The sequence below is a fragment of the Falco peregrinus genome, chromosome Z, assembly GCF_023634155.1.
Source record: "Falco peregrinus isolate bFalPer1 chromosome Z, bFalPer1.pri, whole genome shotgun sequence".
Lineage (NCBI taxonomy): Eukaryota > Metazoa > Chordata > Aves > Falconiformes > Falconidae > Falco > Falco peregrinus.
In genome coordinates this window covers 79,576,845-79,865,202 of record NC_073739.1, presented here as the reverse complement: position 1 = coordinate 79,865,202, position 288,358 = coordinate 79,576,845, and the positions used below count along the sequence as shown (strand labels likewise).

Genomic DNA, 288,358 nt, shown 5'->3' with positions numbered 1-288,358 from the left:
GTTTAAAATCCATCACTTCCCTGTCATCTGAAGATAAACAAGACAAGCTAGGAACTCTCTTTTTCTCCTTAGAGTACAACTTTGAGAAAAAGGCATTTGTAGTGAACATCAAAGAAGCACGTGGGCTGCCAGCAATGGATGAACAGTCAATGACCTCTGATCCCTACATCAAAATGACAATCCTGCCTGAGAAAAAGCACAAGGTGAAAACCAGAGTGCTGAGAAAAACCTTAGATCCAGCTTTCGATGAGACCTTCACGTTTTATGGGATCCCCTATAGCCAAATTCAAGACTTAACACTTCACTTTATGATCTTGAGCTTTGACAGGTTTTCCAGAGATGACATCATTGGAGAAATCCTCATTCCCCTCGCAGGAATTGAACTGTCAGAAGGAAGGCTGCTAATGGACAGAGAGATCATCAAAAGAAATGTTAGGGTAACATGTTTTTTATTTAAACCTTAAAAGTGTCGTGCTAGTGTTAGCTATGATTCTTATGTAATGCTGCTACCATCTTGAAAAGAAAAGGAAACAAGCTTATCATGCAAGTCATTGAGATGCTTTCATAACGGCAGTATGAGGAAGCAATTACACAAATGTAATAAAGAACATTACAATGAGCATATCGCAAGAAAGTGCTAATGTCCTAAACTCTACTTGCTTATTCAGCTGGTCCAGCAGGTTTGAGTGAACCCATTTACATCTGGTCAAGAGACCTCACTCCACATTAATTTACTTTAAAAGGAAAGAATGCAAAGATTTAGATATTATCCCCCTTCTCCTCCCTCCCTTTTTCTGTTTAACAAGATTCCTTCTTAAAGCTTTTGGAAATCAATGTAAATCTTTCACTTCAGCTACACGGGTTTTATAGCAGATTCTTAAAGAGTGCAGGTAGTCTTTAGTTAAGAAATTGGAACCTGTTAGAGACCATATGCAGTAGTATGTTCTTGCACTTCATTGCTGTTACTACCTTCTCTCTCAAGATTTGTGACACAGGCTGCAGCTCTACTAAGGATAGTAAGACGGGGTGGGGGGTGGGGGTGGGGGGGAGGGGGGAAGCCAAAGACTTACTGAAGGCAATGGCAAAACATACTGATTTCACTGGGATAAAAATATTTCATACCATCTTGTCTCATTTCAGAATGTAAAGATCATTTACAACCATCACAGCTGAACCACAGAAAGGCACATGCATCACACACACGTCTCTTAATCTCTACTAAGGAAGTGGAATGTGTATTGCCTTTCAATTTGATTGTTTTCAAAGAGCAAGCATACTGCCAAATCAAATAAATGTCTACCAGACAACATACCTATAACTAATAGTGTTATTTTGCAATTCTATCACTATATTACAACTATAACTATGTCATTGATATTTTCTTGAAAAGTTCTTGGGTTTTCTAGTATATAAGGTATTATTTTTGCTTGTTTCCCTTGCCTTCCTCCTTTCTGTGAAATAAACAACTGCAAATTCAAATCTAATAATCATAAAGAAGTCCTTTTATCTCATCTTTATTTCATGTATGTTATACTGCTTTAGGAAATGTCAAGGATGAGATTTCACTTACTGAATCTTTCCTGTTTAAAAGATTTAACTGAAGATTTATTTATTTATTTATTTATTTATTTATCTTAGCTATTTCTTTCAACATAGCTTTATGGATTTTTCATCTTTTTCTTAAGATCTTTTTTGTTCACTGAGATTTTTTTCCTCAGCATGTAGGATTTCATTTCTAATCTTTGAATTTAATGTCATGTCATCTTGTATTTTAATTTATTTTCATGTAGTCTGATAACCAATCATAAAGAGTTATATAACTATAGTATAGAGAAATAATTTTTGCTATGTAAAACTGCATAACTCCGTAAGTTATATCCCTTTACATCATTTCAGAGCAGACAGTTATGTGACATTTCATGAATCTTCTTAATTCTGGTTTAAAGTTTGTCAATATAATTGCTTATAAATAGTGCTATTTCTTTTTTTCTTTCATTTCCTCAGAAATCATCTGGGCGTGGAGAATTACTGATCTCTCTCTGTTATCAGTCTACAACAAACACGCTCACTGTGGTTGTTTTAAAAGCCAGGCATCTACCTAAGTCTGATGTGTCAGGATTATCAGGTAATGGTTTTACTAATGAATATGCCCTAAGAATATAAAAGAAACAGACAGAAGACAGCTGAAATGTGGCATTTCAGAGACTAAAAATATCCCATAAATGCAGAAATGGTGTGTTTAATATTTTCAGTCTCTTCATTTTATTCATATCTAGGTCAATGCTTTATTTTCCAGGGTATGTATTTTACAAATTTGTTCTTCAATCACGTTAAAAGAACATGACATCTGTTATCAGTGGAAACCAATGAGGTTTGTGATTGGCTTGAGCAGAACCCATCTGTTATAAGTATGGGATGTTGTTTGCAGATGCTAAAGGCTTTTATTTATGACCAAAAATTAGTTTATTTACAGAAAATCAGTATTGAGTGAGATCATCGTATGGTTTGTTTCAGCTTAGCACCAAGAAATGCAACCAGTTACACCAGTGCTGAATTTGGCTCACTGAGCACTAACATTTATTTGGCAAGGTGAAGAGGTGAATTATGCCAGTGCTGGAAGCAGGTTGTAACATAACATCCATGCTTTATGGTGAGCTATACTTGGGATACTCTAAGGAGCAGGTTTTGCACTCCCTTCCCCTGGTCTGGTGCCATTTTGCATTCAGTGGAACCCCATTTGAAGCCAACACTAGAAATTCACTTAGATGGATATTAGTGCTAGATAACATAGTAACAGAATAAAATTTAGTGTACAATATACTAGGGATAAGACAACCACACAAGAAGAACAGTATACAACAAAGGACTACACAAATAGTAGCACATCTGCTGGTGATTCTGTATAGGACTGATACTCTCATTTCACAGGATTTTATTTTGAAAAAAGGAAAAGAAGAAGTAGACTGGGGACCCACTGAATCATAATTACTGCAGCCAGTAATAGTCTTTCTACTTCTCATACGAAGAAAAATAGCAGTTTACCTAGAAAGTTAAACCATGCTGGATCCAACAGAACAAACCTATAGATCTCTCACATTTACATAGTAAAGTTCCATTGAAATCCTCCTTATCTCTTTTATACACATACTATAAGGAGAAAGGATCTAAATGGAGCCTAAGTTTGCTCCACTATAAGAGAGCATACATTCTTCTAATAATCAACCCCAAAGTCACAGAAGATAGTGCAGGATTCATGAAGACAGCAGGACAGCAAGCTGATCTCAACAGACCAAGTCTGGCTGAGGTTCACCAAGGTGGGAAAAATAACTTGAAAACAAAATCCCTCCTAGTCTCAGCAGTCACCTGGACCCTGTACAACATCCAAACTACACATTTGTCTACTGTATTTCTTCGGGGTAAAGCTATCCATTTTGTTCTTTCTGCTTCTCTCAATAGAACCTTGCTAACTATAATAGGAAAATAATTATTTCTAAGAGATCCAGGCAGCCATGCTACATCTGGAGACCTAGTTCATTTAGACAGTTCTTCATTTGCTGTTCATCAACAAGGCAAGGTTCAATAGCTGTTTGGGTGTCAGTAACATGCTGCACTCATGACAGTCCTTATTTCTTTGTGACTTCCTCCTCATCCCAACAGAAATCTTGGACAATGAGAATGGTGAAATGGTGTTTCTATGGGGTAAACTAAACAATTGCATATCTCAGTCTCGTTAGGAAGATGGGATTATTTTTACTTAGAAGCTGTTCCATTCTCACAACCTCCTTGGTTTCCTTGATACCTGGTGTTGAGGTCTCCTAAGAGACCTAATAATATCAAGAGGAACATTTTAGCCTTATCTAGTAGCTGGTCAGAGGTAACAGTCAGAAAATATCCTCTTAACAGAAGGTAAAAACAGTGTGAATCCCCTTGTGAGTATTGATTTTGATATTTTTAGTGCTTGTGTGGCAATATCTATTTCAAAGCCAATGAACATTTTAATTACATTAAGCCTTATTTTAAAGTATTTGTTTGGGTGATAGGCTATGAAACTGAAGTTGTATTCTATCACACCTTACTCCTGTTAAGCTCTTGTCAGCTCAAGGAAGCAAAAACCTTTTCATCATACAACTATTTGAGCCTGATAACTTTGGCATTTCTAAACATGGTTCAGGTTTGATTTTACTTTTTTAAAAAAGTATTTTAAAATTATTCAACTATTCTTGATGTTTATTAGCTGTTTACATAGCCTATATTGTTTGACAAGGTTTAGTAGAAAGGATTTTGTACTGCATATTTGCACTATGAGAATTTGGAAGCAGCCCCACATTTGCATTGAAATAAATGCCAAGTTACTTGAAAGGGATGATTGTTAAAGCATTTTCTAGAATCCCTCTGAAGGAAGAAATACAGCCATTGCTGAAGACAGTAGCAAAGGAATCTTGCAACAGTTAAATAATTATGAGGAATGCAAACAGTCAAAGTTGGTCAAGGGCTAAATATATGGACGTTTTCCCTTCCCTTCTTCAATAGTACTACAGCACAGACACCAAGTCAAGTGGATATCATAACAACGCACATACCCTTACATTTAAAGTTTACTGTTAAATATGCTTAATAAAAATTGGTAGAAGCAATTTAATCAAGCTAATTGACATTGCTGGAACCACAACAGAAATTAATCACATTCATTCATCCATTCTCTCAGCATGAGCTTAATCCTTCCTTTCTGAGGCTTTTCTTTGTATGAGTCTTATTAAGGCTAATGATTATCCTCTACTGGTAGAACATGTGACAAGCAGAGTTCTGTTACACATAAGTATGTAATGATACATATTTGTCAGAGTCTATTAGAATTTACTTTCCGACCACCTTTTTATGTAGTAAGGATGTTACTAGGGTTAATGGACTGCAAGGAAGGATTTGTCTCATGAAGGAGACATCAGTGTTTGATCAGATGAATCATGCCCTAAACTTCACCAGCTATCTTGATTACATCTTTGATGACCATAAAGAGAGCTTAAAGGGACTAATCATGATGTAAACACAATTGGATGAAATGAATCATCTTCAATAACTTGAAATATCCCCTCATTGTGATGCAATTATGTTGATAAATTATGAAAATTACCATTGAACTAGATCAACAAATTTTTACAGTACTGTTCAAGAGCTGACCTGTGCTTTATCTTTTCATTGCAGACCCTTATGTCAAAGTGAACCTGTACCATGCTAAGAAGAGAATTTCTAAAAAGAAAACCCATGTGAAGAAATGCACCCCCAATGCAGTGTTCAATGAATTGTTTGTCTTTGACATTCCTTGTGAGGGCCTTGATGATATCAGCATTGAATTTTTGGTTTTAGATTCAGACAGGGGGTCAAGGAATGAGGTCATTGGTCGGTTAACCTTGGGATCTTCAGCAGAAGGAACAGCTGGAGAGCACTGGAAAGAAATTTGTGAATATCCTAGGAGACAAATTGCCAAATGGCATATGTTGTGTGATGGTTAGCAGCTTAGAGAGGGGTTGGAACTTGAATAACTATATATATTTCCATAGGCAAGGAGCAGTTTTTTTCTTTGCTATTTAAAATTACAGGCTTGTAACTACAAGACTTTTTTTTGGGGGGGTCAGGGAATAAAAACTAGATTGAATTACCAGAAGAGAAGGTAAACTAAATTTTTTACAGCAAATGAAGGAATTTCTGTTTCATTAGACTTTAACATAATTGGATCAGATTCATATTCTTATGGAGTTTAAATAACCTGAAACTTCTGAAGCACTATAAACTTCAATAAGAGCAGATGATGTTTTATGAAAAAAAAAAACAACAAAACACCAAAAACCAGTAAACCTCATTAAAACATATCATTAGATCTAAAAGAACTCACCTTTGGCTTATTGGGGAAGGAGCTGAGTCTGTAAAAGCCATGGGGATTGTGGGTGAGTAGGAGGGGAATTCCTTCTGCCCCTCCATCAAAAGCCTTCTTTTATGAAAATTCAATCATTATTTGTACGTTTTTGTTACTTATACTTTGATCATCCCAAAGACTGAAGAGATTTTCAGCAATTTGCTTTACATATCACATCGTGTGTAACTAGTTGTTTTATGTGTGGAAATATTGTATAATTACTTACACCTGGATTTTTTAATATGTACATATATAACTTGTTTTATTACAGTGACCAAAATAGATACATTCTACAAATTGTTAAGCAAGTTAACATACATTGTTTTGTTAAAAGGGCTCCTTTACGGGTGACTGTACATGTTACAGTATAGTTAGAATTTGGGATTAGATATGGCTTGCATTTTTTTTCCTTTAGCAAGGATTACACTTTAAGCATTTCAAGCCATGGGAAAGCATTTCTGTTGAGGTGAGGTAACATACAGGATATTGCAGTCAATGACCTTTCACCAATTATATTTTAAGCCATTCAGTAATACTTAAAAAGAAAAAAAAAAGTAAAAAAAAAAAAAGTAAAAAAAAAAAGCTGTTTCTTTTTTTGTTTCATGAAAGAACAAACAAAATTAGTGAGACAGAGAATAAAACCTTATTCTGCTGGTTAACTTCCTGAACTGTGACTATTCCATTACAGCCAGTATGACTACTCCCGACATACTGAGTTTAATACGTTTTTAAACTTTTGCAGGATAGGAAACCAAGCTTGCATTATAATTCATCCAATATTATGTTAGACAAACTACTTGAAAAGTCCATTTCACTTAGATTATATGCTTTAATGTTTATTACTGATCGTACTGAAAATTGGTGGTGGTAAGGAAAAATAACATGGTGGTAAGGGAAAATAATTTCATGTTAGTGTGACATATATAGGTTTAAACTTAAATCATGCCAGGCTGGGGGAGTATCAAGTGTAACATAAACAAGTATATAAATAAAGCATTTAGACCTGTGAAACTGTTGGTCACAGCAGAAAGACTTTTAGGCTGTCAGAACTATAGCACAACTACAAGCAGATTCTTTCCTAAAGTTTGTACGCTGATTTCTGATACAGAATTGTTTGCAAATATTACTCCTACATCATTTTCAATTACTATATATAAAGAAAAATATAATGATGTTAGTTGTTGACATAAGAAGGATTTAAAAAGTGGAAAACCATTTCAGTATTTTTACATACATCATTTTGTCATTTGTAATCCCATGGAAGTCAATGAGACTATTTGGGAATTCAGATATTGCTCAATGTGAATAAAGGTAACAATGGGCATGCTGGGTAAACCCCTCATACACTAGATGTCAAATTACTTTCATTAAACAACAGATCCAGGTCCTATTCAAAACTGTTGGGGATTTCTTGTCGACTTTACCTGTTCTCATATGGATAAATTATGTTTGCAGTAAAGGACGCTGAAATATGAAATATGCAAGTAGACAAATAGTACTGGGAGAATTCCATTGAGGCTCTTCCAGGTTTTGTGTCGGTATTTTCTCCAGTTTTTGAGAATGTGTTTGATATAACAGTGTTTATAAATTTCTGTAAAAATACATTTTCAAAATAACATAAACATGCTTTTTATGATAATGCTCAATGTAAAAAAAAAACCTGCGTATTGTATGTGTAAAGGAGAGGAATCTTATTTGTTTATTTCTTAAGAAAGCTGATTAACTGCTTAAGGGCTAGAGTTTGCCAGCCACATTCAAGCTGAGCAAATCCAAAGCCACCAAGTTAAAGCAAAGATGCCCACAGGCTTCAATGGGGTTTGAAGTGCAATCACAGAGCAAAACTCTTGTGAGTCAATGCAGAAATGTCAATGGGACTATGGATAAGGGGAGACACTGATCTGGTGGAGACTGGGAGAGTTTAAGTCAGTACCACCTGATCAGAGTTGTTACAATTTCTAGTAAAGAAAGAACATTATACTGTAAGCAATTGCATGAAAGAGAGTGTGACAGCTTGTAATGAAAAAAAAAGAAAAGAAGGTTTGGTATATTAGCCTATAGGTAGTACATTGTCTCTAAAAATCAGATGACAGGAGTCATCTGTCTCCAATGGACACAAATTCTGACATTAGGAGAAAAAAAGAATCCACCTTTTTGAATTAATGATGGGCTGTGACCATCTTTCATTTTGCGTTCAACAAGTCGTCATAATTTTTTTTTTTTTTCCAAATTTCTATAGCAGCTTGAGGGTTGATATTTCTGCCAGCTAAATGGCAGTTGTTGGTTGGGGTAGGGGGTAGGAATGGGAAAGGGAAGCAAAGACATTTTTATTAAATCTAAAAAGCCCCTGTAAATATTTTTTTATTTTAATTTAAAACAATGATTAGCTTGGAAAGTTGAGTAAAGACGACTTGTAACACATCTGTAAACCAGACAAGGCAGGAGAGAATGTAAACCTGTACCAAGATGAGAAATTCTGCTGTTTTATAAAGTATTCAATGATCATTGTGAATATCTTGAACTCTGTTAAGGATACTGTACTGTATTAAACATGTAAAAAAATGTTGTTTGTCTAAGTAGCTTACAAAAATAATAACTCCTTGAATGGGAGCCTATCCATGTCTGGAGATCTGTCGTAACTAAATACCTGATTCGTTATGGTGTTGTAACTTAATAGAAGCTATTTGAGAGGAAGCATGGTGTATGAGATTTTGTAAGTTATTTGTGCTGGTTCTGTATGTTGTGCCATGTGTGTAAGACAAGAATAAACTGCTGCTTTTGTTCATCCCATCCTAAAACAATTATCCCACCAATGTATCTTTTCCAGAGATTTCTGCTATTGTTTGTACTCATGGTCTACTCTCTCATGCTTCTATCAAAAAGCATTTGCCTTGCAAAATCTTCCTCTTCTCACACAGGTGGATTAGACTTGTTCTGCCAAATAACTACCCAGGCATATTCCATATTCTTTATTCCTAGCTTCTTGCTGCATACTTACATTTGCCTTGAACTGTACCGTACACTCAGGCTAGAATTTGAGACACGGTCCATGACAGAAAATCTGAGCCCTACGTGGGATATACAGGGACTGATATAAAGATATAAATAAGAATGAATTCTAGCATATTAGGTGGAAGAAGTGAAATGCAATTGCACTTTACTATTGGAATCCTGGTGACATTCCATGTGTTTTCCAGAAGCAAAAAAATATCTCCTGGACAACCATGCTGTACCACTCTTACTTCCTTTGATGTAAGGAAGTCATGTCAGATACCAGCTTGTCAGGCAAGTCTGGAAATTAAGGTAGAGAAATCATTCCTTCAAATGCTATACAGAAGTACAGACTTTGCTGCTCTTGTCTCTGTTTATTAGAGTATTTTACCAGCACAAAATCAAAAGCTAGGGAAGGAAGAAGACAGTTGCAGCTGAGGTACACATGGCCATTTTATAACTCCCATTGTGAGTCTACAACTGATTACCTGAAAGGGATCTCTGATCCTTGTCACAAGGATCACTGACAAGATCCACTAGCCAAATGCATGAAATGGAATATCTTCCATGGTCATAAGCTGGCATAGTCTCTCTGGCAAATCTCCTGTCCCCAAGAGACAGGTGTTAAGTGTGAGACTGCTCTTTTCCACCCTATGTAGTCACTTCTTTTTTCTTTCTTGCATTGTACTGTTCTCCTTAAACAATGGTGATTCACACGGGTCACATTTCAGACCCTCTTCTTCAGGACAGAAATTGAGAATATCTTTAGGTTTTCCAACTATAATGCAGCTGAGATTCAGAGGAAGTCTCAAGGCTACTGTCCTGTCAATTTGTATGTCGAATTGCTGTGATAGATGACCCCTCCTCAAGAGAGCCCTTACAGATGTCCTCCTTTTTGTAGGAGATGTGATTCCTGCGGTTTAACACTATTCTGTAAGCCCCTTGTATTTATACAGCATCATGGATAGCAATGTGCTGCACATACAGTAGTACTATGTAACCACAGATGACCATGAGAAACACTTCCTCAAACAAGATTCAGATATGTTCTATGTAAGCTTCTACCTTCTTATTTGTGCTCCCTGCTTCATGAGAGCTCACAAAGCTGCTGAATAACATGTCACTCTTACAGCTGCTATAAGTGACACTGGCACTTATTTAATTTATTCTGCTGGTAACTCCTGAGCAACTACCTTCATTCAAAAAGATCTACCTACTTCTTGCAGGCTTTTCCGTAGTATTTTTTACCTTTTATCACTAAACAGCTGTTCTAACATGACTCTGGGTCTGGAGGCAGCTTTGGAGTACTGATTATGGTTGCAGCATGGCAGAACTTTCTAGTTCAGAAGAAAGAATTGAAGTCAATAAGAGAAATGGGAGAAGTGATTCTTTATGATGTTGTTATGTCTGTATTGTTATGCCAGTTTTGCTATTGTGCATCTGAAGTACTTGGAGCATGAGCAGAGACTGTCCTGCAGTCACAGATGTGAATGCTCTAGTCACACCAGCAACACAATTGGGTGTTGTCCTGACAGATCAGTTGTCTTTGCTCAAGCCCTTCAGCCTCAGTAGGACTGAAGAGACACCACCCAGGTCCCCATGCCTTGCACGCACCCCCAGAGCTCTGCAGTCACTCTTAACGTGCTCTAGATCAACCCTGGCAGTACTGTTGGTGCCTAGATGGAAGAGCTGCAATAGCTTGAGGGCTGGGGAAGCCTTGGCATTATCTTGGATCCTAGCTTCATGGCAAGCACCAGAGCTGCTGAGGTTTTATCAGAGCAAGTCAGCAGGTTGGGCGTCCCTCGCCAGGTGGAGGTTGTATCCAGTAACTATCACAATCCTTTTCTCTTCTGTGAAGACACAAGGTTTGAACTCAGCTGGCTCTGATAAAGCCCTGCTTGTTCTTCTCAGTGGCCAGAGCTGGGTACTTGTTCTGTACTTGTAGCTGGGGCCACTTGGTCTTATGGCTATTGCCAGAAGTCACCAGCTTCCAACTTTCCCCGCTCTGAAAGCTGCCCTCCAACACTGGCCAGACCCCTTCCCAGCAACGTCTGGATCTAGGCCAAGACAATCCACACCGTTTGGTGCTGCAAAGCCTCCTCTTTGGTATCCTGGGCCCATCACTGCAGAGCCTCCCAGCAGTCCGACCCCGTGCCTCAACACACCGTGCTAGGCCAACTGCTGCTGTGACTCCCCCATCCCCTTGTGCTTCAGGGGGTTTGACTCTCCCCCTTAAAGTACCAAACTTCCCCAGCAACAGCCAAATGCCAAAGGGAATATGCAGCATTAGGAGCAGAGCCGAGAACTGCTGCTGCCTGCTCAGAGGCCACAGGCTGTCGGCAGCCACCTGCTGATTTGAACTGTGGCATTAATGACGGCCCCTCTGCCTGCAGTCCCTGGGCTGTGGGGTGCTCTGAGGAGCTCCTCACAGCCACCCCTCCATATCCACCCCAGCACTCCTGCTCTGCGGTGAGACTTTCCACCTGCCTCAACCTGTTTCGGGAGTCTGCAAACCTGCCCCGGTGCCGATGGGTGCCACTGCCTGCCCTCACTGCTCCTGAAGATGCAGCAGCCCCAGCCATGGAGCTCCAGGGTATCATGAAGTTTCTAGAGCTGTTAGCCTGCTTCTCCTTAGGGACTAGGATGTCACTCACCCTGCAGATTCAGTGGGATCTGTCATTACAAATCTTTCTGGCAGTAAGATTCTCTTAGGGCATTAAAGAACAGTTTGATCCTGACTGGGGAACACTCAGCTTCCTCTTCTCCTGACGAAGGAGGTATCATTCATTACTGAACCTTTTTCTTCCCCTTTGAGCAGTCTCTCAAAGGTTTTTTGTAGGTGACTGAGCTGTAAGAAGACATGGGTTTGCATCTTTGTAAGAGGATGATGTGGCATGAAGTTTGGGGTTAAGTGCAACATGCAGGAATTTAAGGTCCCACTGGGTGACAGGTAAGTGCTGTGTTATCGCAAGCAGCTGCACCAGGGCTGTGGCTGCACACAGGGCTGAGGTAGCAGTCCTGTGTAGCAGTTCTGAGTCATAGCATTCTGGATTAGGAGTTAATCGGAAAATATAAAGTAGAACAGAGTGCTTGCAATATAAGTTAATGTTGCAAAAAGATACCTGTCTCTCCTCCATGTGAGAAATACTGTGTTTATGAAAGGCTCTGGTTCAAACAAAAAACTAGAATACAGGAAAAAAAGCTCAAAATGCAAGATGCAGAAGGTCAAAATGCACAAAGAAACATGTTAACACTATCTTCTTTTGAAATCGCTACAGAACAAGCATCAGTTTAAAATACCATTGGTGTTACAGTTCTGTTTTCTAACCAGCCAAGGGTACTGTACGGTGATTGCAAGATTTAATTTAGTCTTGAAGACAATCACAGGGATAACCATGAATTTTCTCTGACAGATGCTGTAAATATTTTACGTGGCTCTGAAAACACAACTGATTTTATGGAAACAAGTAAGTATTTCACAGTATCACTAGCAATATTGATTACATTTCAGTAATGCCCTCCAAGTGAGATTGCCTTAAGGACTGTGTGAATGAAAATTTCTTGTTGGACACTAACAGATGGACAGGGAAACCTCTATGTGCCTGCATCTGAGGTGCCTATGTGCATTGATTTGTGGGGCAAATAAACAGTATTCTAGCCTCAATTTTCCTTTCAGTAGCGTAGGATAAAGCTTAACAACATCAATAGTAGCTACTAACTTTTGTTATGAATTATTATTTTCACCATTCTCCAGGATTGTAAAGCTGCTCTGGGGACTGCACTTTCTCAAGATAAATCCCTCAGAGCTGTATGCCGCAATGGATATATATGGAGAAGAAAATAGCTGTGAATCACAAATGAGCATATAACAATAGAGAATTATCCTAGGCTAAAATCAGAAGTGATATTAAGCAGCAGTAAAAGTTATAGATAAGTAAATCAATGTGAAGAAAGTACACACGAGTAAAATGTTCTTAGCAGGGGGAAGGAGGTGGAAGTCTATTACTTCTTCAGAACAAATGAAACCCAGGTGTATCTGGCCTCTGGTACACATCTGTGCTGTTTTCCCTTTTATTCACTCAATGAAAGCAATACACTGCTATTTTAGCCTGCTTTGATTCACATCAGTTAACGAACATTTGTTCTGACTTTAAGTTCAGTGTGATTGGTGTTGAATTTGCTTGGAACAAGGGCTGCAAGGGTTTGGTATTGCATTTCTTTAGATGTTTTATAGGCCAGGTTTGATTTGGCTTTGAGCAATATGGTGTAGTGGAAGGTGTCCCTGCCCGTGGCAGGGGGGTTGGAACTAGATGATGTTTAAGGTCCCCTCCAACCCAAACTGTTCTATGATTCTACAACTCTGCATACAGAAATTGCCCTTAAGAACTGCCGAGGCTTCACTGTTAGGAAGTGCTTGGGCCAAGGCTGATGCTGTCAGGTCTGGACTGCTACGGTGACACCAGGAAGCTCTCCTTGTGTCAGGTGTTCCTCAGCTGTCCAAAAAAAGGGACTTTGCTTTCCTTCCTGGGCAGGAGGACCGAAGAGGGGATGTTTGACCTGGGGTATGGTCAGAAGAAGAGGTTTGGTTTATTGCTCTGTGTGGGAGGCCACGCTGCATGCAGGCTGCCTCAACACTGGCTCACACCCCGCCGAGCTCGGTGCAGGGCTCCCGGTGCTGTAACCCTGCTCAGCAGCTGTGGGCCAGGCAGGGGCGAGCAGCCACCAGCCCCCAGGCCTCCCAGGCCCCGGCTGGGCCCAGGCGCAGCCCCACTGTCTCAGGGGCCATGTCTGGACGTCACCACCTGCCTCAGCTGCCCGTTGTGGGGCAACGGGCTCCCCCAGCACCCTCCGGCAGCCTCAGCACCGGTCAGGGAGGGACCATCCAGGGACCCCCACCACCGCTGGGCAAGGGGCCTGCAGGTTGCCGGGCCATGGTGGTGACTGGCCATGGTGGCTCTGTCCCGACAGCTGCGGGGCTCCTTCTGCTCCATCCTCTCTCTGCTTTCCTGCCACTCTGCTCTTACCAACACTCTGCGCCGAGAAACATTCCTGACTGGCGGCGTTTGGCCTCCTTTGCGTCTTCACCTCACTTGGGTGTGACGCTGAGTGCCCCAGCTTGGGCTGTCCCAGGCCACAACACTCTGCTCCAGGCTCTGTAAGTAACTATCTGCTTTACTTATAACTTTTCCTGTTTGTCAGCCCTTGTTTTAGCTGCTCTGATGTGTCCTTTTCTTTGACTAGACCTTCACCCAAACAGACAACCTACCCCTGTTACTCCGTCTGCCCCCATTTTCAATAGTCCAGTTTTGCTACATCTGTAGCCATATTTGGAATCTCTGATACATTTACCTAGATATCCTCATCCTCACATGCTTTTACTAATACCTTTCCCTGGACACGGCTGGCACTGCAAAACTTGACTCCCACAAGGGTGTCCCGGGCTTCCCTTCAATTGTCTGTTTAATTTAGCCATTTCCGACTGTAACTCCCTCTTAACCACTTGTGATATCCAGCCCTCCCTCATGGTATTATCTGCACATTTTCTCAGCTCCTTACGTCACTGTATGTCATGTTCAGTAGTTTTCCTGTTAACTAAACCTGAGGACAAGGCCTAATCACTGCCTAATTATTTGGCTGTGGGCCTAACATTAACTGGGATGTTCTTCATGAGTTGAAATGCTTTTGTAGGATAGAAACTAAGGCTCAAGAATTAGGCCTGTATTCTTGTTGTCCAGGAATCTGTGTTAAAAGACTAAGTCCTTTGTCTTGCCTTTTGGTAAAAGGAGAAAGTTAGGCACCATCAGATGATATTTTAGCTCTGATGTAAATCATTAATACATGAAACACTGTGGCCTTCAGTCTAGTCCACAGACACTGTCAGGAAACCCCAGGAGCCAGCTGCACTCTTGTTTATGGGGACCTGAGCATAGTGATGTGTCAGCAGAGCAGTGCCTGCAGTACCAAGCAGTCCAGCAACGAGGCATACTATGTGACAAGACTTTTTTATCCAGCATGAAAAAATACCAATTAAAACATTTGCTCACAATTAAACCATTGGGCAGGATTCTGCCTCTCCATAAGGCATATTCTTATATCATTATTCAAGGGACAGTCATTTTGTCATGTCAAGTTGCCTTGCTCTGAGCTTAGGTACAAGTTTGCTTTTGCCTTAGATGTAATTTTGTAGTTTTTGTCAGAGATGGGTGAACTTTCATTTGCAAAATCTCAGAGCTGCTCCAGCTTTGTGGACCAGGATTTTCCACTCAGTATTAAAGGATCATTTGTATCTTGATCTCTGGCTTTGTGTGTGAGGTAACAGGTTCTTCCAAATTAGAAATAAAGTAATAAATGCAATCCAACAAGGACAGGCTTAGGAAAGATCCAGGACAAGTAAAATTTGAGACACTTAAATGACATGTTAAGAGATACCGCAGCTCAAAATAAATGCCTCTCACGGTACCTCCCAGGGCCCTAAGGGCACTAACAGACATTAACGGCCCTAAACAGCCTCACCCCAGGCCCTGACACACACAGGTTCTTAGGTGGCCCTAGCTGCCATCCCCAGGCTTGCCCAAGAGGTTGCATTCCTTGCCTGTGGGGCCAGGCTTCACAGGGCATTCTACTGGAGGCAGTCTTCAGAGCACAAAAGGATTCTTGGCAAAATTATATGAAGCTCAGAAAACATATTTTATGGATGGAAATTTTACTGTGGTTTTTAATTTTCCTGTTTAAAAAAACAATGTAGTTTCTGGAAAGGAAACAGTTTTGATAGATGAAGAGTTTAAACCTAAATGGAAGCAGGGAAATTATTTTTTTTAATGTTTGCTACATTACTTGGATGGTTGAAACGTTTATGAAGAATGCTGGTTTAAGTTCTTGATCTGTCTGCCTTACATTCAGATATATATCCTATCTTTTAGATCACTGGGTACTTAGGCATCACTTTCTTACTTGTGCTTTGTATGATAGTACGCTCTGGAAGTACTCAGAACTTTCCTAGAAATTTCCCAGGGAACAGGGCATTGGACCTAGGCCACGCAGAGCTCAGGAAAGTGCCTAAGTCCATGATACAAGATTTTCTTACCTCTTCCTAACCTAATAATAATTCATAAGAATTAGAAAAAGACATAGATATGGCACTTAGGGATATGGTTTAGTGGTGGATTTGGCAGTGTTAAGTTTACAGTTGGACTCGATGATCTTAAAAGTCTTTTACAGCTTAAATGATTCTATAATTCTAAAATTAAGGTCCTTGTGCAGAAAAGTGATTCCGCCTCAAGATGCTATGGGCGAAGAAAATAGTTCAATTCACACCAAAGTAAAGAACAAAACCAAAAACAAACAGCAAAGTGAAACAAACAAACAAAAAACCCCAACTCCAAACCCAAACAGCTTTTTTAGAGTACTTGGTTCAGAACAGAGAGTAAAATCAGATTATACTGAGGTTTGCCATTGCAGTCTTTAGAAAGTAGAATAAGAAAAGCAACATTAAGGCCTTGAAGTTTCTACATTGTAAAGTTGAGTAATTGATCTTATAAAGTAAGAGGCTAAGTCTAAGTATAAATTGACAGGTGATACATCTCTGGACTTGAGAACAGTAGTGACCCCAGGTATCCTAGTATTTTATTCTTGGTTATAACTGAGTGTGTGCAGAATCCTCAGAGAAAGGAGTACAAAGAAATGGTGGGAACTTATCTCCAGTGTCCATACATGCGCAGCATGCATGCATCTGATGATCTTTGCTTTATTTTGGGGATAACGGACTGCTTTCATGGGTCAATCTGCTTTCAGTGGGAAGAAGGTGACAACGCTATATACGTTTCAGATTGATTTTAAAGCTCAATGAATGCACATTTGCAAGCCATGTGTAGATGAGTATCACTCAGAATTGCTATGAAAGTGATCAGGGTGGAACTTGTGCTCGCTTCACATTTTTTGCTCTCTCAATGGTAATTTGCAATGTAGAAATGTAAGAGTTATGATACCTGGAGCTAAGAAATATCTGCAAAAAGATTATACTGTCAGTCGGCATCAATTATTGCAATCAAATCCTGATGCAAAAATAATGCCGGTCCTAGAATCCTCTTGCTGATATCTTTGTTATTTATATATGCACTGCAAAAGAACATTCATCCACAGGCACATAACTGAATTTGCCCTTTGCCTAAATCTACAATATATACTACCTATATAAAGCAGACAATGCTTGACATGAATCCTCTGTGAAATATGGTCCATAAAATTGATACAAAACAGGAACAAAGTCAATGTAACTAAAATATTTACAGTAGGCCATTTAGGCCTATAATACCAATTTCCTATCATTTTTCCCATGGTACTTTTGTGCTAAGAGCCAAAACTGGCCTATATAGTGAATAAATGAGAGAATTATGATATGGTATATAGTGTTCATATCACTTTCATTCTGTGCAATAAATTTAAATGAAATGTGCATTATCTGAATTGGTATCTGCTATCTGAGCTGAAAACAAACATGTCCTCCTATAATCTTCATGCTATATTGCCCCATTTGTGCTTCATACTTGTCATTTTCCCCTCCCTTGAGATCAAAAGCATCTAAAAATGGTATCTGCACAGCCTTTTCTGGAATCACCGTGATCAGCCTGACCTCCTAAATTCTGATTGCGTCAAGGTACAGGAATTATTCTAAACACCCTAAAAACTGATGGAAAGTAATTCCCTTTAGATCAACCATGTGGGTGTCAGACTGTGAATGGGGCAGTTAATTTCTACCCACTGGAACCAGCCCCCTGCAGCATTGTATCTGGCATCTTGCCTGGCTGGGCAGATATGCTGCTACCTGGGTTTGTTTCCTGAACATACCTGGGAAGAGTCATGCTGAATCAGACCAGTCAGCTAGTTCAATAAATTGCCAGAAGGTGAAAAGTCTCACGAGAGTCTCAAGAGAAGGAACAAGTCTCACAAGGAGCGGCTGAGGGAACTGGGGTTGTTTAGCTTGGAGAAAAGGAGGCTGAGGGGAGACCTTCTCACTCTCTACAACTACCTAAAAAGAGGTTGTGGGCAGGAGGGGTCAGTCTCTTCTCCCAGATAACAAGCAACAGGACAAGAGGAAACAGCCTCAAGTTGTGCCAGAGAAGGTTTAGATTGGGTACTGGGAAAAATTTCTTCAGTGAAAGGGTTGTCAAGCACTAGAAAAGGCTGCCCAGGGATGTGGTGGAGTCACCATCCCTGGAAGCATTTAAAAATCCTGTAGATGTGTTGCTTAGGGACATGGTTTAGGGGTGGACTTGGCAGTGCTGGGTTAGCAGTTGGACTTGATGGTCTCAAAGGTGTTTTCCAACCCTAATGATTCTCTGATTCTAAGGAAGCAGGTGTTTAGGAAAAAAAAAAAAAGAAAAAGATATACAGGTTTTGAAAGCAAACACTTTCAGTAGTATAAAGACACAGGTGCTATTTATCAAGTGGATGTACTTCCTGCTACCAGGAAATTTTCTTTAAGAAAATCTATTATGCATGGTTCTCACTTAACCTAGGTATCAGGTATGACTTCACCAGTAAGAACTGGAAGGCACAAACCAGGGTGTCATTACAATGATGAGAAATGTGTTCTCTGACAAATGGGACAATGCAGTAATACAAGAAATAGAGATTATGTCCAGCACATGTGCCAAAGAAGCTCCTGTGATGCGTAGCCCATACCTTCTACAGTGCTTCAGGGGTGATCTGTATTCAGAAATTTGCTGACCAGTTCTGAATAAGGCCAGAGAAGGGAAGAGGTCTTTGCTTCACATTGTGCTGCGTGGGAGAGTGGAAAGCAGGAGCGCCTCAAGCTGAATTACACCAGAGTCCATATATGGAGCTGCTCAGAAGAAATAGGGATAAAATTCTGTCAGGAAAAAGAAAGAAGAAACAGGTTTTGGGAAACATAATCTATTCTGCTGAAATTTTCAGAAGTGAACTTTTTTTTTCTTTTTTAAAATAATATTGAAACTATTTGATTTGCCAAGATGAGGATTATCTGTTTGAGGAAGTATTAATATCTCACTCCAGCTTCATTGTTTTGAGTAATTTACTAAGGTTTTACAACATTTTCAATATTGTATTTCTATACCACAGTCACTTTGACACTATATAAAGATTGTTCAGAATAAAATTACTTTCCTATTTATTTGTCCTAACAATGATGCAGATGCAAAGATATGAAATTTTGGATCATTGTCTAGTTTCAAATTGTAACAGTTTTGGAATACTGTTTTTTCTTGTAAAACAGAAATTACATGTTCTCAGCATCTCTGTTGGTAGGAGTTCAGTTCTGCAACTTTAACATGTTCAAAGCAAGACAGATTAAACCCAGTTTATAGACGCGAATGAGCCTGAAGTAATTTCTTAGTATCCAGGGCTTTTCCAAGAACATTTTCCCACATTTGTGCACTGTGGTCTAAAAGGGAAGAGAAGAACATCCAGATTAGAAGGCTTCTTATCTATTGCCCTGTATGTAGTAAAAACAGAAATAGAGAATTTTTGGCTCGAGGTTTTCAGGTGATTACAGCCCTACGCTTTACAGACCACTCTTCTGATGGGTGTGTTTCCCAGGGGCAACACAGAAATCTCTTGCAGAGTTCAGGGCTGTAATACTGATAGTTTTTTGTATCTTTGAACTCAAGCTTGTTTTGCTGTTGTGGTTAAGAAACCTAACTGTTCCCTTATCTTCTCCTTAAGGGTAAAGGGGAAGGAGACATGAATTATTCTGCAAAATTTTCAGGGATTGCTGAGCATAGGCTCTTGACTATTTGAAGCCCAGTGGCTTACTAAGGAGATGCTGTGTTGTCCTTGTGTTCAGCCCTGTGATGCTGTGATGAAATAGGACTCGGAGCCTCAGGGGGTACAAGATAGGAGTTAATATGAAATTGTTATGCAAATTTCTTCCGTATAATAGAGCAGTAATAAACATAAATTTCTAACACTCTATCATGAAATAGATGAATAGAAGCCAGCAGAGCTATACCAGATAGGTATCTGAAAACAGAACTGGAAACTTTTCAGGTGGTGCTTTCAGGTTGTCAGGAGTGTTCTACATTTTAGAGTTCAAAATGAAGGGCTGTGTTTTTTTTTTCCTCAGGCATTGCACTCTAACAATAGAGTGTACGCTAGCAACACCTTGCCAGAAAGAAACGTTACTTACACGGGTTATGTTGTTACTTCTAATAAAGCACTGGACTCCCAAATTGCTGCATCAATGTTTTTGGTTTTTATATTATATACAAAACTTTATACGAGGAAGAAAATGCAGACATTCTTGATTGCCCCGCTTAAGGATTTGATAATATGAGCTGAATAGGAGGAAGACAGTGCACTATAGAGCAAAATCAGCAGCACAGACCATGGTTTCTCTTGGTGTTTCTGTCTGACAATTTAAAACTTTATTAGCCTTCATTTATTAAAAGGCAGCATTGTTGAAATTTACCACAAATACATGGATGTTGCTCTCCCTTAATATCATCAGACCAGATCCTTGGAAAGAATAATGCATTAGGCAACCATGAACCTGAAGAGTTATTGGATATTAGAGACAAGGAGAGTAGCAAACCTCCTATTTTTTATGAACTTTAAAAGGGAAAGCATTCATGACCCAAATACACTTACTCTCTGTAGCTCACTATCGCTTAAACACAAGTATAGTATTAAAATGAACTTACAAACTCCTCAACTTCCTTTGCTGGCTTTCTGCCTGAACTTACAGGAGTCTCTACATTTGAAGTGTTCCCAGTAATCACAGGGGACTAAGCCAATGCCAAATTGGAAATTAAGTTCTCTTTACAAGCTCATTCATTCTTTACCCCCTCCTCAGAGGAGGAATTCGGCTATAACCCAGGCACCAACATCAGACAGAATAGTTATGGTAATTGTCTACATAATGCATCAGAAAAGTAAGACAAAATCTTTTAACTTTTGTATCTTAGATTAATCTCCTTTCCCATTTACTAGAAAGATAACATATACACTGGGTGCCACTCAGTATGAGAAATAGCACTTGATATTTTAATTAAATAGAAAACCATACTTTTCTGGTTTTACAAAGTAACTATTGATAATATTTAAAAAAAATACTACATTTATTTTCCAGAATGATGTATTTGAAAGGGAATAAGGGACAGCAAGAAAAAAGACACTTAAAAAGCAATAAAAGGATGATATTGCAAGTTGTCATTGTTTTTAAGAACAGTTTCATTTTTTTCACCCACAAATCAATAATCTAGAAAATTAGCTCCATTTAGAGTGATATTTTGACTGAAGAGATGGCTAAAAGATAAAAATTACATTTGAACTAGTTATCATGGCTACATGAACCCTTCATAAAAATGAGAAAACCACTTAATACAGTGGAAAGCTGGGAACCATAACAGTTATTTTTTGCAAAAGATATAATAGGTACAATATGGGAATATTGTGGAACATAGAAATATTATAGACTATCACAGTGTGAGAATTTGCATCTTAAAATGAACATACTTGATTAATGATATTTAAAATGTTAAATATTTTATTGCAAGGGCCATATTCCCATTTAAATATATTTTGATCAAAGCTGTTGCAGGATAATGTGAAGGACTTTAGAGTTTTTTCTGCTCCCTTTAATGAGTGTGTGATCAGGATCCTCCTTTAAGCATCCCCTTTATATAGATTCCCTTTTTATATGAGTCATGTGACATTTGGCTTAGGGAAGAGCAGCTGGAAAGCTATCTGGTGGAAAAGGGCCTGGAGGTGCTGGTGGGCAGCCAGCTGGGCATGAGCCCCCCGTGTGCCCAGGTGGCCAAGGAGGCCAGCAGCATCCTGGCTGGTGCCAGCAGTGGTGTGGCCAGCGGGAGCAGGGCAGTGCCCGTCCCCCTGCCCTCGGCACTGGGGAGGCCGCCCCTGGAATGGCGCGGTGGGCTCTGGGCCCCTCGCTCCCAGACAGACCCTGAGGGGCTGGAGCGTGCCCAGAGCCGGGCAGGGGGCTGGGGAAGGGGCTGGGGCACAAGTGCTGTGGGGAGCGGCTGGGGGAGCTGAGGGGGTCAGTCTGGAGAGGAGGACACTCAGGGGGAACCTTATTGCTCACTACAACTACTTGAGAGGAGACCGTAGCCAGATGGGGTCAGTCTCTTCTCCCAGATAACAAGCGACAGGACAAGAGGAAACAGCCTCAAGTTGTGACAGAGGAGGTTTAAATTGGGTATTGGGAAAAATTTCTTCAGTGAAAGGGTTGTCAAGCACTGGAACAGGTTGCCCAAGGATGTGGCGGAGTCGCTATCCCTGGAAGCATTTAAAAATCCTGTAGATGTGTTGCTTAGGGACATGGTTTAGGGGTGGACTTGGCAGTGCTGGGTTAGCAGTTGGACTTGATGGTCTCAAAGGTGTTTTCCAACCTTAATGTTTCTATGATTTACAGGGTCATGCTTAACCAGCTTCCTTATAGTAGGGAGTTGATACTAGTCATGAGTGTCTCAGAGATTTTGATTCACTTGGGCTCCTTTCAGTGGGATTGTGGAGTGAACAAGTATTTAATACTACAAGAGAAAAATATCAAGGATAATCTAATAAAGCTTTTATAGGAATGCTACTAAGTAATCTTTTAACGAGAAATGCTTGTATCACACTGTTTTTATGACTTTCTGTGGAGTAGCCAAGACTCAACTTTTTCAGGTCAGATGGGTCCAACATTCATGTCATTGCTTGGATGAACTGGGAGAAGCCATGTTGTTAAAAGGTGCCTCATTTTACACTCTAGTTGTACCCATAAGGAAAAAAGGTACTGCAGCACAGACAGCTGAGAGGTACGCAGCTGTCTGCCTTTTATTATAAAAAGCAAGTTGGTGTAGAACAGTCTGCACTGTCCTAAGGATGAGTAGATCCTCGTTCTTTTAGTATAATTGGGATCACAAAGGACAAGATATAGTTCATACCTTCCTCTAATCTAAGTGTCTGTTATGTCTTCCACTGGACAGGACAGGTCACTACCTCTAGCCTTTTGTTGCTCCCCGCCCACATTGCACAAGCTTAATGAAACAGCAGCGAAGAATTCAGCAGAGGTTGAAGGTTTTCAAGCTTATAAGGAAGAGTATTTAGAAGCTATGTATCAAGAAGAAAAGTATATCTAAAATATTCTCCCAGTGTTTGACAGGCAATTCGGATTCAGACAGAAAAAGTCAATTGTGTACATGTGACAAACTAATATGAAATTATATTAGACTTTTCTGCTACGAACAGTCATTGAACATCCAATTTACACTCTATATTTAGTTATGATAAACAGAATAAAAGGCAACAGGCTGAAGAAGCAGGAGAAGCCATATCCAGTACAGGATCCTTTGATGGGAAGTGACCCAAAAAGGGCCTTCCAGCCCTTAGTTCCAGAGAAGATCAAAGGAGTTGTAATTAAAATATAATTTGGCTGGAGGAATTATTCTCAAAATATGACACAGAAAAGTTGTTAGTGCTTGAAATTTCTGTAATTTTACCAATATATTGGCACTAAAAAGACATGGCAGTAATAATATAATGAAATTTGAATTTGCTGAGCTGAAATGAGTTCATTAAAAACAATAGGTTCATAGTGGCTTTATTGTAGCAGCAATTTGATATGTAAGAAAGTTATAATAGAATGTGATAGACAAGATGGATTTTTGTAACTACATCAGAATTCTAAGTCCTGACTTTACTTACAGTCCTAATTTATAACTACCTCCCCTCCATAAAAATCATCCCTTTACTTGTAATTACCAGACAGAGAAAAAAGACATGAGGGTAATCTGACGAAAGCTCAGTGGTCTTTATAGCAAAACAAAATTGGTACTAGGGTGACCTTTAGAGGGAAATCTGGAAGGCTGTGTAATCTGATTGTCAGACTTTACCGCAAAATCAGAGACTCATATTTATATGCTCAGGCAGGTGTTCATGTACTGATCTGATTTATTCATCCATGCCAATGCTGAGAATTATTTGTTAAAATAAAAACCTGGAAATGTGCAAAATGAAAATACAGAACTGGAAATGCCTGGTATTGTTAACAAACCCATTCTAATGTGCAGAGAGAAAGGATTTCCATCACGCTATGGATTGTTCCTAATTTTTTAGTGATTTTAATAGTGTACCATTAGTTTATGTTCCAAGGTTAAAAAGCGCCCCCCCTCCAATAGAAGTCTGTTCTGGTTGCTACCTGAAACAAACAGTAATTTTGCATCTTAAGGGCTGCAGGTAAGAATCAAAGTTGCAAAGAGAAATATTTTCTCTCTTAATTAACTACATTCAGATTAACATTTTTGGTTTTAATGCTCATGGAGCTATAATGTTTCTCTGCGTAACAGCCAAGCAAATCATTAGAATGGCAAACAGCAGCTATGTTTGTGTTAAACTCAAATGGAACCAAACTGTAAAATGGCTTAAATTGTGCCTAACACATTATGGATTATGTGTTCGGCCTAATGCCACCCTCTCTACTTGGATAGAGGAACAAACACAAAAAGAGTTTCAGTAGAGGATGGTTTTGAATGATTTTAATGTTTGTAAATAAAGAATTCAGAAAGCTACGGGTCCTACACAACTGACTGGGGAAAAGGGTACATGAATGTGTCCCTTGTAGCTAGACAGACACAGTGCTGTTGCCATATGAGTTCTTAAAAATTCCACTGTAACTTTCTGGATAAGTAAACAGTCACAGAGTCCGTGCTGTGGCTGAGCTGTTCTTTGTTGCACTTCTCATCTAGACTGCTTGCTGAACCAACAGAGACCTCAGGAAAGTCATACAGAGGTTCTCAGTGCACTGGCCTAGATATTGGCTAAGTAATGTAGTATTTTTTTCCTGCTTTAGTGCAGCTTCATTAAAGTGTTTGATGTTTTGTCTAATTGTGAGTTGAATTGCACATTAGAAATACGCCTTTGGGGAAAACAGAGATCCAGAGCTTCCAGAACCTTCCTGCTCAAATCTTTGTCTTCCCTATAGAATTGATCAATAGTCCATTCAGTTTAGTCATACTTAATCTTTCACTAGGAAGAACGTGAAATCTGAATATTTATCAGTTGCACTTTATTACCTTTAATTCATAGCTCCTCTAAGTGTAGTCTAACTTCCCCCGCCTTCATTTTTATTTTCATACAGTAAAAGAAGGTTGAGTAATAACTGTGTAGTTCTCGCTGCAGCCTTGCCTACCTCATTGCAATATTTTGTGGTATGTTTTTGTTTTGTTTTGGTTTGTTTTTTAAACCACAAAAGCAATTATGTTCAAAAAGTGGCTGTGGGATTCTTCATATCTTCTGTGCAAGAAAGTAGATCATAGTCTTCCTTTTTCCTCTTCATCTCACACCAACCTAGTAGAGGCACCCATGCAGAGAAAACATTTCCTTTTCCACCCTGTGCCCAAGAATCATTCTTCACTGTTTAAAATTCTCTTGCCCTCCATGTTGTTCCCTATCTTGCCACCCAGTTCAGCAAACTCAAGTCTCTTCCTAATGGACAAGATTTTATATTGAAACTTAACTTTTCTCACTTAGTTCTTTCTGAGCTTTTGGTTTTATTTAGTGTATGGTTTCTTTGTGGATTTTTTTGTTTGTCGGGATATTTTTAGTGCTCAGGAGCATCCTAGACAGAGCAAAAGCAATGATACAGAGGCCATAAATGAAGAAGTGTTTAATTGTTTGGAAATTATCTGATTGATTTATGACATTCCTTACAGAACAGTTATTGTGCTTCAAATCAAATTATTTCACTTGGTGCAGTTTTCTGGTACATTGTGAAATAAACTGTGTTCAAAAAGTATTTAAATATATTAAGTCCAGATCTGCCCTTCTACACTTTTTTTTTTAGTTTTGATTTCAATAAAAAGACATTGGTGGGTGAAATAATATTGAAGCATCATATAGCCTCAAAATATTCCATTGTCTAGACTGTATAAAAAGTAGGCAAAACAAAGAGTGTCTTGACAAGCTTCTTGTTTAGAAGTCAAAGGAAAGAAATGCACAGAGAAACACCTGAAAGCCACTAGTCACAGGCTATAGGCTTTAACAGGGGAAAAAAACCCCCAACCAACAGTGCCCAGTTTACCAGTTCAGTGGTTTTCAACATGTAAACTATAGGTGTTTGGGAGAAATGGGCAATATTAAAGACAGGTACATGGTAAGTCTGTTTCCTAGAATCTCATATTTTCTGTACATTTGTACCTCTCCTGGAAACTTTTTGAATTCTACAATTCAAAAAGAGTAAATTTATTGATTGTAGTCATTTCTTTTAAACTCTTTCAGTAGAATACCAAGCTGTTAGAGCTAGTGTGATAGATTCTCCCCGTGCTGAATTTAAATACAGCATATGGGATCCTCCCCAGAGTCCATTTAGAGGTCTTCAGATATCCTAATGGACCAAGCTGTCCTGAAAACTGCTGAGGGTTGTTGATTGACTCTGTGGAGCTAGAGGGCTTCTTGGATGTAGCAGTTGCTTCAGAATGTGCTGAAATTGCTCTGGAGGACTCTGGAGTTGATGGTACTGGATAGTCTGGACCCAAGCTACACTGCGTTTTTAGTTCTTACTGATATTTCAGGCATGATTTTTCAATTTCATTTACCTTAGGTTGCTTGATGCCATTATATTGATCTTCACACTTGCTGTGATTGCATCCATCGATGCACTGAATGCTTAGAAAGATCTGACTCACCTGTCCAGTAGAACTTAGTCAGCCAATCTTCCTTCTTAACTAACAGAAAAATGTGACAAGTTTATCTTCAAAATGTACTTTAAGATAGCATAACTCTCCTTTGATGTCTGTCTGCCTTTTGACTCTAAAGGAAGTAAACACCACTATCACACACTGAGCAGTGAGGTTCAAATGAGATAAATCCCAGCCATAACTTTTTTTTTTTTTTTTTTTCCCCCCACCCCTCAGAGAAAGAGAGCAAAAGAAATGTAGAAAGGTATGTGGGAAGAGAATCTTATTGAACTCCATGACTTTGCTCTTGGTTCCCCAGAGAAGTTTTCAGGATAGGTTTTATGACGTGCCAGGTGGGCGGAAATCTCACACCCAGCTTTCTGGCTTTCTGAATAAACAGTAATTCAACAACATCCCGACATAAAAATAATTTGCTATTAATGTTGTTTCATGAAAGTATAAATTGCAAGTATACTATTGCTAATTACATAGCTTTATTTATAATTCAAATCTATTATGATTTTTGTGTTGCTGTTCTGTATTTGTTTTAGTTTCTTTTGTGTATTTTTAAAACTGTTACTTTCCTATGTCTTCTTATTATCTGCCACAACTATTTAAAAGGAAGAAATACAAATTGTATTGTTCCACACAGGCACTGCAACTGGAGAGCTAGCGAGAGCTACACTTATAGTCAGCAGACATTTCCATCATACTTTTGTCTGCTTTATTGTTCATAACTTTTCGAAACTTTCAGGCTTCAGGCTACAATTTTATAGTCTTAAATAAAAGCCTGGTTGTTTGGGGTTTTTTTTTGTTTGTTTGTTTGGGGTTTTTTAGGTTTGTTTGGTTTTTTTTTTTTTTTAATTGAAAAACATAGCACAGAAAGTCGTCTCCCACTTTCAGTATTTTGACATGAAGCAGAGCCTCAGCACATCGTGAACACATTCATCACTAGCAGAGTTATGTTAATGGATCACATAAGTGATCTGCATCATACCTTGTCCTCCAATAACAGGTATCCATTTCTGCATCTGTATGTACATACCACATGTCAGACACAGCCATGTAGCTGAGACAATAGCTGTATGCCAAAGGACTGAGTTTTTTTATTCTGAAAACAGTGGATTTTGCCAACAGAATTAAGTAAATTCTTCCATGTAATGTCTGTCTTGGAGCACTTAGTGCTCCTGTGTGGTTTACTGCTTTTATTCACAACATGGGAATACCAATACACAGGAGTGTTACAGAACTTGTCAACGTGGTATTTGGGACAAAAGTCACTGATAGAACATTTACTCACTAATAGCTACTTCTCTTCCACTGAAGCTCCCTTGACGGTTCATTTCCAGATCTGAAGTTACAGATTCAAACCAGAAGATGCATTGTGCTATCAGAAGCTGTATAGGCTGGACACCTCCTTGTACTCTTTGTATTCCTGTTTTTTATCATTTCCTCTGAGATGAGGTGAGATTGGAAAGGGAAGTGGAGAATTGCATTGAGGTTATTGATTAAAGCAGAAAATATGGAGGCTGCTTTTTGGTGACACTGTCTCTGTTGTCAGCCACCAACACTGGTTACCAGCCACACAGGGTCAATATCTCCGTGCAGATCTGAGGTACCTGCCACATTATCTAAACTTCACTTGCCTTGACAAAATAAATTGAACAAATCTCCACAAAAAGATGCATTTCTTTGCTCTCTCCTTTGAGGCTTGGACATAGCTTTCTCTCTGAAAGGATTTCAGTACCATAAGACTTAAATGTATAATCACAACTGAAAAGGAATGCATAATTGCAGCTGAAAAGGTTAAATGAATGCAAACCTATGGCATACCAAATTTTGGCTCATAAGCAATTTAGTATACAATTTGTAACTTCTCAGATTTTTTCCATAGTGTGCATACACCTATTTATCATCATTAAAATGGGCTATGCAAGGTCATTACCACTTCAAAGAGGTATATTGACACTTTCCTACAGAACTGAAACCGAATAATTTCAGAAGCTCCTTTTTTTCCCACCTACATGAGGATTTATAAGGTGCGTGCTTATACTGAACCAAAAATTCTTTACTGTTAGAGCTATAACAATCTGTATTCTGCTGAAACACGTTGTAGCCTGTTAAGATATATATTAGTGTATTCATGTAAAGTGGTTAGAAATAACTTCTCATTAGTAGATCATTATTAGTGATCATTTTAATACTGTTAATAAGAATGTTTACAAGTCTAATCAAGTACAGGAAGGATAGTCCAAGCCAAGAAAGTGTAAGTACAAAATGCAAGACCTACTAAATGTTATCTAATCAAACAAACTAAATAGACTTTGATTACAATAACCACTTGATAGCTCTATCCCTCTTTTTCCAACTGTCTGCTCTCACAAGGAAGTCTGGATTGCAATATCCCTACAATGATAGGAAGCATAACTTTCATGTATTCACTTAAATACTGTTAGAACTTGAACAAATTTTGTATTTGTTAAGCTGAGCTCCTACATCCCTTCTGTAGAAAATTAGCTCAGCGGGCTCACAGTCACCAGAATGCCACGATCTACAGTCAGAAATGGATCTGTGATTCCACTCTAATGATAGAGCTTAAGAACGTGGAATACCTAGTGACAGCTGCTATATGAAAATAACCAGCCTTCAGTCAGTGGGAATGATCTCACAGCAGGCTTCTATTGTTCAATAGCAAATGTTTAGAATAAAACTTTTATTGATGCAGAAAGGAAAAAGAATTAAGCAATAAATAGCTTGTCAGAAACCTCATTGCAAGTTTGATGAGGGTTACACTATTACAAACATACTCTAGAGACAGAGAATAATATTTGGGATTTTTTCATCCAAGACTGGAGCACGTTGCCATCCCTGCTGATTTCATTTTTCTTTCCTTTTTTTCCTAAATGCTCAATAATAGGAAATGAATTATTTATGAAAATACAGACTTGAAATGCTGACCTGCAACTTCAATATAACATTAAAAATCAGCAGTTTTACCACCCACAACTAACAAGCTCTTGTGGTTTCACTGAAAGTCACAGTTTTCCTACTGAGAGTTGTTGATCCCTCTATATCAACCCTTAGCTACTGTGACAGGTTCAGCAGAGGCCATAATAATAAGCATAACAAAACAACTGATGATATGGGACTGGACATTTACAACACATGCTTTTGCAAAAGCATTACAGGATAGTCATCCTAAACTAAAATCATTATAATAATGCATTTTAAGTGCCTGAAAAACCACAGAAGTTAGATTCTGTGCTACTACTTTCTGAGCTTGTAGCATCTTCTTAGATGAATAAACTTTTTACAACTAGAAAAGATTAATTAAGACCTGATCTAAAACAGATAATGAAATTAGTATCTTGTATGGGATGTAGAGTATCTTTTATTGTCCATTTGCCCAAGTAGCTAGCGTGGCAAGAAGTGTGCAGGGATAAATTGATTGCATTCCTTACTACTATTTCATACTGTGATTGGGTTAACAACAGTGGCAAATAATGTATCAATTAATTAAAAATAATATTTTCCCCACCTTCTTTCAGTCCTTTTTTAGTAAGCCCTTAGAACTGTTAATTTAGACACACCTCCCTAATTATTATGGTTCCAGAACACATGGAAGCCTCCTTTCTATGCACTGAAGAGACCACTCCTCAGTACTAATACACATTTTGGAAAACCAAGTCATTGGTTAAAACGTCCTGTCTGGGGAACCCCATGGTACTATTTGGTAGAACTGAGACTAGATGTGTTCCAACAGATTTTTCTAGAACATATACTATATTCACGTGACACATATATCTTCAAATATTATTGGACTAAAGTTAGAGTGATTTTAATTGATTTTTTCAGAAAGAAAGCAAATCCTTCAGAAAGGAGAATTTATTACAGTACAGGCTGTTTAAGGGTTTGTCCTCTGTCTCATTAACTTTCTCTTATGTCAGCAGAAAAAACATGCTATGAAAAACTGCATGGGAAGATTTTGTCATGATGCTGTCAGATCACTTGACTCTAGGCAAGAACAACTGTAGTTATGCTCAAACCCAGGGACTGCTTTTGAAGTAAGATGTTTATTGAACAGTCTTCTTGTGGCTATGAAATTAAATAAAAAGAGAGTGGAAAAAGATCTGGCTTCCTCACAACCTCTCTAAAGTCCCTTTTATAGAAACTATCCAAACCTAGCTTTATTTCAGCAATACTATTCAAAGTACTTCACAGATATTTTTTAATTTTTATTTATTTTTTATTTTATTTAACTCTCCTAATTTTTTGTCTATAGCAATTATGTTCAAGTTGAGCATATTTGGATGCCACTCAGGAAAGACATGTCCCAGAGCATTTGGCTACAAAACACATTAGTACATCATTCTGTTCCTTATTTCAAATGATGAGTTGCCTGAAGGAGGATAAATGGCTCATAAAGTTCTCAACGGCCTAAAAGCAGGACCATCTGTTGAAGTCATCAGTGACTTTGTGGCTGAGCTTAGCAGCTGGGAAGCCTTCAGTTCATCAGCTCTTCTTTAAACAGGTAGGCATCTCTGAGGTCCATGGGAATTCCTGTAACAGATTCACGAAGAGCTGAGACAATGATAAGAGCTTTCCCCATTTCAAGATGGTATCCATATTTCAATTCATTTTGATACACAGATTTGTAGTTGTTCAGGTACCTGGGACCCTTTTGCTAAAACTGCTCTACATCTGTTCATATGGCTCAGAGAGATTTTCCAGAATAGCAGAAAGTGATAAAGATCCACTGGACCCTTAGTTCTGATACTGCTGGTAAATTTGAATACTCATGATTCACATATATGCTTCTAAAGGATTATTGCTTCTAAATTTCATCACCCTTGAGAAAAGAAAGAATGAAATGCCAGGGCAATGGAAGGGGCTAAGGTCTTGCTGGAAGAAAAGAAGAATGTGATTTTCACAGCCCTCGAAAAATCAGAAAGTTCTGTTTTCCTTTTCTACTTGAAACATAGAAAAGTTTTCATGTGCAACTAGATTAATATTTTTCGGGTTGAATTACAGACCTGAAGTCTTATTTCAGTTTTTTAGCCACTACATGAGGAAAGTTCTGTGAATGAGAGTAGATGGAATGCAAAATAAATACTGAGGGTAGGTTACTGCAGCTATTTACTAAGGAAACAAGGGGGATAGGACTGCCCCTTAAATCTTACCTTCTCTGAGGGGTGGATTGCTTTGAATTTTAATGTTGCATGTTCTCAATGGAACTCTCCTCCAAATGTAGGAAACTGATCCATTACATTTTAATCTTATTTTTGGAAACGGGGAAAACAGGGAGGCTGGTCATTCTTGCTAAAGATCTCAGTTGCTCTTTTCCTTAGTTCAGAATGTAAATTTCTAATTTCTAAAGTTATTTCAAAAGAATAATAATAATTTTTTAAAAATCCCCTTCATTGCCTGATAGGATATAAACATGGAACTCTGATTTCTAAACCTCAGTGTTAGTATAAATTACAATAGCTGTTGAACAATCTATTTTGTCTTTTCATGTATTTGTCAAAATTTTTTATGGCTTGCTAAAGTATATGGCAAATCAGTTACAAGTTGTACTTCACATCTGCATTACCTGTATCTCCTTTGATTAGCAGCTATACTACACAAATCCCCATCAAAGTATTGGCAGTGAAGTTTCAAAGGAGTGCTTAAGCAGCAAAAGTATAACACCCTTATGCACTGATAACATAATTCTCTTCACCAAACTGAAAGATTTTGATATAAATTTTGGAACATAATGTGCTACTGAAACTTAAAAATAGTTTGATTTTCATAACATGCAAATTCAAAAAAAATTAATGGGAAATATTAAATCTGATATTCTAAAGAAGATTAAATCCTGCAAAAAGGTCTTTAACTTCTGCCAAAAAACCAAACCAAACCAAACCAAAACAAAAAAAACAGGGACACATCCCCCTTTCCTGGCTAGATCACAAAATTACTTGCAGGTCCATAATAAGAGTTAATATTATTTTGATACATTTTGTACATTACTTTGATATATTTTGTACAGTATTTTGATACATTGTAGTGCTTCATTAAATTACAGAATTAAAGTTGTCTCCCAAGACCCAGATCAAAGTCTACCAAAATCGGAGAGGAGAAATCTATTAACAGTGAAGGATTTCAGCTGAAGTTTGTTTGGGTTTTTTGGGGTTTGAGGATTTTTTGTTTTGTTTGTTTTGCTTTGTTTTTTTGGTTGGTTTCCTGTTGTGTGGTTTTTTTTTTTTGTTTGTTTGTTTGTTTGTTTTTCATTTCTTTGCTTATTATGCAACAGTTTAGCCCAGAAAGGGTCAAAAAATGACAAGAAATAGGTATATCTGTCTTCTGTTTTAACACATACATCAACATCTCTAATGCATAAATCTTAGGAAATGATTAAAAAACTGTAACAACTTGTGCTACTTGGTATTTTCTTCCTGAAATTCCACATCCTGTAGATAAAAGTTTTCTTGTGGATCACAACATTATTTTTTGTATTATCATTTAAAAAAAATTATAATCTTTCAGTTCGTGGAGAAGAACTTGGAAAATGTCATAAATGCACTGTCATGGTTAACAACTAATGGGGGAAAAATATATTTAAATAACAAGATTTTCAGGAGATTGGAATTACAAGTTCTGCATCCTTCATTTGTCAGTACTGGATAAATATCTCAAAGAGCAGAATGGATTGGTAGATGTTTTCTGGAACATGAGGAAGATTTGATTTTTGAGTGTCCTGTTGTGCTTTGTATATTAAATTTAATATCACAGTGAGAAGATTTGTGTTATTTTCTTTCAAGGAGTACAGATTACCTTTTTTAGCTTCTTCATGAAACTAGCTAAATAAATATGACTAAAATCTATTGTTGAGCAAAAAAGTATGTGATCTGCTCAGCAGCAGCAATTATATTAGAAACTGCTGCATGTTGCAAACCCATCTTGTGGGATTTCTTGGTTGGAAATAGCCATCCCTCAGAGTGAGACTAAAACCTCACAAGACAACTTACAGATGGTTAACAGAGCTCACTGCCCAGCTGGTAGGAATATCCAGGGGGGGATAAAATAAGACAGAGAACCTGAAAGATAAGTTTCATGTATTTTTTCCTCTTTTTTTCTTTTGTTTTCTTCTTTTTTTTTTTTTTTTCCCCTACTGAGAAACTTAGAAATAATTGGCCAGTTTCTTGTGGATTACTGATTTTTTTGATTGTTTGGTGGAAACAAGCCTTGAGGCAAAACCCCGTGCAGAACTGGAAGCTGTTTTTGGAACTGGAACCCTTGCAGTAAGCTGCAACCACATAAAGCTTGGGAGGGTTAACTAGCTGCTGTATGGTGTCTCTGTCAGGGTGAAAGTATCACATAAGGGGTGAGTCACTGATGATTTCAGCTTGCTTTCTCTTTCTCAGCAAAAGCCAGAAGCTACTGAAACACTAATTTAGAGTATTTATCTGTATTTTCCTTCCATGTGCAGGTATTTTACTTCCACGCGGAGTGGCTTCTATTAAAGACTTGATCAGCATTTCTTTTAGCCTTTTGATGAAAAGTGCAGGGCACCTAGGGGAAGATTCCGGTTCCCTAATCATCCAGGCAATCTCCTGTTAAGGACACAACATGCTGTGGTTTGTGAACAAGAAAATGATAGATGCAGGAAAAAAAAGGATGGGGAGAGTCAGAGTTCACAGGGATACAGGGGTGCACACCCAGTCCTTGGAGTAGGGCAGCACTCCACAGCGTGTTGTTGAAGAGGCCACTATCTTACATAAAAATCACTACCTATTGTACCTTTGCAAGGTAGCAGCTCCTGCCTTTCACTGAGTTTTGAGGTGCCTGTAGAGTTCGGTAAGGCAGAGATATCCTCAGAGAGAAGGCAACCTACCGTAACCAATACAGCAACAGCAAAGCAGCTGATCAGAAGTGACCTGTATATCTGACATGAATCAAAGCCTCACCCAGACATTGCTATAGGGCTCTTATATTATTATAACTTCAGTGGAAGAATGGTGAAGAATTAGTCAAAAGAGCCTTGTTTAATACCCTTCTCTCTCTTTAAAGTTCTCTTGACATCAATATTCCTCTGCAACCTTCTTATTCAGTACTTTCCACACTATCTGGCATGCTTCCAGATCACCCCTTCTCTTTCATTATTCAGTATTCCTTCCTCCCCAGGACTTATTTCCTCTTGACTGCAGTAACCAAGCTTCATCTTTTGCACTTTCAACTGTTAAATAATTCCCAGAAATCACTCTATATAGTTGGCCAGTCACGTGGAAAGCCAAAAAGTGTGGCTCTCCTGTTAGTGCTGTACGGTCCTACTCCCTGCTGAATGACTGTACAACCACCAGTTCTGAGAGCTGTGACCCTTGGCTGCTAAATGTTTGACCAAGATGTAGGAGCAGGAGTAGAGCTGAAAGCAGCCCAGCCTGGCAGGGCAGACACATTATTTGGTGGAAGTTAAACCACATGGTTGAACTGGCGTCTTAAAAACAATTTCCATATAGATGGCACTGAGTCATAGAAGTGATCTCAGTGGATTGACTAGAAGAACAGCTAACATGTCAGTGACCAACTGGATATGATGACCGTAACAAATAAAACTGTGATCCTGACTTGTACTTAGAAAAAAAAAAAAAATCAAGAATGACTTTTGATGGTCTTGCAATTGAAAGATTGTTCTGCAGCTGAGAAAATGTTGCAGATCTGAGGCAATCAATGTGCCTGAGGCAAGGCTTTGCAGCACCACTCTAGATTTGACAAACACTTTCCAGAAACTGCACTTTTTGTTTATTAGGTCCATGTATAAACATACCCTATGGAGCCTTTTGAGCTCACATCTCTGTGTGTAGGAAACATTTCACACAAAGAAAAAGGTGGCTGTAAGCTGGACAGTTGGAAGTGCCTGGATGTGAGCTGGGGCATGGGGGCATGAAGATTTTGAGTAGCTCTCCTATAGGTAGAAGTAAAGAGGAAGAAAAATGCAACACTCCTAGTGGTCTGGTTCAGAGGATAGGCTAAAAGCTGTATGGATTGTATAACACAGATAATTGTTCAAGGATTTTTTTGTTGTTGTTGTTGTGACTATGTATCTTTTTTCCTCAAGACATTCCAGAACTGATTGTTGGTTTAGGTGAATATATTGGATTTGTTTCATATGATTTGGGTCTATTCCACATGATTAAGCTCTGTAGCTGCCTGAGATGAGTGATATTCTATGTCACTACATTTTTGAAGAGCCAGCTCCTCATAAAAAAGAAAAAAAAAATCAGTATTATTACATGGATTGGAAAAGACATAGTTTTTTCTTTATGGCAGAAGAGGATTTCAGAGTAATTTCATAAAGTGAGATGGTATCTTGAGTTACAAAGCTGGGTGCTTGCTTGCTTGCTTGTTTATGGTAGTTTTTTTCTTCCCTTTTCCTAGCAACCAAGGAACACAATATTATCAGGCTAAGTGAAGTAGTCTTTATCCAGTAAGAATTAATTGCCCTTTGCAATACAGAAACACGTTTTCTGAAATCTCTCTGCCTCTTAGGTCCACTTATACACACACAGCCACCTACAATCCTTGGGGCACAAAGGGGTATGGATGGGGCTGTTTTAAGTAGTTCACTTTAAAATCAAGCCCTTGGATATGGTGCTCATGCATATCACTGTAAAACTGGAATAAGCCCAGAATAAAGCTGGTGGAAAATGGGAACATATTCTTATCACTTTTTAGAATTCTATGTTTTTTTCCTCAAGCCGTACACCTTTCTTTCTCCCTGATACTTTTCTTTTTCCTGCTTTCTTAAATTCAGCATCATTTTCTCTTGTTTAGACACTTAACAAAATGCTACCTTTGCTGTGTTGTAGTCCAGGAGGCTGTGATAGCAAATGCTGTTTCTGTATTTTCTTTTACAATAGCCATTTAAAAATACCTCTCAAAATAGTAATAACAGTCCTGTCCTCAGATACTGCACTAAGATGGCACTTTCTGAACTGTATTTTGAAACTAGGGATTTATCATTCCTAGATAAATTGAATTTTACCTATTATAATTAAATTATGAATGTACAGATGGAAATCGTGTTCACTTTGTATTAATATCAAAGCGTACATTTGCTGTTGCATCTTCACATAAATGGTATCACACCAGGAACTGTTTGGTTTTATAACTTTTATATATGTGTTATTTTTACCAAGAAATTATTAATAATCCTGTGGAATACAGGACAGAATAATGGTGTCTCTTGGACTGAGGTAAGTTGTCACATTGTACGTTGTATTCCTATCAGTCTGAAAAACAATTATTCTTCAGGTATTTAATTGTCTAGATACTCCCATTCTGGATTTTTTATGAGTCTTATTACAAAGATTTTTAGACAGGACTTTACCTATCTATGCTGATTGGACTGTGGATCTCAGTTACCCTTCTAAAAAAGAAAAAAACTCAACTTTCAGTAAAGAACCAGCTATTGCTCAGCAGATATACTAAAATTTACTTTCTTTCTGTCTCTGTTATTGCAAGAAATATCATAACTTATCACCAGGATAAGTTGTAACTTCAGCTATGCAAGATCAGAGGGCTGAAAATACCATTTTTAGGCTCCTCTGTTCAATGGAGAAAACAAAACTATCAAATGTTCCCAGACTTCAGCTGTATTTAAAGTTCCTTAAAGTCTGAAGATATAAGAGCTGTTCATACTGAGCTCATCCAAAAGCTAAAAAGTTCTTCTGCCATACAAAACAAGCAAGAAAACAAATGTCAGTTTCTGTCCCTCTCACAAAATTTTCTTCCCTATTGCCATTGATGCAGTGAATATTTTCATCAATACCTTGCTCAATTTTGAGCAATGTGGGAGACATATGGGAAGAAGGCAGTGTCAGGGAGGAAAACATCCAGAAAAAAATACTTTTTTTTTGAATCAAAAGGAAGAAGTTGTGTTTCTGAGATCAGAAAGCATCTACAAGTTTTATTTTACGGATTCTATATTGCTTTGGACATTTCACATTCTGTTGTGTTGAACATGCTTCTCCATGCAAGAAGTGATGATGTGACTAATGCCAAAAGATGTGTAATATCATAACATGATGTGTCAGAAGAAGCATTTCCAAAATCTATCCCCCCAAAAAATCTTTAACGCATCCCTTGCCTTGCAACAATTTAGAGTAAAACCTTCTTTTCAGAATTTTTCATGTTTTATATTAGTTCTATGGGTAAATTCCAAGGAATTACTTCTGTATTATCACAGGCTAATAAGCTCCTTCTGTCAAGACTATATGGCACAGTTTTCTGTTTTGACATCTGACTTCTAGTGCAGCAATCCTGTCACTGACAGGATTCACACCTGTGTCGTCTGCCTATGAGTAACAGCTTCAGGGTAGGAAAGAATAGTGTTAGTCATATAGAAAATACTCAGAGCATCAAAAGTGAAGGAACTAACCTTTTGTTTACTTTGCCAAAAGCTTAGAATTTGAAAAGTGCTTCTTTGGACACAGAATTTACACACAACACAGAGCAAACAAATCTAAAAGGATTTAAATTCATTGAGTTTCTGTGCTGACAGGTCGCTGGTGCAGTTTAAATGATAGAAAAGAGCATGATAATGAAACAGGTACAAAATAACCATTATGGAAATTTCTGTACCTGAATAGAACCCCAGCACAGAGCAAAAATAATGACTGAAGAACAAAAGCTTGAATGAGATTCTGAATTTTGAAGCCATTTCTTTGAGAGTGCCAGTGGAAAAGGACCAGAACAGTGTTAGCCAATATGTTAATCGTGGCAGTATATGGATGGGAACTGCTACCTTCAGTTTTATAAATGTCTTTAAAACTGAGTATGCCCATTTTAAACTGCAGGGTAAAAACATCTGGATTACATCTTGGATGGATTTGTGTGAGAGGGAATAGAGGTCTCAATAAACTGTGGGGAAAAAGTAGAGGAGATGGTGATGACAGTGATAGCATCAATCTAAACACAGAAGACTGAGGACTGATGAAGATACTGGATTTTAACTATATTAAAAAAAGAAAAAAAATGTAATTTTAATTAGGGTTCAGAATTTGTTCAAATTCTCATCTTTCTCCCGAAGTATGGAAGTCCACTGAAAGTCAAGTTCTAGCCTGCTTATAAGATATATGTCAAGCATTAGAAAAAGCTTTGAGATGACAAGCAGAAAGTCTGCCTCATAGGCTGAGGTTCCAATGTAACAGCTGGAATTCAGGTTGCCTGAATTTACCTGTCTAAAGAGTGATAATCATCTTGCTCCCCACTGATGAGTGAGGCCAGGTAGATATCTATCTGAGTCAGTCAATCTTGCTTTAGGAGGGATGAGATGTCAGCATTTCTCCATTGACTTGACAAAGCAGAACAAGGAAGGTGACTCGAGAAAGTTATTGTGGCTTCACAAAGGTCAAGTCTTGCTTGACCAACTTGGTGGCATTTTATGATGGAGTGGCTACATCAGTAGACAAGGGAAGAGTGTTGACCCAGGAACTGAAGGAAGTAAACTGTCCTGCTAAGTGACTGGGTAGACAGGTTCCTTAGGGAAGCTGCTCTGAAGGACAGCAGGACCCAGAAGAATCCTGATTGTCAGAGGCAACTACTCCAAAGCCCCAGAACTGCCCTTCTTGACTCACCAGATTGCTTTAACAGGGAATTCCACACAGATATCAAACACGAAAAAGGAAGCATATAGTAAGTGAAAATAGGAAAAGACTACCAAAAGGAAATATGGAAGTGTCACCCAGACATGTTGGGATGGAATTAAGAAAGATCAAAGCTACATGGGAGTTGACATGGGACAAGGGTAAGGAGGACAAAAATAAAAGAACTTCTACATGTAAATAACTTAGCTAAGGTACTCAGTGGCTTCTTTACCTGTCTTTATTAGACCAGGTCTGCTGCTTAGCCTCTCTGGTTTCTCTGTACGGTTGCAAATATTGGAGGAAAGACATATTACCCACAGTAAAGGAGAAGCAAGTAAGGGAATGACAGTTAACCTGGATACACAGAAGTCCTTGGAACCAGATAGAATGGGTTGAAGGAAATACCTTCAACCAATTAGAATAGCTTGAAGGAGCTGCATTCTGAGGCTGTTCTTTGCCATTTGAAGAGTTAAGGTAACCCTGGTGATAGAAAAAGGCAAATATTTCAGCCATATCCTGAAAAGGCAAATAATGATACAGGGAACTACGGTTTGGTTGGTCAGTCTCATCTCTGTCTCTGGGAACAAATTTCCAGGCACAGAAAGGACAGGGAAGTGATTGAGAACAGACAGCATGGATTTACAAGGGCTAAATTAGGCTAGAACAACCTGAATGCCTTTTTAGTGTGAAATTACTAGCTTTGTGGACAAGAGGAAGGCTGAGAAAGTGGCTTACCTTGACACTAGCAAGGCTTCTGACAGTATGACACAGTATCTTTCCAGTTTGGAGTGACGAGGTATGGACTGCGTTGGTGTGTTAGGAGGTGGGTGAAAGCTGGAAGAACTGTGGGACTTAAAGGGCAGGTGTCACTCATTGCAAGTCTAACTGGCTGTCCGGTATAAATAACACTCCTCAGGGCTGTCAGGGGCAGTTGACCAGGCTGAAGTAGGGGGTTGATAACAAACCTAAGAATTTCAACAAATCTAAAGTCCTCTACTGGGGACAGAATCAGCCCCATGCCTTAAGGCATGCTAGGGAGTAGCTGGCTAGTTGATTGTCTCGTATCTGCTTATATCTTGGTGCAGGTTTTGACAAAAGATTATTGTTAAGAGACAGGAGTAGGAAGAAAAGACAGCTAAACTTTCTGTAAAATACTAATAATTAAACAAACAAACAAACAAAACAGAGCAGAGGATCAATATTTGAAAACATTTTTTTAGAGAAAATGAGAGGTTGATTTCTTTTATGTTCACTGATATTTATAAGGCTGAAAAGTATTGGATGGCGGGGACTTATGAAACCCTAGACTTTCAGCTACTGCTATTCTAAGCAAAAATACAATGTATTTCCAAATTATTATTTATCATTCAGAAGTATATAGGTGCTAAGGAGATCCCTGAAAAAGTTTGCAGGTGGGTCTGGAGGGTTTGGCAAATTTGAGGTTATTTGCTGCTTCAGTGGTTGATGTCAGGAGTGTTTTAGTACTACAGTCAGAATTTTGTGATCCTTAGCAGGATTGTTACCCATGCGAGCAAAAACTAGTCCATTCATGAGCGTTGGCAATAAAGCCTGGAAAAGGATTGTTTCTTGGGTTTAAATTACTGGAAAGAACCTTTGGCTGTTAGAACTCTAATTGTGCTATCAGTTTGAAGTATATTTTACTACAGATTATAAATAAAACAGAAAGTAATTCTAACCCACTGTAAGGAAGCATTACAAGACTCCATGGAAGTGAAACCCTGGTATGTTAAATCTGCTGTTGTATTAACAGTTACAGTAAGAATCTTGCCTCTATCACTAAGGCAGTAAAGTGATATAAATATTTTAACAGGTATTTCTGTTTTGGTGCTTGGAGAAATTACTCATTGAAATGCTTAAAATGGAATAGCAGGGAGTCTATCAAACTGAATGTAATACATAGTTGTTTGAATCACAAGAACAGGAAACAATAGAAATTTGGTAGAGCTTTTCTGAGGGGTAGTAACATGGCCTTAAACAGTTTTTCACCGTGGCTTGCTATAGAGCTACTCAGCAAAGAAATGCTTATCAGAATTTTATGCATAGAACTATAATGTAAAAGGCATTATAAGGCTTTCAAGGTCTTATGGAACTTTATGGAACTCATAGCATGACATAACTAAATGTACCCTAATATTATAATTGGACATGGGAGATTATTTTCATGCAGAATATTTTTGATGAATTTCCCTTTTTTAAATAAATAAGTTTTAAAACTTATTTCTATATAACAATTGAAAATTAACAGACACACAGACACACAAACCCTTCTTGCGGCATTTTCTTGTGGTTTAGTGTTTCCTAGGGAAAAAAACAAACAAAACAGCTGACCTCTTTTTGCTTGGTAAACATAAAGGAAAGCAGAAAGCATCAATACTTATAATTCTTTAAACTCTTTAGTTTTCTAACATGTGCTTTCAAATCATACAAGTTATTCTTCATGCAATTGATAGAATAACTAACCATTATCATTAGACAGAACAAGTAATCATTATCACTTGGTTTTCAATTATTCCACCTTTTTCCCTGCTTCTCCCAAATAGTCTTCAAAAAAACTCTAATGTACTTCTAACTCTTTTGTCCAAATTAACTCTACTGTAGGAACACAATTTTATATAAATTCTTTTAATGTCCTCATTTTGACAATTCAACAGCATTAAATGACTTAAGTGAGCAGAATTACACTATCTTGTTAATATATAAGAGTGATACTTTGACGTAACACCTCAAGTAGTCATGCAACTAACATCAAATGATTGTGAGTCTGATTAAAGTAAAATAAACAGTTGGAAAAGGCCATAATTTTTGCTTTGTGAATGTGACATAGTGCTACATTTGGCACTGGAGAGAAGCAGCAGTAATATTAAGATGCTATGCAGGAAGCCTGTGGCAGAGTCGCAGATTGTGTCAGATCAGTGCTTGAAACATTCTTAAGTACCATAAACACTGTTCAGTTGTGCTGCCATTGAAGGTTCAAGGTACTCAACTTTAGTTGGACATTTCAAATACAACAACTGTGAAAGTACCAAAGACTTTATTTCTTTTTAATGTAATTTGATTTGGTTTATGCTTAAATTATGCAATAGTATTGCTATCATCATTGTTCTAAAGGGATGAGATAAAATGGAAGAGTTAAAATTATAAAAAAGACACAATTATCAGGCATGGTAGAACTTTATATGGAGAAGATGGTCTTTCTCAGAAATGCCCACAGCAGGCCAACACAGAAAAAAAAATATAGTGGAAAAAAAATGACACAAGATGATTACTCATCATTCACATTGTCACAGAAACTCTACTTCACTTTGAAAGAAAATGGAAATAGGAAAAATAGGAAAATCCTTCATTATGTTGGCTAACAAACTGGGAAGCCAGTATTGAAAATTTATTTCTGCAATATTTTAATAATTCCCCCTTCCACCCCTTTTCTTCTTTTTTTGGATGGATTTATCACCTCAGATTTAGGACTGTTCAGTTTTTTAACTACTTTCTTTAAATATAACAATCTATTGGGTGAGAAATGTCTTTCCCCTTCGAAAAACAAAAACAACAACAAAACACTCCTATTTGTTTAAAAGCCAAATCTCATTTGGAAAAACAAACAAACAAAAACCCCCAACAAAGTAAAAACTCTACACATTTTGAAGAAAAGTTAATCCTCAATTTGGACCATGTATTTTTGTACCTAAGCTGTAAGTTGCAATAAATTTAATTCTTCACTAAGGTGTTACTCCTTTCTTAAATATGAAAACACACATCTTCCCAAATGATTCTATTGCTTAAGCACAAATTTTTGTTAAGATGCAGACAGATTAGTGTTGCCCTAACTAGATACATGAACTTTGCTTAATACATAGGGAACATTCTCAGAATTAACTTCACAGTAGGAAAGGAAATGTGCAAAAAAAAAAAAAAAAAAAGCTGGGTGTCATTAGACAACAACAGTTGCTGCAATAAAACAAATAATTTAATTTCATCTTGCACTTTAGCAAAGGTAGCAAAGGTAGTTCATTAGTGTTTGCACAGGTTTATGATAAAAAAATACTCAAAATAGTTGTATGCATGGATATAATTTAGAATGACCAGTAGAAGTGGAGAGCTAAGTAGGTGGAAATAAATATAAGAATAAAATAAGCCAAATCAAGTTTAGCCAATTGAAATTTAATTTTTAGAAACGTTGTATGACAATGAAATAATGTGGAAGCAGCTCAGCAGTCCAGGCTTAATTGCCAGTGGAAAATCAATGAATCCTCTGGAGAAATTCAAATTCACATTCAACTCCAAATTGGCATTAATGTACAGAACTCAAGATCAAATCTGATAAAGGGTAGTTTGACAGCTTCAGTTGTATTCTGGAACTTAAGTGTAAGATGTAAGCTTTTTTGCAGTTACTTTTAAAACTTGTGTTCCAGATCTGATTGACATGATACATTCAAGAACTACGTTCTAAATAAATAGATGTGTTTTTTTAAAAAAATATGCTGTATGTTTTAAAAAGGCAATTGTCATTGTTTTTTATTAAAATACAGTCAGACTACTGTTTTCTTCAATTAATCTATTTAAAATAAATAGTAGAACAATACACTGATATCCTATTGCATGGAAATTTTTAGCAAAAAATACAGTAGAACAAAATTAGGAGGTCATTATTAGAGCTCAGCAAAGACAGACTGAGTTTACCACCACAGAAAGGAAGAGATTAATCTGTGTTTAAGAGAAAAACCTGACAAGTAAAGGAAGTAGCACTTTCAGTGTAAAGAAAAGCAGACATTCCATGATTTGCTATGAACCACTGAACAGCAGATTAATCTATGTCCATCTATCAGGAAGACGGATGGTGCTCTGCTGCTTGTTAATACCAGGTCCTTTTTCATCCAGAGAGTTGTCTTTGTGATGTGCGTTTTATGGCTCTACAACTTTCCAAGGTTACTATATTTATGATGGATAATAATTTGCCAATTCTGCTTCTGATACTTGAAGTAACGGTCATTCTACCCTAAAATTACAAATTAATAGCTATCAGTATCTACTGGGGATACTTCTGATTCAGAGAAATAGACTGGGAGCAGAGAATTCTTCCAAAGGAAACCTTAATTTGCTAATTTGGTAGCAGTGGACTCATCCAGCTGGCAAATAAAAATGTGAAAAAAAAAATTTTAGCAGAGAAACAATTTCTAAATAGTTGCAAAAGTTAAATAGAAAAATAAAAATAAACAAACAAACAAAAAACCCCCAACAAAAATCAAGCCTTGCTTCTTGTCAATGTAGTCAACCTGTTGTAACAATATGGTCTGCATTTTTGTTGTTGGCCAGCTACATTACATGTTGTAGCTAAATCTGGTTTTGACAGCTGCGTGATCACGAACCACTGAATTGTTAATTAACCTCGTCTATTTTCCCAGGTAGAAAGATTATGAGAACATTGGAACAAAACATATTGATAGCAATGCTGGTCAAAGTTTATGTTCTCCTCTGTTTCAGGTGGGTCAACTTTATATAATCCATGGAAGGTCAAGGGTTTTGAAGACTGGAAGGCAGCTGATTTTCAAGAGTTGTCATACTCCAGCTTTCTGCTCTGTAGTTACCTAGCTAGGCTTGTTTTCACCAGGATTCTTTTCTCTTTTGATTTATTTCCAGTGACGCTATGCCAGACTCCATCACACAGTTTTCCAGCTGCAGTGTAAAATACTGTAAATTAATTCAGCGCCCAAGTTATTTATTTATTTTTGTATTTATTTATTTATTGTATTTTGAGTTTAAGTGGTGCCAGTGGCTTTTGTGCTTCTTAGTACAAGTGGATTTTGAGTCTTGGACAAAATTATTTTGTGGCTAGGGCTCTTATTTACAAGGTTTATGTCCAGAGATCACTTTCTCTCTCCAATTTTACATAGTGTTAACTACACTAAGTTTTTTTTTTTAAAAAAAGCCCTTAAAGTACTAATTTCATGAAGGGTTTTAATAAATTACATTCTATAAGTATTCCATTTTCCAAAATAATATCTTTTTTTTATAAGTCTTAAGAACAATTGCAAATACTAGCCGGCTTCTGAATCTTTTTTTTTTTTTCTCTTTTTTTTAAGGGGAAATTAGTTTGATTAACTGTGTTCAATCAATATGACATTTTCTAATTGTGAACTATCGCACAAAAATGCTAGGTTTTTGCACCAATGTTAAAAAAGTTAATATAGTTAAGTCTTTCATCAGTCATCCCTTAAAGTAAAACAGGACCCTTTCCCCTGGATTTGTACCAGCAGTAGCAGTGTTGTTCAGATTTTCATACTCAGTTGTCAATGTTATCAGTGATGCTTTTTGCAAGGATTTTGTTTCCATCTCCAGCAAATACCAAAAGTGATCCATACTTCAGCTTATAAAATGTGTATTTAAAGCAAAACTAAATGGAGGCCTCCTTAATAAAAAGCTAAAAATAATATTAATCAAATCGCTAATATCAGATGCACTATGGGGTGAAGTCATATAAGGTTATAAAGGTGTTAACTAAGGCTGAATGCATGGCTTTGGGAAGTATTTTGCTTCTGATTGGCTAATAATGTTCATGGTTGTGTCATTTCTCTTACAAAAAATTGGTTTCAGCCAGTCTGAAGATATTAACACTTTTAAACAAAATTCAACTATTCTTATACGAGTACTTTTTTTTTTTTTTTTTTTTTTTTTTCAAAGTGGTACCTTTCATGTGATTTGTAGATTTGGCCGCTAAATTAAATAAAAGTCAGTTATTCACACAGACCTACTTTTGGGTGTTCTGAGAGTTAGCTGTGTTAACCTAAGGAAGCACTGGAATCCTGCATAGTCTTTTCTAAATTTGTTTTTCAGTTACTGCTAGCTTTGTATTTCATACACATTTGTCTGTGATTGAACACAACTTTTCTTTGGTATCATGGTTTTGTAATGTTTGGGATGGATGCGGTGTGTTTCCTTTGCAGCATTCACAGCTGCTAGATTTAAGTTGTGTCTTTGTTATTCTGTATGGGTTTGCTCTCTGGCAGCTTACATCGTTATTAGCATCTCTGTGAAGAATAAACCTTATTATTGTGCAATAAGGATCCTTCCCCAGAATATCAGACTCAAATATGGCAATTATTTTTAATTTTGAATCTTCCAGTTTGAGTTTTTACTGAACTGAACATAGGTGAAATTGGGGCGGGTTTTTTTGTCATACCAGAGATTATCTAGAGAAACAGGTAAAAAAGAAATATATTTTTTTGTTGTTGTTTAAACTGTAATAATTCTTACACAGTTGAAAGGTACCAGAATGTTTTCTGTCTGCTGTCCAGAACAAATGAAAAACACTTAGGGTTTCCTAGGTGCAGTTTACAGATGATTCTGGACTAATGTTCAGCAAATACAGGTACTTTGTCTGTGCAAAGGTTATCTTGCCTAACCTCATCTGTTCAGAGCAAAGGAGTTTGTCAAGATTTTTAAGAAAATATATGGTGAGCTAAAGTCCATGAGGGAATCATAGCCTTAATTTGAAGCAGCTGGGTAGCCTGAAAAATCTATTTGATTTAACAAAGGACAGAAAAATATGCTAATAGTAAGGCATAAGGCTTGACATGGGGTGCTGAAACCTTACAGCAGTTTATAAACCAAGCCTGCAAAAGAAAATCAATGACTTAGCCCTAAGTGTTCAAATCAGTGTATATGGGTCTTAGTCACATGAATCCTAACAGTCAATAGGATTTCCATATATCCCCAAACCATGCTTTGAAAATTTATTTTTTATGCAGAGCTCTCTGAAGCTGACTTGGGGGGGGGGGGGGGGGGGGGAGGGGGAGAGTGGAATAGAAATTCTTCCTGATTTCACTGTGCCGTGAACAGGCCACTCATGAAGAGTGTATCTTTTTCAGGCAGCATCCCTACAAAATCCATTACAGGACAGCCACACAAATATTTTAGTAGAGAAAGAGAGATCAGACAGTGTAAAAGCAAAAGTGACAGGGTTTTTTCCTCGACATATGAGGAAAGGTGTTGTTAATGAAAGGGTGTTTCCTAGGCCAATGCAAAAATCATAACAAGTATTTAAGAATAACAAGTATGGTACATACAGGAGCTGAATCACAGAGATTAATTACTAGGTTATAAGAAACTTTTTATGTTTTCCATTAGACAACAAGAAAAGGAAATAATAATACCCATTTATGAGCATGCAGAATTCTTTTATGAAAGAGAGCTCTGTTCTGACAATTTATATCTTGCCAGTGCTTTTTATTATTGCTGTTAATTGGGGTGGAGGAAGGAGGAAAAAAAACAAACCAAACCAAAACAACAACCTCTTCCTTTTTTTTTTCTTCTTTTTTTTTAACTTGAATTTTCTGTAAAAAGAGCCAAACAAATTACATGGAAATACTTTGTTCTTGGGGTTGTTTAATAGGTTTTGATTCTCATTACAGTATGTGAAAGTTAGTTCTCTCACAGTTCATGGGAGGATTCCTTGAGAGAGTTAATAGGAAGGTAGTGGGAATGATGTCTCTGTAAACATTGTTCAGAGAAGTTCACATGGCAAAAGACTTGCCATGCTTCTGCACTTGTCCTCAGTATGTCATGATTGCATCTAACCCAACTGTAACGTGTAAGTCAGTGTTAAAAAAAAAAATCAGCTGCCCCATCACTAAACACCCGAACATATAATTTAGCACATCTGGCTGGTATATTTTTCATTAATCAATTATTGCCCTGCTAAATGCCACCAGGTTTGTTTTACAAATGGAATGGAATGTCAACACGATATATAGTTTTCTTCCCCACCATTTCTAACCATTGCAGATTTATTCCTTCTGACTAAACCAGCCACAAGCTCAACTAAAATAACAAAAGGCAATTTGAAAGGTAGGGACACTCCCAGTTAGTGCCTGTGGTTAACACTGGGTAAATCCTCAGATAAGACCAAGAAGTAACCACTACAGATGTACTAGAAAAAGCTTCCATCTGGAAAAATTTCATTCATGGCCACTGGGAATGACTGAGGTTCTTAAAATAAGGTGTAGGGACATATTTGCTTTCATTGACTCTAAATCTACACGAGTTAGCCTCCTAATCTTCTTTCATATTCTGAAACTAGGTAAGAGGAATCTAGACTTCTGTTCCTGCTTCCAAAATTGTGTTTCACAACACTGCCATTCACGAGGCAACTAACCACACCACAACTGAAGACATAAGCCACCACCTTTAACAAGCTCTAGGACTGGAAGAGAGCACAGCTCTTTCCCTTGATGTGTCTGAAACCATGGGTAAACATCCGCTTTCTCTCTCCAGCCAGTACAAAAAATTAAGTAGCTACAGTGTTCTCTGTGACTTCTCACCCTTGCTTCATCTGCTTTGTCTCTTCTGGAAGGAAAGGCCATGCAACTGTCTAACCTCAAATAAAATGAAGCCTGTAGATCTGTGCAGTTATTGTTTATAATGGAAGAAAAGAAACAGGTTTGTCAGGGGCTGAAAGATGTTGCTGTGATGGTTTACAATTGTAAACACAGGATTCTGCTAGGCTTTTAATTTGTATTAATTAGGGATACAGATTTACAGGAGAAAGTAAAGATCCATTTCCGCTACCATTTAGCACCAGCCGTCTCTCTTGGACAATAACAGTCATCACTTGCTTTATGTGCATATTGTTCTGCTTTGTTATGTAACATTTTTCTTCATTTGTGCATTTTGAATCTCATTCTCTCTATAATTCCCACAGTAAACTCTCAGCTTTCTCCCTATATGAGGACCAGTATTTTATTCTTATATTTTAAGTGGCTGTATTCTTTACAGATTCCGCATTTCCTGTAGATGTACTTCTGCAAGGAAATTAGTCAAGTGCGTATTAGAATTAACAATAATAGTGAGTACCCTCTTAAAGAGGTCACAAAGCATTGTGTCTTCGGTTTCTGTTGTTAAGATTTTTGGGTGGATCTCAAGACACTAGATACCTTCTGTGGCACTGAACCAAGGATTTTGTAATGATCGTTTCCCTGTGTGCATTCTTCACCATCTGCAATTCCTTAAACACAATGATACAGCTGAAATGAGATTTGTGCTTTGAAGGATGAATACCTGTAACGTTAATAGTTTTGTAGGTTTTCCAGCCCGGGGTACTTGCTGTTACACCCAAGTGAGGTGAAGACGCAAAGGAGGCCAAACGCCGCCAGTCAGGAACGTTTCTCACCGCAGAGTGTTGGTAAAAGCAGTGCGGCAGGCAAGGGGAGGGAGGATGGAGCAGAAGGAGCCCCGCAGCTGTCGGGACAGAGCCACAAGGGCCGGTCACCACCATGGCCCGGCAGCCTGCAGGCCCCTCACCCAGCGGTGGTGGGGGTCCCCAGCCGGCCCCTCTCCGCTGGGTGCCACGGCTGCCGAGGGTGCTGGGGGAGCCCGTTGTGGGCTGAGATGGGTGGTGGTGTTCAGACATGGCCTCTGAGACAGTGGGGCTGCGCCTGGGCCCAGCTGGGGCCTGGGGTTCTGGGGGGCAGTGGCTGCTCGTCCCTTGTAGCTGCCGAGCTCCCACCAGGGAGCCTTGCACTGAGCTCAGCAGGGATAAGCACAAGCTTTGAGACACTCAGCTCACAGTACGGCCTCCCACAATAGTCAATTTGCATCTTAGATTAAGGCACAATGGAATGAACATGCATGGAATAAGCATAAAAGGGCATGGTAAGGGTATGCCAGTGGAAATGGGAGAACAAAGATGGAAGTTACCCCTCCTGGTAAGCCTTGCTGCACGCTCTAGTTTTGGTTGTGGTGGCTGGGTTGTGTGAACACCCAGGCAAGAATCTGATCTACTGCCATATGCACTCACTAGCAGGGTGAACTTAGCTCTGAGTCAAAGATGGGAGAAGAGCACATCATGTTACTGATTCTGGTGTTTGCTCAGAGCTGTTGTAAGAATTACTGCTCAAGTATCTGCATGTTGCCTTGTCTTCTTGTTCCTTCATGCTACCAAAAATGTTACACAGGGAGAACTGAAAGTCACAAGGGTGAATACTGCCCCAGACTTCAGTGACTAATAATAAAGTGGGTTGCCATGTTCCTTAATGTTTTTACCCTGAGTTGAGACCTGAGTTTCTGAAAACTCATTCTGTACCAAATCCACAAACTGTTAGATGAGGAATAGTTAGCCACTAGCTATTAATATTTGCCATTCTGCTTAATGAAAGGAAAGGAAGGAGTGCAACTTTCTGGGAACTAGTTTTCTTATATGACTACACAGATTCAAGAGTTCATTGATGCCTGTTTCTTTTGTGATGGTGGGGAATGCTAGCTTTCATCTGGTTAAGTTTAATTGATTTTTTCTGCTTGAATGCCAATGGCTGAAAGATTTTTGCTACAAGTGTACATAACTTTTGCACCTTCTATCATCATGTTATTTAATGGATGTTCTCTGCACAGGGAAATGATGCTGAAGGTGATGTCCAGCTTATCGCGTCGGTATCATTCATATCCATGTCACCAGTGATAATAAAAATCTAGACTTCCTGACAACTCTATGCTATCTCAGAAAAATGGGGAATGAGGAGGGGGAGCCTAGTACACAGAGCATTTAAGAAGTGCAGTATCATTATGATTATCTGAAATGGTTATAATGAGTGAAAATGTGCTTTTTGATGCAATGCAGGTGGAAAGGCATGAGACTGCAGCTAGAGCTACATAAACCCAGTAGAATACTGTGTCAGGAGTGGTGATTATTTCTACAGAAGTTAAGGAAATTTCCTGTGTAAATGGAGTATAATTGCTCTGTGAAGTTTTGGAGGTTGCTGAAATGAGGATAAATTTACATGCTGCTGAGGTAGGTGGCAGATGGCTGAAGTATTATCCCATTCTGAAAGCAGACACACTCTCTTTCTGTTTCTGTCAGTTCACAGTAAGAGGCTGCTACTTCTAATATTATTACCTTGGATCTTCAGAAACCATCAGCTGAAATCCAGGGCTCATACTCAGCTAACTGACCCAACAAGTAGGTCAGAGCTGTGTTCTTACAACACTGTCCTGTCCATCCTATTTGTCTGCATAGTGGCAAAGTTGCAGCAGGGGAAATGGCATCTGTCCTAACAGCCAATATCCAGAGGTTTAATATGTTCCCATGCAAGATGTGAGCTACATGATTAAGTTTCTCAATTCTTTAAAGAGATCTGTGCAGCTGGAATGACACTTTCAGTTCTTTTTCTCTTGCATTTTTGATGGTGTAGAGTGTTGGGACCATAAGTGGAAGTGCCCTGTATCTCTCTTTTCCCTCAATTGCTTATGGACTGAAAGTAAAGGCCTTCTTGTATGGTATAGAAAATGTAATTTCGAAAAGATTCAGAACTGTAATGGGAAAAAGGGTTCTTTGAACAAAATGAGTTATAGCTATGATGGTATTTTGAAAATAAATTGCTTTTCCTAGTGTGTTATAGGCCCACTTTAAGCATGCTGATTGGGTGGAGAAACTGAAGAGAAATACCTCGAGTGAAACCAAAATGTGGAGTTTTCAGATAGCCTTGTCCAGCCCACAGTGTTTCTGGTCATGATAAGCACCGTGTGAAACTTCTAAACCGGCCACAGAAGCAATTACTTTTCAGTTGTCCTGGAAATAGGTAGTGTTGGGTACTAACTTGCTGGCCTATATGTAACTATGGCATTTAGACAAGCTGGATTTTTAGCTGTGAAGAATTGGAATCATCCCTCTCTCCCTCCTTCCCCTTGTCTTTTTCTGGTTTTCTGTCTTCCTGTCCTCCTTTGTTTTTTTTTCTTCCTTCTTCCTTTGCTCCCTTTCTGTCTTCTGTCTCCATCTATATCTTTTCCTTAAAAACCTAACTGCCTATATTTTTTAGATCAAGTTGGAATTGTGCTATTCCTGATATATTATTTGGAGTGATTGCTGCCATTCACACTGCAGCAAGCTAAGAAACAGTACTAACTCTAATATTACTTTACCATAGTTTTCTTCTGCTGGTAGCTCTCAAATTCCCTTGCAAATTCCAGTTACTATTGCTACGACCGTTGTGTTGATTAATAGACATAAACATGCCCAACCAGAGTGGCAGTGAAACATTATAGGAGTGTTGCTATAGGGCATTCTTTTCTGCCCTCAAGGGATGTTATTTAAAATCAGGGCTTGTCATACATTATGTTAGGCCATATGCTCTGACTGCTCTGTGGATACTGTTCAGCTCTGGTGCATAGCCTCCAGTGTCAGATGTAAAATGAAACTCCAGTTTGAAATCTATACCCGTCATGTTTTTGGGTCCCTGAACACTTTAGGTAATTCCAGAGACACCTGTTTGCTAGAAATCCTTAAAAACTAGTTTCAGGCTTTGAAAGTACTATATAGGCTTATGATTTATGGATGTGTCTGGCTCTTGTCTTTATTAGGAGTTTTTTAAGTACTTGAGGTAAACATGCTGTAAGTTTGAAACTAACTGGTTGTGGACATTGAAATGCATTTTCTTAGGAAGGACGTGCCTGTGAAATGTCAAAACTTTTGTAATAATCAGTGGCTTGTATTGGTTTGAATGGTCTTGTCCCAGAACGAGAGTAAAGAAGAATGAGGGTAAAAGTGATTTCATGCTAGCTTAAAAGCCATCCAGATTTCTCAGAGCTTTTCTGACTGACTTCCTGAAGTAGATTTCTCCAGTAGGAGGGTTTTACTAAAATAAAATGCTTCTCAGAGACTCCTCACACAATGTCAGGAAGCCATGAATCAAGGAGAGAGTTAAGAAAAATCTATGTGATTTTTCCTCTCCTAGAGACCAAAATACTATAGGTATTACTACAGGACTTACTACCGATTTCTTCCCATTGGTAAAAGATTTTGCACTAGACTGATTTACTAGGGTTTGGGGAACTTTGGATGAGCTGTCCAGATCTAAAAGCTGCGTAACAGGTTTAGTCTTACAGCACGCCACAAATGCTGTTACTGAAATAGGCCATGCAGTACTTTTGTGAAGTGTAAAGGGTCTCTGCTTTTGCACGTAACAAGGTATACAGAAAAGGATGGTGCTAAAGCTTTAACTGGATACAAGATGTAAACAAAAATGTTTTTTATTTTACATTTGATAGCATCAGGCACCTTGAAGCTCTCTGCCCTTCCTTCAAGAAGAATTTCTTTCTTAAAACTCTGTTTTAAGCAATATTACATAAAGAATTTTTGTAATTAGTGTAATTTTCCTTCTTCTGAAGAATATTAAAATCTTTTTTCTGGAGTTGGAATTATACTCTTATCAACCTTTCACACAGCACCAGTGAACCTGTTGTACCCAAAACTGCCAACTCAACACATATGTCCAGTTTTCTCTCATCACTTTTTCCAGCCTCGTTGAATGTTTTCATCTGTTAGTTTTTTGAGATTTGTGAAAGTGGACTATTCAAATGTTGTGGTGAGAGTCAAAAAACACACTCAACTCAATTATTAATTACCTTCAGAAAACTCATTACACTTCCATGTCCTTTCCCACTCTGTTTTTTAGCTCTTGAAAGTGACACTAGACAGCAATTATTAGTCCAAAAGAGTGCATCTGTAGAATGAATTACCTGGTGCTATGGACAAAGCATCCTTACTAAGCTCATTACTGAGGGCAGTCACCTAATTTTCTTCCAAAACACACTCCTAGTCCAAGCTAACGTGCCAGTTTGGATTCACCTTTAAAGGGTTTTGAATAGACTAGACTGTTTCAGTTGGAACTGACCTACAACAATCATCTAGTCCAACTGCCTGACCAATTCAGGGCTGACCAAGTTAAAGCATGTTAAGGATGTTACCTAAAGGCTCTTTAAAACAGGCTTGAGGCATCCACTGCTTCTGTAGGAAGCCCGTTCCAGTGTTTGATCACCCGCTCGGTAAAGAAATGCTTCATAATGTCCAGTCTAAATATCCCCTGGTGTAGCTTTGAACCATTCCCACATGTCTTATCACTGGATACCAGGGAGAAGAGCTCAGCACCTCCCTCTCCACTTCCCCTCCTCAGGAAGCTGCAGAGAGTGATAAGGTTGCCCCTCAGTCTCCTTTCCAAACTAGACAAGCCCAAAGTCCTTAGCCCTTCCACATAGGACTGTCCTTCCAGCCCTTTCACCAGCTTTGTTGTGCTCCTCTGGACACATTCAAGGACTCTCAAATTCTTCTTAAATTGTGGGGTGAAGAACTGCACACAGCATTCAAGGTGAGGCTGCACCAATGCTGGGGTCCAACAGCTTTCATTTTTGGACCCCAGTAAGTCTATGATAAAAACCGAAACAAAATACTCGTCTAGTTCAGGTAGGATCAGAATCAATGCAGTACAATTTTTATCATGAACTTCATGGTAAGAAAGGTAAAACAAGAATATAAAGATCCCAAATGTTTCTTCCCAGTCTGTCTGCTGTGATCTGGTATGGTGAGTAAGATCAAAACAACTAAATTGGGTGACAAGGACAACAAAAGCAAAGACAAAGTTATAATATACAAAGGAACTGACTGCAAGGGAAGCACAAAAGCAGAAGACAAAATACTTCACAATCCTAAAAAAATAAGCCAAAATAGAAAAATCATCTAAATGATATGTGGTAAATTCAGATGGGTATAATTTCCCTTTTTTTTGACCATTTACCAGTAGAATAAAAATCAATTTCATGGCATGCTAGAGTATGTCGGCTGTCAAAACAGGGTGGTGTCATGTTTTTGAAGGCATAACATCTGTACTCAGGTTAGGGATTGGCTGTCATTGAAACACATCTCTCATGCAGGTCTCAGATGTAGATGGTTCTGCACAACAAATTGTGCAGCTCTGTGACCTTACTAGCCTACAAAAGATCAGCCTGCCTCTCTGTCTTGTCATCTGTCACTTCCAATGACTTATGAAATGAAGACTTTTTTAAATAAGGAATTTTGTAAGGCCTTCATCCTAGAAATACTAAACCCAACAAACAGTAGTATAACTCACCATTAATACATGAAGCATGCTAATGAAGGTATGCAGAATCATGCAGCTGGAGACCTGGCACTTCATTTCCCCAAACAGTGCAACTTGGCAAGTAAAATAGATCCTACTTGTTCTCCTGCAAAGTTGTCTCCAAGCATTTTGTTGGAATGTGAGATAAGGAAATAATTTGACCTTCGGTTAATGAAGCCTTGAATGTTGAACTGAAGCACATCATCTTTCAGGGTGCTCCAGGGGTGCAGTGATGCACTAAAGTTGAAAGGAGCCAGGATGATGTGAAACTTCAAGGAGAAGTGCCCCATTTGACAGCAAAAAGGAGAAACAGGGTGTGGACTCCAGTGGAAGGATTCCTGAAGTTATAAATTATTTTTGTTGTTTGAAAGGAGTTTTTTGGGTTCGGCCTTTGAGCTATTTACCCTTCTCTTCATTCCTATAGAAGCACTGAAGGGATATATAACGGAAATCTAGAGCAGCGTGATACTCATAGTAAGGTCTCATTCAAACATGACCATTGTAGGTAAAGATTTCCTTTAGGTTGAATAAAAACAGAAGTTCCCTGAGGAATTATTGTTGTCAGATGTACGACGTCTTTTCAGAAAACCTCTGCCTAGCTTATGTAAATACCTTAAGGACCCACTATCATCTTTTCTGCATTAGGCATATGTACATGCACACATATGCATAAGTGCACACACACATCTCACATAATAATTTTGTTGAAGATTACACTGAGGTAACATCAGTGCAAAAGTCTTCTGTGATTACGAAAGATTTTAAGGAAGAAATGTGATGACAGTGATTGTTCTGGAGGATATTAATTGATCAGACAGATGTCTGTTACTATTCATCAGTTTGAAAAGAAGTAAGTAGATGGGAGAAGCCCAAACAATTTGAATAACTTCATGACTCAGACCCCACTTCTAGTTTTCGCAGTTTATGATTATTCTTACCTCATATAAACCAAATCCAGAATTTGGGAAAAAGAAAGAAAACCTGGATTTTTGTTACTGAAATCTAAATGACTGAATAATTCTGCCTAAAGATTGGGCGAAGTAACAAGGAACAGGCAAATTAGATATCCTTCTACTACATGCTTTAATTAATTCATTGCAAACAAATAACAGAGTAGTAGATGAAATAAAGATGTCATTTTGGTCATAAACTGGGTAAGATTCTGTGGATAGAACATTATGAATATTTGTGAAAGAGATTTTATAATGATTATGTATGATATCCACGTAAAATAAAGTATGTTAAACCCGAAAATAATATATGTAATTATCTATATTAATTAATACATAATATAGCTGAAGCTTTGCACATGAATGAAAAAGAACAGCAAGTCAGAAGGAACTACTCATATTGCCAGTGTTTAGGAAAGAAAATGAAAACCCATCTAAAAAGTAAAATGCGACAACAAAACATGTTTGACATTATTGTCTTTGGTCCAACAGGATGTGAGGCAATCACCGTCTTGCAAACTGCATTGGTAAACAAATTGTGATTAATAGGACAATCTTTGACAGTATCAGTCTTAATTGTCTGCGTATAACTTGAGGTTTCCAAAGATTCAGAACTCTAGAAAATCAAATCTCCTTAAGTTCCAGTGGGCTGTCAATTAAATTTGACTGATTACACTCACCGTTATCCTATAAAGATAATCCACAATTAATTGCTATACTCTGCAAATTGCAGCAGGACAAGAATAGTTTACCGGCTTAGGGAAATGTATGGCAATGTGCACCCATGCTCTCCAGACACCTGAATCTCAATTTTTAATATTCCCAATGTCCTTCCAATGTCAGACTTAGTGATTTTTATGGGACTCATTATAGTGCATTTCTGCGGCAATTGTAAGATTCTTTAGCATGGATCATGGCCCATACCTGCCAGATGAATCACTATTACATATACATGAGCAGAAAAAGAAATGCAGGCTGGCAAATTCAGTATTCCAGATTTGCTTTGGGAATGTTTTCTCTGGGATGCTGAGGGCTCAAGGAAAGAAGTTTCTCCGGAGGGCTTTTTCAACTCTGTATGTGAGCTTGGCCATTAAAAATTCCTTTATATAGAATGAAGTTGCATGCACCTGTTTGTATGAATAGCATTTATAGGAAGATTTAAATGAGATAATCCTGTCATTTTTTCATGAAAAATGAATGCTGACATTGAGCAAATATAGGAAAAAAATATGCTGGAAAGGTGAACATTTCAGCATTCAGCAGTTGTAAGTGACATGCTGTAATAGTAGCATTAGACAAAGATCCAATGGAGGTAGCTACAGATTCTAGAGAAATGGGTCAGAGAATCCTTCAACTTTTTTTTTTTAGAAATCATCGAGAAACAAAAAAAACCTGGGAGAGGGAAGACTATTAAAAAATAAGACCAAGACTGTGATTCCCTTTTGTAAAATAGAAAGGTTTTGCTGAGAAAATTTTAGTGGCGCTTCTGCACTACTGTGAGTGGAGATGAACACAGTATAAAAATCCTAATCAAAACTCATTTTGAGTCATTAGTGTGTTTATGTAATACAGCTATTGTCAGTGATACTGTCTACATGATCAAATAAATTTATGTTACTAATAACCAAATGAAAAAGATGTCAAAGTTAATTAAGGAATTACTAAGCTATGTCACTATTTAAGTAGTAATTACTGCAACTGCAAAGGAATAATATCTTTCTTTCTTACCTGTAAGTGTATTTACAATATCTCAAATCCATCTTTACAGTCAATGAATCCTTATCACGGTATTTTGCTTTCTCTTTCCATTTCGTTTTTTGCTAACTCCTAACATTTTTCCAAGTCAGTATTTCACAAAGAAATATCACGTAATTGATGGAAGAATTTAACTGTATTTAATGAGGTGCATGATAAATCTAGGCACCATTTACTTGAGGCAAACTTGGAACTAGGCTATCTTCTAAAAGAGCGGAACATCTATTCCTTTATTTAAAAATGTAAGACATAGCTATGGTCTTTATCTTAAAAGAGAAGCTGATTTAATAAAGCATGTGAGAACGTTCTCTTCAGGGTAGAGGGTAATTGTTTTGGGGATAATCAGAGTGATATGTCATGAAGAAGATTGTCTTTTCCACTTCTCTGTGGAAAAGAAAAAAAAAAAAAAAGAAATGAAAGAGAAGTAAACCTCCCATTTTAAATTTACATAATTTTACAGACTCGCTAAAGCTAATGTATCTTATAATCTTTATGGAACATGAGGGGTTTAAATGCTGTAGAGAATATTGACAGCTGACAGGCAACAGTTATATCAAAGCCCTATTCTGCTTCTTATCTGGTGGTAAAGATGCTGAGAGAGATTTTTTGGCAATACTGATCTAAAAGCGTGCCTTTAGGTGCGAGCATGAGTTACTGTATTGTTATTGAGAAGTATATCCTTTACTAAAACCTTAGGCAATGTGATTATAAAAACAGTTGTTGCTCAAGGAAAAAGAAAGAATCAGTATGCTTCAGAGGAATTTATGGAAAAATGGAAGGCACGCTACAGCTCAGAAGGAGGACCTTTCCAGGTATTGTAGGAGAGAGAAAGCAGTTGATTCTAATACCATTAGAAGCTGTAATTCTTTAAAATCATGTAAGTGTGAATGAAAATACAAACTTTAAGAGCTGAAAGATCTTTCCATAGGAAAATACATGTTTTGCTTGATTTGAAAGAGACGTGGAATTCTAATTAATGCCACATATAAGTAAAATATACTTTAAAAAAACAGCCTCAGTAAGAATTATCATTTGTTTTTCAAATTAAATTTTGAAAACTTCTTGTCCCAGAGATTGAAGGAGATGCATACAAAACAGAAATGCAAACAGACTAGCTTACTTAATATTTTTTAAATGAGGCTATTACAAGGGCTGTCCTAAGTTGGCACTCAGCTGATAAAGGATTCCTGAAATCCACTCATGGTCCTGGAAGAGCTGCGTTTTTCATCTGAATGTATCAGGGGCTTGGCTGGTTGCCAGTATTCAAGAATCCTTTATAGTCTGTAGTTAATAGGAGGAACATAAATTCCTATGATCTCTTTGTTGGCCTTTGCCTAACATGGTATTTGTGTACTCCTTCCCATTAAAGATCCATTATTGTCTCAGCCTTTTGCTTTTGTTATATTGTTAAGGTCCCTCTTCAACAAACAGCTACAGCACAACTAAGGAAAATAAATTTTGCAGTCTAGCCCTCTTCATGAATAACTGTGCATAAGTCTTCCAGGCACATTAATAGCCATAGACAGCAAAAAGTACCAAAAACTGTCTCATGGACACATATAAAATTCTGTTTCTTTCCAAACTTGAGTCTAACACAGGTGTTCTAATCCTCAGGGGTTTTGTGTCAGAACTCTGAACCTGATCTTATGGAAGTAAAAAGTATCTGGGACTTGAGACCTGAACAGATGTGGCTCCCATCTTTTTTTTTTGTTTGTTTTTGTTTTTGTTTTTCCCCATGAGAAAATCACGCAGGACATTTGTTTTTACTACTTTGTTCTTCCAGGCAGCAAATTAAGTGGCTTCTCAATAACATCATTCTCACCTCTTAGAGCTCTGGAAAAACACAGCCAGTAAGAAAATGGTAACACTTCATATCAGTTCAATGCACGCTTGGAAGTAAAGTTGTAGGGAAGCTTTTTAAGTCTTGTTTTAAAATACATTGTTTACATTATACTGTCTGTATAAGTGTTACTATGCATGAGTTTGTATATATATGTGTGTATACATTTGATTCCAAATTTAAAAAAAACATCAGAAGGAGAATGTCTTAGTAGAGATTTGTTGACATAATAGAGTAGAATTTGGGAGGTAGATGTATTTTTTAGCATTTTATTATTGCTTGTCACCAAGATTAATGCATAAGATATATTTATTTTGGACAGAGACATATGGTTCTTCATCTCAAAAATCTCAGCTCAGTTGCTTGAAAGAATTTAGGTATGGGCCTACCCATGAAACATTTCCTCATCACTGACTAAAGATGAATCAAGGCAAAAACAACAGGATTTTTTTTTTTCCTTTCTTTAAGTGATTGTATTTCCAGATAGCTACAGCTGATAGTACTAACAGCCTCTGTGAACTTCCAGGTTGTTTAGAGTCAGACTGGGTATGTCTAGGAAAGAAACATAAATTAACTTTGGTAAACACAGAGAAATTGTGGGACTTCTTTTGAACGTAAAATTACCTTGTGGCAGCAGCATGCCTGCTTGGAGACTTGTGGAAATATATATATGTATGTACATAATTTCAGTAAGCAATGTAGCTAACTTCTTAAACTCCACAGGACTTGACCCATTTTTGAGCTTTCTAAGTTGGAGTAAGAAAAACATAAGGGAATTCAGTTTTACTTAAACACCCTCTAAGTACTCTCTACAGGGTTTATTAACTATGGCCTTTTGAGGTTGTCCTTAATACACAATTTGAAAAATATGTTTTCCTTGTCAGAAGAAATCTGTCCTTCTAAGAGAAGAAAGTATTTGGTTATGCAGTCATTGCTGAAAGTACATCACAGAAGTATGGAAGATTTTATCTAGCTGACTACTCTTTACTGTTTTCTCTTTCTTTTTTTTTTCTTTTTTTTTTTTAATAACTTAGTCACAAGTAACAGATTTAGGATTTTCTTTGCCCTTTTTTATTTTTTATTTTTTCTTCCCCCTCCATGCTATATTTAGAGGGTTTTTGGGTATCTAAAGAGTCTACTTTTGGTGATTGCAGTATGTTCCTAAGCGCAAGAAAGTCATCGCTTGGTGAATTTAACCCCTCAATCAGTTCAGAATTTTGACTTTCAGAGCTGTCACATCTTTATCCTTCTTCCTCCAGGTTGCAAAGTGTTTTTCTTTCCTTACAGAACCGTGAAAACCACACCTGATATGAAAACTAACATTAAAGCATGGAAACAGAATATGAATCTAATACACAAATTTGTTTCCAGTAAGGGATATTAAGCATTTCCAATGTAAAGAGCTGGGGTTCTGATTTAGCACCAGTTTTCAAATGATTTTTTTTTTTCTAAAGCTGAGGTTTTTAAAGTTAAACAGTTACTAGTAAAATGAAGCCTACAGTGATGGATTTTCTTTTGCTTATGATTAATGAACAACATTGTTAAATTACTGCACTGCTTTGTTTTTCATGCTATACAGAGCTTAGATCAGTCCTTTTCGCAACATGTAAGCCTATTGATCTTACAATATTTTGTAAGAATAACTTCTTTAAACTGATTAACAGACTAATTAGTGACAGACTGCCATGTCTAGTGTTTTTGGTAGAAGCAGATCTTGATTTGATTGCAGTGGAAGTCACAGGTGGGATATTTGTAATCTTTTAAAACACAACTCTGTAAGAATTTTCCAGATAAATGCATTTACCTACTTACCTAGCTCATAATCCATTTGGTACGGTTTAAATGCAAGAGTTTATCTCAGAGTTGTAAAATGTAGTGATATCTTCCATGCAGGATTCATAGTGTTTTCAGTGGTATTTTGACTTTTGAAACTGGTCCCTTTAAACAGATTGGAAGCTATCAAAATGGGTAGGCACATCAGAATTCAAGCACAGGTATGAACAGAATGACAACAGAAACTTCTAGTCAAGAAGAGATTGCATTACTGCTTCTGAAAACAACCGTATGCATATTTATTTTTGTGTCATTTTTTGTAGTTCATTATTCAGCCCACTAGATAGCTGACTCCAAGGCTTCATTACTCTAAAATTGTTAAATTTTCCTCTATTCAACATAGGAAACAATATGTCCAGTGGGAGATTCAGCTAACCAAAAGTCTGAATTTTCTTGAAGAAACCTTTCACTGATGAGTTTAAAGGAACTGACTTTGTTTTTCTTATTGCTGGTAAAGTTGTTCAGCTTAATTATGCACTTAGAAGATTATTGTTAATTGCGTCAGATTTAAGAACTGCAAAAGCACTCACTTCTTTTCAAACAACAGAATATCAATAAACAATTTGATTTCTAGAATAGAACTATCTCAACATGGGAAATAATCCATAGTACTAGGAATGTCTGGGACACAAAATTCCAGATTTATTTTGTATGGTGTTTCCCTGATGAAGCTGAAGCTAGCCTCTGTAGGTTTGCTCAGTATGGACAGCAAAGTGGAAAACATCTAAATGATAGCAGATCAAATTCAAGAGTCTTTATATATATATATATATATATTTATTTTTTTTTTTTAACTGATACATCATATGATATGATTCAGTGTTAAAATTCACATGCTTGAACTGAAGTTCAGGAAACTGTGTTCAAGTGCAAGGACTTTTGGGATGCAGCCATTACCATCATCTATAAACACTTTTAAGGTAACTGTCAAAATGAGACTATCTTCTTTTTTTGTAACAGTCAAAATTGTAAGAATCTTCTTTTCCCAGGAACCAATATGACAAGGATGACTTTAAAAAGAGTGTAAAAAAGAGAGTACAAAAAGCTAAAAGTGAGAAATTGGCACATTCCCAGTAGATTGTGATTTGTCACAGAGAGCACTCAAATACAGATGGGGGGTGGGGGGTGGGGTGGGGAATTACATCTGTTATTGTTGATTGTCTATGTTTATTGTAACTATACTAAGCTTGAAGTGCACAATAGGTGTAAATCCATATTGTATGAAGCCTTTAATGTGGCCCGATTTAGGAAGCACACTTCAAAGCAGGTGGTGGAATACAACAAACAAAAGGTTAATAAATGACCTGTAAAGGAGGATTGATAGAGTGGCCTTTCTGGTGAAAAAGAGGAAGCATGAAAGAAAAAGAAGAGATATGAAGGCTGAGAACAACATTCTCTGTATTTACCTTTTATCATTTGATTCACTGGTTAACTATCTAAATATGTGTTTGCTATGTTCACTATGCCTTTCACAACAGCTGTACCAGGTAGGATGAGAAGTGATAATCTTATTGTGTAATAAAGGACATCTGGGTTTCAAAGACATTTCTAACAGGATAGTGAGACAATTCATTTCAGTGTTTGAGAAACTGGGTAATTTCTGTCTCCGGAAGACTTTAAAGTAGGGTTAAACAAATATTGTTCAATTTATTTAAATGGATTTGTGGAGTGGGGCAGAGATGAAAAAGATGACCTCTTCAGAGCTCTTCTAACACTATTTTTATACTATTTCATATGATATTCATGCTTATAATTTTCCTTCCTAGCTAAACCACTGGAAGGTGAATGGATTTAGAATAAGCATATATTCATGCTCACAGAGAACATGTTTATGTGGAGTTAAGGCTCTGAGATCTTTAAGATTGTCACATTCTGAATATCAGTATTGCATTTTAAAGTATGTAAGTCTTATCTATGAATATAATTAAAATTCAACAGAAATACATAAATGACCTGCAATCATTAGTACTTCTTGACAGGAAGGTCATAAATCATTTGTGAAACCTTACTGGAAACCCAGAGAAAAAAGCTTTTCCCTTTGACACAGTCTAGGACATGACCTTCAATGTTTCTGTTCTATAAGAAGTTAGAGCAGTCACTTGCAAGAATTTGAGAGTTAACACCATTTAAGTGTTCTTGGGAATATGATAAACTGTTTCTTAAATCTTTGTACAGCAGGTACGTGGTTGCACTGTTTGACTGGGGATAATCAAAAGGGAAGGTGTTGCTCATGGTGAACCTTCTTTCTTTGACAAGACCAAACCCACATTGCTTCTTTGCTGTATGGACTCTGAAGTTGTTCCATGTTAACAGTCTCGCATCTTTTCTTTCATTTGCTTTTCCCATTCAATGTACAAATAAGGCTTAGATTAAAATGCATTACAGCAGAGGCCAGGGACAGTATGTTGTCTGACACCAGGGACAGAAATAAGAACTTTGAAACAAAAAAGCATATGTCTTAACAGCTTGAGCTGAAGAGCCGACTTCAAGGTGGGAGGTTGTCAAGTGTCCTATCAAGTATACTGTGTATGACACACTGAGTCATCCTACAGATGAATAATTTGGAGAATAGAAAAAGGATGGGGATTGCCTAAGGAAGTCACGGTGCCAGTGGCAGATGGGTGATTGAACCACTGGGTATTTGTAATAGGAATCTGAATTCCAAAAATGCAGAGCTGCTTCTGTAGTGTGTTGGAGGTCCCTTAGCAATAGATTCAGAGGTGCTCAGCATATTTAAGAATTAATGTTACTTGCAGCTTAACGCCAGCCATCAACTAAGTACCGCACAGCTGCTCACTCAATTCCCCCTACTCCTGGAGGGGTGGGGAGAAGAATCAGAAAAAGGTAAAACCCATGAACTGAGATAACAGTTTAGTAATTGAAATAAAGTAAAATATAATACTAATACTAACACTAATAATTAATAATAATAATAATTGTTATTGTTATTGTTATTGTTAATAATAGAGAATTAAAAGGGAGACAAGAGAAAGAATAACCCCCAAGACAGACAAGTGATGCACAATAGAATTTCTCACCTTCTTCTGACCGATGCCCAGCCAGTCCCTCAGCAGCAGTCACCCCCCCAGCCAGCTCCCCCAGTTTATACACTGAGCACGATGTTCTGTGCTATGGAATATCCCTTTGGCTAGTTCGGGTCAGCTGTCCTGGCTGTGTCCCCTCCCGGCCCCTTGTGCCCCTCCTCATGGGCAGAGCACGGGAAACCAAAAAGCCCTTGACTCAGGGTAGGCACCACTGAGCAACAAGTAAAACATCCCTGTGTTATCAACATCGTTCTCACACCAAATCCAAAACACAGCACTGGGAAGAAAAATGAACTCTATCACAGCCAAAACCAGGACAATGTCAAATCTCTTAATGTAAAATTAAAGTTTAAATGTTTTTGAAGTCCCCCAGCATTTACTTTACTATGCTAGCTCGACTCTGCATTGATCAAGTTAAGCTAGTGTGCCAAATGCATTTTTTTTTTCCTCAGGAGCAGATTGAATCAGTTCTCCAGTGCTGTGCAATGACTTCTGCATTAGACCCTTTTCTTGCCATAGCAGCACTTCAGCAGTTCAGCAAGGTGGGCTTGTATGCCGTTTTATGAAGGATGCTTTTTTACGTTTCCTCTCTCTGCTGTGCCTAATATGTAAACATGAGGGACAAAAGAGTGGTCATTGTTTCCATAATGCCATGGACCCCAGTGGGCTCATGCATATTCAATTATTATTAAATGGTTCACATACCTTTAACCCATAAGTTAATGGAGCATAAACCAGTCAAAATTTGCATTTTGCTTGCTATTCAAATTTTTAAAACTCATGAGCTCCCTGCCTAATGACAAGAATATTTATCCAGGTTAACTGATAAAATCTCCTCAACATAAAGAGCTCTAGGAAACAATTTCAGAACATTTACATCTTATATTAACATCTCATTATTTTATTCAACACCCTCAGAGCAAGTAAGAATGTAGGATGAATGGAATGTGTTTTCTAATGGCTTTTCCTCTAGAAATAGCTCGTCTACTTCTACCATAGATATCTGTGTATGGTGTTTTGCTTAAGAGCTGACCATCCTTAAAGATCTGAGCATACAGCTATTTCAATATGAACCAGTAAAATATGAATCCAAACAAAGCAGCTGCTAGATTTTGAATACTGAATGGTTTCAGTCAATAGCGGTATTTTGCAGTGAGTTTCAATAGAATTTTTAAAGAAAAAACAAACAAACAAAAAACCCAGCAGATTTGCTGTATAGTCATAAGCAGTGCGTAAACAGCAATAGAATCCAAACTGGCTAAATTAATGATTGGATACAGGCTAGTACTCCAAGCTTTTTTTCCCACCTTTGCAGTTGCTTTTGTTTGCTTGATAACAGTTTTCTGTGAATTTACATAATGGTGTCCTTAAAGCAGGGAAACAAAGAGGTAAAATAAAGGGCTGGAATTTGTGGTAGAATAAATGACTCATTGAAAAACTCTAGTATCTAAGGTTTGGTTGTATTTTGTACAGTTTCTTCCTGATGTCCATAAAGCATTTACAGTGGTGATTTCCACCCTATATTATGAAGTGTTTTAAGCTGAGTAATTTCAAATCGTCTCAGTATTAGTTTTGTTGGCAGCAGAGTGAAAGCAAAACCTTGTACTTTCCTGCTCAGGTGGGAGGAGGAGACTAATTGATGTTATAGTAAATGGGAATTAAGCTAAATACTTGTCCTCCACTACTGAACTGAATGAAATTAGGGCAAAGTAGGTTGTTTGTGAATAGGGAGTTATGATGAAAACCAATTAGAAGAAGTCCTGCATTGTAAATGGGAATGCAGGATCACCTTTTTAGGCTCTGGACAAACCTGTGAAAGTTCAAAGGATATGTTTGTCTAAGTGTTTATATAATTTAATAGTACTTAATAAACAGTTGAAGGTTAAGTAACATGAATCAGTCTTTAAAGTGGGTATTTTTAACGCTTAATCTTCAATCAACAGAAAAAAAATCCACTTTTTCAGACATAAAAATGCTGTCTTCATATTTCTAGATTTTCTGAAAAGATGAAGTAGCTTTCCATTTAGTTCTTACTCTGCTTTCTGCTCTCACATAATTCCCTTCTGTGGCCTCTTCCCTTTCTTATATTCCTTACCCATGTTCCAGCTCCAAACAGAAGAAGGAAAACAAAAACAAAAACAAAACCAAAAACCAAAAAAACCCTTGCCACTTTTCTCTGGCAAACACCAACAGCTGGAAAAATATCTGACTGATTCTTGTCTATTACATGTACATAATTTTCACTAATATATCTTGGAATATTTTGCTTGGTTTGTCTTTTGAGTCATACTTACTGTCATTCACTTTCGTGAGGTTTTAATGTCAGCCAGATGTTACTGCCAGCTATGGGTTTAAAAGCTCCTGAGGAGGAGGTTGCTGTGTTGTTGGGAGATTACGAGCAAAATCCAGCTGTTCTGAGCAATGTGCTTGGTATCATTATTAGTCTTAGCTAATGTGTCAATACTGAGCACTTGAGAATGATTTTAATGCAAATGAAATTATAATCACAATAGGGATTTACTGACCTACCTGTCTCTTTCTGTTGAAGTTCAATATTTAGGCATCACATTATTATGTTCAGAATTTCCTGTTTAAGTCCTGTTTTATGCTCTGGTGACCAAATCCTTCTGAGTTCTGGGGTTTGCATCCAGGCATCAATACAGCCACCCAGGCCTGACAGTACCAAGCTGCTCACAGCGTGGTTATTAAAGAAATCCTGTAGGACAACAGCAGCAGATCCTGATTCTGGAGGAGTTCTCAGAACATGGTGGCTCTCCCTGTGTTGTCTTTATCTATGTAGCTGAAAACAGGCCGTCATACATTCTTCAGTGCCCAGAGTCCGTTGGTGTGAGTCTTGAGTACTTCTTAGGCAAGAGGTGGTGACTTTAGTAGTCCAAGATAGCTTTAGTATTACTCTGTATTTAAATTCTTTTTCATTAAAAGTTCATTTTTACTGTCCAAAACATCAAGTGGCAAGAAGTTTCTTAAGTCAGCCACAACTCTTACAAGTACTTTGATTCTGATCCCTGTTACTCACTGTTTCATCTGAAGTTTCCTCATTTTTCTATCAGTAGGGAAAATGAGTATTCATTTCTGTTCACATTGTCCATTCTAATTGTAATGTTATTATCATACATATGTATCTCTTCTTAATCATGCATTTTCTTCATCCATTAAACTATCTTTCACACATGTACCCTTCTATATGTTTTTTTTCTGTTTCCTAATTTTTTTTAATCATGTCCTCATCAGGCTATGATTTTTTGTTGGGTGTTTTTTTGTTTTTGTTTTTTTTTTTTGTTTAGTTTTGTTTTTTCGTTTTTTCTTTAGCTTTAAACTTTATTCTGTATTCCTGGGTAATGTCATACTTTTACTCTCTATGAAATTGGAGCAGTGGACAGATAAAGCCATCTGCCTTCCAAGATACTTTACTAGTTAGTTGCCCCTCCTGCTTCCATTTCCCTGTTTCTTCAGTAGTTTCACCTGTCATGAAAGCCCAGGACTTTTCAAAGGACAACAAGTTTTCACTTTCCACTCCTTTTGCAGTAGATGTGTTTTGGTCCTCAGAAATATTGCGTAACAGTTAAAGCTGGGCAAGTATCTTATTACTTATAACATCCTTTAAATATACTAGATCTGTTAAGGACATAATCAGAAATCAATGAAGAGCTGCAGTCTTTTGTTGTAAGTTTTCACAGAATAAGTTTAATGGGAGATTTTCACACTGGATGTCATTCACAATTTTTTTGCTTTATTTTTATTTATTTGGGATGAACAGTTTGGTTAGATAATCACTCATTATAGTGTGAAATACTTATAACATTTTTTTTCTTCTTTGCTTACATGGATTTTTTTGGATTAATAGATCTTTTCCCCTCCCTTCAGTCCCAATCTCCTTCTGAAATTCTGTGCCTGAAAAAAAGAAAAACAACAAACTGTTTTTTAAAATATCTGGTTTATTTCTGCAAATAATTGATGCAAACTGAACTAAAAAAGAATTGATCTGGGGGCAAAGCTGACCTGAGAAATCTTCCCTGCTTTGCAGAATGCTCCATGAAGAACAAAGGGTCTTACAAATTGTTGCTTCTTCCACTTCTAATAGTATTAAATATAAATCTACAAAACTTGCTGAATATAAGATGACTATTTAACTCCAAGGTAGCAAGGAGGTTGTCTAGTCTCTTTTATTGTTGTTTAAGATTCAAGCAAGTACTAAGTGGAATAATGAGCATCATAATTAAGAAATTTGTTCCATTTGCTTTTTTCTGGAGGCTCTGCTCAATTTGATTTCAATGACACAGCAACACCCAGAGGTACCAGGGCTCTTGAGCCTCACAAAACTGCTTCTGTCCAGGAAGAGAAACACAGAGAACGATACAGAGCTGGGAGGGGGCAGAGAGAGATTTTTATTGGAAGCTGTTAAAGTGGTTGCTATGAGACCTTCTCCAGCTAACACAGGCACAGCAGTGTGAGGCTGATAAATCATACCTCTTGCATTATACCTTTCCTTTCTGCTTCCCCCCCCCCAACGCAGTTTTATAGTTGTTTAAGATCAGAGAAAGCACCTGCCAGTTGCTTTTTCATCCCTTTTGCTCCCTTCTGCCTCGTGCAAGATGGAGCTAGAAAATGAAATAATCAGCTCCTCCAGCAATTCTTCAGCAGGCTCCAGAGAGTACAAGGTGGTGATGCTAGGAGCAGGGGGAGTTGGCAAAAGCGGTAAGTTTCAGCAACAACATTTTTGGGGAGAAGGGGTGAATTGGGAGCTTAAAGTTCACAGAACAAGGACATTGTGTAATGACAGGTTTCATTCCTTTTTCTTTTGCGCATGGCTTGGATAAAAGACTGTAATTTGTGACTGGGACAATGAGTCAGCTTAATTTGTTAGAGACTGAAATGTTATAAAGCATTTTAATTGGATAGTTTTGAAAAGTAGCCTTCGCTCCGTGGTATATGAGGAGAAAGCGGTCAGCTTGCTGCTGTTAGTGCAACAGCAAGTGTCCGTGGCACTCTCAGACTTGGCGAGGGGTGGTGTTTTACTGGACAATGTGGCTGTAACTTGTTGGCCTGCCAGTCCTGTGCTCAGGCAGAGATGAAACTAACTGCAAAGTCAGCTGTACAGTGCAAAGTGTGGAGAATGCCTACAGTGACTCTTGTTTGCTTCCCCACACCTTCTTTTGACTTTTGTGCTGGGTGTCTTTATGGCTCAGCTGGTGTTAGCTTTCTCTCCTGGCCGGACAGTTACAGAATGCATTTCTGAGTCTCACTGCAGGTGATAAGGTAGATTTGCAGCATATTTTAATATCACTGTCCAGCGCTGGCAAGATATGCTAGTGTCTGACAATAGTATCTCTTCAGAGGAGTCATTATTTTCTCCGGACAATGTTTTCTTTTTCCCAGATATTATCACCTTTGATTTATTCTCATTGACACTAGCATTCTCTGTTCTTAAAAAGACTTTGCTGAACGTGCAGTGTTTGTCTCAGAAGCTAGTGTATTGAGCTGGCCACACAACAAGGATTCAATTACATCTTCTGGAAATAAAACAGGGAAGGAGGAGAAGAAAACAAACAATAACAACAACAACAACAACAAAGATAATATATCCAGGCTAGATTCCAAAGAAATTTCAGGATAAATAACCTGTGAAACTGAACTGTAATAATTTTGAAGATCAAACAAGTTTCATTTCCTATTCAACCAGCAAGACAAGGTATAGATGCAAAAAAATTAAGTAGTGGGAGTGGATATAATTTCCTCTCTGTACCCATAATTTCTTTTTTCTTGTTATGTTTGGCTTCAACTTCAGTGGCATGTCTTTCTGTGAAAGCTGTTTCCCATCAGTATTGCTTAACCAAGCAAACAATTCTTGCACAGATGTTATGCTATGATCACTATATAAAATAGGAAAGAAGAAAATACTGGTTATCTCAGAGTAACTTTCTGAAATTTAGAATTATCTTTTCCATGGTAAAGCAGGTATCTAGGATGTGTCAGCTGGAACATTCAGCAAAATGAAACTTTTTTTCTTTTTTTTTTTTCTTTTTTTTCTCCCCTAAGTGCATCCAAAAGATGACAACAATTTTTCCCAAATATATTATTATAAGAATAATGTCACCAAAACAGAAGATATTACAGACTCTACCATTATACCATATTTATAGTATAACTGCATCATAACAGCCTCATTTTATATACACATTGAGGAAATGTTAGAGTTCTCATTTACTATCAGATAGGAGGTTTAAAACACAAATGAAGTTTATTCAGATCTCCTTGTTCAGAAAATATTAGCTGTTCATTTCATGAGAATAAAAGCTGCAAATCTCTGGATCATACAAGGTAAGGATACAGCTCCAGAGCTGAGAACCACATAATTATTCAAGCAGAATTGGGTATCAAGCAGAAATAGGATGAAGTGGATAGCTGTGACATTCAATGGGATTCATGAAAACCTTCTATTGTTTTCACAAAAGTGAAAATTCTGGGGGAAAAAGACAGCAACTGAGAATTAAGCATCTAGAAAAGAGGAGATGGGCAGTTTATCATTTACTGGCTATGAATTTCCAATGTGGAATAGGCATGAAATATTTCAGTAGAAATCCTGAGAGATAGTCCAATTGATAGAATTCTGATAGAGAAAAGGACAAATTGATGTAATTCCATAAATCATTAATTCATTCTGACTGTTGTATAGACAGGGTTAATTTACACTGAACTAAAAGCAGAAAAAGGCCTGAACGACTACTTCCATTCTCCAAGACAAGCTCTGCTTTCCCCTCATGACCTAGATTCACTCTGTCCAGGAAATAATGAATTTAACTATTAAAAAGGGCCAGGGTAGAATAAAGATGAAAGATTTTAAAAAGTTCAAATTCCAATTTGTAGTTTGACAGATAAGCAAAATATGGAATGATAGATTGATAATATCCTGGCTTCTTTCCCCTTCTTCTCCCTCCTCCTTTGCTTTTTAAGTCATGATAAAAGCAGTAACAGCTGAGGTTAAGTTGCTGAGTGGGAAACCTCTTTTGGATGAAAGCCTTTCCATTCCTCATTTTGTTCAATAGTAAATAATTCAGGTTTGGAAAGGATTTTCCTTAGGAACTGAGCTGCAGAAAAGCTAGATTTCTTTCTGCCCTGAACATAGTTCATTTCTAGAGATCCCTTGGGCATTTTGATGTTCTGTTTCCCACCCTTCTCTGCTCTCTAATGTGCCACTTCATACTGTATGCATGGAGGTCTTTGCATTGAAAATTCCATGCTCATTACAAGGGGTCGAGGGTGGTGATTGTGTTTGTGGACAGGGAGGAATGAGGAAGATGACATAGATGTTCTTTAGACGCTGGTGTTTATAGAATATTTGCTTTGGGTTGTCAGGCTTGTCTCTTCAGATCTGTGCTCCAAGATGGCACATGATCCAGGAGGACAGCCAACCTCCTGTTATTTGGGCTATTCAGTCTAGTAGAAATTTCATAAGAATTGGTAACAGAAAATAAGCTCGTCACATCCAAGTTTGATACCCATCATATTGAGAGTAATGATGCATGAAATGGTTTAAAAAATTGTTACTTAAGTGTCCTCAAGTTTCAAAATCAGTGCCAGCCAAAAAAAAAAAAAACAAAACCAAAACAAAAAAAACAAAAAAACACCACTATCTTATAGGAGGAAAAAACACTATTCCAAACCCCAGAGTTTGTAAAAAACAGGTAATAGTTTTGTTTAATTAAAATGTACAAAGCTATATGTAAATTTTCCTAGGAATTGATTCCTGTACAGTAAATATAGATTATAATTCCCTAGAATGAGCTATCCATTCTAAGACTTCTGAATATAGAACTGTTTTTGTTTTCAGAGCAATATGCTAATTTATTACTTTGTAGATTGTGTCTGACATCAAAAACAGCTATACACTCTGCTGCAAGTTCCGAGCAAATGTAGGCTAGAACCAGGAATTAACCTGAAATGAAATAAAATAAAATACAAGTAAATATTAACTTTTACCTCATTATAGTCCATACTTAAATTACACATTTCTAAGGAAAGCTAAACTTAAATGAAAAAAAGAGATTTTGACACTCAGTCTTCTCTGATTCAATGACAAATCTCAGGTCAGCTCAGTACTGTTCAAACCTACCCCAAGTTGCCTGACATAAGGTTTACCTATGGGTAAACTACCCATTCTGTGAAAGTTACATTTCAGATGAGAAGATGATTTTTTATAAAGAATTCAAAAAATAGTATTTGTTGATAATAAGTTGTTGGGTTTTTTTTTTATCTTGGTGTTATTTCAAGAGTTATTTCTCATATTGGTTTCTGTTTGGTTTTTTGTTGCCACCTTAAAGAGACTGAAGGGATTGTCAACTAATTATCCTCAGATTTTGCATATGATCCCAGCTACACTGGAAAAGCGTGAAGAGCAAAGATAAGATTTCACTGGCATTGAAAAGGCTGAGGTTGAAAAGTACCATTTGTTACTGTTCTCAGACCATCACAAGGCTCAGTACTGTAAAACACACTTCACTCATTGATCAAACACCTTCTCAGTAGTTCTTTTTTGTCTGGGAGAGGTTGGTTTTGTTGTTTTCGTTTGGTTGGGGGGGGGTGTGTGTTTGCTTGTCAGTTTTATTTTTCTTTTTTCCCAGTACACTTTCAGGTACAGCTGTGCTTCCCTAAATGCCTGGTAGGTGGATCAAGGGAAAGAGTCTGGCTTTCTATTGTCTTCTGAGACAAACCAATCAACAAAATACAGCTGGAGAATTAAATTAGTGATCATGATGAGTCAAGGTGGAAAAAGTAGCCTTTTGGGTATCTGGGCATGCTGTGGATCACAGCTGAGGCAAACCAAATTACTTTTTTCCCACCAAAGTCAATGTAAGTATAGTTTTTGGTGTGTGATTTGTTGCTTCTCCTGTGATGACACAAAACCCCGTCTTTTTTTAATTGGAGTAGAAATTAAGATACACAGTTAATAAAGACACACATCTGCATTCCTCTGAAAAAGAAATGTTTGTTCCTTCATCATCCTCTGTCTATAGAAAGGTAATTTGAATTTTTAAGGCCAAATATAAGACCCTGGGAATTTCAGGGAAATAATTACACTTAAATGAAGAAAAAGAATTTTGAAAATGTGAAGGAAGAAACAATATTTGTTGACCAGAGAAAAACTTCCCTGCTTGCTAATAGTTCTGGAAGCATAAGGGTACCCATCAGTCAAAATGATATATACATTCCCTTGGCCACTTCATAGTACTGACCGTAACCTGTTAGCAATGGTGACCTGATGTGGAAGTGTCAGTGCAAGGCTGGGAAAGGAAAGGAAGAGACAGCAGAATACTAACAGTGCTACAGCCCCCAAAACATAGTAATATTTCTTGACAATTATGTATCCACGGAGGAAAAAGTCCTAACTGAACACTGTAAGCCACCAGCTATGTTTGTCATGTTTGGGATGCTGTAAATTAAACTACAGTCATAGTTCTAATGAAGAATGACAAATGTTGCATGCAGATTGATGGTGGTGCAGGTTGTATTTTCTCCATAAAAAAAACAAACCCAAACTTTATAGGTAAGGCCTACCAATGCCAGACAACCACATCCCTGGATAAGGGCAAGTTCCAGTTTTTCTCGTAAACCAGATTAAGCACCTAGAGACTTCATAAATGCAGAGTTCTTGTATAATTTGATCTTTGCTAACAGAACTGTTACTATGTTTTAATTACCTTCATAGACAGGTTATTGAATTCATTTCAAGCTTGATCTTGTGTAATTCCAACTTCTAGCCATTTTATCTCATGACTTGTGTTAACAGCTTTGAAAAACTCCATATTCTCCTGCTTTCCTGTCTGTTAGTACCTGTAGACAATGATTAGTTCACACCTTGGTCGTCTTCTTCTTCAATACATAGAACATCTTGAACCTCACTTGTAGAAGATTATTTTCCTGCCTAGAGCATTTTGTATCCTTGAGTACCCTACTATTTCCACATCATTTTCTGAATATGAATTCCAAAAATTCACATGCAGTTCTATTAACGGTCTTACTAGAAGCAAGATTGCTTACTGGTTTCCTCCTGACAGTCTTTTTTTGTTCCTTTGAGAATAATGAATTCTTTTGTTCAGGTATAGTTCACAGGGATCACATACAGAGAAATATCAGCAGTAACCCTTAAGTTGCTCTTTCCCGCAACTCAGTCGCCTGTGCTATCACATCTCTAGTGATGACCTGAATTCTGCACTTCCATATATGTTATCCTATTTTGGAAGTATTTTTCTGGGTTGAGGCCATTGAAGCTGATAATTCAAATAATTCTGGACCCATTTCCTATGGTCTTCATTTATCTGTAGTGTGTTTGTTATCCACTTGAAAGGATTAAACACATTGCTTATTCATTAATTTTCTTGACTATGGGCAGACCTTGTGGCCAGAATTACTTGCCTTGGGGAAATGAGTTAAGGATGTTTTCATTATTTCACGAGTTCACATAATTCAGTGGCTGGAGGGGTGGGTTATTGGGTTATTTCAATTAGGGCTCCTGCATTTAATAGGATGGTTTCAGCATGTGAGATACCAATTGGCTACTGAGAAAGCTGTCTGCAGTTCTGGTTTCTTCAATACTAGAAGCCATCTAATAAATAGGAAAGAGTTCAGAAAAGACCAGCCAAGATGATAAAAGGGCTGATGCAATATGATTTATGATGACATATGACTATGGCTATATCCAAACAGCTCTGTCAACCAGTAGTTCATGATTCTTAATTGTGCAACTTGCATATGTATATAGTGATATAATGTAAATGGGACTGAATGCAGCTGCAAGGGTTATCTATCCAGCTTTTCCCATCATAATATCCAGATGATGAATACCCACTTGGATAAGGCCAGTAAATGGGCTGGTCACTGCTTGTGCCACTTTAGCACAGGGGACAAAAAATTTGCAATGTTTGAAGGTAAAAAATATCAAGAAAAGACAGTATGTTTTCCAAAATTCGAGGAGAAAAGGGACCAGAATTGCTTAATGGAGAGTAATCTGTTAAGTGATAAAATTAGAATTAAAACATGTATAATCAGAGATACATGCTTCAGGCCAGACTTCCTTTGGCCAATAGGAGCAGTATATGTTCTTAACCATTTGCTTAAAAGCAAAGTGGAACAGATTGTGGAATAGTCTTTGAAACAAACAGGTTGGTGAAAGTTGTATTAATGTTATTGGTTTATGCTAATTTAAGATAGAAGAAAACGTCATAGTAGTTGAGCATCAATGAGCAAATATACCTGTACAGAAAAAGCATTTACAGTCTTCAAATTCTTTTACAGAGGAGAAGGAATGCTGTCATCCTCAAAATGTGTTGAAAGTCATCAAGACTTGTGGCTGATGTGGCATTACTAATGCATATAAACATCATCGTTATGTTCAGACTGCTTAAGAGCGATCCTAAGGCTGATCACAAGACTGGACTTGTTTGTTGTGTACTAAAATAGTCATTTAAGTTGCCTCACACACAGCTAAAGAACATCCTTTAGAGTAAAAGGGCTCCCGTATAAGTGGGAACATGCCAAGATGGCAGCCTAACGGTAATGGCCACCTAATGCGTATGTTGGGTAGCGGCGCAGGTGGAAGGTGAGTAGATATGTTAGCTCACACCTTGCAAAAAAAAAAACAACCCTATTCTCAGTTCCACTGAGAAAAATGGCATTTATCTGTTTCAGACCTTCATCTAAACTTCTATGTGAACAATGTTGTCAAGTGATTAGAACTCATGGAAAACTGCTTGCTATTAAGAGATGGGAAACCTTCTGGCCTGTTCCTCAACAACAGGAACTATCAAGGACCCTCCTAGTTGCAACCACACACAAATCTGCCATTTAAAATGCCCAGATAGAAGTCTCAGATAAGGGAATAAACACTGTTTCATGACAATAACTGGGCACTGTCGGTATCTTTGCTGTAAACAATCTGTTGAGGCAGCCACAGGAACTGTTTTCCTTCCAAGCCATCCCTGCTGCCGAGCTGAGCCATCTGCAGCATTTTGGGCACATGCTATCTGCTAGAATTTGGATGAGATTAAATCCATTAGGGACACTCTTGAAAACACAATTAGGAAAAATCCCCCCTACCCCCCCCCCCCCCCCCCTTCTGTTGCTGCTTTCATCTCCTTCCCTTCCATACTTCCAATTTTATTTCCTTCCATTCCTCTAGTAATCCTTTTCCACTTGTAATTTGTTCATTGACTTTAATTAGTCTCCCTTTATGCCTGCAAGCCTTTCTAATTTTCTTTCCTAGAAGCTAGAAGACTCATCATGCTCACACAGCTCCACTGACGGGTATCGAGTGTTACCAAAGCCTTGCGCAGGGTCCCGGTTTCAGAGGTCTCACTGGCTTAGGAAGACACATTGCTGCAAACGGTAGTGATTTGCTCATGCATTACCCTCACACTAACCGGATCCCAGCGGCGGCACTGGCTAAACCCACTTTATTTCAAATTGTGTGGAGGAGTTGCCAAGTTGGGTTATTGTGATTCTGGCCTTCAAAGGAGGTGTGTTTTCAACTCAGCTACCTGCTGTAAAGCAGTGTTTTATATTTTCATTCAGATAAACCCATTTTTTTTAATCTATCCATTCAGATAACTATTTCAGGCTACTCAAAGGTGGACCCACAAATGGTTATAAGTTTTAAAAATTAGTTTCATAAGCTTTTTCAAAGTAAAAAGCTATAATCATCTGACAGACTGGTGCATGTAGTTCTTCAGTTTATAGTGACTACAGTTATGAGAAGAGCTATTGTTTGATTCTTTTCCTTGCAAACGTATTGAAGTGCTATGCAGCTTTGTAATTCTCTAATTCTTGTCCCTTTTCATATACACAAGATTAAGGAACTCTAGTTGAAATTCATGTTTTCTGTCAGATCCTGTGATTCTTTTAGTAACTTTACTAGTCTACTACCTGCATGGCAGCAGGTTGTGTTACACTGAACTGTTGTCTGCTGAACTGGATCTGCAGTGTCTTCACAGAAATGTCCATTTAGCAGCTGCAAAATATGTACCATCATTTCAGATTTTTACTCAGAATGTTCAAACCCCAGTATTGTCAAATTCTTGATTGTTTCAGATCAGCAGAACTCTAGCTTAAATGATGAATAATGCCAGAAAAAACCTTTCCTCTTCTCTAAAATTCTGTCTGGAACTCTCTTACCTAGAAATGATGTCCCTTTCTCAATTTCAATAAAAAATAATCGTTAGACATTTTCTACACAGTGAATAATCTCACTTGGGTTGCCTGTTGACAGGGTCATCTGTTCTTTCATGATACAGAGTATACCAGAGGTCTGCTTTGTACAATATCTGCCACTGCATACAGCCAAAGAATGTATTTCTGGGGCTCATGAAGTCTCCTTATGTTTGTAGATATGCTCCAGAGACACTTTATTTCTCTACTGGGAATAGAGAAGAAGGAACTATCTATCACAGTAATCAAGTAGCTCCCCAAGAGCTCCAGAAACCTGGTTTCCTAAGCATTTCTTTCATGTAGAGCAGTTTCAGTGGATTTTCCAGTGTCTAATAATAGCTGTGCATTTGCATCATAGTCTCTCTCTCGGTGTGTGCTGTGTTTACTCATCTGTTTTTATAAAAGTGAAGTCAAAAGACCCATTTTTTAAAAATCTTTCCTCCATGAAAATGGACCAAGACACTTAGAAGTTATTAAATGTCTGACATAACAAGTAGTAAAGCATATAAGCTTTCACTTTTTTTTTTGGGGGGGGGGCAGGATTCCCCTCCCCCCCGGCGGGATTTCCCCCCCCCCCCCCCCCCCCGATAACGTGCTCAAATCAACAACTGGCTTTGATATTTTGAAGTTGGAGAAGTGGTTAGGAAAAGAGCAAAACAGAAGATACAAAGGAAACAAACCAAGTAGTGGGAGAGGGAAATGCAACAGAGGTGAACAACTGAGAATAGAGAACAAGAAATAGAAAAACCAGAGGCGTAGGAAAAGGTGGAGAAAATGGAACAACTAGACAAAGATGAGTAAAAGCAATTGTAAGAGAGTAAAAAGACAGAAGGAAAGGGCAGTAGTTCATGCTTCAAAGAGCTTTTCACTGTGTTTATCCTACTAGATGCTACTGGCCCGTGGTTATATCCCAACATCTTCTGCAGGTACTGGTGTCCAAAGTGAAGAGAGGTCACATCAGTACATCTTTCTTCTGTCTCTCTGACTTCCAATCTCATGTTTCTCACCCACTGGTTTTCTAAAATAGGAAACTAGGTAGGCTGCAGCACAAATCTTGGCACTGCCCTTTTTCCCTCAGCTCTTCAGGTTGCTTGCTTTAGCCATGGGCAAGGCTGCGTAAGTCTAACATTGATATAAATTTATAGAGTGTTAGGCAAAGCAGTGCTTCTCTTGTGTGGTGGTCTTACAATCATCCAGAACTGAGAGGATTCTGTGGGTCCCAGCCTTAGCATACCTAGCACTGAGTGAAAACAGTGGGACACCAAGCTTTTGTCAGATTCTTCTCTGTTCTTTGAGGAATTAGATCCATCCATACACCAAAACCTCCAATAAAACAACAAATCACAGTGGTACCAAAGATACAATTCACTCAGTACCAGTGGGAAAAAAAAAAAAAAAAAAAAAAAAAAAAGTTCTGTTTTTCCCCTATCTGGGAACAAAATATCAAGATGCAAGGCAAAAATGTATATATTTATATATTTTTGCTTATTCTTTGTGACCCAGCTGTTACCTTCACCCGCATTCCCTAGCTTTTATTGCTCTTCACACCTGCCTATAAAAAAATGGCTACATCCCTGTAATCAAGTGTGGACAAATAGCGGTAGGAGGAAAAATCAAAACAAAATGCCAGTGATTATAAACAGATCTAAATGCACATATCATTAAAACATGGTCATGTAAGATTTAAGTGTAAAGTAACACACATTTTCACTCTTTAAGGGAAATAGTTGTTTGTGCCAAAGTGTTATTCAAAGAATTTTAGAAAGCTCTGCAAAGCCCAGTGAGATAACCACTTCTACTGATTGACGGTGACAGTGTATTTCCAGAACAGAATTTGGTGATTGAAAGCCTTTATTCCTCAATGTCATTTATGTAAAATGGACTATGGATCAAACTAGTTTGCGAAGCTGCATCATAAGTTTCTAAAGCCACACCGTACTTGCTGGATGAGTATTAGTATATAAAGTTTCAAGTATTTGTTAAACCAGTTTTGTATGTTGGGTTACCTTAGAGTGGTGCAATTCAAAAACATTAATAAGCTTGTGAAATAAGTGTATTTCTGTTTGTGTACAAGCAGGAAAAATGTAGAAATTAAAACATCTGTTCCAAGAAATTTTGAACCGTTCTCTTCTGGACTCAGACTATCTCAAACGAGGTTGATAAAAATTGTAGGCAGCAAATACTTCACAGGGTTGGAACTCATGGAAATATCTTTGGCACCACGGATGTTAATTTAGTCAAAACAAATAGCAGGATGTGGACTGGGAACATATTAGATAGGCTGTAGTAGACATGATTGCTCAGGAAACGACCTAGGTAGATAGAATACCAGCTTGCACTGTGATGGAAGTTCCTGAGGGAATCAAAGGTTTCTGTGGCTCACAGTTCAAGTTCAATGCAATAAACAAATACCATGAATAATTCTTTTCAGGTTTAGTGCATAATGGGTTGCTAAAAAATCATTAAGAGTTTGGTGATAGAATTACTGGCTTCTGAGTTCTAATTCGTTCCTCCCACTTTTTTCTTGCAGGCTCTCCCTTCAAGCATATGGTAGAATTTATGAGGGATGTGGGAAATGTAAAATGCCACCTGTTTATATTAGTACATTGTGTGGAGCCCATGCTATCTTTCAAAATTCTTTTTATCTTTCTCGTAAACTCACTTTAAGTGTATTCGCTGCTAATAAAATATTTTACCAGGAATATGACAGTGTTGGAAGGCTTAGATTGATAATCTAATGTGAAATACCTTATCTGTTCCCAATTGAGGTTCTGTTGGGGGTTTTTTGTTTGTTTTTTTTTGTTTGGTGGTTTTTTGTCGTTTGTTTGGTTTTTGTTTTGTTTTTGGTTTTGGTTTTTGGTTTTTGGTGGGGTTTTTTGTGTTTTTGTTTTGTTTTGGTTTGGGTTTTTTTTTTTTTTTTGTATTTCTAATTTATTTCTGTATTTGTATTAATTTCAGAATGTTTAACATATGGTGAGTTTTCCACCATGGCAGATTTGGGAAACTTACCTATCTGCAGAACCATCTCTAGCTAAACTGATAACCAAATACCTATTTGTTTACTTTTGCACTGGAAAACCAAGATCGGATGGGTCTTATTTGTTTCCTCTGTGTCTTCTGTGTCATATCTGTTCAGCTCAGTGATTACTGTCAGTATTGTGGCATTTAAAAGAAGAGCTGAAGAGAGAGTAGAAATGCAATTTGTGTTCTGTGCTGCCTCACATATCACAAAGAAAACTGGCAGCTTAATGCAGGATCTTTTTTTGACCTTAGCAGTAGAGCAGAAAGAATACAGCTCTTTTTTTCTTATACTGAGAGTTCCATTCTAATGAATGCATCTTAAAAGGGAAGCCGCTCACATTGGAGTACGTGCAGAGGGGAGGGAAACAGCAAAAAAAGATGCAGTTAAAAAAAAAATCTGCATTTGTTCCTGTTGTCTCTTTGAAATTACCACAGAATGCCTTAACCCCCATTTTCTGCCCTACCCACTTAAATATCTGTGTTAAAACAGTTAAAGCAGTGCATGGCTAAATGGGATGGAGCAGAGACGGGAAGATGTAGGAATTACTCCAGTAATTTCTGAGATCTGGGGAGAAGTATCCAATAGTTTTGTGTCCATCAAATATTGCAGAATTTGTAACAGTATTTGCAGGACAAATAACCTCATGCCTGTTTCAAGCTTGATACATTATGGAAGAGAACAGTTGACAGAATAAATGTTCCTGGGTTACAAAAAAGTTTCTAAAGTTTAAGATGTAAGTCTTTGGGTAAGCAATTACGGAGGATTGACCCCAGTCAACAGCCAAACACCCACCCAACCACTTGTTCACTCCCCTTTTGTACAGCAAAGGGAGAAAGGGGAAAGCGAGCAGACTTGTGGCTTTAGGTAACAGTTTAATAGATGAGGCAAAAACCGCGCACAGAAGCAAAGAAAAATAAGGAATTTATTCACTACTTCCTATTGGCAGGCAGATTTTTACCCACTTCCTGAAAAGCGGGGCCTCAGCACACAGGATAGTTACTTGGGAATACAACTGCTGTAAGCGTGAATGAACCCTGCTGCTTTCCTTGAGCTTTTATTTCTGAGCGTGATTGACACCATATGATAGGGAATATCTCTTCAGTCACTTTGGATCAGCTGTCTCAGCCATCTCCTCCCAGTTTCTTGCCTACTGTTTGCAGGGGGCAGAGTGGGAAAAAGAAAACAGGCCTGCTGCTGTGCAAGTGCTGTTCAGCAATAGCCAAAATGGTGGTGTGTGATAAACACCAAAACATAGCACCATACGGGCTGCTATGAAGAAAACCAGCCCAAGTACAGCAATTTATGGTCTGAAAAGAAGTGAAGGTTTATTTCTTCGTTGTTGTTTGTGTCTGTGTTTATGTCCTGATAACCCTGTGTTGGTACTGCCATGCTCTGTTGTTGAATTGATGTTGGAGGCCACAAAGCCAGTGGGGGCTGTGGCTATTTTCCTTCTTCTTTTTCTATTTGTTTATAATTTGGCTGAAAATCAATCTGTTGTTTCTTTGTTTCTAAACTTGTTTTAGAAGCATTGTAGCTGGAATCTAACTAGCGATGGGCATCTCGGTGGCGTGGGGGTGTTTCTGCTGTACACCTTACACAGGTGGGTTATTGCAGGACACCTTCGCAGTGCACACGTGGTGGTTTAGAAATATTTGCCATCCAGCTGCCTCACATGTTCCTGGGGAACACCACGACTGAATCCAGCTGAGTCTGATGGCCAGATGCTGAGGAACTTATGGAGTTCCTGTAGCTTTTTCTCACAAGAGGAAGTTCACGGCGTACTACTTTTCTACCATACATATGTTTATGGCATAGTACTTGCAGTTGAAACAAGGAATGGCATATTTATAGGATCATTAATTCATCACTGGCAAAAGGTGTGTCAGTATCCATGATATTTAACGCCACTGCTAGAGTACCTATCATTCCAAGGAGACTTAAACCAGTTTGAACTGTCTTTCCTGGAAGGAATCTGTTGAAGCCGATGCTGCAGGCCAGCATGGCAGTCATTCTCCACACCAGATCTTCAGTTCTCAGCCTCAGCTTTCTGCTATTGCACAGTATATGGAAGTCCCTCTGGGAAGCCAAAATGCTTTTGAAGTCTGAGACTATTGAGTTCAGCTGTCCTGTTGCAGTTCAGTAACTCTGAGCCTGTATCAAACACACACAGAAATCAGACACAGTGCAGCGGGGCTGAGGCAGTGGCACGGGTCAGCAGCAGTCTCCCAGGCAATGCTGGTGCCATGCAGAACAGACACCAGAGCAGGACAGCAAGGTTGCCTTCACACAGCAGCCCTCATCAGCTCTGTCATACTGGCTGCAGTTCTCAATGCCCAGGTGGTATTTTTTCAGTGTGATGGTTTCTTGGTCTCATTAGGATTCTTGACAAATCTTCAGATCTGTTCCATGGCAGGGAATGGCCAGTTCTGAATGGTGATTCCCAAAGGCACGTTCTCACCCCTCCCAGTTGTCAGTATCAAAGTATGCAGTGGACAAGACTGACTGGAGTGCCTGTTTCAAAGGTAGAGGAGATTTTGTTTCTCTTTTGTTTAAGTTAATTTGATAGACATAAATGCAATAAAATATATAAAAAATAATTTTTTTTTCACTATTTCATTTGATCTAATGTGCTGCTTATCACTGTAGCTTGAGGCTGTGTATTTCTGTGTTGATTCCTCTGACAACATCTTGGTTCATACATATTTTAAAAAACTGGGTGTCTTTTTGTTAGTGTTTGGGCCTTGAGAATTCACAAAAAATTTGAGTGAATTAGTAGTCCCCCAATCTAAGACGGGATTTTAGTTTTCAGTTTTTAAATACATAAATCTGTATGATTAATGATCTTATAATTTGCTTATAAATAAAAATAAATTTAAGCTGCATGATGTGTGGCAATCATATCACTGGTACTGCTATCGTGGCAGCTGATGCATAAGCTGGTGGAATTCAGATATTGCAAGCTTAATACATGCATAAATGCAAATATCTTTCTGGTTCAAGCTTCCTAATCCCCTGAACATGAGGCCACATTGCTACTGATTGTCTAATGGCAAAAAATTCCATTGGAACACAGAAGCTTAACCTTTCATCTGATATCTGTATTTTATACTGTGTTTTACAGTCTAGTGTATACCTCACCTCTCTGTTTCTGTTTCCCATCTGTAGAATGAGACCAGGAATATTTGCCTTGTTTTGTAAGTAGGCAACTTTAGGCTGCAGGATACTCTTTGAAAACTATTAAATGATGCACCTTAGTAGATATTTAAGCCACAAGGGGTCATTATGTGCAGCACAGTTCTGTGACTTGTACCAGGTGACAAGTTCTTTGAACGTTTTCTAGCAATTTCTTCAGAGTCCATGTCATCTCCATGAACAAATTAATAAAATGTGATAAACATTCTGTAAAGATGTTACAACTAGAAATGATGATTCAAGGAAAGAGAGTCTATCATACATTTTGGTAAACTAAGCAATCAGTGAAATCAGTGTGTATCTCCTCAAATAGAAAATAAACTGGGAATGCCTACTTGCTACAAATATTGAATTATTGAACAAATGGGGGTGGGGGTGGGGGAGGTGGGGGCAGTGATGAGCACAGCCAGCTGCTTCTTGGCCATGTTTTGGGCAGGGCCCAGTACTATGCCTCTTCTCTGAGAAATTGCTTTTTTTTTTTTTTTTTTTTTTTTTTTTGTCAAAAGACACATAACAGTTTATTTTAAACCTTGACAGACTTAAATGTGAAATGACTAATTAAGTGTTTGAGATTCAGGTAGCATTGGGATTTGCCAGAAAGAAACATCCAGGAAATTCCGTGGGCAGAAATTTAGGTACTAGTGCTGAAATTCACCTTGCCTAATTTCAGCTTCTGAAAGCATTATCTAAGTCTAGATATGTAGGCGCTTTTTTATACCTGGTGAAGCGAGGTGCACAATCCTAGGTACTTAATGCTTTCCATTGTTTGAGAGAAGCCTGGATGCCCAGGCAACTAGGGTAACTAGTACTGAAAGGATACCTGGGAATGGCCAGAGTTCAAATGTTGGTAAAGGTGGCTGTAATTGCTGTGAAGAGTGCTTGAACATAATAAATTTTGGTGTCCAGGACCAGTTCCTATTATTGTAGAATTTATCAATTTTTCCTCTTTTTTATGTAAATTGTATATGATGGTTTCATTTAAATTTGTTTTGAAGATTTTTTCCTCTATTAAAACCATCTATAACTTCAGTGATAATAATGCTCCCCTTTAAATTGAAAACATATAGTCTGCTGGTTGGTGTGGTATATCTCTTTCTCAGACTTTAATCCACCAGGTATGGGAGACATTTTCAGTCCCCAGTTTAAGCAGCTTGCTTCTTTTAGCTCATGCAGACTGATGAATTTCACTTTGGAGTTCCCTGCTCTAATACAATAGCCTTTAACATGCCCAGAGGTGAAGCTTCCAGTTACACTTCACTTTTATTGAAGCAAGTTAGATTTATGTTTTATTATTATTATTATTTTCAGTGAGGCAAACAGTTAAGCAATTTCTGTCTTCCTGCTATCTTCTTTTAATCCATTTTCCAACTGACCAGTTTAGCTTCTAAACATGAGAAAACCATGAATCAGTTATTATTTCGAGAGTGTTAATTTTGTCCGCAGGAGACACCTTAGATTTTTGTAGAATACTTTACAAAACATATGTTACTGCAAATTCCTTCAAGGATCTCATAAAGGAGAAGCATCATCACAAAAAAACATCTCTGTAAGGAATGCTTCTAATCACAGGGTAGTGAAGTATTCCAGCAGTGTAGGACTGAAGGTAGCTGACAGGATGCAAGGCTTTTCTTTGCTTACATTCAGGCAGAGAATTCTTACCAGATAGGTACTTGATATTCATAGTTTCACTGAAGCAAGTCAACAGTTTCAAAATGGTATCACCATATTTAGAGAGTTTGGTGAAAAATGAGTCAGTGCTTCATGGAGCAGGCGTATCTTCTGACATCGATAGCATTTTGTCTGCTGTGCTTCTCACTTTCGCTGGCACTTGTTCTTGATTGATCTCTTGCTCTGTGCCACTTGATTCATCACGGTCAGTGATCCAAGGGCATGAAAAATTCATCCCAAGACAACAAATACTTTGTAGTTTATGATATTTCTTTCCCTTTGGACTCAAGCCAATTAATTCCTCCAGAGAGCAGAAAACTTATGGAGTATAGAAATCCTGGCATTTCTGTGGAGAGAGCAAGTACAATCATGTCTCCATTTTCTCATGCAAGAATAAAGATAATGTGTTACAAAGCTGAATTTTCCAAATAATAACAAAAAGTAATTTGTCTAAGGGAGTAGGTTTTGCAAAAGAATTTATTCCTGCCCTGATGGTAAGAACCACTTAATACTGAATTTCCAGAAAGATGTAAAGACCTATATCAACAACAATTTTCTTTTTAAAGAAAATTCCCATTTTAAACTATCTGTCTTACTTAGATAAATAAATTCCAGCCTGTTTTGGTGTCACTGTGCCTTTAGTTATTATGATACCTACTCATCTACATAAAAAACTGATGTTCCATAAGCAGAAGGGATCCACAGTGTGTATTTGTTTCTAAACTTGCAGTTGAGATCCAGTTTTTTCACCAGTTTTCAACTTAAAGCAGTGGGGTAGTGTTGTGACTGTAGATACTTTGGAGAATCTGAAATGAAAACTAGACTATCAGCCATTATTATGTCCAAGAAATGAATACAGAGCTCCCAAGCCACAGGACATAACCTTATCTCCAAATTTACCTTCCCTTTCTGGGAGTTCAATTTGCACATTATCAGACTTAGACATTGTGGTATTTGATAAATGTTGTCTGATGGCTTTTATGTTATCTCCTGTAAGACAAAGTGGCATCTGAAACAATCAAAGAGACAAATGAAGTGAGAACTTTGCATAAGAAACAGATGATACGTAATTTAAACTATCTAGTGGCTGACTACAGTAATTGAGTTGAACAAATTACTTCCCTGAAAACAAGTGGTGGAGTCATCTGGTGCAATATGAGTAAATAGCTAGTGCACATGTGTCAGAGCTGAACATGTGGTGCATAACTGAGGTAAGGGAGCCCAAATCATGCATCTGCTCATTCCTAGACTCTCATTACATCACCTCTTTGTCCATGCTTCTCTTTGTCTCAATATATTCAGGTTAAACAGATAAATCTTGTCAGTTTTTTTCTATTGTGTGAAGAAGAGGAATATTTCTCTTTACATTTCAAAAGCTGTGTCACATTAAAGTGCTTCTGTCACTGAAAGATAGGACAGCTCTTGTGATGTTCTTTTGCCTTATACTTTTTGCCTCATACTACATCTCTAATGCTTCTAAGAATTAATATTGCTTTTTTTTTTCATATATATATTTGTGCAGAACTGCTCCTGTTTATTTTTCACAAAGTTTCTCTAAGTCTTACGAGAATAATTTATTGGAAAATAATTGATCTTTACATGTGTTTTACATGTGTTGAGGGAAAAGGAAGCAATGTTCTTAATGTGGCGGCTCTGGAGCTGGCATGAATCTATGCAGTTCTGTTAGGGACACTACAGATCACTTCCAGTCCTCCTTGACCAATACTATGGTTAGCATGAGCAGTATCCTACTAAAATTTCTAAATAATCATTACTAAATATCATTACTAAATAAATGGATACTTCATGAGGTGACTGGCTTTTCAAAATATGATATGATGTCATGCCTGTCACTCTTTTAAACGTGATCACCTCCAAAAAGGAATACCCGTAGCCATACCAGTGAAATGGGTCAAACAGATTCAGGTTTCTATTTGGTCACCTATATTTGAAGTCTGCCTGTATCTGAATATACATTTTCTCTATTTAAATTTTCAGTGATAGATCAGTTCTGTCACTGAATTTCTTGATGGCATTTGAAGCATCCCAGGATGCTGCTTGCCCTCTTGGCTGAGGCTGCTACCTCACATCAAGCCTGCTACCAACCAGCACCCCTAGGTGCCTCTTCAGGGCTTCTCTCCACCCACTCCTCTCCCAATTTGGACTTTTGTCCAGCATTACTCTGCCCCAAGTGCACAATCTGGCATTTTTTCATGTTAAAATTCATGACATTGATAATTGCCCAATTCTCCAGTCTATCTAGATCACTCTGCAAGTCCTCATCCCTTGAGAAAGTTAACCAAGATGTATCTTCTCATAGTATCCAAAATTTAGTCTCTACTCATCCACCAAACCCCACCTTAAAAATAAATGATAAAAATTAACTGTAAGTACAATTTGCTGATTTTTCTATTTTTTTTTTTTTTCTCTACAGCAGCTATTGGACCAATCATAAGGATTTCCCTGACTTTTTTTCTGTATCTACTCCTGGCCAACCATATCAGACCCCAACATTCAGTGCATAGCCAGAGCTCAGGACAAAAACATGGAAAAGCTAAGGCCCTCTAAAATGGGACTAGCATTGAGAAAGGTATCAGCATTTAATCTTCACACTTGGCACCACATAAAGCTGATTAGCAGAAAGATAGCCTGAATCAGATCATGTGCATGCTTTTATACAGAGTGACTACACAGGTTTCCAGAAGGCTCCAGGGAAGAGAAATTCAAACCACCTATCCTTTGCAAGCCTCCAGACTCAAAGCAGATGAAGTCTGCTCCAAATGCTGTTTAATAGAACGTTGATACAGCTACAAAACATGTGGAGAACATTAGGGTCAAGAAGGTCCCTTTATGAGATAAGAGATTGCTACTGTCAAGTCTCTTGAAATGTATAAAAATAAACTAAAGCCCAATCTCTGATAAATATTGTAAGTTTCAAAACTGATGCACAGTTGCTTGAAAAACAGCTCCTTACAAAAATCAATTCAGTAATTGCAAAATGCATAAAAATACACTGTGAACCTGTCTTATCATTATCCACTTGAGAATATCAGACTTTCAAAGGAACGTAAAAAGAAACAAACTCTAATAGTAATTCTTTTAAAGCAATAATGTAAAGAATCAATAATATGACACTCCATGTTAAAAAATAAATTGAAAAGGTGACTGTGCTCTTCTGAATATTCTGTGAGTGTCTGGATCAGTCTGACTGAATGTCTGAGAAGCTGTTTGTTTGATTTTCCTTTCTGTTATATAAACTTGTGGTTAACATGTTGGTCTCAAAGGCCAGCTGAAGATAGTTACAAGATTTATGTCAGCTTCTCTGGGCTATGAACAAAGATGTAATGCTGAACTTCTCTATATTTAACTGCACCAGAAGCTTCACTTATCTTTCTGTATGTATAATTACTCTTAATCTTTCTTCGTTCTCAAAAGTTTTTCCCATGCAGTGATAAATACACAGCAGAAATACTACAGGATTTTGCTGCTGTCCTTTGTACGCTAACACCAGATAGGAAACAAGTTACAGGCTTATGTGAAATTCAGTGACCTTCAAAAGACTAATTTTTCTTTATGAGTTGTACAAGCTTTGTATAACTACTTGGAATTAATAGAAGTAAAATTTGTCCATTTTGAGAATCCAACAATACAGCAAAAAGACAATTTAGTCATTGAGAATTCATTTTGAAGGGTAAGATGATGAAGTCTACGTAATTCTTTCAGAAGGTTTTAGGTTAAGATTCAGAAGTCTTTCCCTATTTAGAAAAAGACTGACCTCTTTAAGCATATTTTATGCTGGCTAGAGGTGGGGGTTTGGTATTTCTTGAACTGGGCTGCTGTGCCCTTATTCAAAATCTAATTGATCAGTTGAAAAATCCCTGTAGGTTCCAACAGGCTTTGGATAAAGTGTTACTGCAAGATGTTATCTTCTATTAGAATGGATATCATATAAGAAAACAGCTTTTGGTCATGAAATGCAAGTGTTTTAGATCAGATGACACCACTTTAATGTGTAGTTTCTATACTAATGAATCCACTGTCAGCTCTCTGCAGTTTGGAAGAGTTGGTCAAACCATGGTCAAAGATTTTATGGGAAGCTGAATCACTTTGCCAAGGTACATAATGGTTGGAGAAAGCGGGGTGGAAAATGGAGGTATCAGTGTGGGACTGATAGAATGCTAAACAAAATAATAAATTAAAAATACAAGAGCAGCATTCTGGTAATTATCATATAAAAGTAAAATGTTAAATCAGAGAGAGTATTAAAAAGAAAAAGCTGAATAAAATGCACAGACTGTTTCAAAGAAATGAAATAAATCATTTTCCTGAAAGCTGTGTTCTTATTTCATATGAACACAATCTTCAAACAACTTGCTTTTAAAAAGAGGGGTAAAGAGAGGAAAGACTGAACAAAAATGGCAGGGGGAAGGAACAGTTCACATGATTCACACCCTTTTCTATTTAAGGAACATTTATATTTATTTATTTGCAATATTTAATAATTCATCCCTTTATGCTTCCTATGTAGGTAAACCCAGTAAGGAGTAAGAAAGTAAGTGGCTAATCAATTTACCCAAGGTTTCTGCTCAAAGGAAGTAACTTGACATAGATCTCCTAAGTCAAATTCTACTACTCTCTGCATGGGACCATCCTTCATGAGACAATTTTCAAATGACAAGGTGCTGACACATAAAATGTATGAAGTTGCAGTGTGAATACTTGAAGAATTTGCTCTGTGACATAAGAGTTTACCAAGGCTATCCTACCTGAAGGAGAATTAAGCCAAGCAGATTTTATGCATTTCATTCCCTGAATGTTGCTTGGATTGTTCTTAAGTGTGCATCAAGTGTAAATTGTGCCTCTGTCCCATTTTGAAGCAATGGAGAGGCACCCAAATGACAAGTCTCAAGAGGCAGGTTTCCCAGGCAGGAACAGTACCTACTGTTGCCTCTGCCACTTAAGAGATCTGATTCAAGAAATTTGAAATCAGCTGAAATCCATTGATTTGAAGGGACTTCATAACTAAGTCGTAAAATAGCACTGCTACATTCTTCTTAGGAGTGTCCAGAGTTGTTAAAGTATGACTTCTAAAATCCTTCCTATGTCCTTTGCTGAAGTAGTTCTGAAGTTATGAATCACCAAAGAACTTAGATGAGAATCAATTCCAGAACCACTTACTTCTCAAAAGGTCCAGAAGCAGATGTGTTTGAGCAGATATATTAAAAGGGAAATTGAATGAAAAAAACTTCAGATATTGGGAATGGATGTTTCTCCAGGCAACTGAGATAGGGTTTGGAAAGTTGAAATTTTGGGCACAAGCATTTAAAGTGGCATTCAGGCCTACCTTCTCTGAAAATTAAAGTGATGACTTGTACTAACGTTTATGAGCACAAGTGCTTTATGGGAGTAAATCTATGAGCCTTTATTCTTTTAGATATATGCCACATGCTCTGCATATGAATACCTGTTCATACACAGTTTATACATCTACTGAAAACTGATCTTCAGACCAAGCACTCAAAAAATCCAACAATTGAAATAAGAAATGATTTATAGTACTTTTCATCTGCTGCTCAATGGAATAAATAGAGGTGATTCCATAGACTTGAATGAATATGGAGCAGATCCTAAATTAGGGAAAGGCTTTGGACAAGAAGCCCATCGATTAAAATAATGGGATGGTTGAAACCTCCTCTGTTAAATCAGCTCAGCATCTAAACTGGGGAAAAATAAATATTATTCTGCATGTAAAGACAGTGATAGTTGTCCAACTACATATGATAGAAAGCAAAAAGGTACCTACTGTAAGGTACTCAACACAATAAATGAAAATAAAACCAAGCAAGATAAACTTCTGCTTTCCTAGTTGATTATCTCTTTTTCAGAGCATTGTATGAAAGAGTATATGCCAGCTGATTTTGACATGAATGCTTTGTCTTTACATTGCAAGGTAAGGGACACATTAGCTAATCACTGATCTATTTCTTAAGTAATCATTAAAGAAATGTAATCATGTTTCTATAAATATAATGGTCAGTGGTAGTTATTGCTCTGCTCTTGGGACAAGCTCATCCTTCTTAAAAATAAATTGGCTCTGTGTGAGCCAGGAGCAATCGTTATTTTGAGCTGATTTCAAGCATCTGATGGAGAGAAAGCCTCTCTAACACTCCACAGAGAGTTAGCAGAAGAGAAGGCTATGATTAACAAGCAAACTTACAGCTAAACTGAAATGACATTGATTGACAGTGACCAACACTTGAAACCAAGGAAAAAAAATTATTTCCTTTCTTATGAACTACTCATTCTTTTCTTCCTAGTCAGATACACCATGGTCACTTTCTCATTCTTCGATTCTGTTTATGAGAGATGAAAATTGCTCCTGTAAAAGTCCAGGATTTGTTAATTGTTTTTCCACAAAACAATTGCCTTTTTAAACAGACATTTTAATAGTGTGGCAGAAGCTCTAGACCATCCCTTCTTCAGACCCATTTTAAAACAGATTTTTTGCTTATGGAAATGAAAACATTTTTTCTGTGTTTTTTACGAGGCAAGAGAGTGATATTGCACTTTCCACTTGCTATTTTATCTTCTCATTGATAATTGAGCTTGCTGACAGGAACATATTAGCTTCTGGCATGGATAAGCAGCTCAGAGCTCATTAACCTTGTGACTGGTATCTGGGACCTTTTGGCCTAGAGCATAACCGTGGACAGCCGTAAGCTCCTGGTGTTTGAAAGCAGCTTTACAGGCTGTGTTGTTTGGTGCTAAAGACTTCATTGATGTGCTCTTGGTACAAACATCTATTGAAACTGTGCCTGAGCAGGTCCTGTTGCCTAAATTATTTATATGTGGTGGGGTTTTTTTTGGTTGTTGTTTTCTTGGTTTTTTGGTTGTTTGGGTTTTTTTTATGTCCTAACTTTGTATATGGGGTTAAGATATACAGCAGTATCTGTATTTAATTGGCAGCATTTATTATGTCTCCAACTTTCTTTTCAACTAAACTCTGCATAACTAAAAATTAATTATAACAGAAATTACCACAGTAACTGTTAAAGGGACACATGAGACTCAAGAGCGATGCTCAGGAACTAGACTGCATGATTTGTAATCTATTCTTTATAAAATGAGTATGATTATACAATGCTGCTGCTTTGAGCAGGATGTTGACTGTTCTTCCTGAGGCATCTTCCAAACAGAATGATTTGATAATTCTAAATACAGGGAAAGGCAACATATCTAGTACAGCATGTCCAAAGACTGATAATGAAACTTCAGGAATCTAGTTTGTCCTGGTGACTATGTTTTGTTGCTAGATGATCATCTATGTCTTCTCTTTGGCTATACCTCTTACAGTGAAGATTCTTCACAAATATTAAAAAAAACCCAAACAAACAAACAAAAAAACCCAAAACTACATAAACCCCAAACCAAACTACTCAGTTATCTTGTGAGAGAGAAAGTAAAATGAATGTATGAAAATTTGTCTGTGGATCTTTTCAGGTCTCAAGAGAAATGTGCTGTGTATCTTCATAGCAGACTTTTAGCAAGGAAGTGGAAAATCTTTGAAAATGGTCATTAAATAACGTTTTAAAACTCATACAGGCACATATATATATATATAAATATTATATAGCTTATATAAATTGTCTTAACTTACTAATTTTTGGAAGGTATGTACATGATTAGAATTTCCTGATATTGCAGATGAGTCTGTTTTCAATCACTTACCCTGTCACCTTCATAATGAACAATTTCTTTATATTTCAGAATCTGGCCTTTCTTAGGTATCTCATGACGCTTTTAGCTATCTTATGACATGTGTCCTAAAATGGAGGTATCTATCTCACTTTTTCAAGTCTTGGACATCTACAACTTTGCAATTGTCATCAGCCTGTGCAGCTCAGCGGGCCTGAAGATTTTATGTCTTTCATGTTGCATTGCTTGCCTTGCCATGAAAATGGTCATGTAGTCTTTAATAACAGGATCAAAACCTAGAAGGATCAGAGAGGAATAATTCTGTAAAATTGTTGTTCTATAGACTCATTAATCTTTCACACCATTTTCTTCTGTCTGAACTATTCTGAAGGAGCATCACTAACCCAGACTAATAATGTGCTAAGGCAGGGACAAACTATAATTACATAGTGAGATATACCCCTGCAGAAAATGTAAAGTAGATCAGCTTACAGAGAGTTCCTCTCCAAGCACCGAAGGAATGTGTTTGCTTTGTTCAGTCAGAAAGGGGAAATTCTTCCATTCTTGGAGGAAGAAGGAGGGAACAGCTGTGTGCAGCACCGATCAACTCAGCTGTTCCTAAGCACAGCGCAGATGCTGCCTGCTAATCTACCAGCCAACAACTTTCCATCTTGTAACCTTTCCCAGACAGATAGCTGATCGTTAGGAACAGTAACCATTGTATATGCTGGTGTGCATTTGGACTGCTTAACTCTTGTTTCTTAATTTACTTCTTGCACTTCACTGATTATACTGCGAGTACTCCAGAGTGGCATATTTTAAGCTTGGGCACTTATCCAAGACACATGCCGTCTATCTTTGCATATTCTGAGCTGCTAATACACGAGGAAAATCTTTCCTTATTTTGTCTTTTCATTATTTTGTTTTTCAGTTTGGTCTTCTTGAAGTATAGCACACTATATTCACCATAATCCAGATAGCCTTGGATGCAATCATATTAATAGCACACAGAATAAAACTGATAGACAAACGTTGACCCATCAGACACAACATGGTCAATTGTTCTATATATGCCAATCAATTGGATCAATCTGATCACCTGTAAAATGGTCCTATATATCTCTTTTCTATTGACGGATGTGCTACATCATGACAGAGTAATGACAGAGGGTAAAATGGATCAGCATTGGCATATGTCATCTTGTATTGCTGTTTTAAATATTGAGGAGATACATCAAAAGACTTGCCATGTTGTCATATATTTTGTCATTTATTTATCACTGATGTTCTTAAAGACAAAGTTAAGATTCGAATATAATTTTCAAGGTGAATTTTATGGCAACAAGGTCTTGCATGGACTGATATGTAAAACAGAGACATTCCCAGTTCCTGATGTATGATATAATATTGTCAGCGTTAAAAATCTGTTATTTCCTCATTGTTTCCACATCCAACTTATCTCTTATTGTGTACTCTGTGTTATCATATTCTTGGGTAGTAGGTTACTTGAAGAAGAAAGCAGGATTTTTGTCCTTTGTTTTTGAAACTAGTCAAAAGCAGTTACCTGACAGATTAGAAGTCATCTTCTTTCCTAGACAGAAAAAGTTATTAATAAAGGAAGATTATGCACAGCACACACACATATTCAGATGTACACAGTCATGAAAGTAACAAGCAGAGAAAAAATACTTATCTCACCATACTGTTCATGGATCCCACTGGAAAGCTATCACTGGTACCTGTGTAAACATAATCATATATATGTCTCTTCGGACCTGATTCATGTACCTCACAGCATTAGAAGAGCCCCATATGTTTCTTGAATTGTCAGCGAACACCAGTCCAGCACATTCTAGTGAAATGCTAAGCTGCTGGAAGGTATTGAGTTGCTAAATCATCAGATTTTCAGAGCTCTGCGTACTCTAGAAGGTATTTCCTACTAATATTAGGCTAATCCTCCAAGTTTACTGTGTAATCAAGTGGCCTACAAACCAAAAACTTGCCTGGGTTTTTATTTAAGTGTGAATTTGTACATCACAGTCTTTAATATTTCTGAAGATGTTTTTACTATGAAAATGGTTATATACACGTGTAATATTAGCCCTATAAACACCCATGATATTACTGTGTTAGAAATAAAACCAAAATAGCATGCAGAAACATAATTTTCTTAATTTGGTGAATTCTTTATTTTGAAATCTGTTTCAGCAGTGAAGTGAGCATAAATAAACTGAAGCAGGAAAAGCAGTCACACTGAGGATCATGCACCTATCTTCTATAAAAGCTTCAAGAGGCACAGTGCTATCAGATTTGACAATGTTAAGTATTTTTCTGAAACTATATCTTGTTATGTAATTAATTTGTTAGGCTGAGTAAAATGGCATCATTTAGTAATGGGAGCTAAGAAAAGATTTGTTATCTACAAAATAAGTGCACATTAGCTGGAAATGCTTCGGTAACAGAAAAAAGAATAATGTTTATCAGAAAGACCTTTTTTGAATACCAAATTCACCCTGAAAAGGCTGGATTCTAATTTTCAGTATATGCATCTTCAAATTTTGCCTAGTCCAATATTTAATGCTGGAAAACAATGACCTTAAAATGAAAAGTCTGTTACGATCCTGTTTTCAGTGATTCAAAACTGTCTTATAAACTTTTTTATGGGATGAATTCTCCATGCTTCAGAACGAACTCTCTAAAACACTTAAACACACGGTCAACTGTAAGTGTATGTCTAAATTTTACTGAAAACAATTTCATAAATACATGTTTTTATACTTGCATAATCAATTCTTCAAAAGTTTTTTTGAATAATCTTTATAGCAAAGACTCTTTTCAGGATTAGGTCCTGCCAAGATCCGGAAGGTCCATAATTCTGCCAATTTTAAATTCGTACCACAGGTTTATGCCAATGTTGCTTAGGTCTGATGTCTAGAGGACAAATTGTTTAATTATTTTAGTGAGAATGTGGCAGAAAATAACCTCAAATGCATATATTTTTAAAAGTTTCTGGTTTGTGTTGGCAGCTTTTATCTCATTTGCTCCACCAATGATCTTTTCAGTTTTGACTTTTTTTGTTGTTTCCATCTTAAACAGCTCCACCAGCACTGCCAATAGTTGTATCTCAATTTTGAAGCAAATAATTTATTAGAAATAAAGGGAACTATTTGTTGCCTCATGAAATTCCTGTTAACGCTATAACCTCCATCACAGCATAGGAACCTGATAATTCTTCTAAATTCGTATCGGTGGTTACATAGAGATTTTGTTTCTCCTCTTTCCAGTTTCCTCTGACAAGAAATATCTAAAGGTAAATATCTACATTATGTTTATTAGAAACTGTAGCCAGGACAGGCCTTCTGTAATCAGCCTACAGTGTGGAAATCAGTCACTCTAGTTCTTTCAGGTTCATCTGAACTCTTAGTCCCAGGGAGTTTATCTGTTCTTTATTCCACTTGATATCACTGCTTTTATCATATCTGTTGCTGATTATTTTGTGTTGGAGTAATTCCTAGGAAGAATTAGGGCTGTGTTCTACAGGGAACTCTGTCTGCAAGAAACAATCACGTAATTACCTAAATAATAGACAAGGTATAACAAGCAGTGAAGAAGGGAAAAAGCCAACAAGTAATCGTAAAATTATAGAATGGTTTGGGTTGGAAGAGACCTTAAAGACAGTTAGTTCCAGCCTCCCTGCCATGATGGGCAAGGACACTTTTCACCAGCCCAGGTTGCTTCAAGCCCCATCCAACCTGGCCATGGGCACTGCCAGGGACGGGGCACCCACAGCTGCTCTGGGCAGCCTGTGCTGGTGCCTCACCTCCCTCACAGGGAAGAATTTCCTCCTAATATCTAATTTAAATCTCTCCTTTTCCAGTTTAAAGCCATTCCCCCTGGTCCTATCACTACAGGCCCTTGTAAATAATCCCTCCAAGCTTTCTTGTAGGCCCCCTTTATGTACTGCCAGGCTGCTATAAGGTCTCCCCAGAGCCTTCTCTTCTCCAGGCTGAACCACCCCAACTCCCTCAGCCTGTCCTCACAGGAGAGGTGATCGAGCCTCCTCATCATTTTCATGGCCCTCCTCTGGACTGTCTTCAACAGGTCCATGTCCTTCTTGTGCTGGGAACTCCAGAGCTGAACACAGCATTGCAGCGGCGGGACTTACCAGAGTAAAGTAGTGGGGAAGAATCCCCTCCCTTGCCCTGCTGGCCACGCTGCCTTTGATGCAGACCAGGATACGGCTGGCTTTTTTGATTATGAGCACACATTGTAGGACCATGTTGAGCTTCTCAGCAACCAACACTCCCAAGTCTTTCTCCCCAAGGCTGCTCTTGGTCCATTATCTGTCCAGCCAAGAGACTCTGAGGCTGAGGAGCATAATAAGCAGTGGTGACACTCCAGCAGCTGCCTAGCTGTTGCTCTTAGGTAATTTCTTAGGCTGATGTTATGGGAATATTTTAAATATTAAGAATTGAAAGGAACAGGCTACGTGGCTCTTTGTGCAGGTTTTTACCCATATGGAATTCACTTTAAACATGTAAAATGTAGCTTTTCATAAATTCTGTAATCTAATTGCCTTTACACTCAATGGAGAGTCTTGGAATTCCAGGGTGTGATCCAGCAGAGCTCTTTTATCATCTGTTCAGTGAAATTAAGTGATATTGTATAGAAGAATTGTTTGTTTTATTTGACTGTATGTGAAGTCCATGTGGCAAGCTGTGGGTGCTAGTGTTTTGGATTAGTCAGCTAAATCCCTTCACTCCTCTCTCAGCTGGCTGAAGCCCAGAAAGCAGTGGTCAGAAATGCAGCATCTGCTTATTCAGCAAGTTATTTTCCTCTTGGATACATCGCCTCAGTAAGCACACGTGACTTAAGGGTACTCAAGACAGCCTGAGGGGTTGGTATGGAATTAAAACAAGTGGCTCGAAAATGCCACTCTTAGGAAACTGGAACATGGAGATAAAGGAAATGCACTCAGTCTTTTCTGGCTTTGCTAGAAGAATCCAACAACAACAGAAAAATATCCAACAGATATTAGAAACCTAATGGGACAATTACAGCTCCTGTGCAGCAAGTTCCCATACAAGCGTTCTTCAGCAATAAGTTTCCTTATTTCCATTTTCTTCTTTTAATGCAGAAAATGAGTATATTTAGTAACAAGCAGTTTGTAGCTATCATGTCCAGCATTGATGTATATTTGCTAAGCAAGCAGTGTCAGACAGTAAACAGGAACCCAACTAGGTATTAAATTCTATAAAACCACAAAAGTTTACAGCTAGCATAGACTCTTCTAGATAATATTTTGATAAACTGTTATATATGGCAAATCAGAATTTTTTTTGTCTTTTCTAAGTTTGAGTAAATCTCTTCTGGCAGTCAGTCTTGTATTATAAACTCACCAGAGGTTGCCAGAATGCTTCCAAAAAAAAAAAAAAAAAAAAAAAAAAAAGGAAAGTTATTCATGTATAAACCACAACAATTATCAGAGAGCTGGAGCACCTCTCCTTATGAAGAAAGCCTGAGAAAGTTGTTGTTCTTCAGCATGGAAAAAGGAAGTCTGTGGGGAGGAGACCTTATTGTAGCCTTTCAATACTTAAAGGTGACTTACAAGAAAGATGGAGAGAGACTTTTTACCAGGGCCTGTAGTTATAGGACAAGGAGTAAGTTTTAAACTGAAAGGATAGATTTAGATTAAATCTAAGGAAGAAATTTTTTATGATGCAAGTGGTGAGGTGCTGGCAGAGGCTGCCCAGAGCATCTGTGGGTGCCCCATCCCTGGCAGTGCCCAAGGCCAGGCTGGATGGGGCTGGGACCCGCCTGGGCTGGGGGGAGGGGGCCCTGCCCTTGGCAGGGGAATTCCACTAGATGATCTGAAAAAGTCCCTTCCAACCCAAACCATTCTATGACGATGTGATTCTATGAAACTTAATGGTACACAAACTATGAAATCACTGCACATCCATCATTGTTTATAGCAGTTACTACCTTGAGACAACACTCCAAGAAAATCTTGTTGACTTAAAGGCCTGCATTATTAACCAGCAGCAAGCTAACCTGGCAAGTTCTGTAATTTCAGACTGCAGTAAAGTACTTAATTCTTTAGTTTCTGATATATATAGTTACATTGATATGACTGTAATGACCATTAAAACAAGACATAATTAGAAACAACCTACCAGCACTGTGGCCGGGGCTAAAATATAGGTGGTACATCACTGTGTCAAGGGTAGTAAAGTGCTAAGACTATGTCTAATTGAAATACAAAATGAAGTTATCTTGAGGGCTTTTTCATTTGTTTTATGAAAGACTCATGAAGCCTGACTTCAAAGCACCTCTTGAACAGAAGGAAGCCTGTGGACTATGCAGAAGGTATTTTGTCAGTAGATATTTTAACTCCAGATTTCCTTTCTTGTATATTGCATGAAATTTTGGTTTTAATTCTTATATTCTACCAAAATTTACATCATTCTCAGGGAAGTATGTAAATATTTCAAGTACAAGAAACTTGATGTTGATGTAGTTCACTATATTTTCATTATTCTGCAAGTTATATATTTTACTTTACAGTAATAAAAATATTTCACATATAAATACTGTCATAAGTTAAAATGCAAAATTTTAGGCTTTCCCAGATATCAGATGAAGTAATATTTCAATTTCATTTATCATAAAACACAAGTTCATAAATTTTCATTTTTCCTAAATAATTGTCTTAAAATAATGTCTTTGTCAGGAAATCTAATTGATAGAATGTTAGATGCAAGCTGCCACCTTAAGAGGAAAATTTTGTGGTATGCAAACTACAATGGATTTAGGGTGGTTGATTTTAGTGTACAATTTGTGTATGTTCTACAGAACCCTAAAGGAAGATGTGTTTGTTTACCTATTGTGTCTCATAAATTGTATTTTAATATTCCCCTTAGGCACACCATATGGATTTTTGTAGTAGTACAGGGGTTGAAGAAAGACAAGTTTTTCTTTTTTCTGTTGCACACTAATGGATTTTAATTCTGTCCCCTTAAGTTAACCTGAACACCACAGATTACATTAACTTTTCAATAGCTAGTTGCTCAGATGGGGTATTATGGCCGTGCAGAAATAAATTGCCTGCAGCTCCAGAACATAAATATGTACGTGTGTGTGTATATGTACAAGTGTGTATGTAAATACATACATAATACAGACATACAAGAAGCTGAAAATCTGAAGAATTAAAAGACATCATAAGACCATGTAAAATATGATAAATCTACCATGTAGTTCATATGCCATGGTTGACAGGTCATAGAGTGTTGTCAACTCCAGAGAAAAAGAAATGTATAAGTATATGTATCTATATGTGCAAGCAGAACTACGTACACACACATACATCTGTATATATACATTTGCGTGTCTATTTACCATTTAGACCATATGGTCTTTTCATAACTACTTTTAGGAAGTGACCAGAGCATAGAATTAAATTGTCATTTATAATAAACACTGTTTTTCACTCTGTGATTAGCATTTCTGTATACAGTGCAAAATTGGGCAGGTAGAATTATGATTTATTATTGGATGATGTGACTAGCTACTTATTCAGTATTCATCATTTGAGATTTTTTGCAGCACCCAGTGAAATTCAACCATGAGATTAATGCTAAAGAAGAACTTCAGATAACAAATGGAATGGTTAGTTTTGTCTACATTTCTCAAATATATTGGGATAGACCCAAAACAAACAGAACTTCTTCTCTATGAGTTACTGATATGTAATATTCCATTCACATAGTTATTCTAAAAGTAGGTAAAATAAATGACATTTTTTCATTTGATACCAGGAGAAACTTAGTCCGTTGTCACCATGAAGTTCCACAGCAACTTCTAGGTAGTGTGGACTTGTAGTAAGGGGTAAGAAATCAGAGCTGTATCCTGTTAATAGTCTTCCTCATGTGCCTAGACATTTATTTCATGTTTCTTGAGCATTACATTGGTAAAACTGGAATACAAATAATTCTTCTGAAGAATTGTGAGATAGTGCTTATTCCTAGGTAAGCAGTTGAAATTCAGCTCCTTGCAGATGTCCAGGACACAGTTCATTTGTGACTTCTTCAAAGCATTAAAGAAGATCTAAATAACGCTATCATAATGCAATGTTGCTGAAATGAAAGGGAGTTGTGCTGAGATCATTGAATATGAGTTACAAATTTTGAATTAACTTGGTCTATAGAAGAAAATTGAACAGAATTTTGAGCAATTAGCTTGGGTTAAGGTGATGATTAGTAGAGGAGATGCAAAAGGTTAGCATTTCTTCATTGTTTTTCTAACCCATAAGTGAGCGCACCTTCAGCATAGGTCTCTTATTATAAGAGACACAAAGTTTATGAATTGTGCCTGGTCTGTAAATTGTCTCTTCCCAGAAATGGTCAAAACATTGGCGCTGGGCCAGGTGGTGATTCTCAGTTATAAGCACTGTTTGGAGTGTCAGGGTTTTGCTGTAAAGTTTGTTGTGCTCAGAGTGCTCATGCAACTAAAATGTAAATATTGTGTGTAAGCAGCTGCACCTATTCTAAAGGTGTGGTTGTTGGTTGCAGATTCTTCCATAAAACCTGGCAGCTGCAGGCAACTACAACATTTAGGATACTCGTTCTGTTTAACACAGGAATAAACATGTGCCTTCTCAAATATGTGCACCCAGCCTGCTGAAATGAATGTTCACTTTAGGGTTGTGTGTATAACCCAGTGATAGCTTATTTAATTGATCTGTTGACTTCAGTGAGCAGCAGATAGAGACTGTAAGCTAGAAAATAAAGTTGAAAGTCATCCAGCTCTAGGACTGAACACAGATGTCTCTATAAAGGCAAAGGCTGGAATTGCAGAGTATCTCCCTAGTATAAACATGAATTTCAGTGTGACTGTAAATATTAAAAAAAAAAAGTCAAAGAACCATAAAGACCTCATAGAGCTGAAACAACTCATCCACTGGAATAAGGCCTGAACGTATGCATTTGGATGTAATAGACTCTTAATGCCACACTTCATCATAATGCCTTTGAACTTTTGATTGTTTTATGCAACCAGACCTCAAAAATCATCTGAGATGTCCCCCTTAGTAAATCAAATGTCAACTTCCAACTGGTATGCTGTACATATTAGACTGTACTGCATGCAATTTTTGTTCATTTTGCTGTTATTTATAGCTGGTAAATTTGACTCAAGTTGTAATTTAAAAAAGAGGTAGGGTGGCAGCAGAGATACACCCATCTAGATAAATCCTCAGCACTATATTGGGATACAGTTGCTTCAGCATCCCAGTGACCTAAGAGTACTCAGTAAAGAGTTTAGTCAGATCCTTCCCAGCTCCCCAGAATTCACAAGTTTTATCACTAACGCCAAGGACTCCAGAATCTGACTTTGGCAGAAAAAGTTCCAAAATTCCCGACATTTATTGTCTACCTTGCTATTTATTAAGGAAACATATCTTTGCTTGCTGCTCCTAAATGATTTTGTTTCTGACTAATAGCAGCTTCAGCGTTTTAGAAAAAAATTACTGTGGGTGATAACAAGAAAGCGTGTAGGTCTATTAGGAGGGAAAATCCTGGAGGTAAAGGTGACAGCTTTACGACAGTAGCCCTTGCCTTATTTGCAGTAACTCATTTTGTATATAGTGTTTCATATTGGTGAAGCCATGGGCTAGAGCTGTATGTTATTTACGTCAACCCGTAAGGGGGGTGGTAGTATCCAAGAGGGCAGAAAATAGGTCTGTTGATTAGAACAGTAAATTAGAAGCAGACAGAAAGACAGAGAAGAATAACTGGGTTCCACAGACATGCATAAACATTTCATGTTGTTTGCTACTTGTTAGCTTCCCTATAAACTCTGCTCCAGAAGTCTTCAAACTAATGATAAAGCTTTCCTCCTCATCCCGCTCCCTGGGTTATTTATCTTTATTTGGTTAGTCAGACCTTCTGTTTGTCTGACCTCTGTTATGGTACAAAAAACCCCAAAAACAACAACAACAACAAAAAAGTTATTTGCACTGAAACTGCCAAGAAGGCAAAACTATCCTCCATTCAGCTGTGCAAGCATTTGTTTTTGACAGACGTGAAAAAGAACCCTATGCTTTTCCTTACACTGTACTGCATTTAGTTGTTCAAATAATGCCCTGAAGGACCACTGGCCTCCATGCACCAATTCAGAGACCATCTTCCTGAGATGTAAACTCTCATCTTGATTGTGGATTTTGCAAAATTCAGTTTTGTTTCATAGTATGTTTGATCCAGTTTGTTCCAGCTACAATAAGTTAAAGACCTGACAGTTTTAGTTATACCACTGTATTAACCATTTATCAAGATAATATACAAGACTGGTAGTACCTTTCAATCCTTAATTTATTTAAAAGTTTAGTTTCTCTAAACAGAAATATATTGCATATATAAAGATTAAAAATACAGAAATATATTAAATACATCTTAGTCTTTGGTTTCAATATACATATTTTTTATAACAGTCTCTCTAAATATCTTATGCTATCAAGAATAGTTTCTAGTTTGATTTGATTTTCAACAGTGTAAATTTTTGCCAATTCAAAATGAAAATAACAGAACTCACTGAGGATTTCTGAATTTCGCAAATTAGCAGATTATACCTAATTTTGACAATTCACATGAGCGTAGTTTTATCTTTAAACTTACAAATAGCCTCATTGCCTTTAAAGTAAAGCAATTGCTCGAGTTTTGACTTCAGAAACATATATGAATAGAGGTAACAATGAACATAGATTATAAAATACATACATTTTGACACATGTATACAGATAACTAGAATTTTGTTTAGTTCACTTCTACCATGTCTTATTTTTGCATTATTTCTGCTTTCTTGAATTTTTCCATCTGTTTTCCAGACATTTTGTCAACTTGGAGAGTATTAAGATCTTAAATGAACTTATTGTTCAAATGTGTCAGAATAAGGAGAAATATCTTACCAAATGGCTCTCAAAAGGGAAGGGTATCACATAAAATATAAGATAAATTCAGGTGCACCCTCACTGGCCTTACTGCAGTCAGGATTTCTTTCATCATAATTTCCATAAACAAAAATGCAGACCAGCTGTGTAGAATGAAAAATATAATACGGCTTTTTTTTTTTTTTTTTTTTTTTTTTTTTTTTTGGTAAAATTTGATTATCCTAGAGCTCTTTCTCTAGTACAACATAAAACTCATCTTGCAAAGAACAGTATCACTGTGCCCATCTCATACTTCAGAAAAATACAGCCTACAGAGTGGGTGTATCACACTGTGATAAAACCAGAGGCACCCATGGGACCGGTAGCTTCCCCAGCTCCTACCTGATGGAGTGTCTAACAGGTTAGATCACTTTGATGACAAACTGGAAGGTGAAGTCATTTTGTAGGAATCTTTTAATATTTTTTTCCCCAGCAAATATTGACCTATATATTAAAAAACAAAACCAAAACCAACAACAACAACAACAAACAAAACCTCTTATTGTTAAAAAGCTTTTGAGAAAAGGGATGACCTATTAAGTAAAAAAACCTAGCTGGGAACCAAGGCCTCCTGAATGCCATTAACAGCTCTTCTCATTTGGACATAAAGTGAAATCAGTCAGTTTGCAGTTGCCAGCAAATAATTTTAACCTGCCATAAATAGTCAGTATTTGCTTTGGTTTCACCTATGCACAGATTTGAAGATCTTGCAGAATTGTAACTCTTTTTTGTTTTAGCTGAATGTGTCTCTAATAGCCTGAATTAGAACTGTCCCCATGGAGGACAGACAGTTGGGCCAAAGAAAATTCCAGACTCAACTTTATAGCTCACATATGGGATTTGAGTGCAGTACTTTGGGCCAGATGTGATACCTAGTTAAGGAAGTGCCTAAACCACTGAATTCTGGTAGTAAAAATGTACTGGGAAAGATGGTTTTATACCTGCTGAGTTGCTTTCATTCCTACCTACTGCTGGAGATAAGGTGCTGCACTAGACAAACCTTGGGTCTTAATGCACAGAGAGGCTTTCATGAATGTGTTTGAGATGCAGGTTGATGGCAATGTTCCAAAAGGATTTAAAAAACTATTGAAAAATACGTTGTTATATTTAGACTTTACACTGTCTTTCCACAGATCATCCAAATTTCAGATCCTATTAAGAATACAGCTTCCTAGAGATATCTGTGTTCTAGACCTGATGTTCATAAAATTATCTTTATTTATGAGAAAAAACATTTCCCAGTTAAAAATAATGGAGATTATTACTTGATTTATTGCTTTAATTAAAAACTGGACAAAGAAGGCTGTGCTTTGTTAAGTGTTTCTTCTTTTTTTTTTTTTCCCATGTAGAAAATAATCCAGATTTTGAGGTGTGAAAATATATTTGCAGAATTACAGATAGTGAATGTGGTCACTTATACCACGTAAAACAAATAATCACAGTTGTACACTAATATCAGAGAAATTCCAATCCAAATAAAAGACAGCTTTGGCACTCATTTCAAAGAGCCACAATTTCACCCACTATAATATCTTCTGAAGATATTTGATTACCTCTCCTCAAGAACATTATAGAAAGAGCATTGTGGAAGGAAAAAACCAATAATCAAACGCCTACTAATATCAATGGAAAACTCCCATTGACTTCTGTGGATCTCAAATCATGTCCTTCAAAAGCTCTCAAGGATCTGTCAAAGGAAAAGTTTCCAAGCCCTATCAAGCATGCCACCTAAAAGTGAAGTAAAACCTGTACTGAAGGAAATATTGCAGATGAAAAAATAATTTTCGCCAGAAAATGGGCTGAGATTTTTCACTCTGTGCTTAGGTGAGTGCTGCAGCAAACATCCTCTGAATGAGGAGCAGACAGAAACACACAAAGCACATTGTGCAGTGGGTTGGACTTCGACAGATACCGGTGTTAAAATGGTGTTTAGGGTTATGGATATAATGACCTCATAGTTAAATGTTATAGAACAAACTTAACATCCAGATCTTTTTTGCTTTCTTCATTTTGCTTGCCTCCATTTATTTTCAAGTTATAAATACTTGCCATTGAGCCAAAGACTTTGCTGACTAAACCACTGATGACAGATGAGTCATCCTGTCACATCTATATCACTGCAAGTACCTTCAAAAAAAGACCTGATTCTCCTCTTTTCTGGTAACTGAGCTGACTCATTTCTGAATCAGCACAGCACAATGTCATCACGCTGTCGGGATACGGAGTACTTCCATACCGTTTTCTTCACTGAGTCCCTAAAAGTCCTCCCGAATCCTTTTTAATGTGCATGAGGAGACATTTCCAGTTCTTTTAACCTAAAGCTGTATGTTGTTTTGTGGTTTAGGTAGTCATACGCTTATCAGGGTCTTAAAAAAATTCCCCTACTCTTTCACAGTCAGCTCCCAAATCTTTATCTTCAGGGAACTGAGTTCTGATGCCACTGCACCACCAAGACAAAATTAGAATTATTGCAGGGATTAGGAAAAAGAAAATCCTAGTCCTATGATAAAGGAAATGAAATACAGCTCCTAACCCCAGGACAAAATGATTTCTGTGAAGGAGATATGATTACAGAACAATTTTCTAGAGTAATTAGGAAAATCCAGATATGGCTAAATATATCCATGTCTTCCTAAATATATCCATGTCTTCTGTAGCCTTTTATGAATAAGAAGATAATTTTGATTTTAAGGATTGTGGGTTTTTTTCCACAGTTCAAAGAACTGGTTTTACTAATCAGGCCTATCCCAATATATTGTGTTTCCAGTTAAGTTTCAGAAATGCTGAGAAGCATTTTTCCTCTAATACAAGGGAAGTTTTTGAGACACAAGTCCACTCTGTGGTATTTGTTTGCTTATTCGGGGGATGGGGGTGAAGAGTTTGGTGGGGATGTGCGTTTTGCTTTATTTTGTTTTACCTGCTGCTGGTTTTGCCTGGAAAGGTCTAGGGTCACCAAATACGGCTTCTGTCACCTGTCAAGCTAAGGTGGTACATAGCACCATAAACCCCTGAGACAGCTAGGTTTGCACCAGAATAAATGACAAGTGCATCAAGGGCAGAAATTGGATTATGAAATACATGAAAGTAAGTTTACCCCAGAAGGATGAAAGACTAAGCCTTAGCCTGTTCTAGGAGTGTAAATATTCTGAAGCTCATTGCTGGGTCCCAAGCCATCCCCTTCCAGCTGTAGGACAAAAAAACATGCTAAACTGTTTCCATGTTGTTAGTATTGATATAGCTTTGATATTTCGTATTCACACTGAGCGTACAAACCCAAACAGGCCAATGCAGATTTTCTCTGTGAAAACACAATCACTCCTCTACAACTTTTGTATGTGTGTTGAAGCTTTCTGACCTTTTCAGCACCACGTTAATGCTATAATAAATCACCTTTTTTAGTGCCTGAAGTGCTACCTTTCACCTCCAGACATGTCTAGCAACCGTGCCCACTGTCAATATATCATCATAATGTAGCGTGTACATGTGTCAAGCAATACGAACGTGCTTTTGGCAGATGTAAACTTCCAGTTGAGTTTGTACTGTGAGAGGGGGGAGAGGCTGAAAAGCTATGTAGCTATTTTATGTTATTGTCCTTGTACTTTGTAGTCTTTTCATCTCCACTGTATTAGTAACATCTTCATTGCGTGAAAGATGTTGATCTCACGTCTCCTGCTTCCTTTCATTCAGATAACTTCACGTTGAAGGGATTGGTTAAGTCAGTTCTTAAAAATGTCATGGTTTTACTAACTTCTTTGAGATGAAGAATCAAGGAATGCATTCACAGCCAGATATTAGGCAGCAATCCTGTAAATCTCAGAGCTCTCTGTTCATATTGCTGCTGCCTTGGTTGGGTTTTTGGGTGTTTGGTTTTGGTTTTTTTCTTTTTGTCAGGTGTGGAAACTGAGGCAAATAAGATGCTGGTAATAACCAAAGCAGAAAAAGCCGATAGCAGAGCCAAAAGCTAGAAACACCTTTCCCCAGATTCATATGATCACATAAAGCTTCTTCAGTAATTTTACAGTGATTAAGTCTTTGCAAAGTAAAAGTAACAGAAATCCTAGGGCTAGTACTTTCCTCTGAGATAGCTCATTATTTCTTATCATGATGTTCCCAAACTACATGTTTTCTAGAACTAGAAGCTCTCTTCTTCCCAATCAACTTGAGCATCTGAAGCCTCCAGATGTTTAGTTCCTATATTCCTTTCCATGCCGTTAAAAAGTTAAAGCCAGTTTTTAGAACTGTAAGGATGTCTATTTCAGGCTGTTTTAACATTTGTGGATGTCAGATCCTAACAACTGAATGTTTAGGGTCTTTCAGGTGTCTTGCCTCTGAGCAATATTGAGAATCTTCTGTGAAAGAGATACATCAGCTGTCACCAGGAAGAGTCTGATGTCCCACAGAGGGAGTAGAAAGGCAGAAATCATGGCTGGGAGCCACTGAAAGCCAAAACACAAAACATGCAGCCTTTTAGAGTCTGCTAGTGCAAACCCATAGCTTTTCTTTTGCGTGCATGTGTGATGTGTGTTTGAATATGGTCAGAGTATTTAATAAGTGTAATAAATCTAGGAGTTGATTTACAATGGAAAAAGATTGCCCCAGAACCCAAGTCTTACTTCTTTTCTATATTGTTACCTTTGTGATTTTCATTTTATTCTGCTAAACCGTGCTCTAAGTGTTACTGGCAGTAAAAAAGAGCTACTTCTTCCCCATCCAGAAGACCTTGTTATCCTCAGTTGAAGACTTTCTCAACTGTTTGATTTGCTTTTTGGGTAACAGTTCATAATTAATCAGGCTTTTTGGTTTGTACATGCACATGTGTACACAGAGGAGACAACCAAAGAGCCTCACGTTTCCTAATCTTATGGAAATTCTTCTAATTCTTCTAATACAGCAGAAAAGAAATTAAGAACTCATGTTGGTATAAGTGATGATGTGTTAGGTTTGACTTCATTGTGAAATGTTCCCTAATTAGCTGAGAGAGAAACATCTCTGAGACCTGACAGGGAAAACATGTTTAGTTCAAAATCATGTTGGTAGTGAAGAACATTTTTCAGCTCATATAATGCAAATCATGTGGCATTTAACTCCACCAATATAAATATAAATTTAAATATATGAGTAGGAAATAAACTGTTGAGGATAGCATAATCAAATGTCTTTGATGAATTTAAATTTTTATAGGGATTTTAACAATGTCCAGGTATTAGTTTTCTCGCTTTAGATCTACCTATCTTCAGGAATGCTTCCTTCTTTCTTAGTCTATTTCCATTAAATATATTTTGAACACCATCGTTATTGCTGGAAAAATTGGGTGGGATGTTAAGAGAATGGATCAGAGAATTTCTGAGCAAAATACAATATTTTAGATTGTATTTACATTTTACATTGAAAGAGAAAGCCAACATATTAAGCTACCCTTGTAAATACAAATAAATTAAAATCTCCAAAAAATATACCATGAAAGTGATGAGAAATTATCTATAAATCATAGATTTTAGAACAGAAGTGTAAATATAGGTGATATGTTATAAAATATTTATCAGTAACATTAATAAATCAGTTCTGTATTTTGAATAATTTTGATACCATCAATCCAAAACAGTAAATTTACCATGACTTGGTTTAGGTTTTTTCCTGAATTTCATACTAATTGATTTTCTCTCCATGAAGCATTTTCATTTCAGTGGAAGTTCATTCAGCAGCAGGAAGCAAGTTTATCATTTTAATCATCAACACCTTTAAAAACCAGATCAGAGTTTTTGAGAGAGACAGAAGGTTATTGTTCAGATCAGCAAGGATAAGCACTTAAACCTTGGGAAGTTACAGGCAACTGGATGCCAACGGTATCTGCCAATTTGGATGTTATTCTCTGCTTCACTATAACTGATGTATTGAGAAACCCTAGCACCGACTAAGAAAAAAAAAAAAAATAAATAAAAGCTGGGCTGCACTTTAATGCTGAATAAGACTTCTGTGAGGCATTAAATGTAAGAGTTGTATCTTCCTCTCTGATGTGTCATCAATTTTCTAGACCATAGGTTTGAAGTACAGGAATGTTGGTACCACATTACAGAACAGCAGCTGTTCTCCCACTCACCACAAAATACAGCTGCTGTCACTGCCAATTCATCACTGCTTGACGTCTGGGGTATAATTTCCCATGGAAGGTATCGCAGGAGCTAACCACTAGTTTATGTTAGGAAGCCTACAAACAACGCCAATTTACCACTACCTGAAACAGCAGTAAACCAAGCCAGAGCATCTCACCTTATCATTACATGGAAACATGTCAGCAGTTCAAAAAAAGGGAGAGAAATACATGTGGCTGCTGAGAGGTTCCTTTCCATCGAACAAAACGACTTAATCCTTTCTTGAAAGTTTTTCTCACAATGAGCTAATCATACTTGAGATGGGCAGCCGCAAGCCAGGGCCTACTTGCTTGCTGTACTTTGCAAAATTAGAATATTTATCCATTGACTTTAATTGAGAAGTGTCGATTTGTAATGGCTCAATATTGGCTCTATTGTTCCCTGAAATAATATGTGAAAATGGAGTCTTTCTATCTTTATTTAATGTATTCTGTTTTAAAAATCGCATTATATTGGAGTCTGTTTTAAAACCTTTTTATGTCATTACACTTTGGATTGCTCGCTAATGGAAGGCTTAAGTTACCGTTGGATTTTCTAGCCGAAGTACGGTAGAAGACACATTGAGTTTTCCCACCAATTTTAACTTAATGGAAGAAACACAGTGGGAAAATGCGCTAATAGCAGCATTTACCAGAAGTAATTTCTGTTTAGTAATGTATCTTGTCAAGTTACGTAAGCTAAGCAGGGTACAGAACATTTGGTATTTTTGTGGGAGAACTTTCTAGAAAGGGTCAAGGATATACTACAGAGGAAATGCTGGATAAGTGGTAGCAATCTACCTTGTCATTATTGTTAATTTAGAATACATTATGATGATTTCTTATATGGGGAGTAAATAGAACTCTTACCTGCTTCCCTATTTCCTGAAACACTGAACAGAGTTTTTAACATGAATTTTACAATGCAGTACATTCTGCCTTCCTATATTGCACCATAAACGGAGTCTGGATGTAGATATTAATGGTAGTCAGAAGCTTTTAGGACAACCATTTCTCACTAGCATGTGCTGACTCAGAAGACATGGAAGTTTTCTGCAGTGAGAGCACTTTTGCTGAAAGTTTCCTGAAATTTTCTCAAGTCTAGGATGAATTTTTTTGCAGTTGTTCTTTTTATCCTTCAGTCCCTGCTGGAAAGCTGTGACCAGTACCTAGCATATGTCATTGTTCCACTGGTCACACTTCAAGGAGAAATAGTGAGAACTCATGTCTTTAATGCTTGTGAGAAAGTGCAGACCTTTCTCTTGAGAGATGCTCTGAGATTCATGATTTTTTTTTATGTATTCATTCAAGATGGCTCCCAAAACAAAACAGATTCTGCCCGTTTCTTCTCTTTGAGGAAGCAATTCTCATCTGCTTCCTAAGTCTTTGCTTTTAGTCTGGGGGCTCATACTGCCACAATGTATAGATTTCTGCATCCTTTGTTTCCTTCTGATGCAAGAATATTCTCCAAAGAAACCTTTATTTCTGCCTTGCTCTATCACCACCAACTCCAACATATTTTGATTAGTCTGCTCTTATCCTATAATGGTAGGGGGCACAAAACTATACAAAGAAGCCTTTCTCTTGTTCTCCAGTTCCAAATAACACAACTGGCTCCCCTCTTTCAGTCACTATAAATGTTAACTTTCGGTGTAGTATTTTGTTTTTTTGTTTTTTTTTTTGTTTGTTTGTTTGTTTTGTTTTCTCTTGAGGCTTACTTTAACATATTTCCCTAGTAGTTTTGTGTTATGCTTATGAACAAGAAAATAAGGGATCTAACTGGTACCCTCTGGAGGGAGAGAAAGGCCATCACCTTCCTGGCAAGAGAGTGTGGAATCCCAGAGAGAAAATGGGATGCAAGACAGTGAGAGAACTGACAGGAGCAAATAGAAGATGAATAGGATTTGGAGGTGGTGGAAATAATTTTCCAGGGGACCACAGAAGCCTGTGCAGTGCTTTCTTCAACTCAGCCTTCAGCCAAGACCATACCAACAGAAGGTAGCAGAAGGATCTGTCATGGACAAGGAGGAGTTACCTGTTTCTGTTCTGGTTGTCCTAAGAACTACTGTTTTCTCTGATTAAAATTAATGTGTTCTGGGGGGTTGTGTGTTTGATTTTTATTCTAAGAAGATAGATTTAATTTGAAAGAGTTTTGGCTGTTAAGAGTCTGCCCTTCTGATGCTTACTACTCTTTGCTGTGGGCTTCAGATTTGATAGGGGAGCAAAACACGTATCACTTTAACAAAACCCAGCGTAAAAAGCAATGCTGTATCAGCAGCCTAGCATACACAGTAGATTGTTGTACAGCAAGCTTCTGTATTGTTCTAGTACATCAAGAGGGGTTTAAGAAAGAGAAACAAAATTTTGCTTGCCTTCATTTCACAGCCAAGGCTCTATAAATAATAAATTGTAACACCTGAAAAATTAATAATTGCAGCTCACAGACTTTGCAGTGTTCCTTCCTGAAATGCTGTGGCAAACATCTTACTCTTGTTTCTTACAGGGTATAACAACGTAAAACCAGCTGTACTGGGTCAGAATAAAGGTGATTTCAGGCTGGTATCCCATAAGTGAATCTGGTCTATAGTGGTTGTTCTAGGAAAAATATATTGAAACTTCTCCAGCAGTGTGAAAAATGTCTCATCCTGGGGTGAGATCTTTGAGTTTATAACCAATCTTGTTAAAACACAAGTTTTTAATCCAGCAATATGTTTTGCAATTTGCCATGTCATGTAACAATCATATGGTTAACTATACTCTGCAAAAATATCTTATTGCTAGATAACATTGCCTTGTATCTATACTTACTTTCCCTGTACTCTTAAAATTTCATGAGATTATGTAATACCCTGCATTAGACATCACTATTCTTCTCATTCATCTTTTTGACCAAAATAGATACTCCTCAGGTAGTCACCTTACACCTTCTAGTAGACATTACCTTCAGTGTTTATGTTTGATGCTCGAACCTAACACAACACCTCCACAATGGGAAATGGGTAACTCCGTGGACTTCAGTGTAAGGCAGGTCATTCACATTCTTTTCTGGGTAAGGATTTTGGTCTCCATCTAATCAAGCTACATGTCGTCAAGGAAGACTGCTGGTTTGGATGATCTTCTGTCCACTGACATCGAACAGCCTCTCTCACCTTTGACATTGGTATCTGTTGTTTGGCGATTTTGGCTTGCACTGATCTGAAGCCCTTGAATGTATCTACAGTATTTTGTCATTCTGACTCCTTTTGGTTAGGTTCAGGTGACTACTGCTGTCAGTTGTTTATTCTAAAGTGTACTGTGATCTAAATGCAACATGCACAGATAAAATAAATAGAAATGAACCAGGAAATATACTGTATAGCCAAACCACATAGTTCTTTGTGACCTGGAAAGCTGTCATCTCATAGAGATGTCTGCTGCTTCCTACTATTTCTTAGGAAGGGGTAGGAACAAGGATAACAGTGCAGTACTTCAGAAATGCAACACATTTTGTTCAAAGCAGAAGAGGCTGCAGATGGGCTGCTTTTGACTGCATGAATTGCATATGAAGCTCTGTCAGATTCCCCCACCCCCAAGTATATCATAAACATAGGGTCATTTAAGTTATCCCTGATTATTACAAAACAATGTTTTCCATATGGAAGCTTCTCTCTGGTTTATGAAATGTTTGAGATCAAAAGTACTTAGTATGTTAGGAAAGCAAACATTCATTTCCACCTCTGATATTTTTTGAAGACTTGTTTATAGATGTTATCTATATCAAAATATCATACATTACATAGACGTTTTCCCCACCTCAGATTAAGAATACAGGGGAAAAATCTCTAAAAAACCTTCTGTGTCACCGAATCACTCCCACGTAGGAAGCACCTTAAAATCAAAGAGGTTTCTTGCATCTTTCATACATGTTTGAATTCTGTTTCACAAAATCCCTCATCTGGTGGCTAGAAATATTTTATAATTTGTAGCCTAAATTTGTTATAGCTAGTGACTCTCATTTGTTTCACAGCAAAATTTCCTTTTAACCTTAATAGCTTTTCTTTTTCTTGGTTGTCTTTGATTTATTAAACTTGCATAAACTGAACATACATGAAGATCTCCTCAGACTGTATTTAAATTATTTTAAACTTTTTTCTTTTTTCCCCTCTTCTCCCTTCAATATATTGTAGCATTATTGGTGTCTTTAGCCATTCAAAGTTGCTGTGAGTGTTAACGCAATTCAGAGAGTGGATAAGATTTTGGAAAAAAACCTACAGTCTTCACCTCTTGCTGTTCATCATGTATATGTTTGCACATTGTTACTGCAAAGTCTATTCGATAAGATCCAATGGGCAGAAGAATGATTGCAAATGACTTTTTACTTGACAAGCCAATCTAAAAATTCAGGAATGAGCTCTAGAGGAGTTAGTTATAAGGATGCTTGTCATTTTTCCAGCCAATGAAACAGAACTCAACATTCCAGTTCTCAGGCATGAACATTTGAAAAGATCATACATTTTAGAAGATGAAACCTAGGGGCTTGCAGGCTTGAAACTACCAGAAAGACCAGAACTGTTCAAACTATCCAGTATTTCAGAGATTAAATAGTTGTAATAAAATGCTCTTCTAGTTGCTGAAATAGCTTAACTTTGATATTGTAACATTTTTACATACTTAGTTATATAAAAACATGTTATCATAAGAATAAAGTCAGGTATGTTCAACATGTCCTCACCATGTTTTTTATAAAGTTATTTAATTTTACAGATTGATAGAGGCAAGCATGTCCCTTAAACTTTTACCATATTTATCACTTTTTCTTTTCTGTGAGTCTCTTCCTATGGTACACACTTTGTTAATATGATCTACTGCTCTGTTTTTAGACTCTGTAGCATCTCTGCCACCTTCTCTGTGCTAATAATCCCTATATGCTGTCTTCTTTTTTTCAAGAACTTAATGAACTAACATATAAGTCCACTGACTTTACCACATCATATTGTATTATTTTTAAGTCTGTCTTCTGTGCTGGTACCTTTGAAACCTCAATGTTTATCAAAACACATGTTAAAGATCCACTGGAATAGTGGATCTAAAGTGAATTAGCCACATGGAATCACAGATCTCTGAGTTGCAACTGCTGTGGTTGTTGTGTTATACTACTGAAAGTATAGGATCTTGAGATGAGGGTAAAGATTCTTTTGGAAATGGATTAATATAGAATCATACACAGTATCCAGGAAAGTGTGAATATGTAGAAGTGCTTGGGTGAAGAAAGAAGGATAGAAAGCTCAGGATGAGGTATTCTCATCAGGGATACTAATACCATAATTTTTATTTTTTTTTTTTTTTTTGGTAAGCCTGCAATGTACACTGCAACCTTGAAAATTAAGTATTGGACTATTTTCAAAAATTTCAGTATAAATCAAATTCAGAGCAAATTAAAAGAACAGTGGGATTCTACTCTATCTACTTTTACAACTGCATGGGTATTGAAGCATTTTTTCTATTGGCCTGTGGGCCCACACATATATTTTAAAAAGTTGGTACCTTCTTTACATGACATTTAATATTGCTGCACTGATCAAAAGGATGCTTTAGAATAAATAATATAACCTCAGCTTTTTTCTAAGCATGGCATTTCTTACTAGGAGGTAAGTAAAATATTATTAGGAAGGGGGTGAGTATTACATTGAAAGTAGCAGACAGGACTAAGTTTAGTATTCGTAGCAAACATACACATTTCATTACCAGCATAAGTATCATGTATGCCTTTCTAGATAGTTAATGAACAGTGGGTAAGCATGATTGGAAACAACTCAAAATTAAATATAGGATCTGAACACCTTTTCTATTTAAAACAAAACAAAACAAAACAAAACAAAACAAAGAACACACAAGAGAACTTTAAAGTTAGGTACTTTATCATGCATATCAGGCTTACACTTATTCAGCTGGGACAATCTGCACTTGCTTAGCCACAGACGGATATAAAGTAGATACTATTCATCTGAAACAATGATCCTTTTACTTATTGTAGTTGCCATGTGATGTACATTTCCCATTTAAATGGAATGATCTTCACAGTGTTATAAAATATTCATTAAATTTTTTCAGGCAACTTGCAATTCACAATATCTGCTATGGATTAAAAGCTTTTGTTTTGGTTTGGGATGTTTTACCATTTTTTAACTGACTCTGCTTTTACATCTATATGTATTTATTCAAATATCAGTCTTATCCATTTATTCTGGTTTAATATACTGCTTTAAAGCCATATTGTGATCCAGTGTTTTGTATGTGGCATAAATTAGAGTTAAAGATCCCTAATTTCTAGATCTGCAAAAATCTGGAGTAGTATTATTTGGATTTCCAGAGGAAAATGGTTACAACAATACCTGATGATGGTTTGGATTTGTTAGGTGTGAGTGTTAATTTATTTGGAAAAAAAAGGATAATGAATAAAGAAGAAAGGAGGAACCAAGGATAATATTTTCATAAAGCAGCATGGAACACACATGCCATTTTTGTATTAGTTTTCAAAATTAATTTGCTCTGGAAAATGACTTTGCAGCTGATGTTAGTATCAGTTAAGAAGCCAGTTTATTCCAGCTGAGGCAGCTGCCCCACTGGGAGACCAGACACAGTTGGTTATAAGGTCTAACTCCTGAGGCTCCAGATGAGTTGCGTGGTTTCATGCCAGTGGTGACTGAGCCTTCTTTTGCTTTGGGAATCATTCCACCAACTTCTGAAAATCATTCCTAATTTCTGCATATTCAGCAGCCACGGCTGTGGAATATCTGGTATATCCAGACACAACTGATGTTGTATGTCACACCTGATTCTTTGAGACTTTGTCTCCCATCCTCAAGGACTAAAGGGTTTGTTTGAAGCCAAAACCTGGTTGTGCCTTTCCTTTTAGAAGAAGTGGCCTGTTATGTCTGCTCTGAAAATGCTTGCCATACTAACAGGCAGTAGGATTTAAGAGAAATTGTGAATTCTTATTCTAAAGAACACACAGAGGATGATGGGTTGCACTGCCCATCTCTTATATCCTCATTTCCTTTTTTTACATTGTAATTCAGTGATTTAAAAGATCATTGTACCTCAATTCCTTCCACCTGAAAAAACCCAAAGCCATATTACCTGTTTCTGGGAGAGGATGCTAATCCCTGTGCAAGAGGTGACAAGCACTAAAGAGGCCAAAGATGTTCCTTACCCCGGTGACTGGGAGGAGCCCTTAACAGAGGGCTGTCATGGAAGCAGTTGGGGGACAAAATGCTTGTACAAGGAAGTTTGTATTCACTGTTTCCCTGGCCAGCTGACTGTAAGATATCTACATTTCATTATGCAGAGTGCTTTTCGGAACACATTTCTCTAATTCTGAACCTTTCCAGATCCATTTTATACATAACCAAATCAGTTCATGCATAGCTCTGGACCAGGACTAGGATCAGGCAGGCACAAGTCAGTGTTGTTGCTCTTGACATTACAAGATGTAAGTTCTTCTTCTGATCCACCTCTAAAACACAGTGTGCAGCCCAGGTTCCTGTGAAAGTTTTGATGATGCATATTCACACACATAGAATGATCTGGGAGATGTAAATTTGACATGTCCCAGTGTCTGACATTTTGCATGTTACCGTAGAAAGTATGATGGTTCCATATTATCTCAGTCCTCTTAGATCCTGTGGATCTGATGAGGATATAAATGATGTATTGATTTGGGGCTGTCTCAGGAGAGAGGAAAAATGTTTACCATGAGTTCTGGGTGTCCTCTGAGACTTTCTATTTCAGTTGCAACATATTTTGTGATGCAGGCATAGCTCCAAAAGGAAACAGAATGAGATCAGATGTAGAGATGTAGAGTAGTTAGCTTTTAAAAATAAAAATAATAATAATAAAAAAAATCAGCAAGAAAAAGCAGCAGGTAGTGAAACAAATTGTATTTATTTATGATACAGGCCCTCAGAAAGCTCAAAATGTGTAGGCATAAACCACATGAATATCTCTGTTAGCTGCCTCTGCTTCTCAGAGAAAACTAGCTACATTACATTAGGCATCAATTTATTCTTCATAAACCACTAACCGTTAACAGATCGAGGTGCCTAAAAATCTGTCGTGATTAAAAAAACAGGTGTTCTGGAAATGAAAGTGCCGAAACATACATAGTACTTAAAAGTAATGCATCCAACAACAGATAATATAGAAGACCTGAGTGTCACTGTACATAGATTTATTCCCCTATAATATGTATAGAGTGAATGAGCTTTTTTTACAGTTACCCTCTCTGAGTTACTATGAATTTATAATGCTGCTTCTTAACATTTATATTTGTCTACACTAAAGATGGAATAATTTATTAACATGGTAATAAATGTTTAATACTCCTTCTCTGTGTCATTTTGTAAAACGATCTCCTTAACCCGCTGATTCTTGAAAATATAAGGAGGACAAACAAACTAAAACAATGTTGTTTTAAAAACAGGGTGTATTTATAGGCAGATTTTTTAAAATGTTGCACTTCTTGCTCATAATCTCTGCTGTCAAAGGTAACAGAGATGTTCAAGTCGTAAGGCAGAATCTTATGTTTGATTGAATGTGTTGTGACTGATAGTTATCATTCAGGTGGGGTGCTTTTTTTAAACAAATGCCCACATAGCAGCTATAAAAGAATTTTAATGCAGGCATTAAAAAAAACATGAAAAATTAAAATGATGAAATTGGCTTACCAATCAAGGAATAATAAAAAAAAAATAATGGTAGATTGTGGGGTTTTTTTCCTCCATCTGTTCAACTGGAATTCACCTGTTTCACTTCTGAAGGTCTTGTCACACCTTTCAGTGTTAGGTAGATATCTTTTCTTTACAAATGAGCTGAGCTTCAAACTCCTGAAGAAAACCAACAAAGTAACATAATTTCCCATGTTGTTCTGATAACGGATGGTATTCCTGTGACCTCTGAATATCTAAGCCTACTTGTGTGGTTATTCAAAGTCCATGAACTTTAGATGTCATGTTGGAAACATACGATTGGTCAGGATATGAATGTTTCTGGCTTTCCACATAAACTGGATTTTCACTTCCAGAATGCCACCTGTTGCAAATGATGCAAAGCAGTATTCTTGAAGACTGATGTGACTTTCCTAAAATTTCTGAAAGCAGGTAATACCCAGCTATAAAACAGTCTGTTCAGAAGAAACCAAGCTTTAGGTGGTTAACAGAAGAATTTGTCTGCTGCATCAAGTTCAATGGGTTAGATATTTCTAAAACACACCAGAAATCAAATCAGATACTGCCGTTAGTGGCATTTTGTAACATCATGAAAACATTTATGAAACAGCCATGTAAATTGTATTTTATGCTTTCTTCAGGGCAATTTTCATCTGTGTACACTATCAGGTATTAACAGTATTTACCAAGTGATAGAAAAACATAATATTTTAATATGTCAATTGATAAAATGAGGTTTTAAAAGGAAGAAATTAAGATAAATAAGGACGTTTAATCAGTTCTTAGTTAACATTCGTGCAGCTGTAGACCAGACTTTTGACTGACTTTCCAAGCTGACACTTGGATAAGTATTTCTTCTCCCTATTGTAATTTAAAGACAGTAATGTCATTCTTTTATCTTCCCTCTGTGTTTCTTCTCACCAGCAATGACAATGCAGTTCATAAGCCATCGGTTCCCTGACTATCATGATCCAACTATAGGTGAGTAGAGATTATTTCTCCTCTTTATCCCTTTCAATCTCTGCCTATTCAAGGTTGCCATACAGTGAGAAGCTGCTCCTAAATATCACTTAGACAAAAAACAGATTTGTACACTTTAGATTAAACCTTAATTTTGTGATGATGATTAAACTGTGTCATGGTCATACCATAGTTACTTCTTCCTGAAATGTGTTGTACAACAACAGATTTGTGGCTTCATGCCTTAAAATTATTGATGAGTGGGCAATTATCAGCACAGAATACAAACCACAAATGTTACAAGACAGAAAATAGTCTTTAAAAATAATAATAAAAAAAAAAACAAACCAAAAAAACCAAAAAACTCCAGTCTGGTGTGTTTTTCAACATTTTGTTATTTTAGTACTGTTTCCCACTATTAACTTTCTCTAGAAAAATCAAGTGACTACTGATTTTAATATACTACATTTGTGCTTTGCAATCACATACTCTGCTGACTCCATCAGGTTTACCTGCATTATAATCTTAAATAATGAGAAATATTCACATGCACCTGCAATACACTGAGATACATCTTAGCTGCTGGCCATTATATGACTATATGGCTGGAGTACAATGGTACAGTCTGAGCTGAAAGAGAGATCTGGAATTCTAGTTGAATGAGTTTCAATTTCTAAACCAGTTAATACAAATAGGCTGTGGAAAAAATTTGTCTCTGAAATATTTGAAATGTTTTTTTTTTTCCTTTTTAAATTGTGTACACATTTGGAAAATATTTACAGGGAATAACCCCAAGTAATTTAATGCCTTGAGCAGCCCTGTGTTGCTGTTGTTGTATCAGGTAGCATCTATGCACGTCTTGCCAGAGACCTGGTGAACACTAAGTTGAGCATGAGCCAGCAAGGTGCCCTTGAGGCAAAGAAAGCTCATGGTATCCTGGACTGTATTAGGACGGCTGACAGCAGGTGGAGGGAGGTGATCCTTATCCTCTTTGCTCAGTACTGCTGAGGCCATATCTGGCTATGGGCTATCCAGTACATGAGAACATTGGCATAGTTTGGCCAGAGAGTCTGTGGAGCCTTTATCCTTGGAGATACTTACAACTGTATAGACATAGTTCTGGGCAGCTTGGTTTAGGTGGCCCTGTTTGAGCAGAGGTTTGGACCAGGTGACCTCCAGAGGTCCCTCCCAGCCTCAAAAATTCTATGTCTGTAATGTTAAGAATGGTTGTCAAAAGAATTCTGTCCTTGCTACTGAGCATCATTTGGGCACTACTATAATTATTAATATAAAAGAATATGTGACATCAAGGTAGAGCTAGGCATCATTGAATGTTTGTTCATTTGAGCGGGTTTATTAGTGGTACTTATACTAAAAAGTCCTTGCATGTTTAGGGACTTTCCATGTGTAATATTTAGCTATACCGAAGAGAAGATGTCAGAATCTGGGCCTGATAAATCAGAGGCACTGAAAATATCAATATGTACAAAGAATACTTAAAAGAAAAAAAAAGTTTATCCACCCCCTCAGTGAAAATGATTATTTGTTATATTTACAATTTTCAAATATTTCAAACTAAAGTTTACACTCTATAAAATTACTGCTTTGCTAAATAGAGCATCTAACGATACGATTTCTTTTTATAAAATTCTTTCTATAGTATTCCACGTTTCCTGAATAGTAACTCCTGGTAAATTGTAATATTTTAATGATGAAAAAAATAATAATAAAATGCATAAACTTTTTGTGCCACTGGTAATTTTATAACCATTAAAAATATTGCAGAATAAAACTGAAATCTGTCAACTCTAAAGAAGATAAAACTACTATGAAATTGCTACCAATCCATTTGTTTCACTCAGGAAAAAATAATCGTTATATCTAATTGGAAAAAAGGAACATTAGTAATTACTGACAACATTAAGTTATGTACATACACCCATCTTTATTATTAACTATCCACCTCCCAGCTGTATTTATCCATATATTGTATCTCGTCATAATCTCTAACTTATTGGTCTCTAGACACTACCACAATATGAATAATAGATAATCATAAAGAGAAGGAAAGCTTATGATGCATTGTAAGTACATACTGCAGGAATGCCTGGAGGACCTAATCAGGATGAAGGTCTCCTTGAGTAAGAGAGAGCTTCTGCTCAGTTAAACCAACACTCTAAAGAGAGAAAAGAGGGGGAGATAAAGAACAGGGAAATGGAATATTGAATTCAAGCTCACACAGCTGGCTAGAGGCAAAACTGGAAGTATGACTCTTGAGTTTTCTCTGCTCAGCACTTCTGTCTCTCAGAACATGCTGAGGACATCCTGAGAAAGGTTTATTTCTATTCATTCTCTAAAACAGGTACTAAACAGCAGAGGAGTACAATCTTGGGCTAAGTACATACGTTTCCTCCTGGGTAAATTTGTGATATGACCCCTTAAAACTGGACATAAACCCAAAGAACAGATAGAAGCAATCATTTGTTATCTGATCTGTAATAAGAAACAAACACATTTGAAACTCTCAGCACACTGAAAAAGTCTATACTGTTGAGACTGCTTTTACTATTTTTGAGCTTCGAGTCTCATCACAGAATTAATCTTTTTTTTTTCTTTATTTTTTTTTCCTTCTAGTGTTTTTTTTTTTTCTTTTTTTTTCTTCTTTTTTTCTTTTTTCCCCTTCCAGTGGTAGGCATATTTTAACTATGTTCCATCAGCTAAAAAAAATATTAGGTAAACCAGAATGAGCATATCCAGTGCCAAGACTATGCTGATGCCAGGAGTTGTCAGAGGAGGGGTTATTTCTCAAAGGTTGCAAGAAGGTAGTCACAAACATACTTTGTGTCATGGAGAAGTTACCGTGTTGGGACAGGTAGATCTGTCTAGCCAGGGGTTTGTTTCTTCACCGTAACCCAGCAGCAGGTCATGAGGAAAGAAAAAAACCCAGGCCACATATGAAATGTACCTTCACTCTGGCCAAGTGGCAAAGCAGAATATTGAACAGCTTTTCAGTGGTGTCTGGCATCACTGATCTCACTGACATCAAAATATTGTTTTTCCTTTGTGTCATACATTTTAGGCCACTTTCGCTCCTCAGCAATTTCTATCCCGTTTGGGGAATTCATGAGCTATCCTGAACATCCTGGTCATTCTGACCTCAGGTTTTAGTGCACTTTGAACATAACTTGTTCTGCTTACCCATGGTTTTATTTGTCTTTGGTCACTTAAAGGAACAAGTTTCTGTTCCTTCAGGTATCACTGAGAGGGTGGTATTCCCTGGAAATAATAAAAAATGTTCTATGATGAGATTAAGTGATAATTCAAAGACTTGCAGCATTACCAGCTGGCCGAGTACTGTTCTCTAATTGAGCTTTAAGATAAGGTCTATTGTGGTTTGGCTATTTTTGTTTTACAGGGACATAAGAATCTAATAACTACCTATATATTTTTTATTTTTCCTAAAGTTCTTGCACTAGCTACTCTATTCTCTATGTTTTCTGTGATGTGTAATTGTGGCAGCAGTGAACACAATGCTCAACTGTGCAAATTTAACCATGACTTAAGTAGTTAGCATTGACAGAATTGGTGCTGTACCTCCTTGTGCTTGATGGGGCTTTCTGTAAGAGCTGTCCTAATAGAAACAGATAGGCAGAGAGCTGTGAAATGGAGAGGCCTTTGTAAATAACATCATTGTCTTTGAAATTCCAGAAGCCTTTCCGTTTTATTGGCAAGACTTAAGTGACCCCTGGGGCTACTAAATGTTTACGATCATTTTGACCATTTTCACTTTTCTTTGTCCACCTTAAGCATCGACATAGGAGCGGAATAATAAATTCAATTGGTTTTCTATTTCTGTAGATTCTTGTGAAATATATTAACATCTGGGCAAAAAGACAGGGGACACTAAACCGTTCCCAGAGCACATGACCAGAGGACTGATATAATTTGGTTGGCATTCTACTTGAAAAGCCGAACCAAGCCATACTCAGTTCACACAGGGGATCCACAAAACCATCTTGTATGGTCAGTTAGGAACACATAAAAAACCTGAAACAAGGAAGCTGGCTTTGCTTTGGTTTAGAAATAAATGGCTGCCAACTGGTTTCCATGTTTTATTTCCTAAAAGCCGAAGTCCTTTCAATCCTAAGAAATGTTTTGAAGTTTGATTTTTTTGCTATAAAGGGTACACTTTATGTCCCAGCCTACTCCTTGGTCCATAGAATCATACCCATGGGCAATTGACTTTTGAAGATTTTTAGAAGTTGGAGGGTTTTTTTCTCCTTATTCTATTTTTATTTTATATCTCATCTGCAAACTGATAAGACAGTAAGCTTTAAGGGGAGTCTAAAGATGAGAATATGTTTCTCTTTTGTCTAGTCCAGCATGGGGATGTAGTGAAAATTGCTTGCTATTTCTGATCAGAGAATACAGATAAGTCCTTTCACTTCAATATGCTGCCAAATGTGCTTCCCCTTCCCACTTCTGCTTCCCTCCAAACACAGGGCTAGGAATTTATTCTAATAATTCCGTAGCTTTAAAAATCCAGAGGCATTGTTTTTCCCTTTTTTGTGACAGTCTCTAGGAATGTCACACTCTTTCCCTATCACTCTTTTTTATTGTGGTTTCAAGTTACGCTGCCAATGCAATGGAGATTCCTTTTGCTACAGTGACTCATATCTGTAGTAATACAGTAGAAATAAACAATTGGAATATAATGGTGCTTTGTTCTTACAACTTTTTTTCTGTTATCCACTGACGTTTTTGAAATATTACAGGGAATCCTGATCACAGAAAGCTGCTGCTGCTATGAGATGATGTAGAATTTTTTGTTGAAAGGACATTTCAGTTGCTGTATTATGTGATGCATGTGCTCATAGATTTGTATGTCATACATACATATATTTCAAACATGCTAACTTTGATCCTAAAAGAGCTTTGCAAATAGAATTATTTACATGTTTTTCTTTCTGTGTTTATAAGTTATAGAAGGGATATATACACTTCTGATGAATTTTCTGGATGTTGTGATGCTTCGTCCAATACTTTTTAAAGTCCACGAAATTTTTAAAGACTAGTATGGGGTTATTTGAGGGAAGAGGCTGCTTTTTGTTCTGGTTTGTTTGTTTGTTTGTTTTGTTTCTTTGTTTTTTAAGTGGTGCATTTTTGTTTACTTAGGAATTTATTCAGAGAAGTCATATGTACAGTGTGGATCAGACATATCGTGTCAAAATAAATGATGACAATAAATGATACCTTCTGAGGGATGAAACTGTCTTTTGTTTTTGCTGGTTGTCTTTGGAAAAGCTGGTAAGATCTTGAGAACCTCAAACTCCAGACATTATATATAGATATAAATAAATATTCATACAAATAAATACACAAATAGGTGTCAGTATTTGTTTAAAATATAAAGTAAACATTGATTAAAAAATTAAGTGCTACCTGAAGTGCTAATTTTAATGCTGTCACTTTGAGTTAATGCCACTTCAAGATAAAACAGGAATAATGATTTTGTTTCAGGCTTGCTACAGATGTTGCAGTTCAGAATTTTGAGACAGATATGTATTTGTTTTGTAAGTAAATGGGGAGGGGAAGGATGAAATTCTTTTAGTATTAGGCTGTAACTGGGCAAAATTTCAAAGGTTAGTACTTCATGAAAATGAAATTATTTCAGCTCACATTTAATATTTAATTGTAGTCAACAATGGGAACAATTTCCAAGTGGCAGTGGATGTGATCGTTTTCTGGAACAAATGGATAAGAGCAATTTACACTCTGTACAGTCTTTGGCAATATCACAGAGAGTTAATGTAAGTAGAGTGGCAGGAAAGGAACCATGACATAGTGTAGCAAACTGGACAGCCTCCAAGATGCTCATTAACCATGTGACTAATCTTAAAATGAATACATAATGCAAACGAGATGCGAAAGCAGCTTCCTGTTTTGGTGAGATACCACTGAATAAGATTGTGTCAAATGAGCAGTTGAGGGCATTAAGACTGTGTCAATGTCAAACTTTAATTGAAATGGGTGTGGGATGGGAGGCACTCTAGCATTAAGCACATGAATTTCCATGAGGTTTCCTAACGAAGTAATGCATTCACCAATGCATCAAATAAAACACATTTAAACTCATCTTTAATAAGACAGTGGAAATGCGTGGGTGAATTTGAGAAAAAAAAAAAAAGATAAAATGTGACTGAAAATATTCTGAGGTTATAAAATACGTACAAAAAAATGTCTGTGTTATAAAGAATATTCTAACTGTTTTCAAGGTACAATAATGAAAAAGGATAAAGCAAGGGAAATGCAAACTCATTAGTAATGACAGAATGAAAAAAGACTAAGATGAGACATATCTCCTAGAGCAGGAGAGGGGCATCTTGCCACAAAAATTCTATTCAAATGCATTTTTAGGGTACAAAATTTTCTAGATCATTTCTAGTCACCTAGAACATATATATGTATATATTCCATCCCTAATTTCATTCTCATATTGTCATTCCCATTTTCCCAGAGTAGATAAAGTATTTGTGATGGACTGAACAAACCACAACTGGATTTGAGCTCCAAAATTATTATTATTATTTAAAATCATACAATCAGTAGCTAAATAGTCACAATCACCTTTCATTCATCATTCTCCATATGTTTATTAGCCTTATCTGAGACTGCATAAACAACTCTTATCAAATGATCTGGAAGCAGTACTATTTGTCTCTAAACACTGTCTCCAAGGCTATTCAGACTGATTGTATGGACATAGCTACATTTGTGTTCCATATTCATCATCATTTAAAATGAGCAATGAAGATTATGTAGGACTACTGGTGTCTGCATTTGAATGATATTCTTAAACCCATGTTTTATTATTAGTTGTTTGCTTGTTTGTTTTTCCTATCTGTTGATATTATCCACTTTATATGTCACATTAAGATGTTAATACTCACTTTCGGTATAAAGCGTTCTGACCTAACCTACATGAAGAGCAAACAGTGATTATGCCTGCTATGTTAGGAGTAAGACTCACTTCATTAATTCATATTTCAAGATTTCAGATTCAAGACTTACATAATTAATTCAGACACCTGAATTAAAATGTCTACACAAAAGCTGTGTATCTAGGTTCCAGTTATGTGGGGTTCAGGGATATTTAGGAGTGGAGATCTAGGTCTTTGCTCACTTCCCTTATAACAGGCTTTGAGAGCCATTCGGGGTGTCCTACACTATCTTGCTTTGGTCCTGGATCCTGATCTAGAAGGCTGTGGATCTCCCACAGGTCTTGTGTCATCGTCACCTGGTCCCCAGTGTGTGTGACATAGGATCAGGTGGACCAGATCTCTTCTAGTCCAGTAAATGAAAGCCAGACAGGGTTCCTGAGACCACATCAAAAGGCAAGTGTCATGTACAGGCAACTGAATAGTGTCTATACTTCCATGAAGGGTAAGGGGATTTTAGATACTTACCTTGCACGTAGACATATAGTGTGTAGCTGTCTAAATGTAAGTGCCTGAAGCTGAATTGCAGTGCCTTCCCTGATGGCTTGCCAGAGCAGGGACTTTCACAGAGCAGCATGATATCTTTCAGAATGCCTGTATGATGGCCTGCAGTGAAGGGAGGAAAATGCAGAGTAGGACTTGCCATGCAGAATCCTCGTTAAGTGACAAAAGAATAGGGAACATTGGCATGTGTCTGGCAGCACAGGCGCTCCCACTGTAAGACTGAAAATAACCCCCATGAATAGAGGAGGAGGAGGAGTATTAGGAAACCGACAATGCAAAAGGCACCTAAGCTGCTCAGTTAGTTTAGATTTCAATGAGGCAGCAAAATACCTTCTGTTTAAGGTTGTTGTTATATCCCACCATGAAGGGAAATAGAAATTATTCGAAGCCATGGAGAATGGAGCCTGGAAGATCATAGCAGATCTTTATTCTCTGTGATGGAAACAATTTGATTAAAAAAAATAATAAATCCCATTTCTCTTGGAAATATATTTTTTTTTAAAGGTGGTAGCTTCTGTCTAAAGAGTAGATTAATGGATCATCTCGCAACATTTCAGTCTGAGATATATCCTCTAACTTTAGATGCATTCTCAACTCAAGACGAACTTTGATTCTTTACTCCTTCTTCTGCTGAGAACTTCAGTATTTTCCTCATTAATGAAACAGCCTGGCCACATTCTAAATATGCGGTGTCATGCAAATACATGATCTCCAGCTCTGCTGTTAAGCTTCCTTTCTTGGGACTTTGCTTTAACAAGTCAATTATTCAGTTCAAAACAGTTTGCAGAGTTCATGTAAGAAAAAACCAAAGCAAACAATTACATTTCCCTGTCCATACTCAAGATTAATCACCTCTAAAATCCTGGACACACACTTACGTCTGCTACTGCTTTGTCACATTCATATTTTCTTAGAAATGCAACTCATCATGCAATTATTTCAGGACTGTTTATACCAGGTGACAACTTGCTGTCTTTTAGCATTTTCAAAGACTCGGGAAACAGTGCGTAATCCAGTAATTTTCCTTTGCTAATATCTCTGATAATAAACACTAGCAGACAAGCAAACACAGTCTGTATCTTCCTAGGGAGTAGGTGCGTCTGAAAGCTGTTCCTAAAGTTGTCATTTTCTCCCTTATCATTTCACCAAACATCTGCTCAGAGGTTAGAGGTTAAGCAGAACACTTTGAAAAACATTTAGACTTGCCATTTAGTCTTAGAAATGCAGTTGTTTGTCTGTGTCACTCATGCCCTTAGAAAATTTACCGAAGCGGCTACACTAACACATTTGCTTCAGCCATGGTGGTACCAAGCAGTAGCTAGTTATGAGTCTGTAGTATACTGTGAGGTGTCAGGCAAAGACATAGTGCATAGAGGAAACCCGGTGTAGAGCTATCTAATTTCGTTACCCTAAACCATGGACAAAGAATGATGCACAAACCTTCACCAGCTATGAACAGACTTTGGTGGCTCTGCAACAGACTGTAGTTTTGTCAGATGAGGTGAGACAAATCTAACAACTCATTTCTGTGGAGAAGGACGAGGTCCCACTCTTCATCTCTGCCCTTCTCCCAGCCTTGTTGGCTCTCTGGCATTCATCTGACAATTTTTTTCAAGCTGATTCAACAGTAGTCCAGAAGAAAACTAAGCCACCCCAACACAGAATAGATGTCTACCAGGGTAGTGAGTTTAATCACTGCGGTAAAATCAATTCTGCAAGCTCAAAAAGTGGCAAAAGGGATAGTGTAAAACCACATAGGGGGAAATGGGACCATAAGCAAGAATGAGAGGAGAGAAGAGATCCTTTTATTTCTGGGACAGGCAATACGTGAAAACTGAGTCAACCATCTGATGCAGGGTCACTATCAGAGACCAGCTCCTGAGCCAAAATTTCTTCTCGGGTCAAAGTTTTTTATCAAAAAGAATACCGATAACGACCTGTGCCAAAACTGTAGATATCCATCAAAGGCTGTTGAAAACGAAGATTTTGCTTCCACCTCAGAAAGGTCTTTGAAGTGCAAACAACTCGAAGCTGACAAAATATGTCAAGCAAAACTCATTGTGTAGGATTCCTTGGGCTACTGGTCACTCTCCAAAAGAGGAAAATGGATTAAAAGGACTGTTGAACTTTTGCGGCTCTACTTTTTGTATTCTCATTTGGAGCATTTATTTAATCAGAATGACTTTAAATGATAATCTGGTCAGTGATCTGACTTCCTCTTCTCCCATGTTTCAGAAAGCAAACAAACAGGTGAATGACTCTTTATTTCTCAAACATCTCTTCCCAACATCTGCTTACCATGGCTAGAACATGAGACAAAAGTGTTTCTTCTGCATGTTGCCATGAGACCTGTGTTGCTTGTTCACATTAACTCTTAACGGTTAATACTTATTATTTCCTATCATCCATTAACTCTTTTTGTGTTAGAGGTAAGGTACAATCCTGACTTGGCCATCTTCTCCACTGAATAGAGTGTCAAGATTAGAGCATAGTGTAGAGCCCTTCTATTCCTTCTAGAGACCTCTGACTTTTAATTGTATATCTGTTAAACAGAGAGAGAAGGAAAACAACCAAAAACTGTATAGAAGTGTGACCTGGTGGCTTTTATACTTATGCGCTGATTAGCCAGGTCAAAATTTAGGAAGGAAAGAAAAAGCCTTTTCTTATAACTGTAACAATATAAAAGCATGTATGTGGTAAATCTTTTAATAGTATTAATACTAGTAATAATGATAATAATGAAATAATTTAATGGAAATTATTTCATAATTATATATACCATATTAAAAATATAGAATCCACTAAGATTATAAACCATTGTAAAAATATTTTTTCCTCTTCTACACAAAATAGGCCATTTTATATTTTTTTTTTACTCTAAGCTTCATACAGGTAGAAGACCTTTATCTCAGCAACAGGTGTTTTTGATTTGACTCAGTGCAACAACCCTCAGTTCCCCATGCTTTGGTTCATCAAGTCTCTAATTGATCCACCTAATAAATTGGAGTGGGAAAAGGAGTTGAAGGGTGCTTCTTATCACAGAAGAGCTTGTCCTCAGAGCAGAGCTTTTCAGGCCTACAGTGATACTCCAAACATTGACCTGTCATAGAAAACTGGGACAGCATCTCATTCTTAGGTTCTTAGCTATTGTACATTTTTTAGTAGAGTTTCATATTCTCATTGGATTGAACCACTAATATAATCTGAGGAATTCAGTTCCTAGCCTATAGATCCTGACTGGGTTTAACCGTGAGCAAAGTGTCCATCTGGCTGGTGACGTTAAGGCAGGAGAGTTTTTAAGTTTATCTGGAATATTAAACCACAGTGAAGTCACACACAGGTTGTGGGTTTTAATTCATAATGTAAATGTGCTGAAGTTCTATAGCATGATTCATCTCACCCTAACATGTGCATCTCAGGTTAGTCAGATAAATAATGCTTTCAAATGTGAAATACTTTAAAGGAAAGTTTAGCTTCTTAGGGCTAAAGCAGGGTGGAATGTTATGTGGCAACTGAGGGGATTCAAAGGTCCTAGGAATTAGATGACTGAAGTTACAGTGAACACCTAAGTCACTCTGTGGCTTTAGCCCAGTAGTTCTGTCATAGATATCACAACCCACATACTGTGATGATAATAATTATTAGGATCATGAACTTAGAAGCAGCTTGCAACCCATAAATAGGGTCATCGGTGGAAAACGTGCTTACTTATTCCTTGTATATCATGATTTGTAAAAATACTCCTTAAGTGATTTTTGAAATTGGAAGAGGCACAGATGCTATCATTTCCTAGAATTGGATGATTTATCATGCTCTATTCAAAATTCTTCATCACAGGACAAATGTTTCCATTAACCTTTCTTTCATGGAAGCCAGCAGCCATCTACACCTTACTAAATCCAAGGCAACATCGCTGCTAATAGCCATGCAGATGTAGTCAACTTGTTAATTACTCCTCCTGACATGGTAAGAAGTGAAGTCACATCCTCCCACTCAGTAGCACAACCATGGACTTGAAAGAGTAGTGAAATTGCTACCTGCTATTCTTGTTCCCCAAGATAAGGGTACTTGGACTCCTGTTAATTATCATGTTTTGATTAAACAGGAGTACTTTGCTCGCTTTGTTCATGTACAACTTTGAAGTAAATGACATTTTTTTCTGGAAGCAGAGAAAGTAATGATATGCCTTTATTAAATATTAGTAGCATTATCTAAATTAAAGTGGCTTCTAACAGAAAAGCAAATGCTGCAGGAAAGGTTTGCCCGAGTTATCTTTAGCCTTGATTTGCGAAAATGCTAACGTTTGTAAGAAATCCTATTTTCTATTTGAGAACTCGTTCTGAGAAAAATATTTTTTACTCAAATAGTCTTATTCACATGAGTGGAACACTTTATAAGCAACATTTAGCTATTTAGAAGGACTACAGTACAGCCTAAAGAATAGCTCAGTGAATTTTTTGGGCAGCAAGTCATAGCCTGTGTAGCTGTTCATACAAATTTAGTCACATCTGTGCATGCTTGCAGATTAAAATCATAAATGGTGGCTTTCTTGATAACAGCATTTGCTCCATGGCTGATAGTTACTGTACTAGGCCAAACTATTCAGATTATAAGACTTTGTCTTTACCCAATTCTCTGCTGTTTCCCAGCCTCTCTACAGAATCCCATCATTTATAGGAGGTGACCTATACTACATCCCACGGAATCCTACATTTCACAATATGTTGTTATATAAGAATGCAATCAGCTTCTCAATCCATAAGTCTATAAGAAGGAAGGAATTCATTTTTTTTTATATGAATTGTAGTTAAAACTTGATTAGAACTCCTATGGATTCTGTTTTCATGGGCTCTTGTGAACATGCATTTTTCTTTTATTAATAATTACATTTTCAAGGGGGAAAATGCATATTTGCAACTAGGAAAAAGTTGCAAATAGCAAAAAAAATAATATATACTGTAGTAGAATAATAATAAAAAAAAAGCCTACATTTCTATAACAGAAGAGATTTGTAGTGGATTTTTTGTGTTTAATTTTCAATCTGCTCCTGGACTTGTTTATTTTCAGGACTAGGTAAGTAGTTTGAGACATTGCAGGTACTCCATATAGGCATTAATTTACAACGCTTTCTTTTTGCACTTTCAGATACTCTCAGCCTTATAAGCCTCTTTGTGTTTGTATACACAGGTACATGCACAAATACATAAACCCCCACACAGATATATATATATCTGTATATGGCTAATCTCCCTACAATGAAGTACCTCATGGGAATGGATAAATATCAGTACTCAGTTTAGAAAGATCTCTTGGCTTATTGCATCAGAATACTGAGTTGGGAACCAAGTAAATGAACTGAGGCATCCAAGTCAACAGCGAGAAAGTGGTCACTGTAGGGGGGGCAAGCAGCAGTGGAGAGGTGGTTCCTGTAATCAGTAATGTTGTGAATGGTGGGTGGCTTTGGTTGACTTCTGTGGAGCATTTGCTACTATGAATACAGGTTGAGGGCGTTATGCTCACATATACTGTTACAATTTATTTGCGCCATATAAAAGCTTCAAGCCCTGACACACACCTGACACTTTATATGTATGTATGCAATGAGTTTGCATTGCTGGCCACTTAGGTCTTACACGTTTGACCTTCTTTGCCTGAAATTGGTATCTTATCTTGATTTTCTGTTGTATGTTGTGCTTTGCCTATCTCTTGACAAGTGCATGTAGATGAAAACCTCTTCCCTGAAATACTTTGTGCAACAAAATTACTCTAATTCTGGTTCTTGAAAGCCACCCAGGCCATTGCCTCCTTTTCCAACTGTCTTGTTAGTAAACATCATGATAATAAGGACCCAAAGGGAGAAGACAAACCAGATTTAACAGACCCAAAAGTTCAATTCATTCAGATTTCTGTTCACACACAACCTTGTAAAGCACAGGTGATGCTTCGTTTTTGTGTGCTTACCACTGAACTGAGATTAAGTTGCTCTTGCTTCCACTGCTTTTCAGCAGAGAATGAAAGGGTACCACAATAACGGAACTGCAAGCTGACATTGAAAAAGAGGTGCTTCTACATATCTGTAGGTACAACTAGAGGGGAAAAAAAAAAGAAAAGAAAAAAAATAATAAAGAAGACAACGGAAGTGCAATGGATAAGCCATTTCCCAGTTTGGAAGGCACTGGGTGCATTTCAGGTCACCAAGAAACCTGCCACGTAAGTACCCAAAGCTGAAAATCAATCAGGCTCCTTCAGCAGCTTTGTGTTATCAGTCTTGCCCTGCAGAGCACAGATCTGAAACATTAGGCAGCCCAACAAGAAGGGGAAACTTAATTTGAGAGCAGCTGTTTTAAGACAGATACATAATGGTGTTAGAAGAGGAGGACTGCGGTGAGGTGAGAACCAAACAGAATTCTCATTAGGCTGAGGAAGCTTTTAGCTTTATTATTATAACCAGATGCAGACAGAGTGCAGGCAATGACAGTCACAGCCTAAGTCAGAGGAGGGAGACAAGCATATTGCAATGAAGGTGGCTCAGTTAAAAACAACTAATAACAAATAGTCAGCCTTCAAGGGACTTACTGGACTTAAACTCAAATATTTATTCTGTTGCAGCGATTCTGGATGCTCAACTGGTAATATCGGCCCTGTCACCTCCAGGTATTTAGATACCAGTTTTCCTTGATGGTAGCAGGATTAAGTGCAGAAGTTTATTTGAGGATCCAGGCATAGTCTAGCTATGCTTCTGCTTTCCACTGAAGATATTACCAGTGTTTGTTTCAGGAGGACAAAATCAACTAAAAGTTATTTTAGTTGTTCTGCTCTTTTATTTTCAGACTTAGAAAATAGAAGTACTTTGTTGCATTTCTGTTTTCATTGTTAGTTCTTGAAATTGTGAATTATCTCATGAACAATGAAAGATTTATGTGTCATTGAAGATACAGGAACCTCCAAGACAGAATGCAGTAGTTAAGAGCATGTCATAATACTGAAGAAAAGCTAAATAAAAGAAACGAAGAATTGCATCTTCACCTGAAATTAATAAGGAGAATTGGAATGTATAACAGTAATATACATTTGAATTTATCAGGGCTGTTTGGAAACAATGTTACAGAATCTTTTCAGAAGACATATGTAGCTGAGACCTTGGTTTAATATTTTATCTGAAAATATGTTTATGGTAATTTGAATGCTAAAGCGAAAACTGAAAGATAGGAAGGTCTGTGTTTCTCATCATGCAGCTGAATGTATAATGAATAAATATATGCATTCCTTTTATGATACGCACTTAACATGACTTTGTTTTTTTCTTAGATTATTTTAATTTTCTCAAGGCCTTAGCTATAGTCTTTCTATAGGAGTAAAGCTAGCAGACAGGTACCATCTGTAATAAATGCTGCATTACTTAGCTACTTCTCTTTCATAGAAACAGCAGAGATGTTCAAAGCATGTGGTTACTGAAGGAAGGGTTTCTGTCCATGCATTTGGCAAGGCAGCAGTCATTTGTGCTCTGTCCTGAAAAGCATTATCAGGATTCTTCTACCTGGAATGATGATGTCTGTTACCATCACTTGTATATGTGGGAGCAGGCAACTTCTGCTGTTAACGTAAAACTGAGCAAAGCCTGAAAGACCTGACAAAGACCTTACCAAGCTAAACAAATGACAGCATAATGGCAAACACAGCTCAACGCTGAGAAATAAAAAGCAGTAGCACTGGAAAGAATAATCTGAAGTCTCTTTAATTGCTGTTATAAAGTAGAATTATGTAAAACTAGACAGAACTGGAAATGGGATATTTAAGTATCCTGGCTACTAGTCTAGTACTAATTTCCCTACTTGCCTTATTTTCAGGGTACAGCTACCTATGGATTTACAGAATACCAGGCAATCAAAGCTGTCAGTTCTACTATTATAAGCCATTCGTTGCTTATCATGTGTGCATAGCTCATAGGAAGGCAACCTCTGTGACTTGGTGTTCTTGTCTGCAAAATGCTGATAGCAATGCTCACCCAAATTATAACGCACTCATACTCCAGGAAAATAATTATATGCTAAGGGAAATTGTTAGACCAATGTATTTTGATGGGCAATTCCTATGACATGCATATTTTTATCTCACATAGACAGAGTTTACCTGTAGTAGTTGGTACAGTGGTTTAAGTTGCTGTTCATCCACTTTCTTTTTATTTAAAAATTCTCTGTTATAAATAGAAACAGCACACATCGAGACAAAGGCTCATGATAACCCTACATTCAGGAGCATCTCTGGATTAAAATGCGTATGTAGCAAATAATCTAAGCACATCAAGAGCTGGGTCTCCTGCTCTCTCTGGCACACAGAGAGAATAACAAGGCAGAACTCCAGGTGTGGCTGACAGAGCTTGGACTTCCTTTCACTAGTTTGGCACCTCCTTAGCCAAATCAAATATCTTTTGGCTCATCTACATATGTGAGAATCCGATTGGGTTTATCTGCAATTGATAGTGTCTAAGACAGAGAAGAGAGTATTTATTTGGAAGGAATATAGAGCAGAATTAAGAAACGGAAGAAAGAGGCAGCTGACCTATATTTCAGGTACTGGAACATGTCTGTAATGCAGATGAAAAGCCCATTCCAACTCCCCTTTAAATCGTACACCATCCAAATCTATTTGTCATGAAGCAGTTACCTGCTCATAGCTGAAAAAGTGCTTTGATATATTTTTTATGAATCTAGCTTCTCCAGCACTAAGATAACTGATCGCAACACAATCTTGCATTAATTATTGTACTTCTGTCTCCAGAATGCTATCCTATAAAAAAAGGAAAGCTGAAAAACAAGGATTTAGTCATTTTACAAAAAGAGAGCCAGATAAAAAAAGGCTTAAGGAAGAATTTTTTTTCTTTTCTTACAAAGTACTATAAAGGACAATCAATTAAGAAAAAAAACAGTTAAAAAATGCCTTTTGAAAAAAACATTCTTTGTTGATATCAATAAGATATTCAGTAAAGGAGGAAAGAATTAATAATAAAAAAGAAAAGGTGTCATTCAGAAAACATTTGGAAGGCTGGGGTTTGGGTTTTTTTTTCCCATCCTGGAAAAAAGTAAATGGTCAGTAACAATTCAAGGCAAGCAGTATAATTTTTTTAATCTGAAATTTGTATCTCTTTTAATTTTTATTTTTAATGTTTCTAAGATACAAAATTCCTCAGTCCATATTCTCTATGAAAAAGGTAAATGATCATGTAAAAAAAAAAATGTTTTACCAGATATTTTAAGTATCCATCTCATATATTTATGCATTCACATATTATACAGATTATAAGGATGCAGGAGTTTTTATTTCAGTTTTCTCTTTGGTACCCTATAAAATGTTCATTCTTGAACTCTATGTTTTAACCATGGTTATATCTTATGGCAATGTCAATAAAATCATTCCACTTTTTTCTTTTGGTTGTTATTATATTGAATCTTTCTGATACATTTTACCTAAACGAAAAGCTGAGGCCTTACAGTTAGCCCCAGAAAAAGAGTAATACTGAACTTAATAAAAGAAATATAGTTATTGTCTGATTTATTGTCTGATGTCTGATAATTATTCTTGTCTTTTTTTTGTATGTTACCTTAATGCTTTACTGAAATGGCAGCTGGAGTTTGGCCTTTTAATAAATTTCAGTCCTTAGAACTGCAGGATGTAAAGTCCAGATACACATGGCTTAGCAGCTCCCAATTAAGTTTAAAGGGAACATTATGTTACTATTACAAATTAATTAGGTGAAAGAAAACGTAATGTACTCAAACACTGTGACTAGTGTAAATATACCCAACAGCATTTGTAATAATGTGAATAATTTTTAAGGAGAGGCAATTAGACTGTGAGTTTGCTAGTGCTCCTGATGAAGACACTCCTGCTGTGTTTTATATACACTCAGATGCTATTTCAGTGGAACATCTTTCCTTCTGTTCTCAGCCCACATGTAAAACTGTGCTTGTCTCAGATCTCAAGTTTCTGTTTCCTTAATGTGGCCATCATGTGTACTATGTCTGGACTAAAAAGGCTAGCCACATTGTAGTCCCTTCTGAAATTCTGTAGGGAGTATGTGAAGACACCAGGTTTCTGCTTAGCATTATAGCTGCTAATAAAATATTTTTTTAAAAAAATAATTAACTGGGCCTGGCATAGAGACATATCCAGCTCTTGGTCTCTAGGAGGCTTTTTTTTTCCAGTTAATGCTTCCACTCCGTTGTCCAACTGAGTACAATAAAGACGTTTGTCCATGTAATCCCTCACTTAGATGTATTTCCATTACTTCCCTAGAGGAAATAATAGAAGCATAGAATCACAGAATGGTTTTGGTTGGAAGGGACCTTCAAAGACCATCTAGTTCCAACCCCCTGCCATGATGGGCAGAGACACCTTCCACTCTATCAGGTTGCTCTAAGCCCTACTCAACCTGGCCATGGGCACTGCCAGGGATGGGGCACGCACAGCTGCTCTGGACAGCCTGTGCCAGTGTCTCACCACCCTCACAGGGAAGAATTTCTTCCTTATATCTATTCTAAATCTACCCACCTTTAGTTTAAAAACATCACCCTTTGCTCTATTGCTACAGCCCCTACTAAAGGTCCCAGTTTAAAAATGTTGTCTGTAGACCAGAACTAAATGGCACAGCTCTTCCACTTCTCGCTTGTCTTCTGGGTCCATATGACATGAGGTGGGAGACCTGGTTTTCCATTTATGTGTCTTCCTTCTACCTCCCTTGCTGGAAAAATTCATTATCCTAGTAGCCCAGGAGATGAGTCAATACACATGGTAAATGGAAAAATAGTGCCTCTCAAAAGACTTAGTTGTGTTTGAGCATTAAAAGCTGATAGGTCATAAATGGGTGTTATGGTCTGGTCTCTGGTATGAGCGTGTTGGCTCAAGATATCAATTCCCTTGATAAGTGTGGGCTTTAGGACTTCCTTTTAAATGAGCACCATGAGAAAAGTGGTCCTTAAATCTCCCATATATTTTCCATTCAAATACAGGTTGAGGATATCCCTGCTTTTCACACCCCAATTGAAGATATTGTTAAGCTTTTCTAATATCTATACTATCCTGCTTTTTGCACATGTGCAGAGAAGGAATATTGCAAAGGAAAGTCATATCTCCTTGTTTCATCCCTTGGGATCCCACCATTTCTTGGGAAAAAGGCAAATACTACAAGTGAAAAGCATCTTCCGAAATCAGTTGCCTAGAAAACCATTCATATTCATGTATTTGGCAAATGCTAAACAGAATATTTTTCACTACTGCTAACAGAAGATGTTAGCATATATTAATAATGAAAATGGAACAGTGATTCTGGCACATCTTTGTGGAAGTGTTTTAAGGTCAGTAGTTTGAGAGAACAAAAAAAAATAACATGGGTTTGTACATTCTGTGTTATCTTTGCAAATTAAAAGGGTTACAAACAGCCTTACTCTGCTCCAGCTTTAAGTTGAAACTTTACTGATTACAGTGTTGTGATATCAGGGTAAACCTGGAGCTGCTCAGGAGGGTATTCGATGTAGATATCTTACAACTACTTACTGAAAGCTATGACTTACACCCAGAGGTCGGTGGGTCTTTTAGATATAACTAAGCCAATTCATTTCCTTAACAAATAAGAATGATTTATTTAGGTTCCAGCTTCATTTTTATCCCAAGTACCATTTAAGTATACAAATGTCTTTCTGCATTGCACTGTTTTAAAGCTACTGCATTAAAACTTAGACCAAGTAGACAGACAGGACCACAGCATATCAGCTTTAAAGTACCCAGCTGCAAAGCCAAGAATACAGGCTAAATTTATGCAAGTCATATGTTAATTACGTATGCATGAATGTAATGCAAATGGGCACCCACCTGCATGGATATATATTAATAATACCTTATAGTATTAATAGAATTAATATGAAGGAAATACCATAATTTATTTTACATATTTTTATATTTATCTTTTCATTTTTAGTTAGGGAAAAAGATTAAAAAAAAAAAAGAAAAAATCTACTGCATGTATTATTGTAATGTCATAATAGATTACTTATATTGTAACTAGACTAATTCACTCCATATAGTCCCTCTTTGGCATTGAGTTTCTTGTTCAGCAATCTCTAGAAAGAGGTCTATTAACTGAAATTTACATTGTTTGGAGAGCTCTGGCTTTCTCAGCAAGGCAATGTATCATACAATTAATTAAGTCTCTGGGTCATCCTATTATCAATGAAATTAGGTATTTGTTTGAAGCAAGGTATGTGCCTTAGTAATTTGCTGAGCTAAGGCATGTGCAGGACAACTGGAGGATCAGGCCCAGCCAGCATGGGTTTATGAAAGGCAGGTCCTGCTTGATGAACCTGACGTCCTTCTACAGCAAGGTGACCCATCTAGTGGACGAGGGAAAGACTGGATCTTGTCAACCTAGGCTTTATTCTCTTAGGCCTTTGACACCATCTACCACAGCATCTCCTTTAGAAACTGGCTGCATATGGCTTCAACAGATGTACTCTTTGCTGGGTAAAACCCTGGCTGGATGGTCGAGCCCAGAGAGTGGTGGGGAATGGAGTTACAGCCAGCTGGTGGCCGGTCACAGGTGGTGATCCCCAGGGCTCGGTGCTGGGGCCAGTGCTGTTTAATGTCTTTGTCAATGATCAGAATGAGGGGATCAAGTGCACCCTCGGTCAGTTTGTAGACAACATCAAGCAGGGTCTGCCGGAGGGCAGGAAGGTTCTGCAGAGGGATCTGGGCAGGCTGGAGCGATGGGCCCAGGCCAGTTGTGTGAGGTTCAACCAGGCTCAGTGCCGGGCCCTGCCCGTGGGTCACACCAGCCCCCGCAGCGCTGCGGGCTGGGGCAGGGGGCTGGGAACTGCCTGGGGGGAAAGGGCCTGGGGGGGCTGGTCGGCAGCCGGCTGGGCATGAGCCCCCCGTGTGCCCAGGTGGCCAAGGAGGCCAGCAGCATCCTGGCTGGTGCCAGCAGTGGTGTGGCCAGCGGGAGCAGGGCAGGGCCCGTCCCCCTGCCCTCGGCACTGGGGAGGCCGCCCCTGGAATGGCGCGGTGGGCTCTGGGCCCCTCGCTCCCAGACAGACCCTGAGGGGCTGGAGCGTGCCCAGAGCCGGGCAGGGGGCTGGGGAAGGGGCTGGGGCACAAGTGCTGTGGGGAGCGGCTGGGGGAGCTGGGGGGTCAGCCTGGAGAGGGGGGGCTGAGGGGAGACCTTGCTCTCTACAAATACCTGAATTGAGGTTGTAGGCAGGAAGGTTAGGTCTCTTCTCCCAGATAACAACCGACAGGATAATTAAAAACAGTCCCAGGTTGTGCCAGGGGAAGTTTAGATTGGTTTTTAGGAAAAAAGTCTTCACATAAAGGGCTGTCAGGCACTGGAACATGCTGCTCATGGATGTGGTGGAGTCACCATCCTTGGAGGTATTTAGAAGGAATGTGGATGTGGTGCTTAGGGACATGGTTTAGTGGGCTTGGCAGCGCTGGGTTAACAATTGGACTTCATGATCTTAAAGGCCTTTTACAACCTAAAATTATCTATGATTCTATAAGAAGCAAGACAATTATTGAAACTACTGGATGTGACATTATAGACAGCTTGTCACTTGTGCAGGAGTGGGCTGAGTTTAGGCCATCCTGAATCCTTCACATCTGAATGCTTTAGTTGTTCCTTTGTGGAGGTAGGAAGCAGGTTTTTACATACTTTCATAAAGTGTCATGTGATGCAATCTATATATGTGTGTGTGTGTGTGTGACAAATTGGAATGTCCTGAGAATACTATAATCCAAATATTATCTCAATAGTTATTGTGAGCCTAGTCCTGAGGGTCTCTGGCAGCCAGGCTTGCAGGATTGAATCTTTGCACAGGGCCACCCATATGCTCATAATGATTAATGAAACTTCTCAGATGCATTAAATGCACTTGTCTTGTCTTCACACCTCAGTGCACAGTCAAAGAATAATATCAGCCACCAAACCCACTCAGGGTGCTATGCATTATTATTTAATTAAACAACATGGATAATTTCCAAGACTACTTCAAGTATAAACATGGCCTGGTATCTAAGCTCTGTTTAATCTTAGGAAGAAAGTATAAATGTTGAGAAAGGAATTAAACTGAAATGTGAGGAAAACAATTCATGCAAACAGTTCACCTTTTTTGTTTTTCTCCTTCTAAATATAGGTTGAGAAAATCATGAGCTAAGGGAACTCTCCACCAGGCACAGTTTTTTCCTCCTCTCCCCCTCCAGCCATGATGAGTGTGAAGACACTGATTACAGAATTTATTTTTAAAAAATCTGTTTACATTATCTGCAGAGATACACAGAGGTCTAGTAAATTGTTCTGACATATCTGAGTCAGAAGCCCCTTTTAGCCACAGGAGAGTATCCCAGTAATTTAGATGATGTTTGGTTTGAAACTATTTGCTGGAAAAGCTCTGTGAAAGTGTCATTGCACTGCATAGCACCAGCACACCACCTCTGAACATCTGTGACTTAAACACTACCTGCGGTCTGTGCTACCCTTTCCAAGGGAGGCAAATTTACTTCTTTAATATTTTGAAGTAGTGTCATAGAAAAGACTGGATCACTCTCTTTTGCTAATACGTTGCAGTGTTGGTAGGATTTCAGAAAGTGTCTTTTTGCTTGAAAGAAAACAAAGTTAGATCAGACTGGAGAGCTTTTGAAAAGTCTACTCCAAACTAGCAAAGTTATTTTTCATTTTCTGTTCTTTGAGCCAAACCAATGCTTAGCCCTTACTGCACTGTGTTTTTCAGAGGATGCCTATAAAACTCAAGTCCGAATTGATGACGAGCCAGCTTATTTGGACATTCTAGACACTGCTGGACAGGTGAGTAGTTTGCCAATGTGAATCAGTCAATCAGACATAAACCTAAAGATTTTAACCTCAGATATACGGGTCACAGAGCTAGAAGCAAGCTTCCCTATTCAAACATAAAGGGAGCAGTAGCAGAATAACATTGATGAATTAACAAAGAAGTTTAAAGAAATGCTTCAGCAGTATATTGTAACTTCAAAATCAGACCAGAATAGACAGACAAATATAATCAAGTAGAAGATAAAAAGCTGTTTGTTTCTTTTTCTCTTGTATGTAAAAACATCTATCACAATAGTGGAATGAATACATGCAGTTGTTGGTTTGGTTTATGTGTTTATCATTCCTGTTTTTCTATATATTACAGGTATCTGCTGGTCTACTTGTAGATCAAGTGTTTTATTACCAGTCTTTTCCTTACTATGTTATATTTAAACATCAACTGCTCAGCCACAAGGAACATATCTTCATGTCAAAAGTAGCACACAGTGTATGTCTGACATGTATATGCATGTGTGAGCATCAGTCAGAGAATTGTTTCACATACAGTAAGGCAAAGGAAGGAGTTAAATGCAAGAATTTCTTCTACTTGACTCAGTTCATCCCCTTTCCATCTCTGAACATTTTTGTTGTTTAATGAAAGCATTGCAGCTGGTTGATCTTTTCCTGAGGTACGTGTCAGGTTCTGTTTGAAGGTTTTGATAGTTTCATGAGTTTCCATAGGGGGTGTGCAACTTGTACGGGAATGAGTTAATCAACAAGGACAGAAGATCCTTCCAACAAACAAGATTCAGGAAGTATAGGCATGGAAACCTTGATCTCAACTTCTGAAAGGTCTGAACACACCTTTGCTGGGCACTGCAAATGGTGGGAAATACAGTTTGCTGCGAGGAATTAGAATGGCATCAAGGTACAGAAAGCAGAACATAGTTCAGGGGGATTGTGGCCTGAGTTTTACATGTGAACGAAATATAGGCCAATTTCAAAGTGAACCCAACCTAGTTTCAGGAATCAAAGGGTGCTCTGAATTATTCTTCCTTGACCCAAAATTACACAGTCTCAGCAGTTAACCAGTGCCTTGCTGCTGCGTCTCCTATAAAAGTGTTTGATTCCCCAGAAAATTTAAGCTGAATTTCAAGACACGTATTCAAAGTGGTGAATTTAAGTGACCTAAAATTTTTTATTGTAACAGAAGAATAACATAAAGGAGTTCAGCGCATAATAGTCCTCACATAGCTTCAGCAGTGATTTGGCTGGGGGAAAGAAGGAACATCATAGCTGTTATTTGGTAATGTCTGAACATATCTGTGCTTGTGTTTGAGAAGGGGAAGAAACATCATCTTTGCCCACTGAGGCAAGTAACTTCAGCCCTATGTGGTCATTAGTGCAAAATCACCAGGGGAATTACACCTCTAGCTGTTTGCTTAGCCTTGTAAGGCTTTATGGGTTAGGGACCTCCTGTGTTATCCTTTCATATAGTTCACTGTCTACATCTACTTCATTCTACTCCTAAATTCACTTTAGTCTTGTGTTGTAGAGTTAAAATGCTAAAAAGTGAAATACTTTCTTTCCCAGAGCTGAAGAGAAATGGTGATTCAGAGTTTATGTGTGCAGCTTTTTACTAGTGGAAAGAGGAGCAAAATGCTGTACAGGATTTCTTGTAATAGGCTGTAAAACCAAGAGGAATAATTTATTTTACTTTGATTTTTTTTTTCTCATTTGTTTTTGTTACTAGAAAAATAAATGTTTGCTGTGTTGAGAAAAAAAATACTCAGATATTGATAATATTTTTCTCCTCGCACCCACCAAAATTAAAAACTCTATTTTGAATTTTTTCTTAATTAGAAAAAGTATTTTTTTTAATGTTTGAAATTATTTTTTTAAATTAAAAAAAAAAGTGGCAATTTCAATCCTTTTGAAAGGTTGTTTTAGATTCAGGAAAAAAGATAAAAATATTCCTATGCATTGAACTTTTAAGTAGCTGGAAATATTATGCTTTCCAATTTAAACAAAGCTCATCTTTTGTCACTTATGTTCACTTTTTAGGAAAAATTCTCCACAAAACTGTACAATTTTTACATATTTTTTTCTTTTTAATTTCAATAGTAGAGAAAGGTTGGAGACTATAAAGTTTTATTTCAAGAAGGGACCAAAACATCCATAATATGGCATGTAATGACCAGAGATTTTGGAGCAAGCAGAGACTGGTGGCAGCAGCACCACACTGCAGACCATCAGCCTAGGACACCAGACAGCCTGGGTGTAGCTATTCCACCTCAGGGTCGAGTTTGAGTTGATATGAGAAAATCTCTGCTTTAAATTTCCCTGTTTTTCCAGTGCAGACTCTCATCACTGAAACATGTCTCCATGTATCTGTGCTAGGAAGCTCTCCCTACACCCCTATTTTTCATAAGTCCATTCTAAGCATCCTGGATTTAGCTGATTGTCTTTGCAGATGTCTTTGAATTTGCTGCCTCTCTTACCTACACAGCTCCCAAATAAATCAATACCTAATCCAACTCCCATTGAAGTCAAAAGCTAAAATAGCCTCTTTCCTCACAGAGGGTTTAATGGTGCTCTCACTGAAGTTCAAACTGAAATCTTGCTGGAGCTTTGATGCCTCAGGGTGAATACTGAAAGTGCCCAGTTACGTTCGTGACAGTGCGCTCTGATGGTACCTTGCCAGGTTTCATGTTAAAGCAGAGATGGTGTTACAGCTTCTAAATCATGTAGTGGAAGTCCTTGCAGTCATAAATACTTCAAAGTCAACTTTGAATAATGACTTTAATCACTTCAGAAGTTCCAGGAGCTAAAATTGTAATTCTTCCCTGTTTGGGAAACACAGGAAGTCAGTAGAAAAACTGACCAAAGTTAATGTATTTTGTTGCTGTTCTTGAGAATATGTGCCACCAAATATGCTTCTCCTTTCCTTGCTGTACCTATGCACTAATTGAACACTTCAACACTGACTACATATTGTGATTTGCTAGTAATTAATCTATTTTTTTCATTGTCAATTCCAGGGTTAAAAATCCACATCTGATTTCACACATGAATGGGTAAAAATCTTTGCTATTTTAACTAATAGATACAGTTTGGAGCACCAAAATGTAAGTGGAGCTTCAGAAATATTCTGATTCTCAACTTTCTGAAGTTAAAAAACATTCAAAGTGAAAAACAGAAACATGAATAAACCCTTGGTGTTTCTCATCTAGTTATTGATCTTTCTCTTCTCATATGCATACATAGACACTATTAAATACAACAGATCGCTCCTCTCAGGAAGCAGCCTGATGTTCCATGGACTCTGGATAGATATTTTCTACATCATCATTTGTCCTCTAGTGCTCCGCCAATATTGTTTTTCCACTGCAGATGCAACAGGAGGCACGTTCTTAATGTATGTAGGGCTAATGTAAGTAGTTACACTTCACTGAACTCACTACCCCTGCTTTTCACCACCTGCTACCCCTGCCAGCAGGGTAGCCTGTCTGTGCTCACCACAATCAACTTCAGACAGAATAAGGTTACATTTACCTTGGAGATTTTCAAGAGTAGGTATTGGTAATAGAGCTGCTTGTAGCCCAATTGTCATAAACAGTTTGTACCATAAGGCTTGAAAACATGACGTGCAGCAAGAAGGAAATGAACAAAAAATTGATTTTGTTTTCTTTTTCAACGACACAACTGAATCTAAAAGATGTTTATCCTTAGCCTCACATTTGCTAATAGAAGACACTATCAATGATGTCTTTGGCTTTTGCTTAACCAGAAGTTCTCTTCTTAAACCTAACATTTTCTTTTTGTGTCTACATTTCAATTAAAGCAAAACCAAAAAGCAGACAGAAACAGAGAGACAATGTGAGATTGAGATTCAGGAGGAATTTTGTGTAGTTAGTTTTTAACCCTCTAGGCTAGCTACGATTTAGCATGTGGAATAAAGAATAAAACCTTCATGTGAAAATATTACCTGTAAAGCTTGACCTTCCTTGTTCAACAATGTTGATGGGACATTTTCTGAGTAACTTTCCCTTGAAATTCACCCATGAGCCTCTCTCTCTCCCTTAAGGTTGGGAGAGGTGTTGTGGCAGGGGGAAGTATATATAGGATGCCCCTTTTCTTATCCAATGTGTCATAAACCTTATCTGCTTTTACCTATAGTTGATTTAAACTAGTGTAAACTCTTTGCTTTCCAGGAAAGTTGTGGTGTACATGAAATGACACTCAGACCTCAAGGCTGCATTCAGTTCCCTTCACAATTATTCTCAGAAAGTGACAACCCCCGGCTGCTAGCCATGCACAAAAAGCCTCCACACAGAGTTACAGAAACCTTCTGTTCACTCATTTAAGCTTTCCCCCTCTCTCGTCTCACTTAAAAATATGTTGCTGCTTCTGGAGCCCAGTTTGAATCCCTCCTCGTGGAGCAGACCCAGCGGTTCCCTCTCCTGCTGTATTTATAAACTGTTGACTGACACAGGTGCTTTCAGTCTTACACATCCTTTCTCCTGACGACACGTTACCCAACCCCCCTGTTTAGACCTTTTACCAAACTTTAAAAGAGCATCAGGGTTCTCTTCACCGAAAAACAATCTGAGATGACCCGATGTAGAAAAGGCAAAATTGTTCTCAGACATGAAGTAGGTAAGTATGCAGGAAAATGGATTTCTGTACCTGTCAGCGAGACAGTACATTTCAAGATTATTGCACAAATTTTTGCTTGTTAAAACATGAGCTTTTTATGATAAACTTAGTGCACCAGTATATTTCCCAGGTGTGAGCCAGAGTCTTGAAAAATTGGTCTTAAAATGTGATGGCATGCCATTTCAGGGAGATTTTCCTTTTTCTGGAGTGGTGTGCACATGAATTCATTTCCAGGCAGACACTTTTCAACCTGACAACAACAGTGCGCTCTGTAGTGAAATCCATCTCTCAAATTGCTAGCAAATCACAGGACATGTTTATCCTGCCAGCCTCCAGGACTATGATTTTCGCCCCCTGCTTCAAGCTTTGAAGAGGGACCGTATTAGTCCCAAGAGCCCTTCAGATAAACACTCTTGCTCAGCCTCAACACTATAGTCCGATGACTCACTCAGGCTGTTACCTGAGATCCTTCTGCTTATTATCTAAACATGCTGCTCTAATCCTGAATCAATGGAAGTCAAATCTCAGACTACACTAGTGCAGCTTATCTCAAGGAAATGTAAAATGCCTTTTCGGTGGTAATTATATTTTAATGGCCCTTTACAGCACTTTTAAGGGGAAAATAATTTTAGTGCACTTTCTGCTAGGTGTTGTAGTGAGTAAATGAAAGCCATTTTATTTTTAAAGCATAGTGGTAGTGAACTAAGTAGCAACCATTAACACTGTATTAGGTGAAGAACATTAATTTTATTTTCTTTATGTGTTCTTGTTTCACAGGCTGATGATGACATACTTAGAAAGTCAAACCATAGCACTGAAAATTTGGTGGATTCTCAAGGCAAGCTGTTCGGTACTTTCTAGGAAGAAGTAACATCTCTGCCATGACCAAGTCATTTTATTTGGGAATAGACAAATTTTGAAGAAAAAATTATCTGGCACATATTAATGAAAAAACAGTTCCAGTAAATCATAGATGAGATTGCAGACCTGACTCCAATTTCTTTCAAATTATGGGCAAAATATTCTTTGGCTTCAGTGGGAAAAGGTCTAAGCTTATGCTGTCAAAAAAAGATACATTATTTTAACAAGACCAGGCAACTGGCAACTCAGATTCCTAAATTCCTTTCTGGTCCTTGTCAATGAGTGGATCATGGGGCAATAAAGGATGAATCAGTTTGTATTTCTAGGTCTGCATTCTGATGAACCGGTGCAATAAGCTGTTACAGGGAGCAGGCATTTAGGGTGAACATCAGGGTTTGTTGAGTCTAGCAATGCTGATCTCCTGCCCCTTGTCACCGTTCCGCGTCAGTAAAGTCAGTGTGAGTGGTTCCATATTACAGGTGAAGGAATATTTTCCAGTGTTGGCTGTTCTTTCTCCATTTTTTTTTTTCTTTTGAAATGCTTTCTCTCCTGCTGCTCTTTTTCTTTCTTTAACTAATAACTTCCAAAAATAGATATACAGTGATACTGCTGAATGATTTATGACTTTTTAAATAAGAACCTTTAAAAGGGGGAAAAAAAAGAGACTTCATTACATATTCTGATTAAAGTAGAAACCCCCCTTTTTCTTCTTTCCAGGTCTTTCCTTGTAGTATTTCTTTGGCGAGGTGGGAGCTTGTGTTCTGATGTACATTGTATGGAAAACATCTACATAAAAACATCCCATATGATTAAACTTTGTCCAGATCCTCCACAAGACTGTGGTTATATAAATTTGTCTTTTCTTCTAACATTATATACTATATTGTATACTTCTTTCCACTATTGGATGGCACTGAAGCCCTCTGGAGTTACTTCCAGCAGACATTAGACATGCTCTAAGTGTGTCCTGATTTCTATATATATATATAAGCAACCGTCCTAGATAATCTCAGTAGGAATTCCATTCCACAGAGGTTCATCTATCAAAAGATACTTGTTACCAAGCAGCCGTACACAGAGCTGGGACTCCAGTGGACAGAAAATTGTTTTCTACCTGTATCAATTGTCACAAAATTCATATCAGAAAGGTATTTCCAGGACTAAAAACTTGGCTTGCATGCTGAGAAAAACAGCACGTGTAACAGCGACCTCCTGCTGCCATTTGTCTTGACAATAACAAATGACCAAGACAAAGGTCTTTTGCTGAGTGGGGTGTTCATGCTTCTCAGGAAAAGTGGGTTGTCCCAAAGAACCATAATTTTCAAAACTTATTTCTCCTTTCTTCTATTCTGTAACTGCTGGATACTCTACCAATGCATTGAATGGTGGTGTCTCCAGACTAGAGACACCAAACAATAGGAAAAAACAAGAAAGCAAAAAGTTACAGAGTTTTATCTAAATTACCCAAACCTTTGAACTGAATGAAATATTTGGCTGGAATAGGCTTTCTAAAGATGTTATTTCCATTTCACACTAGTAGGAGGTGAAAAAAACTAAAAATGAAAGACATCTTTCATAGCTGAAGTTACAATAACTTTGCCCCAGAACCTGGAAGTGGCATCAACCCCCACAAAAAAAGCAAACTCCAAAAGCCTACAAAACCAACAAAGAACATAAAAAGTAAACTCAGTAAATTTTGAACTCCATTGCTTGTCACCTCTCCTTTGTAATCTGAGGAATGTTATTGCATCTATCCAGATATTAAAAGGAGGAAATTAAGAACAAAGCAAAAATTGAAGAAAATAATTAGGTAAAATATGGAACATTTTCTGTTTTCTTTTTTTAAACTGAATGTATTTCAGATATGTTTTTTTCTTAATTCCACAGGAGAAATCTTGCATAGATTGCATAGATTTTTGTGCCTGCTTTTATTTTGTCCTAATGGCTGAGGAGAATGAATTGTTGCCATGGGAGTTCCATGTCATTATCAGAGCAGCGGGATGATGTGAAGCAAACCAAGCCAGGGCACAGACTTTTCTTTCAAAAAGACAAACCCCAAAAGCTTAGCAAGTAGCTGCATAGTTGTACCTGTGTAGGAAATCAGATCTTCTCTTACTTCACACCATGAAGCAAGCTGAAGAAGTCAGATTCCACTGAACTTCTGAATTGCAGATGAGTTGTGTCCTTGTGCTGGACAGTCTTGGGGTATGTCAGAAGCTACTCAGCATTTTCAGGATCTATTGCTCTAAGCTAGATACTTCATAACCTACAGTTTTGGAGCTCTCCCTTTGTCCTTAAAGTTGGGGGTTTTTTTCTAATGAAATAATAACTGTTTTCCTGTTTTATAGGCAGGCACAGAGGCTATGGATCTGAAAATGGGTGTCATTCTCCCCACCAGAAGTGAATTAGCTTCAGTTAAATTATTTCTGATTTACTTTAAAGGCTGGATAATGTAGCAAATGGCTCTGGATGCAATCTTCAGTCTATGTTGAATGTATGAAGCAATATTCAACTCCTTAAAAAGTTAGACATTTATTTGAATTATTAGAAAAGATTTGGTCTTACTGAACATCTGATGTTCACATCATACAAAGTTACCTTAGAGATATTCTGTGAACTGCTCACAGTGGCAGCGTCACACATCCCTGCTGTTTCAGCTAAGGCTGTGTTCCCACAAGCCCCCAGAAGGTCACTGAGAACAGCCTTGTAGGACTGTATATATAGATGTATATATACAGGACTGTATATATAGATACCAATCCAGTGCTTATCGCTGTGCCCTTAATGCTACCTTAGCCACCTGTCTTGCAACAGAAAACATTTGTGCAAATGTGAAGAAAAAAGAACAGTGGGATCTCCTTCGTGCTGCCAGTCACAGGGGCATGACAACTTAGCCCATCTGTGCCACAGAATCCTACCAGGTTTTAATATTGCAAGCAATACAAAATAAGCACAGCTGTAACAGCTGGTTTGCATTTGTATTAGTGATGGTTTGTGTAGTCCGCAGGGAGCACATCCCTTAGACAAACGGTGAGCTAAATTTCAGTGGCAGAAGTGAGTGCACAATTGATTAAATGCTACAAAAGTCTAAAATAGCCACTCAGCAGATACTTTGCTTCTTCCCTCCCCCCCCTCCCCCCCCCCCCCCCCCCGCCCTTTTCATATTCTTAGCTTATATTACACCTCTGGTGATGAGTAGGGCACAGGGGAGGGGAAAGAAATGCCTGCGTTGTGGAATTTTAAGGTAAGAACACTTGTTATGGAAGTCATCACGAGAGAATATATACGCAAGCCAGAATCTCATTTGCAGTCGTTTATCAGAGCAATGAGGTGTCTGACTCCACAGCCTCTTGCTTCACTTCTGCAAGGCTGCACAAGCCTCACTGGGGAAGATGGCAAGTCTACGGTGCCCGTGTAAGCTGACAAGAGCTTGTTTAAATCCCTGGTGAGCCCTTGCTTGCAGCTGCAGTCATTACCTCTTCACTAGTGGGTTGTTGTCTTTTTTTCCCCCCTCTGCTGTTTACTAAAATGTAATTACTGAGCTATTAATTCTTTCCCTTTACCATTTATGATGCATTTGTGATAAAAGGTGAAAACTGGCTTTATTCTTTCTTGCATACCAATGAGGAGGGGGGGAAAGTATTATATGGTGTGCGATAAACCAAATGCAGTTGGGGGTTTTAGAGGTAGTTAACAATGAAGATTGCTTCAGTGCCTGCATTTAGGAGAAAATTACTAAGGTGTTTAAGAGAGAAACCATTAGCATTAATATGAAAGAAAAAGATAGTTCTCTGAGTTAGGGATTGTTGCACTGAGGCATTTTTACTGGCATTGTGGAGAACTGATATGGTGATTTCATCCATATTTAGGGGTGAATGAAAAGTAGATATCATCTCCTAGGTGATGGACTGCGTATTTTCATTACTACCTATGACAAACCATCTTTAGAAGAGTAGGATTAATAAAGTTAACAAAAGCACAGTGGCGGCTAACTGGCAAATATATTATCACCTGAAGGCAGGAGGGCAATTGGAGTGGGAACATTGGGAACATTAGTGCAGAGAAGCTACTCCTGGAGGGAGAGTCTGAGTACTACTGCAGGTTATTTAGTAGTTCCTTAGTGAGAGGGGAGAGTCACCATGTGATTCTGTTTTAGGAATTCCTGAGTTATTTTATTGCAAGATGTTCTCACTTGTCTTTTTTTCCTTATTTATTTGTCTTTCCTTATTTTTTTCTACCAGGCTGATGTGGTTCAATCTCACTTCATAAGCCAGCCATGATGCAGAACAGTATGTGAATACAGAATAGCAAGTGCATATAAAGTGTTCTGCAGTTAGCGAATGGGGCAGTGCGACAGTGATCCAGCAGCGTTCAGGGTGTGAAGGAACATCTACAGCTGCCTTTCATAAGACTTGATTCTGCACAGTCTGTGACTGTGAGCAATACCATATATGATGAGAAGAGGTAGCAGAGCTGAAAAGAGAAGGTGAACATCAGTCTTTAAGCCCACAGGTGGAAAATGTCATGAATTCACAAATGATGAAAACAGATTGTGTCCCACAATGATTTAAGGAAGTCAATAACCAAACTAACCTCACAAACTGGTGATTTTCCAAAAGGGAGAGAATTTGGACATACTAATACAGTCTCAGACTCATCTGAATGAAGATGAGACTAATGTCCTCATGAATTAACTAGATCTAGTAACTGAGATTAAGAAATGAAAGGATTTATTTTTGATTAATCCTTTCTTTCTATTTAGGACTTTAAAGGTTCATTAAGTCTCTCCAGTAGTCAGAGCTTAAAGATGTATTAACAGATGTGAAGGAATCCATCTCTTTCTCTGCAAATACATTAGTCTTCAGAAGGAATCCTGACCTGAGGTCTGGTGTAATACCAGCTCCTGTTTGGGGTTGAAGACTTGTTTCTAGAGGGAGCAGGCTGATGCTGAGGAATGTAAGTGTGGGGGAAGGGTAGGAAGGGAAAACTTCCTTTTTTTAAAAAAAGTTTTCAGCCAAAATTTAGTGTAAATTAGAGATGTAAGACTCTGCTTGCATTTCATGTTCAGTGTGAGTCTAGTCGTGTTTCTCAAATTGCCAATGATCCATTCAGATGACTCACTCAGTTTGGACCATCTTCTTGCCCATAGGCAAGGTTTTGAGCTACTCTCTGTCATTCAGCCTACCTAGGTGGTGAGCTTATCTCCTCCATTTCCAGACTGTACACTGAGCTCCAGAAAACCCTGGAAGTGAGCAGCTAAGAAGTAATGTTGCTATTATCACAAAAGTGTAAATCATGTCTGTGTCTTCCACCAAAGATCACCTGTCATGAATATTCTCCTTCTGCCCATGTCCCTTTCCAGGTAAATAAATTAGCTTTAACTGGGAGTGGCCAGATGAATAGGCACTGATTTCAACAGCCTTCATATTTTGCTGCTGGTTGTCTTCTACATTATGGATTAATTTCAGTATCTCTGCTTTTTTAATTGTACACTACCAGAGTTAAGCCTACTGATTTTGTACAATGTGGAGATTGTAATATTGCCTTGGAAGGCTGTCAGATTAGGTTCAGACAGGCGCTAGTCTACTAGGAACATGGACTGCATCTTTTATGTTATCTTTATACTGTGCCCATCATCAGTGATGTGCATTTTGTCCTTCGTACAAATTCACGGAAAGAAAGGGATATTGCTGTTTTATAACAGAAGCAAGGATTCCTTCCTGTAATTATAAGGTGTGAGACACTGACTGATCATTAATCAAGGGACTGATTATAATAATAATCCACTTCCACTGCAGGCTTATGGGCTAATTCTCATTTATACTAATCCCATTTTGAACAGTTCCTGGATCATAACTAGAGCAGGCAAAAAGGGTTGTAAGAGAGGGGTTTGGTTTACAGCCAGAACAGTGTAGAGACTCGATGCAGAGAAGAATCAATCCCTGTCCTCCAGTATTTAAGCCAGAGCCCTTGAATTTCCTTTGGTCTGTGACTGAGCTGTTTTTTCAGCTCTCTTCCTTCCTCCCAGTGATGTGGCAGATGGTTTAGGCTGGCACAGGTGGCTGGGTACCACCTGCTGCAAATTTTTCTGTATCTTTTGGTATACAGCTCCTTTTGTTGTTGCTGTTCGCAAAGGATGACTGGAAATAAGAGGGAAGCAAGAAAAGAATGTGGAGTGATGCTGATATTTTTCAGTGTTTTCTTGTTTTCTGTTGTTGCTGAGATCCTACAGATGATGCATGCTGGAATCCTGTGAGCAAAGGCAGGAGATTTGGAACTGTGACTTCTGAGATTGAAAAGATGTATCTGTTTATTATCTCCTAATGTAACTTAGCCCATGCTGAGGGATAACATTTCTCGCTGCTGAGTGTTGCGAATGGAAAAATTCTTTATTGGCTTTAGGCACTAGATGTTACATCCTCTCGACCTTTTGAACTCCATGGGAAATAAAACTGCCTTGCAGAAACTAAATGAAAAGTTTAAAATGAAGAGGAGAACAAGTGAGCTGTGGCTTATATTGTGGACCTCAGAGGATTTGTATTTAGCTTCCTTTGAGGTAGTGAGAGAGCTACACTACCTAGGAGTGACTTCGATGACTAAGGAGAGACATCCCTTGTGTCTTAAACACTTCTCTGAAGATGGGTTGAATTACTCTTGAGGTGATCATATCTCTGTCCTGAATTCAGAGAGAAACTTGAAGACTAATGTAGAACAGGTGACTACCTGTTCAGTGGCAGAAACCAGATGAAACAAGTCCCACCATTTGCATCTAGATTAGCAGTGGTGTTATGGTGGTTATAAGGTATAATCCACCCAACTTCCTATCTGGAAGCTTTCTCATTCGAAATGTAACTGCTGCAGGTTTCTTGCTGCTTGCTTTTACAGCTGACCTTTTAAAGGCTACTTGCTTCTATACCTTGTCCCACCCCACCCCCTCAAAAAAGAAAAAAAAGTGAAAACCAAATAATTATCACAGCACTACTCACCAGGGTACTTTTCTTCGGTAAATCTATTTGAGGAGACAAACGAAAAGCAAAGCACACTTTATGACAAGCAGTGTTCAGTGAATGAAGTGTAATACCAGTGAAGTTAACTGTGATGTTTATGTGCATGAGACAATTTATTAACAGGGATATGGGAGGATTGCATTTTGCCTTTAAAAAAAATCATTTGCTGCTAAAAAATAATCTTTGACCGTATTGGCAAAAACTTTCCTGAGGTAGAAGGAATTCCCAAATTTTGTAACCAAAATTTCTTTTTCTTAAGTGAACAATGTATTTTCCTTTATTTCTTGTATGTTTTACAGTCTTTACTTTTGATTATCTCACTATTTGAAATAGGGGGTTTTATCCCCACTGAGTTTCATGTGTCCTTTTTGTTCATGTTACCCTTGTTTATTGATTTTCATAGATGAACAATATACTGGCTGTTTCCAAGATCATAGCTACCCCCCCACCCCCTTCACCAGTGTTCACTAGAAATGTGAAAAAAGCCATCATAATAAGAATGACCCCTGTGGTAATCAGGGAGACAGCTTTGATTAAGAACATCTGTTAGCAGATTCCCAGTTCTAAAGTCAAGCAGAACATAAGACAAGAAGATATAGAAAGTGGCATTTCTCAAACTGTGAGGCTGGCCTCCCTGGGGAGACTCTGACCTCTTCCAGATATACAAGCCAAGATCATAAAAAAAAAAACAGAACAGACATCAAAATGTGTGGGGTGTGTGTAGTTTGAAAAACATGACACCTTTGTTTCTGAGGTGCGGCATCTTTAAATTTCTAAGCTCTACACTTCTGAAGAGTGCAGAGAAGGACTGCACATCTAACCATTGTGCTGTATTTACTCCTCAAACACATCACAAGGCAATGAAAAAGAAGGGACAGATATGATGCTCCCCTATTCATTGCCTGTGTCCTTTTATTTTATTAGTTCTCTTCCCCCCCTGCCGCTTTCTCTTCTCCTTTTAGAAAGGCTATCTATTAGCAATGCGTAATGTGGGCATCCCTGAGAACTGGCTTCAGTTTTGAGTTCTGCTGATGTAAAATGGTGATGTGGAAGTGATTGGTTTTTAACAATTTCTGTTCTAGGTTCGAAAAAAACCCCACCTTTTCTAGCCCAGAGGTTTTTCTCTGGCATTGTTCAGCAGGAAATACTTAGGAAACCATATATTAGGCTTGGTTTCAGTGAACTCTGTGATAGACCTTCCTAGATTCCTTCAGTCAGCAAGGTAGGGTTGTCCTGAGCTAAACATTAGATCCAAACCCCTCTGTTAGATAGCAACCCATAAATTAATCCTCATGAGGATCTAGGTATCTAAGTGTAGGCTATCTGACTTTGCTGCTCAATGCCTACACTTCGTCTTCTGGAGACATTAAGGTACTGATCTTATTTGGAAAGAATTCTAAACTCTAATAAAAAAAAAAAAAAAAAAGCATACAAGTTCCATTTATATTTCTATGAAAACAATATTAATTTTAATAATAATTTTAAAATTGCTTTTTATGAAAAGTGGGATAAAAAAGGATAAAGCAAGGTGACAGGGAGAAAACAAAGGACAAGCATTTTCTTCTTTGCCAAGTTGTTCTCCTAAAAGCTAATAGAAAAAGCAAGCGTATCCAGGAGGAAGAAATGTGGAAACAGGTAAAGCCTCTCAAGTATGAGTATGGAAGTTATTTGTTGCTAGAGTTGAAACTTTTGATATAGGTAAAAGGCAATGAGATGGGTTTATTACAGGTACACTGGCAACGAAATGAACACCAGAAAAAACAGGTCTGCTGCTGGAATGAGTGAGTGGACTAACAATGAGGAACACGGAAAAGACTGACATACTTAAGGCTTTCCCAGCCTTTACAGGCAATCCGGGCTCTTACACCTTCCAGGTCTTCATGCCTCGCAGGAGAGTTTGAGGAAGAGATATGCTACCTTTAGTAGAGGGCATCAACAAAGGACAAGTTAATTAAGCTGGGTGTGTGCAATTTGATACAAGATGGGATGCATCTGAGTGTGTTGAGAGAGCTGCTCTGTGTCACTGTGAGGCTATTCTGTCCTCTTTGAAAAATCATGTGAGATGCCTCATAATTGATGAAAGGCAAATGTGACATCTATTTAGGAGTAAAATAATTATTCAGACATTTTCTTGCTAACTTTCAACAAGTAGACATATATAATCATATAAGGACTAGTATCAGGGGTTTTTTGCGTGCAATTATAATGGAAAAAGGAAAAGGTTATGCTGCCTTCTTTCAACTTTTAGAAAAGTTTTATTTTGTTTCTATCCGGACTTGATGCTTGTTCTCAAGTATAACATCTCTCTCAAGAAGAATGGTGATTCTGTTTCACAAGATTTCTTACCACACTTTTCTGTTACGTCTTACTCATAATACACAAGAGAGTATTAGAGCCTGATGTCAAGCTGCGAAGTGCTATAAGCATGACAAATCTTCACTTTAATTCTTGGAATTGATTTCCCTTTGAGGAGGTGTGATTTCCTTCTGTCTCTTCCCTTTAGCAGTTACCGACTTGGGAATGTTTCATATTTTCCCCTTATTAAGTAGCAAATGGCATCTAGTACTATTGCTGAATATTTTTTTTTAAAAGCCATTTTTACATCAGGAAACAATTAAGGAAGATATTAGTGTGCCAGCTGCACAGATAAAGTGTTGCTTATTTTATAAGAGAATGAGGCAAAATATAAAAATGAAACCACTGAAATATCTGTAAAACCTTTGGGTTCATGTCCATTTGCCTCTGAACATTCACAAAACTCAGGTGAACTTGGATTTTGGTTCTGCTTACTGTAGATACACAAGTAAACTCTGAAATCAAGTCGGACTTGAACTAAGAAATGAAAAAAGAGATTTATTTCCATCTTAGTCCTTTGTCTTGTATATATATTATGCATACATGATTACAAACATTATAGTATGTTTATTGGAAATTGTATTTTTTATATTTTTTCTTAGTATGTATTATGTTGAGGTTCTTGGTGAACAGAGAAAAAAACAATCCACTTTTTATTGAAATCCAAGAAAAGGGTTATCTATGTTTGACCTTGCAGACCTTGACTCTGTACTGAGCAATCATGCCAAGAGGAAAAAGCTGAGAAGTGAAACTCAACATCAAAAAGTAAGAACAGCAATGACTAACTGAGTTAACAACAGAAAACCAAGAAAACCCAATTCCGTTTCTATAGAGTAATTAATGCCTCTGAAAATGGATCACTGCAAACATGACACAAAAATATTTTGGCTGCTTAGTTTAATACATCAGCAGCAATAACATGTCATAATAAAAAATTGCAGAAGTAGATTAATTCATATCCTTAAAGTCATAACTATGCCCAGGCATGAACCAGAAAGCGTAGGTAAATGACTGATGCAGGAATGGCAGTGCCTAAAAGCTGAACACTTTGTCCCTTTGGACTGATTCCATGTGTAAAATTAGGAACCCAGAGTCTCCTGGCAGTCAAAGAAAGCCATTAAGCGTTCCTGTGAAGTGATCTGGGGAGTCCTTCTGCTGCAGAAAGTCACTTACTGTGACTTAAACAGGGATATGTGACCCAATTCCTTCTTAGTTTGCCATCTATAAAGGAGTGTGCAAAGCTCTGAGCACTTCCTAGAAGTGGATCATCTCGCTTAAGAACTCTTTCTTGTAAAAGGCTGTGCAGAATTATTGTACAGTGTTACAGCAGCTGACTCATGAAATCCCTAACCCAGGAAGACAGGTCATCTGGGCTGGAATTTAGGTTCCATACTCAAACATGTCTAAACAGGAGGTAATCGCTCCATTCAGCTGTATAAATAGTCAGCATACTTTAAAACAGATAAAGGAATAGATACTAGATAACTAAAGTGATAACTACTTCTCATCAGCAGAAGCCATCTGCAGTACATTAATTGCATTGACTAGCTTACCATTATCTATAAGGGAGTCTGAGATAGTGGCCTGCAGCTACAGGCAGCTAAATTCAGGACCCTTAACCCACAAGTGTATCTCCACATAAGGTTTTCATTGCCTGTCCAGCCTGAAGGGATCCTGGCCTTTTTCAGCTCCTCCTGTGAAGGAGAGTACCCTACTTATTGTGTCGCAGAACAGTTCTAGGTGACTGATGCAAAGAGAAGAACATCAGGGGGGTGGAGGTTGGTGGACTTCGGAGAGACCCTTGTTCTGGCACGAACGCCTGAGATCTAAGGGTGAGTAAGAGAGAGGTAGTATGTCTCTGTATTTAATAAGTAACACCCCCTGCCCATAGCTTGGAGACCTTGGGTATGGTCTCCAGTCTGGTATTGCACAGTTTATAAACCCAGTGGCTCTCTAATGTAGGTGGCAGCTGAGGACCTGGGAACAGAGGCAGAGTTCCATTTTTTGTTTCACCCAAACCAGCAGAGTGGAGAACCCTTTTTGTTTGATATTTTCTGCGTTTCTCCCCACCATTGCCTTACTTCTTACACATCCAGTTTCAAGAGGATGGGATAGAATGTGGCTTGATCCATTCTGTGCTATAGCTTGGTAGTTAATAAACTCTCTGGGAGGCCAGTGGTGATAGTTTGGAGATTTTGAAATTCTGAGTAAATACCAAAGAAAAATCCTACCCTTAAATTGCCTATTAGTCTGCTATTTTGGAGCTTAGTCTATGAACTTTTTCCTGTAGCAGGTGAAATATTTTGAATGATATATAAGAAAGCCCTTGGGTAAAGATACATCATGAATAAATGATAATGGTCAACATGGAAGTCTATTCACAGGAAGTATTATCAATCAACATGAGTGATGATTGAGAGTGATTTAAGGCTGAGACTTTTAAAAGAGCATAAGCAATCTAATTTCCCTTCAATTTTCAGCAAGAACTGAGGAGATATATGTATATATACATATAAAACATAAACTGTTTAAAAAATCCTAGCCTAAAGTCTCAACTGAGTAAAAAATACAGGACTTGATATTGCATCCTGCTGCTCATAGAAAAGGTCCAATGTTGATATGTGTATTCCTTGCTTTATCAGACCTTCCTGCATCTTAATATCTCTGGAGAACTGATTCTGTCAGGAGGATTCTGATCCTGACCGACTGTTGCCATGGTATTGGGTTATTCTGGGCTGGGATCAAGAAGAGCAAACAAACCTTAAGAAGAAACTGGCTTTAAAACATATTCTACAGCCACAGTGCCTGAGACTAGTTTTTGAAAACTATATCTTGATTTTTTTTATAACGTGGCAGTTGTTAAATACTTCTGAAAAACAATACTGGTCACCAGAAGTGTTGCTGTGACATAAATACATACATAAATAGAGAAAAATGCAGAAGAAGAAAATTGGGCCAGTTCTCACAGTATTTAAAATTGTTTGTTTTCATTTAGTGGTATAATCCCACACTGAACTGAAACCCCTCACTTCTCTGAGAGCATTGGAAAGAGCAGGACTTTTTGCAGATTATATTCCTGTTTTGCTAGGCACTATTCCAAAGCTGATGGGATTCAATAAACATCTTTTTGATATTCCTGTGCTTTTGAATTGAGTGTGTAATAAGGAATTTCTACCTATCTCTGATCCACAGACAATAATATATCTCTTCTTTTATGCCTGTTAGTATTAATTTAGCTGCAATTCATCTTTGTGTACCAAAAGTGCTGCAGATGGTTCTAGAACTACTTAAGACAGTATTTTCAGTATGCAGGCACTGGCGTAATAAGTTCGTATTCTTAGAGTTCCCTTGATGGGAAAAGGAAAAAGAAGATCCTAAGAGAAATCCTAGTGATGTATTATCCAGGATGATGACCCCAGAAGGATGCACAAGTTTCAGCAAGCAGTATTTCAGACAATAAAACAAGCAATGTGAAATTATGCAGGGAATGGGAGATGTTTTCAGCAACTTCTTTATTTACAGATGGATAATTTTGTTTGCGAAATTACTGAGCATGCTTACCCTATTCCACAGGCAGAATTCACAGCCATGAGGGACCAATACATGCGAGGCGGAGAAGGCTTCATTATCTGCTATTCCATCACGGACCGCCAATCCTTTCAAGAAGCTGCTGAGTTTAAGGAACTGATTTATCGTGTCCGGCACACCTACGACATCCCCTTGGTGCTGGTGGGAAACAAAATAGATCTGGAAGAGTTCAGACAGGTAAGCAACTTCTCTGCTGGTTTTGGCTGGATTTTCCTTAGCTACCTCAGAGGTTTCTGTAGCATATGTTGTGGAGTACTACAGAGAATTAAAGCACAAGATGTGGTTTAATCAAAGAGCAACATGCTAGGATTGGTAATAAATTAAGGACTTAGCAGTACTTTTCATTCATATCTTATGGATCTTAAAGTAGGCTTGGCTGATCACATCCAAATGTTCTTTGTTTTCACTTGAAAAGGGATTCCACTTTTTTTTTTTTTTTTTTTTTTAAGGTTATCTTTACGGTCAACATGGGAAAAGATGCAGTTAGGATCTTTGTGGCAAAAAAACCCCTGTTTTCTTTGGAAGTTACCAGCCATTAAATACTGATTTTTTTTAAATTATTTTTCTTTTTTGTAAATGTACTAGATTTAATTAAACATTTCTCGAACTCATCGTGAAAAAAAATCTAGTTAAAATAAAGAAATACATATGGCATTATCTTTGCCTGAAAAACCAGTGGCTGTGTTATTAGTGTTCAGGTAAGATGGGAACATGCAAGACTTGAGTTCACTTTGATTGATATAGAAGCTTTTAGCCACCACCACCCATAAAGCAGTAGATTTCATTGACTATAGGGGCACTGACTGTGGTGTTCCCAAAGTCTGTAGCAATCTTTGCTCCCTTTTCCTTTCGCTTCCTCTCCACTTCCCCATGGCTGTTTCTGTTGATGTGTGTGTTTGTGCAAGGGAGTGAGTTACAGACAGACCATCTTAGAAATGGCTTGGCTGTGACACAGTACTGAACAGAAAATATCTTAATATCTTTATTCTTAAGCAGAAACTTTGAAAAAGGCGGGGGGGTGGGGGGGTGGGGGGGGCATGAGGCTGGGAAGGTTTTCCTATATGGAAGTCTTAAAAGGCTCTTTATACACACTACGATTGCTTTCAAATGACTGGCTTCTGTGCAGACATATGTAATGGTTAAATAAAATGGTGTTTTTCAGTTCATTAGCATCTGTGCTCACATGATCCTGTCTACTCTTTTCCACTTATCCTGTCACTCTTCTCCCCATTTCTTTGTCTTCTTTCATCTACCTAAAGAAAATCCCAGGCACTGTTAAGCCTGAATTAGTCCTGAAGATCTGATGATGTACATTTAAAACTTCATGTCTGTTTCCAGATCATCGATTTTCTCCCTAAATCAGACTGTGACAGAGCCTTAATGGTGACAATCCAGCTGCAGTTTAATACGCAGCTTGAGGCTTCAAACAACAGTGCCATATGCAAAGTGCAATGCAATCTGTGCAGCTTCTGGGCTACTTATATACAGATGGGGAGGGAGGTGGATTCAGTTGTTGTGCTGAGAAAACAGGACATTACACCCGAACCCATCAGAAATGGGATATGATAGATTACCTAGAGTTACCTATAGATGAGATTTCAGGAATACTCTGTTGACTAAGGGATATGAAGACGCTCTTCCAGTGATATTTGGTGCTGTTGGGCTTTTACATTTTAATCATCGTCAATGCATATAATAATTTATGCTTGATTAAAATGTTTTACATGGTCCTTGATGGTATTGTCAGTTCTCCCAAACAGGAAAACTAGTGTGAGTGAATGCTCGAATTGGATATCACAAACAGCACTCAAGATTAAGGGACATGGGGAGGCTCTTGGGTATGATATTAGAAATTGTGTCTTTGAGATGTGACAGACACACAAAAAGCTACTGTTCAGGGTTGTCACTGAAGACCCTGCCTGAACGTGTCTCAAGGCAATTCCAAATCATGGTCCTATATTTTTTAAAAAGCTTTCAATGAGCCAGGATTTTGGTCTTCAGAATCTTTTCCTCCATAAGCCCTTTACAACTGTAAAGTACAGCAATGTCAGAATAGTTTTCTCAAATATTCTGCAATGCATACACTGGGCCATGGGGCACCCTTACATCAGACTAATAAGATGACACAGTGCAGATCTGCTGCTTTGAATGAAGCACTTGAATATGACTATGTCTACAGAAGCACGTAGTGTGAATCAACAGGAGCAGAGCTGTAGAACAAAAGTTTATTCTGAAGTCCCAATTCAGGAATTGATTTTTAACTTTGGGCTAGCTCTACTCCAGGCCCCTTGTCTCCATGATAATTTGGTGCTGAGATGGATTAGTTGTGCTCCTGGGGCATATCTTCACTTAAATACCATCCGTAGTTCGGGTCACGTTCTCAGCTATGGCTCCTCTATTCAAAGCAATGCACGGTTAAATGGAGGTGATTATAAGATATTGCTCAGAGTGCCTCTGACCTAAATGAAAATACTAGGGTGGGGGAGGTCATCTCCATGGCCAGCTTTAAGCAAATGTTTAATGCATTTCAGCAGCTAATTGTTTCAGAACTGGGACGTGAGGTTGTGCTATATGTTTAACAAACACTGAAACAAGTTATATCTATGCTTACATGTTAGCTTAAGCAACATCTAAGTAACCTGATGAACTGTGGGAAGGTAGATTGAAAGGAAGCTTTTCAAGGTCATGTATGTAGTTATGGCTTGGATGGTCAAGAGCGGTAACCAGCTAACTCTGGGGCGACAGCCAGCCGTGAGCTGACCCTGTACAGCACTAACATATCCATGGACAATATACTTTGTCACATATCAAATTCAAACAGCTGAGAAATAGTAAGTGTCAGTATGCAATTAGCCAGACTGGAATTTAACCAGGGCACCAAGGGCTAATACTGTTGCTTTTTTTCAATGACATTTTTCTCCTATGAAATTCATTAAAGCTACTGTAATGTTATTCATGATATTTGGAAACATAACATTAAGTTCAGCATTCCTAGGCATCATTTCCATTTAATGACAATTCTGCAACAATCAGACAGGCTGTAGTAGCTCGGTCAGATAAAGCTCTTGTTTGAAATGTGATCCCCTACACAATACATTTAATGATGTGTGTCACTTGCCTCAAATCCATCAGCAGCATGACAAGAATGAAACTAATCTGCAATTAATTTTTTCTGTTAGGAGAAACACTACTGAAAAACAAAACCAACACATTTATTATTTTAAAATAATGTTTTTATTTTCTGATAGCTTCAGTGAAATTATAGTTGTCTTTAAAGTATGCCTGTAATTTTTAACCTCTTAAGAAATGTGATTGTCTGTATTCTTTCTTAAAACAGGTTTTAATTACATTCATCAACATAAAGAATAAACACTTCCCATTTTCTCTGAAACAATGTAGGGGAACAAGTGTGTAAAAACTGTAGGAAAAAAAAAAAACCAACTCCTTATCTTGGTGTTCATATCCAATCTGGTGGCAAGGCTCCCTCCATCCTCCATTCCTTTCCACCCATTTGTACTGCAGCTGTGTCCAGTCCTTTCTGAACTTGTCCTGTTTTGTGTTTAGAGATTCACTGGGAGAGCAAATGGGCATGAATGGTTAAGTCATTCTGCCTCCATTCTTTGTATTCAGCCATTGCTTTAAGCAGTATTTAAGTATTAGAAGTAACTTATCCCATAGCTATTTGATGTAAAAAATAGAACACTAACTGCTTGATTAGATACCATTTTAATTTCAGTGTTTTCTAGCATTAAAGTCATTAGATTAATAAAGATAGGCTGTATGTCTTTTAATGTCACTAGAGTTTCGGAAACACTTAGAATCACCCGATATGAAGTACCATAGATCCTTTTACTTCAGGTAAGCTTTATCACTTTAGGGCAGACGAACATCGGGTTCTTACTGAAATTTTAAATCTGTATAATAGATAAATATCTAATTAAAATGTATTCATCTTTTAAAAATACAATAAACAACTGATCCTATTTGAGCTCATGCCATGCTAATGTTAAATTGCAGCTTTTAATTAAAATATTTTATAATAAAGACACATGGCACTGCTGAAAGGTTGTTTGAAAGAAAGAAATATCCAGAAGACTTTTCCTACTGATCATTGCAATATATTACATTCAGCAGCTCAGAGGGGAACTAACTAAATAAGCTCCTTTGAAGAATGTGTTGTAGTTCTGAGCTGGAAAGAATAGACACTTGCTAGTATCTTTTTCAAACTTTTAATGTGGATGTGAGAACCCCTCTGGAAATTCTACCTATGTAGAAATTGCAGAGCCTTCATGGAGCAGCTTTTTCTTACATTTGTGTTTGACCCCAGAGGAATAAGTTGTGGGCACAGTCGAGTCCATGGATAACACGTTGATGCCCATTGAGTCCGAGGTTAAGAAGGCAGCTCACGCTTCGTTCAGCTCTTGGCCTCTCTGGGAAGCCTGTCATCAAAGCTGTTAGCTTTGCCAGAACTGTCTTCATCCTGAAAAGACTTATGCAATTGTTTACCCTTCCACCCATGAGCTGTCTTGGCTTCAAGCACAAACCTGAGCAGCAGCAGTGCTTTTGAAAGCATTGCCTTCCTTCTCTTTGCTAGCCTTTCTCCTTCAGCAGGAAATATGAAATCAATATGAAATCTGTCTTTAACATGGAACAGTGTCTTATTTGCAGCACAAACTAATTACAGGGGCTTCTTTATATTTCCTTTCTAAGGTTTTATTATACCACCAGATAATTCTCAAGCAGGATTACAGCAGCTCAATATATTCTCGTCATCTGAACCAGCTGCCCCCAGAACATATTCACTTTGGTGTGGCTTTGCTCCGGAATTTGTTCAAGATGAGCTGACTGGTTATCAGATATTGGGAGCATCAACTTTTAGATTTCTCATTTTGGCAGTTGCTCTATTTCATGCTGGCTAAAAATCTTGAAATATCTATTGAGTCTGAGACAGCTAATGTGGTGTTGGGGTTTTTTTGTTGTTGTTTGGGGGTTTTGTTTGTTTGCTTCTTTTGTTGTTGGTTTTGTTGTTGTTATTGTTGTTTGTTTGTTTAAAATTTGGTTTGGTTTGGTTTCTGTTGTATGAATAACTGTTCAGTATATTTCAAACATTGCCAGTCTATACCTTCTGGTGCCTGGCTGAGACACTGAAAATACTTAAAGAATATGACATTATATTTTATTTCATTTTGCCAGTGCATGACTTTGAAGTATTAATTGCTAGATGCTCTTCTACTCGTCTGATTCATGAAACTGCAGTATTCTGAACTTCTTACCTTAGCTACAGGCTGAATTCCTTTGCTTTTGTGATTAAAACTGCTCTCACATTTGGAAATATCCTTTATTACTAGCAGTTTCATTTTCTCTTAAAGACATTTGGGTGGAAGCATGTGTCTGCTGAAGCCTCTGGTTTCCCATTCCCCAGGCTGTTGCCCTGCACAAACAAGGAAAGGTTTTGTTGTTTCTCCTGAACTTTGTAACTGCAAGTCAAGGGAAATGCATCTTCTGCCATTTACTGCCAAAGAATAGTACATATTTGACTGAACTATAGACATGGTAATTAGGCTAAATGAGTTGGTCAGATTCTCTGTAAAATCTATACAGAAAAACAGGATTTATCACATATCACAAAAGTGTATCATCAAGTGAGATGTATCTGCCCATGAAGACATCTGCCCGTCTGTTGACCGCAGAGGGCAGCATGGGCAGCTAACTTTATATATAGAGAGATATCTGCTAGCCTTTATACAGCAATACATGGGGGAGGCAAAGAGTAACAGAGTTGTTTACGATATCTTTTCAGTTGAGAATCTAAACTTACTGATTCATTCTGTTATAACTATTCCTGCTAACTGCAGGCCAGACATTTGAAGCATGCCTAGCTTACCTTTGGCTTTGAATGAATAAAATCTATTAAATAGTCATTCTGAAGTGGTGCTTTCCTCTAAAGATCAGTGTGGGCTGTGATCTTAAAATATCTCAGATTTATTCAAGCAAGCGTACCCTAAATAATGGCTACAAAAAATGTAGTGGTATCCTTAATGGAAAAAGCCCCAGAGGAGAATGTGGCACAGAAAAGCAAATTCTTCAATACTATTTTTTTGAATGTTGCAATGAATTTTTAGATTTAAGCCATTCATCCATCTTATGTCATCTTGGCTGTTCATTTTCCATGGACATCCATGCAGTTCCATTTTGTTAGCATGAATGCCTGCTGAAAATGAGTTACATTGGTAAAGAGTTGCCACCATCTCTTCCATTTGCTCGCCTACATATTGCCTTTCCCTCATGACATCACATATTCATTGTTTGCTCCTCAAATTCTGAATAATATAAGCCATTTTTGATGTTTTGATGGAATGATGACAGTTGTCTGAATATTTGGAATTGAAACCACTGAAGTTGTCATGATGTTTTATTATCTTAGAAAACTGTCAGACCCTTTATAATGACTTTATTACATTACCAAAATATGTATCTGGATGCTGTCATGTTCCTCTATGCCTCTCATTTCCCTTTGTTTTTAATTTAGTTTGATTTTTCAACATTTTTTTCTCATTGTTCACTGTCTTAAGTAGTCCTTCTTATACCGTTTAAATAAAATCTATTCAATGTTTGATCCCCACTCCCCCCCCCCCCCAAAAAAAAACCAAAAAAAAACCCAAAACCAAAAACAAAAAGGTGTGCTTTTCCATGCCAATGTGATTGTAGAAATCAATTTGGCAGTTGTAGTCTCTTGGAAGGAAATTCTATTATTATCAACTTAACTGTCGCTATAGATTTATGGATAGGTTACCTCCTTGTCATGACAATACTTTTATATCTCCACAACCTCCCCAAACCACACCTTCATGTTACCCAGGCTGCAAAAAATGCAATCAGACACACAGACAATTGTAATGAAACTCTTGGCTCATTTATTGATTTATAATTGTGTTAACCTGTGGTGAAACATCCAGTAAGCCCTGTAATCCCTTCAACACAGAGCAGGAGACATTTGAATGGGACTAAGATGCAGATAACAAGCTGCTCTAGAAGAGAAGAAACAACTGAGAAAGAATAGCCGAAATGCAGATAAAAAATGTTTGTAACAGAAAACCTGGATATTCAGAGATAAAAACAGAAGTAACTAATTGCTTGTAGCCAATTGGGACGTACACCAATGGGAGAGTGCTGCAAGGTGACTTCGCAGCCAGGCATATTAAACAGCGACACACTTTATATTGTTTTAAAAGGGTCCCAGTACTTTCTTCCTGGTTTCAGCTGGGATAGAGTTAATTTTCTTCCCAGTAGCTGGTAGAGTGCTTGTTACCTCCACCTGCTTTACCTTCACCCTTTACCTCGGAGATTGTTTCCTCCCCACGTGGCAAATCTTGACTTGGTGTGTCCATGTTTGGCTTCCATGGGAGAATGCCTTGGAGGAGAGGTGTGAAGCTACAGAGATACTCCACCTCGTCTTCTTGATCTAGATTGCTCCTCAAGGTCTGCTTGGACTATGATATTTCTCTGTTTAATCTGTATACTGGGAGATGAGCTGTTGTGAAGACTTTAAATGCACTTTTCATTTGGCAGCCATGCCAGCAGAATCTTTCTTCTTAGATAAAGCAAGAAACTGCTGTTGGAAAAGTACCTGCACGGGTCTTCTGCAAAACAGCCTTTTGTAGGGCTTGTTTGTACATTCAGGATGCCAGTGATTTTCTCAGAGCCTCTCAGAAGGAACTGCTGGTGACAAAAAGATGACACAAAGAAGTACAGCTTACAAGGAAAATGACAGTCGTGTCATCTGTTGGTGGTTAGCTTTTAGTTAGCAGTCTGTACAGATCTGCACGAAAGAAAAATTTGTGAGAAAGCTAATTATGGCTGAAGGAATTCCATCATTCAGTTTTTACCGGCAGAGAAAGGTATAAGGAAGAATAAAGTCTCATTCTGGCTCCTGCCCTTCTCCAGGGACTGTGCTCTACAAGTCTAGTTGCAAAATTCCATTTTATTAATTTTCAGGTTTTTTGCTGAAACCTTCATTTTCCTATCTGTGAATCTTCTTCTTGCACACTGTGCACAAGCCAGATATCACCCTATTCTTAATGCGGAAAGAGGAGAGGCATGAACATACCTCATCAGGCAGTACTAATTGGGGCACAGTCTTGCCTCTCCACCATCTATGCCTGAAGCAATATGACCTCCCATCTCTCAAGATTTATCCTCTCATTTTCTCCACTGGGGCACATATAGGTGAAAGAGAATGGTGTGCAATGTGAAGGCATTATTTTATATACATGTTGCTATTTTTACATCAGCAAAATCAAGGTTTTAGCCTAACATATATTATTTACTACAACTCCAGTTCAGGAAACTGTTTAAGCTTATGCCTAATTAGAGTGGAACTAATGCATGTTCTTCATGTTAATCTGCACTTGAGCAAAGATGCTGTCCTGAAACTGAGACAGTAATGAGCAACTTTGTAAAAATGAAAGTACTTTGGAAAAGTAGCAGATTAATATAGGAGGCAACATTTACTGAGTGCATTGTCTGTATAAAAACATGAATTCCTGGAAGCAAGGATAGTTTCCTGTGTGTTTTTGCAGTAGTAGCTCAAATTACTTGAAAGAAATTTTGCCAGAATTTAATTACAGCTCATCACGGTGTCACAAATAATAAGAGCATGACCTAATATTTAAAGAAGATTAATCACTTTAATCATCTTTGTTTTTGAAGATTTCCTTGTGTTTTTGTCTTAATCACTCACTTCCCCACCCCAGCACCCCCCCCCCAAGATGAATTAGGAAGTTAGAGAGGTTTGTTTTTATCCAGATCTAACAACTTGGCTAAGAATAGCAGCATGTTAGCTTCACTCAGTGCGATGTTTAAGCTGTGCAGTCATGACAATCAGGAAAAAAAAAAAAAAAAAGGGGAAAAAAAGCCCCAAAAATTCTTACCCAAACAAACCAATCTGAAAAAGAAAACGAAAGAAGTGTCTCTGTGTTAAACTTTCAATCTCTTATCCATAGTCTCCAAATTTTACAGTATAAGATCTATGTATAACGTCTGCTCCTAAATCTCTGAATAAATTGTTTGATATAGCACAGTTAATTTAAGAAGGTCCAGGAAATTACTTATGATAAAATTACATTAAAGCACATTACTACAGTTGAAACTGAAGATCTTAAATATCTATAAAATGTCACAATTCAGGTTTCAATGTTAGTCCTTTATGGTATTAATCTCAGTTTTAGTGATCAGAACTCCAGACCCAGTATGGGAGTCAAGGTATGGTGTGTTGTTTATTTGAAATCAATCAGTATTTGAGTTGATACAGTGTAATATCTTAATCCACCTTGTACTAATGGGTGTTATTTCAAGAAGAAAAAAGGATGGGCTTCACTTCTGACATTGTTGCATTTATTTCTTCTGTGTCTCAGGGAATGTTCTTTTCCTTTGTTCCCATCTATGTCATTTTTACCACCTACTACAATCCAAAAAAGTTAATAAGGAGAGAAATAATATGTCTTGCAAATTTTTTAAATTGTCTGGTACAAAAACTGACACAAATGCAGAGGATTTTGTGTGAGCCTGTTGTGTGTGTCTGCACGTTTTAACATTGTGATCTAACACCAACAATGTGCTCATTATAGGATATTCATCAGCACTACAGGCCATCCTTTGGTATTGCTGTTTTATATAGTCAGTCATTGACATTTTGAATTTGCTTTACACCTCCTCTGAGGTGGTGGGGAGGACAGTGTCTTTACATTTAAGGATCTTTGTCATTACCACAACCATGGGATAATTCTTCCATTCTTTTCCTAGCTGTGAATCAATATAATATCTTCTTTCATTATTATTAAAAAAAATAAAGCTTGCCTTTGCTTCTGAGACTCCTTTCATTCCTACAGCTCATGGGTTCTTCGATTTTTAAACCTGAGGAATGCATAAGAAAAATAAGTTTTGTCGATTTTTCTCCCCCTCTGAAATCTGAGTGGTATTACTCCAGACATGCTTAGTCCTAGCTCACTGAAAGTACAGACTAAACCTAGTCACCTTCCTATCGTTGTGTCAAACCTTCCTAACAATTGCTTCGATCCACACATGAGATATTGTTGCCAAGTCCTTGTAGATTTTCCACTGAAGTCAAACACAAGTTTATACCGGTTGCAGGTGACCAGGCTGGGAGGCATGGCCACATTCTCAGAATTATCTGGGCATTTTCACTTAATGAGTTCTCAACAGATGCAGGAATGTGGGCTTCAGGTGTGATTCCTGATCTCTTTTGCTCTATTCTTAACATATCATGTAAAGAAAATCATGTGGATTTTCTATATTTAATTAAAAATGGAGGTTATTTTTTTTTAATAATTCTGTAAATAGGTTCTTTGTTACTGGTTGAGAATGGGTTGCAGGTGATTGTGTGTTTGGTGGAGTCAGAAGAGAAGGTGGAGGAGCAGGAGGTTGGAAGAGAGAGTCAAAATGTTGATCTATGCATTCCTTGGAGTGAAATTTACATTGAGCAGTCATCAGACCTAGTGGCATCTGACTTGATTTGGGCTACAGATCTGCATAGCTAATTTCCCAGTGCACTCCACTGAAGAAATGTTGCTTATGGAGAAGTTGTATTCCCTTTTGATCCCATTTTCTTTCCCATCTGAAGTGATTGAAATTATTTCACTGGTGATTGCCTGTGACTACAAGGTGACTGGTGATGCCAGTTAACCTTTTCAGGATTATAAAGTTCGAAAAATCAGCAGTGAGTTAGAACTTGACACCAGTTTGACTTGATTGTGAGGAACTGCAACTGTGAGAATCCTTGAGATTTGTCAGAAAAGAAAAAACAAAACAAAACAAAACAAAAGAGGAATGGGAGAACTATAGGTATCATAGATGGGTCAGAAATGCTTTGTAATCGATGAGAATGAAGCCTGAAAGTCCTTTGGGAAACATCAGGCAGAAATTCAAAAATGGTGGCTGCAAAAAAATAATAATAATTCTTGAGCCCTTAAATAATTACTGTATAAGACTTTAAAAATATTTAATGTAACTGTAGTTCTGAATATTGAGTCAAGGAGTATATCACTCCTACATATGATGTCTTTGCTCTTGCTAGAGTTCTGTACCTCATTCTGTAAACATTTGAGCTTATGAGGAGGAAGCAGCAAAATGTGGAAAGGGTTCACAGATCTCAGTTTATTCTGTGGAATCTGGAGTACGAAGCCATGGCTAGATGGGGACAATGGTAAAAGTGTCCTTGTGCTCTTTTCTGAAAATCTTTCCTGACAGTCTTAGTTCAGAAAATTTAAAGGTAACAAGAACTGAATTTTCTTCTGTGCCAATGCCTGCAGTTAGTTTTTCAGAACATGCTACAGAAACTACGACCGTTTGTACCACTGGTGTGTGGACAGAAGCAGTTCTTCATTCTCCAGGGCTGTTAACCTAGCCCCATTTATGTCATTTAAATGTAACACACAAAAAATAAAAAATACTGCTTTTACTAATTTTAGAACTATATCACATAAAACAAAAAAATTTATTTGTCCTGATTGCCTGACATTTTCAATATGCAATGTCCATAAAAGAGAAATTGCTTTTTATGGAGCACAGGTAAAGAGGCCATGAGGGAAAAGGAAGATAATTAATAAAAATAAAATCATAAACCCCCACAGAATAGTTCTGATCGGAATTATTTTTTTATTTCCCGCATACACTTAAGTCAAAGGCTTACTGTTATGTCAAACTTACACAGTAGTATAGAAATCTTTATTTTTGTAATTAGCAAGTTCCTTAAACTTGTGAGTAGAACAACTGCTGTTCTTTGGAAGTATGTTTCATTAAAGCAAAATAGGATCGGAATGGCTATTTTCCTTCAAAAATAAAAATAAAAATAAACAACAGAAAGCTTCATAGTATTGCAATCTCTGGTAGAAAATGGTTGTTTAAAAACCAGTGATACTTAGAGAAAAACTTAAGACAAAGCAATAATAAAGAAGAAAACATCACATGCTACCTGAAATTAATACGCTATTACTCAGAAACTCCATAATGCCACTATCCATTAAAATGTATTATTCTGCTTCTTCAGTGTATGGTTTTATTTGTCCAGATAGTGATAGAAAATAGACAGATATTTTAGAACATCTCAATTTTTCCATATTGATGAAAGTATCAACAGCGCCTATATCACGTCTTTTCTCCTCCTGTTTGTGATTCTCATTGAAATTCTATCTAAGGTCTGAACAAAGTCAGTAATGTTTTGCCTTTACCTGCCTCCATATCTGTGGTTTTATCTCGATGAATAATGTACTTAAATGAAAGGATTTTGTGATACTTGTAATCTGAAAAATCACAGAAAAGATGGAGAATTCTGAGGTGACTTTGATAGATACGTGGGCAGTTAAACTGAAAAATGGGATTATGGCATTGTTTATTCATCATTTATATCAGAATAAGAATGACAGTTACAGAAGATCTGCAGTCTGAACATAAGCTTCCCAAAATTTAGAATTAGGAGTTCATGTTTGAGGGTTTCTCTAGCAGACTGTCTAAATTCAGTACTTGTGCAGCTTACAAAATGTAAGAAATCAGAGAGTTCAGAGCTAACTGATCATATGAATGGTAACAAAGCATCATGAACAGATGGTATTCACCCAAGAGTTCTAAAAGAATTCAAGTATAGAATTGCTGAACTATTAAATATGCTTAAAGTTGAATCAGCACCAGGGAAATGGAAGATGGCAAGTTCAGAACAGTCCAGGGAGCTACAGGACGGTAAATCCGAGTTTTGCTGAGTAAATCGATAGTTACTAAAAGAAAGAACAGAAATAACGAGTACCTGAATAAATATGGTTCTAAAGACAAAAGCCAACATGCTTTTCACAAAGGTTACTTATGCTTAACAAGTCTTTTACAGCTCTTTAATTAAGTCACCAAACATACAAGGAACAGGGTTCCAGTTTCTTTAAATTTCCAAAGAGGTTTATGCAAATAACGAAAATAAAATTGAAGGAAGACATGTAACATGTTAGTAAGTGTCAAAAAAAGAAGCAAAGGCAAGAGTAAATGGTCAGTTTATCAATGAACAGACTATCACTGTAACTCCATGTAGATATAGATATTCCTGTTTTAAATATATTCATCAGTAACTGGACAATAAGATGAAACATTTTCCAAGTTATTTAACTTTTTGGGGTAGTAAAAAATACAGTTGACCATGATGAAGTTTAGGATTAATTCTTAATATATTTAAAGCCTGGATGGTAAGATGAAATTCAATGCTGAAGATTGGAAAGTAGTAAAGGGACAGCCATGACAATAAACACATGACAAAGGTCTGCAAACAAGCTATCACCACTGAAAAAAGTCACTTCAGGATTACTGTTGGGTGATTTCTGTCAGCTCAATGCTCTGTACCAGCAAAAAAGCAAAGTGGGATGTTAGCAAGGGAATAAAGAATAGAGCAGAACAAAGCAAGTGCTACATGTCATTAAGCATTGTTTCAGTACCCTGAGTTGTACTGTCCTCCATTCTTCTCAAAAGTGATATAGTAGATTTTGAAAATATGAAAGTAAGTAGGCAAAGATAATCAGGGGCACTAAATATCCTTCATATGTGGCTACATCAAATAAGTGGTGATGTGTTAGTCACAAAAGGGGGGAATTTTGATAGGAAGAGAAAAAATCAGGGAAAAGAGGAATAAATGAAGAGTATTCATTGTTCCTAACAATACAGGAATTGGGAAGAATTAAATTAAACATTATATGGTAAACAATTGAAAATGCTCTCTTACACAGTACAAAACTAAACTATGGAACTCATTGCTGCAGGAATTATAAATGTAAAAGCTTTTTTCGACAGGTTTAAAAGTAATTCAACCAGGCATCCAAGGCGTATTAGAGAAAAACATGACATTTCTAGCTCAGGAAGTGCCCGAGCCTTAGATTCCCAGTATTTGCTATGCTTGGTTAGATTTCATGTCCTGTCCCTAAGCAAGTTGCTGCTGTTGATGATAGCATGGGGGGACAAGGCAGAACTGTGGGCTGATTTAGTGTTACTGCACTTCTGCTGTAATATGTGTATAAAAATGAACGACAAAATTTAATTTTGATGCAGCAGACACAGGGAGGTCTCATGAAAACATTCATTTACATAAATATTTAGATTTGTATACACTTCTATGTTAATATGTACAGCAGTATTAACATACTGTTCTACTAAGGTACTAGATTTTCCAAGCAAATGTTAGCTTGAAGCAGACATCGCTGGATAAAGATGTTCAGTCTGCACTAGAAAGCAGTCCAGAACAATGGTCCCAAGAGTCCTTTCTTAATACAGAATTGCAGAACAGTCAGGGTTGGAAGGGACCCCTGGAGGTCACCCAGCCCAAACCCCTGCTAAAGCAGGGTCACCTACAGCAGGTCGCACAGAGCTGCATCCAGGTGCATTTTTAATGTCTCCAGAGGAGACGCCACAGCCTCTCTGGGCAGCCTGTCCCAGGGCTCTGCCACCCTCAAGGTGAAGTTCTTCCTCACATTCAGAAGGAACTGCCTGTGCTGCATTTTGTGCCCGTTGCCCCTCATCCTGTTGCTGGGCACCACCAAAGAGAGCTTGGCCCAGTCCTCCTGGCACTCACCCTTAAGGTATTTGTATGCACTGATGAGGTCCCCTCTCAGTCTTCTCCTCTCCAGACTAAACAGGCCCAGATCCCTCAGCCTTTCCTCATCAGGGCGATGCTCAGTCGCCCTCCGTTGGCCCCTCTCCAGTAGCTCCCTGTCCCTCTAGAACTGGGGAGCCCAGAACTGGACACAGAACTCCAGATGTGCCTCACCAGGGCAGAGCAGAAGAGGAGGATCCCCTCCCTCGACCTGCTGGTCATGCTCATCCCAGTGCACCCCAGGACTCCACTGGCCTTCTTGGCCACCAGGTCATGCTGCTGGCCCATGGGCAACCTGCTGCTCAACAGCACTCCCAGACATTTCTCCGCAGAGCTGCCCTGCAGCCAGTCAACCCCAAGCCTGTGGTGGTGTGTGGACTGTTCCTCCTCAGGTTCAGGATCTTAACACTTGCCTTGGTTGAACTTCATGAGGTTCTTCTGCCCAACTCTCCAGCCTGCCCAGGTCTGGCCAAATGGCAGTGCAACCATCTGACCTGTCGGCCACTCCTCCCAGTTTTGTATCATCAACAAACTTTCTGAAGGAGAACTCAGTCGCTTCATCTAGGTCACTGATGAAGAAGTTGAACAGGGCTGGACCCAGCGCTGACCCCTGGGGAACACCGCTGGCTACAGGCCTCCACCGAGACGCTGTGCTGCTGACCACAGCCCCCTGAGCTCTGCCATGCAGCCAGTTCTCAATCCACCCCACTGTCCACTCATATGACCACACGTCCTGAGCTTACCTATGAGAATATCATGGGAGATGGTGTCAAAAGCCTTGCTGAGGTCAAGGCAGACAACATCCACCACTCTCCCTTTGTCTCCCCAGTCAGCCATTCCACTGCAGAAAGCTGTTAGGTTGGTCAAGCATGATTTTCCCTTGGCAAATCCATGTTGACTACTTTTCAAGAGCCTATGCATCTTTTAATATTCTTTATTTTGTGTTTAACTGTAGGAAGTTTTTTACCAGTAGTCACATTTACTAGACTAGTTACTGTAAAGGAAAGTCAAAGAATCATCACACGATGACAGCTAATTCAATTCAAGCTAGAGGTTTCCAGAAACTTTTCTTACACGTGTGGTTCTGTTCTCTAATTTAATGTATATATTAAATATGCACATAAGACAGGAGTCACAAGAGAATTGAGAATGGTGTCAGAGATAGAACCCAGGAATCGTGACTTCTACTCATCAGATCAAACACCAGATAATGTTGTCTCCCTTGTGCATGGTTATGTGCTTTGTGTCATTTCACAGCAGAAAATAACAAGTAGTAAGGGGTGGAGAGATTCACTGATGCATCTGAGGAGGCAAGCTCCAAAGCCTAAGGCATTGCCTTTCAAAACAATTTTGGCTATGAGTGTTTGCAAACAGATGTCAAGCTGGGGAAAAAAACTGATCAGAAGTGCCACTAATTTGATGTCCTCAATGCTTCACTAGCTGGATGATTTCCCATCCTGGACTAGTGGCCCATTAAACCTGTCTTTTATTGCATGGTCATAAACCTGAATGACAGAAAATAAATAATTAAGACTAGTCAGATAGAAGGCAAAGGATTTACGTGACCCCATTTGTCAAAGATAGTGAGGGACAAATTGGAATCTAAGGGCTAATATAGGGAAACATAAAAAGTGTTTGTTTTCTGTAGCACAGAGCTGAGATGTTTATGGCAATGTGAGGAAAACACGAGGTTCACAGGCAGAGGTATTATCCCAATTATCTGGTGTGCCAAGAAGGAAAATTGAAACATTTTTCCTGTTCGCTCAGAAATACACTCACCTTTCTCCCAAGAAGAGGAGGCTGGGTAGGATTGCCTTTGAAGCTGGATGCTTAGGGATTGGGCATTGTTAAAAGATTAAGATGGTGCTTACTTTGCGGAAAAATCCTTGATTTCTGTTACATATCAAGAGGTGAGCTGAACTTTCAAAGCCAACGTTACAGAATTGAAAACCTTGCAAGTTCAATCTTACAGTCCCCACAATTTTAAGTACTTAACTTGTGCACATCTAGAAATAAATGAAGAACAATGTCCTTCTATGCATTGTCTTTCTTTTGAACAAACTGTATAGTCTCTGTTTTTAATATTGCTACTTTCTAGATGCCCTTCTCCAAAGATAATGAAGTTCATGTAGGGCTTTCCTTTAGCTTCAGTATACTTCCAGATGATGCTTCAGCAAGTCAGAATTGATTCCCGTTGTTTCCTTCAACAGTATTGCTCCTTCAGTCAGGAGGAATAATGAATAAAGTCAGCAGAACTGTGTCTTTGGTATCATAATGTACAGTGGGCTTGGCCTAGTTACCAAATTAAAAGATACAAACTTTTTATTGCCTTTGAGCTGCTGCTTTGACACCAGAGACATATTAGAGGCAGTTGGCAACTGCCACTTCATTCTTGTTTCCCAAAGCTGCAAACATCACCACCATATTTGACTGTTCAGGAAGTATCTCTATGATTTGAATTATTATCCCAGTGTGAAATGCTGTGTTTTTAAAGCAGACTACTTTTTCTGAAAAAATGTTAATATTTCAAGCAAACGAGATGTTCATTCTACCCCGAGTACCAATTTTTTAATGCAGTTTCTTTTCCTAATATTTACCAGCCTGTAGTCATTTTATGAGGTAAACTCCAGATATATGTTACAGCATTTAGTTCATTAGAAAGCCATTGAAATCCAAGATGAAGTTCTGAAGTTGCTAGTCATACTGAATAATTCCAGGTATCACAAGATGTGCTGCCATGTACTCTAATGTACTAGATCTCACTAAATTTTGCCCTAGCCTCTCAAAATAAAGGCTGGAAGTCTGCATAAATATCCATGACTTGGGGTTAAATAAGTCTATTTCTTTACCCTTGAATATTAATGACCTGTGAATTTAATACTTTCTGAGATTGTGTTGTCTGAGGTCAGAGTCATGTCTTTCATGAATTGTTTGTGTTTCATGTATTTTTATTTATTGCAGAATGGTCTTCTGGTCAGTATAAATGAGGTTCCTATGAACTGGCAGCAGTAATGTAACTGTGATGTTGCCTTCTCCTCAAACCACCCCAAGGAGTCAATTGGCTTCCTTTGAATGCCCTAATATTTTGATTCCCATGTCAGAATTGCATCTTGTAATCCCATTTCTAGAGTCCCATGCATTCTGGAAAAACTCAGGAAGCTATACAACTCCCTTCAACAAAAATCACTAAATGTGCCATTCAGACAACTCCAGAGAGCAGCCTTTCCTACCAAAAGGGTCTCCCCCAAGTATTAGGTATCACTCCAGGTTACATAAGGCTTTTCTGGAGGGTGTGCTTGATTTCAGCCTCTAATTCTAAGTCATGAACTGGAAATTATCAAAAGACGTCAGTAACAACTAAAACACATTCTTTTGGACTGTTTGTGTTGGAGTCTCTTACCCAGCTGTTGCCCGAGTCCTGTTTTCCTCTAGACATGTGCTTAGTGTGGCTTTTCCCATGACTGATCCACAGATTTTGTTTTTGTGGCCTGCACTCTAATCAATTTTATTAATTATCAGTAAATAACTGTAGGTATTTCACTGAAAAAAATGCACTTAACAAACCCTTCAGCAACAATAGACCATTAATGAGGAAACAGATAAACCTTGTCTGTAATTTCTGTTAACAAGTTTCTAGTTCTTCCTTTCAGTTTTTCTTTTAATTCTTTTTCTTTGAGCTTTCTCTTGTGTTTGCTTCAGAGAAGCATCATTAACAGGCAAAACCTGGGGAAAAAAAAAAACAAAAACAACAAACCAACAACAACCAGATTATTTCTTTTTAATAGAAGATTAATTTGTTGCGCTGAAGACAAAATAACATTTTAATGATAATTAGGGGTATATAAATAGTTCTCAATAAGAAAGATTAATGCAGTTTTGATAACCATTATAGCAAAATATTGAGGGTAAACTGCTAATACACTGGCATCACTGATTTTATGAACTCATTTTATTTCAGTTCCTGCTGTCATACAAGACAGTATCTTTGAGTGTTGCAGAAGCATATATAAATATAATTTTCTATGCAAAATAGAATGGTTAGGAATATGCAGTGAAAAATATCCGAACAATTATGTAAATTGTTGTGATTCTTAGAAAGCAGAGTATAAGTAAGCATTTAAGTTTTAGTGTGATATTTTTATTATTATTATTTCACCTTTAATGGAGGCTATTTTGTGTGTGGGTGAACCAGAAGATTATGTTGTAGCTAGCAAGAATGTTCACATAATTTTTGGTACACTGCGTTAATAAAACAAGTGTAATGAGCCATAGTGGTGTGCAATATCAGGTCAATGTGAGAATTAAGCTGCAAGTAATTATAATACTAAGATTGGTTGTATTCTAATTATCCCATGGCTAATAGTACAGAGATGATTGGCTGAAACCAAAATTATTTGGGCTGGAGTAGTTTTAGTATAGATGAATATTAGCTGTTACATTGTCATTGCACTTCCATGAAACAATATGATCATTTGTTTCTCAGTAAAAAACCCTACCCCTCAAAGAAGCAGTTAGGTTTTTCTTCTAAATTGAAATGAAAAATGTTGCTAGATTGTCAGAAGCAATGACACAAAGTCCCTGCATTTATTCTAAGTTTTATGGTGTAAGTAATGTTAGGCAAATTTGTATTCCATTCATCTCAAAATGCAAGAAGATGACTGAAACAATGATCCCCGTGAAACTAGTAATTACCAGAAGCAGTGGATGGATATAGTTGTATTCTGAGCACAAATTGGACACCAGTCTCGAGCACAAACTTGCTGTGTGCACATGCTGTTTGCATGCAAGCTTATTCTCAGATGGGAACTTCAGGAAAATTTCCAGGTGTACTGAAAGACAGCTGGGGAAGAATTAGGATTTGTTCCCTTAACGCGTCAACACCAACGTAAAAGGTCCTGTTAGAAGTATATTCCCATGGGGTTAGGTTTTCCCTCATCTGCCCAACCTAAGAAAGCTACAATTCATTTGTCTAAATTTGACCTGGTCACCCATTCACTTGTTCAAAAGGAGAAACAAAGGTTTTGTGCAATCAGATGATTATCTGTCCTGTTAAGAATCTTTTCTTGGGATGATATGGTGAATACTTACCTGACACTGACTGTTTTATTCTGGTGTTTATATAACATCTGTGACTGGTTCAGTCTTAGAGGCTTTTAGACATCTTATATAATGCATCTGCCTTCAAGGAATATCACACATTTAAGAGAAGGCAGAAAGGTCAGACACTTGGTTCGCTGCTGGCTTATGTCAAACTTGTGCGTTAGAAGATTCAAAGGAATTAGTAGGAAGCCTCCTTTGTATGGCTTTTTAGATGAGAACATCTGGACTAAATCAAGCTGTGTCTGCCCTACACTTGGCATCCAGATAGAAAGAACAAGGTCAACAAAGTATACTGGACTTTGGTTCCCTTTCTGGCTTGTGATTTTGGGAATTGAACAAACATGGTGCAGGGGAAATTACATAAGTAAAACTAAAATTATGGATGGATCACAAGTCTGTCCTGAGGGGTATCAGCTGTGGAGGGGGTTTGGTATTTGGAAGCATTGCATGTTCTGCAGATGGTATAGGTTTAGTAAACAAAACAGTCTCACTAGGTGGAAATTTTGCCCAAAGGAAATGGTTCCTAAAGGGACTACTCTGCAGAGGTCCCTGCTCCACCCCAGGAGTGACTGACAGAATCTATCTTTGTAGTTTAATTGTTGCTTTCACTGAGTATGTAAATTTATTTCATATATAAATTTCACAACAAATAATGTTCTCAAACAGCTTTTATCAACAGTGGATTTTTCAGTAAATTTATCTCTCTTTCTGGCTGTAATTTATCAGAGAACATGCTTTTCTTTGCATGAATCTCTTTATTATTCAAAATCTCCATAAAGATAAGAATGCAGTTTATTTTAGAGATTGTTCATCAGTTTTGCTCCAAGACTATTACAAAGAATACTGGCTCATCGTAATTTGCAATTCATGCTGCTTAATGGATTGCATCACTCACAAGTTTCTGGTTCTGCTTCTTGTTTATTTCCTCATTAAGAGATGTGTAAGCAGGAGCCAAAGCAGAAGCAGACATGCATGTCCCCACTGCTGGGACCTAGGGAGATACTGTCCTACTAGGCTCCTATCTCATTTTCAGAAGCCTCACAGTGGAAATAACCAGTCAATTCCCCTCATTTTCTAAGCTGATGAGGATCCAGGTAATAAGTTTTCTACAAGCAAGGAAAGTATTCACCCATGAACACATTCTGGTTATTGAAGTAAAAGAAAGATCATTACATACATCAGTGACTTCAGTGTAAAACCCAGCACTGGGCTGGTGGCTGGTGTGTCCTCTGGAGAGCAGGAGGTGCTGGCTGCTGTGTCAGGACAGGGGAGCCAGAATCTGGGAGATAAACATGGTGACAAGGCAGCGGCTTCACCACCACGAGGTGGTCCCGCAACACCCGGGTGGGGTGAGCAGAGCACACCCAGCCATGGGAACCAGGGCTGGTGGAGTCGGGTCCTCGGAGGAGTCTGTGGTGAAGAGGCACATCTGAGAAGCAGCCAGGAATAGGAACCACAAAGGCAGGGTCATGATCAGGTCTGGTGACAGCACCCAACACCAGCCATGGTCCAGGGATCATCAAGCTAGTCCATAGAGATGAGACCATTTCATATGTGAAATCAACAATTGTTAATAACCTTCTATCAGTTATGGGATGTTACAGGTAAAACCATATTCCAAAGACTATACCAACCCCAATGTTCTGATCAGCTTTTTACTTTCTCCAGCTCTCTGAAGAGTTTAAAATTAGGGGTTTTTTGCTTAGCATCATAGCATACCTGCATTTAATTTGTGAAGATTTCAAATGTGCAAGTAGCGTGGGTGAGGAAACTTCTCAGAACACTTTGTAACCAGCAAGATTGCAGCTTGGTTTCATAAAGGTTAGTGGAGGGAAAAGGATCTCAGACATATGAAGTCAAATCATCTTTCTCTCCTCTGTTTTCAAACTTATTTAATACATTAGAATGTGAATGATCCAAGATGTTGCAGTACAACTATAATAGGCAGTCACCTAGACTGTGTATGCTGGGGCAATGGGTTGAATGCTAAGGACTGTGGAAGACGGGCATTTGTTTTGTGGTTGTACTTTGCACATTTGTGGTGTTCTTGATTGCTTCAGTCTTTAATGGCAATTAATACCTATGACTGAATCAAAATCTTTACAAAGAAGCTGTAACTTCAACATAATGATGATTTTCTTTTCATTCTGAATCATATAGTGTGAAAGTGACAGCGTAACTTTTCTGGAACTATTAAAAAATATTCAGAAGGGACTCTCCTGTTTTTCTTTCCAAGTTTTCTTCACAGTTCTGTCATGTTGGTTAATACAATATTTATATTTTAAAGACAGCTATTGAGATCTATGTGTCTTTGGCTCAATAATATGTAGAACCTGGGGGTTTTAGAACAGTAGAAATAGAAGTTAAAAACAGATTAATAACAGCGGCTATGCAATTTCATTGTGTTGCAATTACTTTCGAAGAGAAAGTCCATTAGACTCAGGGGTACATCCTTTAACATAGGCTTGAAGGAATGAAGCTCCTCTGCAGGACGGTCACTTTTCTATCATTTAAGAGAAAACAAAGGAAGAAAAGATAGGTATAGATATAGATATATAGATTAGATATATATCCCCTGCAGTCTCTATTGCAGATTAAAGGTTTTTCACCCCAGTAAAACTAGCACTTTTTCACCTAAAATTCTGTTCAGGTTAGTGAAACTAATATTACAGAGCTCCCATCAGGAAATTGGGAACAAAGAGACATTTGGGTTTATTACAGACAGATGACTTTCACTTTTTCAATAAGAGACGTGTGGGTCTATGTCTGCCAGAAAGTCTTCTCCTCTTTCACCACAAGCTCTATTTTATGTATCTTTTATAGAAGTCATAATCTGTAAGGCTGTAATCAGGTAATCTTGTTATGTATGCATGCATTAAGCAATGGAGCTTCTATTATTTACTAAATTATTATTATTAGAAAGTATTTTCCCTCTTTTCTTTTGGATACCAGCAAATTAAGAGAACGTGTCTAACTGTGTGGTTTCAAAGAAAGATAGCTGAATTTGCTTAGTTGCCAGATAGCCAGACAAAGTCTCCTGTCTGGGAATCGTATAGTTTCATCTACATGACAGACACCATGTCCTGCTTTGTTAACACCTGTGTTTAGATTCCAGGCAAATTCTCATTCTTCCCTGACATGCATCTGGCAGCACACAGAATGAAGCTGATGTCTGCCCAAGTAGACACATGTCCTATATTTTGCTCACAGGGTCAGATCTTAAATTCACATCCATTAACATCAGGGTTCGGACTAATCTCTCCTACCTTTGGAAACCTAAAATGTAGACCTCTACAGCAGGATGAGCATAATCTTAAAGAGAATCTCAGACTGAACCATACATGAAGATGTTGATTTCTTTTCACTGGTAAAGAGAAAATGTAGTCAAGATGACTAGCTCAGATGGAAGATTATTATGGTTTATGGCAGTTGAAAATCTCGTCTGTTTTAAGTATTCTTAAAAGCGAGGATATGTCCGTATAAAATCCCAGTGACAATGAAATTCACAGCAGCCCATCTATCAGAGTCTACAGATAGAAACTGCTGTATCATTCTTCATGGGGGTTTGTGTTTGTGTTTTTACATGGGGTGTGCTTAAACAAAGCAGTTTTAAGAATACAAAAAAATAGGTGTTTAATCAAGAGCATCCGTAATAGATAGAGATAAATCTGGAACACTCTGAATGTATACAGAAAAAATCTGTTAAATAGGATTAGAAATCATAAACTGATAAAGTGGAAATCCTTTGTGGCTAATTTCCTACCAGATGCACCTATGTTTTAAGAAAGACACTGATGAAAATGCTATTTATTAATTGCTTCCTACAGAACTTTCTTGCAGAGTCAATCACCATCTGGAGATATAACTAGATTTTTAGGAAAAGATCCACAGATGTGGATCATGGTAATTATGACAGTGCATATTTATACTGAGTCAAACATTTGGGAATCACAAGCACTTCATAAATACAGTGAAATTTTTCAAAACCACAGTAAGGAGGTTGCGTAATAAAAATGGGAAGTCTTGTGGATCAAAGGAGAAAAAAAAAACCACATTAGGTTTCTCTGTTAATATTTAAAGTGACCCTTGAACAATCTGAAGTTTGCAAGGACTTCTAATTAAAAGGTCCTAGCCAGTGAAAACCTCCATTCCAAGGAAAAGGGTTTGCTCTTCTTACAGTTGTTTGTGATGTCAGACAAGTAACAACTGTGGGGTTTTATTGAGTGTCCAAATGGAAGGTGAATTAATTATTTACTATGATCTCAAATTAATGCATTTTTTAAATATTATATCCAACCAAAAGTGTATATTAAATAAGCCATTCTGACCAAAGTGAAAACTGTTATACAGCACTTCCAATAAAGTTAAAGCTATGGAGGTGTTGGCCTCCTGCTTATCCCCTTTGTTGCTGGTAGTCCTTGTAGGGTAACTTTGGGAAATATGGATGATCTGTATACAGACTTTTTTGTTTGGTTGGTTGGTTTTGGTTTGTTTGTTTAATTCTGAAGATGACCTCAAATTTTCACAGTTGTCACAGGGGCAATATTGTTTCAGGGTTTGATCTCTTACCAGGATATACTCTGAGCTTTGAAATAAGCCTCAGAATAACTATTTTAGGAACCTGAAGGTAAACAGACTCTTCAATAATAATAGGAAATTGCTTATTCTGTATTTATTTATTTATTTAATTTATTACATTAACTTCAGTCATTTTCAAGTACATGTTTATATGACTCTCACTGATATATTGTCTGAGTGATTTTCTGTAGGACAATAAGCAAAATGTTCACCATCTGCCACATGTGGCTCATTCTCAGCAGAGGAGGAGTGATCTATGATTAGCTAAGTGTTTTGTTTTGGCAATATTTTGTTCTATTTGGGGTTTAAATACATTCTGCTGTATATTTATCTTTGAAAATGTAGTTTAAAGAAAAATAATCTTTGCCTTGAAATGAAACATAAGAGTTCAGTTTTAGATCCTTAAAACAGGTTATTATTAGAGCTGGTTTTAAGAAAGATTTGGATAAATTTTTGTTGTGCCTGGAGAGAAGCTCGATGGCTTAAAAATCCTTATTGCATTTGAGAAGTAAAGTTATCAACCGTAGTCCTTATGGAGGCACTTCAGATAATGTTTGAGAAATAAATCTGGGTCATTAAACACCTTAGGTATAATATCAGAGATTGTGAATATTTCTGACAAGGTGATGTCATGTGCTAGGAACCAGGTCTAATGTAATCCTTGTACAAGAAAGGGGCATACCTGTCAGAGCGTGGTGTTTGATGACTTCATGCCAAAGTTTACTGTGTTGTAAGCATGAAGTGGGAACATGATTTTTAGCTATAAAAACCTGTCCCTGATTTCCCTGACGAACATGTGCATGGCCCACCAGAAATCACATGTAGTCTGATCTTTTAAATTTATTATATGAGGTGGGCCATGAAGCCTTTGAAAGGCAGTTGTTCCAGATGACTGTATGCTCAGTGGGTCACCACTTAAGTCTCAACTAGACAAAACCCTTAGGATCTACCTATAGCTAGAGTTATTCTTGAAAATCTAGTTAGGTGAGCGTTAAGAAATGAGGCACATGCCTTCATTACAGAGAAGCTAAATAAGCATGATGCTTCTGCATCTATATTGTCTCTGCAAGGCTTTGCGATCTGGTATATGGATTTACCAGGCTTCTTGAAGTACCTCAGTACTGAGAGCGCTAACCAACAAACCTAGATGGTGAAAAAGCATAGGGAAACCTTGAGATGTCTTCAGCTTCAAAATGAATTGACAGAGGTGTGTGGCTGGAAGGAAGGGAGATATTCTGGTTTAAAAACTAATCCAAGAGATGAGAATCTGTCCGGGAATCAGTGAGAAGAAGCCAAGGAGCAAGTAAAGGGAAAACCACCAAAACCTGTATTTTGTTAGACTTTTTTTTTTTTTTTTTTTCTTAAAAAAAAAGACCTCAAACTAAATAGTAAAAAAATACCAATTCAAGATATATGACAAGAGAATATGAGAGGATGAAGGGGATAAACCATCCAGAGAGGCTGTGGCTGACACAACAGGCTGTTGAATTGTGGCCTTTGGGGCCACTTTGGGTTAAAAGAATACCTTGTTTGTGTTTTAAAGGAGGTTGTGTTGAAAATGAGCAATGGCCAGATGTGCGCAGGAGGTGATGGAGCAGAAGTGAAAGTTGCCATGGTCCAGGTTAGAGTTAAATCTTCAAAGTAAAATATCCTTAAATCAGAAGAATGGGACGATGTACATCCTAGAATTCAGAATGGAATGGAAGATGGAATTGCAGGTCTGGTTCAAAGCAGGTTTCAGTAAATACCTTACAAAGGATAACAATCATGGTGTCTGTGTTTAAGCAAAAGAGACAAGGGAGAAGGTTCTGTACACTTGAAGGATAATTGTCTGATTTCAATTAGTATATATAAGAAAGCAAAGTATTTTGAAAGATAAGTTCTCAAAATTAATTGGCTAAAGCTACTCTATGTGATGAACTAGAACACAGAGTTCGCTTCAAAATATTTTCTGTTTTGTAAAATAGAATATAATAGCCATTTTACACATTAAAGAAGGAAGGTCTCTTTTCTGGGTTTTTTTGTGATTTTTTTGTGTGGGTTTTTTGGGGTTTTTTGGTTTTGGTTTTTTTTTTTTTTTTTTGCATAAGCCTCAATTAATTTACAACACAAAACTGGTTGCACCAGGAGTTCATAAAAGATTTAGTTACCTTCTGCGGTGAACATTAAGAAGTTATTATTCAAATTATATTTAAATAGTTCAAAGGAATTAAAATGTATAGGAAAGATCATTAGATATCATGAGGTAATTTTCTAACGAAAGCTTAGCAAGTGATAGATTGTTCAAGCCTCTCAAAGGTTTTAGTTCTGTACTCAGTAATTCAGAGGTGAGAGAGGGGATATGTTGATTTATAATTTGTTACCATCAGTTTTTCTTACAGACAATGCTGTAGTACAGTATCTGGCCTCATTTTTTGTTCTTTCTTTCATGTTCTGTTCTTTAGACTCGAACTTAAAAAGAAATAACTCATCCTCAAAACTGACCATGCTCCAAGCACAAATGAGTTTTCTGCTCAAATCACCTGAACAATGAAAAAAGATTTTTTCCCTCCTTCCAGTTGTTTCAGGACTTAATTTTACGAACTACTATAACTGCTTTTGGTCCACAATGAGCAATTATTTCATAGTTATTGCTTTTGTAGTTTTTAGGGGGTTTTGTTGTTTGTTTTGGGGTTTTTTGTTGCTGTTGTTCTTGGTTTTTTTTTTAATTAAATTTTTATGACTGAATAGGTTGGTATTCATTTTTTGTATAAAGCAACGTTGGGTAGACCTAGATGTGGGAAACAGAAAAACCGTATTTACATTTCACTTTAGTCTCATGAGGTTTTTACCAACAGTTCCCAAGTTTTAGGAGAATCTGATAAACCTGAATTAACTCTTGTCAAAAATACGAAAACTGTGAATTCAAAAAACCTACAGAAAGCGAAAGGATCTATGCCAGTATCTAGGCTGTGTTATATCATCATTATTGTTATTTCCATGCCACATTTAATGATATACATCTCTAAGGGGTTTTGTTTGTGTACCAGTAATTTGCACAAGAAAGACCTTCCTCCAGGACCACTGTGGGATCAAGACCATGTCATATAGTTCTGGCAAAGCGATTTCTTTATTTTTTCATGAATGTTTTAATTTTCACATATTAATAGAGTCTCATGATATTTTAAATGTTTTTAATATATTCAGCCCTTGGATGGGTACTCTATTTTTAAATGTCAAATATATCAGTCAAACCTATAGATAGGGTTTAATTTTATAGACTAGCCCCCCCCCCCCTCCCCCACCCCCCGGCAGCTCATAAAGTTAATATTGCTCACAAAAGAACTGTTTTTAAAAAACAAACACCCACACATGTTCAGTTTGCTAGCTTAATAAGGTTATCTGCTTCACATGGCCAGTGTGAATATTGTTTATTCTAATTATAGAATGATGCTCCCTGAACACAGTGGCTATGTCCACTATGTGCTGGTGTGCTGGGCAGAAGTCTCCAAGAGCAGATGTATTCAAGCCGGCACAACCCAGGACTCGGCCAACATGGGGCTGAGACAGTCACCTGGGCTTTGCAGGATATGTTGCTTTTTAGAAATGAGGTGACTGAATCAGACAGAGACCATGCGGGTGCAACTCCACAGTTTTGTAATTTTGTGATAAAACAGTAAATATATTCTGGGGTCCGTTGCGTGGGGCGGATGTTTCCATGCCATTCCATTAACAGTGTTGATAGCATTACTGTGCAACAGTAATCAGATTAGCACATTATCGTCTGTCTCATATATACCCTTTTCCATGTCTTAGTCATTTTACAATCAACTTTTGCTTCATTGATCCCGATGTTACAAAACTCCCATATTAATGGAAGATGACTATGCGTAAATACAAATAGCTAATTAAGATGCCAATTCAGGGAGCTCAGCAGCATGGTTTGCATCCAGTGTTTTACAGAATAAGCCACGACACATTGCAAATGTGCTTTTTGAGTTCTTTTTCTTGTCTGTAGTTGTTTACATGTTCCAGACCTCCTGTGGAGTCAAATGTAAGGGGAAATGCATCTTTGGAAAGATGTGAAAGTACTCCTAAGAAGTATTAACATTTACTGACAATCTTCTGTCCTCTGACCCAGAGGATACTCTCTTGTTCATTCTAACATTTTACCATGTATGGACAACCTCTGGCAACTGAAGGAGACATACTGGTGCAAAAAAAACCCACCTTGTGACTGTATTCCCTGATCCTGGCAAAGCAGTAACAGCATTCCTGTTGCAACATTTCTGAAAAACTTCAGATGAATAGGCTGGAGATTTAGCCTTCTGCATAGTGATATGGGTTAGCTCTCCTGATAGCTTCAGAAAGATTGCAACTATTCTTCCATTTGAAAAAATAAAAAACAAAAAACAAACCACAAAACAAAAAACCAAAAGAATAATTGAAAAGAGAAGAAAAAATTTGAAATAAAGGGATTTCCCTTCTCTTAGGAATATAACAGCATAGACAGTGCAAAAGAAATTCCAATTACTGCATCAACGATAACAGTAGAAAGACTTGAGTAATTAAATTATTATTGTATACAGAGGTTTCAATGGGATTTATAAATCACAAAACTTTTTCAATTATTTAGATTCCTAAGGTGGAAAAAATATACCCAAAAAATTGAAAAGCAAATTGAAAATCACATTAACTGCTCCTGCTAACCATGCACCTACAGGGCACATGGCTGGATCCCTTTGCAACTGCCAACTTTATAAGACAAAGGACATCTGTAGAGAATGACTGCCAGAGAAACACAGTTGGGTTGGGAAGAAGCATTTTCTATTCAGGTGGTATAGGCCAGGGAATTAGTGAAAAGCCCAGAGATCATTTGAAAAGCTATCTAACACTATAACAAATGTTCCCATGGCTGTTAACAGGTCATCTGGGACCATGGCCTGCCAATATGTTTATGTGATAGTTTGTTGTCATTAGAATGACCAGGTATGGCTGGGATATTGCTACCTGAGCTGGATTTTTTTTGACATTCACGGAAGTTTCAACTATCTTTTTCTAAACTGTTCATTTCCTTTCACAGTATTGATACATCGAAAATTGTACATCAAAACGTTAAAACAATTCTATTTATAGTACTTTGATATATTGGATTTTCCATGAACAGCATTTACCAAAACCCATTGCTTTTGAAAGTCCTTTGGAAACAAAGTCATATATTCTGACCAGCTATAGTTATGACTGAATCATGTAATTTCAAAAGCTGTAAATATTATGAACTTGACAGAAAGCTCATCAAAATAAATTAAAGGATTTCCAGTGACTTTCATCATACCCTGTGTCTGCTAGTAAACAGCTTCACAGTCAAGCTTAAATATGTTACCACAATCAGTTAATTAATTATACCACAATCGTGTTTGCTGTTTCCATCCCTGGCTGATAGATGAAACCTATTCTAATTATGTGCTTTTTCCACCATCCCAGGTTTAGACTGAAACCTATAATATCTTTTCAAAGGGCTTTAATACATGTAGGCTTTTCTAATCAACACATTATTGCTCATCCACTGCTGCAGTAACTGGGAACGTTTCCTGTACGTACAGTGGACATCAGATGGGATATCACATATTTTGGTATGCTGATAGCTGCATATAATGTAATGACAGTGTCTCTATGGAAAAAGAAAAGGAGTGTTTTAAAAAAAAAGAAATTGCATACCACTTTATCAAAAAAGAATTAAAAAAAATTGAATAGGACACTTAGAGATCGCTGACATCTACAGTCCCACAGAAAAGTATTTGACAATGCTTCCTTAACCAATACAGAATGGGATAACACTATTAAAGTTTTAAGGAAGAACACTTTGCCAGACTGGAATCATCCTTGAAACTACATTTTTCCTCAGAAAAATCTAAAAGGCCAAGGATTTGTAAACAGAGGGGTAAATGGCAAAGTTATAGCAGCCATCCCCTGCCTTATAGCACTGAAGCACTGTGAGCTAAGGCAGCAGGAGGAAATTTCTCTGGATAGGCTATACTGGCACAAAAAAAAAAAAAAAAAAAAAAAAAGGTGCTCAGTTGCTCCCTCAGAAAGTCTTGGGAGCACTTCCACTGACTTCATCAGAACAACCGCTCATGGGGTACAAAAAGTACAAAACCAAACACCTCTTTTAAAAAGAACAAAATGAGCTGATGAAAGTACCTGAATTCCCTTAACAAAGTTTATTTGAAACCTTCATATAGAAGAAAAACAACCGTCTATTTTGTAGCTTCTCAAAAGATGAGATCTTGGATGATTGAGTTTTATGATGACTTGAGTTTGCTTCTTTCAGTTATAACACTAATTACAATTTGGAGAGGGACATTGATCACATAATGCCACCCAAGCATCAGTTCTTAATGATGCAAAACGGGAACCTCAGTACTAAATGGTGTTTTCAAAAATTTCTGTGCTCACAGGGCCTGTATATTCCTACCCTGCCAGTCCCGCCTTTTGCAGCTTGAGGCCAGCAATAGTGTTGTTTCATTACTGTAATATGAAGGGAAGAAGGGAGAGAAAAACAGAGGGAACTATCCCTGCTGTATTTAAAGGAAGAGACTACTGAGGGACTGTGGGAAGGTAAAAAAGCAAAGTATTAATGCAAAAGAACTGTTCAGAGAACTTGTGATATTTTGATTCCATTTTTAGGGATGTTATACTCTCATTTCTACCACCTCACTGGCTCAGCAGCCATAGGTAATTTATTTTTTCCCCATCCTTCTCTCACAACTTCAAAACTATGTACAATAACTCTTTATTTCACTGCATGTTAAACAACTTAATAAGGATTGCAATAACATGCACAGCTTAGCATAATACATGTGCTTAAAGGGCCTAGGGTAATAAAACTCTGGGCCTGGGTTGGGTCCAGCAGATGCTACTTCATTATTAGAAGTATTATTAGTGCTGTTTCATTATTAGAAGTGGGATAGATTGGCTGTTCTCCAGTCCTTTCATTCAGTGTGGGTTTATTTCCTTCTGGATGCTTTTAACTCAGCGTGTTTTGTAAAAATATAGTTCTCAGTCATTGGAGTGGATTTGTGCATGCTAAGGAAGAGCTACCAAATCTTCAGTTTGAAAACCACAGCTGCAAGGGAACCTGATGTCTTAGTTAAAAGAGGAGTGGAGATCTACCACAGAGCTCAGGATACCTTGTGAAATATGATGGCAGTAGAGGTGTAGAACTCACACAGAATAAGTACTGGGGGGGTATCTCCTCCTCTGTTTAGAACTTTTTTTTTTTTTTTTTCCTTTCAAAGTGAGAATTTATAGTAGTCTACACCATCTTGCTTTGAAATGCAAAATAAAGGAGCCTTCCCCGAAGCAAAAGTCACGGGAAAAATGTGCTGTATTTCTCAATAGTACATTTTTTTCGATGACTGATTTTTCTACTTTTGTCACCTTCACTTCTTGTTCATCTAGAGAAGACTGATGTGCAAAACAAAAAATAAAATTATAGAAGTACAGCTATAGCTTGTCAAAAGACATTGCCGATTCATTATAGTTTAACAGCTGGCTTTCTTTCTTTTATGAAGAAATAAAGAATCCAGAAAGCAAAGGTTAATATATTTCCAAATTGTAACTAAATCCTTATTTGGAGGAAGGATGATTTTTACCTCATGCCTGCCTAGGTCATATTAATTATTAAATCAACACTAATTAATTAATACAAAGAAATCTTTCAATAAAGGAAAAGAGAAAAAATATCACATTAATAAATCCTGAAACTGAAACTTAGTAGAAAACAATTTAGAAAAAAATCCATTTCCTAGAAGTGATTGGTTGTTCAGCCAGTCTGTTAAAAAGAAATGAATGCCAATTCTGTTGACATGAAAGGGATCCATTCTTGGTTTGATAAATAGTTTGACTGATGCTGCAAATATGAAAGAACATCTGAAAAACGTGTTATGTATGACAATTTTAGTTAATGCAGCTTGGAAAGTTGCCTGAAGAGGAATCTGTGCAAGATAATGTTAAGTGTATATACAATGTAAAATATATAGATCTACAATTTTAAATTAATCCCTTCTTCATTTATTTTAAGCACTGGTAGAAAAATAAGAAAAACAAATGTCATAACAAGGGTACTGTATATATCTCTACATGCCATAATACAGAGATCCCAGAGCTGATATAAAATACACAAAACTATGCAGATGAGAAATACAGAGATAATTTGTAGGCCAGAAAGAGTTTAGTGTCTTCTGTAAGACACTGTTCAAAGCGCTAATTAGTCTTGCTTAATTAGACTCTGCTCAGAACCATGTTGGTACAGCCATACTCTTCCCGATGCTGGAGCTAACTCCTAGGATCCATGGTGGGGGGTTCCACATTGCAAGGTACGTATCTTAATTTCAAGCGGTGCCAGCCGCTGCTGCCCGTGGCAGAGCACATGATGCGGCCTTGCGAGGTGGATCATGGTCCTCCAGCCTTCACTCTCTGACAGTCCCACCCGCACCACCTGAGGGAGGTCAGGAAAACAGATGATGCCCTTTTTTTTTCAGGACACAGTCTAAGCCTCAGTTAGCTTCTGGCCTAAAAGCTTCTTGAGCCAGAGGTGAAATCTTTGTGTTTACTAGTCCTCAGCAAATGTTTCTGCTAGGAATTTATTCAATCCCTTTTTAGGCTTATGTAAACTCTTTAACATTTGATGTTTGGTTCTGCGACATAATAAGCATCTTGGTTTATTTTCTTGTTTTATGTTTCCCTTTTGAAAGTGAAAAACTGTGCGCCATTCACCTCGTTCCTACCACTCATTTTTATAAATACCTGTCGACAACAGTTTCAAAGTACTAACAGCACTGGCATTAAAAAAGCTTAATAATGCAAACAAATGAAAAGAGAGATTAGATACTAAAAGCTGTGCCATTGCCTTAGCTAAAGATCAAGGATCTTCAGAAAAGTCTTTTTAGGGCCAGTTATGAAGTATGAAAAAGTTTAGGCTCCAAGTTTCTCAGAAACAGAAGAAAATGTTATGTAGGTTTTACACTAAATATTAATGTATGTAGTGTAAGGATAGAAATAAAAGGTAGTTAACTGTATCTGGAAGAGGTACTATGAAAACAAAAAAACAAAACCAACAAACCCAAACCTAAAAAACACCAAAACAATTTCTGGTGGACTGTGACAAGAAAATCTAGAAAACTTTTCATCTAGTAATAAATGTAATATTTCATGACAGAATACTCTGTCCCAGTGTTCTGTTTCATAGTCAAGAAACACAGAAATTAAAAATAATCTATTGCTTGCAGTTACAGAGATGTGATGAAGTGTAACAGTTGAAATACTAACCTCTGGGCTGCATGCCACCCCGGTCTTTTTCTTTTCTGAATATTACAGTCTTTCCTATTTCTTTTTGTTTTCCAGCTTTCTTTTCCACATCAGTGCTTTTGTTGGAATTGTCTGCTTCCAAGCATATTTTACCATGCTTTCCCACCTCTATCATATGTCCCTTCCTTATTCTGTGTCATTCTTAATAGTAAATGCTTAGCAATTCGTTCTCCTTGTTGCTGCTTTGCCATGAGCCTTTCCCTGCCATTTCTTCTGTATTGCTTCCTCTACCATCTTTTTTTTTTTTTTTTTTTTTTTTTTTTTCTCCCTCTCCTTATGTCCATACTCCTTTCCATCTAAGGACACTCTTTAGCTGCGTGTGAAAGGCAGAGGGAGTTGCTCTGCTTCTCTATGGACTCCAGCTCTCTGGAGAGGGGAAGACTTTTTCCTGTGGTTCCCCTTCACAAGTTTCTTGTACCTATTACAGCAGATATGGAATTACTTCCATTCTCTCCTGAAAAGGGACTAGCCAGGGAGATGTTCTCACTACTGACACCATACAAGAGAACAGAGTGCTATATATTGTGAGAGAAAATGATCCTCAATATGAGGATTTCACTTCAAAAGGACATTGGTCCATTTACTTGAAAACTCATTTCAACTCGAATCTGTAAACACGTGTTCCTGTATAACATTGGGAGACATTCATTCTAATCCTTCGAGGACATCGGGATGTTACTGGTTACCTGTATTATTGGTGTTTTCATGCAATATGTGTCACAAAAGGTGACCTTTTCATTTTGTATTGTCCTCCGTATTATGTTGTGCTTCATCACAAATGTGCTGTCAACAGACAGTAACAAAAGGCAAGCTGATGTGGTGTGACGAGATGGGCAAAGGTCACTTTGGTACTACATGATGTAGTTTTCCAGAATGTGTCAGCAATGCCATAGTCTTTACATTTTTAAGCTTTCTGCTTTCGTATGATTTTATGTAGTTGAGCCACCTCTCCACCTCCACATTTTTGTGATTTGCTGTGTACCATTTTGCTCTACTCTCCTGAAATGTCTAAGGTATTTAGGCTTCTTCTTTATAAAGATCAAGGTGCAAAAAGCCCTCTAGTCACTTGAGACCCTTCATGAGAGCCTTTAAATACTGGGTACAGCAGAGGTGTCAGAATCAGCCTTGTTTCAACAGTTTCTTGCATGGTTTCTTGCAAATACATGGAGAATTTGCGTTACTCGTATCTGTTGATTTCCAGCATTTTTAGTCTCATCACCTACCAAAGAAGTAAAAAAGCATTAATCTTAGGATCTGGCTGTAGGCACTTGGATCATGGCACCATCTTCTTGATAATGGGACTAATTAATTTCCTTGATTTTCTTATTACCTTGCAATTTATTATTAAATGTATCATGTGTTTCCATACAACAGGAAGAAGTTATCTGTTTGTGACAGCTGAGCATATATAAATTTAGTGATTTAAAAATTCTAAAAGAAGAAGTCAGGTTTCTTTAAGGGAGTATAACTATTAGACGGTGGCTCAACTAACCATCTAAATTCAGTGGAAGTCTGCCTTGTTTTTCTGTTGCATGGCAATAGGCATGAGCACGGCAGACACTTTCAAATGTTTCTTTTTATTCATTTGTAGCTACTGCTTTCTAGCCATGCTGCTAGAGAGGTACTTGAGAGAAAATAATGTAAATAAGATCAAGAACCACCACTCAAGAATATAGCCATGGGGAAATATCTCTTTTCAGCTGTGTGATCATTACAAGAATGGGTTAATTCTGGGCTAGTTTTTCTCCTTCTAGTTACAATCCATGTCAAGTGAATAGATGAATTTGTCCCATTTTCAGTTCTCATTACGAGGTTTGTCATGAAAAGTGAGTTATCACAGGATTTTATTGCCTGATATATTTGGTGAATTATGACAGTGTGCAGAGGACATTTAACCTCTTTCAATATTGTGTGGTTTGATTGACTGACTGTTCCTGGGCATGGAAGGTGGTACGCGGGAATTCAGTGCATTATTCCTTTGCATACAAAGGCAAAGATGACTCTCTTCAACAGAGCAAGGAGCAAAGTTAGATCCCATTTAAGCACACATCGTGATCAGGCCATGTTAGCCTCGTGCAGTGATCTTGCAAAATTAAAGAAAAACATTGCAAGTGTGGCTGCAGAAGTGCTTAGCATAGTTTTGCCTGTGCCTGAATTCTAACCTCCAGGATGTTGATTCTCTACAATGTATTTGGTCTTTTGCCTCTGTGCTGAAAATATTAGCAAGCACAGGGGGTATTATTGCTCACAAGAAACATCGTCATTTGATGGTTTTCTCATGAGGTTTTATGTCAAGAAGACCATCACCTTCTACTTTTCTGCTGTTTCCAGGATACTTCCCAGAACATTATCAAACTACAATACCTAGGAAAGAGGGACAGCAAAAAGCAGATAGATTTTCCTAGGTTGTATATTTTCTTTTCCCCTTATAATTCACCTGCAGCTAGGCTTACTGCATTTAATACATGGGGAGCGGGGAAGGAAGGATCGATTTTACTTTATAGGTGTTCAAGGAACACACAGTCCCTTATGTCACACATTACAGCTGTTACCATATTACAAATAATTCCTCCTGTTAATGATAATAATGTCCATTACATTAAGGCTCTCAATATACAAACAAGTAACAAATAACTGTTACATGTTGTTAATAACCAAGTTACAGGACACATGGGATGAATGCAGTCCCAGTATAAATGAAGACCCTGTGAAGTTACAGTCACACAAGTAAAAATGTTAAAGGAACACACTACACTAGTCAGCGCTAACAGAGGACATCAAAGCCAAGTCGGCTCTTCAGAAAACACACATCTGGAACTTTGTCGTTTCTGTAGAACCTACCAATGCTTAGAGGATGGTAGGTAACATCATGTTAACCCAGCTTTGCAAGTTCACATGGAAGACATGTGCATAACTTGAGGAACTGCAAGGGGTTTCAGCTGCTACTCAAACAACACACACACATGAAATACAGGATGAAGTAAATATATAGTGGAATATATAATGTATACATACCTACCTACATATATGCACCTATAATTTTAATTAATAAATATAGTGGTGATACTCTAATCCAATACCAGGCAATGAACAGGGACCTTCAGTGCTGGAAGCATGAAATTCCACAGTGAGGTATAAAGAACACAGCTACATCAGGAAAGAAATGTCCGCATGGTCTGTTCCCTGGCTCTGAGGCCAACTGCTATGGTTCATGCAAATCTATTCCTTTTAATCAAGAATGGTTTTATCTGAAGAATCAGACAGGTTCTCCCCATCAGTAGAACGGAGCTAATGCACTGGAGAAATCTTGCAGGCACTAAGACTGTTTACCTTTAGGATGAGTAGAAAACAAAGAAGAATATTTCCTTCAAGATTATTTAGCAGATCTTTTGCTGTAAATGAGAAGATGATATATAGCAGATCCTTTGATGAGCTGTTTCAAGGGCATGAAATATGTATGCAGCTCTCACTCAAACCTTTGCCAGTTTTTAACTGAAGAGAGTAAACTGAATGGGTAAGCTATCCAGAGCTGTTCATGGGAGCAGTCCCATTGGCTTTGCAGGATTAAGTGCTGTTTTACTGAGTAAAAATCACAGAATTGAGGTCCATAAAGCGTGGTCAATCAGTTCCATGAATCTGGTTGTTCCAAGGAGAACCACCAGTAATTAGTCATGCAGCCCTACCCAAGAAAGCACATCATAATCTCTTTAATCAATCCCAAACAAGGGAATAATAGAAAGTTTAATGAGTTTTAATTGAAGGCCACAATCATCTAAATCTAATGTTATAACGTTACTATCAGTCACCAACAATACTGCCTGCCAGTTGCGTACAGTGCAGAGGTACAAACAAATCGTGCGTAAAGGCTATTAACATATTTATCATGGAATGAGGTCTAAAACCTGATTTATGTCTAGCCAAAACATTATTCCTTACAATACAATCCATTAGCTGTGCATAAACATGTTCAAGCAATTTAGATAATGCGGGTAATGGTGGAGCAGACGATAGCGCTACCCCAGGGTGAAATGATTCAGAGGCTGGTGTCACTCTGAGCTTCATGTCCATATGTAAACTGACGATTCATAATAGCAAATTAATCACGGGAAAGCAAAAGGATGCAGGAATGGCAATCAAAGGTGGTGTCGTATTCTGAAATCCAAATCCATTCACACCAAACCATCTTAAGCAATCCTACTGCTTAGTGAGAAATGTGTAGGGAAAAAAATGTGAGGAAGAAGATAACTTTAGTTTGCTTTGTTTGATATTGGAACCTTGTAACTCTTACTCTGTAGCACTTCTTCAGGCAACTAATCTTGATGAAGTTCCTGGAACCGTACTGGTATGTCAGCACTCACTAACTTGAATGAGGAGTATGTCATTGATATCACTAAAGAATCAGGGTAATCCGCTCTGGGCATTCACAGGGATGAGGTCTAAAAGCAGTATTAGCAATATCATTGTAATTTGATTTATACTACTCTTTGTGGTTAATATTAGAATAGGTAAAAGTCTATAAATGAATTTTTGAGGGAATCAAGAAGTTGCACATTCTCTTGGCTTAAAGCAGTGTATCCACTCTGAGATCATCTAAACACCTTTCAGGACAGTGAAATTAACTGGGTTTAGGAAGAGCTATCGGAGAGATTGCTGTATTTCTGCAACAGTAAGTCTGTTATCTTTCTCTTTGTGGGGAAGATCTTCCTAATGCAATTTTAAATTACCAAAATCATAGTCCTCTTACATGAATACTTTTGGATTCTATTTTTGATTCTGACCAACCACCCATTTAGGAGTGGATCCTAGCCAGGATCACAAGGAATAGTTAAACTTTGCTGTATAAAAATTCACATACTGTCTGTAGAAACCACGTTCCAGGGATAATTTTCATCAACATTCTTTGACTGCAGGAGGAGAAGTGAATATGAGCAAAGCTGCAGTAAATGTATTTTGTATTATATAGCTGAGTGACTGCTGTCTCTCAGTGAATGTAAATTAGACTGCAAAAATTACAAATTCGGAACATTTTCTGAAATGTAAAATACAACTCTGAAGGACTGCTCATGACTGATTTGCTAGCAGTGATCAGGGAATAATGCTAAATTATTTTTTGCAGCTGGGTCTTCATCAAGGGCCAGATTCAAGATTGCATGGATTCAATAAAAAGAGTTTCTTCCTCCCTTTCATCAGATATTTCATTGCACTTTGGTTTAGGCCCCTGAAATTGTATATCCACCACCAACAGGAGGTTCAGCATCTCAACACAAGCCCTCAAGCTTACAGCCTTGCTTCCCTCTCCTGTTGTCCTGGCAAAGAAACAATATTTTGATTTGATTCTGATCTCAAACAGCTAAGTGGAGCATGTTCATTTTTATAAGCATCATGCAAGGTTTGTAGGGATCCTTCAGGAGTGTTGGCAATCCGTATACCAAAAAAATGGAGTTGCACTGAAGCTGATCATTGAGTAGCCACGTGGTAACCAGGTCATTTAAACTCGGTTTTATAGGAAGGATTTAAACAAGAATAGTGATGTAGTATTTTGTGGAAAGTGGTCAAATCCTAAACTTTGATGAATCCTGGTTCGTACATCGGCTTTCCAAAGTCAAAAAGCAATATATATCCCCCCACTTCTAGGACAATTCTGTGCCAGACTAATGTTTATTGATTACCATTCTTTTATCACTTTCCATTGACCATTTGTGTCCGTAGTTTCGCGTAAGGACTATTGATTGGGTAGTAATTACCCTCTAATGTAGGTCAGCTAAGGTCACTGGTACAAACTTGCCCTTCTTGATTTTTGTTAATTTAGTTTATTGGGATTTTGTTTTTCTCATTTTCAGTTTTGGGATTGATTTCCTTTTTTTGTGCCTTTTTACATGCCATGCAATATTTAAGTTGTTTACAGACTGTGAAGAACTTTCAACTTTATCATTTGTCTGAGGAATATTTATTTCCACAGTTATTATATGTTAGTCTTCAAGATTATGTATACATTTTCCTGAGTAAAATCTAAATTGAAAATAATTACTGTAAAAATGCAATATAACTCAGAAAAAAAATGTTTTTATTTGTTTTCCTTTGGAACACTGGTAGACTGTAACCCATATTGCATGTCTTCTTCAGAATGCATAATGAATTTACCTTCTTGTAGAAGCTACTGGAAGTGTAACTAAGGTGTGGAAGTATGTTTGAAAACATGGGTCAGAACTTTAATTCTGGTTTTATAGTCACAGTAGCTGAGCCAGCACAAGGAGTGGGAGTATTAATTTACTACTGAAGTGTGGGTACACAATGAATTATTGCACTCTGCAAGCAAATAATTAGAGATGAAACTGTGAGATGGGTCTGTTGTGTGTTACACTTGTCTGCTAGGTCTGAAATTGAATCTTGAGCTGTTCCAGGAAGAGGTCATATCTTCCAATTCACTTTCACAGAACCTAGCACACCAGGGGGCTGCTGATTCTCACTGTTTGTCTTTGAGATGACACAGCCACAGAAGTTATGACAAGCACTGATAGAGTTTATTCAGTCATCAAATTGCAACAAATGTGGGTGACATTCGAGCAGACAATTGGGTGGCAGTAAAGCTAATCAGCTAGTATTTTGCTTTTTTATAGACTTCTGTGTTTAAGTCAATTTTCATGCCCGCAAAGGACATTTGCATTTCATGGCACATGTATATCTCAAATATCACCCCAAACTGCTTAACTTCCCCCCAAACTGCTTTTTTGTTTGCATAAAATATATACTTTTTTTTTTCTTCTTCTCTGGATTGCCTTTTAGCTAACTCTATTCTATGAATATGTTCACATAACTTCTGAAGCTAATGGAATTCTAATTGTCTCCTTCTCCAGGCAGCTCATAGCAATCATATTAGCTGGTTAATGAGTGACTAAGCAGTTAGGACATGTTTGTGGGAACATTGAATCCATCTCCGTAAATTAGGAGACACACTTCTAAAATTATCCCTGATAAAAGATGCCTGCCACATAGATTAAAATAAAGTGTGTAATTTTGTTAGTAAGTATATGCTGACCTAAAATACCATTAGTGATTTAAACTCAAAAAGTCTGCAAAAGATGTGTTGAAACACGTTAGACTCTTGAGTCTTTACTAAGTGTCAAATGACTTTCAGAATATGTTTCACTCATTTCAGGCTTTACAGACCTCACGACTACTGGCCGTGCTGATTTGTCTTTGGAATTGTGAAATTCCCCATGGCTGTTGGTCACACTGACCTTTACATTGGCTCATTGTCCATACTTGACATGGGTCAGGCAGACGAAAGCTCCTTTCCTCTTTGTCAATCAAACTGAGTTCTTTCTAATTTGTCCTTTAAGGCCATGTCATGCCTTTTGTGAATCTTTGTGACATGACAAATCACATGAGAATGTGGTTCTTGAGGAAGGCTGAAATGTTGTATTCTCTTATAAAAGCTATGAAAAACATTCCAGGTATTTAGTGCTGCTACTATGCACAAAACAAAGCAAAACAAACCATAAAGCTTTACAGATTTATATAGCTCTGTTACTCTAGCCCTAAGATTAAACTGTGCCATTTGACTTGCCCTATGATTCGCTTATCTTAAGATAGTTTTGCCATGAAATAGCTATGCATGAAGAGCTTACCCTGGGAGGGTAGCTATAAAGCCACACACAGACATGCACTTGTAGCTGGTAAAGAACAACCAAACTCCTCTTCAAAGAGCACATTAACTTGAAATTTTGCCCACAGCTACATGTTTTCCAGACCAGAACTGATGTTAGCTTTGGTAATTCAAAGAAAGAGCAGAATTAGCGTATGACTTCTCATCGGCTATCTGAACATGCAGTGTCTGCTGCTACGTAACAGCCTCCTGTGAAAACAAACCAAACAGGCCTGGGGGAAATTTTGTGGAAAATAATATTATTTCTGGTGTTTAACACGTGGTCCAGAGGTAGCACATTGTTCAGTGTGGCGTGGTAGAATCACGCTTTTCCGTTTTGCTCAATAGCCATATTCTACTACTTTAGTTTCAGGACTTGATTGAGCTCTAATGAACTGATAATATTAGACCTCAAAAGCAAAAAGAAAAGCAGAAACTTCAGAAAAGTAGGTAAAAAAAAAAGGCAGAAAGTGGTCATAGGTGAATAAGTGCATGCTAATAGAGCCACTCAAGAGAAGAAAATGTCTTCTATAAAATAAAACAGATTTTATTACACTGAAGATGTCTTCCAGTTATCACACTTATATATGATATCAGCTGACATGCTGGCTGTAAAGATTTTTGAAAGGACTAAGAATCAATCTGAGTTCAGCAGTTAGTAACTTCTTTTAGAATTAGGACTGTGCTACAAAATGGAATGTGTCTTAGCTTTCTAAGTAGTTTTGAAAAAAATCAGCCAATGATGGTGGCCAACTCTGGACATTTGCAAAATACAATTTCACTGCATTTTCATTAGTTATATTATCTTACACTTCTGTCATTTCAAGAAAGCAGTTTTAAAATGCTTGAGGGGGATTCATCACACTACACTTAAGGCTAAAAATAAGCTTCAAAGCAAGTTGGTTGCTTGCAGACCCTTTCTGTAACCAGTAAATATGAACACAATCAGAAAGCAATCCAACAATCCCAAAAGTAGAAATTAAAGGCAGGTGGTACACATGTCCCGGGGCATCTACCTCTTCTCTTGAGTATAAAAGGAAGCTAGAGAATGAGTTAATAAGTGCTTCCTAACTTCCGGCTGACTAGACTTAAGAGACATTATTCAATTTGCAATGTGTTTTGAAAATATTGACCCCTTTCCATCCCCTTTTTTCCCTGATGAACTGGTTCAGCCACCCTTTCATGTTGTCTCATTTCAGGTGTGAAATGGAGCCTTGTTCCTTTTAGGATTTTCTATCAGACTATCACGATCACACTTCCAAAAATCTAGATTTTTGTTAGTAAATGCATCTATTCAGCTTCAACTGTGATTTTCATATAGTTAAGTGCTAAAAGTCTGATAACTGTTATTAAGCCAAAACTGCCATTGATTTCAAGCACTTTCAAAAATGAAGAATCAGACCCTTACTGGGTTCACTAAGTTCTGCTCTGCTGAAAGGCATATTGCATTTTGCCTGGTCTCTCCCTATAATTCTTCTTCTAGTTTCATTTACTGATGGAATAAGGACAGCTAGAGGACTCTTACCTGATCAGCTCGTTCAGCAATATTAAGTGAACTTTGTTTTATGTTCAGACAGTTTAGCGATGATGCCTTTTATATGACTAATTTATGTCAAACATGTCAGGAGTGGTTTTCCAGATGTACTGCATCCAGTATGGCATCAGCTAGCCGCCGTGAGCAGCTAGCTAAGTGAACAAAGCATTACACATATCTATCAGACCTGAGGCATTTCTACTGAGAAAATCCACCCGAAGGAAAGACATAGCACCACCTCAATGTACAAAGTACTTTTCTTGAAAACTCATTGTAATTTCCTGTCTTTCTGCATCCCTTATTGCAATTTTATTTTATGCTATAATAACAGATAACTCATTTTTTTTGTTCTGTTCGGGTAGGGAGAAGACAAGACCTAGTGAGAATTTGTAATGTGTCAATCAAATAAACATGTGCCAATGTATAAGATAACTGTGAGCTGGCATTTATAACGTTGTGATCACTGTCCTGAAGTGCAGTGTGGTATCCCACATAAGGTGTTACGACTTGGCTGTGAATTATTTCACTTGGACTGTAGCTGTTTTTTAGCTGTGGTTAATATTTGCAAGAACATCAATGGGATCTAAATGCATCAGCACTATTTATAAAAAATGGTCATACAGCAAGATCCAGGCTCTCAGCTGAAAGGTTTTTTTCAAAGGTTAGTAGGTACTTAAAAGTATCTGAAAACACGTTAGCTGAAAGATATTTTAAAAAATATCTGATGATGGTATGTGTTTAATTCATGTAAGATACCTGTCTCCTTGTCATCTGCAATGGAAATACCATTTCTCTAACACCCAGGGAACAGACACAGGGGATGAAGATGAAGAAGTTTATTCATTTTTGGCTATTCTGATGCCTTCATAAACCACTGGAGGACTTTATTGGCAGTGTAGTCCTAGGTACCAAAACATGTAATAAAACTATGCCGTTGCAAACAGCCTGAGGAATACTAGGTCAGTTTGTAGTGCAATGCCTCCGAGACTTCCCTGATGTTTGAAGTACCACATCATTCTCCAAAATCATCTGCTCTTCCAGCTGCTTCTCTATTAAACAGAAATTGGGTAACTTCAATACCAGCTTCAAATTATGCCTTTGCTATTTTTCTCTTTAGGTCATTGTATTCAATAAATACAACATTAAAATGAGCTACCTCTCTTCAAAACTGAAGAAAGTATTTCTCATCAGTGTGGCTTTGGCGGTTACAATACTGAGCTGAACACATGAATGTACATTATGTATTGTGCACTGTCATGAATCCATGAAGTCAGAAAGGTTTTGGATGCAAAAGGATTAAAATGGGACAGACATTATCATGTGTTTGTGAGCCGTGATAGGTACTATTGATCCTAATTACCTACCTTAGATTTGGACACTAAATTAGAAACCCAATATTCTGAAACTGGTAATTCTTCATCTTAGACAGTGTATCAAGGAAAAAGAAATACTTCGGGGAGAATTACAGCTCCCTCTGAAGCAGTTTCCACATCATATTAAGTGTTGTCACTAACTTGTAAGAGTCACTACCAGATCCACAAAAATAAGAGTGGTTAAAAAATTTCCATATACTTTTCTTTCACTGTTGGTGAATTTTTCTTAATCCAGGAAAAGGCTGGTCTTGTTTCCTTTCATTTCCTTTAAGAAATGGCATCAAGGTATTTAAACTGTTAAGAAACCATTGTGTTCTTAAATTCTGGAAAATTTTTGCAGTAGGAGAAAGGGAGAATGTTCCTTGAACATTTTGACCCAAATCTTCATTTGGCTTTGAAGACTTCACATTTGTTCTGTATATTTTTTATGAAGTTCCACAAGACTTTTATTTAAGACAATAGGTATTTAAAACCAGTGTCTGTAGACTAAATATTTGGTCAAGAAACATGTAGAAGAGAAAACACAGCAAAGCTTGAAAACCAGTCAGAGTATTTTACTGGTGCTATAGTTTCAGTTCTAGGGATGTCAATCTGGCTGCTTTCAGCAATAACAGAAAATGCAAACTAGGAAATTTAGTATGAACCCTTAAGCCCAAAGTTTGATTAGAAATACTATTATCTCACATCTTTTCCCTATTCCTGTGAAATAACTGGAGATAAGAAAAAGGGAGGCAAAAGAGCCTGGGTGAGAATCTTAAATTTTTGGCAAAAAAGAAAAATATATTTTCACTTTTGAGTCATACATAATACATTTTTGATGGTAAAGGATACTTCACAGTTCTAACCTGGTTGGAAGAGGCTGATCAGGCTATATCTCCCACCATGGCATTCATGAGAAACAGAATTTCTTTTATGTCTCTATAGCATAAAGCACACAGAGCTCACTTATTGCTTTCCCAGAAAGCGAAAAGACTGACATGAGGAATAGGCTGGAAATAAGTTTCAAACTACTTTATGTCTCTGCTATTCAATGTAGTGAACTTGAGTTGCTAAGTGCATATGTAGGAAAGGTAAAGCAATTTAATATTGTTGTAGATGACCAGCATATTACAAGCCCTGAAAGCAAAGAAGAAATAGGAATGATGTCACGATTTAGATGTGTTATGGTACTACCTAGGGCTCCTGCTGGCTAAATGCTACTCATACATCAACCCTTGCTTTTGGCTCTATATGAAGTCAAAACAAGAAGATACTGAAAGCTGAATTCATGGTGAGAAATCCTAGCCCCACTGAAGTCAGTGAAAAGAGTCCCACTGCATAAATTGATCCAATATTTCATACCTGGCACCTGCACAGTGTGATGGGAAGTATCTGTTCCAAATATTTAATGAGCTTAAAATAGCACAGAGAATCTAGCAAAACAAGGGTGTACTTTAATCATAAAAATGGCAAAATAGTTCTTATGTGATGTTGTTAAGGATATTTTTTTTTCCAGTGCACCTTTCTCACTTATTAAAAAAATAAAAAAGATTTAGAGTAGCGTTAGCAAGAGGTTAGCCTCAGAAAGTAATTTAATATGAATATCATTATTAAAATCCCACTGCTTCAAATGATTTTTTCAGATTAATAAATCTGCTGAGATATAAAATTATCTGATTTATAACTATGTATTAGAAGATTTGAAATGTCAGTTATTATCTCCCTGCTTAATGCTTAGATTGTTATATAATTTTATGCAGCTTCTAGAATATGTTCAAAAGGAAGAGAAATAAGAATTTTCTGGCCACCATTTCAATTAGATTTCCAGACCGGAGAATAACACTCAAGGTTACATTTTCTCTGATTAACATAATCTGAAATAAGACATCATAGTGTTAGTAATTGGCATGGTAAATAGTTTCATTTACAAGAGTCATTTCCTGTTTAATGGAAATCCAAGAACTGGGTACATCAGAAATAATTTACAATACAAAGACTGTTTCAGCAGGAGTCTCAGTCATTGTGATGCATATTCTGTTAATAAATAAATCAAAACAAACCTATTGTCCATAGAACAACATAAAGATACTTATCCTAAAGTCTGTACATTAAGAAAAATTGCTTTGTGGATAATAAAATCTTGACGTGATGTTGGGCAGTGAGAACAAAATCACTGGCAGTGCATTTTTTTTTAAATTTTTTTTATTTTTTTTTTTTTTGGTTACTGATAGATCATGGGGTTGGTAATTACTGCAGATGTAGTCCTCTTCATACAGCATGAATATCAGGAGCCTGCCTCTTACTGCTAGAGATCCTTTTCACAGGGAGAATGAGCAGAAAAGAACCCTCTGCTGTGCTGGTTAATTCATAATTTACAAAATTTAGCAACTGACTTCACTGGCATCCTGAACTTATCCTATTCTTGACATAACACTTTCTTTTAAACCTAATTTTCTTTAGTGAAACTATTCTCATTCAGTACTTGTCCTGCTTTGCTCTAAAATATAGTGCACTGGGAATACAGCCCTTGTAGAGAAAATGCATTAATTCCTGATGGGATTCCTATGTGTAAATTTATTAGCTAAGCAAAAACTGATTCTACAAACCATGACTGTGTTCTTTGCTGAAAACTATTTTCTCCCCTGCCAACACCACTGGGGTTTCTAACAAAGGGCATGAGGTTGCTTTATCCCATAGTCCATAAAGACGCAGGGCATTCCCTGATGGAAAACACCCTGAAAAGTGATTTTCAAAATCCTTCCCACCCCACATGCATACAAAGAAGTAAAGTTATTTTTAAATAACTTGGGGGTTTTGGTGGTTGGGGTTTTTTTGATTTTTGTCGTTGTTGTTGGGTTTTTTTGTTTGTTTTTTATTATTTTTTTTTAATTTTCAAGAAAAAGAAAAAGCACAACACAGGGAATAACAAAATGAGCCTTAGGGCCTATCTCTGGAAGAAAAGCACATCAATACTGCTATTGCAATTCACAAAATCAGCTGTGGAGCTAGCAGGAGTTCACATTTAGCTGAGAAGTTAGACTCTGGCAATGACTGATACAGAAAGCCTAACTCCACTTTACCTTGTGTCAGTGGCTTTTTTTGGTAACCGCATGATATTAGCACAGTTAGGAAAACATAAAGCTCAGCACTGAATGTTATAAGCCTCTCTCACCCCCTGCATATCTCTAGAGTCAAGCTACGTAGCTTTTCTGTAGCTGTTAAGACCAAGGATGATAACTACCTCTGCTCCTAATTCAGGCTCCATTGTAGATCGCGGAGACATCAGGCAGAGAAACCACCAGTTCGTTGTTCAGGCTCAACAACAGGTTTTTATTGGAAACATTCTGCACGTGCACAGTTAATTTTACATCTTCCATAAAAAACACTAATAATAATAATAATAAAAAAATCTCTTCCGGTCCTTCTCCCACTCATTTCACAGATACAGCAAAAGCTATTTTTATTTTTTTTATACCACATCCTTTTTATGTTAATGTTCTTCTGGGCTCCAAGATCACTGGAGATTGTTTCCCTTTCCATCCCAGGATAACATTATTCCATCTGCACAGGGTGCCACATCTGATCCACCAGGTCTGACAGCTGTGCCACAAAAAGCTGCCTGGATGGCCAGGCCCAAAATCCTCAAGACCCCTCCTCACATAAGGATGCAGCTTACTAGAGAAAGAGCAGGATTTAGAAGTGCAAAATGAAAATTTAAAAAATCATTCTTGCTACACTAGGACTGGATCGTTAGTAGCGCATCTGGAAAATGCACAAGAAAACCTGTGATGACAATGATTTCACCTATTTTTCCAATACAGCAAAAGTTGTGTCATTTGGATAAAGCGTTTACACTTCTCAACAGAGATGTAAAATCACTCCTAGCAAAATCAGAAGCAATGTTAAACGGGTACTAATATTGCAATTGGACAACAGGCTCCTGTTAATCTTCCCTAAAAAGCAGATCAAACATAATTCCTCACATAAAGCTAATTCCATGGTTTGCTGGTTCCTGTGGGCTGTACTAGCAGATGGTATCAGCAGCATCCCTTCAGCGCTGGCTAAGAGTCAGCTCTTCATTTCAATTTGTCTCTTTTTAATTTCAACCATGGGCGCTATACAGAATAATTGCTCAAGTTAGTAAAATAATTATTGCAAAATAACAGTTGTGGTGAAATTTAACGTCTACCTACTGAACAACAACTTGCAGATGACAGGTTTTTTTCTCTGCAGCCAGATACAGAGACAATTCAAACCAACTTTCTTCATAAACTACCCAAGGCAGATACATGCAGTGTCACGGAGAGCTCATCCTTCCTCATATTTTGGCTCTTTGTTGCTGTGATACCTTTCCATATTATTTACGGACCCAACTGGTGAGGCAAAGATCCTTTTGTCTCAGCCTGGGACCAAGCAAGAGAAGTTTGGAGCTGGCATTATATCTCCTCATTGATAAGAGATAATTCTCCAAGAGAAAGAGGGAGGCTTCCTACAGCCTGGACCCTATTTTCCTCAACTCTGGAGACCAATCTGCCTGTCCACAAAAGCAGAAGCCATACCTTAGCTAATGGTGTTGGTGAATCTGCAGGGCACGTTCCCTTTCCTACCTTGCTTGCTGTTGAAAGAGGGCAAGCAGTGAAGTCAAAATGGAGTGACATTTTCCTGGGCAGGTTTGCTTTCTTCATACAAAATAAGGATCACTGTCAGTAACCTCTCTTTCTGCTTTATGGATGATGGAAGAGAGGATCAGACAAGTAAGGATGACAGAGGAATTTATATTTCTTGACTGGTAGCTGGAGAACCCCATTCTGTGCAATGCCACAAGTGGTAAGTGTGTAATGCTACAAGAAGACTGATAGTACGCCAGTACAGGCATTATTAAAATTAAGTCATTACTACTTAGTAAAAATTTAGAAAGTCTGGCTAAGAAAGTATTAGTGATTTCTATAACAAGATTGCACAGATAGATGGGCAGAATTAAGACTGCATGGGAAATATATATAATGTATACACAGAACTGAATGTATGAGAATAAGCGGTTTATTAGTGGTAATTTTTCACATAGGAATGTTCTTTTTTAAATCCTTTGTATTACATACATAAAATCAGACATAATTGTCAGACACTGTGGGAAAGGGGACCATATACCAAGTGGAACACATGATTATGAGCTATAACTTAAGGATAACAATTTGTATCTTCTAATTTGTTTTATTGATCTCATATTGAGATCTTTAACTTTATTCTGTACTAACTGCATCCGCTCTTACTTTTTATTTTTGCTGATGTGATTATAATTTGTTATAGTTATTTTTAAAATTATTTTTATCTATAAGTAATGACTGTTGTTAGCAAGTGCAAATATCAGAACCATATTTTGCTTGCTGTAGAGTAAAAAAGGTCATTTTAAATGACAAATAAAATTCTAAATTTTTTGCTTTTACTATTTTTTATCAGGGCAGTAACTGTAGTAGTAAAATTCTGCCTCTAGGTTTATGATAAACATAATGCCATGCAAACCTTTTATCCTGAAATTATGAAGAGTATATATTACCCGAGACATTTTAAATTGCATTAAAGTGTCCAAAACTGTGATTAAAATAACAGCATTTTCCTTTCTAAAGTAACAGTATGAATTTAGTTCTGTGTGACTGTCTTTGTAAATGTTCCCTAGGGTACCCCTTAGGACCTTTTAGGAAATAGAAGAATGGTGCTTAGGAAAGAAAGGGAAAAAAATATCCTGCAATGATCTTTTACTAATTTAAAAAATTCTTAGAAATTTAACCCTGCCCTTGTCTTGATGACATTCATCAAATATTTACCAGATGTGTCCTTCCACATCATCTTAGTATGTAACTGATGAAACATTTAAAAGCTGTCAACAGCAGTATATTTATGTTTGACTGCAAAATCATTACATTGCCTATAAATGTTGCCATCATGCACTAAAGCATTCTTATGCAGGAAAAAAGGAGAGCAGGTCCCTCTGGGATTTTCTGAACAGGTATTTGAGGTTATTGGGTTAAAAGTTTGATTTCACAAGTGCCAGGTCTCCTCTTTGCCCAAAGTACTGGGGTGGTACTGGGGAATACTGGGTAGGAGGGTCATTTGCATTGCATGATTAGTGTCACTTGCTTTAGTACTTTAATGACAAGGGGCAGACAAAAATATCTCCTTAATATTAAGTCAAATATTATATCCAACTTCCCCTTAATATTAAAGAATATAAGGAGTATCTCCTTAATATGAAGCATTGTCAGTCTGCTTTGCTGGATCAGAACTATCGTTGTTTGTGCACCTAGGAGAAGGGTGAGGAAGGAGAACTGGTTAGGTCAGGAGGAGGACTGGTGATGGGCAGTGATCAGCCGTGGCAATGGATGATCAGTTGAAAGCAGGCAGATAGATAAAAATAAAAAAGTTAAGAAGTGAGAGGATAAAACTGAGAAAAAGAAAGACTCAACAGCAATAATAAAGTTCCTAGTGCTAAAGTCTATTAGTACATGAAATTATCTGCTGTAGGAAATGATAGATATTCTATTATTTGACTCACTGCACACTAGATGGGATAAGGTATTCGCAAATAGACAATAGTAGGGGGGCAGGGGGCGGGGTGGGGGGGGGTGGGGGGGGAAATCCTGTTCTTACAAGCAGAAAGACAACAAAATAACCTTAACAAGGCTTTCCAATTTGGTAATTTCCTTGGTACTGTTTACATGACTTAGTGGCAGATACTGCAGAGCAGTCTGTCTGTCTGGGATTTTTAATAGGTTGTTTTAATAAGCCTTTCTTGTGATTTGTGTTTCTGATACGAACAGCAATTACCCAGCCAAGTAATGAGACTCTAATGAACATGTCTCTCCTAGATTACTTTAGAAGTTCATCAGAGAAGCCTGATAGCATTGTAAAACTAAAATCGGCTCTTTTTTCCTGTCAAGACATATCTGATTGTTCTACTAAGTACTTTCTACATGAGTAATTGAAAGATGAAAAATAAATAAATATATAGGAGTGTGTGTATGTGTGTGAACATGAAATATATGTTATCTTTAATTACTGGTATTTTTATTATAGTATGATACAGAACAAAAAAATATAATTTGTTTCTGTATAAATTCTGATCCTAATTTGTGCATCAATATATTTGTTTTCACCACAGGTATTGTGTCAAAGTGTATTTTCCCTGTGTACAGGAGGGAGTTTTTTGGTAATTAGTCTTTCTAAATTTTTTGTTATTTAGTATTTCCGGAGAAACAACGTAATAATAAAGGACCTAAACAGGGCTATGAATTCCAGTTCAATTTGATGCCATGAAGGATGGCACTATACAATGAAGAAAGGGAAAGTGAGGGGATGATTTAGCTCTTTTTGCAATAGATATGAGCAATAATCCTGACTCATTGGACTACATATCAAAATTCCTGTATAGTTAAGTGTTGCCAATTGTGTATCACATACTTTAGAGGGAAAAAAAGCTAGGGTGACTTTTTAAAGTAGGTTACTGTCAAAAAAGGACAGTACTACACATCCTTTTCTTTAACTGTTTTACATATCTATTTTATGGTGGGATGAAACCCATGCTAGAAGGGCTTACATCTCTATTAATAGACAAGGAGTCTTGTAAGCCTAATTCTGATGTTGAGGTCCCCATTAATTTGATCAGAAGAATCCCACCAAAAACAATATCTCATGAATGATGTGACTCAAAAATTTTCATGGTAATAAGTCTTAATTTAAGCTGTGAGACAAGAGTTTCTTTTACAGGGCAATTAATGTATGTTTTGGGTATACAGCAGCCTCATAACTTCAAATCCTCAAGGCTGACTTTTAGACATGTAACAAAACAAAACTGTGAATTGTTTTACTGGAATAAAATTTAAAAGCAATTTCAGTTATTTTGATAAACCATTATTTCTTGCCAGATGATTTATTAATTTACTGATTTCTTTGTTTTGGTATATGTTTTTCTCTCACAATGTGTACCAGAAAAAAAAAAAAGGGGGGAGAGAAAACAGACCAGAAAGAATTGATACCGTTAATTGGAAATAGTTTTTTTTTTTTCTCATATGTACATGTTTCCCAAACAGATTTTCTTTACAGAAAATTTCTTGACAGAAATGTAGTCAGAATTTAACATTGTTTCAGTCACACCAGCTGCTCATATTAAATGATGGTCTGAACTTCAGGTGGGTGCACTCATGGGTTAGGAATTTAAATTCTGATTTTAGGCTTTAAAGCTTTTAAGATATATATTCTTAATGGTGACTGTTTTTAGTGCCAAAAAGGAAAAAAAAAAAAAAAAAAGATGTTCAGAACCCAGGAAATTTTGGTGTTGGTTTCCTGCAGGTAGTCAGTCGTAATGTAGAAAACCAGGTACTGTTAATTATCCTGACACTGTTCAAATAAAAATCACCGATACCTTGTTGCAAAGAAGATTCAGTGTAAAATATATTAATTCAGTCAAGCTGCTTTGACAAAGGAGAAATATGAACAGAAACAGCAAACACTCCCTTTATCTCAGAGAGGGACCTGGGAACCAGATTCCTAGCCCAAGGGCCCCAAAATTTTTCCTTGTGAAACTCAATTTCTTTCCTGTGAGTTAGAAATTACACTCCTTGAATTCAAAGTATGTAATTGCTGAGATAAACAATTCAGGAGCCAACCTTACCTTGGAAATTGCTGGTGTACAATGACAAATGATGACTCTGCTCAGGATGCGTTTGCAAGCAGAGAAATAAGAGGACGGCTACGTGCATCAAACACTTAAATTGCATTGAATAATGTGACTGGCTGTAGTCAATAGTAAGTAGAAACCATCAGAAAAAAAGGAGTCAGTGGTTTCACAGAGTGAAAAGAAAGACACAGTATAAGACAAAGAAGGGCTGTAAGGCTTGGAAGCGTATATGCAGAGTTAAAAGCTTGAAGCATTTGCAGAAGAACAAGAACAGCAGGAGGGGTACAACATAAGAGATGGAAGGACAATAAAAACTATTAGTTTTAAGGAGAAGTTACTGGAGCTGTATCTTCACAGCATGAAAGCAGTGGTCACTGAAATAGCATGGGCTGAAGCACTTTAATTCATGAAATGGGGCTTATTAGCAGAGATGGTGCCAGCAAATGAACCCTTGCAACAAAAACACATGGTTGGACTTGAGGTTCACTCTTGGAACCAGATAATTTATGTTAGTACCCTCCATCACCAAACATCTCCAACCACGAGGGTACAACCTCAAACACCACCATAGTGCCAGACTAACCAGTGATATCAGCAATTTAAAACTTTCAAGTGAACAGAAAATATAGAGGGAAGGAAATAATAAGATTAAAATATTTTTAACAGCTAAATATTTATACCTTTGGATACATACTATTTTGACCAGAATATATTTTGACCTTTTTTATATAAAAGGTGAACATATTCTTTTTTGGTTTATTTGACAGCTAAGTGTATTTATCAGAGAGTTCTAAAAATAGCTGTCAGACTTTTAGTTATCTCATTCTTCTACATCAAGCTTATACGAAGTATTTTATAAGTACTTAAAAACATTAAACAATGGTAACTTTACAAAATGAAACTTAAAACAGTTCTTTTAATATCCTGACAGTTTTGCTTTGCTTCATGGAAAACAAATGACAAGAAAAGTGGTGTTGCTAGCGAACTGCTGCAGAGTGCTGAGCTAATGTAAATCCCTCATTTATGTAAAATAAAGGGTGAATATAGTGAATGAACTCAAAAGTCATATGTAAGAGAAAACAGGTTTCAGAATTGACCTGAGCGAGATAAATTGTGGCATTACTCACACAATGCACACAGAGAAATGGATTATTTAAGAGAAAAGCAGTAACAAAGATATTCTTATTGAATAAACTTTCTGTGTTCATCTCAGTATTTTTCCACTCGATGACAATAAAAAGAACAGAACAGCTTATGCCGTAGACCTTTGAAAATGTCAGTGCCTTATGTACACTTAGTACAGCATTTTCTTAGTCTCATTTCTTTGCTTTCTCTTTCATTCCTTGGGATACCACTCTGTGTAAATTCTTTAGGGAAGGGGCCATTTTTTTTCTTTCTGTGTACACTGGCCCACACAGGGTAGAAAACTCAGGCAAATTGTGCAGCTGGACATCACTGTTAGCTGTTGGGCTATACATCGTTAACAATCATAGCCATGTGGCAGCTTGGAAATAGACACCTTTTAATTTCAGATACATTTTTTGAGATATTCTTGTGCTGTTACTTGAACAGAAGTCACTCAGATTTTCTTTAAAATGTTGCATGTATGTTGCTGTGTGGTGGGTTGACCTTGGGTGGTTGCCAGGTGCCCACCAAGCCGCTCTGTCACTGCCTGCCTCAGCTGGACAGGGTGGGGGAGAAAATAAGATGAATAAAACTTTGTGGGTCAAGACAAAGACAGTTTAATGAAGCAATAGCAAAAGATGCACATGCAGAAGCAACTGAAACCAGAAGATGTTATTCTCTATTTCCCACCAGCAGGCGATGCACGGCCGCTTCCCTGGAAGGGCACACAGTGGTCGCTCCAGAAGACAAATGTTGTAAATAACGAATGCCCCCCTTCCTCCTCCTCTCCCCTAGCTTTTTCTGCTAGGCAGACATCATACGGCAGGGAATGCCCCGTTGGTCAGTCTGGTCCATCTGCCCTGGCTGTGTCCCCTCCCAAGACCTTGCCCACCCCCAGCCTGCTGGTGAGGGGGGTCGGAGGGACAGCCCTGGTGCTGTGCAGGCGGTGCTCAGCAGCGCCCGGGACAGGCTGTGCTGCCACCGCCCCTCCGGCTACACATACACAGCACTAGGGGGGCTGCTGTGGGGCTCAGCCAGACCCAATATGTGCTGAAAGTCAGGATATAGCTCTTCAGCTCCTGTTACCTTCTGTGATTTGTGTATTTGTATGGTTGCCATGTTTAACTCGCTGTTTGTGTATTATTTTATACAGGGAAATTAAACTGAATATGTCAAAGCCATACATCCCCATAATCTCCGTAGAAATGAACTGAGATGTTTGACACTATAGCAGTAAATTAGCAAGATTAATGGGAGATTTCTTCTTACCTTGTGAATGCAAAAAATCCATCTCTTTGTTCACACTAGATTAATTTTACTCTTTGCAAGTGGCCCATTCCTAATTTTACATTCTTCAAAGATTATGAATAATACCAGACTGTAAATTTCCGGTGCAGCACTTTAGTGGGATGCCCTCAGGGATTTTTTTTTCAAGTTTACGTTGAGACTTGGAGAGTTATCTTCATCCAAATATGTACTGGTGTCTGGTTCTGCATATACTTATCCTTTGTCTTCAGATTCAAAGCACAATTACATGGTGCATAAAATCCCTACACAAATAAAACTCAGAACATAGGAACCCCTGTAGCTCAGCAGGCTTGAATCTTGCTGCCACTGTGGAAAAACTGACTTCTCTGTGTCCAGATGCAACTGAAGCAAGTTGTTCTCAGCTGGAATAAAGATTGTACTTTGCAGAAGTCTGTCTGTTGGCAAATTATCCTTACAACGACTTACTACTTTATGTATGGGGAATTCATTGTCCTAAACAGAGTAGTACAATGAACTATTATAAAATGTGTTTCTTTCTGAACAGGTGACTAATTTAATAAAAATAAATTTTATTTTATTGATAGAAACATGGAATCAAAGACAAAGACTACTTAAGACTTGTAAGGACCTCTGGTGATTGTCAAGTTTAACATCCCTACACAAAGCAGAGTCAACTAGAGTAGGTTGCTCAGGGCTGTGTCCAGTTTTGAATATCTACAAGGATAGAGCGTCCACAGTTCCTCTGGGCAAATTGTTTCGTGTCCAGTGGAGTTGATTCAGACTCAGATAAAAAAATAATAAATTGAGATACAGATAAAGGTGGGAGAAAGCTAATTTGGCAATGGTCAGAATTTTGAGGGAACCACCTTGATAACTTTCCTCCATCATTCCAGACGATGCTGTAATTCCAATCTATTTTGGAATGATATTTCAAAGGTGATAGGATAAAAGAATATTATTTCTAGATATAAAACCCATGTCAAATCCTTATTTTAACAACTGAATTGAAGTCTTTCAGGTTTGGATTCCCTACTTGTTTTTGCTATGAGACAACCCATGTCATAAGGAACTTGAAATTTCATAACTGTTGTGATACATGTGAAAACTATGTGTGTGGCACAAGCATAAATATCAGCAGATCAATAGGAATCTAATTTCAAAGGGGCAAGAAAGACATACTTGTCCTATTTTATAGATGCTGAACAGCATCACCATAAAAGTTCATCCCACAGGATTAGTAGAACAGATCTGGAAGTTGGAATCACATTTAATACCTTTTTGTTTGGAATAAGAATCTCCAGCAAAACTGCAAAGTACATTTGTAGTAAAATTCTAGTCTAGTGTACAGTGTACTCTGATCTGGGTCAAGATTGTTGCATATATTATTTTAACTTCTCCCATTATTTAAATAGCTCCAGAAGTGTATTAGATTTATTTTTTTTTTTTTTAACAAATATGACAATATCTATTCCCTTTTTCTTAGAAGCTAGGTATTAGATTAATTTCATTCAGTGATATTAATAAATGAAAAGGGAGGATTGGAAGTGTAAAGGCAAAGAAAGTTATATACGTGGGTTGCAATATGAATTTCTAGATTGAGTAGACATGACATTAAAAATATTTACAGAGTATAGAATCACCAGAATTATACATTTAAAAAGTTTTCTAATTTTCTCTTTTTCCCTTCCCTACCAGTTAATCTAATTAAATATGTTTCAGAAATCAGAGTGAGCTCCCCTTTTCAGATAAAGATCTGAGAAATATATAGCTACTTCTTTATGATCCAGGTGAAGACATTTGACTCAAGCTTTCTATTTGTCACTGCTGAATACATCATTTGCAAAAAAATAAAAATACCTGCTCAAAATGTTTCCAGCAATTTTATAAATAAATTAGAGGCACACTTCAGAAGGCGATGTTTTCACACATGTGAAAGTAAAGAAATCTAACTGAAACCTCTTTAAATCCATCATTATTCATTCCCAAAGTCCATACAAAAACATCAGTATATCCCAGCTGATATTCAGGATAAGTGACAGCAATCCAAAGGATGAATAATATGTGCATCCAAATTTCATAATATAATCTCCTGATAGTAGCTATTTTAATGAGTGTTCATAATGGTGTAAATAAACATGAGCTTCAGCCTAGATTAGATAATTTTTTAGGTAATTAAAATAGTGTACATAATTAAGGATGAAGTCATTGTGGCTTCCTCACCACCAGAGGGGAAGCCTAGATCCTTCAAAAAGCAATCAGATGTTTGGTGAACTGACTGTTACCTGTTGCTAACAGTATAGGCAGCAAGAGGTGATCATGCCATTAACTGGGTTAAGTGTTTAAAGGTCATGGGATGAAAACAGATCTTTGTGTTCGGTATGTGTTCTGAATCAAGAACGTTCTCAATTTTGGGTCCTTCGCTGAGATTTAATCTAAATATTCTATATCTCCAAAGACCTCTGAGGTTCAATTTCTGGTCAACTCTAAAGCACAAAAAAAGTCCTCTCATATGTAAGACGGAAATACAGGAAATATTGAAGTTCAAATGTAAAATGAAGATGAGATCTTCAGAAAGACAGAGGGTAACAAAGTAATGGCATCAATTAAAATTAAAACACTTAAATACCAGGCTGAAGATTGAGAAACTGAAATGTTTTTCTTTCATTACCATCTAGAGTATTTTTTAATTTCTGTACTAAATTACAGGTAATGAAAGCCACGCGAACTCTTACCTCCTAACAAAGCTATCTTTTTTGCTGATTTTTTTTCCTCTCCTTTCTGCTGTACTGCAGGCTTGAAGACAATAGATAATATTTTCTTAGTTCACTGTTATCCTGCAGAGAAGAGATTTGGTATAATAGCATTACACCCTAAACTGGTCCCAAGTCTATAATAAGATTCTAATTTTGTTGTTGCACTTTCAGGTCATGCAGCTTTTTTGTAAGGGTAAATTGTCAGGATCATCTTGTGCTTTGGGGAACTCAAGTTATCTTCAGTGTGGTTTGAAAATTGCCACTAAACAAGACAGAAGAAAATCTATTTTTGATATTCTACTTGGATACTATGGAAGCAATCAACAGATACAAACCACAACCTCCAACTTTTCAGCAAGCTCCAAATTGCTTTGTTTGATTACTTTTTCACACGTTTACTTTCTCATTGGCTTGCTTTTCAGCTTTTTTCTCTCCTTCCCTCTCTCCTCCTCTATAAAACAGAAGAAAAATGCTTACGAAGGGATATGTGTGCGTATGTAGAGCATATCTGAAAAATGCCAACAGATTGCATTTTTGTACTAAAGATGTTTGAAGAATTCTTAAAAAATGTCACAGGTTATATTCAAATGACCTCTTTAAGACTTCCAATACCTGAATCATTGCCCAGGTAATCAAAAACAGAGCCTAAATGTACAAGTTTCTTGACATTCTTCATACTTTTTATTTAATTGAATGAATTTCTTCGCTACTTCTCATTATTTAGCTAATAAAAAATCTTATATAATTTGATTAGTTATCCAGAATAAGATTTTCAATATTTTTTCGCAAGCACTGTGCAAACCCGAAGGGACTGGGTAAGCATCACTTACCCAGGGAGAATGCTGTGAGATGGGAGGTGGTTTTGTGGCACACCATGGGGGTCTGGGGTGGCTTCTGCATGCCGAAGCAATGAGAAGTCTTTAGGCTAACAAAGGTGTCTGCTTCAACCATCTCCTGACTCCTCTCTGCATAACTTTTCTTGGCTGCCTAGCACAAGATTTTAACACTATGTTTGACATTAGAGTCATTCAACTTGAACTTGAGCCTTAAGCTGATATCTGTCCATCCACATTCATTTTATCCCCAATAAGCAAAGCCCCTTGTGAACCATGGTATTGCTGCAGCATGTCTTCCCAGGAGAAACCATCAAGGTTCCATATTTTCACAACATATCATTTGTAAATTGCTTGACAGTTATTTCTCCCATTATTATTTATCATGTTTTACTCTTCATAAAGTGGGGAAAAAAAAAAAAAAAAAAAAAAAAAAAGAGGTTTATTTTCTCGTTAACAAGGTCTGGTAAGAAGATGTCTCTTGATAAATGACAGGATATGAATCAGGGTATATCGCACATTGTGAAATATTCTCCCATAGTAAAAGTGCAACAAATAATAATTCTATCATCAGCTTTATTGGATATTGGTTGTTACTAGAGTTGTTCAGATTTTTATGTTAAACGGGTCTCTTAGAGCACCCATCAAATCCAGTACAGCTGTGAAATACACACCCCTAAGCTTTCAGCACCTGTTTTTATAGGAGAAGGTAAGATTAGGGCAGAATTACGTTGCAAGAAAGCTATAGCAAGCAGCAGAAACAGCTGATACAGTGTAACAGAGGAGTGAGGAAAAATGTTGTGGATTTAAAGCAAGGATCTGCTTTATAACTGCAAATACCAGGAATAAAAACTCCCTTGGCAGAAAAGAAGTGCATGATAGTGTCTACAGTTATGTCACAAAAGTGACTATTTTAACTAGAATAAATTAGTAATAATAACAACAGGGATAGTAATAATAATACTAATGGCAACAATCTTAGTAATACTAGGTCTCCTGAGTGGAAGATACTCTTGGGAAATGCTCAGAGACCTCCCTGCCTGGACTAAAGAGCGAGTCTGCACATCACCACATACCATCCGTGTGCCTGCAGCTTTCTTTTGCCCTCTCTCCCCACAGTAACAAACTACAGAAAAGCCACCAAAATATCTGCTGCAGCAATCCAAGGCACTCCACGGCACACATCACTCTCTAGCAGTAATTATTCCTATTCGTAATGTGGTAATTGAGGCTGGGAGGCAGCCTGGCTCTCAGCGTCTTCGCAGGTGGGGAAGGCATCTCCGGAGGGTGCTCTGTCCCTGTGTCTACTGATGATAGCACGATCCTGAGATATATAACAATCCTGAGTCCTACTGAGCGGGTAATTTTGGGGTACGGAGAAAATTTAGCTATAGAAATTCAGGATTAGAGAGTGGTCTCCAGTCCATTTTATTATTTGGGATAGATTTAGACTGTGCAAGTAATTTCTCAAACAAAAAGCTTACCTAAAAGACAGTCTATATAAGTCAATAAATGTGGATACAGTTTGTTCCCTGCCTCAGGGGCTGCCTGACATAGTTAGCCTCTGGTTGTATCTTCTGTGGTTGTGCATTAACAATAAAAAAAATTGCTATTCTTGTCATTTGGAAGTTTTGATAATGGGGATAGTCTCCAGTACAAGCCATTTCGTGAAGTCCTCTCCACCTCAGAGAGATAGTACAGGCAGGTAGTTTACGAAACAAGTATTAGTCTAAGTTGGTTTTCTGGGGAAGTTAATTAGTCTTTTACCTTCCAGTTGTTTTCCCATACCCATGTAGTAGGTCACAATCTGGGGAGGAGGCTAAAGGCAGTGAAGCCCCAGCATAGGTGTCAGGAGCAACCTGTGTTTTATATTTTAAACAGAAAAAAAGAACACACACACACACACACACACACACCCCCCGCATACCTAACAATGCACAATTTAATACATCCAGCCTGTGTAATGTGGGGTTTCTAGGTCGTCATCTGATAGCAGCTGGCTACTACTGCAGAGAAGATGCTGGCCTTGGTGAGGAAGGAGAGTCGATCACCGCTGCTCTTTCTGTGCTGTCCTCATTTGTGCCGCAGAGATATATACAGGGAGTATATCCAAGACCAGTCAAAACTGCAGCTCTCAGAGCACCAACAGAAATACCCACTAGCAAAATCCAAAGGGCTATACGCCAGCACAGTGACTAAACAAAAGAGATCTTGATCTCAGGCATCAGCATTTATAAACCACATTCATAAATTAATTTAAAGCAAAAGGGAAGCAGGTGGGGCAATCCACAAAGAGTCAAGTGAGCTTTTTTTTTTTTTTTTTTTTTATTCTTAGCCGTCTTTTAGACCCTTTCTGTGAATTAAACATGCCATTTTACCTCTTTGTGTCTTTTTCTAGCTTGCCTTTCTTTTCTTTGGCCTCTATAGACTAAGTCCACCGATCTCTAGGCTGTGTCTGATTATGGAGTATGAAGTCAGCCCAGCACTGGCTACAGTCTCTAGATACTGCTGTAATAAAAGATCTGCCCATTTTCGCATTGTGCTTTGCTTCAGAATCAAGTTGTCTTCAGTCCAATAGTCTGGTACTACTCTGTCCCTTTTTTTTTTATTGACTACTAGAACAGCCTCTGTATCACACTGCTGTTGAACCAGAGTGGGTCATTGTTTTCTTTCTTTTTTTTTTTTTTTTTTTTTCTTTTTTCATTTCATAAAATATATAGTATCCCAAGGATGAGGCCTGCAGGACATGCATTACTATGAAAGACTTAAAGAGCTCAGTCTGTCTGCCTTATTAAACAGAAGGTTGAGAGGTGACTTAATTGCAGAGTTTAAATACCCCTGGGGGAATAGAGATGGGGGCAAAATCCACAATCATGTTTACTGTAGCCAGCACTGAAAGAAGTAGCAATGGCTAGGAGCTAAATTCAATTAGAGTCAAAGCTTATTCATATTTGAAAGGGGGCTCACCATTTTCAGCCATGCTTGACCACTGCAGCATGCCACCACAGAAGCTTTTCCTTCTCTTGTCTCCTTCCTGCCAAGGTTGGACACTTTCCTTTGCAGATGGTTTTTAGCACTAGGTACTGAGACAAATTAAAATCTATAGCCTGTGTTACCCTGGAGGAGGTCTCATTAGTTAATTGCACCTTAAAGTCTATAAATATTATATATTGTTATGTCTAGATAACAATATATAAATTGAGACTGTGGTAATGAGAAAAATACTGAGGTAGATTATATGTCTGTCAGAAGCTCTATTTCTTAGTCATTGAATAGGGGCATCCATAATAAATAAATAGGTGCAAGCTGAGGCTTAATGAGGCCAAAACTCTGCAAGGTGTGGCAGTGGAAAGAGCTGCTTCTTGGTATTGGCTTTGCTATTGCTGCAAGCACAGTCTTGGAGGTCAAAATTCATCCCCTTTGCCTTTGTGGGACAGAGGTTTTTGCTTTGAGGGAGATACTTGCAAGTCTTAGAAAGCATATCTGAAGACTGTGAAGAAACTTATTATGGCTAGTTATATAAAATGGATGGTTGTGAATTCCTTTCAGCATGAAAGCAGTGGCTTGCTTTATATAAACACAATAGACAGTTCAGAAAAGACCCTTTGATGCCAGTTTTATCTGATAACCACAATTATTTACAATGGCAAATGGAGGGCAATATGTTTCTATGTTATGCGGACTCACCAGATCCAGAGATGATCTACATTACCTCTAAAATACTTTGCTCTTTTCTTGTGCTCCATACCTCTAAATATCTGAAAAGATGGAAGGGAGGAGGAATAGGCAAGTGAAAATACTCTTCTGCAAAATGCATCACAAAGACTGCACAAAACAAGAAGAAAACATGGTAAAGATTACATATTTTCTGATAAAGGACTTAATATTGCTACCTAATTGCCTCTATCATTTTCATTTTTTTTTAACAATATGCATGACATCACATGGAGCTGGCCAGATACAAGTGAGTGTCTTTTTGACCTTTGTTTGGTTGATTAGGTTTTCTTTGGATGACTGATGACTGTCATTGATTTTAAAGTGACTCTGATGATGATGTATGAGTGATGTGTGGCTTGATTTTCAACAGCACTTCTTATTAGCCCTGCTCTGAGTATTATAGGTCAGTAATACAATTGGAGTGAGAGTAAAAGCACCAATGAGTAAATGAAAGAAAAAAACCAACCATGTATGGTAGATTTTGGGGGTTGGGGGGGGGGTGTTTCGTTTTTTTGGGGGGGGTTGGGGATTTTTTTGGCCTTTGGGTTGGGTTGGGTTGGGTTTTTATCCCCCCCTCCCCCCCACCCCCCCGCTTTTACCCCGGGAATATTTAGAAAGCATATCTTATTTAGAAAAGAAAAGACTGTAGAACCTGATCTTTGAAAATTAGGGGCAGTCAGTGGTTCTGCAGTCATAAACCAAGCAATGGAGATACCCGAAACAGTCAGTTGTGAAAGTATTGGCAAGACATGGAGATGAAAGGGAAAAAAAAAAAAAAAAAAAAGATAGTGCTTTCAAAATGTATGTTAAATTTTTCTTCAGTAATGAGCGGGAATTACAGTGGTGTGCTCGCATTGCTGGATTCACCTTGCATAAATCTGAATGAAAATGCATTATTCAGAGGCCAAGGCATTCTGAAGGATGGCTAGACTTGATAATTATTTTAACAACCTGCTACTCTCTAGCACAAAATGAAAGAAATCATATTACTGAAACTATATTAGGCAAACTGGCCAGTCAGTACCTTTATGAATCTCTGAGCACCATCGAAGAGCATTGTATAGAGAGGAATGCCAAGGAGGTTGCATTGCCTGGGTAATTACTTATTCATTTTTAAATGTGTCTTTCAAAAGATGCAAGTATAGCTAGGCATCCTGGAAGTACTGAGACTTATTGAAACATCTGTACTCAAGAGCAGTTTGGAGAAAGGCTGTAAAAACATCCCAACGTAAAGCCTTGCCAGTACAATTCAGTCCTGACCTCATTATGATGCCTAGCTTCTGTCCAGCAAAAACAGCCCAAGTCTGCCAGGTTCTGCCAGTATGTGGTGGTTTCATGGACTCAGACAAGGTGCCAGGCTTAATCCTGTGTGTGACCCATGTGAAACAAGGTTTGAATGAAAATACTCCAATAGCCCCTTTAGTACATGGTAGGGTAGATAGGATATCTGCCCCATAGGCTAAATAAAAAAAAAAAAAAAAGGGTGAATGTGTTGACTCTGCAGGGATAACATTATCCTGTAATTTTGTGTGGCGGTTACAATGGTAGCTGGAGTATTCAATTTAGTATAGTTTATTAATTATTTTAAGGATAACTATAGATTGAAAAAAATACTTTATTTCCTTCTATATGTTCCTCATTATCCAAATATGCTTTGGATACTTATCACTGGATTTGACAGGTATTATAAGATTACACCATATAACAGGTTGGTATAAAACTTAATTGGATATCAGCAGAGTGCTTTAAACTTGAAGAGAGATATGCTTTATAGCATATTCTATGTGGTACATAGAAGTATTATAGAACAAAAACATTAGAAATTTACTCACAAATTCTTATCAAGGACAGTCTATCCATATTTAGATATATCTTACAAAAATAAAAAAGCAAAACTTCAGCACTCACATAAAAAAAACCCACAAAAAACAACAAACAACTGCACACCATTTATCTGTCTCATCTTTTAGAAAAAAACAAAGTATAGCCAAATTAGTGGCCAAAATGGGCTGATACTGTGGAAAAAACACAGACAAATAATATCTTTAAATGACTTAAGTAATAATTGTTGAACTTACCTGTTGGGTTTTTTCTGCCTTTTTTTATTTCAGTTGTTGTATAATGGAATTCAGTGTACTCTCTTGAGAGTGACATTACAACTGTGTTGCCAGAGGCAGACAAACAAGGTACAGATGCTTAAGGGAGATAAAAAAAATATGTTAATAATATATTGATGTTAAAAATATTTAAAAAAAAAAAAGTAAGGGCAGCAGATCTGTTCAGTGCTTTTCCCTGTGTTGAAGGAGTAGTTCTCCCATATATGGGGCAGTTACAAGTTTAAACACATAGATTTTATTTCCACAGGTTTTAGTGTTGGGGAATGTGACAAAGTAGTTTCTGACAGATTGCCCTGAGCATATATCTGATCCCTCCAACTGCTGCCTCTACGGTTCACTTGAGAGGAGATCAGAAGGCCTGAGGTTGGCAGGTGGCGATGCAAAGCACACAAACCAAAGGATTGTCTTTCACGCTTTTTTTTTTTTTTTTTTTCCTTTTTTCCCCCCATCCTCCTTACCGCTGGCTTCCAACAGTTTGGCCTGTACAAATCCCCATCTGCTCCATCCACAACTCCAAAAAATGGCACTTAGAAGCAACCCTGTGCAGTTAATTCATATAGAAGCCTTGAGGCGCTGGATTATTGGAATTAAAACTGTGCCGCCGACTGGCATGGGTCAGGAACCAGGACACCCCCCCTGCCATGCAACGAGCCGCATAGAGGGATGGATGTTCACAGAGTGGGGTGTCTGGAGCAGCACAGCTTCATGGCTCCTTGCCACGGAGCGTTCACTGTCTGTCAGCTCCAGACTTTCAGATGGAAAGTGATGCCATTAGGCTATTTTCACCCAATGTAGCTCGGAAGTCATAATCACACATTAATAAAAATAGGGATAATCATCCAGCATTTCATAAATCAGCCTTTTCTCCTCTATGTACCGTATAACCGTAACAGATGGGTTAGTTGTGATGGGCCAACAGAGTCGAGTGATTTATTGGAAAAAAATTATGTCAGCTGGATTGCACACATATACAATCACCACACTCTTAAATTTAAGTAACGTTTTAGAAAGCGGGGTGTTAGTTCTGACCTCACCAGTTGGAACTGGATCTACCCCCTAAGAATATTAGGTCTTACCCTTCAATTTGCTGACATCTAACATTTTCATTAATGACCTAGGCATAAAAATGCAGGAGTGTACTGACACAATTTGCTGATAACACAAAGTGGGAACATTTTCTGTCTAGAAGAGACAGGATTATTGTAAAGGAAAAGCTGTGTGACCCAGAGGAGTGATAGAAGAGGAATTAAATGTAATCATGAAAAGTGCAAGGCCATGCCCTTAAGGACTAATAGCAGGACTCGATATAACACATCAGCTGGAAGACGGGAGAGAAAGTCTTGGTTATATCAGCCACTTACAGGGTGATTATAAACCACAAATGTCATGCAATTGTGCATAAAATAAGTGTCACTTCAAGAGGTATTCCGAATGACATGTTTATCAGTGGCATGGAAGTATTGAAGGTATTACAGAAGATACAAGTGAAATCTCAGTTAAGATCAGCTGTAGTTGCTTATGGGTGATAATGGCAAATTCAGATTGGATCAGGTACAGACCATGTGTATCAGGCTGGTCCTATCAGGAAATAAGAGACAGCTTAATTTCTTTAGCCTAGGTAAATGAAAGTGGAGAGTTGATAAAAGTACTGTGCATATATTGCTAAGAAGCAAGGGGACATAAAGAATTGTGAGGAAGAACCATTTAAAATAAAGAGCAGTGATGGGAAAACTTGTAATGGGTATTAAGTACCAAGTAACACACTCTGCCTAGAAGTTAGATGATGGTTACTGATCATCTCATGACAGCACAGAGGCTCCAGAACAGCTGTTCAGCGGGAATGAATGTGGTACGAGCTTCTCCCCCCATTTCCCCTCCCCTCACCTCCTCTTCCTTGCTCAAATAGGGTATATAATGTCATGGCCAGAAATTTTGTAGAACTGAAATAAAGACAATGAGCTCCTGAAGGTCTGTGTTATACATCTGAGCATCCTCCACAGGTGTTACCGTACCTGTTTCTCTAGAGTGTGCGAATAATTGATTTCATTAAGTTAAAATCAGAGCAATTACTCAGCTGTAACTTGAAGTTTTCAGCTTCTGATTTAGAACTGAAAACCAGATTGTATAGATAAAAGTTTGTCTATGTTTTTTTTTTTTTTTCTTCCCCCCCCCCCCCCCCCCCCCCCAGTTATATCAATTGATTTGACAGATAAAATACCGCGTCTACATTGCTTTCTGGACTCTATCAGTGGGTGTTAGAATAGCATTCTAAATATAGCTTTTCATATAGCCATGACCACCAGTCCTAGTAGGATTACCTTCAAAACCCTTCCCTTTAATAATTATTTTTTCTCCACTATTCATCTTGTTCTTTATTTGGTCTCCTAATTTCTGGGGGGCTTCCAGAAAAACTTTTATAACATTTAAAAATGTTGCTTTACAACTATTAAACTACACATTTAATTAATAAAGAGGAAGAGAAAGCTAGGAAGAGAGGCTGTATTTAGCATATTTTACTTGAAACATTTCACCGGGCATCAAAAAGCCCTATAAATTCTGGAGTGTTCAGGTTTTATCTGTGGCTATGTGCCCGCGCAGCTGTGACCTTTCCAGCCCACCCACTTGCTTGTATGAGAGCAAGGTACCTTAGGCAGGTGGAATGCCACTGAGATACATCTGATGGTCTGCTGTTAGCAGTGCTCTCAACCTTTGGTTTTGCTTGCACCCAAGAACAGAGATCCTTACCTAAGTAACTGAATGATTACAACTGATGACCAGAGTTAAACATTTGTATTTGCTATGAGTAACCCTATTGATTTCATAGGACTACATGACTTACAAATGCACAGAGCAAAAGTAACAGAAAAGTGAGTCAACATCAGACACTTAATCCCTAGAAGACCAAAGAAATTGGAAACTGTTAAATCATATTTTGGATGAGCTGTAGTGTAATTTTTATGGAGTGCAAATTCAGCATATGTTCCAGAACGAAAGCAGTTTGGAATAGTGGGTATAGATCAAAACACTTCATCTTTCACTAGAGACATCAAAGAAAAGTAGCCATTGCCATAAATGTTAAATCTACATAGGAAAGCGGCAGCAAACCACCTTTTTCATGGGTAGGTCTTGGTATCCAGAGTGTATATTAAAAGGTGCAGTCATTCTGGATTAAAAACAAATATTCTCTTGGATCATTTTAAGCCATCTGTGGTCTAAGCTGTTCCCTTCTTTCACTGGTCCACACCTTCACCCACTTGTTATGTTTTATACTCAGGTATACCACCTGTTCAGAGATGGGTGGCTGCTTGTTGCCAGACTGTTTCTTTAGGGCCTGAACTGAGGTGTGATATGGATTTTTTTTTTCCATTTTCTTCAGTAACTTTGTTTTATTTGCTCAACCCTTTTACCTATATGGCATGAGAATTGAGTACCCCCACTCTATTTCTCATTGTCTCAGGCTGTGAGGCTGTATTCTGCCCTCCTTGATAATATGTGGTCTACTTTGGTTTTGCATTTTTTTTCAATAAAATACAAGTAAGAAAAAAGAAAAATAAGATTGGAAGTATCTAATCAAGCTTTTAAAAGTGGTTAGAAAAACAAAAACAAAATCCAAAAGAGGCAAAGCAGAAATTCAGCAGGTAGAAAAATTCAAACTGAGACCCCAAACCTGTAATTGTCAAAAACTTCCACCTGTTATTACTTACAGAGGACAGGGTTATCTCTTGCTGTGTTTATCTCAACTCTGCAGTTACACTTGCATATACATTTTTTGAGCAGCCTTGGAAGAAACTTCAGCGAGGCTGAAGTGATGGGGGCTCAGCTGGTGAGTGTACACTCAGGGTTCCTGGATCAGACTGTATAGCCTATATTTTTAAATATCAATATCTGAGCTAAGTAATTTAAAGCTAAATCAATTATGTCAGTAAATAATTTAAATCTCAGTTGTCTTAAAAGAAACAGATGGTTAATTTATGAAGCAAATCCTCCCCAAAAGCCACATCCAGGTATATGAAGGATAAGAAAGTGCCTGGGATCAGCTGGCACGGATTTACCAACAGCAAATCGTGCCTGAAAAGCTGACTGTGTTCTGTGATCACCTTCAGATGAGTGACTCTGGATGAATGAAGCGGATTATGTTTACCTTGACTTTAACAAGACTTTAAACTTAATTTCTCATAGTGTCCTTGTAGCCCAACAAGTGAGATATGGTTTCGATAGATAGACTACAAGGTAGATGGGAATTAGCTGGACCACTAAGCTCAAAGGGATGTGATGAGCCATCCAAAGTTCAGCTAAGAGTGAATTATAGTAACATTCCTCAGAGGTCAGTTGCAAGGCAGTATTTTAAGTATCTTCACTAACAACAAAAAGCTGGGATGGAAGATTCCTTCAGGAGTGGTGCATAATTAAGTGATGTGGTTGGTCAACTGGCTGGTAGGGTATATACACAGACAGGACATTGCCAGACTGGAGAAACAGTCTGACAGGAACTACATGAAGTTCAGCAAAAACAAGTGCTAAGCCTGTGCCTGGGATGAACAACATTGTGCAGCAGTACCATGTGAGTGCTACTGGAGAGAAAACAGCTTTGCAGAAGAGGACATGGAAGTCTGCGTGGATGAGTTGACCATGAACCAATAATGTGCCCTTACAGTGAAGGTGACAAGGTGCATCCTGGGTTATATTAGTAACAGAGTAGCCAGTAGGTCCAAGGAAGTGATCCTTGGGCCTTTACTCAGCACTTGTGGGAATGCATCTGGAGTATTGTCTGGTTTGGTCTTCATACTACAACAATTAATTTGATGTACTGCAGTGAGTTCAGCAGAAAACCTCAAGAGGGTCTTGTAGATAAAGCTCAAAAAGTAACGGAAAAGGTTGAGAGATCTGAGTTTGTGGATTTATTTAGCCTGATGGATCAAAGGGAATCATCTCACTGTCTTTAGCCACAGGATAATCGATAAACAGAAGACAAACCCAGATTTTTCTTTGAGGTGCACAGTGAAAGGATGAGAATAAATGAAAAAAGATTTGCATCACAAGAAAATCTGATTAATTATGAGGGCTTTTTCCCATCATGAAAGTGGTTATAAACAGTGGAACAAGTGCCCAGAAAGGCTGTGAGATTTCCTTCCTTGGACTGGTTCAAAATTTGACTGAACGTGACATGAGTAATCTGCTTTGGGTGTACTCGCTACCAGCAGGAGTTTGGAGTAGATGACCTGCAGAGTTCTCTTCCATCCTAAACCATGCTATGATTCCCTGATTTCTATGTATCTTTTAGAAGAATAAATTTCATTCCATCTTGAAAAATTGGTGTCAGCTGCAGCAACTGCCTCTTCTCTCTGAAACAGGATCTGCATTTCTTTTTCAACATCTTTTTTTTTTTTTTTTTCTCAGAAGATATCATACCTATCCTCTTATTAATATTCTTTCCATAGAGTTCAAAACTTTACCACAGGCAGTTGTCATTTTCTAAACCATTTAATAACACTCATTTTATTTCTAAGGGTAAAAAAATAATGGGGTGATAACATGTCCTGAATTGCTAGTGACAGTAACTGTTAAGGCTTCAAGCACTTACTGTTTTTCACCAGCTGTTGCTTTTAGTACCAGCAATTTTATTCCCCCAAACCTAGGCTTATTTATATATTTAAGAAAAAAAAAATAACCCAGCCATTAGGAAACTGTGAGCTGGTTTCCTGAGAGAAATCAAATGAGTTATTGCCTGTCTTTATCATTGTTATACCTGTGTGGCTGGGTGAAGATGTTATATTTCCACTCTGTAGTCTGAGCTGTGGTGTTGCTCACTCAGGTGTGCATGGTGATCTCTGCCACTGCCAGATTTAGCTACCAGCCACTGTGATCATCAGTGATAAAATACCGTTAATATTTCATTGGCCAGATTAAGTTACTCCTGAGAAACTGTACCTTTCTTCCCTCCTGCTCTTCATATTCCTTATGTTTTAAGGTATTATTTATTTCCCACATAGTATTATTAATGTATTTATCAAAACTTTTACCTCTTTCCTATCCTTAATTTTCAAACTTTTCTTCCTGGGAGGATGCAGAAGCAGCAGTTCACCTGGCTGCTTGTACTCCAGGTTACCACCAGCTATTTTTTCTCTGAAAATTTCTGGAAAAAATGTGAGAAGAGACAGGAGGGCAGCCTGGCTTGTGGCATCTGCATTACACATGGTGCCTTTTCACCTTTTCAGTTCCATTTTCAGAGTCTGGCCAGACTGCAGGTTTGAACTAGCTAGCTGACTGAAACACGGGAAATAAATAAATGTCAGAAACCAGCTCTAATCTGCAGGGGAGCTGAGCTGAATGCTGCCCAGTTCTGAAGAGACTCTTTAGAGCAATGTTTTCTCAGCATCCACATGCAAGCTTTGCTGTAAGGTCAGCCTTTCCTGCCAGGAATATTGGAGAGGCTCGACCTGATCCCAGCAACATTTAGTGTGTGTGTGTGTGTTTATGTGCGTAGATGAACATTCGCATGTGTAATGAGCTAGGTAAACTGAGCTACAGCTTTACCAGTGGTGGACTGAAAAGTCTAGCACTGTGGATAAAGATATGAGTTTATCAGCTGTAATCATGATTTGGGCTCCTAGGGTGTATTAATACAGCATATTTTACACATCAGAAGAATATCTGCATAATTGGATGGATCAGAGGAGGTTAAACAGATGCTTCTAGCAAGGAGTTTCCACCATTGTGCTTGTCAAGTCTGTTTTCTCGTTCTGCTCCCCAGCTAGCATAATAAAGATATAATCTGTCTTCCTCCTTTCCACCATCCTTCCACCTTCACTCTTCTGTTTCTCTCTCTTCACTACATCCTTTCCTTTGTGGCAATAAAGAAGAGCTAGCATCCCAGCCAACCTACATGGCTTCAGTTGAAAAATCAGATTCCCAAAAAAAAACCTTACTGACTAATCCTCAAACATCATCATTGCTCAAGTTTTTACTAGTAAAGTATCCAAGATATCTTGGCAATGTATGCAAGAAAGTTTGGGGCTATATTAAACGAAGTTAAGATTCTGCCAGCTGTTAGCTGTTACTTTGCTTACTTTGAGGTGCTCAGTCTTCCAAGTGAAATTCAAAGCCCCTGGGCAGCAAATGCAGAAGGGTTATCCAAAGAAACTGCCCTCAGAACAGGGAGCTTGCCAACAGGGCAAGCTAACCACAGATGTATGAACAAGTTACCACGGAAACTATCTGAGTGCATGTTCTTAGCCGGCAGCAAAAGTGAGGTAATTTGAGTGAGGTTAGCAGGCAGTAAGAGAGCTTGTTATGTCTAATTAGCTAAATGCATTCTTACAGCTCTTCCTACCCACTGGCCATTAAGGATTTTTAATTTTTCTCCCTCAGCACATTCATTTCTCATTGTTATCTCTTCCACATGCAGTCCTTCAGACTCAGTATTTTATTATGCATTGTCCATGTTGGTGGATCACATCCTATGATGGAGCTAAGTGGCTGCTCCTTATGCAGCTGTCATTCCCATTTCAAGGTTCCTATGTCGTGATCCTCTTTCCAAGTTTCTGTGACTGACAAAAGACCTATTGCTTATCCATGAGCTCTCCTTTCAGCACGCTGGAAAGAAAGTCAAAAGGAAGACTCCAGTGAAGCTCCCATGAAATTTTTCAGTCAATTCATATTCTGCAAAAGTGTAATTTTTTGTCTAAACTAATACTGACATGGGGAAGATCAATGTCATTAGTTTAATAAAGATACTGTGCAAGTATTTCCTGTAATGAGATTGTTTGGCAAACAGTCCTAATACACTTCAGTATTACTAAACCTTCAAAATTAATTACATGAACCAGGAAAAAAACCAACAGCAGCTCACCACTCCCATTTCCTGATACAACATCCTCCTTTCATTGGATTGAGTATTTTTTTCTTTGAAAAAACACCCAAGTAATAGGTGCATAGGAAAGGTGAAATTGTTCTGTAAATTGTACATAAAGCACTTTGATACTTCATACATTTCAACACTTGTCTACTTCAGCAAACAACTTCTGAAAAAAAAAAAAAAAATTATTCCATTGCAGGCCAAATCTCTATAAATCCATTATAAAGTCTTCCTCCGCCTCCCTTCTATCAAATACCCACTTCAGCAGCCTGAACAGAATCCCTGAATCCCAGCAGATGACAATTGCTAGGAGACGAAGGGAGAAGGGAGAGATTTGTTGCAATTTTCTTTTCACTGCCAGAAATTTAGCAGGGTGTTCTCTATCTGCCTGCAAGCTGTGCCTGGGAGTCTGTTTAGACGTGAAAACTGTACACCGAATATATATCTGTATTGCAATCCACACAGTGTGAAGCAATATGGGGTGTCAGGGCACACAACACTGTTTACTGCATTTGGAACATATTTTTTATGACCTTTTTCTTCCAGTGTTGGAAACTCACATTTGACCTTAGCAAAAAGGAACTTTCAGAGCTTAATTCCAGTAGTCTGATCATATGTCTAAACATGACACATTTAGCTGAACACAAGCTTTGGATACTTTGGATCAAAAGATTATTTCAGTTCTGTGAATCAGTAGTTTTGTTTGTTTGTGTGAGTTGTTTTTGTTTTGTTTTGTTGGGTTTTTTAAACTTCATTTGCAGTTCTTCTTTAATTATATGTACACACACACAAATAAGTATACAGCTGCTTCTGCCTCTTCCTTGTTTTCTATTTAGTTCTCCAGATTTTTTTCTGATTTCCTTCATATTTCCTGAATTTCCCAGTCTTCAGCAGGTAACTGTGGAAAATAGCACACCAACAGCAGCGCCCTGGTCTGCCCTCCTTGCTGACTCCTGCTCTGTTTTCTTATCTTCTCATGTCAGTGGAGTGTTTTCAGGACAAAATATTGCTGTTACCCGCTGTGTTACCCTTAACTTCAAAGTAACATAATGACAGAGAGAGATGCGTAAATTACCAGATATTAAGTGGATTTACTGGGTACCCAGTCTGCTTAGTGCCTGAGTCCTAATTGAAGAAAAGAACTCAAGTGACTAGTGGAAATTTAATGTCTAACACATAAATGAAAATAGCCTACACCAGTCTATAGGTAGATCAAAGATATGGGAGCTGGCTGTATTGGACTGATAGTTAACTTGTGCTCCCAAGGCAAGAGGAATCACTTTCAGTGTTGAGTTCCACAGTACTAACTTTGTATTTGCTCTTTTTTTTTTTTTTTTTTTAAAAAAAAAAAAAAAAAAAAAGTCTATCAGGTACATTTGCAGCTTCTTCTACATGTAAATTTTTTAATAGCCATCTGTTGTTAGCAGGTGACAACTGATTTTTTGGGGGGTTGCTTACAAAAAGTTGAAAACTTTTTCCTTGTGAACTTAAAGATGCAATCCCTAGATTTTTATTCTTTTTTCCCTGCAAAATCGTGGTCTTCTCCTGTGGATGTTCCAAGCTGAACTGATGTAGAAATATATGTTTCTTGCAAACATCTTACGGCCATCTATGCCTTCAGCTGAGTGTTGCAATCAAAGTACCTTTAAAGACGATGGACAATTTAGAAAATTGTCATATCTCTGAAAAATGCTTTGAGCAATTGACTCGTGCTTGTTCATCTTGAAGACTGATGCTAAGAATCTAACACTTCCACATTCTCTTTGAATTAGACCCAGAGCTATTGCTGACTGATGCAAGATCATGTGGTTTTGAGTACCCAATTCAGTCAGATCCTGAGGCCATCTCTCTAGAAACATTTCCTGGTATAAAGATGCTTTAACCTAATCATCAGTCTTGCTTTTGACAAGACAAAGCCAAAAGAGTACAGTCTGTAGTAGAGCAGAACAACTTCAGAGCCTAACCTTCAGACAGCACCCTGATACCATAGTGATTTGTACATGAAATGAGATGTTGATTTAATTATTTAGCATTACTTCTGTGAAATAATAAAGTAACATTATCCCAAGCTGGAAAAAATAGACCTGAGAGCCTCATGTGTTTTGCTTCCTTTGCAACTAGGCAACTGCATGAAGAATGTTTCTTTTTACTCAAAACATTTGCCCAAAGCAGGAATGGCATTACCTGGTGGCATAGCTACTGTGTGGATCTGAAATGTGGAAAATAAATTTAAAAAAATCCAAAAGGGAGAGAAAAAGTAGACAGAAATCAGTGCTGAGCAGTAATCTCCATCACAAAAGATGCTAAAAATCACCAGAAATTATTCACGTGTGAATTAGATTTGGATCTATTTTTTTTTTTTTTAATCTTATGAAAAAGAGACAGATGTATTTAATGAAATAGCTAGGAATAGCTTAGAGGTTTCATATAAGAGTGTTACAATGACCATAGCAGCTCAGAGCAAATGTCCAACAGTGGTCAATAGTGGGGAGCTTAAGAAAAGTATTCAGTGATGCTTCCTCAGATTACTTCCCCAGCCCTGAACAATTCACAGTTCCGTTGGACTGAATGAAAGTATGATCCTTCCTGGCTCAGAACAGAGAGTTTAGGCTGTGTTTCATGTGCTGTCTCAGTTACTAACCAGGTGAGAAGTGCATAATTTGAAACAGATGAGACTCTCTGGTTGTCTAGAAATTTATATTTCTCAAGTCTATCATATTGTTTTCCCTTAAAAAAATTAAAAAATTAATTTTACAGTCCCACTTTCCATCCTCCATCCCCTAAAAATAAGTCACAGAGGCCATCATACAAGCCCCAGACAATCCTATTGTTTTCCGCATTTCTAACACCACATTTTCCTTCCTGTCTAAATGCAAAGGCCAGGTTATGAGGGGAAGGAAAGAATTCCTGAGGCTCTGTGATGCAGGTGACTTGACAGGTTGGAACAGCTGAGGATGTGCCATGTGCTATTTCTGTGGTATCCAGTATGTCAGTGCGTAAGTACACCAAGACCACATCTTCTCCTTGGCCCAGCCTGCTAATCCTGTCCTACACCCATGGCCATTCATGATAGACCCCATTCTGGTCACCAAAAATTCTTAAGTGTGAAACCAGTAAAAAGTGTCACAGAGCAACAAGGCAGGAAGGAAAACATGGAAAACTCTTCTGAGATGCCAGTTTCCACGTAACTCTGGGGAGGGAGAAAGAGGAACAGAACTAATTGCAATACCTGCGCAATAATGATTAATTGTATGGCAGCTTTTATCTAATCTAACCTTGTAATCTAGAAAGCCAACAAAGCTGAGCCTGCAGAATTGCCTGCCATGAAGTCCGAGTGAGGTTTGTTCAACTAATTACTTCTGAAGCCTTCCAAATAGATTTAAGAGTAATGGTGTTGACATGAAATTCTCCTGTCATGTTTCTGCAGCATGTTACTCATTTGTTGCTCAGGCCCCTGAAAAGAAGTGCCTGCTTCTCTAGTGAATAAGGAAAAAAAACATAAGGTGCATGTAGTTAGTTGAATGAAAAATGCTGATTTGTGCCAGTGGAAACAGTTGTGAATCCTAGTGGAATCTTGGCCAAAATCAAATTGATAACCACAGTGTATACATTTGTAAATGTATAAGATTAAAATGTTTATTTTTGCAGAAGGAAAACTGTCATCACTATATTTTTAAGCAATAATTCTGTTTAAAATCCATTTTAAATTCTGAAACAAAGCAGAATATTTATGTTGAGGGAGATGGAAACTGGAGATTTTAACACCAAGGATTTTTGTATTGCTTTTTTATTTACTGTGCATTTGTTTAGACCTGAAACGTAGTCATATTGAATGTCTGGCCAGGAAAAGAAAACACTGGTTTCTGACAAAGCCTAGCCCACAACACTACTTTCAGCATGAATTGATTTCTACTTGATCTTGACTTCCCCTGTCCTGGTTTCAGCTGGAATAGAGTTAATGGCCTTCTTAGCACCTGGTGCAGTGCTGCGTTTTGAAGTCAGTGTTAGAACAGTGTTGATAGTACACGGATGTTTTTAGTTGTTGCTGGGTGATGTTTATACCAAGTCAAGGACTTTTCAGTTTCCTGGGCCCTGCCAGCGAGAGGGCTGGAGGGGCACAGGGAACTGGGAGGGGACACAGCCAGGACAGGTGACCCCAACTAGCCAAAGGGGTATTCCAGGCCATGGGATGTCATGCTCGGTATATAAACTGGGTAGGAGGGGGTTGGCTGGGGGTCACTGAACATTGCCTGGGGACTGGCTGGGCATCAGTCTGCAGGTGGTGAGCAGCTGCATTATGCATCAATTGTTTCCTCCTCCCTTCCCTTTGGATTTCATACCTCTCCCGTTCTCCCTTCTACTCATTATAACTGATTATTATTGTTATTAGTAGTATTGTTGTTGTGGTGGTGGTTGTTTCATTTTATTTCGATTATTAAATTTGTTCTTATCTCAACTCTTGAGTTTTACATTCCTTTCTGATTCTTCTCCCCATCCCTCAGGGTGAGGGGGGAGGGAGGGAGTGGCTGTGTGGTAGTTAGTTACCAGCTGGGTTTAAACCACAACAGTTATTTTTGGTGCCAAACATGGGGCACTGAGGGTTCAGATAGCACCAAGTCCAACTGGAGCTCATTAGAACAAAATTGTTGTCAGTATTGATTGGATTGGATTGATAATTACTGGCCACAGGGCTGATTTCTCTGCTTTTACAGTTGCTGCCCATGGTCTCAGGGTGGTGGTATTTACTTTAATTGCAGTATGTGTTCCCTGTTGTGCTGTTTGTTGTCTTTGGGACCTGAGCTAAAGTTATTATAGTGTTGTACTATATTGTACTGGTTTATGTTATGGTGGACTCGCTGGACATAAGACTGATCTGGTCTGGGTACTTAGTGGTGATGTCACCCCTGTATGTCGGGTGGTCCCTGATGAGGAATGCCGACAACTGCACCTTTGGTTGTTCTTTTCCTGAACGTCGACCTATGGGTAAGGTCTACACCTCCCTCTTCTCCCCAAATTACTGAAGCATTTAGAATTTCTTGGATATTTTGACTATCTTTGGACTTTTGGAACCACCATAGTGCAGGTCCTGATTCTATTGCTAGGAATACTGAATGTGGTTTTCACATCCTCAGTGTGGTGGAGAATTAAGTGACTAATTGTAACTACTCCAGCCTCTGTGGCAGAAACAACAGATGCTCCAGCCCCTGTTGCTGCTCCAGCCCCCATGGCAGGCATTGTGGCTACTCCAGCCTCTGTGGTGGGCACTGTGGTTGCCGTGGCCCCCACAACAAGTGATGCGGAAGACCAGACCATGGCAGTATCAGTGGCCCTGATACAGAGGAAGAAATGGAAATGGAAAGCAGCTTGTTTGGTACAGGAGGAGGATGAAGCGGGCCCATCACAGGAACAAGATGGAGATGATGAACAATAGGTAACCTCTCACTCCCTGTCTCTGGATGAACTGTGGGATATGCGGAAAGATTATGCCTGTCAACCAAGTGAACACCTGTTGCTTTGACACTGGGATAATGGGACCAATAGTGTAAAATTAGAGGGTGGGGAAGCCAAGCAGCTAGGATCAATTACTAAAGAAGGGGGCATTGACAAGGAAATTGGAAAATGAATGCAGGTTCTCAGCCTCTGAAAGTGTCTCCTGTCTAGGTTTAAAGAAAGATATCCCTACAAAGAGGATATTACATCTTGCCCAGGCAAGCGGACTGCAATAAAAGTATCCAATACTTGAGAGAATTAACTGTGAAAGATTATTTATTATGACCAGGATGATCCACAGTCACCCACAGATCCTGACAAAATCCTATGCACATGACCCATGTGGCAGAAATTGGTATGAGGCGCACCATCATCATATGCCAGCTCGTTGGCAATAGTGGTCTGGAGACACGACGCACCACCAACAGTGGATGAAGTGGCTCGCCATCGCCAGGACTACGAAGATAGCATTTCTGCCTCCGTCATCTCAGCTGTGGAGAGACTGGTCCAGCAGTTTGACAAGGATGTATCCTACTCTCCACCTGTACAGACCCGCATTTCAGCTATCAATCATAGAAGTGCTTCTGTTTGGGAGGGAGAATATAGGAGATACACACCATGGGGTACCCTGTGGTTTTACCTGTGGGACCACAGAGAAAACATGAGATGGGATGGGAAACCTACTTCATTCCTGGAGGCACAGCTGTGTGAATTACAAAGAAAACCAACCACAAATAGAGAGTCTTCGAGGAAGGCTGCTGCTCTGGTCTCCAGAGGGCAGTCATCCAGACAGTGATAGGGCTGACATTCCAGGAATGCCATTGCTTAGTGGCAAGAATATGATAGGCAGTTTATAAATGTAAATATCTGAAGAAAGAGAAGGGTGAAAGGGCTCGGAATATTTTTTTCTTCTTTCTAAAAAATATTCCATGATAAATATTATGTGAACAAATAACAACATTGCTGCTTCTCTTAAAAAGACAGAAAGATCGAGTTTTCTGTTTTGTCTGGTTCTGCTCAGGTTTTCAACACTAGCTACTGCTGTAATATCGCAGTATTTGAGCTTTGACCTGAACAATAGCATTTCACACTTGGAAAGATCCTTTTACCAGCGTGTAGAAAGTCTCTGCCACCATGCCTGTTGATACAACACTTGTGCAATGAAAAAATTAATAACTGTCAAAAATGACATAGGTGTAATAGACCTGCTTTGGGGTTAATAGATTGGGTTGCATGTTTCTCGGAATGGGAATCAAATGCTTACTCTGAAAGCCTTTGGCTGTAGGAAAGACAGATGGCAATGTAGGAACACTCAGCTCAGCCTTTGCTAGACCTAGACCCATCTGTCAAAATATCGAGCTTGTCCCTTTTTTGATTGCTGGGGAGGTCCCTGACGCTTGTCAGTTCTGGGTGGCCAGGAGCCACCTAATTTCTTCCTGGTGCCTTATACACAGAGGGATGAACTGAGACTAGCAAAAATTGGTCAGTCCTCCTGGTTGCTGCTCATCATTAATGAGAAAACTTGCAGGTGCTGTGTGGGAGTGCCTTCAGCATAAACTCAGTGGTCAGTGCTGGGATTAAACAAATGATCATTCATTTCAGATAGGCAATACCCATTTTTTGCTTTTTGTTGTCTGGGATGATACTCACTTTCTATGTCATCTAGACATTCACTGTCTATGAAGACCTATGCAATGACTCCTATTTTTTTTTTTTTTTTCCTGGCAAATTTATTTATTGAAGACCAAGGAAACTGTGAATATCTTTGATCTCTCAATTTTTTTTCTGTGTTATATTATAGATTTACACTTGTACCAAAAGCTTGTTATTTTTGTACTGATATGCTGAGGGAATGGACTGTGATGGGAAGGGACCCAAACATTTGTGTGGATTCTTCTGGTTTGCCTGCCTGTCTCTAAACTGATATCCAGGTGCTAATACACAACCTGGCATCTGGTTTTTGTTTTCTTGAATGGGGTCCATTGGGAAATAGAAAAAAAACACCAGAGATAAGGAAGAGGACAAGGGTCTTCCTAGACATAATTCAGAGTACTTGTAGCTTTTCCCACTATTATTATGATTTACTGTGGTGCAAACAAGACTGCTCAAAATGCTGCTGTCCTCCCTGTGTTCTTAAAAAGTACCTTTTGTTGTTTATAGCTCACATGTTATTACCTGCCAAAAATACAGAGCTTGTTCAAAAAAACACTGGAATTCCTCCTATTAGCCTTAGTGGGATTTAGATAAGCAGTCCCCTTCTGTCTCCAGTTAGTGATCAAGACCACATGTCTTCAGCACACACACACAAAAAGAAAGTTATAGAACAAAGCTTTTGGGTCTATAATTATCAGTTTCCCATTGCAAGGTTAATGAGGACTGCTAGGGTGGAAGTCTGTTACAAAAATTTAGGAGAATCCTTTCAAGCCTCAGCACTCCACCTAAAGCCTCCGGACCTCTCCATGGCAACCTGGAGGTCCCAGTCACAGAGGGAAAAACTGCAAAAGCCATTTGAAGTAGACCATGCTGTTGCAGGGGTGAGAGGCATGAGTGGTAGTGCATTGCCTTCCTGCATGATGACCACCACTAGCTCACCCAAGGTGATGCTGTTGACTCTGCTAATATGATCTCTGTCTATGAAAGCTACATTGGGATGCTTCTCTTGCTGCCTTGACCAAAGGAGAGACAAAGCTGAACACAAAATAGTCTGACCCTGATGGAGATTTTCCAGCTAATGACAGTCCAAGGGCAGAGGTCGACTATTGATCTGTTTAGTTTCTTTGCACTTTCCTTATCAGATACAGATATTTTTATGTTCTGCCTATGGGGGCCTATGATTGCCACTGCCTCCCCACCCACCACCCAGCCAAAATGGGTTTGTGCTCTACTTGTGGTTGTGCAGAAACTGACCTTAGAGGAGAACTGGCTGTCTTAAAGGTGGCAGCTCATCCATCACAGCTTTCACAGGCTGTCAGCGTTGCATTTAATCTCACTTGTAATTTTCCAAGGGAGGTTTGCAAAAACCACAAACAGAATCTTGATGCAATAAAATGCAGTTTGCAGCCAGTGAATACCTCCTGTCTGTATGAAGCTGCACCGTGTTCCAGCTGCCCTGAACTACCCAAAGATGAAGAACTCCCAAATTCAGCCTACAGTCCCATGTGCTATCCACAGTCCACATGCTGTTGTAACTGGTATATCTTCTTCCCTCAACTCACGTGTGCCCAAATGGGTACTCAGAATGATGCACTTTGCAAGGAAGGTGTGAAAAGACTGTTTTCCTGGGGCTCACACTTCATGGTCATGAGGCTTCATTGCCTATTTTATGGACTTGGCCTTCTTGGGGGGATCTTGCTCTTTGGTTATGCTTCATGCCCTGCTTCTGTAAGTCCTGATTCAGACCCCACCCAATCACAGTTTTAAAAGTTTGGATCAAGCTCAGGAAGCTCCTGCCAGTTCTTAAATTTTTATTTTTCATTATCGTCACTACACCAGTCTTCCACCTTCCACTTTCATTCCCTTCTTAAGGTTTACCAGCAAAGGAACAAGCTAAATTGGAATCAATATAACCGGTATTATATGAGATCTGAGAAACAATGCCAGATTCAATCACAGAGGGTTATTCCAAAGATGAGATATAAAGCTCTGCTTCCCAGATATGTATTCAATAGCATGACCTCATTCCCTGACCTGTCTGTCCATGTCGTGCTGACAGATCATATCTTCCACTGATACAGACCCACAGGAGCTGCAATCTGTCAACAAGTCCCTGAGCTGTGCAAATATGGGATGGATTTCTATGATATAGTTTCTCTTCTGGCAATAAGATGGGAACAAGGTAAATACCTGGAATTATGTGGGCATCAGTGACCTCATCAAGGGCTTTGACCCTTGTTTCTCATTCCATAGGTGTCCAGCCTCTTGATCGAATTATGAACAGAAAGAAAAATGTGTGTTTTTCTTCTAGACATCTCTCTATATTTAAGTTGCTTGAACAAACAGATTAATTAAATCACTATAGCTATATTTTCATTGGTGCTGGAAGCAGTAATGGTAATTATGACAGCATTAGATTTCAGAGAAGCCTGTCTTCAGCCTTGAAGCTGAAAAACTTCAGCTAAACATCCTGGAATTGTTTGTGCCAGGTGTCCTCTTCATGCTGAATTAGTTCATAAAATTTCACCAAAGCAGTTAATCAGTTCCTGAGGGCAAGATTTTAGAAAAATACCATGCTTTGAAATGAACTATTGCTATTAATAACTTCAATGTTGTCTCTGTAATTTGGCAGGAAGCTGGAGTCCAAAACAGAACTTTCGTTGTTTTGTTTTTGTTTTTATATTTTACAGAAATTCAGCCAGATTTGGCCATTACAAGCCTCCAGCCACACTGAGACTGGGAGGAAGTTTTTCTGCACAATTTATTTCTCCTGAGTATTCTCCCATCCTCACAGCTCTTAGCAGTCTTGTTTCATTACAGAGAATAGCATATCTTCCCTGTAGTTGTTCTTCCATGCAGGTGGGAGAAAACATAGTTTTGATCCTAGAAAAGAAAAGAAACAAAAAGAAAAAAAAATAAAATAAAAGGAGGAATTAAAGGAACAAAAACAGGGAAAATCACAGTGCAAAAAGAGGGGCAACTTTTTATTTTTTAGTATTGCTGTGCTTGCACTCTATTTACGACCTTACCATTCTTTAACATAAGGATGTTTCAATTTATGCGGAATTTTTTTTTTTTCCTTTCTGGTAATGAATGTATAAAATCTTCATTGAAACTGCAGCTCTGTGTAATCATTTGCTCAGAACTGCAGTGTCTTTAACTAAATAAAATAATAATAATAAAAAAAAAAAAATTCTTCAGCTCAAACAAGGCATAGCAAGGAAAAAAAAATGATTATAAAGTCCGAAATAGACCAAAATAGTCTTCTATCCAGACAATCAATTTCTCTGTGGTGCCCAATAGAGATATTGAATCACGCATTTTGCTTACACAGCTGCCCAGAGGAAAACAAGGACCATATTGCTACCCATCTCCTTTTGCTAAAGGTTGGCAATTACAGCAGTTGGAAAGCGGTAACAATCTTTCATTGTGTCAGCCAGTATTATTCAGGTTGGCATACAACATCCCTGCTTACCCTTACAATATTCTTAATTAAATTAGGATTATGACTGTAATGTAGAGGAATGATCCTACTAAAGTTACGACGTGTGTGACAATGCAAAGGTGATGGGTAGGAATTGTGTGGTCTGTGTTAGGCAGATAGGTGCTCACTGCAGACTTACCTTCAGACTGGAATGAGCTGATCTTCTGTTTCATCCCAAATGCTGTTTCTGTGTCCAGCTTTACAGACAGATGCAAAAAAATTAATTGGTGTCATAACTTGAGCATAAATGGCATTTTCCTCATGGCAGGTATGAAAGAGTTTGTACCTTCAAGCATCAAGATATAGAGAAATAAGAAAACAGAAACCCATAATTAGTCTTGCGGTGTACAGTAGCAATCAGGACTTCTCATAGCCTATTCTTTAGCCTTTCACAAGGCAATGCCAAAGTTACGTTTTGCCTTTTTATTCATATATTTGGAAAGTTACTTGAATAAATCATGATACACAAATAAAATGAAAGGCTGTAATTTCTGACCTAGAATTTGATTATAGAAACATAGAAACATTTAGACTGGAAATGACCTTTGATATCATCAAGTCATCAAGTGACCAAGCCCACCACTCAACCGTGTCCCTGAGCACCACATCTATGGATTTTTCAAACACCTCCAGGGATGGTGATTACACCACCTCCCTGGGCAGCCTGTTCCAATGTTTCACAACCCTTTCAAGGAAAATTTTTTTCCTAATAACCAATATAAACCCGCCCTGGTGCAACTTGAGGCCATTCCCTCTTGTCCTATCGCCAGTTATCTGGGAGACGAGACTGACCCCCACTGGCTACAACCCCCTTTTGGGCAGTTGTGGAGAGTGAGAAGGTCCCCCCTTGAGCCTCCTCTCCTGGCTAAACAACCCCAGTTCCCTTACCTGCTTCTCATAAGACTTGTGCTCCAGATCCTTCACCAGCTTCGTTGCCTATCTCTGGACAGCTTCAGTACCTCAAGGTCTGTTTTGGAGTGAGGGGCCCAGAACCGAACACAGGTTTTGAGGTGCAGCCTCAACAGTGCCCAGTACAGGGGGACAATTACTGTTGCAGTCCCCCTGGCCACACCACTGCTGGCACCAGCCAGGATGCTGCTGGCCTCCTTGGCCACCTGGGCACACGGGGGGCTCATGCCCAGCCGGCTGCCGACCAGCCCCCCCAGGCCCTTTCCCCCCAGGCAGTTCCCAGCCCCCTGCCCCAGCCCGCAGTGCTGCGGGGGGCTGGTGTGACCCACGGGCAGGGCCCGGCACTGAGCCTGGTTGACCCTCACACAACTGGCCTGGGCCCATTGCTCCAGGCTGCCTAGTCCTGCTGCAGAACCTTCCTGCCCTCTGGCAGATCAACACTCTCCTCCAACTTGGTGTCACCTGCAGACTGACTGAGGGTGCACTTGATCCCCTCATCCAGATCATGGATAAAGACATTAAACAGGACTGTCCCCAGCGCTGAGCCCTGGGGAACTTCACCTGTGACTGGCCGCCAGCTGGATGTGACTCTGTTCTCCACTCTTTGGGCTCAGCTGTCCAGCCAGCTTCTTACCCAGTGCAGACTGCACCCATCCAAGCCATAAGCAGCAGGTGTGGGAGGTGGTGTCAAAGGCTTTACTAGGTTCCAGGTAGACAACATCCACAGCATTTCCCTCTTCTACTAGGCAGGTCACCTTGCTGTAGAAGGAGGTCAGGTTCATCAAGCAGGACCTGCCTTTCATAAACCCATGCTGGCTGGGCCTGATCCTCTGGCTGTCCTGCACATGCTGTGTGATGTCGCTTAAGATGATCTGCTCCATCACCTTCCATGGCACCAAGGTTATGCTGACAGGCCTGTAGTTCCCTGGATCCTCCTTCCAGCCCTTCACGTAGTCTCCATGGTTAGCCAGGACTGATGTTAAATGATGCAAACCAGCCTGGTGAGATCCTCCACCAGCTCCCTCAGTACCCTTGAGTAGATCCCACCTGGCCCCACATCTAGGTGGAGGAGCAGGTCACTAACAGGTTCCTCCTGGACTGTGGAGACTCCATTCTGCTCTCTGCTCGTCTTCCAGCTCAGGGGGCTGGGTACCCAGAGGGAAACTGGTCTTACTATTAAGGACTGAGACAAAGAAAACACTAAGTACCTGAACTTTTTCCTCCTCCTGTGTGGCAATGTTCCCTGCCACATCCAGTAATGGATAAATATACACCATATATGTCATTCCTACAGTTTATTCATTCCATTTCATGTTCAGAGACTGAAAGGGAAGAATAGCCTGCTGGCTGGAAAGCTGTCTTAACATTTAGATACTCATAGGGTTTGCTCCCTGTTTTGCTGCAGAATTGCTACGTGTTACTGATTGAACTCCTGAAATGTGAAAAGTACCTTAAGTGGTAGGCCGTGGTACTCCTTATGATTAACATTCAAACTCTGTTTAAACCATACATGAATCAGCACGCTCAGCACCCTTCCATTTCACTGGCTGGCAGGTCAAAAGCCAAGAGGTAGGTGATATGGAAGTTCTAGGAGTAAGATCCCTATTTCAAAATGCAGGGAGATTTAAAAAGAGCTGCCCTGGTTCCCTCTAGATTTCTGGTGATTTCTCCCCTTGCAGCTCCTCAAAATACAAAGACACATTTCCTCCATGTTCTCTGAGAACAATTACATGAAGCCACTTAGGGGAAGTGAGCTGAAAAACAAATAGATTTTGGATCTTCATACAGCTCAGGCATGAACTAAGTGGTAAGATTACAGGCTTGCCAAGAGCAGAACACTTCAAGGCATGTTCAGAAATTAATGTGACTGAAAAATCTTAAGCTATGAAAGCTCTGCTTAAAAAGTCAAGTTGCCACAAGGATTAGGTTAATGCTGAACAGGGATTTTCTAGCACTATAATTCTGTGTAGGCTGTACCAATCTATGCAATAAAGGTACCAGCACTATCAAACTATAGGATTACTTCAGTAAAGAGAGGAATTGCATGGAACAATTGATGCATCAGAATTAGGGAAATAATATACCCCAGCACGTGAATATTGCCAGTATGCTCTGTTCAAACATCTCATGGATTCAGTCTGATCCTTTCACTCTTGAATCTTCTCTGTCAGGTACTGTTAGAATATTTTCCTGTAAAATTAAAGGTTAGTGATTTGCAGTATCCAAAAAGTAAGACTGTATGTACTGTAATGTTCTCTTATTGATTCTTGCTCTGTGCATTAGGCAATACTGATGGACTTTTCTTTTCTTTGTAGGTCTCGACCGAAGAAGGAATGAGCTTAGCCAGAGAATACTCCTGTTCCTTTTTTGAGACGTCAGCTGCCCTCCGCTTCTACATTGATGATGTCTTTCATGGACTAGTGAGGGAAATCCGAAGGAAAGAGTCCTCACTGCCTATGGTAGAGAAGAAGATGAAAAGGAAGGATAGTCTGTGGCGGAAACTGAAAGGATCTCTGAAGAAAAAAAAGGAAAGTACAACCTGATGGCAGTTCCCCATGAGCCACCCATCAGGAGCTGACCACAGTAACCAGTAACAGTTAAAAAAAGACAGCATTGACACAGCATCTTCCAGACTAGGTCCTGGAGTTCCTTCCCTTCAGCCCTCATCCAGAAGTAGCTCCCTGAAGGCCCAATTCATGGTTGCCCTGTGGCTCCTCTGTATTATAGATAAAGTTACTTAGCACACCCTTTCATCCCTTATCTGCAAATCTGAGTGGAGAAAATACTGTGTATTTTCACCTGTGGTCCCTGGCTGGTCTTTGAACACTAGGAGTTAAGCCAGCATCCAAGGCAGAACCAGCTTCCACCAGCTGTAGGACAAGGGATGCACTTATTGCCTCCTCTCTACATGCATGGAACATTGCACCATTCCAGGAATTAATAACATTGATATCAATGGACATTTTGACTGTTCAAGGACTTTAGGATTTGACCTTCAGCTTTGCATTCACGTGTAGATTTAGGGTTAGACTGCACTCAGCACACATGCGCGTATCTGTGTGCAAATGTATGTGTGAACCAGGCCCAAAGGGTATGCTGGGGGCTCCCAGATTTGACCCAGGAGAGCCCTATCCTCATTGTTTCTTTTTCATTTAGCAGGAAGGGTTAGCAAGCATAGCACAAGTCATGCACCAGCCATCCAGAGGCTCCCGGGTTTCTTACTGCTCTGTCTCCTCTGCTCACTCACCAGGACTGGCTGGCAGAGGTGCCATATCCTACAGACATGCAGTGCATTAGAATCATAGAACAGTTTGGGTGGGAAAGTACATTTTAATGCCATCTAGTCCAACCCCCCTGCAATAAGCATCTTCATCTAGATCAGGTTGCTCCGAGCCCCATAAAACCTGACCTTGAATGTTGCCAGGGATGGGGCATTGACCACCTCTCTGGGCAGCCTGTGTCAGGGTTTCAGCATTGGCCACCGTCCTGCATCCCACCAAGGAGCGCACAAAGGCACTGTCTGTCTGATGCTTCCCAGAGCAGCGAAGCTCTGTCCCAGCCTGTAGTAACATATGCAATATAGAATTCAGCCCTCTGCTTACTAGAGAATTGCATCAGGTCAGTCACCATATTTCACAGGCCTTGACCATCCAAGTGAGCCATTTGATCAAGCAGTTGGACAGATCTTTTAAATACCCATTTTTAAAGCTGCCATGAAGTATAGTCTCATCGACTTTTTTCCCCAGGCTTCTTTTACTATTGACTTTATTTATAAATTTTACAATTGAAACATGCATACATTTTGTCAAAAAATAAAGATTGTGATTTCCATGAAACCATACTAGTAGTTAGTGTCATTTGTGTTTGTTCTGGAATGACAGTTAATATCATTAGAAAAATATGTATGCTTGTTAGTTGATGTTCATTTTTTCACTTCCCTTTCACTATTTTGTAGGGTTTCATCTAATTATATTTTGGATGATTTGGGGGGCAGTTGATTTGTCTTGCTCTGTTAAACTCAAAAAGTTTATGGTTTCATGAATTTAATTTCATTACAATCTTATATTTTGTTCTCCACTTTCCCTTTCATTGAACAAAATCCAGTGAAATTCTTTTGACTTGTCAAAAATTCTCTACAAAAGTACTACTTTAATGTATATAGTTTATTAATATGTGTCTATATTTCTGTTTTGGAAAGGTTATTTCAGAGAAATGCAAACATGCACACATTTAAGGTAAATATTCTGTTTCCTGCCTCCAACAGTTGAAGTCTGCATTTACAGTATTGTAATTACTGTTATTTAACCTGTACTGTCACAGATTTTAGGTCAAGCATCCTAGAGACAAAGAGATGTTTGTCCAAAGAGTTTATGAGCTAAGTATTGGTGGAGAGACAACAGGAGGCTGCACTGAACAGATGGCAGCAATGAGACAATAAATAACAAGGGGAAACATCTGTGACTGTTCCAATACTGCACACTGCATAGAGGGGAAAGAAGCAGTCGTTCCATGCATAAGAGACCATAGAAATTACTATCTTGAGAAACCTTGAGGGATGCTCATTGGCCTTTTTCAGGCAGATGCCTAAGCTTTGAGTCAATTGAAAACCATTTAGTATTGGTTATTATGTCATTTCACCCACTGAGGGACATACTGTATCAACACTGGCTTGGTTCCATAGTTTCAGGGGTACCTTGCTCCAAGGCAGTTTGTAATACAGAAAAGCTTGCAGAAGAGGGCACAGATACAGTCTGAGGTTAAGCCTTAAATGGCTTCATATATTAAGCATGCCCATTCTCTGACATTAAGGTCATCTGGCATGGAGCAACATCTTTCCATACTATTAAACTCTCAGACTTCACAGCAGGGTTACCGCACACTAATTGCTGTTGGAAGTGGTCCCTGGACTACACTAGGTTCTGCACCATGCTCAGCAGCTGGTTACAAAAGTGACAGCCTGCCATGATCTGAAACCAAGCTAGGGATCATTTTAACAATTTAACAGTATATATGTGCTCAGGTGCCTGCCTGAGTATGTTCAAATTACTGGTACAGACACAGCTTACCTAGTTGTATTTTTAGGTGTACCAAGCCTATGATATTTCCATGTTCTGAGTGTCTCCACAACCAGCCTCTACATGCCACATTTTGAAAGATATTTGCACTAGGTTTGTTTCTTCAAGAAGAATGAGGCATCATACACTCTGAGGATCTTCTGCTACATCTTCCATGAACGATTTCAGGCATCTGAATATGTATTGGGCAGATAGGTCCATATTTCTGTCACTCCACTTTCACCATATAAAACCTGAGCATGTTTAGTCATTGAGAGTCTCTGGTTAATACGAAGAGAGAGGTTCCTCTCGTCGGTGATTTGTCCTGTCTGTCTTGGACGGTTAGCGTAGAGTGAATCACCCCCTGCAATGGCTGCCTCTTGCCAGTCACTCTGTAAAAAGCAACTTGGTCTATAATCCTGACTTTTGGATGGCTGAATTCAGATGTGATAAAACCCATCTTTAATGACTTGTCCACCCAATATCTATGACAGAGAATGGTGCTGTAAATGCTTGGCATTGAATCTTGTCTCTGAAACACCTAACCATCCTTTATTTTTAAATTGGGAAAGTCATACTGATTTACCATCACCCAGTTCCTCAATACTCTATAATGCTTAACCTCAGTTAATTGAGCAGAGCTGATGGAGGTTATAGTCAGTGAGGATAACATAAGTCATAACTGCACAAGAGCCTGGGTGCAGCTGCTTACCTAATTAATCATTATGATTCCATCACAGAAGATTGTATTTAGCTGTCAAAACTAGCTGACAGAATTAAAACCCAGCAGCAATGTGTCTAAAGACTTTTCCATCTCCGACTAGTCTCTCATATAAGCATGTCTGGAAGATTTGCAAAAGGAAACTGATCACTCTGTTTTGCTGTGTTGCCTATAGTCCCATGAACGTGGCAGCTATAACTTAATCCACTGTCAGACTGTTGCAGCTGGATCATAATTCACTTTCCTCCAGGATTCTAATTTAAGCCAGCTAATAAATAAAATAAAGCAAAATAACATTTTACAATTGTATCCATGGCGTCTCTTGCAAATACATAATACATTGCAGCTAATTATTCTCCTTCCCAGTTCTGGCGAATCACATGTTCTATCGAGTTGAGAAGTAATCTGGGAGAGGCTGCAAATTGAGGTGGAATATTGCAGTACTTAAGTTTTCCTTTTTTATGGATTTTCATACAGGCCTTGGGACTTCAGCACAGAAACCTTCTGTGTTCCCTCAGATTGTCAGTTCAGGAACTATATTAGTGGTCTGATCTCTTTACAAACGATAGAAAATCATTTTTTTTACTCACACAAACAAATGTATATTTTGAGACTGACTGGTAAGAACACATATGTAGAATGAAAAGAAGGAATTCTCCTTGTGTCCACTGGATGCATTATATAATATATACTATATATATAAACAATATATAAAAACATGAATATATACAGTTATATGTCTCTCATATATAGTCTATACACCTGCCATTCTTAGCCTTTCTTGGGTATTTGAGCCCATCTTGTATCATGACAGATAGAAAAAATCATGCAACAAGCAAAAGATGGATCTCAGCAGAGTTTAGTGTCTCATAGCGAGAATTTACACCCTACAACTGTGTCAGCATCTTTTCCCAAGCTGAAAGTTCCTCTCTGTGGACCAGCTCCTTGTGGGCCACCTTTTAGAGACAGTAAAGAAAGGTACCTGCTGCAGCCACCTCAGAAGGTGATACAGAGATACTAAAAATTAAACTGATCACTTTGTGATGAACATCATTTCATTTCATATAAACCACACAAAGTTTATAGCTGGATATAGGAATGCACCACTGTTTGCCTTAATTTGTACTAGCAATTGAAAGATGGATGTCTAATGTAGACAATTATGCTAATGTAATTCAATTAAGTATACTTAGAGTCATTAGCCATATTTAGACATCCCCCTCAGGGACTCTTATTTATATAAGTGTGCATCGTGCACGCTGCTCATTGTTTATTATTCTGAAAAAAATCCCTGAAAATTAACAGAAGAAAGGCAAAATTACAGAATGTGACTTTAACAAAATATTAAAATCTCTTTTCTCATAAAATCTCAATATCAAAACTGAATACCAGCTGAACAGAATAGTGTCTTTGACCAGGTCTGATCCACTGCCTTTTTAGTACTATTTCCAGCTTGATCTGTTCCTTCAAGTATATGGAGCTCCTTAGGATGTCTGCCTGGCAAAATGATTTGTAATGGGGATGGCATTGTCTCACAGATGCTGTGAAAGTCACCCCAAGCGGCATTGGCCTGCACCTCTAGCCTGATTTATCACTCCCTGATGCTCCTGGTTCTAAGCCTCCTCAATTTGAGCTCTCCAATTTTGTTACATCGCTCTGAATTATGAGGTTGTTTTGTGATGAGGACAAATGTCCACTCAAGAGCACCAAACTCATTTCATGATCTGAACCTTTCCCCCAAGAGGTAATAAAGACAAGAACATCTGAAGCCATTGCATCACCTACTGTATATCTTCTGTCAATAGATAATTAATGTGACAATGAGATTTTTTCCATTCTTGCACTTTGTCATGCATCATTTTTTTTACAGTGCTTTTAGATGTACAATTGTTTCAACAACTATATGGCCAAGCTCAAAAGCCATTGGTTTTCATGGCTGCAGTTGGAACAGAATTCCCATTAAAGAATGATGTTAGGAGGGTAAAGTAAAGCAAGTCTTTTATATTACTATTATATTACCTTTATTTATATAACAGTAAACAATATCATTTTAGCTTTATAGTTTGAGTACAAGTCATACAAGAAGAAGGCAGTCTATTTCACATCTATGAAATTCAGTGGACAAACGTGAATATTTATTTGCTCTTGATGTGTTCTGAAGACAAGGTAGTTTGGAATTCCTGGTCCTGGAAAGAATAAATAAGGATAGAAGTTCTAGATTCAAGATTTGTTTTGTAAATGATGGTTGTGACATTATTCATCCTCTTCCAACCCTGACAGAGATTCCTCAGCTGTTTCTTCCGTTAGTTTCTCCACAACCTCAAAAATCAACACTAACCTCTCCATCTTGAGCTCCATCCAGACAAACTCACTCTTTTTCATTTTTATTTCACTTGTTCTATTGCATCACTCTCAGTGATGTAAATGATGGCCTTGATTCCTTTTAACAAACTAAAGATACTGCATCTATTGCCTTCTTCATAAATCTCCCATTAAATTAGTAGGAGAATTACTGAGGAGAATGAGTAATATTTTTAATTATAAAGTTTTGCAAAGTCACTCAGCTTTCTGAATAAGCAGCTGACAGCTCTGGCAAACTGACTTTGCCTCCACTGCTGACTAATCACAGGATGTTGATTAATCTTGTGCTAGGACGTTGAATGAATAAGCTTGAACACTTAAGGTATTCAGTCAGTGTAAGTGGGCAGCTCTTCTGAAGGCAATGGAAAACCTTACAGTTGATTCACAACCGTCTCCAGAAAAGAATTACACGTTATCACATGATGATGAATATACCTCAGTCACACAGAGGAAGGTGAGGTTTCTGTCCCTGAAAACTTACAAAAGCCATAACCCAAAGCAAAAGACAATTTAAGGAAGACAGAATAAACAGACTATTACCAATGGGAAGGGTAGGCAGTAACAGTAAAGGAGAATACAGTATGAGTAAATGTATGAAAATCAAGTGAACCTGGGATGTCTTACCCGTTCTCCACATGTGTCTTAATGCCTTCTAGAAGGGGATTGAGAGCAGATATAATGGCAAAAAGGAACAAGACAAGCTCCAGAGATTTGATTCAAGTTCACACGCCATAGAAGTTTGATGGAGGCTATTAAGACAAGATGGATGATACTAAGAGCTATAGAAATTGATGATAGTTTGCTTCATTCTGTGAATGATGCAATTTGGTTGGCCTAGAAAATAAGGGAAAAGGTCAGAGGAATGTGAATTTTCAAGACAGTTTGGGAACACATTTTCATGAAAAAAAAGTATGGAAAACACAGCACAGAATGGAAAATTTAACAGGAAGAACCAATACCAAAACTCACTTAAGTCAGTGGGAAGTTTGGATTTCCTTCCCTGTGCTATGCTTCAGGTTTCTGAGAATCCGACTACAGGTGACTATGGAATAAGTTGCCCCTTCACTGAATCTTCTTTGGATACTTAGGAGAACAAATCTCTCTGTGGCATCTGCTGACTCCCTGTATCATGTATGCTTCAGAAACTGAGAGCAGCTGGTTTCAACTGAACAGTTGGGGTAAAGGTTGGATGCTCAGCTCTGTGATTTGGAAGGATAGTAGCAAACTCCTAATTTATATGCCTCATAACTAACACAAAAGATGGTGTGATAGCTCCCTGCTGAAGATTTTAAATGGTACTTCAAATACGTAGTTTCCTCTGGGACAGCAGCTACCAGTTTGCAACCAGTACATGCAAATCATTTGCTGCTGGCTTTTTGCCTCCCACTGTTCTCAGACCAGATGTTAGTGAAAAATGTAAGAACCTGTTTCTGTTCTCCTGTTTAGTTAATAAGGTGTTCACAAACTATGCCGAAGTCTTTATCTAGCAAAATTGGATGAGATCCAAGTTATCAGAGGATACAGCAGGGATGTCTTTAAGGAGGCAGTTGTTTAAAGGAGGACTTTGAAGAGTTCTTCGACCTGTGTGAAGTTGATTACCATGATGTGGATGAAAGATGAGAAGAAAAATAGATGAAACCACAAAGCCTAGGAGAATATGCTATACCTGCCAACAATTAACTTCAGAAAGACTTAAGTTATAGAAGCTGTAAAATATTGCTGTGTTAAAACTTCTGAGCCAGGATAGACCTCCAGGGACTGCTGAGATATTTGAGAGCAGTCAGTACCATATCAGTTCTTTCACCTGACAAAGACTTTTTAATACACTTGCCACTGAGTGATAAAAATCCTTACAGGGTATCACAGTGATTCAAATAGACAAGAGAGGAAAAGACACGCTAAGACACAAACGGATCTTCACATTTCATGGCTAAAGAGGTCTGAGTGGCTTGCAGACTGCCCACCTTGTTTCAGGTTTTGTAAGTTAAGAACAGGTTTGAAGACCACTGTTAAAAGCCCTTGGTATACTATGGATGTAAATATACTATGGACATAAACCAGTGTCAATAATTTCACGGATACACAGGTGTCTGTGCTAATCCTCAGCCTGATACTGAAGTGGACTGTCCTCCTTGGACAACACCTTCCAGATACCATATAAATTGCAGCCCCAGATATTTGTTCAGTGCCGTGTCGATCACCAGTAGTGTTGCATTGATGCTGAGCGCTAAACCTCAGGTTCTGCCTTACAAAGCTGCTGTTGGGCCCGTGGTCACCTGTGGGTCTCACATAGGGAATGGACGCTAACAGAGCTGAAGCCCTCAGGAGGAATTCCCCTTGTTTCATCCATCACAGCTCTCTGGGCTGCAGCTGGTCCATTCCCCTAGGGTGGGTGTGAGCAGCAGCAGGAGCATCAGCACCACTGGGAAGGCATCTGGAGGCATATGTCCTTCCCCAACCACCCCGCAGCTGTGCTGATCGAACAGCAGTGTGATGACAAGTCTCCTCGACACTTTTTCCTGCACAAAATGGCAAAATGCTAGAGTAATATAAAATGCTTTCTACCATTTTGGAGCTATATGTATTCTTTTCATCTTGTGAAGCAGGGCAGGCACAATGTGACTGCTCTCTCACTGGAAAATATATACTCTATACATCCTCAATAATCTCAGAGACACACATGTATAATCACACAACAGACACTGTTCAAACTCCAGAATTTGACCTGTCCCTATCTATCACACAGCCTGCATCTGAAGAAAAGCTAGGGTGAGAAAAAAAAAAATATTTTCTCTACATCATTGTGTCACCAGAGGAAAAGAAGAGACACTATGCTCTTGATGGTATTACTGGTTACACCCACTGCATGTATTTTCAATCACAACCCTCCTTTTGGTATCTTTCAATTACTGTTTTCTTAAATGTACAAGCTAGAATATTTACTTTCATTTTAGAGAAAGCCAGGAAAATTAGCTTAAATTAAATGTACAACACTTATCTGGCCATTTTTACCTAAAAGAAGTACTAAGCATGTGCAAATGCATAATAGTTCACAATGCGGATGAGCAGGCTATTGGCACTTGGTGGAGTACTTGCATGTGACTTATCTTAGAGAGCTCTAATCTCTGAAATAAAAGTGGGCCAGAGAGAGAGAGGAGTCTACCGGGATGGCTTTGGCTATGTACATTAATCAGCAGTAATAGAAAGAGGTAAATAGCAGTTCAATATTTGGCTAAGTTCCAATGGCAAGACACGTTTCACAGCAGGCCAGTCTTCCAAGGGAATTGGTAAAGGTCTTTACATTTAAGTCACTTATATTTAGACAAGATAAAGCACTATGTCTTGCCCTACTAAGAACTGTCCCAGCTTAATAGATCATTTCTCTCCACAGCTTTCACAGGGGGCTGCTGTGTTGCCGACTGCAAAACAATGCCTGAATTTGAAAGAAGTATGAGTACTATTTACCTAGAAATAAAATGTTTTTATGTTTAGAAAATAATAACTTGAAAGGGATAAGGATCTATTTCATTCTGATCAATTAATAGTATTTTTTGTGGGATATTATTTGGTTAGATTTCTGAGTTCAGGCACTCGCAATGACTAAGATAACATAACTAACATCTGTAATGGGTTTCCCTGCTCTTATAGGAGGAAAACAGATTATTGTTTTGGTATACATCCTATTACTTTATCTTAACTGAATTTTTACAATACAGAAGAATATACATTTTATACTGCTGCCAATGAAATACCTGTTTCCTGCTGAGGCCAAAGCAGAATCCTAGGAAAGAGAACTAAAACATACTCAGGTATGTTGTGTAGGCTCTCAGACACCATTCATGTGAAACTTAACTTCCTGACTCAGAAGTTGTTTTCATGAATTCAGTGATCCTCAAACCTCTTTCATTAATTTGTTCTAGAAAGCTTTTTTGGGCCTGTAAGCTTTTGCATCCACAGCATCCAGGCTAAGTTGCCTGGCATCTTCCTGAGAAACCTAGAGAAACACAAATGGATTTCCCTTTCTTCTCTGATGGTTGAAAGGGTATTTTATAAATGCCATAAAAGTTTGCAGACTATCTCTGGATATTATCTGTAGAAAAAGCATTTGGACTGCTAGGGCTTGATTTTATTAGCTAAATGTGGGCTTTTCTTGCCTCTTGAGTGACCCAAAGGCATTTGCAGGACCTACAGAGAGCTGGCAGGTATGGCGCAATGAAGAAGCCCTAACCTTTCCATAGCAGCAGCTAGAAACCCTGCAGGACACCTTGGGACATCCCAACAGCATGAGGACTCCTTGGGCAGGTAGCTGTTCCTGAGAATACGTGAGACAAACACAACCCCACCATAATGCACCAGTTGTGAAATACTCGCACAGGATGATTCCTGACCCACGCCAATGTCCAAACAGCACCAGGACACTGCGTCTGAGTCGTTGGGTTTGTCCTGAAGAAATACAAAGCCAGGTAACACCCTCAGTATGCTGAGATATGTTAGATACATACATTTTACAGGTAGGTTCCATATATGTATGCCTTGCTTTGTCACTTTGGGCTACATATTCTGCAACACAAATTTAGAAGATTTCTGTCTAAAGGAATCATGATAGAAAAATCTGTAATTCCCCACTCCAAAGACAGCAAGCTATTTGACGTTTCTCACAACAGTTTGTTGGATGAATGTTGAGCGCTGTGTGTGACACAGTAAAGTAGCATGGGACCAGCACAGTCAACAAAATTATTACTGGCATATTTTCATCACTAGACTATGTTAGAGATGTCTATGTGTGTTCTGTTGCCTTGCAAATGTAAAAACAAATCTGAGAGAATTGTGGCAGCTGCTCTGGGATGTGATAGAAGTTCAGTTCTATGAGCCATCAGGAAGAGGCACGAGTAACCTTTGAGTTTGCAGTGGAAATGAGTGCTACAGAGTCTAGAAGAAGCAATGCATTGAGCAAGCTCATTTTTGGGGGGGATAAAAGGCCGTCCTCAACAGAGAAAAATGTTTAAAGCAGTTACTCATTTACTTGAATGGATCTTGAACTTTTAGGAAAGACTTTACGTTCCACATCAGCTCTGGGTCACTCTGCAGGTTTTCTCCAGTTACGTTTGTTTTACCTTAGTCCTGGTTTTCTCATCTGAGCATAGAAATTACAAAATGAAGCACTGTGCAATTTAAGCTTGAGGGATATTTCTGGAATCTTCTCTAAACCATATTTTCTAGGGCTTTTTCAAATTCAATTATAAAATAAAACCAGGAGAGTCATTGAATTGATCACTTTTCTCAGAGGTCAAGCCAATAGTCAAAAAAGGTCACCTCCCAAGTCATTCTGAACAAGGATGCTCTCTGCTACTACCCCCACCCCCCCAGAAATCCCATAAATACATACACAACAACACACAACAATATCATAACACAGCAAGAGAATTTATTTATTTATTTATTTTACAAAATACAAATTAAGCTGGGATATTCAGGTTTAATCAACTCTTGATGACTTAAAAACCATTTAAATTAGGAAAACCTATGTGAAAAAAAAGAAAGGATTCAAAAATTATTGTTAAGAGCAGTAAATGGGTGTCTTGAAGGTTTCCCATGGCTATACCATGCTCAGTGAGGCTTTTCCTCTGATTAAACATAGCAGAAACAATACACTCTAGAGCTATCTGACATATCTGAATTTAAGAACATAAATAATTTTTGCAGACCATAATATAAAAAAATTACAAACATGCCAGGTTATTGATATATAATATTAATGCATCAACTAGATCTGTAACTTCTGGACAGAAAATATTAATTTTGATTATTAAAATGCATGCTTTGCATGTTTTCCTTCTTTCCAGATCAAGTTTTATGTAGTCAACACTGAAGAATTGTTTTCTTGTTCCCTTGAAGGTAGCTTTGACGGAAACTTAAAACCCAACGTAACAGAATTTAAAGGTTTGGGGAAAAAAAAACCCTCTTTTTCTTTTCCTTTCTTCCTTTTTTTGTTTTTGTTTTGTTTGTTTGTTTGTTTGTTTGTTTGTTTGTTTGTTTGTTTGTTTGTTTGTTTGTTTGTTTGTTTGTTTGTTTGTTTGTTTGTTTGTTTGTTTGTTTGTTGAGGTGGGGGGTTTTGTTTGTTTTTCTTTTTTAAAAACTGAGCTGGCTGATGTTTGCCATGGAATCAGCAAAATCTGTCTTTATATTTACCAGGACTTTGTCTGGACAGTCTGTCTTTATGGCAGTAATATTCCCCATGTTCCTACATGACCAGCCAGGGCTTAAAGCAATGGTAATTACCTCCTGCTTTGTGCAGAACTGATACCCAGTGACCCTCTTTGTGAACCGGACCACCTCAGCTAAACCTGTGGAACAGAAATGTCACCCAGCAAAACAAGAACAGCAAAATGATGAATTTTCTGCCAGTTTAGCACTCGAAATCTGCCAGCACATGGAGGAGGGCTGGGCTGCGGCAGTTCTAACTTGATTGCCTCCAACTGCCTAAGAAACACAGCCTTTGGGCCCTAAGTAATACTGTGCTTGGAAATGTGTTTAAATATTAAAGAAAATGAAGAAATTATGAAGGGGTTGTGTTTTTGTTTTTTTTTTTTTTTACAAATACTGATGTCTTCTAATTGGGCTTGTTAGAAATTTAGCTAAAAATATGGTTAAATGACAATTTGAAATGCAAGATAATGGTGGAAGCTTATTATGAATATCTTTTTCCATCCTTGACATTACATACCTTAGATTTTTATGCCATTGTTCAGAAGGACAGTATTGCTTTTACTACATACCATCCCTATTTTTTCACACTAGTTTTCAATTATCAAATCTGGAATATAGTTGAGTTTATAATGGATCTTCTAGTGCTGTAGGTGCATTTTCAGCTTCATACACTGAAGGCAGAAAGAAATGATAAAGCTGAAGTTGTCCAAAATGCATTTATCTTTACATAGCTTTTGTTCAAAACGTGTATGGGGGCATTCAAATTGCTTAAGCTCTTATAAAATCTTTCTCTTAAGTATTTGGAGAAACCTTCAACAGGTTGCATGAAGTCATCTGCAATGAGCAGGATAACAGAAAATTAATGGAAACTGCTATAATTTCCAGAAAGACAGGTGCACTCCTACACCAAATCAGTCAAGGCACCCATCATCCCATGGTGTTGTCTCTGAGAACACAAGATATCTTGCTAAGCACTAAAAGAAAGAAGATATATAGAAACTTTATTTGTTCCTGCTTAAAAATGCCTTGAGGAGCCTCCTACTTACACTAGCTAACAGTTTTGTGTGTGTTTTGTTGTTGTTTTTTAAGTGGCATTAATATATTTCTGTATCGCTTGGTGGCATCTGTAGTATTGTTAACAAATATGAGAACCTAAATTACATGGGGCTTGGATTTAAATTTTATAACCTGATTTGATATGATTTTATGAAATATTTTCATTTTATTACAGAAAGCCAGATATGTTATAGAGAAATCTGCTTCAATTATTTTTTTCTGCCTATTTCCTGCCATAACTCATACATCCTACTTAATTAGGACAAAAAGGAAAAGAAAAAAAAAAAAGGAATAAAAAAAAAGCTACGCATGTGTTGACACACTTCTTCAAGTTCTACCAGTTGATGGAGGTAAATAACTTACATAAAAGCACACACGCACATCCATATCCATGAACACCTCACATCAGAACTATCCTCAGCACATATAAACAAAAGCTGAAGATATTTGTGAGAAGATTTTACTTCCAGTCTGCTAAATCAAGTACCCAAAGTGCATTTCTAAATTCTTTAATCAAAGTGTAAGCAGTGCTGGGAGATGAACAACAGGATTTAAAGGCCAGCACTGATAAATTATTGAGCTAGTCAGCAGAAAGCAATGTTCAAGGGGAGTGTATGAGATCCTGCTTATTTTGTGACTTAGTGGCCTGCTTAAAACTCTGAGTTAAACACCTGTCTTAGGCTGGCATATTCTTCTGTATTGAGGCACCTAAAAGTGCTTGGTCTTTCTTGAAATGTATTGAGAAAATCAGATTAGGTTGGTAAGTGGAGATAACTCTGAATTCAGGATTCAGGTGCTGTGAGGCAGAGTTCATCCATTCATAGGTCCAAATTTATGCATCTGAGATGGCTCCCAATGTTGGTTTCTTAGAAGCCTGGGCATATGCCACATCAATACAACTATGAAAGTGATTAAAATGTAGCACCCGCCAAGGGAGTAGGGCAGGGATTTTGGTACTTGAATTTTGATTTCTAAATTTCAGGTTAGAAGCAGAATTTTGTTACCCTCCATTTCATATGTCTTGATTTTGGGTGTGTTATTTCTACCATAGAGTTCTGTCAAAGTTTCAAAATGCATTATTGGGATTTAGCATCCTCCTAAAGACACCACCATAAATAATTAGATCCACAAATGAAGATCAGGAGTACTTTGTAAGAATGCTGCTGCCTGCTATAAACATGTGCTTCATTTTTATCAGGTCTGTGCTGCAATTAAGGGACTGACCAGTACTAGCAGTTACATAAAGCCATTATCTCACTGGAGCAGTAAAAATAATGTTGCCAAGGTGATTCTGGTTTTTGTGATATTCTAAACATATGGTGAGTCAAAAACACTGTAATACAAAGGCTTACATCTTGCTGGGCACAAAGGCTACACTTCAACTCTCAGCTGAGAAACTGGGACTTTCATTACTATGATAATTTCAGGTAAAAGGGCCAAAAATTGTTGCTTTTTTCTATGGATTTAAAATGAAAATTCTTGCACAGCCTGGAATATCTTAGCACAGCAGCAGGTTTCTATAAGATAGTGTTAGTTAACGTATTTGCATTACTGTACGTTTCAGTTTAAAATAAAATAAAATAAAAAAAAATCCAAGTTATGTTGGACTGAGATCAAATCATCCAGGCAAGCTTCCAGAGAGTGGGTTGTTTCTCAAATGACAATAATTTCATTAGAATACTTCCTGCAGCTCAGCCAACATGCTAAACCAAACACTTGGTAGTAGATGATGTTGGCTAAATATTTTGTGCTCCTATAATAAGGGTTTGATAAGTGGTTTAATTCTGTTTTCACTCAGCTAAATAGGTGGTTTGCTATTGGCATCAGTATGAAAGGAATTAAGGTGCTTTAGGCAACCGCCCTTTCAAAAGCTTTCCTTTGACTGGGTGTGTTTTTGAGGTCAGTGTGTTTGTCACCTGTCTGAAGTGACAGAGATTGGCCACAAGTGGGCACTGGGTAGAGGTGACACAGCTTTGAAGGAGTACAAAAATTGGTTAGGAACCACAGGTTTCATTTCTCAGGCACAGAAAATACAGTATATATTAAGTACATTAGGCGCAGGAAACATATTAAGTGAGGAAAATCCACCGGGAACTTTGCATGTTTTTGTACCTGGATGCAAAATGGGGCAGCGCTGTACGGATGTGTTTCATCTGAGCTTTGTGCCTGTAAAGGTCAGAAAGATGTGCAAAGTCTCCTGCATAGAAAAATCCACCATTTTCTTCTCTATTTCAGCCTAAAATCTTTATCACAAGTTGACCCTTTTTTTCCTAAATTTATCTAGAATTTTTTTTCTACTTATTTTTCCTCTCTGAGTAAAATATGAGTGAATATTGAGCAGGAGCATCAGGACTTCACTGTTATCAATGACATTATTATCATTATTTCCTTAACGTCTTCATGTGGTTGTAGTTATATCTTGATCCGCCTTTTTTATGGGGTTGATGGTGGTGATAAAATATTATTTACAAATCATGTCTCTAGCCCCATCAGATGGCTAAGGAACAGTTTCCCTATGGGATTTTGCATGATGGGGTTCCATTGTGCACCCATATGTCTTAGTCTGTCTGTCCACTGCTGTTATGGTAAGCACTTAAATGTGAGAATATGCAAGAGAATTTTGGGAGAAAAAGAGATGGGTTTCAGCATTCTTTTTATTTTTTTTTTTTTTTTTCATGGAAAACAGCCTTTCACGAAATGATCTATGTGGTTTATAATCCTTGGCTGCTAAATACCCACTTCTAAATCTGCCCGCACGTATTGTCATATCTGGGAGCAGGAAGGCAAAATGCTAATGATCTTAAGTCATAGATGCTACACCACGAGCAGTGCAATAAATCTTTTCTAAATAGTTTTATCATTTTTCTCCATGAAGCAGTTTTGCACATTTTCTGATAAATTATTATAGAAAATTGGCATCCATTTGAAAATTCTAAGCGTGAATACGATTTATTAGAGCAAAACATCATAATAATTAACAATAAATCGAAAAATGCAGAGAAAATTCAGCTTTCTCATCACCTTATCCAAGCAGACTATGATGTTATAATCCCAAACCACCTTAATATATATTTTATTCTCTTCGTTGCTGATACAAATAATTATATGGAATCAGATCTCTTAGGACATTCAAATTTCAGCTTAATTTTTGTTGCGTCCAAAATATTCAATAATCTTGATTAAATTCCAACAAGGCATCTAAGTCTGAGACATCACATAATAAAGCTGAGTCAAATATTAGTTCTGCACAATCCTGGCTCACTTTTCATCACCTTTGGGAATGCTTTAAATTGGTACTACCCAGTGATTTCAGCAGCATTGCTTAGACCACTCTGCTAGTGTATTCCCAGCACTGGATTCCTAGGATTGTGGAGAATGTGCTAAAGCTCCTGATCTACATTTTATTTTCAGGAGGACAGTCCAGCTTCATTTATACAGAACGAGTCTGTATTCTGAGTGTGTCTGGTCATAATCCATAATACTTATCTTTTCCCCATCTGCAAACCCAGGCTTCAAAGGAGGGGAAGGGAATGCAATCACACTTCCCATGAAGGATTGTCATGGTGGTGGCAGGAATGTCAAAATCTTGATTTCCTAACATCTTGGGGTTTTTTCCCATCCTCCTATTTTGCTCTTTTTCGTTCAAGGTAACAAAAACAGTCAAAACCAAGCAAATTGCCATCAAGATAAATAAATGCTAGATTAATTTTAAAATATGTTAATAAGCCATGTCTTTGTCTGTAACAGAAGTTGAGGTGAGCTGGGAAATATTTATAGGCACTGGAATATGACCTTGTATGTTACTGATCTGACAGAACATTTACCAGCTTGTTCCAGTCAGCACTTTCCCTATGTAGTTCTTGGACATCATTTGGTAGTGAGAATAGTTAAAGGGCCTTTAATTGTGAACAATTAACATGCAGCCTCCCTACTTTTAAAGTTTGATTCATTTCTTGGCATAAGCATGGGGTATTTGGTTCCTGTTGACCTCCACCTCCTAGAACACTCCCGTGAACACTCAATTTATTGGTATTGAATTCACCTCAAATCCCTTTATTCTGCATCCTTCTTCACTTCAACTTTTCACACCAATTTACAAAGCAAAACAAAACAAAACAGCTGTCCGTGAGGGAGGATAAGAGCTAAGGAGGTTTACTGTCTCAAAGTTATACTTTCTGGTGTTATTTGGTGTTGGTAATTAATTTCTTTAATTCTTCCATTCAAAAAATGGATATATGAATTAATTTTTTTCCTTGAACACAAGGGTATTTTTGGTGTTGTTCCTCATGTGCATTTTCTGATGTTGATGAAAAGCAAAGCTCTCAGCGTAGCCTGAAATTCAGCCGGAATACTGGCAGGATTTCTGGCTTCTCCCTGCTCACCTCTTCTGATGAACCTTCTTAAAACCTTGTGTGTTTAAGGTGCCCACTCATTTGTCAAATATGGTTAATTTTTTTCAAATTGATTTATAAGTTACTGGAGCAGAAGGTAAACCAACAAGCACACAGACACCTGTGCAGTCATGCAGAGCTGTACCACACAAGCCTTTAGGAAATTCAGCCAATGACAACTCCTCTTACTATTTTTATTATCTATCTTATTCATATTTTTTTATTCCAAGATGGTAACACTAAGGATTTCATTAACTATTTAAAAAAAAATCATGTGTTACTGGTGAATTACAAGCTCCTCTTTCAGCCTGTGATACATAAAGCAAAAATTTGAAAAAAAAGAAAAAGAAAAAGAAAAAGAAAAAAAAAAAAAAGAAAAAGAAAAAGAGAAAGAAAAAGAAAAAGAAAAAGAAAAAGAAAAAGAAAAAGAAAAAGAAAAAGAAAAGAAAAAGAAAAAGAAAAAGAAAAAGAAAAAGAAAAAGAAAAAGAAAAAGAAAAAGAAAAAGAAAAAGAAAAAGAAAAAGAAAAAGAAAAAGAAAAAGAAAAAAGAATTGCTGAAAATAGCACGTCCTGTCATATAATTTCCTTTGGAGGTCCACAGCAGAATTTCACAAGCATCTTCAACTTCTGGTTCCGGATAGCATCAGTTATGAAGTTTAATGAGATACAGTACAGTTTAGTGAAAAAATAAGTTTACTGTCATGTTGTCAACATCCTATCACAGCTCTGTACAAAGATTTGTCATGCTTTGGGACTGCCGTGTTAATATGAGTCATTTCAGCTTTTTGGAATTGCATCTGTTTTTCTGGTGCCCTCTAAACTATGGTCAAATCATGTGTAATAATGCCAACATCAGATGATACACTTAACATTTCAGTTTGAGATTAAAATTTCCAAAGTGTCTTGAGCTCATACACAGAAAGCATCAGTAGAAAATTAACAATAGTAATCTCCATCATCACTTGGATTTATATATACTATAGCTCTGGAAACCCAATGATTGTAAAGTATTTTATAAATATTAATAAATCACATCTCACTGCAAGAATGGTGTGGAGCAAGTATGAATTATTAACCATGTCTACACGTGGGTGAACAGGCACTTTAATTTCTCGCCCCCTATAACAATATATACTTGTGTTCCAGTATATTTTGAATTATCTGAAAGGCTTCAAACTACTATGTGTGTATGCTCTCTCTTTTTTGTTTTTGTTTTTAGTGGTTTTGGGTTTTGTTTTCCATTAAGAACCCTCCCCAGTAGTTCTTTATGTAAGGAAAGAATATCCACATTTCCAACAAGATGTCTGTGCTGATTATTCCTAGAGAGCTGCCGCACTACATGAGAGAGAAAATCCCTTTCCATCATTTCTGCCTTTCAGTAACTGGTTTACCGTATCTTGCAGTTGTACATAGAAGTCCTATTTCTTCAGCCATTCAATTATATACAAAGGTTAACACAGCTCTTATTCAGCTGTAAATGGAAAATAAAGTTTGGCATTGTTACTTGGATGGTTAGTGGTGTTTTAATTTTTGGGGGAGCTAGAAGGCTCTTGGATTTAAAAGGCTGAGAAACACTGCTCCAGACACTATGATTTTAGCTTCTGACCTACTTCTGCCTAGGTGAGTAACTCAGAAAACATACATTTACTTCTTATTACTTCCATTTACCGATCACTTTTCAGGGGGGAAGTTAGCTATTTTCTTTATTAACGGAATTAAACCTATCCACTGCAAGGAAACTACTTTTTGTTAATTGATTTACCAGTTTATACTAATAGTAACTTCTCCAATTTCAGTCCCATGCCTCTGTAATATCCCTGTCAGAGGGAGCTTGGTCCACATCCTTGGAGGTCACTTTTGCTATGGTATTAGATCAATGGTGTTCAAAACAGCAACTTTGTGGAGAATCTCAATGCTGATGTAAATAGTTCTTGTTTCTGACATCACACAAGATGAAATAGGCTGAATGAGAGGAAAGGCTGAGAAGGGCTGGATGAAGTTGTATTTGTGCTGAGTAAGGATCTTGGTCAGGTATGTCCCACTTGAGGACTGCACACAGTATCTCAAAATATCTCTTGACTCACCAAGTGCCATTTTTAATACCAGAAAAAAACGTATGCTCATTCATAGGATGCTCAGTGAATCTGATGGTTTGAAGCTGTGTGACACTCACTACCTACATCTTGTCTTTGTGTTCAGTCAACCCAAGACATCCATGATGCAGAGATCGTTTGTTCAGAAAGTCTGACATTTCCCAGATGTGTCAGGCTAACTGTGAATGTGCAGAAATGTTTTTCACACATGCTGTGCATGTGTCCCAGATTCCTGCATATCTGGCAGCCTTATTGAATACATTTTTCCTCCCAGGGAAAAATCTATCCAAATAACAGCATCTCCATTTATGTCCCGTCAGTATTTTCAGGTAGAGAAATATATAGCCCAGGAACATAATCCTGTTGCCAGAAAGTTCCCATCCCTGCTGCCTATGTGCTCCTCCTCTTCCAGGGATCCTAAAAACCTCTGGAGCCTATTAGTCAACACGGCTGTTCAGGAAAGCATGCTCACATGCTCCTACCTCCTTTGTCTTAGATTTTGCACAGACTGGATAAATAAATGTATCATTTTTTCAATTTTTTATTGAATATATTACAAAAAGGACAGTCTTAGAAAGAAGAGTGGAATGAATGGTGCTCTGTCCTTTATCCCAGCTGTGTGTGGGCTCAGATGTTCTGGGACTGATATTAATATGTCCTGGACAAATGAACCAGAGACACCAAACTGTGTGCAAAACCCAAGTAGATCTGCTCATACCAACCAGTAACACCAGATGCCAGTGGGTTTTAACCATTGAAATGCTCCACAAAATCCTGACCAAGACACCTTGGGGGACTTGTGACAATAAGTGATATTTTTGGCTGACCTCCATCTGCTCTTTTAAACTTGAAGTGTGAGACTTGCCTTCAATCTTGCTTATTAGAAATTTATGTTATTGACAGAAAATGGTGACTTTTTCTACAAATGGATCAAAAACCTTCTGACATAATGCTATACTTATTTGCTTTCTGCTAGGTAGCGTCTATCCAAAGCCCTAATGTGTCCCCATTTTGGCATTTGCTGCTACTGGGTCGCATTTGAGCGATTTTCAAACCCTGATGGGATGGCCACAATGAAGAGCACTGCCTGTTTGATTATGTGTCTTTGGCACACACACTGTGCCAGCATTAAACAATTCTAGGAAATATGCACTATAGACTTGACAGTTATTGTATCTCAGCGTGCGGCTGTCTGTGGTTTTGATGGTTTTCAAACAATGGTCTGTGAGCCAGATTGCATGAATAGCCTTGCGTTGTTGAACAGCAGTAATGAGGATGTCAATTGAGAGTTTAAAATGAGCTTTCTTTAGTCATTTAAACAATTTATGTATGTATCTGGTCATTTGTCAACCTCATGTTACATGAGAAGAGTGACCCATATTTTCCTATCAATGGGATATACTGGCATGTTCAAACAGGAGTGGAAGGGGAACGTAGCACAGTCCCAGCTATGCTCTCTTTAAAGTTACTGTTGCAAACAAAACAAGAAAATAACATAGATTCACTTATGGATAAGGGAATAGCTGTAACTAAAATTACTTGGTTCCCATCCACAATTATCTAAATTTCATGTACTCCGTGCTCCACTGCTGCTGCTGCAGTAACTATAAAACTATAAGGCTCCCCATGTAGCATCTAATCGTATATACCTCAAGCCACGCTGATGCATATTTTAAGTGCAGTAAGTGCCGGGTCCAAGAAGCACTTTGCCTTTGGAAAGGATGTTTGTTTAGAGGTTTTTATTTATTCAGCCAAATGAGATGTTGCTGAGTGCAAAATACTCTGTATAGTCACAAGCCAAAGATGTGTTCATTACTGGTTTCATACCGTCTCACACCCGCAGCTGGTAAAACTGAGCCAGAGCCCAGCAACCAGAAAAGTCATCAAAAACCAGAAAGGATCAAAAACTGGAGAAACATTGATAAGGAGAAGGATAAAGGGAATTAATTCTTTGTCTTTAACCACTTGATTCTCTGAACACACTATAGAACTGAACAGGTTTCAGTCAACCACTTTTTGGTTAGCCACAGGGAAAGAAAATCTACCAGAATATATTATTTACTTTCTTTTGCTTTTAAAGGTAATTTTAAAGCAGGTTATTTGTTTGTCCTCTATACCATTTCCACCGACACATCATGTCATTCTCTTATGTAGACCAGAACGGGTGCGAGGACATGGTCTATGATCCCCATTAGGAAAGTTTGTGAGGCTCAGATCTCAGGATGCTACTTGAGAGTCTGCATACCCCAGAGGGAACAAGCTCTGCTCCATGGCTTTAAACCCTCTTGGGTGGATGGTGACTCATCTCTGAAACTTTCATTTGTGACTCTGATACATTGGATTTCACTGTGATCAGGTAAAAGGTGTGTGGGGAGAGTTACAGTAAAAGCCCAGGAGAGACAAATGTAAGAGAACACAAAAAGTACCACTAGCACATAAAATATTCTCTTTATTTTCTTTTCTCTCTCTTCAGGGGAAGAAGCAAGGAAGAGAGGTTTTCTGATAAAGAAAAGCTGTATTTTGAAATGTCTTTGAAGATCATCCAGAACAGGTAATCTCTAAAAAAGTTTATTATTTTCTTCTCATTCTAAGAAAAAAATAAATAAATGCACATTTCCCAGCGTGATCTAGTTATCGCCAACTTGTGATGCAAAACTTAAGCACAGAGAGATTATATTTCTAGCCCAATGTCACGGAGAGGATTTCTTTCTTAGCAGACACTCTCTCAGAAAAAGATTGTAAAGACTTTCACTGTGGCCAGGAGAATACATCAGACAACCCTCTGATGGCTTTGTCCTTGTTTGTCTCTCTTTCTTGATATAAAAAATGGGGTCAGTCTGGCATGTGGATCTTTAAAATGCCTCCAGTATATTTCCCCACCTGCAGGTATTACGTGGTCAGGAGGCTGAGGTTATATTTATCACTATTTCTGGAAACTCGCATTATTCACTTTAAATATTTTAGGAATGATCTCCCTGGAATCTGAATATCATAGTGAAGTGACTTTCTTCTTAAATATTAATGAAAAAGAAAGCTGAAGGAAACAATGCTGCATAAAAATCATAAGCTGGGTAAAAGGAACTCAATTAATATGCACCTGTGCTCCTGTGGCTGGTATAGACTTAATCCCGTGTTTAGAAAACATTAAAATAGCACCCACAGAAGCGATCTCTCCAGCAAGCAGCCCAGTTACAAAAAGACTTATTCTGCAGCCACACCACAAAGTTGGCTTTCATTGGCTTTGCTCTTGCTTAAAAAAAAGGATATTGTTGCAGTTTTTTACACCTAACATTGCATTTATTATAGCAACAATTACTTTGGTTTTGTTTTCTCCCTCTGGTCTGGTGTAAATCAAGTTAAAGTCAGTCCCTGTAAGTGAAGTTTTCTGTTGTGTTCTGAGTTAAGTATGTGGAAATTAATGAGTTGGATATAAATAAAGCAAGTATTAAAAATGTATTTGAGAAAAAGAAAAAAAAGGAAGAAGTGTTAATTGACTTGAAAGGCTTTCTGTTCTGCGATAGGAAATACCGAACACCATTTGGAAGAGTAGTGTGGAAACGCATTTCCCATCCAATGATTTCCCTCCCCCCACTCAAGTCTGTCTCAGGATTGTTTCAAGAGCTGTCAAATTTGCTATGAAAAATGAGGGTGAGACACCTGCATCTGCCCTTAACAGCTAATAGCCCAACCATCACCCGCCGTGCCAGAGAGCTATTTTACATTTCTTTTCTGCTTTTTACAGATCAAAGCCTTGAACCTTCTGATGTGAAGTAAAAACTCCTAAACAGGAGTTGCAGAAGAAAGGGGTTTCTCACTCTCTCAGATGAAATGTTCCCGGTTTAGACAAACACTTAAATACTAATTAGAGATGGAAATTAAACCCAGGTCTTCATGTGAGATAAGGTTTGAAAATTATTCCAAGGCAATCTTTGGCAATTTTTAGCTCAATTCCATTCTGGGCCCCAAATTTCAAACTCGAAAATATATTCCCCAAAGATGCCTGGTGTTTACAAGCTGTAGTTCTGACCCTTTTAAGTGTGTGCATCTGGGTGTGTGTGAGTAAACATCCCAAAAATGTGTTCTCGTTACTTATATATGCTTGTTATGCTCATTTCAACTCAGTTAAAACTACTCTTGTTCTGTTGATTCCAATGTCCCAAGGTGAAGTACCCCCCTGGAGCTTCACCTACGGTGATGTTCAGCTGATGAAACCCATCTGCATCATCGCTCTGGGGCTGTGCACAAAAAGGAAATTATAACATAGGGTGTCGGGAAGCAGGATTTGGGAGGATAGCCCTTTGAGAATCTGTATTTTCACAAGCAGAGTCACTTCTACATGATTGTTTAATTTTTGCGTGAGCCTTTTCATAGGCAGAGGTTAGAGAACATATTGTGTACAGAGATGTCTTTACGAGGTTACACTTCCATCTGGAGCCATAAAAAGATGCTCCTAATCCCACACAGGGGCTACAACATGGAACAAACAGTGCTTTCATGCATTTTTTTTTTTTTCTTGGGAGTCAACCTTGCCGTTTGGTTCTCTTTTATTTTTCCTAGGCCTAAAAGTACCAGCAGTGAGAAAGGTGGCAATCTCCCAGCATGCAGGGGCTGCTAATCTTAACCACCTTCTGTGCAAAAAATGGCTTAAATTTACTTAATTATTTAATATCCCCTCGCTGACGCAGGCCAGTAAAAAGATCAGCATGTTACTGCTCCTTTCTAGCACTTTCTTTCAAAAAGCCTTTAAGAAACTCATGAATGTTTAACATCCCTCAGCCAGTGCTGAGGAGATGGTACCATTAAGGGTGAAACCAAATGCCAGTAGCTGTGTGTGCATCCCCGAGCTGCCTGAAACCTCTTCATGACACCTCCTCAAATGGCTCTGCCCTCACAGCTCAGCCTTGACGGCCAAGTCCTAAACTATCAGGTTTTCCAGGCATTCTCTTTTCCTCTTCCCCCCCTCCCCCCTCATTTTTCCCCCATCAGAGAAGGAAATGAATCGACCCATGGCTGTGTGTACTATTTTTAAGTCTGACATCTGTTCAAAATCATGTGAATGGCCCATGTTAATACATACGTATAAAACGTATCTAGACTTAAACACAGGGAAATTATGTTCACTTACCAGCGTACAGCAAACCTAGCTGGTTTTCTCCTATGTACATTAGAAAAAAGAAAAGAAAAGAAAGAAAAAAAAAAAACCAAAAAAAAAAACCCCAAACCCCACAGATTTTTATTCTTGGCACTCTGTATGAATTTGCTGAAGTAGGAGTGGCTGATTTTTGATATGTCTGTGGTTAATGCACACTGTAATGTATGTGCTTTAAATTTTGTTTTTCTTGTCTGTCGCTTAAAATGAAATAAGTAGCATAATTCACCATATCCATATGCTTAAGAGGATCAATGTTTGCTGTAAAGTAGTAAGTGTTTGCATTAGATTCTGTAACAAAATGCCTACCACTATGTTTCTTTGATGAAAATTTATTTTTTTCATGAAGCTGTTTCTTCCACTGAAAATATCCCTGATGAAAAAAATATCATTTTACTAACCCAACCTGCCATATTTTATATGAACATCCAATAATCTGGCTGAATACTGTAGGTGGCAAATTTAATAAAAATTTGCATTGCATTCTGGAAATGGTGTTTATGTTGGTTCCTGTCTTCCCACATCTTCTCTGGGTACAGTCTGTGGGCAAGTACACACTCAAGGAAATACCATGCCTAATCTACTGTTACATTTTTCTCTTCTGTAAATGGGTAAAATAATGAAAATTATTATTTGATAAGACAGCTTGGAATAAGGAATTCAAACTACATTAGGTTGCACAGAATACTTTAGAAAAATTAAGATAGCAGCATTTTCAAATATCTGACCAACTCCATTATTTGTTTAAAAGTTAATCCTAAACCTATTTGAAGATGAATCAACATTATTGTGAGTTTCCTTATTTTTTCATTAAAATATTAAGACGTTTTTAATCCGTAAATCCAGATGTTAATTAAAAAACTGTTGTCAAAATGATAGATTTATTTTTTTTAATCTTCCCTTTGAATTCTAGCTAATCCTCACAGAGGATAGGACCCAGATGAGTTAATTTTTCTCAAGAAAATTACAAAGACTGAGGTTTGCATAAAGGCTGCTCTAAAAATGGAAAAAGACAAGCTGCCATCTAATGAGGTTCCCATGAAAACACTTTTCTGTCTCTGCTTTTAATTTTAACAGACAAATAATAATACAATATTGAGACAACTAGTATTATTCGATGGACAACTAACACAATTTGATAGACAACCAATACTATAAACAATCGTATCCGATGTTTAGCATGCATGAAAGACTGCCCATGAGCTTTAAGATCTACTTTGATTGTCCATCATTGGCTCATAGGAACAAATAGGGAGGGAAGGGATCGCTGAGCCTGCCCCCAGCACCGGGCACCCACTACCAGGCACCGGTGTCATGTGTGCCACTCCACACCTTGTGTTGTGTTACCCCTGACCCAAGTGGCTGGTTAAACACCGTCTTTGTGTGAAACAAGCTTTTACTACATGCACTGAAGTTATTTCAGTCCTCTGCCACTTCAAAGGGCTGATGAACCCCCAGTAAGACTGGTATTATTTGGGACAGGGTGGCAGCATGGCCCCAAGACACAGTGGTGGAGAGTAGACACTGACATTGTCACCCTTTAGGAAACACCACTCAAGTCCCCTGATGTGTTGCATGACTCAGTTTTCCCTCTGCAATAGTCACAGTGCCGTCAAGTTTTGTAGTGAGATTAAACAAATTGAAGACTGTGAGAAGCTGAGGTACAGCAGAGTGTGTGAAGTTAAAATAGCTCATCTATTTTTCTTTTCAACAAACAAAAGTAAACCACAGTAAAATAGATTTGCAACAAAGGAAAAGAGAACACAATTAAAAAATATCTAGCATGGACTGAAGACCAGCTACAAAAGAATGTGATCCTAGAAGATTTTTATTTCCGACAGCTTTGTGCAGCCAACAGTGCTTTCATAATCCATGTGAACAGGATTACTGGTACTGCCTCCTAGGTCCTGAGGGATGCTTTTGATCTAACAAGGCATTGCCATTATTAGAAAGGCTGCAGTATAACTACAACATCATTGCATTCTGTCAATTTAGTTTTGCATGAACTGCTTGGCTCGTGACACTGTAAATTTAATACTGCGCTACAGATAAACTAGAAACAGAATAAATATTGTAAGAACAAAGCTGTCACAGAAACACACTCCGAGTGTTTCGACCCCATTCAAAGGCCCTTCACTATAATTGTCTCTGACAGAAGGCTCCTGTACAGTAAGTACTTTAGTTGCCAATGACCTTAAACACGATTATCATTAGCCTTCTTGTAATACCACCTCTCCCTTGAACTGAAATTACTGTGCTTCTCAGATGTTTTGTAAAGAGAGTTCAGTGTTGTAGTTAGCATAATTCAAGCTGTTTTAATCAATGCTGTGTCCTTTGTAAATAAAGCTTGTTCTGAAATACATGCTGTAATAATTACTTCCATAATTTGTTATATTTATTGAAATAATTTTGACTATAGTAATTTGAATTACTATTGCAAACAAGCAGTAAGGAAATAAGCAGGTAATAATTTATGCTTATACATACATTAGCTCCAAGCCTAAAGTTGGGTTTTGTTTAAGGCACATTTGAATAATTAAACCATGCTTCAGAGGCAGTAAAGCTACCTTGAATTGAGAGCAAAATCACCTATGATCTCCAAACCTTTCTAATCTCAAAAGAATATAAAATCACCTGCCTTTTTCTTGCCTCTACTGAAAGTACCCAGAGTGGACGGCTTGCCAAAGGCTGCCCAGCACACAGCAAAAGATCAGAGACCCCATTAGCTATAGGATGTCTCTGTGGAAATTTATTTCCAGCAATGGCGGGGGCAGGGTAATTATAATGGGGAAGCTCTCATGATGTAAATCAGTGTAGAAGAGTCCTCTAGAAATAAGCCTCTTTATACACATTTTAGAATTTAGTAACTGCAAGACACAGGCATTAGAAATCATAGAATCATAGAATCATTTAGGTTGGAAAAGACCTTTGAGATCATGAAGTCCAAACATTAACCCAGCGCTGCCAAGTCCCTAAGCACCACATCTACGTGTTTCTTAAACACCTCCAGGGATGGTGGATTCGACCACCTCCCTGGGCAGCCTGTTCCAATGCTTCACCACCCTTTCAGGGAGGAAATTTTTTTCCTAATATCCAATCCAAACCTCCCCTGGTGCAACTTACAACCATTTCCTCTTCTCCTGTCACCGGTTACCTGGGAGCAGAGACCGACCTCCACCTGGCTACAACCTCCTGTCAGGGAGTTGTACAGAGCAATAAGGTCCCCCTTGAGCCTCCTTTTCTCCAGGCGAAACAACCCCAGTACTCTCAGCTTCTTTTCATAAGACTTTTGCTCCAGCCCCTTCCCCAGCTCACTTGCCCTAAGGATTGCCATAAACGCAGTTTTCCAGCAGCCTTCTCCTATAATCTTTTTCATAATCCAGCCCCCTTTTAAAGGGGATATATTTCTGTTCTTGTTAACCTAAATGAACAACTGTTTCCTGAACCTCACTGGTTTTATTGCTAGAAACATTCTTATTTTCAGTCTAAATATATTCATTTTTCAATATATATTTTCAGCTTATAATTGTCCTTTTGCATAAACCTTTCTTCTGCCTCCCTGGTATGCTGCAGAGTACATTTTTCATGACCCAGGACCCACAGGCAGTAAAGGCTATATTTAAGATCAGTAGGAATTTCATTAAATTTTATCCTTAGAGAATCGGTTGTTATTAACAAATTAATTAGTGCTTACTGAAAAACTAGTTTTACTCTTAAAAAAGATATAACATCCAGACATTATACTTATGTGTTACTACAGAATAATTGTACCTCTGTTTTACTAAACTTAGTCATATATTATTAATTTGATTGATTTTATAACAAAGCCCTTTAAAAGAAATATTAAAAAATGGAAACACTATAAAAAAAAAAAAAAACAAACCAAACACCAAAAAAACAACAAACCAGCGATCCCTGTCCTGACTAGTCTTGGGGAGACACCATTAAAAACTCTTCTCCAGTAATACAGTTCAGCTTTCAAAAAGTTAATGGGTGCCTAGGTATCCAGCTCCTTATCCATCATGTAATTATAATATTCATCCCTTTCTTCTCAAATATCACTGGCATTTCCTATGTGCACCATATCAAATGTTTTACTGAAGTCTAAACAAATGAGATCTAACATATTCCCCGGAGGAAATCAATTATCCTCTCAGTGAAAGATACCCAGATAGTTCAACTTCGTTCAAATCTGAAGTTAAATATTATAACAAGGCTTCTTTCTATGTCCTTATTTGTTAAATGTCTAGGGGCAAGCTACCAAGCCTATGGCCTGTTGTAAAAAAATGGAACGTTTTCCTTTTTCTCAGATATAGTACTGTGTATTTTGTGCAAGACATACTATACCATCTCTATATTAGTAAGGCATTGCATTTTTCTTTCTTATTTAGCCTGAGGAATATATGTAAAAGACTAACCTTTTATACTCACTTGCACGCTGATTTATTTAGTTCCTTAGATCCCATCACCAGCAATTCTAAAGGAGATTGGATGTGGTTTTGGTTTAATGTTTTATTTTTCTCCCTAAAAATTAAATTCTAATTCACACAATAGTCAATTCAGGGAAAGTCCATAGCCCATGTCCATACAGAGAGGTTAAAACAGATGGTTATAATTTTTTTGGAATCTATATATATTTAACTTGTTAACCTGGAATTTCAGTTTTTCCTGTAGCCATTAAGTTTTTGCCTGTTTCAGAATGCAGGCCAGGACATCCAATGTTAAAAAATGATACCTCATAGTGATGTTTCAAATCAGAAATCCAAAATCTGGATATTCAAAGATGGTTGGGTTTGTGGTTTGTGTTTGGTTTTAGGGTTTGTTTTTGGTTTTTTGTTTCTTTGGTTGGGTTTTTGGCTTTGGTTTTGTTTTCAAGAACTTGCTGATAAACTTAATGAGTTTTAGATTTAAAATATTATGGTAACACAATTTCCAGATATTATTCTCAGTGCTACAAAATCACAAAGATCAAAATCCATCAGAGGGAACCATGACCTGTAAGGAGAAGGCTCACCAAATTGTTAGATGAAGAACAGCGCGACATTGATGTCTTCTTTTTTTACTTCAGCTCCATTTTACTCTGCTTCCTAAATTTAGAAGCAAACTCGGATGAATCACTTCCAGATGAAAACCATCCAAACATTATTTGTGGAGGACAAACTTCAGAACTCAGATCTTTGCCATCTAAGCATATATATGAGACACTTTAGTGGTGAAAGTCTCAATCTATCACTTACCTGCACGTGGGTATTGCCATGTGGCCTACTGAAGCATCCAATTTGCATCAAGCCAGACAAAAGCCTGAGTGATAAAATAACTGTTTGATTAGCCAGCTGCGTTCTCATCCCAGGTCTCACTGGAATGACTTAATGTTTTCTCACCATGAAGCTGAGAGGTGGTACTTACCTTCTAAAAGGGAGAAGCAAGGATAATTTACTTATAAAGAGGCTTGTGATGGAAACATACAGAAAAGCAAAAAATAAATCATCAATAGCTATAAAACAAAAGGAACTAAAACTTACAACGTCTGGACTTGTAATTTTACCCACTTCCCCTCAGGGAAATTTCTTTCCTTCCCTGCCACTTTCTCAGGGGTCCAGCCTCCTGGTTTTGCTCCCTGAAGTGACAGAGGAGCCACTTCTCGGAAAGGCAAGAGTCTATTTCATAGTTCTTTATTTGGAGGGGGGGGGGAACCCACCCTGAAAGCTTTACCAGAGCAGGGAGTGCTGCGATCGTACATGGAATCTTCCTCAAACAAGAATACCACAGAGAAGCAGAGAAAGCCTAAGTTACCGTCATTGTTTGTAGCTCACCTACTCAAACTCTGTGCCTTTCCAGTAGTGATTTAAGAACACAGGACCTTAATAAAAGCAAGGAAGAGAAAATAATATATTAAAAAAAAAAGAAAAAAAAAAAGAAAATAAAGAAAAAATTAAAGAAAAAAAATCATAATATATGTATCCTTTCTAATATAAAAGGGTACAAAGATTCTTCTGTGTACAAGTCATGCACAAATGCCTTGGATGTAAACAGCAGGCTCTTCTGCTTTCCTGGCTTTGGAGGTACGGGGACTTTAGGATCTTTTACAAGATTCCCATGGTTCCCTATTGCACCCCCAGGTCATGCAGTTAGTTACAGCCTCACGGTGGCCTCACCTGTCTTCATCAAAATGTAACTGTTTGGGTCCTCACACTCTCAGGCTTTAATCATCAGTCTTACTATCCTGCGGAGCAGCCAGTCACCACTACATACCTTTCAACTGGTATATTCCGTATGAAGACCAAGAGCCAGTGTTTCTTGCGAGACCAAGGCACCCTTTCCTAGCTAGCCTTTAAGTGGAGAATGATACATGAGGAGGTTTCCAAGAATGTCTAGTTAAACGAAGGAGATTGGGAAACAGGTCTTTTTACCCCTCGTGCTACAGCCCAATAACACTTTTAACCTTAAGGACATTGCTTTAACCTGACATGTGAAAAGCTTCATAAATTGTGTCTCTGACAAAGGCAGGAACCCCAGGAGCCAACAAGGGAGAAAATAGTGCAAGAAAGAAATGGTGGAGCAAATGTGCCACTGCCTGCCACGGGAGGAAGATGAAAGGGCCTGGTAATTCTAATGTGAAAAGTAGGTCTGGGGAAGCATGGTGGAGCACAGAGAGCAATTAGAGGGGCTCATTCATACCAGTATTTGCATTTTTTTGACTGCAACCTTCTTGGAAATTAATGGGAGTGCCTTCAAATGGTACGCTTAAAATTATACAATGCCGAGTTGCAGAAAATCTATTATTATGCTTATTATGATAATGATCATTATAATTACTTTTGGCTGAAGTATGGAAAAAGAGAGAATAATCTGCCCCAAAAGCTTAAATGTCAGCCATTGAGGAAAAGGACACAACTGGTAAGCCTTACTTAAGACTGTTCAAGACAATTACAGCAGTCAGTTCAATGTGCAGCTGTTGCCTTCTTAGATTTCTACATCAGGGTGAGTTTTGAGATGGTTTCAAGAAGGCTCGTGTGTCTCAGCAAATATTCATTACATTGAGCTCTTCCTACGTGTGCAAGGCAGCATGAGGAGAAAACCCAAAACTGCTTATTTAAAACATTTGAGAGCACAGATGTATGATGGGAGGGAAATTTTTATTAAAAGCTGAAATTATTTCCTAATTATTTTTCTTTGTAGGAGCAGACTTCTTCAGAAATATGTTAAGTGAACTGTGACAAGATATATATTCTAGCTCTATGGAACTAATCCTTTCGCTGGGAAGGACCCTTACTCCCAAGGCTGCATTTGCTATTTGATGATTTTGGGAATTAAATTTTCTCAGTATTTTCTAGTTTTCTTGGCAGCTCCATAGAACCTACAGCAAATTTTATTTTCTTATGGTCCTCATGTTGCCCAGGAGACTGTTGGAGATCTTTTGCTACAAAGGCATATTGATGGTTCCTGTTCATTTTGCTACCCACCAGGACCCTCAAATCCTTTTCTGCAGAGGAAAATAATCCCCCGATGCAGGAGTTGGCAATTCCCTTTGGTGAACTTCACAAGATTCCCTTGGATGCATTTCTCCAGCCTGTTGAGGCCTCTCTGAAAGGAGGCAGAACCATCTGGTGCATCAGCCACTCCTCCCAGTGTTGCATTAGCATGACCCCATCATGACAATGTGCTTCATCTCTGGAAGAAACCTCCAGCTACCCAGAAAAGTCAGGCCTTGCATTTCTGAGGTGACAGTTTTTTAGCCTGGTTTCCTAAAGAAGATTTCCCACAGTCGTAGTCTCATTTTGCCTGTCCAGATGTCAGTAAATTTAACTTCCTTTAATAATCTTTCATCATCTTGTCAGATTCAATGAAATCTGAAAGAAAGGCTGAATTCTGAAAGATATCAAGTTCTTATACAGCTGGGTGAAGGAAAGAAAATACTGAATGCTGCTATGGAAGAAAAGGTAGAAAAAAATCTTGGGTTTCATCCATTTAAATTGGGATGTTGTTAGCTGATGGCAAATCAACAGATACACATTTTTGCAGGTTGCCCACAGTATATTCCAACTTTTTCCCAGGTGTAAGCCAAAAAAATATATAGACAGAGGAAAGGGGATAAGCTTAGGCACTGTGAAGAGAAATAATCAGAATTATGTACAAAGAGTGTTAGTTATGTACAAAGACTGTTACACAGAATCAAAGGCATTACACAGAGTCAGAGGGGGCTGGGGAAGAGATAGATGTGCATAACACACTGGGAGATTTTGGGAAGACAAGAAGAACCTAATGGTACTCACTTACAATGAGGTTTAGAAGTACTAAGGGAAATAAGAGATTGAATCACTTGAAACAGAGGAAGGACTTGGTTATTGCTGGACAAATGGCAAAGGAGACAAAGGACATACACCCATTAGTTTCATTGGGTCCATTACTCACAGATCAACTTCCACCTGCTGTGGAACTTGTTTGATAACAAGTGTTTCTGCCTCTTCTTCCAAAGTACCTTCTTTCCTGCAGATTAGACAAATTATGTCTGAAAATTTATGTAAGTAATGTAATTGGATGGCAGAGGGGATGAAGGGAAAAAGCAGAGATGTGGAAAACAAAAGAGAAAAATTTTAACAAGTTGAAAATATGTAAAAAATTTTTAACATTTACTGTAGATGTAAATAAGTGGCAGAAACAATATGCTAAAGAAAAATGATTTTGTACTACTGGGGAAAGGCCACTCTGAAAAAGAGTTTACCACTATAACTTCGTCACTGATCTATCTGCATTATTTCACGAGTCAAGAATTCATCCTTGTGCTAAGTAAAACTGTTGAGCTGAAGCATTTTATTTGCAAATACATAATTTGTATTGGATTTTCCTGTTATAACTACAAATAAGACAATTAAACACGATGACCTTTTGGTAGGGAGGTTTTGTTAGTGCAATATTAAATGCAGGGATAGTTTTATCAAGATGGCCATGAACTTACATATAACAGATGGGGTAAAATACTACTACTATCTACCCGGGTGTATCATTTGCTTCCACACTTAAAGGGAGAAGCTATCAGAAGTAGATTGATGCTCCTGGGTCCTCTGCTAGAGTCCACATCAAAGGCTATTTATCAGCTGGAAAAGCTGAGCAGCATTTGGCTATGGCAGCTTCTTTTATGTTTTGTGGTGTGGTTTTTTTTCCTGAAAGAACTTTTTTCAGGTGTTGGGAGGTAGCATAGAAACCAGTCACACCCGGTTTTTGCTTGTTAAGATCCCCCATACAAGAGGTAGTGACTGTCATAAAAAGACCATTTTCCTCTCCCTTTCGTACCGGCTGTGGATCATTATGGAAGTGCAGAGCTATACAGACATGTTTTTTGCAAGGATGTGATCAACATCATTGTCATGCCCTGGTATCCTGTATTCGGTTGTTTATATTCCATCACATCCCTCCCAGACACTCCACAATGTGCATTACTCACGTTTTCTACTATTCAGTACTTTTCTCTTGCTAGGAAATGAGACAGTTTCTATCAGTGTCCAGTCCAAAATGTCTCTCCTGGGCCTTGAACCAGTCTTTGTTGACTAGCAAAATGTGGTTGCTGATTTTCTCTTTAAACATCCTCTTTTTTACAGCTCAGACATCTCCTCTCTCCATTTACCATTACCTCAAATGCAGTACCCTTTATATAGCTCTTGCTGATTGAACATCTATCTTTTTCTTTTTTTTTTTTTTTTCCTTCCCTTTACTTCTTTTACCCATTATACAAGTAGTGGTGTGGGCTGCATCAAAGTGAACTCGTTTCCTGAGAGCTGATGAAACTCCTAATGACACACAGAACACAATGCTTTTCTAATGTTTCTTTCCTCTACTCCTACATTTTTTATTCCTTTCAATTCTCTGATGCCCTTCTCTTGTCTCTTTCCACCCAGTTCACTGTTTACAACATCTGCAGCATCTTTTATCTCTTTGCCACCTCTTTTTCAGCTTCTCTCTTCTGTAGAAATCTCACTGGCGTGGCTTCTTTGTCTTTTTGCAACATATATATGATTTTTAAAAAAAAGAGTCAGCTGCATATCCATTTTTCAACACATTTTTCTTGGCTATTTACAGCTTCTCTTCCTCTGGGCTGTGTGTGGTGCCAGTACAAGTGATCTTTTCTGGTGTGCTCCTTTTTCAAATGTTTAGATAACTTGTGTTTTCATATCACCGTTTCTCACTTGTCTTTATTCCACAAGCAAATTTACTTAATAAATCAAAAAACGTGTGGACAAATCAGCCATATATTTCTACTCTGACACAAGCCTGGATTGCCAAGCATCTGGCTTAGCTTATGGAGACTTTTTTTTCTTTTTCTCTTTTTTAATTCAGCTTGTATGCCTGACGGAGCCAGCTGCTGGTCCAATCCAATTTCATCTCTATTGTAAAACCTTATTCTGCAAAAGATGAAAAACATATCCTGTAAATCCTCAGTAACTGCATAGCAGGTTTGAAGGATTTGAAAGATCTTTCTTATCTTTTGGAAGCGTTCAGCAGCCAGCAGTTTTTGCAGGCCACTCCATTGCAACAAACGCCCCTCTGTGCTCAGTATCAGCCGTGTAATTTTTTGCACATGAGCTGAACAGCAAGCCATTGACTTTAATGTGCCAAACATTTTTTTTTTTCCATATCTCATATGTATCTTTGTCTATGTTTGAGTAGCTGAAGTACTAAATCCATACAAACTTCCCAGACACAGTTTCAATCAATAATCACACAGTGGAAAATCAAGCTCATTAATCATGTCATGAAATCACAGGCAATCACCACTTGGTAATTAGTGCTGTTTTGTATTGGCTGGTCAGTGTATTTGGTAAGGAGTTCCTGGCACTGCAGGTTGAGTAAGTAAATTGTGCATATTTATTTCTACAACATGTACATGTATATGCTAATAATTGGCTTTGGTTTAGATCTCTGTCTGTGGCTAGGGTCAAAGTCAGGTTAATTTCTAGTAAATGAACCTCCAACAATCAGGCTGCTCTTCAATCTGGATTCTTGAATCTTTTGATCTTTTTCAATACTAATGGTTATCAAGCACTTGTTTCTGTTTAACAAATCCAATGGAATTTATCTGCTTCATACGTCTGGTTGAGAAAGTATCTCACCAAGGAAAAATAAAATTTTCTATTTGTGTTTTCTGTTTGATTCCCTTCTAGGAAATCAAAGCCAAGGAGAGAACAACACCTCTCCAATCTTAACCACAGTCTAGGACAAGGTATAGAAATTGTGGATGACTTGCAGTTATGGAACTTGTGGCTGACTGTGTGTTTTCGTTTAGGACATTTAAATTATTATGGTTGATACTGCTGTTTTAAAAGAGGCTAGGAAGATTTTCATACACTTACAATTTTACCCATAAAATCCTGACTGGGGATATACGTGTTTGAAATTATTTCTTAGTATAAAAGTTACTGTAAATGCTTCATTCTATAATTGCTATAGAGTTTTGTTGGCTTTAATTTTTATAAAAAACATTTGGATAGTTGTCATCTGTCAGAATAGCTTGCACTTAGCTGTCAAAATCTCTTTTAAAATAAAGTAAATGAATAATGAAAAAGAAAATGCTTCTCTGTGAAATTCCCATTTCCTGCATGCCTTACTTTGTGTAAGCCAAGATGACTCTGTCAGTCTCTTCTCTTTCAGCAAGGCCAGCAATCATCCCTGTCTCCTGCTGACTTTAGTACAATAGGAAAGTTTCTATACAGTTTTATATCGTCTGCCCAGCAATCATGTAGTTACTGTACCACCTTCTGCTACATGAGAATATGTTGGTTTTGATAAGCTGGCGGTGTCCACTGCCAAGCCGAAGGCAGTGTGCTTTATTACCCATTCCAGCCAGGTACACATTTCATCTTTCCAGTTCACTCACCAGCACCTTTTCCTTCAGTTGTTGTTCCCCAGCCTGCCTTGCCACTTTGCATTCAGCTGTGTTTTCTGGCTAATAACTGTCACACCACATCCCAAAGGCTGCTCTGAGAAACCAGTCTCCTCCTCCTCTCGCCCCCACCCTGTCCTCCATGTCCCGGGTCACTGATTTCTCCTCCAAGATGAAACCTCTCTGCCAAGGCTCTGGCTTTGCTCTGCTGTCTGTCTGAATGTTATTTTCATTTACTTGCTGTGTTTTATTGGGGGTGATGAATGATTCCTACTTTCCATACCCAACGATGACTTGTCTGAGGAAAACAAACCAACAGGAGCAGTAATATATACAGCAGAGCAGTCGGGTCTTTATTCAAATGTATGCTCAGATTTCCCGGGAAGTCTTTGCAAACACAATAAAAGGACAAGCCTTGTTTCTTACAATATGTCTTCTAAACAGAAGAGACGCAGAGAGAAAACAAAGAGACAGATACAGCATGAGAAAACAACAAATACTGACAATGTCTGCGTTGGTACCCTTACATCACCAGAGCCAGCATCAGCTGATGGGTCAATTTGTGATGAGCCCCATAAGCACAGGATTTGGGGCAAGGAAGGGAGAAGGCAGAGTTACTTGCCAAAAAGAAAAGACGACCTTGGAGCTCTTTTTGGGTGAGGTTCAACTCCACTAAACATAAACATCTCAAACTGATTTAAGTTCTTTAGGTAAGCTTCTCTTTACAGCTAATGTATTCAGTAGGTGCACCTGTCTAATTATTAAGCTTTTACTTTGAAGCAGGTGCTTTGGTTCTCTCTGTAGTCAGCCACATGTCAATTTTCTTAATTTCTAGAGGACTAAAGATAAAGTGAGAAAATCTCACCTGTTTAACAGAATCAGCCTGGCAAATTCTCCAGGAACCCTCAGCGAAAGAGCTTGGAATGATGCTTTCTAACTGGTATTAATGTTGACTACTTAACTTTTTCCCTGTCTATTTTTTAAAGGCCTTAAAAGAACTAAAAGATGCTTAGAACTTAGCTTAAAAGTTGGTCCCTGACTCCCAAAACATAGCCAAGAACAAAAGCCTCCTGCCTCTTTCCCCAAGTGGCACAGGAGCACTATCTAGAGTCCTCAGGACCTAATCCAAAGCCAAAAGGAACCAGCTTGTCACTGCTAAAGCTCATGGAAATGCTGCTTTTCAGCTATATACAAAAATATGGACCTCTAGTCATGAGCATTTACAGTAGGTTTATTGGCGAGTAAAGGGAGCCTGAGGGTTTTGTTTCTTCCCACATCCATGGGCCCTTTGCATTTTTCAAAGTTATTGGGGCATTAGGTTTAATTGAGCGTACAACTTAATTACGGGGAGCCTCTTAGCCCAGGACACGTGCTGTGCACTTGCAGTTTGACACATCTGCAGCCACACAACTTCGCAGGGATGCTACTTTATCAGGGATGAGTGCTCCTTGCTGCTGAGAGAAGCAATTCTCACACCTCCTTCCACCCTCTTCCCAGGAAATCTGCTCTGAGGCCCTCTGAGTGATTACACTCTGGGTGGGTTGTTCTTATTTTTTCCTACTGAAATTCATATTTCTCATGTGGAACATATGTCTAAAGTATACCAGGTCCCCTCAGCCAAGATATTTACCCAGTAGGAAATAAAAGTAGTTGCAGCTGAGCTGGTTTTTCGCACAGAGAAAATACATAATGTCTTTAAAAAAATCTTTTGCCATATCATAAAGATACCTGCCTACAGAAGAGGAAAGTGCTATTGCACCCAGAAAGCCCTTCCCGGACATGTTGAATTAGAGCTAGGCAAGGATAATTCTTCTTCCCAAAAATATAGTGGGAGAGGTGTCCATGTTATTCTCTTCTTCAAGGACAGATGCAAAATATGGAAAAAAGCAAGAAAGTAGAAAATTTGACACACATAAAAGAAGCTCGTAACTTGCACAGTTACACAGAGCATTCTTAAAGTCATACAATTGCAAATGAATTTATTAAGGCATGTTTTCTACTGTGTCTTCAAACCATATTCAGTTCTTTTAGCTGGATGACAGACATCAGAGGAGCAGCAGAGGTTCAGGGCTAATGCAGGGAAACAGCTCTCTTACAAATGCAGAAGGCATTTAACAGATACTGCTAGAGCTGAGTTTAACATTTCCAAATGTATTTTTCCTCTTGCATTTTCTGCTTCCCTCTCTCTCTTCCACACACCCTGTGCTGCCACTGATCATCTTTCCAATCATGAGAAAAGATGACATCCAAGCCAGGAAAACACGGTGTCTGTATTAATTTATTCTCCTCTATGCATGGGAATTAAGCCAAGCTGAAGGGTTTCCAAAAGTCTTTCTCCCTCCCTTTCTTGTTTACCGCCCCCCCCCCCCCCCCCCCCCCCCCCCTTGTTTCTTCCAGGAGGTGAGTTTACAGAAACAGCTCAAGAAGCAGTGGCTGAAAGGTTCTCAGACCTGAACCTATTACTCCCAACTGATTGTATTCACCTGAACAGAAGCTATAACACTGATATATGATGTCAGCAATAAATATGTTAAGAACAAAAAAGTGTTAAGAAAAAGGTTTAACACGGCTTGAAAATTTTTTGCCATCTGTCCACTGTGATAAGGTCATGTCCCTTAGAGCTGGTTGGCTCTGCATTACAATGGCTGTGATTAACATTAAATGAACAATTTGAGACTGCAGTTGCTGCATACTTGTGATTGCGGGGATTTAAAATTGTTCAAGGAAATCCTATGTTCAACCAAAATATATTTATGTTGTGGGTCAGTGCAGTTAAAAATGTGCTTAAACTGCATCCTAATTAAACAATTAATTTTCAAGTCCTACATATTACAGCAGATATGCAAGTAAAAATATTCTCAAAACTGCATTTTTTTTTAATTCTGTCATTGCTGAAAATGTTCATGTCATGGTGGATATTTTACCAAGCTTTTGCTTATCACAAGCATTAAGAAATATCATTCTTTGCATGAAAATAATGAAAAAAAAAAAAAAAAAAAATGAACCTTCAAAATAGTCCTGACCTGAATTCAAAGCAAATGAAAAAAACATTTCTATGGTCATTTCAGTGTGATTTCACATTCATGTTTTTTAAAAAAGAAAATTTTAAACTCCTTGGCAGGGCTTAAATATTTATTCATTAAAAAAGTTTAAGTTGAAATCTCTAAGTCACCAGAAGAACAGCAGATGCATGCATTTATCTTATCAAGATGATATTCAGGAACATTAAGCATCTGGCTTTTTATTCTCCAGCTCTTGTATATACATTTATTCAGTTGCATGAGAATTATGTGCGGGGTTTGGTGCTTATGCTTGCACCTGGAATTTGCCCTGTACAGTTTTCTGTACCCTACAAGTTATGGTATATATGTATTTTAAAGATGCATGCAGGCGTGCATCTTGTTTGTCAAGCTATTCTTTTCTCCTGGTTAATTACTGTCTTCTCAAATAAAGACCAGTAAAGCTACAAAAGTTTGTGTCCTTGTCCTCGATCATAGTAGAAATAATCTTGGGAGCTTGAGGAAAACACAACTTTATTCTTCTCTGCAAGCAAATGTACCATAAAGAGAAATTTATATGGATGCTAATGATGTCTGTTATGTGCTTTAGGAGAGGCACCAGAGAAAGCAAGCTGCTCATTCAATGAGACATTATCACTACTGCCATCCTGACACCTTTGATAAAACCAGCAGCAGCACCACTATAAAATCTTCTTTAAAATCACCACGTTTTTATCAGCAGTTAGCCGGGGAAAGCCATAGACATTCATCTTGCAGGACATTGCTGGCACTTCTGAATTCCTCTGAAAGGTTTTAATTGAGGTCATCAGGTGCCATGAAATTTAGCATAAATACAGTTTAGGAGAATTCAGCTCTGTTTAAGAATTACACAGTTAGCAGAATTCACTGGAGCCCTTTTGGTCCTGCCAGACCTTTAGTTCATTCAGGAGCTTAGCGAAGTTAGACACAATAATGTTCTGTAATTGATGGCAAACTCTCCTTCATCCTAAATCAGCTCATCAATTAAATGGGACTTCTACAATCTTGAGGTAGGTTCTGCATGGTATGTAACACTTGGGTCTGTGAGACTGACATTTTCCTCTCTGCCACTACCTCTGCAGCTTTAGGTAAGCTCCTGAACTTCTTGCTGTCTCAACTTTCCCAGCTGTTAAACAGGAATAACCACGCTTCACTTGTCCATCCATATCATCCATTGGTTTGGAGTGAATATGACTTACTGCATTAATTTTCAGTATTTACAGCAGATGGGTAGCAATGGCACATGTAGGAGAGGCGGTGGGGACAGGACAAGGACGAGCACTCTTCATAAGGACATGTCACTCCTGGATTGTGGAAAACAGAGCAATGATGTTCCCTTGCTTGAAGGATTTCAATATGAATAAAATATGAATTGGAGAGCATTGTACTCCAGAGTACAGCCTTGGGTTATTTCTGTTCCTAGGTGCTAGGTGAAGGGTGAGGCCTCTGACCATGACTGTTGGTGCGGCACACTTGAACAG

The 288,358-nt window shown here is 38.0% G+C and overlaps 2 protein-coding genes across 3 annotated transcripts in view; both read left to right on the top strand.

Annotated features, from left to right (window-relative positions):
• SYT4 (synaptotagmin 4) overlaps positions 1-8,696 on the top strand; it is a 12,123-nt gene extending 3,427 nt beyond the window's left edge. The window contains exons 2-4 of one of the 2 annotated variants that reach the window (XM_055791709.1): positions 1-431; positions 2,005-2,125; positions 5,200-8,696. The exon at positions 1-431 is cut by the window's left edge and continues 378 nt beyond it. In XM_055791709.1, coding sequence (XP_055647684.1) covers positions 1-431; positions 2,005-2,125; positions 5,200-5,507 — 860 coding nt within the window. In that variant the 3' untranslated portion in view covers positions 5,508-8,696. Of the gene's footprint in view, positions 438-2,004; positions 2,126-5,199 lie in introns of both variants that reach the window. The other variant, XM_055791708.1, reaches the window with a different exon arrangement.
• Positions 8,697-69,125: 60,429 nt separating this feature from the next.
• RIT2 (Ras like without CAAX 2) lies at positions 69,126-247,860 on the top strand. Its single transcript, XM_005239827.3, has 5 exons — positions 69,126-69,228; positions 120,048-120,104; positions 142,357-142,430; positions 160,853-161,044; positions 247,248-247,860. The coding sequence occupies exons 1-5, from the start codon at positions 69,126-69,128 to the stop codon at positions 247,473-247,475; spliced, it is 654 nt and encodes a 217-aa protein (XP_005239884.1). The 3' UTR covers positions 247,476-247,860.
• Positions 247,861-288,358: the final 40,498 nt, after the last annotated feature.

Bases quoted from the DNA above. Each gene is read 5' to 3' on its own strand.
- RIT2 (XM_005239827.3), top strand. From the start codon at position 69,126: ATGGAGCTAGAAAATGAAATAATCAGCTCCTCCAGCAATTCTTCAGCA. The intron at 69,229-120,047 runs GTAAGTTTCAGC...TCTTCTCACCAG, and splicing joins AGGGGGAGTTGGCAAAAGCG to CAATGACAATGCAGTTCATA. The intron at 161,045-247,247 runs GTAAGCAACTTC...TTTTCTTTGTAG, and splicing joins ATCTGGAAGAGTTCAGACAG to GTCTCGACCGAAGAAGGAAT.